Raw genomic sequence first — 264,829 nt, 5'->3', positions numbered from 1 at the left:
GCCAGACTGAAACCAAAAGCCAGAAACTCCACCCTCCACCCAGGTCTCCCACATGGGTGGCAGTGGCCCAAGCACCTGGGCCATCATCCACTGCCTTCTCAGGCACATCAGCGGGAAGCTGGATCAGAAGTCTGCAGCCAGGGACTCAAAGCTGCATTGCAATTTAGAATGCCGGCATTGCAAGTGGCAACTGAACCTGCTGTGCCACAACACCAGTCCCAGGAACAAGGAATTTTAAAGCATACAGGATGGCCAATAGGGTTACATGCCTCTAAGAAGTAGCCACTGAAATGAACAATGCAGGCATCGGCAGCAGAATAGGAGAGGCAAAAGGTACACTGCAATAGGTTGAGCGGAACCTTACAGTAGAACATGCTTCCCTACTGCAAAGATTTGGCCCACGAGGGAAGTAGCAATAAGTGAACATGAAGGAATTATACAGAATTCTTTTTTTTTTTTTTTTGGACAGGCAGAGAGACAGAGAGAAAGGTCTTCCTTCTGTTGGTTCACCCCCAAAATGGTCACTACGGCCAGCACACTGCACCGATCTGGAGCCAGGTGCTTCCTCCTGGTCTCCCATACGGTGCAGGGCCCAAGCACCTGGGCCATCCTCCACTGCACTCCCAGGCCACAGCAGAGAGCTGGACTGGAAGAGGAACAACCAGGACAGAACCGGAACCCCAACTGGGACTAGAACCAAGGGTACCAGCGCCACAGGTGCAGGATTAGCCTAGGGTTTTGATTTTGTTTTTGTTTTTTTAACAGTCAGAGTTAGTGAGAGAGAGAAACAGAAAGGGAGAATTCTTTAAAGATAAAAATGGACTTGAGCTCATTCACAGGCTGAGGAAAATGAACTGGTCATAATGGGGATTTGGGGGCCGATGCTGTGGCGTAGCAGGTAAATCCACCACCTGCAGTGCTGGCATCCCATATGGGCACCAGTTTGAGTCCCGGCTGTTCTACTTCCAATCCAGCTCTCTGCTATGGCCTGGGAAAGAAGTAGGGGATGGCCCAAGTCCTTGGGTCCCTGCACCCACGTGGGAGACCAGGAAGAAGCTCCTCGCTTTGAATTGATGCAGCTCCAGCCATTGCAGCCAATTGGGGAGTGAACAAGTGTGTGAAAGTCCCCTCTCTCTGCCTTTCCTTCTCTCTCTGTGTAACTCTTACTTCCAAAGTAATAAATAAATCATAAAAAATGATTTGTTCTAATGGGGATTTGGAGGATAAAAGGAAACAAGAGCAGACACCAGAATCCTGGCAAGTTGAGACATGAGTATAGAGCATCAGATTTTCCTAAGTTAAAGCAGGCTCCCTCTGAGATTTTATGGAGATGGAGAGAAGTTGACCTGGGAGGGGCCTGCAGAAAGCCAAGAAGGGTCTTGCTGGAGTAGGAGGCAAAGGAGCCACTAAGAGAAATGGGGAAATGTGTCTGACCAAACACCAGTGAAAAGCTGGATACGGGATGTAAGTGGACACCTAGATGTAGGCAAGCCAGTGGAAAACCATCTGGCAAGACTGACCAAAAGCTAAGAGTCTGTCGACTTTGGTACAAGAGATGGAAGAGGTGTGAGGGAAGTGAGCTGGTGAGAGGAATTCCTTGGTATGCAGGGAATTCACACCAGATGAAAGGAAGAGAGCAGAAAGGTGTCCATCTGAAGGGTAATGGAGAAATCACGCTGCTGGCTGTCTCGGTGAAGTCAAAGGGGGTTACCGGGAGTGTGAGGGCGAGTTAACTGGGAGAACTAGAAACTGTGCTCAGAGTAGGATATTGATGTATTCAAAGGGAAAACCATTGTGGGAATTGGCTTGACAGCAGATGTAGCAGTAAACTGGGTGCAATTAACACAAATATTGACAGAGCTGACAAAATCAAGGAAGAGTGGGATAGGATCCTATCAATAAAAGTATTGAAATAACTAAAGGCTGGGACTCAAAAGGGGAACTGTGTGTGTATATTTATATATACATATATGCAGTTACATACACACACACGCAGTTAAAACTGTTGGTGAACAAAAAGTGCATAGGAGGTAGCATAAGCAGCTACTATGGATATGAAGAGAAAAGCATTGTGCTTAATAGTCCCTTAACAAGAAATGCTGTGACACAAACAAGTGGGTCTTAAGTGGTCCCATGTGATTGTAAACCGAGCTGAGCCACAGGAATCCTTATTGCTGTAAAGGGATAGCCAGACATGCATCACCCCACTAAGCTTCACAAACAGCTCTGGAACTATTGGATAGGGAAGTTTGTTCTACTTTTCATTGTAGAAGCACTCACCTAAAAGTGCTATCATAAAAATGGCCCAGAACCAATAATGAAGAAAGCTGGGCTCTGATGCATACCCTGGGCCTGACTACGAGAGAGTGGGAGGTGTCACCTGCCCACTGCCACCATGGAGGTCATTTTTCCTATCTGTGTTCATAAATTCATCTAGTAATGGATGTGATTCACAAATCACAGTAAGAACCAAGACGTACTTGAAACTGCAATTGATCCTGATCTCCAAATTCTCCCTTTTCAAAGATCCTAATACCTCCGCCAAGTGTATGTGTTACAATGAAATCACACGTGTTTCACAGTAGGGATTGGCATTGCACTGCAGTGGATTAAGCCATCACTGGTAGTGTCAGAGTCCCACATCAGAGTGCTGATTCAGGTCCTGGCTGCTCTGCTTCGGATTTAGCTTCCTGCTAATGTGCCTGAGAAGGTGCCAGAAGGAATGGGCCACTGCCACTCATGTGAGGGATCAAGATGGAGTTCTTGGCTCCTGATTTTGGTCTGGCCCCAGCCCTCTCCCCGCTCTCCCTTCTCTCTTCCCCTTCTCCCCCCGCCCCTGTTCTTTGTATGCCATTAAATGGCATACAAATAAAAATGTTGTCTTCACAGCTCTGGTCCAATGCATCATAAAGCTTCACTCCTAGATTTACACAGAAACATTGGCCACATCTCAAAGCATTTCAGGTGCATGATGGACGTTAATGGAAAGGAACAATTATTTTAATATTTCTTCCCATGACTTTGCTATATTGCATTTAGACTGAACCATGATAATAAAATAAATACTGAGCAATTAAGAATAGCCTCCTAGGGCCAGCGTTGTGGTGCAGCAGGTTAAGCTACCACCAGCAATGCATGCATATAATATGAGCACCAGTTTGAGTCCCAGCTGCTCCATTTCCAATCCAGCTCCCTGCTAATGCACCAGGGAAAATAGCAGAAGATGGCCCAAGACCTTGGGATCTACCATTCATGTGAGAGACCTGGATGGAATTTTTGGTTCAGGTTTTATCATGGCCCAGACCTGATTGTTGGTGACCATCTGGGGAGAGAACCAGAAGACAGAAGACCTCTCCCCCTTTCTCTGTCCTTTTCTGTCACACTACCATTAAAAAAAAGGTTTATTTATTTGAAAAGATATTTATTTTAAAGGCAGAGATACAGAGACAGAGGAGGGGGGAGAGAGAGCAAGCGAATGCCTCCATCTGCTTTCTCAGTCCCCCAAAATACAGCAATGGCCAGGCCGAAGCCAAGAGCCAGGAGCTCCTTCAAGTTCTCCCATGTGAGTGGAGGGGCCCAAGCACTCAAGCCATCTTCCACTGCTTTACAAGGTGCACTAGCAGGGAGCTGGATTGGAAGTGGAGCAGCCAGGACTCTAGCCAGTACCCATATGGGATGCTGGCACTGCAGACGGTGGCACAACCCACCATACCACAGCGCTGGTCCCCAAATAAATCTTTTAAAAAATAGTTTCATATTCAAACTAGTCAACCAAGAATTACAAAACATCTTTTCCAGGGTTGGACTTGAGCTTCCCGTCAGCTGGAATTGACAAAAACCCCAAGTACATTTGCCTTTTGGCCTCTGCCCTTTGCAAATAAATGCTTGACCTGCCCAGCTGTCCCATGGGAGCTGTCTAGCAAGAGCAGCATGGCCGCCAGCCACAGCTTCGCCTTTGTGGTCTGCATTTTAGAAATCAGTGCCCTGACGGCAGGACCCACTCCCAGGTGAGTCCATCGCTTTTCTCTTTGTTCCTGGAACTTCACTGTGGCATTCAGTCTTTTGAGGTCTACTTCTTAACAGCCCCATAGATAAAACTGTTAATCCACAGAGTGATACACTGAACCCCAGCACTGAACTTTGAAAAGAGGTTAAAAAAATACATAGGATACATTCTTGCAGATTGTCTGTGGAAACCTCTAGCTGTTTCTGAGGATTCGTTTGAACCAAGGTATTCAAGTGGTAGGGCTGAGATAGCCATCAAGTATGAGGCGTTACGAAATAAAGCTGTTTTTCAACAGTGTATGTTAAGCCTGCCTTTGCCAATGTCTATGTCTGAGAAGTTTAAAACTAAGGAAATTAATGTTTCTCACACTCGGTGTCTAGCTTGATACCTCGCTCTCTTCTCTCTGTACGAGGCAAAGATTAAGCCGTTTGTTTTTCTTCCTTGTAAGCCAGAGGCACACACTCTGTCCAGAGCTATAGGGTCAGGTCGCTTCCAATCAAGAAGAACAGCCATGGCCCAGGCCCATCAGCCATGCTGCCAGCAAACATAATTTGTCTTCTTTGTCTCCAATCCTAATCGGGATCACTAAGCCCATGCCAACCCCACTCAAGACACAAAGCAACCGGACAAAAAGTGCTCGCTGAGCTTCTGGAAGTGCTGTGGGGTAGGATCACATGAAGTATCTGCCCTTCCATCCAGGCATCTCATTTACCTGCACGAGCCAGTAGAGTGAGATCTGACCTGGGGATGGGACTGAAATGGTCCTGACTTCCACAGTGCCGCTGGGGGGAAAGGCTTACCCCAACACTGGCCCTGTGCTAGGCACAGCCGTCACCTGCATCCAATTCCCCTATGGTCATCTGACTCTTGACTTCCCAGAATCCTGTTTTGGACTCAGACGACCATCTCCAGCCTTTTTTACCTGTTTTTCAGCTGCAACAAAGTCCAGCATTTGTGGGGTGTTTACAGAACTGCGTTTTCCAGGAAGGGTGCAGGGAGGTGCAAGATACCACCAGAACAAGCCCTGGTCCAAGTGCTCAGCCAGATTTTCCTTCATCCCTTTGCTTTTTCATCCCACACAATCTAAGAAGCACTGTGCAGTGAGAAAATGTAATTTATCGGGCATCCAGGTACACAGCAGATTTGGAAAGGCAGTTCCCGAAAGCCGCCTTAACCCTCTTGTACTTAACCTGACCCTTTCTTACATGGCAAAAAAAAAAAAAAATATTTAAACACTCCACATTCCTGGATTGTGATTCCTGCTGATGAAAAATGAGAAGCTGTGGAGAGGGCTTCATCTGCTTTGAAGTCCGTGACCTCCTGGGTGCTGTGTGCATTCGGCTGTTCCAGGGAGGACCAGGAAGCCCGTTGGCTGGGCCCCAGCTCCGTGCAGCTGGACTGCTTAGCTGGCTTGGCCTTGTGCACCCTCCCACACTGTGCCCTCACCAGCGTGTCAAGGCTGCTGCACTCCAAACACTCCGTGCTCTGCCCTTGGACAGATGGTTGAGGTCAAAACAGCAGTGCAGAGACTTCAGTTAGGAAGTGAGACAAATGATTTGCTTGAGTAAGAGCTAAAGAACTGGCACTTACATAAGATTTCCAAAAATATAAATGGGCTTGGAATGGAGCATTCTTTTGGAGCTGGACTTCCCAAGCTCAGGGCACGGTTCCACTAGTCACTAATTGCACACATGTGGACAAACGACTCAGCCTCTCTCAAACCTTGTGTCCTCATCTATAAGATGCTGGTTGTGTTTGTTTTCCTGAGGCTGGCTTTCAAAAGAATCACAAACTAGCTGACTTCAAACCACAGAAATAGGCAGTCGCACCGTTTCAGAGGCCGGGAGTCTGAAATCAAGTTGCTGGCAGACCACACTCTCCCTGGAGCTCCAGGTAGGATCCTTCCTGGTCTGTGGAGGTAGCTAGAAGTCCATGGCATCTCTGGGCATGCAGGTGCATCTTGCCAGTGAGGGAGAGGGAGAAAGGGAGATCTTTTATCTGCTGGTTCATCCCCCAATGCCTGCAACAGCCAGAGCTGGGCCAGGCTGAAGCCAGAAGCCAGGAACTCCATCCTTGTCTCCCACATGGTTGGCATGCACCCATCTTCCACTGCCTTGCCAGACACATTAGCAGGGAACTGGATTGGAAGCAGAGCAGCTGGGACTAAAACTGGCGCTCACATGGGATGCTGGCATCACAGGTTGTGGCTTAACCCACTGAGCCACAATGCTGGCCCCAAATAAAGTCACCTTCCAGACAGTCCCCCACACTCACAGGCTCCACGTCCATAGATTCAACCAACTGCAGATCAAGACTATTTGGAGGAAACAGTTGCACCTGTGCTGAACATGTGCTGACTTTTTCCTTGCCCTTGTTCCCTAACCAATATACAGTGTACCGACTAATTGTATCACATTTACACTACATTAGGTCTTGTAAGTAGTCTAGAGGTACCCTACAGTGTACAAGAGGATCCATAGGATATATCAGAATCCTATGCCATTTTTGGATGAAGGACTTGAAAACCAGGAGATTCTGGTATCCATGATAAGATACAGGAACTAATCCCCAGTGGGCACGGAGGGATGGCTGCACTTAGGACATCTGTGCCTGGCACATAAGATCTCGATAAATGCTTAGTGTTGCTTTTTTTTTTTTTTTTTTTTTTAAGAAGAATGACCTTGCTGTAGCTTTCACTCTGATACATTTCCATGTTTAGGAGGTGAAGGCCTGGAGGTGCAGGCAGCCTTGAGGGTATCACATGGCTGCGATGCCTCATCTTATGCCACAGCCACAGCAAGCTATTGCCACAGGTGGACTCTCAGGCATTTCTACCATTTTTTCCTGGACAAAAATGATTGTGCCCATGAGATAGATCCTGAAGGGGACATCATCTCTTAGGTTTCTCAAGGGAGAAAAAAAGTGTTGAAAGCCACTATGAGAATAGAATAATAGCTCAAAGCATAGCTTCTGGGGTCAGGTGGCCTGCGTGTGATTCCAGATTCCACAGCTTTATGACTATGTGCCCCAGGCAGAGCCCTTACCTTCTCTAACCTGTTTCTTACCTACAAAATGGGAATCGCAGCATGGCTTGCTATGAGGAATATCTGGGATAGTAATTGCCATTTCCTTTGCACGGTGGCAGGCAGGCCTTATGTGTTTTGTAAATGCAGCTTCCTGTTATCTTTTTAATTTGTACATAAGAAAATTTTCACATGTTTCCGAGATCCAAACATCCAGCAAGATGCACGCTGAGAAGACTGGCTTTCCTCACTCGGGAGCTGCGCTGAGATCTGTGTTACTGTTTGGGAGTTCTTTGGGACGCTGCCCTCTCCCTCCTTGGTCTACCCTGTAGATGAACACATGCACTCGTTTCTTATGTATCCTTGCCGTGTTTCCTATGTAGACGAAAGCACAGAGTCGTATATACCCTCGTTCTCTCCCTTTCTTCCATGAAAGACATCGTATTGCACATCCTGCCTTGTACTCAGTTGTCCTCGTCCTCCTTTATAATGCATCCTGGAGACTTTCACTGTGAGAGCACATCCTCACTCTCCTCACAGCCCGTTGGTTTTCATTTAACTTAAAATTTCCCTACAAGAGGGATCTTATTGATACCTCTAGTTGATTCCCTCTCAAAAGACCAAATAAAGTGAACAGTAACCTTAAGGTTTCATTGTCTTCATAGAACTGGATCGGATTGCCTCACTCTTTCTCTTCTGATCTCCCAAAATGTTTACATCTCTTAATAGCCAACACCCTCTTGGATCTGCACTTGAACGCCACACACTCGAGCCTCCGCACAATCATCTTGGTAGCGTTAGCCTTTTTCCGGAAAACCCACTTAGGCTGTCCGCTGCGGCCACTCTGCTTCCTACTTGTAATACTGCTTTCCCTAGGCACAGAGCGTCTTGGCCCTTCCTTTACTGAGTCACTCGGTGGGATTCTGCTCACCACACTTCTCACAGAAGCTCTGGCAGGTTTTGGGGACATTAACCATATTTGCCAGAGTGCAATCGGCTTGGAAAGAGCCCACTAATTTTCATTGTGTGGCTAAACGGTCATGGTATCCCATCTCTTATTGATGAGCATCCAGGTCATCTCTGAACTTTTCTACTAGAAACAATGACGCAATGACTATCTGTATGGACAGGCCATTTTGCAAGCAGGCAGGTGTCCCTGAGGACTCCTTCCCAGAAGTGACGTAACTGGAGCCAAAGGTAAGCTTTGCTGACACTGCCCTGTGGTCCCAGGGTTTGTGTTTTGCACTTGAACCAGCAGGGCAGGAGTACCAGTGCTGCCCCACTATCTTGTGAGCAGGAGTCATAAGCCAAATCTTTATTTGTCAGTCTCATAGGTGAAAAAAAATCATAGCTTGGCATGATTTTAGTTTTTCTTATTGAGTCAGGATGCACACTTTGATATTTATAAACCATATTTATGGGATAGGATTTTTTGTGTATGTATGAATTATACATTTCTCTTGCCCAATTTTTTACTGAATCTCTTTATCTTATGGTTTCTATGATTACTTTATAAATTAGTCTTTTGTCTCTGATATTAATTACCAATATTTTTCCCAATTTGTCACTTATTCTTTGATTTTTTTTGCACCATGCTTTAATAGGGTCATCATTTTCTTTTTTTTTTTTTTATTATTTTTTGACAGGCAGAGTGGACAGTAAGAGAGAGAGAAAGGTCTTCCTTTGCCATTGGTTCACCCTCCAATGGTTGCCGCGGCTGGCGCACTGCGCTGATCCTATGGCAGGAGCCAGGTGCTTATCCTGGTCTCCCATGGGGTGCAGGGCCCAAGCACTTGGGCCATCCTCCACTGCACTCCCTGGCCACAGCAGAGAGCTGGCCTGGAAGAGGGGCAACTGGGACAGAATCCAGCGCCCCGACCGGGACTAGAACCCAGTGTGGCAGTGCCGCAAGGTGGAGGATTAGCTAGTGAGCCACGGCGCCGGCCTAATAGGGTCATCATTTTCATACGTTATTTCTTTTCTATTTTTCAAATAGCTGACAAAGAGTATTAGACTGTGAGTTAGAAGGCCTGGGAATGCTGGGGGCACTGAAGAGAAACTGCCTGGGTTTGAATCCCAACTCTGCCACTAAGTAGCTGCGATAACCTGAGGAACCAGTTACCACTGCTGTGTCTGTTTCCCGTCTTCAAAGTGTAATAGCAGTTGCAGCAGCTAGTTCATAGGACTAAATGAAATAGCGAATGGGAAGGTTTAAGGGAACAGTACCTGGAACAGATGAAACACTTACAAATGTCAACAACTATTACCCCATTTATTTTAGTCAAGGCTGTCTCAACAATCTGGAAAAAGTACGGAAGCAGTCACTCATAGTCGGACCTAAAAAACTGCAGATACTGAAAATATCAGTTTTTCTTCCAATTTTGAATATACAAGGATATTTCAAAAAATTAACAGAAAAAGGATTTAAAAGATAAGTTTATTTTGGTTCTAAAAAATGTGAAATCCAAGCATAGCTTTTTCACAATGCATACTTTTTTTTTTTTTTTTTTTTTTTTTGACAGGCAGAATTAGACAGTGAGAGAGAGATAGAGAGAAAGGTCTTCCTTCCATTGGTTCACCTCCTAAATGGCCGCTACGGCCAGCGCTGCGCCGATCCGAAGCCAGGAGCCAGGTGCTTCCTCCTGGTCTCCCATGCAGGTGCGGGGTCCAAGCACTTGGGCCATCCTCCACTGCCTTCCTGGGACACAGCAGAGAGCTGGACTGGAAGAGGAGCAACCGGGACAGAATTTGGTGCCCCAACCAGGACTAGAACCCGGGGTGCCGGTGCCACAGGCGGAGGATTAGCCTAGTGAGCTACAGCACCGGCCCAATGCACATTTTCATCAGCTTTTTGAAGATTTCTCATAAACGTGTGTTTTTAATTTCTATATTCAATATTACTGAAAAGCTGCTTACTGATCCACTATTATCGGTCAGATAGGATGGTTTGCTGATTCATCCACTCAGTACAGCAAATATTATCGAGTTGGCAATATGGGCCAGACTTTGTGTCAGGAAGGGCAATTGAACACATTGCTGAGGGTCCCTGCTCTCACCAGGTTCACGGTCTAGCAAGGAACATGAACAAGTGAATGGCAGCCGAAGTCCTGTGAGTGAAGCCCGTGGTGCTGAGAAGAGAGGCGCCTAGGAGGATTAACCAGCCCGCCTGGATGTTGCCTCGTCTGCTCTGGCCTAGCCTAGGCCTCTGTGACTTCAATTCTGTGCCTTCTCTCCTGCACCAGCAATATTTCCCGTCATCAAACCATTCCTATCAGCACACAGGCATGGTGTAGAATGTTCCTCTAAGTGTTGGGTCAGTCCTCTGCCTTTGTCTAGACACACTCCCTCCCATTCAGTCTCACTGTGTGAAAGATGACCTTTTTTAATCTTTTTTTTAAGATTTTATTTGAGAAGTAAAGCTACAGACAGAGAGAGGATGGAGAGAAATGTCTTCATCCACTGGTTCACTCTCCAAGTGACCACAATGGCCAGGACTGGGCCTGGAAAAAGCTAGGAGACAAGAACTTCATCCAGGTCTCCCACATGGGTACTGGGGCCCAAGCACCTGGGCCATCTTCCACTGCTTTCCCAGGCCATAAGCAGAGAGCTGTATCAGAAGAGGAGCAACCGGGGCCGGTGCCACAGCTCACTAGGCTAATCCTCCGCCTTGCGGAGCCAGCACACCAGGTTCTAGTCCCGGTCGGGGTGCCGGATTCTGTCCTGGTTGCCCCTCTTCCAGGCCAGCTCTCTGCTGTGGCCAGGGAGTGCAGTGGAGGATGGCCCAAGTGCTTGGGCCCTACACCCCATGGGAGACTAGGAGAAGCACCTGGCTCCTGGCTTCGGATCAGCGCGGTGCACCGGCCACGGCAGCCATTGGAGGGTGAATCAATGGCAAAAGGAAGACCTTTCTCTCTGTCTCTCTCTCTCACTGTCCACTCTGCCTGTCAAAAAAAAAAAAAAGGGGGGGGGCAGCCAGGACCAGAATTGGCACCCATATGGGATCCCAGCTCTATAGGTACAGGCTTATCCTACTGTGAAAATATCACTTCTAATCTGACAATTTGCATATTTATATCTATGGTGAAATATCAATTATATTCCAACAATTTTCACTCTTGGGCTACAGTTCCGATCTCTTTCTTTCTTGAACCCGATGCCCACTGCACAGTCAGCTTCTCTAATAGGCATTCCTAAATTAACATGTACAAACTATTCCTGTTGATTTCTCCGCTCAACTCCACCTACCCTGCACTGCTGTTCACCACATCACTCGGATAAAAATCTAGGGATCCCACTTGGCTCTGCTCCAACACCACTCCTGCTGTGCCTCCCCCGTGCCACCTCAGGCCCTTTGCTCTTACTTTCCCTGTAACATGGAGCACTCTTTTATCAGACCCTCACCCAGCTTCCTATCTGAATGCCTTCTGGTGCCTGATCAATTATCACCACATGTCCAGTTTTTGCTATTTAGCAAACCATTCCTAAAGAGTATCTAAAAGCAGTAACAATCCTCTTTCTTGCCTATGCATCTGGCAGTTGCCTGGGCTCTGCTGAGCAGTTCTCAGGGGTTGTAGTTAGATGGTGGCTTCTTCTTCTTTTTTTTTTTTTTCAGGCAGAGTGGACAGTGAGAGAGACAGAGAGAAAGGTCTTCCTTTGCCATTGGTTCACCCTCCAATGGCCACCGCGGCCGGCGCACCGCGCTGATCCAAAGGCAGGAGCCAGGTGCTTCTCCTGGTCACCCATGGGGTGCAGGGCCCAAGTACTTGGGCCATCCTCCACTGCACTCCCTGGCCACAGCAGAGAGCTGTCCTGGAAGAGGGGCAACCAGGACAGAATCCGGTGCCCTGACCAGGACTAGAACCTGGGGTGCCGGCACCGCAAGACAGAGGATTAGCCTAGTGAGCCGTGGCGCCGGCCGATGGTGGCTTCTTAATGGCTTCTACACCCACGTGTCTGTCACCTGAGCTGGGAACAGCCTGACAGCTGGAGAGCTGGAGCAGGTGTGTCTCCTCCGGAATGTCTCTGTCTCCCTTCCACGCCCCTTGTCGCTCCCCCTCTTCGTGGAGGAACGACACAGAGTCCTGCCTAGGCTTCATATCCGAGTCACGGCACCATTATGTCGCTCCCCCTCTTCGTGGAGGAACGACACAAGACCCTGCGCTGTTCTTTCGTCTGCTCGGCCCTCCCCGGGTTTGCTGCTGGTTCTTCCCGGGTTGGCTACTATCCCTTCCACCTCCGTGGAAGGGCAGTTCCCCCTGGCCACATTCCCCACTTCCGCAGGGGAGCGGCACACCGCCGGCCGGGTCTCTCGGGGGCTGCACGGGCGTTCCTTCAGCTAGATGTTCCCCATAGATGTTCCTGGTGCATGCCGTCTCTCTCCTCCTTTATAGTCCTCCTCCGCCAATCCCAACTCGGCTGCCCACACGCCGAGCACGCTGCTCTCCAATCAGGAGCAAGTCCTACAGTTAATTGGTTGAACTGGAGGCAGCTGTGCGGAAGCTGTTTACTTCTCTCCCAGCGCCATATTGTGGGAGAGCAGATGCATAGAATAAGTCTTAATTCGAGTAACTTAGTCTAGTCCGGATTGCTCCCCACACCCCTGGGCTCCACAGTGAATCAGGGCAGGTGGCTTCATCGAGGGTAGTGAAAGGCTCTCAGAGCAAAGGCCTTTCAATGGATCAGCAGCACGGGCATGGCCTTTCCCAGCCTTGCCTGCAAAGCTGGAGTGTCAGTCCTGTCATGTAATCCATCAGGGCAGTCTCCAGCTTCACAAGGGAATGTGGGCCCTACTGCTGACGGGAGGAATGGTCACAGAATTCGTAGACACGTGTCTAAACCCCACACTCCCTCTGAAAGGACTGTCACTATCTGGTGCAAAAACTCTGTCCCCAAACTCAGTCCTGTGGTCCTCTCTCTCTCTCTTACCCTGCTGTCCTTTCCCTCACATCTCCTGTGTCTTGACTGCTGCGTGTTATATTTCCTGGTACGTTTGTTTGTTGATTTGCACCCATTAGAAAGCAAGGTCCTTGCTGGCAAGGCTGGCATCTGTCTGTGGCCTCAGCCATAGCCGCATCCCTGGCAGGGCAGGCCCTCAGGAAAGGTTGCTGGATGTTAGTGCATCGAGAACACATCGAAGAGGCTCTTGAGACTTGGGATCCTGAAAACAACGTTAGTGTAGACATGGCTGTTCTCTTATTTTTCATCTTTTGAACTGCATGAGCTAAACAGCTGGCCTCTCTGTGGATTAAGGATGCAGTCCTAATTTATTTATATTTCTCCACTCAAAAAAGCCACATTGTCTTGATTTTTGACAAAAAGACTCTTTTGAATAGTAGGTGTTTTCATGCGTGGGCCCACCATGAATTGGCCTGGAGAGTGAGTTGCTGCTGAGGGTTTCTTATTCTGAAGCTAGAAATTTCTTACGGCAGGTGGAGAGGACGAGACACACATCAGTTGTCGCTCACCTAATGCATTTCTGGCTCAGAGGGAGACCTCCTGCCAAGGTGATGTGCATCACTTTGATCTAGGAAGGGACTTTCAAGCTGAGATAGAAACACTTGCTTTTCTTGATAAACACATTTCATCTAAGAATCCAGAAAGAGCTTTACAAATACTTCTCCACCCAGTCTCCCAGCTCAGCAGGACGACAGGCAGGCGGCGAGTGTTGCACACAGCAGTCCTGGAGCTACAAAGGAGCCTTTGCTGAGTGCGGTCAAGAGACTGAGGAGGAGGCTCTGGGCTTCGAGGGAGAAAGACAGCGGGAGCTACTCGAGACCACTGATCTCCTTTCTTAAAATTTATGCTGCATATTTATTTCACTAGCGTATTCTTTTTGTATAACCTCTTACTCCTTCCTAAAACTCCCAATGAGCTCTGCCTTTATTGTGCTTGTAGAATTGCAGGCACCTGGAATAATGAAGGCAAAGCATCCTGGTGTGATCACAATTTTCAGCTTATTTTTGTCTGCAGTTGATATCATTTAGATGTAAGCTTAACATAAATCCAGGCAAGAACTGGGTTGTCTAACTGACATGCTTTAGCTAGGGCTGCTGTTTGTAAACAACATTGCATCTTTGCTGTTCCCTAAGATGCATGAAAATCATTAGGCTACTATTGCAGAAAATATGGCATAAGTTATGACCCCTAAGGTTATTTCAAAGTATATATGTGTTGTAATGGGAGAGATAAGGTAAAAGAAGGGACAGGACAAAATGATGTTGAATTAGGAACAGAGAGACACAGGTTCCAAATCCAGTTTGCTACTAACTCTCCATCTGAGGATGGATAGTGTAATTCCCATATGTGACACAAAACTAATGCTCCTTACCAAGTTTATCATGAGAAAAAGCTTTGGAACATGTCTAATAAGCTAATAGGCAAAACATACCAGGTATTGTTTAATCAAAAAACATTCATGGCCAGCACCACAGCTCACTAGGTTAATCCTCCGCCTGTGGTGCCGGTACCCCGGGTTCTAGTCCCGGTTGGGGTGCTGGATTCTGTCCTGGTTGCTCCTCTTCCAGTCCAGCTCTCTGCTGTGGCCCTGGAAGGCAGTGGAGGATGGCCCAAGTGCTTGGGCCCTGCACCTGCATAGGAGACCAGGAGGAAGCACCTGGCTCCTGGCTTCAGATCGGCGCAATGCGCTGGCCATGGCGGCCATTTTTGGGGAGTGAACCAATGGAAGGAAGACCTTTCTCTCTGTCTCTGTCTCTCACTGTCTATAACTCTACCTGTCAAATAAAAGGACAAAGAAAAAAATAATAAAAATAGTGAAGAAGTGTGCACATGTTTAATACAGAGCTATTACAAATTCATTGGCAGCACTCACTTGGTAAAGTGATAAGTATAAGTACATAACTGATCAAAAAGATAGGGTAAGTATCGAAGAAATTTCACAAATAAGACCAGTGTATGCAAATAATGAAGGATAGAATTAAAAGGGAGAGAATGATCCTGCAGGGGAAGCAGGGCACACAGCAGACTCATAGAATGGCAAACGCCCCCAAACAGCACTCTGGCCTCAGAATCAACCCTTGGGGCATTCAGATCTGGCTAAAAGGCCCATGAGAGTCTCATAGGCATGGAAAACCAAGACATGGTGGCGAAAACAACCTAAATGAAAGATCTTGGTAAACAAGACCCCAGCGGAAGGAACAGGCCATCAAGGAGGGAGGCACCTTTCTCCGAAGGGAGGAAGGAACCTCCACTGTGATACGGCCTTGACTAAACAAGTTCAGAGTTGGTGAACTCAAGGGGCTTCCATAGCCTCAACAGCTCATGGCAAAAGCCTTGGGTGATTGCTGACATCATAAATAAGAGTGCCAATTGTTAAATCAACAACGGGAGTCACTGGGTACATGCTCCCCCACGTAGGATCTCTGTCCTTTATGTGTTTTACTATGAGAGTTAAAGATAACACTACTAGTTGAACAATACCGTATACCTGTGCGGATGTGTGAGTGCAGCCTGTTGAAATCCTTGCATAGTGTATACTAAGCTGATCTTATGTATATAAAGATAATTGAGAATGAAACTCAATGAAGGGTGGGATGGGAGAGGGAGTGGGAGAGGGGAGGGCCGTGGGAGGGAGGGAGGTTTGGGGGGGAAGCCACAACAATACAAAAGTTGCACTTTGTAAATTTACATTTATTAAATAAAAAAATACCAGTATCTGATATAAAGATAACAGATAAAAAAAAAAACAAATTCATTGGCATTTACTACGAACCATCTGCAGGCAATGCCAGTATCTTTGGAGCAGGTGTAGTCTCTACACACAGACAGATGAACAGCCCTTCTTTTCTAGCCCCTCACCACTGGCTGGATTCTAGGTTTACCATGATTCATTCACTTACTGAGAGAGAAAGAGAGATCTCATCTGCTGACTCACTCCCCAAATGTCCATAATGGTCCAGGGTCAAAGCTGAGGCCAGGAGTTCAATCCAGGTCTCCCTCATGGATGGCTTAGAAACCCAATTAGTTGAGCCATCACCTCTGCCTTCCAGAGTCTGCCTTAGCAGGAAGCTGGAGTCAGGATCTGGAGATGGATGTCAAACCAGGGTACTCTGATATGGGAAGTAGTGCCTTATTTTTAAGATACATTTATTGGAGCCAGCATTGTGTTGTGGTAGGTAAAGCCTCTGCCTACAATGCCAGCATCCCATATAGGCACCAGTTGGAGTCCCAGTTGCTCCACTTCCAATCCAGCTCCCTGCTAATGTGCCTGAGAAAGTAGCAGAAGCTGGCCCCAGTACTTTGGCCTCTGCATCCATGTGGGAGACCAAGAAGACAGTCCTGGCCTCTGACTTTGGTCTGGCCCAGCCCTGGCCATTGCTGACATTTGGGGAGTGAATCAGCAAATGGAAGACCTCTCTCTCTCTGTCTCTCTATCTCTATCTCTATCTCTATCTCTATCACTACCCTTCAAATAAATAAAACATATTCTTTTTAAAAAAAATACAAAAGTAAAACAGATTACTTATTTATTTGGATCCCAAATGTAGTAGCCAGGACTTGAACCAGCACCTGTATGGGTGCTGGCGTTGATGGTAGCAGCTTAAACCACTGTGCCACAGTGTCAGCCTTGAAAGTGGTGTCTTAACTCCTAGCCCAAATGCCTGCCCCAGGGTAATTCTTGAAACTAGTGATGGCCAAGCTCGTGGTTTTTGTAGATCAATGATGGTCTCAGGTCCGGGTACTGCTGACATAATGAGCACTATCACACCCACGCAAATCTCACTCTTCTGGTAGCATGGATGTTTCTCCAGGTGTTGCCAAGCATATCTCTGAACCTTGTGTGAATTCAAAAATCACCTAAGTTGCTATTTAAAAAAATTTTAACTTATTTTTTGAGAGGCAGATAGACAAGGAGAGTGAGAGAGAAAGGGCTCCTATCTGCTGGTTCACTCCCCAAATGGTGTGACATCCAGGACTAGGCCAAGCCAAAGCCAGGAGCCGGGAACTCAATCTAGGTCTCCCATGTGGGTGTCTAGGGTCACCTGCTGTGTCCCAGTGTGTATATTATCAGGAGGTATGAATCAGAGGTGCAGCCAGGACATGAACCCAGTTACTCTGAAACTAGATGCAGGCATCCCAAGAGGCCTCTTAAAAAAAAAAAAAAAAAAAAAAAAAAAGAGGCATCTTTACCAGTAGGCCAAACGGCCACCCCTGGGTACCATTTTTGTAAACAGTGGTACTGGCAGCTCATCACCAGAAAAACTGATTTAATAGGTATGGTTTGGGGAAGTCATGATTTTAGGGTTCTTATCTTTGATATCTGAGGGTTATAATATGCAATCAGTATTGAGACCCACTGCTGTAGGGCATAAAGATGGGTCTGTCTTTGCCTCATGATGAGGCCTGTCAGTAGCAGTTGAGGCTATAGCTTTATAGAAATGTTCTAGCGGAGGCTATGTTAGTCATATAGTTGCATGTGAGCTGCAATACCCAGACTTCCAGGACAACAGGATCTTCTAGGACTACTGGCAGCCTGAGTAACACATTGGAACCTGCACTTTAAGAAGCCAGAGCTTCTCAGGCCTCCTGGTACTCTAGATTGTGTATGCAAGGCTCAGGTTGAGAAAAGTGTTCTCTCCAGCCATGACATCTGCCTTAGTGACAAGCAAGTCTGGCAAAGACACCAGGGAGTTTCAGCAAGAGATCATCGTATCCAAAGACAGGCCTAGCCCTGTCCAAGGACAAGGGACCAAGCACTTCATTCCTCTTCTATCTCTTGGTTAATAACTTACTCAAAAAACTTCCCAAGCTCCTCCTTTGTTCCATGCTCTTTAGAAAAAAGATTTTATTTTGTTTATTTGAAAGGCAGAGTTATGGCAGGGGGAGGAGAGAGGGAGAGAGAGAGAGAGAGAGAGAGAGATCTTACATCTACTGGTTCACTCCCCAAATGGCTGCAACCCTGGGGGCTGGGCCAGGTTGAAGCCAGGATCCTGGAACACCATCTGAGTATCCTACATGGGTAAGGGGCCCAAGCACTTGAACCAACTTCCACTGCTTTCCCAGGTACATTACCAGGAAACTGGATTGGAAGTAGAGCAACCAGGATGGGAATTGGTGCCTGATGGGATGCCGGCATTGCAGGTGGTTGTTCTATCTATTATGCCCCAACACAAGCCCCTGTACCAGGCTCTTTATGTGCAAGCAGAATAAGACAATGCAGAATGTCCCCAAACTCACCAGTGTATTATCTAGAATGTAAACTCCATTCGTTTGGGGATCATGTTTTTGTTTTGTTGTTTCGAATGCCACTGTATCTCCAATACTTAGCAAATAATATCTAATAGTAAATACTTGATTGATGGGTGAGTGAATAAATTAATTGAACTACATAATTGCAAAGGTGTTTGTGACATACAGGACAAGATGCTATAATAGCATGTATACTAAGACTAATTAAGGAGGATAGAGAACCAAAATGTGTCCAGGAGATCAGTTTGGTGAACAGGATAGTACAGTGAAAGACCTGAAGCCATGAGAAGAAATGGCTGTCTAGGTTGGAGAAAAATAAAGTTGGGAAAATTCAAAAGCACGGAGTTGATGTAGAGCTCTTGAGGCCACGTGCATTAGTTCCCTTTTGCAGCTGCAACAGATGCTCACAAACTGGGTGACTTCAAACACAGGGTTATGATCTCAGAGTTCTGGAACCCGAAATCTAAAACGGGTCTCACTGTGCTAACACCCACGTGCCCTCTGCTAGAGGGACTTGCATTGCTCGGCTTACTGCCCCTTCCCTGCATCCACATGCTCTCAATGGCTTCTATCCTTACCTCTCCGTTTAATCACAGACTCGAGCACACTGTTTTTACAAATGGAAAGTAGCTAGCAGTGAGCGAGGGCTTAAAATAGAAGGGACATGCCATAGATAAATGTCTCTGGAGGAGCTGGGATCTAGAGCCTTGGTGCAGGGTTGGCCTTGCCCAGTCGTCCCTCCAGTCTAAGAGGCTTCACTACACAAGGACAGGCATCAGGTCGGGGGAGCAGAGGCAGGAAGTGCATGGGATTCTTGTTTGGTGGCTCGTTTTTGGATTTTGTCTTTTTCTGTCTTACAATGAGATAATTATCCATGGAAGAAGGAGAACCTGAGAAAAGCACTGCTGAACATTGGATCTGGAGGCAGAGGGGGAAGCTGTGAGTGCTAACATGTATGATGCTGAAACTTAGAAAGTTCAGGAATGAGTTCCAAGGTGGAGTGTGAAGTGGTAAAGCACCCAGTTTAGCGCAGACAGGGAAACCCTGATTAATGAGGTGCCTGCTGCAGGCCTGGCTACCTCAGCTGCCTTAAATTCCCAAGAGAACAGGGCAACTCAAGCTTTATAGACTCTCACGGGGCAGGTATGGTGCAAAGAAAGGGAAAAAGGTTTCTAGCCTTAATGAGTTGATAGTGTGGTTGGGAATACAAGCTTAACCATGTAAATCACCTGTCAGGATTTCTTGCCAGCTTTCCTCATTACTACTGTTGTTAAGTTGAAAGCCGTATTAAAATACAGTACAGATTTAAAAGATGAATTGAAAATACAAAACAGCATGTGATCAAGTGTCAGATGAGAGATATAGAAAAAGGGTAAGTAGTATAACTTGGAAGGGAGAGAAGTTGTAAATGAATTAAATTGTTTTGTGGAGGCATCTTAAAAACAGGCACACATCATGCTCATTATAAATCAGTGTGTTCCATTACCTTAGCTGCGACCAGGAGCCAGTGGTTATTACGAATTCACGTGTTCCATTACCTTAGCTGCGACCAGGAGCCAGTGGTTATTATGAGTTGCTGTGTTCTATTACCTTAGCTGACCAGAAGCCAATGATTATTACAAATTGGTATGTTCTATTACCTTAGCTGTGACCAGGAGCCAGTGGTTATTATAAAATTCGTGTGTTCCTTTCTATTACCTTAGCTATGTCCACGAGCCGATACAAAGGAGTGACCCTCTGCAGCCCATAGACTGCAGGATGAGCCCATGGAGTGAATGGTCGCACTGTGATCCTTGTCTCAGGCAAATGGTAAGCCGCCTTCTCCATTCCCCCCGCCCTTCCCAAATGAAAACTCTTGCTGGCATCTCCGGGGAAGTCACTGTGAGACCAGGCACTCCTGCGATCGAGCTCCAAGCCCAGAAAGAGAAACAGCTAAATGGAGGGGACTAACCTCGCCAGGAAATGTGAATGTTGACGATACATCAAAAGCATATCAAATCACAGGGCTGAGGAACGGCCCATCTGCAAGCTGTATAAAGTTCCCCAAACCATTTGGACTAGCCCTTCCAAGACAACCACAGGTAGGACTAGCGGCCATTGGAGGGTGAACCAACAGCAAAGGAAGACCTTTCTCTCTGTCTCTCTCTCTCACTGTTCACTCTGCCTGTCAAAAAATAAAATAAATAAATAAATAAATCAAGCTATGGCAGACTGATTTTTAACTTGATAAATTTGTGCGGCCCACAGATGAGTTATGAATATGCAGGTGGTCCTTGGCAGAAAAAAGTTTCCTCACCCCTGGGAGACTGCAAAACCCAGAATGTGCAGTGTTACTTTAAGAAACACTGGTAACTTCTTCCACCGCTTCCGCCTTCAAGTCAATGACTCACTTGGGTTTGCAGGGCGGCTTTAGACCATAATGCTAATCTCTCCAGCTGGTTTTGCACAGTTTCGTTCAAGGAGCATCGAAGTCTTTGGACAATTTCATGGGAAAAGTTGTGTGGATGCTCTGGGCGACAGGCGAGCGTGTATACCTACGGAGGCATGCGAAGACGCTGAGGAGGACTGTGAAAAAGACGAATTTCACTGTGGGACAGGTAATCCTTACACTCTGCTGCTGGCGGGTCTGTGTGAGAAGAAACAAACCTGCCTCTAGATCTCGTATTTCCATGTGTGAAAGGGCCCCACCACGTGGCATCTCTGTGCGCCCTACAAAGAGCTCAGAGAGGGCTGTCTGACATGTCACCTCTGGCATGGAAGTGTAGTTGGTAACCTCCAAAGGAGAGGGAGAAAGTTTGCCATTGGACGGAGTTTTGATTTTGGTTTTGATTGCAGGCAGGTGCATAAAGAGGCGACTGCTGTGTAATGGGGACAATGACTGCGGAGACTTTTCAGATGAGGATGACTGCGAAACAGAGCCCCGTCTTACCTGTCGCAACCGCGAGGTCCAAGAGTCGGAGCTGGCACGGACAGCGGGCTACGGGTCTGTATTTCACCTGTATTTTTTCAGAAGAAGGGGAGCGATGATGATCTCCATCTCTCATTTTGCTAAGCAGTTGGAGGGCTTGTGATTAAGTTTGAGCTGGACTGTGAAGTGCCGAGCCGGTATTTGGGGATCATTTGGATAAACTGCCTGGCCCCGGATGGCTCCGTACTGTCAGGATGCTAGCTGACCGCTTCTCAGTCTATGTGGAGATAAAATATTTAATTGATGAACCTCTGAAAGAACGTAGCAGTGTTGACACAACATGCTAGCATTTGGAATTGAATCGCTGATGGTAGGTCTGGCAATTCGATTCGAATATTTGAATTACCAAGATGGCTGTCTTCCTTCCAGTGGAACGTCTAGGTCTACACCTGCTGAGGCAATGTCAGCATTCTGGAACTGACCCAGGAAGAGTGGGATCAGAGGTAGCAATCATCATGCCAGAGGGTCATGGGGTTGAGGTACTGGTTCTCATTATAGAGTTGCTGTGTCACTCATTTTCCATGTAAAACACAGGGGCTCTGACAGATGGATATAAATTTCAAGGAAAGTCTTGGAGTTTAGAAATCAGGGTTAGTGGTGTGTGTGTGTGTGTGTGAGAGAGAGAGAGAGAGAGAGAGAGCGTGAGAGCAAGCTAGAGAGAGAGAAATATATTACATGGTATTTCAAAGAGAATTCTTTTTAATTTTTAAAAATTTTTCTTAACATAAAGAGAACAGATTTCATGTATTTCATAGGTACAATTCTAAGATAACCATACTTCCCTCCCTCCTTTTTCCCTTCCTCAATTCCCCTCCTTCCTTCTTTTCATTTTTGTAAAATTTTTTACAGAAACATAATTTCAGTCTACTCTATTGCCATCATTTTAATTCACAACTAACCATAATATTCCTAATATTCAAAAGGTAGAGACACTAAAGTTGGAGAGGAAGAGAGAGAGAGGAAGAGAGAGAGAGAGGAAGAGAGAGAGAGGAAGAGAGAGAGAGAGTGCCCCCATCCACTGGGTCGCTCTTCAGAAGCCTGCAGTAGCTGAGGCTGGTCAAGCTGATGAGCTGGTAACTTTGTCAAGGTCTCCCATGTGCATTGGGAGGGACCCAACTACTTGAACCTGACTAATCGCCTCCAGTGCACACCAGCAATAAGCTGGAGTTGGGGATGAAGCCAGGACTCGAACCCAAACACTCCAATATAAGATGCAGATGTCCCAAGTGGTGTCTTAGCTTCTACACAAGCACCCACATCCGCTGCCCTATTTTGAAGCTTCTCAATGATTACAAGATCAGACGATGGAAGCAGGGTTCTAGCAACAGACAATTTGAAAACAACTAGTTGAAGAAAATTACTAACAGTTTAATGATGCTATTTTCTTATTACATTTAGTCTTTTTTTTTAACTTTTATTTAGTAGATATAAATTTCCAAAGTATAGCTTATGGATTACAATGGCTTTTTCCCCCCATTACTTCCCTCCCACCTGCACCCCTCCCATCTCCCGCTTCCTCTCCATTCCATGCACATCAAGATTCATTTTCAATTATCCTCATATACAGAAGATCAATTTAGTATATATTAAGTAAAGATTTCATCAGTTTGCCCCCACACAGAACACAAAGTGCCAAATACCGTTTGAGCACTAGTCATATCATTAATTCACATTGAACTACACATTAAGGACAGAGATCCTACATGGGGAGTAAGTGCACAGTGACTCCTGTTGTTGACTTAACAAATTGACACTCTTGTTTAAGGCGTCAGCAATCTCCCCAGGCTCTAGTAATGAGTTGCCAAGGCCATGTAAGAAATTACCATACTTCTGATATGCAGAGACCTGTGCTCCAGGAATTGGGAAAATTACAAAGAGCTAAGGTTCTGTTCTTTTCTGTTCCACGAAAGCATCCCAAGGATACTGCCATGAACTCATCAACAGCTGCTCTGAGCTGTTTTTGGTAAAGTCACCTCAGGTGGATTTATTGGAAAATTGTCTCCTTTCATGCAGCAATACATTGACAGAGATGGCTTATGGCTCTATGTTATACCTGTAATGTAATGTAGCTGGTTTTCCACACAGTCTTAGTGCCTTGTTTATAGTAGTTGCTCAATGAATACTTGAAAATTGGATAAATGCATGAACTCATTGATGAATGAAAACCAATACATAGGTGCTTTCTAAAACATTGGCAATCGCTATCAGGCAAGGCTGAAACCAGGCCCCTGGAAAGAAATTCATAGTCAAAATGCCATCCCCGAGACTGAGAACTGGGAGAGGAAAGAAGATGGGAGAGAGGGCAGTAAGGCTGATGGAGGGACTAAAGTAGTTGGTTCTCTTCCAGGGGTGATTTTACCCCAGGGTACATCTGGTGGTGCCCATTTTAGTTGTCACAACTTGGAAAGGGCAGAGGTAGGGAGTGTTACTGGCATCTAGGGAATAGGGGCCAGGGATGACAATAAACATCCTACAGTGCGCAGGACAGCCCAAAGCAGAGCATCAGTGGTGCTGAGGTCGAGAGATTTGGGTACCAGGCAGTTCCTCTGTATCAGATTTGGCAGGAACTGGAGATGTCTCCTCTCTCTGGGTTGGATGAAAACTTTCACATCTTCAATTGAAATAAGAAAAAAATGCCAGGAAAGCAAGAGTTGGACACGAGATAAAAAATTTCACGCATGCTTTGCTCGCTTCATAAAGTCTTGTCTAAGCAGCATTCCAGTTTACCCACAATGCCTTTGGCTCTTAGCCTAAAGATGGGAATCTTGAATCAAATGGTCGGTCTTGCATCCCAAGCTCAGCAAGGCCCCCTTAGGAAGTGGCAGCTAATGATATGGGGTTTGTCCAAAACCCTGTAACCAGATCACAACAAATATGAATGAATCAGTACTGGTTTTGCTGCTTTCCTCCAGGAAGCTGCATCCATGGTGAAAACCAATTACTGCTTCACTTTGCTTTGTTTGGGAGCCAAGAAAGTCGTCTTCCTAATCTAAACAAGACATCTAAGGCAGGGAATTACATATGTTATTTATTCTCACTCCATGCAAAGTTAAAGTGTGTCTTATAGGAAAAGAATACAGAAATTTTGGCCCACTTAGCTGAAAAACAGTCATTCAAATCTATTTGTTTCCTTTGTTCAAGGCAAAGACAAATTTGCTACGTAGCATTTGCCAGGGAGTTTCGCGATGAGGCATCCCAGCGAGCTGGCTAGGAATTTTTAAATACCTCCTGCTTTATTATGGTCAGGGTTTGTGTCGGGGAACACCACAGGCTGAGCCTTCCAGGCTAAGAGGGTGGGGCCACTGCGATGGGCGACGGTCAGCTGCTGGAGTACAAGTGAAGTGCCCTGATGCAATCAGTCCATCAACACTGTTTATGAAATTCCTCACTACTGTGAGTGCAGACCTGTGACACATGAAGTCTCACAAAACCTGCTGTTGTATGACAGATTTCATTTGCATAATGCTTGGACCTTTTCAAAATATTTTTGCACATTCCATCTCTATAGATTTTTATAATCTGTGGGATTCTTAGAGATAAACTGAGGGATTGCAGAGATAAACTGAGTGGGATAATGAGGGCCATGTGGCTAAGTAGTTCCTAGAAGAACTCAGACCCAAGTATCTGTGACTCATATAAAACTCTGTTTTTCCCACCATTCCACCTGACCCTCCTCTCAGACCCCCACCCTCACCACCACCCCCATTTCTCTCAATCACTACAAAGTCTGTAAGCCAACACCTTGACACCAAAGCAGAACTTACCCTAAAAATCAAACTTCTTAAGCAGCTGTTTATTACCCAAATGTTTGAATTAAGACTATACAAGAGTGGTATGTAATCAAATTAGTATTTAAGAAGGGATCGTAAAACAAATGCTTAGGTAATTTATGATATTCTTCAATGTTATTAACACAAAGTATAAGCTTCTTCCATTATTCTCACATGCAGCTCTGGACTGTATGTGAACTAGAGGCAGTAGGAGATAGCACCCTAACCACCCCCTCACAGCAACATGCTTTTTTTTTTTTTAAAGATTTATTTTATTTATTTGAAAGACAGAGTTAGAGAGGTAGACAGAGAGGTCTTCCATCCGCTGGTTCACTCCCTAGATGGCCGCAACGGCCAGAGCTGCACCAATCCAAAGCCAGGAGCCAGGAGCTTCTTCCAGGTCTCCCACATGCAGGGGCCCAAGTACAAGGCCATCCTGTACTGCTTTCCCAGGCTACAGCAGAGAGCTGGATTGGAAGAGGAGCAGCCGGGACTAGAACCAGCGCCCATATGGGATGCCAGCGCTTCAGGCCAGGGCTTTAACCCACTGCACCACAGCGCCAGCCCCAGCAGCATGCTTATAACCTGCTTCTACACAATTCGTCTGGAAAACCTCAAGTCCTCTCAGCTGTCCCACATGGTCAGATTGTTTTGTGTAGGAAAGTCAGAAGGACTTGTGATGACCAATTCATACTTTATCGCATCTGAAGGACTCACTCCTTGAAATCCTTAGGACAGAAGAATTCAGTTGTGTCAAGACTGTTTCAATCCAGCCTCTTCAGCTGTAGGCGTTTGAGATTCTCCAGAAGTGTTTAGGGAAGCCCTCCAATCCATCTCTCATTCTTTGAAAAAAATAAATAAATCCCAACCAGCTGTAGATGATTTGCAACATGTTAGGCTTACACTTTTTTTGTGATCTCAACATCACGCCACTTCTGTGAAGGGAACTTTTCGGTTCACCTGGTAAATTGGAACTGCCTCTGGTTCTAGATGCAGGTGTGAAAGCAGGCATCTCCAAGTGCTGCCCAAGAACACTTGTTGTTTTCTTAATTTCCCAGGCGATGCCTTTGCATGGAAGTTTTCATGTTTCTTAAGAGAAAAAAAAAATTGGCTCATTCTAGACAAGACTGGCCGTCTCTAGTGGAACCAAGTCAGAAGCTTTTGAAACATTTCTTTCCTAGCTGTGAAAGATGCAAGATGTGATCTTGCATCAGCTTCACTGTCACTTTCCAGGTAGACCCAGCCAACAGGCTAATTTGGTGCTTTGTGCAGCAATAACCTTGAAACTTAGGGTATACACACCATGGGTGTGCAAAAACTTTCCAGAGTGGTGACAGGTAAGCGTTAAGGTTTTCCTTTCTTATTAATTATTTAACAATAAATCATCCACTTCCATTTGTACATTTTTTTCATAAAATTGATGACAGATGTCTCAGGTACATTCAAGTTGTCAAGCCCTCTCCTCCTTGTTTTATTTATTTATTTAATTTATTTGAAAGGCAAAGTTAGAGGGAGATACAGAGGAAGAGATCTTCCATCTGCTGGTTCACTCCCCAAATACTGTAATGGTCAGGGCTGTGCCAGGTTGAATCCAGGATCTTCATCCAGGTCTCCCACATGGGGCCAGGAGCCAAGAGTTTCATTCAGGTTTTCCACATGGGTGTAGGGGCCCAAGGACTTGGGCCATCTTCCACAGCTTTTCTTGGTGCATTAAGCTGGATCGGATGTGGTGCAGCTGGGACTCCAACCAGTGCCCATATGGGATGGCGGCATTGCAGGCTGTAGCTTAACCTGCTTTGCTGCAACATTAGCCCCCTTCCTTCTTAAATAATTCTTAAAGATTTATTTGAAAGGCAAAGGGTGTGTGTATGTGTGTGTGTGAGAGAGAGAGGGGGGAAGAGAGAGAGAGGAAGGGAGGGAGAGAGGAAGGGAGGGATAGAGAGGGAGAGAGGGAGGGAGAGGGAGAGAGGGAGAGGAAGGGAGGGAGAGAGAGGAAAGGAGAGAGGAAGGGAGGAAGGTCTTCTATCTGCTCTTTTACTCCCCAAATACCTACAACAGCTAGGTCTGGGCCAGGCCAAAGCCAGGAATCAAACTCTGCCCTAGTCTCACACGTGGTTTGCAGGAGCCCAAGCACGTAAGCCATCTTCAGCTGCCTTCCCAGGTGTATTAGAAAAAAACATGGATGGGAAACAACAACTGGGACTAGAACTGACCCCCCAATATGTGTGCCAGTGTCACAAGTGGCAGCTTTACACAGTGCCAGCCCCCAGCCCTCTCCTTGACCCTATTTTTTTTTTTTACAATCATTTATCTCCCACTTTTGCAAATCAGAGTATACCCCTAACCATCCCACATTTTGCTATTGGGTAGGAAAATGAGGAAGCAACTCCAGATCTTGGTACTCAGCTGGACTCTAATGCCGTGGAAGCTACGTGGTCACTAATTTTTGTTACCAACAACATTGAAAAATGTTTTAATCTGCTGTCAGATAATGGACTATAAAAATTTTTGATGAAAGATTAGTATGTAATCTTTTTTGGTATGTAACTCAGAAGATCAAAGAATTGAGTGACATTGCTATAATAAAAGTCCTATTTTTATTTGCATAAAGTTTCTTAACATTTAAATCTGTAAAAGTCTGTAAAAATGGAAAGTATAAATGAAATTAATGTGGATACATATCTCTTCCTAGCACTAAGTAATACCCATGGATGGAAGTGATCTGATTTTAAAAAATATTTCATTAACTTGATTGTGATTGCTAAACCTAAGTAAAATTATATTGGCAATGATTCAAAAATTTTAATATATACCCATATTATTAGTAACAAAAATTTTTACACATAGGCCCTATGGTCAAAAGATACTTAATTTTTTAAAATCTCAATATATTTTTGGTATGGTAAAGTATGACAAAGGGACAGTAAAAACCTTACAAGCGTAAGCTACATCATGTTGTTAAATTCTATGGGAGAAACAAAAATTTTGAGACTATAAAGGAACACAAGGTTTGTAGGAAATCTGCATATTTTATGCAACTTCGCTGTGAAACTAAAGCTGTTATAAGAAATATGACTACTATAGTGACCCACCCTAACAATAGCATTTACATTCATTAGATTTTTTTAAAGTGGCCAAATAATTAAATTTTGAAATGTAGATATTTACAGCATGCAAGAAAAAATTATATCTCTGCAGCTATATAAAAATATTACGTGTCACACTCAAAAGGTACCAGAAGGTATCACTTGTCCAAATTCCCGTATGTGATATGCAAACAGACAATCTACAGCCCACTACTCCCAAAATATGCCATTCACATTTGCATCTCTTGCCCACACTTTTCCTCCTGTTCTTTTAGCACCCTTCAAAACCCAAATCCAATGTCACTTTTTCTGAAAGCCATAAAGCTATCCCACGGGGTGGTCTCCCTCTTGGAAATCTACATTACATAGCACTCACACGGACCCCTGACTTGGCACAAAGTGTATTCTTCCTTGGACTGTTTTTTTTTTTTTTTAAATTGGTAATTGTATGTCCAACTTCCTAACCTAAAAAATTCTCATGAAACAAAGACTGTATTTATAATGCTACTATTGTCCTCCTGCTATTACAAACAGTACACCATACTAAATACTGCAGTCACCTAAGAGTTAATCATCATTCTAAACAAAAATGTTTTATTCATTGAAAGTAAAGAGAGGATCTCTGTTCATGCAGACACACAGGAGTGGGGAGTTCACTACTGAATAAAGATGTAGTTGAGGCTTTGTTTAAGAAACAAACGTGGTCATTTATTTCCAGTTTTATATGTTCTGGAGGTGGAAGGTACAGCAAAATCTCCGTGACATAAAAATAAGTATTGCTCACAAGACCGGGCATCACTGGCACCTCCACCTCAAGTGGCAATGGCAGTGGCCAGGGTGGCTCTGCTGCTCGCTGAGGTCCGGGGGTCCCCGGAAGGGTCAAGGGCTGCTCAGAGGAAGCCTGTCTCGAGGCAATGGCATAAATGCAGTGGAGCAAAAGGAAGTGTGGGAGGCCCTCTCCGGCGGGCTCAGAGCTGACCCAGTGTCACTCAGCAAGTCACAAGGCCCATCACGAAGGCCAGGAGGAAGGAGGTGTGCTTTGCAGTGATGAGACCCTGGCAAGGGTGGAGGTGCAAGGATGGGGGAAGAATTGGAATCAAAATTTCGATCATGGAGGACAAAATGTAAAGAAAGGAATCCAGCTCTGTAATGGGGCTGTTTCTTAGTGTTCTTCTTTTTTTTGTTTCTGACTCAATAGATGTAATTTTTGGTCTTGCATGCAAATTTTGGGACCATAGTGATTGCCATGAAAGCCATTTCTAGTGGGACAGGACGTGGGGGATGACAGTTAATGTTATCTCTGTCAGCCCTGAGAAAGATTGTCATGTATCCATTCCTTGTCTTCTGTTGAAGTTGAATCATAACATTAATTTTATTTGTAGCTTCAAAGTTTACTTAAGATATACTCCTTACATGAAGATGCTGTCTTTAACTAACCCACTGCAATGTGGGATATTCTTCCAGCTGTTTTCCTTGCATTGGCAAAGGGTTTGCAGTAGGTCATCCACACACAAATGGCTCTTGCAGCCAACATCTGGATTTGCAGCCCAGACTTAGAGCTGTTAGAGGTAGGAATGTGGACCATAACAATAGCTGAATTTGTTTTTGTGCCAAATAAGTTACAGATTTGAGGATCAAACCTCCATTCTTGCCTGACTGGATTGGGACCACTTAATTCAGATATCTCCTTGACAGTAAAGCTATGTTCCTCTGATAATAAACCTGTACTCCACAAAGACTTAATTACACCTAGTCCATATAGTGTGTTTAAGCCCACAAATCAAACAACCATTTTAAAGCTAAACCAGATTCTTATGGATGAATTAAAGCTTGCCAAATAAAAACATTTTGCTGGGGGGTGGGAAACAAGGAAAATTTTTGAAAATGCCTTGCCAGGATGCTGAATTTTTGTGTTCCTCTTGGAAAATATACTAGGAATAACATAAGCCTGTAGGGAATGAGGTTATCGCCAAGCCATGAGACAATGCAGGAGAAACGGGTTAAGTTTAAAGAGAACAGGGAAAGAGAAAAGAATCCCCCTGTTGATTTACATATGAAAAATTGCATGCATGCATTATACTGCCCCCCTGGGATGCTCTGTTCTCAAATAATTTAAATAGTTGGTATTACAGCATTGGCTCTCGGCTCACTAAAAGAAGTTAGGTAAGAGTTACAGCAGTGGCGTTAAGACTCCAGGAGCCAGATGGTCCCATGTGCCCTACTTACTGCATTTCTTTCATTGCTCACTAAACAGGGCCTTGGTTACCTAAAAGAGTTTACAAGGCCCTCCTAAGCCATGCTTTCTGCCAGAGACAGAGCCAAGTTGAACAGGCTCTTGCTTCTGTTCCTGATTATACTGCACATATATCAGGTGCTGGTGACACGACCCGAAGCTGTCTCACTTTGCCCAGCTACACAGGGCTGCCTGGCACTGGCTGTGCTGTTTCCACATGCCTGATGCTACTCTCTTCTTTCTCAGGATCAACATTTTAGGGATGGATCCCCTAGCCACACCTTTTGACAACGAGTACTACCACGGACTCTGTGACCGTGTTTGGGATGGGAACACTTTGACACACTATCGAAAACCCTGGAATGTGGCTGTTTTGGCCTATGAAGTAAGTCTTATCATTGTTCAGCTTTTGGATGAAAAGTCTCTTAAGTAAGTTTAATTATAAATACTGTGAAAAATCCAGGATAAGAAGTTATTGTGAACATGAGACTTACTTAGAGAGGAGTTATATCGAGGGTCTCCTTAGAAACGTGCAGTCATCATGAATTCTCAGTCATCTAGTGATAAAGATTTGGCAAGTGTCTAGACTCCATGGTAAAGTCATCTGAGGTTGTGAGAGAGCTACAGTTAAATTTGTACTGACTGAAGTATGAGGCACTACTCCTTACTACTAAGTTTGCTCTCTTCCATCCTGCTTTCCTTTCCTTCCCTCCTCTCTGTCACCTTTTTTTTTTCTAACATTCAAAGAAAATTCTAATTCTTATAAAACTATTTCTTAAAATTATTTTTCTTGGGCTGGTGCTGTGGCACAGCAAGTAAAGCTACCTACAAGGCTGACATCCCGTGTGAGTGCCGGTTTCTTTCTCTCCTGGCTGCTCCACTTAGGATCCAGCTCTGTGCTAATGACCTGGGAAAAGCAGCAGAGGATGGCCCAAGTGCTTAGGTCTCTGCCACTCACATGGGAGACCCAGAAGAAGGTGCTGGCTCCTGGCTTTAGCCTGGTCCAGTCATGGCTGTTGCAGCCATCTTGGGAGTGAACTAGTAGATGGAAGATCGCTTTCTGTCTCCCCTTCTCTAACTCCGACTTCCAAATAAATCTTTTTTAAAAAAGGAAAAAAATTATTTTATTCTGCATAGTGCCACCCCAGACTTGCTATCTTCTTTATATTTACCTGATTCTCAAGAACCCTCACAGATTGGATCCCTGCCCTACTCAAATATTAGCGTATATCACCTTTAGAGATGCCTTCTTTGGCAGAAGCAATATATAATAAAGAGCAATAATAAGCTTACTCTGAATGAGAAGTTATGATATTTCTTGAAATGGTTTCATTCATGGTCTCCCATGGGGTGCAGGGCCCAAGCACTTGGGCCATCCTCCACTGCACTCCCTGGCCACAGCAGAGAGCTGGCCTGGAAGAGGGGCAACCGGGACAGAATCCGGCGCCCCGACCGGGACTAGAACCCGGGGTACCGGAACCACAGGCAGAGGATTAGCCTAGTGAGCCGCGGTGCCAGCCCATAATGTTCTCTTGATTCCATTGTTACAAAGCTCTTCGTGTTAGTCTTACACACACACACACACACACACATACACACACAATCTAAGGGTAATTACTATTACCTTTTTCTAAGCATTGCAACTGGAAGTGATCCTGTTTTCTGATGAATGCAAAAATCTTTCAAGTCTGGACCATTTGACAGGCTCTTTTTCACATGGGACCAAGGTGCCATGTCTCTCAGACCAGCTTCTCACAGTCTGAGGGAGATATTTGCCCTTCTTGAGCACAAAATGTTGTGAGGGGAAGGTGACAATCTTTCTGAAGACTATTACTCAAGTCCAACTCTCTAAGTAGACTACACCACACATGGCGCCCTTGGCCCCTGGGGCTGGAACGCGGGTCATGGCTGTGCTGTTTTGACCTTGATTTGCATCCCACAGTTTTCCTGTCCTCAGCCCTGCGACCAGCCCTTGGGTTCTCTGCCTGAGCGATGACTTGTGTGACAGTGATGAGGGCTGGGTGAGGTTGCCCAGCGCTGACCACTGTTTCCCCTCTTCACTTCCCTGGAAACAGATGTTTTAGCATTTCCAGATGTTTTGGATTTGAGGAAGGGGATGTGTCCCTCACCCTGTATGTTACATACACCGTCAGTGGGGTTTGGAGCAGCTTCCTATAATTGAGCACATCAAAACCTGTGTAGCAGAAGTAATGTGTGTTCACACAAAGTGGGACAAATGAAGACCATAAATGACTCTTATCAATTCATGTGAGACCAATGCCTCCGGATGAGTTTTGGTACCAAGCTTGTAAATAAGAAGATAGGAATTGTGGATTTAAAGATGTATTGCATTCTAACTGAGGAAGAAGGCCATTGGCATTGAGTAAGGGTCTGCAAAAATCCTCAAATCACCACCTCCATGCTGCCACTGCTTGTGATCCCCTTATCTGAATCTATTACGGTCTTGAAAATAAGCACCCAAATGTAATATTCACACGTAGAAGAATATGAACTTAGGTGAGTGGAAATTTCTTTTTTTAAGGTGTTTTTTTTTAATTTATTTGAAATGCAGAGTTAGAGATATCTGGAGAGACAGTCCAGAGAGAGAGAGAGATTGATTCCATCTGCTGGCTCAGTCCCCAGATGGCCTCAACATCCAGGCTGGGCTGTGCTGCTCTGAAGCAGGAATCAGAAGCTGCTTATTATAGGTCTCCTACGTGCGTGCAGGGGCCCAAGCACTGGGCCATCTTCTGCTACTTTCCCAGACACATTAGGAAGCAGTTGGATTGGAAGCAGAGCAGCCAGGACACCAACTGGGGCCCACATGGGATACCGGCATCACAGGCAGCAGCTTTACCTGTTACACCACACACCAGCCCCAGAAGTTTCTAAGTTAGCTTCTTTTTTTTTTAAACTTTTATTTAGTAAATATAAATTTCCAAAGTATAGTTTATGGATTACAATGGCTTCCCCCCCCCATAACTTCCCTCCCACCTGCACCCCTCCCATCTCCCGTTCCCTCTCCCATTCCATGCACATCAAGATTCATTTTTGATTATCTTTATACACAGAAGATCAATTTAGTATATATTAAGTAAAGATTTCGTCAGTTTGCCCCCACAAAGAACACAAAGTGCCAAATACTGTATGAGCACTAGTCATATCATTAATTCACATTGAACTACACATTACACATTAAGGACAGAGATCCTACATGGGGAGTAAGTGCACAGTGACTGCTGTTGTTGACTTAACAAATTGACACTCTTGTTTAAGGCATCAGCAATCTCCCCAGGCTCTAGTCATGAGTTTCCAAGGCCATGGAAGCCCCCTGAGCTTGCAGACTTTGATCTTATTTCGACAAGGCCATAGTCAAAGTGGAAATTCTCTCCTCCCTTCAGAGAAAGGTACCTCCTTCTTTGATGGCCCGTTCTTTCCATTGGGTTTCCACTGGGGATCTCACTCGCAGAGATCTTTCAATTAGGTTTTGTTTTTGTGTTGTTGTTGTTTTGTTTTGTGTTTGTTGTTGTTGTTTTTTGCCAGAGTGTCTTGGCTTTCCATGCCTAGAATACTCTCATGGGCTCTTCAGCCAGATCCAAATGCCTTAAGGGCTGATTCTGAGGCCAGAGTGCTGTTTAGGACATCTGCCATTCTATGAGTCTGCTGTGTATCCCACTTCCCATGTTGGATCGTTCTCTCCCTTTTTGATTCTATCAGTTAGTATTAGCAGACACTAGTCTTGTTTGTGTGATCCCTTTGACTCTTAGACCTATCAGTGTGATCAATTGTGAACTGAAATTGATCCCTTGGACTAGTGAGATGGCATTGGTACATGACACCTTGATGGGATTGTATTGGAATCTCCTGGCACATTTCTTTTTTTTTAACTTTTATTTAATGAATATAAATTTCCAAAGTACAGCTTATGGATTACAATGGCTTCCCCCCCATAACGTCCCTCCCACCAGCAACCCTCCCCTTTCCCACTCCCTCTCCCCTTCCATTCACATCAAGATTCATTTTCAATTCTCTTTATATACAGAAGATCAGTTTAGCATACATTAAGTAAATATTTCAACAGTTTGCTCCCACACAGGACTCAGGGGGCTTCCATAGTCCTGGCACATTTCTAACTCCACCATTTGGGGCAAGTCCGATTGAGCATGTCCCAAATTGTACATCTCCTCCCTCTCTTATTTCTACTCTTATATTTAACAGGGATCACTTTTCAGTTAAATTTAAACTCCTAAGAATAATTGTGTGTTAATTACAGAGTTCAACCAATAGTATTAACTAGAACAAAAAAAATACTAAAAAGGATAAAGTATTAAATTGTACATCAACAATTAGGACAAGGGCCAATCAAGTCACTGTTTCTCATAGTGTCCCTTTCACTTCAACATGTTTCCTTTTTTGTGCTTGGTTAGTTGTCACTGATCAGGGAGAACATATGATATTTGTCCCTTTGGGACTGGCTTAATTCACTCAGCATGATGTTTTCCTGATTCCATTTTGTTGCAAATGACCGGATTTCATTGTTTTTGACTGTTGTATAGTATTCTATAGAGCTTCTTTCAGAAGGGTTTCTTCTTCACTTTCTAGTACTCAATGGAATGAATCATCTACCCTCTCATATGTATACTACCTAAGTCAGGCATATTATACCTCTTTATTTAAAGCCCATTACCAATTGCAAACTCAATATATGTTAGGGTAGCTGCACACAAATCTTTTTACATGAGTTAACTTTTTAAATCTTGTTTTGCTTATTGGCAATAACTTGTTGTCTTTTATTTTTTGAAGAATTCTACTGATTGTCTGCTACATGAGAAGAGGCCTAAATAATGACTTCTTACTCTGACACATTCAGACTACCTAAACTTAGTGTCTCATTTCAAATGAAATGTGGCTTTAGAGACACACTGCATGGGTTAGAATCCACTTCTGTCCTTCAGTAGCTGTGAGATGTTGGGCAAATTACTTACCATCATTTTGCCTGTTTCTCACCTGTAAAACAGAATTAGCAAAGTCTACTTGGTGAAGATAAATGAATTTTTCTTTTTTTTTTTAAAACATTATGTATTTGAAAGGCAGAGTTACAGAGAGACAGAGGCAGAGAGAGAAAGGTCTTATATCTGCTAGTTCACTCCCCAAATGGTCACAACAGCCAGAGTTGAGCCAATCTGAAGCCAGTAGCCAAGAGCTTCTTCTGGGTCTCCCACATGGGTGCAGGGGCCCAAGCACTTGGACCATCTTCTACTGCTTTCCCAGTCTATAGCAGAGAGTTGGATTGGAAGTGGACCAGCTGAGACTCAAACCAGCACCCATATGGGATGCCAGCACTGTAGGCAGTGGCTTTACTCTCTAGGCCACAGCCCTAGCCCCAATGAGTCTTAAAATATAGAACATAAAGTTACTCTCATGTAACAAGTCCTCAGTAAATATTTACTAGTATTCATTTTTAGAGTATAATTAGTAAAACACTTAACCAATGCTAGGTATAGAATTAGAGGTCACATAATATGGTAAAAATTCACTGACCAGTTTGTAAGTTAGAAATAATGACCCAAAACAAGCTAAAACCTGTAAATATGGGGTGGGGGATGATGATTACATTTACAAATTAGATCTTTTTTACTTTTGCTGTTGAAAATAATAATTTACAAGCCTAAATTAGATCAGAATTTCATTATACTTAATCTTAAATCTCAGGGACCATGAAAATGTAAGACCTAGGCAATGCACAGAGTTTGCAAAATGTACCCAGATTGTAATCAGCCACCCCAAATCCTGCCAGAACCCTGGGTGACTTCCATATCTCTGTGGATTGCCACTGATCCGTTACCATGTAACTTCCTCTCCCACCCCACTGCAGCCACTTCCATGTCTAACGATGACTTTACCTGAACATAAATCTGAAAGTCCAGCGTTTAACCCTCTCACCCACCATCACGGTCTAATCGCTCATCTCGCCCTCAGCGTACACCCGTAACCTCTTCTTAGAACACATCCAGATCTCGGGATTTTGTGGCATGTACATTTCTCCTCATCACTGTTATCTTTATTCTTTCTTATTACCATCCTTCCACTAACTTTGAGGTTAGTTTGTCTTATTCTCGTTCCTGGAGATTAGTTGTTTGAGTTTTTTTTTTTTTTTCATTCTAGATTGCAGGCATCTATCACTATAAACTTGCTTCTTAGAATTTCTTTTTGCTGCACTCATCCCATAAGTTTTAAAATGCTATGCTTCCATTTTATTTGTCTGAAGATATTTGAAGTTTTTCCTTCTAATTTCTTCTTTGATCCATTGCTTGTTCAGCAGCATGTTATTAAATTTCTATATGAATTTCTCCAACATTTCTCTTGTTCCTGATTTCTAGTTTCATACCCTCATGGTCAGAAAGGATACTTGATATTATTTCAGTCGTTGCAAATTCCTTGAGGCTTGGTTTGTGGCCTGACATGTAACTTACCCAGGAGAATATTCCACGTGGGCTTGAGAAGAATGTGCATTCTGTTGTTATTGGATAGAATGTTCTTATTGATCTGTTCGTCCATTTGGTCTAAAGTAGAGTACAACTCCATTGCCTCTTCACTGATTTTCTGCCTGGATAATCTGCCTTTTGTTGCAAGTGGACTATGTAGGTGCCCTATTATTATCGTAATTTTTCTCTCCCTTAGGGTCCATTAACAACTACTTTATACATTTATGTTTACAATTTATATTTGTAAATATTTACATTTATACTTATTATTTCTATTTATATTTACAAGTGTTATATCCTCTTGATGAGTTGACCCATTTATCATTATATGATGATCATCTTGTCTCTTTCTGTGGTTTTTGACTTAAAGTCTGCTTAATCTGATGTAATTATAGCTGTTTCTGCTCTATTTTGGTTTCCATTTGTGTGAAATGTCTTTTTCCATCCCCTTAACCTTCTTCTTTTTTTAAAAAAAAATTATTTCTTTATTTGAAAGACAAGATACAGACAGACAGAGAGGGAGGGAGAAAGATCTTTCACCCACTGGTTTACCCCTAAATGGCCACAATGGCCAAATCCAGGCCAGGCTAAAGCCAGGATCCAGGAGCTCATCTAAGTCTCCCGTACTGGGGCAGAGGCCCAATTACTTGGGCTATGCTATGCTGCTTTCCCAAGTGCTTTAGCAGGGAGCTGGATTGGAAGTGGAGCAGCAGGGAATCGAACTGGTGTCCATAGGTAATGCTGGCGTCACAGGCAGCAGCTTAACCCCTGTACCACAACACCAACCCCAGCCCTTTACTTTCAATCTATGAGTCTCCTTAAAGGTGAAGTGACTTTGTTATAAGCAGCATACCTTTTTCTTATCCATTCAGCCATCCTATGTTATTTTGTCTGGGGAATTTATTTACATTTAAGGTAATTTCCTTATAGTTGGCTGTTGGTGCTTTATTTTGTTCCTTTAGAGGTACCCTGTTTCACTGGTAATTATTGACCCTTGTGGCCAAGTATGTCTGCATAGTTGAAGAAGCAGGCACTTAATCCAGTCTTTATAGACTGCCTTCGGAAGGGAAAACCCTTTAACCATCCCATCCAGAGATTCTAGGAAAACCATCTCACGTGGTTTGCAGGTGGTAGCTCACTGCTAGAATCCTTGGGTCAGCTGACCTAGGGTCTGACCCACTGGAGCAAACCTGGACCCTGGGTCCACTGGATCCTGGAGACCTTCAGTGCCATACTATAGCCAGGGTCTGTGAGGACTGGCCAAGCAGCTGAGTGTGTGGATGCCAAGGTCTTTGAGGCCTGGTGAGGAGGCTGCGGGCATTTGGATCTGCTTTGTATTTGGGTGAGCCTACAGACAGAGTCTATCATGGTATGCCTGGGTTCTGGGTCCCTGAGGACATACCTGGCACTAGGTGAACACAGGCTTGGCCTGGAGATGGAGTCTATAGGACTGGCCTGCTGTTTGCAGCCATAAGGCCAGCATGGATCTGAGCTCCGTAGGGGTTGACCTAGTACTGGAGTCAGACTAGTGGCATATTCCTCAGGTGGTAGCCTGGAGTACCAGATTGCAAGGGCCAGTCTGGCACTGGAACACCTGTCACGCGGGGCTGTGTGAGCTAGCCTCGGTAGGCCCAGGGCCCGAGTCTGTGGGTGCTGGCCTGGAGCCTTGGTGGCAGCAGATCCTATATTCATGGGGGCTATCCTGAAGCTAAGGCGCACCTGGAGTCCAAGGCTGCAGATGCAGGGCTAACCTTAGGGTGTGCTGGGCTCTCTGAGTTAACAGGGGCTAGCCTGGTACTTGAGAGAGCCTGAAACTTGTGTCCACAGGTCTCAGCCTGTCATCTGTGGTTCCAGGGCCAGACTAGTACTGGAGCTGTCCTAGAGGCCAAGTTCTGTTGGGGGAAGGGGGAGGGAGATGGAGGCCCGGAGTCTGGGGCTGTGCAGGGCCGATGGAGGACCTGGGCTCGTGAGCCTGGCTTGACAGAGATGAGGGCTGGAGCCTCGGTCTATAGCTACTGGCGAAGAGTCTGGGGCCATAGGGACCTGCCTGGTACTGAATTTTGCTGTGAGAACACAGTACTAGAGTCCACAGCGAAGTCCAGTTCTCACTTGATCTCCTTCCTCCACCTGGAGGGTGTCTCTCTCCAAACTGTGCTGCCTGGGGCTGGGGGAGAGTTGCCATTGGTACCATCAGAAGTCTTTCCTGCCATCCTTCATTCATCTGTCCTTGTTTCTCTGCCACACCCAGGTTCTGTGATCTCTATTACCATTTCCCTGCTCTTTGGAGATATTTGCGTGTGTGGGTAGGTGCTCAAATACACAAGGGACCTACTCTGCTAAGTCTTACTCTGACATCTTGCTGAAGTCATTCCTCTGTGCATCTCCACATAAACACCTGGCACAGAGCGAGCACTTGATAAGTATTAGTTATAATCGGTAGCTATTGCTGAGTTTAATACATTTATATTGAGCACCTACTGTGTGCCAGGCACTTTACTAAGCAGTGAGGCTAAACAACAAGCGGATAAGACAGACATGGTCTCTAATGACTTGGAGCTTATGATCTGAAGATATATTTAAAAACAATTACAAAAGATGTTGCTTTCATTTTTATTTTGTTTTGTTTTAAAAGAGGAGCCACAGGACGCTTTTAGCAAGAATGGTTTGTGAGTCTGTGAGGTCATGAGAGGCTTCCCTAAAGAAGCAATATTTAAGCTTAGACTTGGAAGAAATAGGAATTAACCAGGCCAAAGCTCATGGTGTGTGTGTGTGTGTGTGTGTGTGTGTGCACACGCATGTGTGCGCATGTGTGTGTATGTTGTCAGAAGATTGTGGAAAGAGAGTAAGAGAACATTTAAGGAAAGAAAGGGCCCTGTGGTGAGCAGACCTTTGGGTGTGAAGATGGTTAGGAGGCTGGCAGGCTGGTGTGCAGGCAGGGAGAGAGTAACCCAGAATAAGTGCAGTTTGTGTTTTATTTTAAGGCAGTGGGAAGGCTGTAAGTAGGGAAGGAACAGCGGTGAGGCTGCTCTTCCCTGTGAGGTGGGATGTTCTCCCCTGCAGCCCTGTCTTTGAAATAACTAGAAGCACGTCAGCCTTTCCCTCAGTCAGTACTAGCTGTGCATTCCCTGAGTGGCACAGACACCTACCTATCCACGTCACTGCCAGAAGAGACAGGTGTCCCTTTCCCAGGCAAGAATCGCAACTCACATCTGGAAGCTCCCTGACAAGGAAGCTGACCTGCTGCCACTGGGTATTAGTCCATTTTCTGTTGTCAATAACACAATACCACTGGCTGGGTGAGTTATAAAAAGGTAAGGTTTATTTTGGCTCTTGGCTCTGGAGATGCGAGATTGAGGGGCTTTGGCTGGCAGAGTCTTCTAGGGCATCCCAAGGCGAGAGACAGGAGGTTAGAGTTGTCGCTCCCCCATTTGCAGAGGAACGACACAGGACCCTGCGCTGTCTTTTGTCTGCTTGGCCCTTCCTGGGTTTGCTGCTGGTTCTTCCCAGGTTGGCTGCCAATCCTTCCACCTCCGTGGAAGGGCGGTTCCCCCTGCCACTTTCCCCACTTCCGCGGGGGAGCGGCACACCGCCGGCCGGCTCTCTCGGGGGCTGCACAGGTGTTCCTTCAGATAGATGTTCCTGGTGCATGTTGTCTCTCTCCTCCTTTATAGTCCTCTTCCACCAATCCCAACTCTGCTACCCACACGCCGAGTACGCTGATCTCCTCCAATCAGGAGCAGGATCAGCTCCTGCAGGTTATTGGTCGAACTGGAGGCAGCTGTGTAGAAGTTGTTTCCTCCTCTCCCAGCGCCATATTGTGGGAGAACAGATGCATAGAATAAGTCTTAATTCCAGTAACTTAGTCTAGTCCGAGTTGCTCCCCACAAGAGTGTGTGTGGTGATGGGGGTGGGTGGTTGCCCTCCCTCTTCTTATAAAGCCCCAAGATTTGATCTTAGGTCTCCACCCTCAGGAACTTACCTAATCCTAATCACTTCCCACTGGCACCACCTTAAACACCACAGTCATATTACATTTCTACCTCTTAATATCTCGCAGTGAGAATTAAATTTCAACAGGTGACACCTTAGAGAACACGTTTAAACCGTATCCAAACCATATCACATTGATACCTGACAATAGCCAAATTGGCAGAAGATGTTTTCATTGAAAGTTTAATTTCTATTTTTTTTTTTAAGATTTATTTGTTTATTTGAAAGTCAGAGTTACACAGAGAGAGAAGAGGCAGAAAGAGAGGTCTTCTATCTGCTGGTTCACTCCCCAGATGGCTGCAACAGCCGGAGCTGCACTGATCCAAAGCCAGGAGCCAAGAGCTTCTTCCAAGTCTCCCATGTGGGTGCAGGGGCCCAAGGCCTTGGGCCATCTTCTACTGCTTTTCTAGGCCACAGCAGAGAGCTGGATTGGAAGAGGAGCAGCCTGGACTAGAACTAGAGCCCATATGGGATGCCAGTGTCGCAGGCGGAGGATTAACCTACTGCGCCACGGCACCAGCCCTAGCATGTAGCATCTTAACTGCAACAACAAACTCCTGTTTCTAAAGCTTACTATGTTCTAAACCTGCTTTATGCATTCTCACTGAAGCCTTTTAGCCAACTCCGGGTGGGGTATGATGAGCATCTGTATTTTCCAGGTTGGGAATCGGACTAAGCACAGAGAGGTTATTGTGTGCTATCCTTGAAGTCACAGAACATGTATTTGAACTTCATCAATCCCACTCTAGCACTTTCACTTCACTCTTTTCTCCCACAGTTTTTCAAATAATTGCTTAATTTTTGTTTGTTTTTATGCTGTTGTTTTTGTTTTGTGTCTTGTTTTTGGTAACACTTTGTTACTTTCTTTTAGACAAAAATTGATAAAAATTTCAGAACTGAATACTATGAAGAACAGATGCAGGCATTCAAAAGTATCATTGAAGAAGAGACATCAAATTTTAATGCAAATTTAGCTCTAAAATTTACACCCACCGAAGCAAAAGCAAGTAAGGCTGAAGAAGCTTCTCCAAAAAACAAGTCTTTGGATGATAATGATAAAGGTTTCTCGAGTAAATTTCAATTTTTGTATTCCAAAAATGAAACTTACCAACTATTCTTGTCATATTCTTCACAGAAGGTAAGACTGAGAGCATTTACTATAGAGAATATAAGGATAGGTTTCAAACTACCCAAGTTCCCTTTTTTAAGCCTAAGTATTTTGAGCAGATAGACATAATAAGAGAGAGAGAAAAATAAACCGACACATTCAAATCCTCAGGTATTTAGCTAGAAAGTCAGGAAGAGGAATGCTGACGGGGGAACAATCTGATGGGATCTCGGGATCTTGGGATCTGATGGGATCAATCTGATGAGTCTGATGTTGGATGATATTGATCAAAGGATGTGGATTCAGAATTCAGAGCAAACTTTTTGACTGAGATTGCGGTAACATTCAATTTACATAATCACCACATTTGCAATAAAATACACAAGGAATTCTGCTCACTTATTGCAATGCCTTAGAAGAATGCATCTTTGTGCACTCCTGTGTGTATTTCTAAGTAATGTTGCCATGAAACTTTGTGCACTGTGTGTGGAATTGCCTACTTTGTGAGACACCCCTGAGATTTTGACAATGTGGGTTTTCTTAAAATACTTGAGCCAAATTTGAAGTTTATTTCATGGCCTTTGGAGTAAGTATAAAATATCCTTTATGTAATCAGAGTGATGTTGATCCAGTGTTCCTTCTTCCTTTCCTGGTGCCACAGCCATCTTCTTCCACATTAAAAATGATAATGATAATTCTAATATTCGCATTATGCTTAATTTGGTAACTATTTTCTATGGTCCATTTATTGCTTCTATATTCAAATGCATACTCACCCAAAATGTATTATTGGAAAACACTTTAAGTCATTCAACTAATACTTAATTGTGCACCTACTACGTGACCTGTCCTGGGTGTTAGAGTACTTCTGTAAACCACACTGGCAGAGATTCTTGTCCTCATGGAATTGAGAGTGCACAGAGGGAGTTAAGTAAAAATGATAAATAGCAAAAAGAAAAACAAAAGGAGCTGCATGGTGTTTAGGAAGTGATAAGTGCTACAGGATAAAAGGAAGAGTAGAGTAGCAGAAAGAAAACCAGGCATCCCTGACAGGTGACAGAATCAAAAAGAAAGCTCAAGGCTGGAGAGGAGAGCTGAGCAACATTGGTGGGAGAGGAGGTCACCATCAGCAGTGATGTATCTGGCAGGTGCAGTTCAGTAGTCTCTAAGGTAGGAAATAACCTGATGTGACAACCCAGTCAAACTGAACCAGAAGAAGGAAGAAGCTTCCTTGAAGTCGATCAGGAAGGCCCTCAGAGTCCACTCTAACAGTGTGGTCTTTTCCCTGAGTGACAGGAGATGTTGCCGTCACCAAGGGCTTTATGTAAGCTATTGACGTACCCCACAATGTGTAAAATGATCACTCTAGCTACTGTTTATCTTTTTTAAGATTTATTTTATTCATTTTAAAGATACAGTGACAGGAAGGGAGAGGGAGGGAGGTGAGAGGGAAAGAAAGAGAGAGAGCTTCCACCTGATGGTTCCTTCCCCAAATGGCTGCACCAGTTGGGGCTTGGCCAAGCCAAAGCTGGGAGCCAAGAACTCCACCTAGGTCTCCTACATGGCAGGGGCACAATTACTTGGATCATATGCTGCCTGCTCAGGTACACATTAGCAGGGAGCAGGATGGGAAGTGGAGCAGTCTGGACTCAAACCAGTGCTCCAATAAGGGATCTGACATTGAAGGAGGCAGCTTAACATACTGTACCACCATACCAGCCCTCTACATGCTGTTGAGAAGAGATTTTGAGTGCTAGGAGTAAAAGCAAGGAGGTCTATAAAAAACCTGTGCAATAACCCAGGTGCTAGATGGTGGTAGCTCAGAAAGAACATTTGTAAAGTCAAACGGGATACCAAGGTTTTGAACCTGAGCAATTAGAAGGGTTGAGTTGCTGATGGAGGAAATGTTGGGTAGAGCACACCTAGCGAGGAAGTAGTTAAATTTTAGTTAACTTTGAGATGTCTCTTGGACATTCACTTGGACATGAATGTATTCATACATAGTTTTGTTATAATAAGCATTTTCCATGAATCATTTATCAAGTTCTCTGTTGATGGGCATTTGAACTATCTCTAATTCCTAGCTAGTCATATTAACACTACTATGAAATTATTATACATGTGGACAGTTTTTCATTGGTTATAGGTAAGTATGTTAAGAGTGGCATTGCTGATCATAGGGCAGATGTGTACTTATGAGAAACTGCCCGACAATTCGCCAAAGTGGCTGTATCAATTTATACTCCTACTAGCTATGGGCAAAAGTTCTGGATACCACAAATCCTCATTGATTTCTGGTACTGATAGTATTTTAAGTTTAGTCTTTAGACTCAAGAAGGATCACACAGTCAATGCTACGAAAAGGTATTCCCTGTAGAAATCCCAGAGTTTCTGGCTGCTTCAATTTGAAATAATGAGGATAACATTCCTATTTTTCTTCTTCACCTGATCCACAACAAAGGAAAAAATGTTTCTGCTTGTGAAAGGAATAATTCAACTGGGAAGATTTGTGATGAAAAATCGGGGTGTTATGCTGACAAATACCTTCTTGGATGATATAAAATCTCTGCCAACTACCTATGAAAAAGGAGAATATTTTGCATTTTTGGAAACCTATGGAACCCACTATAGTAGCTCTGGGTCTCTGGGAGGACGCTATGAGCTAATTTATGTTTTGGATAAAGCTTCCATGAAGGAGAAAGGTACGCCTAGAACTGGAGCTCTGACTTCAGTTTTGTTTTGATTAAACATGACTCCTTTTGCTAACCTCTTTCCATGGTTAAAGTCTATAGAATAAAGAATCTTGTAAGCTGCTGTTTTGAGAGAAAACTCTTCCTGCCCTTTCAGTCCTAAAATCCCATCAAATAGCAAACTGTCTTTCTCCTCGAATTAGTTGGTTTGGTCTCACACTACTCCACAGCATTATGGAGAGTTATGCAAAATTGCATTGCATGCTATGTGGTATTACTGCTTTGAGTACATTTTTAAAAAATATTTACTTATTTATTTATTTACTTATTTGAGAGGCGAGGATATGGAGAGATAGAAAGGGAGAGCACATGAGCGTACGCCCCTGTGTGCTAGTTCCCTCCTTAAATGCCTACAGAAGTTAGTGGAGTAGGGGTGTGGGAGCAGATCCCGGTCTCCCATGTGGATGGTAAGAACACAACTACTTGACTCATCACTGATGCCTTCCAAGGTACACATTAGCTGGAGTCAGGAGCCAGAGGCAGGGGTCAAATCCCAGCACTTGGCTATGGAATACAGGCAACCTAACAGCATTTCCACTGCTAGGTCAAATATCTACCTATTCCCAGTAAAATGTTTTTTTTAAAAGGTAAAAGAAAGTATAAGGAACATGATTTATATAACTTATTTTTTAATCATAGACTGGGTCAATTTATGTATAATGATTCTCTTCCCAATGTTGCTCTGTGTTTTCTCTTAGAAGGGAAATTAGAAGCCATGTTATCATATAAATCTCACATCTTACAACAAGGGCAGAAAATTACCTTGTATGGCAACAATTCTGATCACATTGTACAGAGGTGCTTGAATTGGGACCATGTTGACTAGGTTTGGGGCCATATTTGCAAACATGGGCAGAGGGCTGGGTTTGGTCATTAGTATCTACTGTAGATACAGGCAATGCCCGTGTGCTATAGTGTCACCATCCTGGCCTAAAGTGTTCACCTAGGCTTTTTAAAATAAAATATATGCAACGTGAGTTTGTTAATAAATTTTAGTCACTTATCATGAGTGATTATGGCTAATTTATAATATCACTAAGAAAGTGATATATTACCAGCATGCCCCCTCTCAGTCTCTACAGGGCGGAATGTCAAGGCGTCAGGTGTCATGTAAAGAATGAGATGTAATCTGACATTCCCCCACAGTCTTCTTGGAAGAAGACTTCCCAAGAGGTGTGAGTTTGAGGTCACTTGGTTTGCACTGTTTCAAAGACTGTATCCACAGCATAGTGAGGTCCATCTGAACCTCACCAGCTAGGATATAGGATATACTGGTGGAGATATCACACAGGGGAAGAGTACAGGAGGATTGTTTCTTGATTAACTAGAACATCAGAAGAAAAAAACTCAGTGAAGGTAATCAAAAGACCAGGAACTAAGAAGACCAGGCTAAGAATTTATGTGATGAAAAAATATCCATAAGCCAAGATTTTAAATTCTGGGCATTGCAGAACTTAGATAATTGCCTTCTAGCTATGATAGTCAATGATCATTAGGCCAATTCCAGGGTCTTCACAGAAGAAGCCATCTTTGTTTCAGTGCCTGAGGATCAAGTCATGTCCTTTATCTCAGTTTGGGAAGTCTGGACTTGGAGATGTTGCTTGCTGATGCAGGACCCTAAGTCCCTTCAGGGCACCTAAGCATCTTTCACCTGCATTTTCTGAATCAGAATGCTCATGATTCTGAAAGATGGTTTGAAAATCTACAATTCTGAATTTGTGGCCCTTTATTTTTGTCCTTCTTCTCTCCCTCCCACTGGAAATGCCACTAGCTAATTCCTAAGTTGTTACTAACTGTGGGTACATAAGGAACATTCATTGGATGAATGAATGCCCCTAGGTGTCTACTTCTAAAATTCATGGTTGAACCCTGTGATTAACTTAAGTTCTCCCTTTCCTTTTTCATAAAACATTTGACTTTTTTTTCATAAAGCATTTTCCTGACTTCCAGGAAACATAATCACATGTGTGTGTGTGCGCGCGTGCGCACACGCATGTGCAAAAATGAAAAATGTGAATAGAAACTGATATGGTCAATGTGTTGAGGTATGGACAATTTACCCTTAAGGTAAAGGAATCACTATCTTTTAAAAATTGAAGAAAAGACACTAAGATAGATTTTGAGAAAATGCTGTTCTTCCCACACACCAAAATGAGTCAGCCTCCAAAACTGATGTCTACTAACTAGCATTTATAAAACCAAAAATAGGTTTCATGTGTACAAGTCATCTCTTCAAAGCATAGTGCTAGTTACCTTAATGATGAATTCAGTCTTCCAAAAGAGGATCAGGAGATGTTGATGCATTTATGATACAATTATGAAGTTGATACTCTCATAGGGAAATGCTTTATAGTCAGACAGCTGTGGGTTAAAATCCCAGCTTGGCTCCTTATTAGGTAGATGCTGAGCTATCAATACGTTACTTACATACTCTGTGATTAGAAATCCTCATCTATAAAATTAGCATAATAATAGTTCTTATCTCTTAAGGACATGGTGAAGACTATTAGTTAATGTAGGGGTAGAGGCTGTGGCTCAGCAGACTAAACTGACACTTAGGAGTCCCACATCCCACATCAGAATGCTGGTTGGAGTTCTGGATCTTCCACTTCTCATCTAGCTCTCTAATCACTTGGGAAACAGCAGATGATGGCTCCGGTATTTGAATTCCTGCCACCCTTGTGGGAGGTCATGGGAACCCTGAGCTCCTGGCTTCAACATGGCCCAGCCCCAGCTGTTTAGGGTATCTCCGTTTCAAATAAATAGCAAATATTTTTTTCAAAGCAATTAGTGCAAACAAAATGCTTAGAATGATGTCAAGCATGTCATAAGCATTCACTACTTGTTAGATATCATTGCCCCGTTTTATGAGATTAAAGATAAAGGGATTCACTATAACTGCCCTTATCTGACCTATAACTCATCCTTTCTGGGAATTTAACATGTCCTGTGCCGTTAAGTTAATAGGCACAGTCAAAAAAGGTCACTGAACTCTAATATAAGGACAAAGCAAGATACACCTGATCTAGCATTTGAAGTCAATGATTATTTCTAGAAATCTCAGTAAGTTTCTTACTAAACAGCAAAATTAAAATTTATCTTCATTGATAGGCATTTTCTAATAATATCCAAATAAATATTTCAAACAGGGATTGAGCTGAATGACATAAAGAAATGCCTTGGGTTTGACTTAGATTTATCTCTGAATATCCCTGGAAAATCTGCTGGGCTTTCACTCACAGGACAAGCAAATAAAAACAATTGCTTAAAGAGTGGTCATGGTAATGCTGGTAAGTACATCCTAACTTTTTGGATTACAAATGTTGGTGAGTAAAACCCTCTCACAATGAACCTGTCTTATTGTCTACCATCTTTATTTAGAAAAACTCAAAGTGCTTTAAAACTGTTTAATCTTTATAATTTTCTTTCCAAAATAACGTAGACACAAATAGCCAATGGACATATTTTCATCAGCATCACTGTTGTGTCAATTCTGCAGTGTACAACTCCAGGGGGCACCATTCACATTGGCCATTGTAGAGTTCTATTCCCAAGGGTAGAAATGCATCTGGTGGCAAAATTTGCTCTCTCCCTGACTAATTTTAATCAAAGTTGGATTGGTGGCAGTACTATGTACATCCATTGACTAATAGGAAGGCCCAAACTCTATCTCCAGTGAAGTCTTCCTCCTCACTTAAAATCCATCATCCATCCTTAGCATTAAATCAGTATAGAACTTTGTCAAAAATATATTTTTATTATAAGCATGTGGATGCTTCTAAAAGTTCATGTAAAATAGAATTAAAAGGTAAGCTTATTTTGGTGCAAAAAATTTTGAAATCCATGCATTGTCTTTTCATAATATGCATTTTTCATGAACTTTTAGAAGACCCTTCATATGCATTGATTCATCTTGAAATTCCTTGGCAGTTATAAAAATTCACAATTCTAAAAAGCACACAGCAGTTTGTTAAAAATGACATAACCTGGGGAAAGAGACATTGAATTTTGGGGTAGAAGGAAATTTTACTTTTCATATTATTCTTTTTGGGACATTGGTTTTTTTTATAATATCAAGTTGGTAAGCATGTCAATGCAAAATATAATTATGAATGTAAGTCTTTAATAAGAAAGTTATATGGTATACCCTGTCATGCTGAGTTCCCATGCATATATGGACTATGAATTATCAATATATTTAAATATCTGTACCACTCTTATTTTTTAAAAGTCTATAATTACTAATAAAAGTTGTCCTTAGAAATTAGTGAAATGGACACTATGAGAAACAGTGACTTGATCAGCTCTTGTCCTGACGGTTGATGTACAATGTAATACTTTATCCATTTTAGTATTTTTTTTTTTGTTCTAGTGCCATTGGTTGAACTCTGTAATTAACACACAATTATTCTTAGGTGATTAAATTTTAACTGAAAAGTGATCCCTGTTAGGAATTCGGAAAACATTATGTTGAGTGAAATAAGCCAATCCCAAAGGGACAAATACCACTTGTTCTCCTTGATAGGTGACAACTAACTGAGCACCAAAAAGGAAACCTGTTAAAGTGAAATGAACACTATGAGAAACGGTGACTTGATCAGCCCTCACCCTGACTGTTGATGAGCAGCTTAATATGTTATCCCTCTTAGTATTTTTTTTATTTGTTCTACTTAATACTTTTGGTTGAATACTGTAATCAATACACAATTCTTCTTAAGTGCTGAAACTTAACTGAAAAGTGATCACTGTTAAATATAAGAGTGGGAATAAGAGAGGGAAGAGATGTGCAATTCGGGACATGCTCAAGCTGACTTACCTCAAATGGTAGAGTTAGAAACATACCAGGGGATTCGAATTCAATCCCATCGAGGTGGCATGTACCAATGCCATCTCACTAGTCCAAGTGATCAATTTCTGTTCACAATTGATCGTAATGATAGGACTAAGAACCAAAGGGATCACATAAACAAGAATAGTGTCTGCTAATACTAACTGATAGAATCAAAAAGGGAGAGAACGATCCAACATGGGAAGTGGGATACACAGCAGACCCATAGAATGGCAAATGTCCTAAACAGCACTCTGGCCTCAGAATCAGCCCTTAAGGCATGCGGATCCGGCTGAAATGCCCACGAGAGTATTTCAGGCATGGAAAGCCAAGACACTCTGAGGGAAAAAAAAAAACCTAAATGAAAGATCTCCACGAATGAGATCCCAGTGGAAAGAATGGGTCATCAAAGAAGGAGGTACCTTTCTCTGAAGGGAGGAGAGAACTTCCACTTTGACCATGGCCTTGTCTAAATATGATCAGAGTCAGTGAACTCAGGGGGCTTCCATAGCCTTGGCAGCTCATGACAAGAGCCTAGGGTGATTACTGATGCCATAAACAAGAGTGTCAATTTGTTAAGTCAACAACAGGAGTCACTGTGCACTTACTCCTCATGTAGGATCTTCGTCCTTAGTGTGCTGTACATTGAGATTTAGTGCTATAACTAGTACTCAAATAGTATTTTTCACTTTATGTTTCTGTGTGGGAGCAAACTGTTGAAATTTTTACTTAATGTATGCTAAACTGATCTTCTGTATATAAAGAGAATCGAAAATGAATCTTGATGTGAATGGAAGGGGAGAGGGAGTGGATAAGGGGAGGGTTGCGGGTTGGAGGGACGTTATGGGGGGAAGCCATTGTAATCCATATTCTGTACTTTGGAAATTTATATTCATTAAATAAAAGTTAAAAAAATAAAATTAAATTAAAAAAAAGAAATTTGGAGCAAAAACATAACACAACTCCCAGTTACAATTAAAATTCAGTAAGTACACCAGACCATACTGAAAATGCTCAATGAATATTCACAAATATCATTCTTGGTGACTGATCACAGAACTACAAAGGCGTCTCTCTAAGTTCTCTTCTTCTTCTCAGTAAACATCACCAGGGCTAACCTCATAGATGATGTGATTTCACTCATAAGAGGAGGAAACCAAAAATTTGCATTTGAATTGAAAGAAAAGCTTCTCACCAAAGCCAAGATGGTTGACGTGACGGACTTTATCAATTGGGCCTCTTCCTTAAGTGATGCTCCAGTGCTCATCAATCAAAAAGTAAGCAATGTCTATTTTCTTTACTTATGAGATTAAAATAAAAAATCAGCTTTCTTTCCCAACATCTGCTCATTGTAGTTAATATCTAGCCACTTAGTCCATCCCTGAAGAACTGAGGCTCCCAGGTATTTAAACTCTAGGAATACTGTCTTTTTCGCATGATTAACTGCAGAAAAATGAGTACACTTTAAGGATTTTTTAAGTAAGTCAGAAAAAGGAAATAAAGATTCGAAGGTGGATACATAACAAGCTCCCATTCAAATTCTCACCAATTTACCTTTCCCATTGGCAACAATGAGCAGGCACAGTGTCATGGTGGGGAAAGATTCCCTGTTGATGTTTTCCCAAGGTTTTTCTGCAACCACATTGGCTGCCATCCTCAAAACACTGCTTTTAAGCAGCTGCCATTGGAATGACTATTTCCAAATAAAAGATTATATCATTTTCTCATTGAATGTCGTAATTGGCTCAGACGAGCAGGTGACTCTATCCAAGAAAGATGTGAGCTTGCAAAATGCACTCCTGTCTCATCTGTGGGAAGAGAGAGGTCACAGAAAGAAGGCACAGTGTGCTACCCAACAGCCCCAGCTGGGTTCCTCTCTCTGTTCCTCACTAGATGTCTGATGTTTCCTGACTACTAAAACTCAGAATTCCCCAGGTCTTTGTGTTCATCCCGAGGATTTAGTAAGATTTCTTGTACAGAGCCTCTAGCACAAACTGACCCAGAATAGGTGCCCAGGAATAGCTACTTGACCTCCATCTGCCCTTGGTGGCCCCTGGCCTTCATGTGGCACTAGGACCACTCCCAACACTGGAAAACTCTGATATAATTCTTAAGAAAGGACTATTCATGTGGTTTCCAGGAAACTAAGACCAAGGATGATTATAGTAGTGTTCAGCTTATAAACTCTTGGGGAGTTCACAGTTGATCGCTTATTCCTAGGGGAAAAAGGTAATATTGTAATTGTAAAGGTTTAAATGCCAGTGTTATTTATCCTCATCTTCCTTCACCCAAACAAACTAAAAACTGTTTTTCTTTGCTTCATTTGTTCCTGATCTTGTTAACATGTGGTTTTTCTACCTCCTTCTATAGCTTTCAGTGTTCCCTGGTATGTGTCAGTTATCTTCTCATAGGTCATATTTGTCTTGGACTGCCCCTTCAGTCAAATTCAAGTTTGTTGAACTGGAATCACAGAGTGTTGATATTTTTCATAGTACTAGTTACTGGAGAACTTTATTATTTTATTCTATTTTAATGTGTTTTAAGGGTGAGTGAAGCCACTGAAAAATATCTCATTTAGTTTGAGAAATATCAGAAACAAAAATTAAGGGGATAGGACTCTGGCCTCCACCTGCAGTTCTGGCATCCCTTATGGGTGCTGGTCCTGGCTGCTCCACTTCTGATTCAGCTCTTTGCTAATGGCCTGGGAAAGCAGTGGAAGATGGATACAATTCTTGGGCCTCTGCAACCATGTGGAAGATCTGGAAGAAGCTCCAGGTTCCTGACTTCAGATTCGCCCACCTCCAGAGGTTGAAGTTGTTTGGGGAGTGAACCAGTGGACATAAGACCTCTCTCTCTGCCTCTGCCCCTATGACTCTGCCTTTCAAAGAAATAAATAAATCTTAAAAAAAAAATTATAATCTAGTCTCTCATGAAGTTATAGAAATATAGGCATTCATATATAGGAAATTATTTCTATAACTTCAAATATTTTTAGTCCAAAAGCAAAACAAAGAGGAAAAAAATGCTGGCCATATTAGTATGACCAGATAGTAAATTAAACAGAAGATTCCCTTTTTAAATTTTACTAAATTTAAATCTATATAAATTCATTGTCTTGAATTCAGTAAACTAAATCTGTTGGAATATTTAAATAATGGAAGAGTTGATAATTGAGGTGGTTGTGTACGTCAAGGTGAACATCTAAAGTAGCTTATGTGTTATCTATCAACCACGTTCAACTGGGTCCTTACACAGATCCAACATGGTTTTCTGAGGAGACCTTAATATAGTTCTAGAGCTAATTTTTATAAAACTTTTACTAATGATTACAAGTAGACCTACCAAAATATTAAAAAACCTTCCAAAACTATTTTGGCACAGCCCTGCTGGCTCGATGCAAAATATAACTTCTCCTATTTTTAGGGGACGTTGTTTGCTGCCCCAAATCTGTCGATTAGCATGAATTCCACCTACAATATCTGTGATATCTGTGTCCATTTCTTTTTTTCATAATTGGAAGCCTGGTCTTTAATGTCAATGATCTACCAAGAGAAACGTCAGCAAAAGTTAGTGCCCCATAGACTACTTTTTCAATTTGCCTTCTTATAGAGAAAGTTCCAAAAACAATAAATATTGTGGTTTTCATTGACTTTGCATGGCTTTTAAACCCCTGAGGAAACATAAGCTATAGTTAGTTAAGGTTGACCTTGAAGTAGATTCCAAGTCATTTTGGGCTCGTAAAGCCCATCGAAGTGACCCTTTGCTTAACTGATAGCTATTTCCAAGCAGCAATTACATGATCTATAACCACTAATTCATGCTTTGCTAGGAGGAAGCATTCTGTTGTGTGGATGGCATGGTCAAACACTGGGGATGGCCTTCATGTTAAAGTAATTGCTGTCCTGTTTATTTAAAGAATTGGTAGAACCTTTTCCCACCTAACTCTACACTGGTTTATATTTAATCCTCTGCAGCAAATTAAATCAGCTATTTAGGTATTTGTAATGTAAATACTTTTATCTTGAAGGAAAGACCAGGAAGTTATACTGCCCTAAGTTAAGGCCTGTATGAATATATTAATGATATGTTCTAAGTAAATTACTTGGAGAATAATATATTCCAAACGAGACTAAGTATGTCCATTCTCTATGAAGCATCTGTGGCTTTGAATCTCCCCTTTTTTGGGTACTTTCAGCAGACCCAAAACACTTGTTGGGGAATGTCAGCCCAGCCCAAGATTTTTTCTTTTCTTTGGCTCTTCTCCATGCAAAGGACATAGGCTAGCTCCTTCTTAAAGTATTTACTCTTCTCATGGTCTTCAACTTTCATGAAAGTATGTGAATCTTACTGCTAGCTTGCCTGAATGTTAACACAAATGATTTTGCATTTTCTCTCAACACAAGAGCTGCACTTTCATTTTTTCTGAGATGTAAGGCTACAAAGTAGTTATAAAAAAGTCAGCTGGGAGAAATTAAATCTGTTAAAGATGGCCTGGGAGATAGAAAGTTTATGATTTCCTCTAGAATGATAGCAGCAAGACAGATATAGCTACATTATAGCACACTGGCTTCCTGTAAAGTTTTGTTTTGGCACTATAAGAAACAAAGTTATGTAACCAATTGCTTTATTTCCTGAAAGGATGTTGCCTAATACACTGCTCCCTTTATAAGAACTCACAGGAAAAATTACTCTTTAATCTCATTTGTTCCTTTTGGAAATCAGGTGAGTTTTCTTCGATGCATGAAATCATTAAATTCAACTGTGTTATACACAGTTCTCTAGAAAAGATGGCCAAATTTGTGACCCATCCTGTGCAAATGGGGGGGATCCTTCTGGCATGAACTTTGCTTGTGTTGCCTTTGCCCCATCTTGCCTTTTCCACACTCAGTCCTTTTCCCATTCTCCCAGGCACTGTGTGTTAGGAAACATCAGCTCTTTCTGGAGTAACAGGGGGTAACAATGTTTAAATGTTGGTATTTTAAACGACTATAGTACCAGTCTGTGTTAGAACTGCTACAGCTGTGATAATACAGTGAGATTCTCTTGTATTGAGAAGAAAATAATAATTCTAATTCTCTTGTATTGAGAAGAAAATAATACTCATTGTATCAACAAACTACATTTGTTTTATGTGTAGAGTTTATTTTGAATGTCTATAAGAAATATAAATGTAGTTCACATGAAACACTGTTATCAGTTTATTTGTATTTTAGAAGCTTCATGATAGAGTATATCCACTGAAAATATAACTACAAATCACAGAAAGGTTAAAGAGTTAATTTTTATGGGAGAAAAAGCAGTTGTGTTACTCAATTGAAAGCCAAAGATCATCAGAGAAAGGTGTGGCTCTTCAGGAAACTTCTTTGGTGGCATTTTTGAGGCTCCTCTGAAAAGGCTGCCAATGCAAATCCTTCATGTGTATCTCTTTGAACACTGTCATTTGTCCAGACTGTATTTCCTCCGTGCCTCTGTATTCTTGTATCTCAGATTATCTGGCCTTGGATTTCCTTTGAAGGGTAAAACAAGACAGATTTCTTTTCTCAAAAAATCAAAATAACTATCCCCCATGTTTATGTTGTTTGTGCCAATGTGGCAGAGTTGGTAAGAGGTTTCTTTCTTTCAGATAAATATGTCATAGTTGAAATCTGAATCCTGTATACTAATTCATGAAAAATTATACCCATAGACAATTGTAGAAGTTTGTTTTATTTTCTGGGTACGAGCCTATTTTAACTCAAGTGTTGCGAATATATTCTTGTACTTAAAGATTTTTACCCTCTTAATGACATTTTCATGAAAGATTCATCCTGTGTATTTTTTATTTTGAAATAACTTGAGACACAGTAAAATTGCACGACTGGTATAGACAGTAATATTGCAAAACTAGCAGAGAATTCACATGTATGCTTCACCCAATAATTCCTAATCAAAATCATAAAAATAGCACTGCCTACTCAGCTGAACAGTGGCCCTCCCTCAAATTCCACAGGTTTTCCCTTACTGTCTGTTTTCCTGTTCCAGGATCTGACCCAAGGCTGCGGGTGCATTTAGTTGTCTGTTATCTTTCACCTCCTCCAGTCTATGGCCGTGCCTCAGACTTTCCTCATCTCTCATGACCTTGACACCCTTGACGAGGACCTGTCAGTCTCCCAACTTAGGTTTTAAGTAGAATGAGGTTATACATTTTTTTGGCAATAATACCACATAAGTGCTCTTAGGTATTTCTTGGTGTGTGTTGTGTGAGTTGTGATGTTGATGGCTTCTTACTTTAACATTCTCAAGTGTATCTATCCATTATAGTTAGTGCTTTCTATGTGCTATTTAAAGTCTTTTCATACCTCAAGGCCTTGAAGAGTCTTTGCTGTACAGCATCCAGAAGCTTTAGGGTTTGGGTTTTACTTTTATATCCACAATATTTTAGAAAATATCTTTCCAGTCACCAGGGTAACATCTAGCAAATACAGGGTAAATGATGTGATGTTTTGTTTTTGAATCAACACTATGTTGGCAGATTTTAATGTAACAAGATATTTAAAAATAGTTACAATTTCCAAGTAGTAAAATTTACCCTTATTTAGTGTACAGGGTTTGGCAAACACACACAGATAAGAAACTGCAATGAAAATCAACATACAAAACATTTCTACCACATAGGCAATTCTCTCACATCCATGTTTAGTCACACCCTCCTTCTAACCACCTTTTCTGAGCTACCAGTGATCTTTCTGTCCCTATAGTTTTGCCTTTGCAGAAGTCACACAAATGCAATTGCATAGCCTTTAGAGCGTGGCTTATTTCACTTAACATTATGCACTTGTAATTCACCCACATCGTCACATGGATGACTAGTTCATTCCTTCTCTGTTCCTAAATATGGTGTAGATTCCATGGTACAGATGTAGCAGCTGATTAACCTAGTCATTCCCTGATGGACAGCTGAACTGTTTCTAGTTTCTGTGGTGATTGTGAATAATATTAGGAGAAACATTTGAACACTAGAGTTCGTATGAACATGTTTTTCATTTCTCTAGAAGAAGGATGGGCTGGTCATACAGGATATGGTTACATATAAAGTTATATATGACATGGCCAAGATATTTTCCAAAGTTCTTGTATTCCTCCTTGAAACATGAGTTTTAGTTCCCTAGATAATCATGTCACCTGAAAGAGAGGGTTTTATTTATTTCCTATTTCTGTGTCCTTGATTTCATTTTCTTGCCTCATTGGATTGTCCAGGATCTCCAGTATGTTGAATGGGAGTGGTGAAAGCAAATATGTCCTTATGCAAATATTTCTTATGCATGAGAGCAAAGCCTTTAGTCTCTCTCTATTAGGTATGATGTCAGATGTAAGTTTTACAGAAATACCTTTTATCAGGTGGTGGAAATTCCCTTTATTGCCTAGAATTTTTGTCACTAACAGATTTTGAATTTTGTCAAAGGATTTTCCTTTCTTAAAATTATCATGATTTCTATCTTTAATCAGTTATAATGTGCATTGGCTGACTTATTAATATTGATCAAATGTGGCATTTAAACCAGGTTATATTCCACTAGGAATTGTTAGGTTGAGGTATTTTCATGTATGTCCCTGAGGAATGTTGGTTTCTAGCTGGCTTTTCTGAAATGTCTTTATTTGCTTTCCTATCACAGTAATGCTGACCTCCTAAGATGTTCTGGCAATGATTATTTCCATTCTCTGTTGTGGGAGAGTTTCTGTAAAATTGGTATTATTTATTCCTTAAATGTGTGAGGCCATCTGGGCCTTCTTTGTTACAAGGTTTTAAATTATAATTCAGTGCTTAAAATAGACACAGGACAGTTCAGATTATGCAGTTTTTTTCTCATTTGTGTCATTTGTGTCATTCAAGAAATTTGCCCATTTCATTATCTGAATTTTTGTCTGTAAATTCTGTAGGACATTACTTCTTTCATTTCTGATATATTAATTTGAATCTTCTCTTTTGTTTTGTGTTTCAATACTTCAGCTAGTGATTAAGCAATTTTATTGATCATCTCAGTGAAGTAACTTTTGGTTTTATTGATTTTTCTCTCTCATTTTTTTCTTCTTTCAATTTCACTGATTTCTGTTCTCATCTCTATTTTCTGCTTTCTGCTTTGGGTTTTATTTTTTTCTTCTGTTTCTAATTTGCTAAGTTGGATTCTTATCTAATATAGACATTTAATGTCATAACTTTACCTTTAAGTACTTCATTAACTGTATTCCACAAGTTTTGATATCTTGTGTTTCCATTTACATTCAATTTAAATTTTTTCTAATTCCCTTTGTGACTTCCTCTTTGATACTGGGTTATTTAAAAATAAACCGTGTTGATCAATTTCTACAAATTTGAGAATTTTCCAAGTGGTTTTCTGTATTGATTTGTATTAATTCTCTTTGGTCTGAGAACATACTTGGTATCGTATCAGTTACTCTCAGTTTATTGAGACACTAGTGTTGGGGGAGACGTTCCCTAAATGTTAGGCAGGCCAATTGGTTGGTGTCACTGCCAACACTTCCTTATACTGATTTTCATTGCATTTGCTCTTTCAATTAAAGAGAGTGGAACGTTGAAATCTCTTAAACACATTTTTATTTCTCGGTTCATTTCTGTCCGTTCTAAGACATATTTTGAAGTTTTGTCATTTGTTGTATACACACTTACATTGTATGTCTTGGTATATTGATAACTTCACAACGGTACATTGATTCATAGTAGTCATCTTTTATTTATCCCAGTCTACCCTCAAACATTATATTCTATATAAATTGCTTCTGCTGTATCACATCTGCTATTTAATCCATTAATTTATATATGTCGGTATAATTTCTACTTTCTCAAAGACAGTTGTTAATAATTGCTTATTTTCTACTAAGATTTTAGTCTTACCTCTTATTCCACTGCTTATGCAAAAGTAGTTATTTCAAAGTCTACTGAAAGTCTGATAACTCAGTTGTTGAGAACCCTCAAGGCTGTTTCTATTTTCTATAATTTCTAATGGTCATATGCCATCATATATGCCAATAATACCAGTTATTTTTGTTATGGGCTGAATATTATAATGAAAAAATTCTTACAGGAGTTAGCTTTATGCCTAGAATGATTTTTGCTTTCCCCAAAAGAAAATATGAGATCATTTCAAAATATTTGTGGGAAAAACATGGAATGAAAGATGGGTTATGTGGTTGCAAAAACTTTTTGAAATCCATACAAATGAAGCATCTTCCAAAAGTTCATGAAAATGCATATTATGAGCAAACTTTGAAGGGATTTCAAAATATTTTCATTTATGTACTTGAGAGGCAGAGAGAGCTCCCAAACACTGGTCTGCTCCCCAAAATGCCCACAGAACTGAGCCAGACAGAAGTCAGGAGCCAAGAACTCAATCCAGGCCATCCACCTGGGTGGCAGAGACCCAGCTACTTGGGCCGTCATGACCTACATCCCTCCAGGGTATACATTAACAGGAAGCTGGAATCAGGAGCCAGAACCAGGCATTCCTCATGAGATGTGGCCATCCCAAGAGGCATTTTTCAAAAATACTTGTTTTATTGTATATTTTTTTTATTTTTGCGATAACACATTTTAATTTACATTATAGTCAAAGGCTTAATGATCCACTAAATTGTTAAACAAATAAAAAGTAAAAACATAGTGCAGCAGGCATGTAGTCAAAGGCTATGAATAATAATCTAATGGAATGATTTTCAGCCTCACTCATATCAATTAAATTTTAAAATAGAGAGAGAGACAGAGAGACAGAGAGAGATCTTCCATCCACTGATGTACTCCCCAGATGGCCACAACTACCAGGGCTGGGCCAGGCTGAAGCCAGGTGCCAGGGTCTCCCACGTGGGTGATAGGAGCCCAAGTATTTGGGCTTTTCCAGGTACAGTAGGCGAGAACTGGATCAGAGCAGAGCAGCCAGTACTTGAACTGACACTCTGATATGGGATGCCAGCGGCAACGCTGACTCCCAAGAGGTATCTTAACCCTGAGATCAAACACTTGTCCCAGCTACCTTTTCTTTTGATTTAAGAAGTATTTCAAAGGGACTGGTGGCCCTAAAACATTGGGCTCATCTCTGTGGATGTCTACTTCCACTCAGATCTTAGCCCAATAATTTTGTATTATTTTGTTAGTTCTCCAGAGCCTTCAAGCGATTCTTAATTTGGGGGTTATTTTGTTAAGCTTTTCTCATTGTCCTTACAGAAAGGTTCATTCACGTGATTTAACCCATCATTCTCCTTCTGCAAGAATTTGTTATCTCGACTCTCTTGATTCCTATTTCTTTTAAGTTTTGTAGTCTCTTGTTTCAATGTACTATGTTACCAAAGAGCTTCTGCTTCTAGCAGTTTATCCAAACAATTCTGTATGGTCACACAGTTCAGTTTGCTTAAGTGGATATCTGTAGTCACTTGCTGCATAGTGATATGTTGGTAATGACAGAATATATACATAGCAGCAGTGTCATAAGATTATAACAGAGCTGAAAAGTTCCTATCTCCTTGTCTTTGAACTTTACTCTTTTCTATATTTAGATACACAAATGTCACTCTGTTACAGTTCCCACAGTACTCAATACAGGAACATCCTGTTCAGATAGCCTAGGAACGCCATGCACCAGGCCCTATAGCCTAGGTGTGTGGTAGGTTATGCCAGCTAGGCTTCTGTAGGTGTGGTCTATGATCCGCTAACAACACATTTCTCAGAATGTATCCTCATCATTAATTGAGGCACAACTGTCACACAAGTTTGTCTATATGTTATAATCCCTCCAATACATGGAACTTTTTATTTTATTTTGTACCACAATGTACAATAGACCTCCTGAGCTTTTTCCTTACCTTACTAAAATTCATTTTCCCATCCCTGCCTCCATATGGAAACCTCTTAGATTCTGCAATATATGACTGGAATAGTCTTCTTGCATTCTTCCCTGCTGCAGGAAAGTTCATCCTTCATGCCTTTGTTGAATGGGGTTCTGGGAAGTACCTTCCTGTTCCCGAAATTGATGGAAGAGTCCTGCTGATCCTTCTGTCCAGGAGAGGGGAATAGACCCTACGTCAGTCTTTAGTCCATTGTAGTCATCCTTGATGACTTTACTGTTCAGAGTCACATGTTCACTTGAAGTCTAGTGTTCTCAAGTCCTGCCTGACTGTGCATGGCAATCACAAAATAATATATCAATAAATTATCTAGCGAAAAGCTCATATCCTGCAGTTATTCCTTTTAAAACCACATACACCTGTCACTGATCTCATGTATAACAGTTTCCACCTTAAAGCTGTCTCTGTGATTGTTTTATTAATATCAGTCCCCTTCCTTCCATAATCGTGACCTCCATGATAGCAGACACCATGACTTTGGTAACAAAGTGATGACACATGTAGTCTTGAAAGATAACATCATATCAGCTAATAGGAAGCATTCAATAAGCCTTTGGTGAATTTGTAAATCAACAAATACATGATTGAGAAAGAGCATTTTACAAGCTCCATCAGTAGATAAAGACCTAAAATTAAATGCTTTGCTTTCTTGCAGCTGTCCCCTATATATAATCTGATTCCTGTGAAAATAAAAGATGCGCACCAAAAGAGACAGAATCTGGAGAGAGGAATTGAAGATTACATCAATGAATTCAGCACGAAAAAGTGCTCCCCCTGCCAAAACGGAGGCACTGCACTTCTGATGGATGGCCAGTGTTTGTGTACCTGCCCGTTTATGTTCAAGGGGATTGCCTGTGAAATCTCCAAACGAAAACTGGCTTAAGGTGAGAACAACTCATTTGATGTTAGGACAAAAGCATGCACGTGGGTTATTTAATTTGAAAACTAGCTCTTGCATTAATTTGTACTGACTTGCTAGATTACCTGTGAAAACAAAAGATCAAACTTGAGTGAGTAGGGAAAATGGATACATCTACTTTTTTTTTTTTAAGATTTATTTATTTATTGAAAGAGTTACACAGAGAAAGAAGGAGAGGTAGAGAGAGAGCGAGATCTTCCATCCACTAGTTCACTCCCCAATTGGCTGCAATGGCCGGAACTGTGCCGATCTGAAGCCAGGAGCCAGGGGCTGCTTCTGGGTCTCTGACGCCAGGTGCAGGGGTTCAAGCACTTGGGCCATTTTCTACCACTTCCCCAGGCCATAGCAGAGAGCTGGATCGGAATTGGAGCAGCCAGGACTCAAACTGGCACCCATATGGGATGCCAGCTCTGCAGGCAGCAGCCTTACCCACTATGTCACAGCACTGCCCTGATATATGTACTTTCAGGTGTCATTTTAATATCTTTTATTTTTAAATAGAACTATAATCACGTAATACATTATAATTACATTACTTTTTTAAGATTTATGTAGTTATTTGAAAGTCAGAATTACATGGAGGCAGAGGCAGAGAGAGAGAGAAAGAAGTCTTCCATCCGCTGGTTCACTCTCTAATTGGACACAATGGCCAGAGCTGTGCCGATCCGAAGCCAGAAGCTTCTTTCAGATCTCCCAAGCGGGTGCAGGGGCCCAAGGACTTGGGCCATCTTTCACTGCTATCCCAGTCCATAGCAGAGAGCTGGATCAGAATCGGAGCAGCCAGGACTTACAAGGGTGCCCATATGGGATGCCTTTACCCACTATGCCACGGTGCTGGCCCCTACATTACTTTCTAATTATAAAAATACTTATGAGGACCGGCATTGTAATGTAGCAGGTAAAGCCACTGCCTACAACACCAGTTTCTAAATGGTCATGGGTTCATGTCCCAGATACTCCACTTCCTTTCCAGCTCCCTGCTAATGACCTAGAAAAAGCAGTGGAGGGTGGCCCAAATGCTTGGGCCCCTGCAGTCACGAGGGAGACCTGGAGGAAGCTCCTGGCTCCTGGCTTTGGCCTGGCCCAGTACTGGCCATTGTGGCCACTGGTGGAGTGAACCAACACATGGGAGATCTCTCTCTCTGTCTCTTTATTTCTGTAACTCGTTCAAATAAACAAATAAATCTTTTTTAAAAATATATGTAAGCTTATACAAATAAAAAAACTAGAATTAAATGCTGAGTAGGCCGGCGCCGTGGCTCACTTGGCTAATCCTCCACCTGCAGCACTGGCACCGCAGGTTCTAGTCCCGGTTGGGGCACCGGATTCTGTCCCAGTTGCTCCTCTTCCAGTCCAGCTCTCTGCTGCGACCTGGGAGGGCAGTGGAGGATGGCCCAAGTGCTTGGGCCCTGCACCCACATAGAAGACCAGGAGGAAAAACCCAGCTCCTGGTTATTATAATCTATATCCACAGTTGAAAAACTGTTCTAGGGGCTGGTGCTGTGGCATAGCAGGTGAAGCTACCACCTGCGGCACTGACATCCCATATGGGCACCAGTTCGAATCCCATCTGCTCCACTTCTGATCCAGCTCCCTGATAATGTGCCTAGGAAAGCAGCAGAAGATGGCCTAAATTCTCGGGCCCATGCAACCATGAGGGAGACCCAGAAGAAGTTCCTGGCTCCTGGCTTCTGACTTCACATCAGCCCAGCTCTGGCCACTGTGGCCATTTGAGGAGTGAACTAATAGATGGAAGATCTCTCTCTCTCTCTCTCTCTCTCTCTCTCTCTCACTATGCTTTTCAAATAAATAAATAATTCTTTTTAAAAAAAGATGAAGAAGAAAAGAAAAAAATCTCTATTCTAAACTCGGGCCAGTTAGCCTCTCTGCTGAAGCCCCCTCTAGTTTCTCCAGCCATCAGCTCTCTCTCCAATGCTCCCTTCACACTTTGCCAGCCTGCCTCACAGTGACTGTCCCTGCACAAGATGGATGCTCCTCTAGGACAGATATGCACGTTATATCTTAAACCTCATCCTAATCCCAGCACAGTGTGGCACACCATGATGCAATAGGGAGAGCAGCTGGACCCAACACGGCAGTCCTATGAATTATTAAGATTTGATAATCTTTTTTTTTTCTGTAGGATTGCCAGCCCCCACCCCCACCCCCCAAAATGCAATTGTTGAGTTCCCTGAGCTCAAATGGAAGAAAAACAACACCAGGACCTTCCAATGTAAGATCCTGCCCTGCCTGGAGATAGTCCTTGCTGGCACATGAAAAGCAACATGTTTCATGAAAACCCTACCAACCTCTGAAGCCTCCTCTCTCTCTGGTCTGCAATGCCTGTTTTTCCCCATAAACCCCTGTAATGTTTCCATTTTTATTTAATGAAGAGACAGCCATGAGCTGTGCCAGAAGTGTTTTCTCCCACAGCCAATGCCAGCCTCTTGCTAATAAAACAAAATAAAATTCAACACAGATTGTTGGTTTAGAAGACTTTAAAGTAATTGCCAAACTGCTTTGCATGATGAATGTATTCCACAAGTTCCATGACCACAACTCTGGACTGTGCAATTTAGCCCTTATGTCGTTGTGTTTGGTTTGGTTACTCATGTGCGTGTGCATATTCATTCAGCAAATGTTTACACTGAGCACCTACCGCATGCACAGCACCCTGCTCTTATTACTCTTGTTGCTCCAGTTTACCTCTGCATGCTCAAGGGGCAAAATGTGTTATATTTGTAAGCCAAACTATTAGGTTAAATCATGCCATATTTCCTCCATTTGATCCTATTTTAACCAAAAAACAATTGTATGTGGTGCAAAACAAGACTGATGAGTTAAAGGAGCCAGGTAAGACTACCCGCCTAGGAGCATGTCTACGGTGGACTGTAGAAGAGCAGGTGTTTGGCCAGCAAGTAAGCTGCCCATCTGGACACCTGCACTCCATCTCAGAATGCCTGGGTTCCAGTTCTGACTCCGGCTCGGCGCTTGCAGACCCTGGGAGGCAACAGTCATGGCTCCGGTAGTCGGTCCCTGCCATCCAGATGGGAGACCTAGATTGAGTTCTGGGCTCCCACCTTGGGCCTGGCCCAGTTCCAGCTGTTGAGGGCATAGGGGGAATGAACCTGCAGATGGAAGATGTCTGTCTCTCAGATTAAAACAAACGGGCTGTACAGTTTTTTTCGTGGGAAGGATTCAGGGCCTCAGTTTTTGAAAAGGTCTGAGAACTATTTTTTGGTAAAAAATAACAAAAGTCTTAATACATAAAGTGTAAAATCCAAGTACATGTTTAAACAACAACATTTATCATGAGAACTTCATTAGATAATAATGTTAAACATTTTCTTCATTTATAAATTTAGTTTTTCTCACATCACAAAAATTCACAGGAATGCATGTGACTGGAGAAATAACAGTAAATAAAATATTTACAGGCAAATAATTTCAAAAATAAAGTTTGAGAAGTAATTGTCAAGTGTTTTGAACAGCAAAGAAAAAGGATACGGAGTGCCTTTTAATGCATGAGATGTGATATGGAGATTGCCCTTTAAAGATAAAAGTGCCCAGGTCCCACAGGGCCTTAACTTTCCCCAAGAGCTCAGCATCCATCTGGTCCCCTGCCCTTCAAAGCACTGAGTGATCAGAAAGAATCCCTATTTGCTAAATGCACATGAGGGCTGACCTCTGCTCTTAATCCACGGTGGAGAGTTTTTGATGTGCAGCACCTGGAGCAAGGGGGCATTCTTAGGATAACAGCTGAGACTCCTGTGGCCCGCCCCTTGTGCACTACAAATGTCCAACAAGAAAAGAGCTGAGCCCTAGGGTCAGATAACTGGCTGATCAGAATCCTCTGCTGGCAACGGTGCGCACAGTCCAGGCTCATTGTTGATGGCTCAGCCCTCCACAGACGGCATTTCTGGCAGGGCACAGCACTTCCAGCAGGGTGCACCATTGAGACACCAGAAACTGCCCAGCCGTGATCAGCACACAGGAGAAAGTCTCTAAGCTTAAAAGAAAAATCACGAATCCTTGCGAGAGACCAGGACCTCTTGGCCACGAGGCACCACAGGGCTCAGCTCGGCTGATTCTTTGGAGAAAGCAGGTGCAGCTTAAATGGAGTGTTCCCCCAATTCAAGGAAAGGGACACTGGGGGACAGTGGTCCTTTGAGCACTGACACACCCTCGTCAACTAATCAGTGTTCTAGGCACAGGTCAATGTCCTTACCCGGCTTTATATCGTTGTCTGCCCTCTAAGGCCCTTTGTGTCGTGGGACCCCATGGTGGCAGCTCCTGAGTTAGTCTCTCAATAGTTATTTATGAAAAACCACCTAAAATGCTGGATCAAAGAGTAAGCTAAGCAAATTTTTTAAGAGCCATTTAATTGAAAGATAGTCACACAGAGAGGGAGATAGAGATCTTCCATCTGCTGGTTCACTCCCCAAATGGCCACAACAGCTGGGGCTAGGCCAGGCTGAAACCAGGAGCCAAGAGCTTCATCTGTGTCTCCCACATGGGTGCAGGGGTTCAAGCTCTTGGGCCGTCCCCCACTGCTTTCCCAGGCACATTAGCAGGGAGCTGCATTGGAAGAGGAGCAGCTGGGGCTCAAATCCGTGTCCGTGTGATGCTGGAGTCACAGGTGGTGGCTTTACCCAGGACACCACAACACTGGCCCCTCAGCTAATTTTTCTACTGGAAACTTTCACATACACACACACTTCGCAGGACAGGCAAACATCTGTTACTGCTTCTTCCAGGCCACCCTTCACCCCCGTTTTAAGCCCATCAGCTACCACCATGTTAACAGCAGCAAGATGGCTCAAGAGAAAGCAATGGTGTATTACCTTGAGTTATTGGTATCATTTGTATAAAATCTTGGCACCTTATACAACAGTAAAAAGTAGCTGTTACTGTTGTCATTATAAAAGGCTATTGGTCTCAAAGCTTCTGAATGTTAGCTGGGATGTTAGGCAGCCAAGAAGATTAAGTCTGAACAATGCTAGGGGAATGGTACATGGCAGGGTAGTACTCTTCTAAATCGCTAATGGGTTCAGTGACTTTTTTAGGAGTATCTTAGATTGGGCTGCTTTAACAAAGCACATGAAATTGAGTGGCCTATAAACAGCAAAAATGTGCCTTTTTTCAGGTCTAGGGGCTGGGAAGTACAAGATTAAGAGGCCAGCAGATGTCACATCTGGTTAGGGCTTGCTCTCTGGTTCCTACAAGTGGTGCTACCTGCTGTATCTCACATGTTGGAAGGAGCAAACAAGCTTTTTTATGAGACACAAATCCCATTTGTGAGGGCTTCACCATCATGACCCGGTCACCTCCCAAAGGCCCACATTGGGATTGGGTCTCAGTGTGTGAATTTTAGGAGGACACAAACATTCAGGACACAGCAAGCATATGGCTTTTATTGTGGATATATATATATCATAAAATTGACTATTTTAATCAATGGCATCAAGCACATTGATATCTTTGTCCAACCATCCTCAGAATTTTGTCATTACCCAAACTGAAAAGCGGTGCCACCAGCCCCAGTAATTACTAATCTTCCTATCTCAGGGAATTTGACTATTTTAGGTATGTTCTATAAATGGGCTGGTAAAACATTCATCTTTCTGTGTCTGATTTATTTCACATAGCATAACGTCTTCAAGATTCATCTGTGTATGTTGTAGCATGTTTCTGAATTTAATTGCTTTTTAAGTCTAAATAATATTTCACTGTGTATATATACTGCATTTTGGTTATGTAGTCATCCAGCAGTGGACACTTGGGTTGCTTCCACCTTTTGGCTATTATAATGCTGCTATGAACGTAGGGGTTCAAATGTCTCCAAGTCCCTGCCTTTGATTCTGTTGGGTGTATATATAGAGGTGGATGATATGTTGATCAACGTACTATATAAGCAACGTCACACTGTTTTTCATAGTGATTGTATCCTTTTACATCACTGCCAGCAATGCAGAAGAGTTCCAGTTTCTCCACACTTGGGACCCTTCTTCTTCCTCTTCCTCGTCCTCGTCCTCTTCCCTCCTCCTCCCTCCTCCTCCCTCCTCCTCTTCCTCTTCTTCCTCCTCCACTTTTCTTTCCTCCCTCTCTCCTTGAACTTTTTTTTTGACAGGCAGAGAGGACAGAGAGAGAGAGAGACAGAGAGAAAGGTCTTCCTTTTGCCGTTGGTTCACCCTCCAATGGCCGCCGCGGCTGGTGCGCTGCGGCCGGCGCACCGCGCTGATCCGAAGGCAGGAGCCAGGTGCTTCTCCTGGTCTCCCATGGGGTGCAGGACCCAAGCACTTGGGCCATCCTCCACTGCACTCTGGCCACAGCAGAGAGCTGGCCTGGAAGAGGGGCAACCAGGACAGAATCCGGCGCCCCGACCGGGACTAGAACCCGGTGTGCCGGCGCCGCAAGGCAGAGGATTAGCCTAGTGAGCCGTGGCGCCTGCCAAACTTTTTTTTATAATAGATATTCTAATGAGTGTGAAGTGGTAGATCACTGTGATATTAATTTGCATTTCTCTAATTATTAGTGATAATTTTGAGTCTTTTCATGTGCTTAATGGTCATTTGTGTATCTTCTTTGGAGAAAGGTCTGTTCAGAGTCTTTACCCATTATTTTAATCAAGATGTTTTGTTGTTGAGTTGCAGAAGGTCTTTCTGTATTCTGGATACTAGTTCCTTATTAGATATATGAATTGCAAATATTTTCTCTCAATATGGTTACTGCCTTTTCACTTTCTTGGTAATGTTATTTTTTTAAAGGGAGGGTGGTATTTCTTTGAAAGGCAAAGAAACAGAAAGACAGATCTCCCTTCTGCTAGTTCACTCCCCAAATGCCTACAACAGCCAGGGCTGGGCCAGGCCGAAGCCAGGAGTCCAGAACTCAATCCAGGTCTCTCAAGTGGCTATCAAGAATCCAACAACTTGAGCCATTACCTACTGCCTCCCAGGGTGCACAATAGTAAGACATTAGAATCAAGAGTAGAGCTGGGACTAGAACCCGGGCACTCTGATATGGGATGCAGGCATGCCAAGCTGTGTCTTAACTGCTAGGCCAAATGCCTACCCTTTGATAGAATTCTCTGATGTATAAAACGTTTTAATATTAATGCAGTACAATTTATCTGGTCTTTTCTTTTATATGTAATCAGTGTCATTGAAGAAATCGTTGGCTCTAAATGGCAATGTCAGGAAGCTTTTTTCCAGGGCTCTCTGCCAGATGCTTTATAGCTTTCTTAGCTCTTATTTTTAGGTCTTGAAGGAAGGCATCAAATTCTTCCTTTTGCATGTGGGTATTTAGTTTTCTCTGCATCACTCGCAAGGATTAAGTAATTGTTTTAACTCATAGGCTTGTCTCTGCTCTTTAATCAGCCAGGGGGAACAAGGGAGATAACATTGAATCGAATCATTAGAAAAGTTATATTCTAATGCACCTGTTCTTAGTTCGCGTGATAACATAATTAGCTAGTAGCATTATTTACTAGTGGCTTTATGGTCCAAAACCTAGTATGGAATTAAAAAGAGAAGCATTCCTCTTCTGACCACAAGGAGGGCTGTCACTGTTAAACCCAGATATGGATAATTTTATATTAGGTCAGGTAATTTTGTATTGGAGAGGACTTTCTGCCCGACAAATCTCAAGTTGAGCAACAGGGTTAAAAATGAAGACTAAGGCCGGCGCCGTGGCTCCATAGGCTAATCCTCTGCCTGCAGCACCGGCACACGGGGTTCTAGTCCCGGTCAGGGTGCCGGATTCTGTCCTGGTTGCTCCTCTTCCAGGCCAGCTCTCTGTTGTGGCCAGGGAGTGCAGTGGAGGATGGCCCAAGTGCTTGGGCCCTGCACCCCATGGGAGACCAGAAGAAGCACCTGGCTCCTGCCTTCGGATCAGCGCGGTGCGCCGGCCGCAGCGCGCCAGCCGCGGCGGCCATTGGAGGGTGAACCAAGGGCAAAGGAAGACCTTTCTCTCTGTCTCTCTCTCTCTCTGTCCACTCTGCCTGTCAAAAAATTAAAATAAAAAATAAATAAAAAAATGAAGACTAAGCATGCATAATTTTTCACATGGAGATAACAGGTAAGGTAAGGGAAGAGAAAGAGAAAACTGAAGAAAAAGAATGAAAACTCTGGAGCTGTTTTAAAATGAACGGTTTAAAATTAATTTGAAATTATAGTCTTAAAGTACAAAAAAATAAGGCTTTACCAACTGAACTGTAATGGAAATATTCCTATTTTGAAATTAAAAGGTTGGAGGCAGGCATTTGTTGCAGCAGCTGAGTGGCCCCTTGGGACACCTGAGTTTTGTGTCAAACTCCTTGGCTCCTCTGCTTCCAATCCACCCTCTGGCTGGAGTGCACCCTGGTAGACAGTGGTGACGACTCATGTCCATGAGTCCCTGCCTTTCACTGGGAGACCCTGATTAAGTTCTGGTCTCCTGGCTTCAGCCGGGACCAGTCCTGACTGTTGCGGGCATTTGGAGAGTGAACCAGCATGTGGAGGAGCTCTCTGTGTCTGTCTGTCTGTCTTTCTCTCTGCCTTGCAAATGATGTGAAAATAAATAAATTTAACCAGTAAATTCAGTGAAAAGGTACACCAGGACAAGGAGTACACTTGCACCTGCTGTTAATTGGTCATGTGAAAGGGAATGGATGAGTGACCATTTTCTCATTTGACATGTTCTCTGAGTCTGTAAAATCCAAAGGCACATTCATTTATTTTTCAGCATTTGTGGCCTCATCTTCCTGTTGGCAAAGAAACTGGAAATGAAACAAAGGAAGAAAGAAGGAAGGGGGGGGGGGAGATAGATCCCCTTTTCATGTGGGATCTTTTCTTTTTTTTAATTTGACAGAGTTAGACGGTGAGAGAGAGAGAGAGAGAAAGGTCTTCCTTCCGTTGGTTCACCCCCCAAATGGCCGCCATGGCCAGTGCTGCGCCCATCCGAAGCCAGGAACCAGGTGCCTCCTCCTGGTCTCCCATGCAGGTACAGGCGCCCAAGCACCTGGGCCATCCTCCGCTGCCTTCCTGGGCCACAGCAGAGAGCTGGACTGGAAGAGGAGCAGCCGGGACTAGAACCCAGCACCCATATGGGATGCTGGCGCCATAGGCGGAGGATTAGCCAAGTGAGCCATGGTGCAGGCCCTCGGGATTTTTTCTTATATTCATTAAAAAGCAAATTATTGGCTGGCGCCATGGCTCAATAGGCTAATCCTCTGCCTGCAGCACCGGCACACAGGGTTCTAGTCCCAGACAGGGCGCCGGATTCTGTCCTGGTTGCTCCTCTTCCAGTCCAGCTCTCTGCTGTGGCCCAGGAGTGCAGTGGAGGATGGCCCAAGTGCTTGCGCCCTGCACCCCATGGGAGACCAGGAGAAGCACCTGGCTCCTGGCTTCGGATCAGCGCGGTGCGCTGGCCACAGCGCGCCGGCTGCAGCAGCCATCGGAGGATGAACCAACGGCAAAAGGAAGACCTTTCTTTCTCTCTCTCTCTCTCTCTCTCTCTCTCACTGTCCACTCTGCCTGTAGAAAAAAAAGCAAATTATTAATAAATTGGCAAGAGCAGTAAGCACCCCCATGAGTCTGTGTGTCAGTTAAATCCCCTCGTCCTAGAGAACCAGTGAGACAAACAGATTTCCACTTGAATTCTGCTTCTACGAAGAATATGCAAGTATCGAAGAGGTGAGAAGCTGAGAAGAAAATAGCAGGACTGAACAGATCCACAGAGCTCCCTGGGTCCCCAGAGACCCAAGGGGAGGGTAAGCCACAAATTATGGTCAAAACAGCAAAAGAATAAGGAAAGTAATATATAACATAGAATTCTCCTGTAAACGTTGACCTTCGCCTCTTTGCTCTCCAACTTAATGGGCTTGATAAAAGATTCCTGAAGTAAAGTCTCCGTTATTCTCCCATTGTCCTAGTTCAGTAGTCCTTTTACAGTTGAGTAAACATTTGCATAGGATTGGGTTGAAATTGTCAAGGCCATTGTCCTCTGCCCTTCTTCAATGTAGATATAATGTATTATCCTATTGAAATATGGTGGAACTCTGCTACTGAAAAGTGAGTTAACGCTTTGCTAAAGTTGATCAGTAAGTCATCTGTCCTAGGTCATTGATATTCTGAGAGGGCGAAGACCATTTTTCACCAAAAATAGAAAGTCTGGCAGTAAAACAGTTCACTTTGTGTTTAAAACAAAAAGTGAAAGAGCAATGACCCAAATCTGTTTCCTTGTGCACAAACTCCTTCCCCATGCCTGCTCCACTCTGCTCTCTTCCTGCCAGTCCATATGGAGCCAAGCAGGAAAACTAGAATTTCCTTGAATTTCTATTAACTTTGTGGGTTTGAGATGTTCCTTGCTGACAGTTCAAATGCTCGTTGATAAAAAGAGACAAGTTTACAAAATACTGCAGTTTTAACTCACGGGTGCCTCGTCTGGAAACTTGAGTCGTTTAACATGCCTGTGCTTTGAATTGCGTGATCAAAGAATGAGCAGCTCACGGTGCTTGGCAGTGTTTCAGTTAAGGGTTCTCTTACCGTGCCCGGTAACTGATGGGCTTTAAGGGAGGCTGAACACGTGGCGCATTAGAATATAAACCATATATTGCTTTCATCAGATTCTAAAGTAAACTCGTGAGCCCAAACAGAAAGTATGAAAACAAGAAACAAGTATGTAAAATGACTCTCACTGAAAGAGTTCCAGATACAGTTCAGGAGCCAAATCGAACACACCTGATACCGTTAGAGAACCATAAAAGGCAAACATATTCAAAGAGCTTCATCAGAGGCCAGAAGAAAGGGAGAGAGGAGTGAGCTCACAGCAAAGAAGTCTTCCTGGAGGAGGTGAGACCCAGCATCCCTGTGCTCTCTTATCTCAGGGATCCTAACACAAGGGTACTGCAGAAAGTTCCTAGGGGACCAGTGTCGTGATGCTTGGGATAGGATCCTGCCTGTACTTCCAATACAAATTCTCAGTATTGTACCTGAGATGCAGTGGCTCCTGCCACTCATGTAGGAGACCTGGGTGGAGTTCCTGGCTCCTTGCTTTGAATTGGCCAGCCCTAGCCATTGCAGTCATTTGGGGAGTGAACCAGAGGATGGAAGGTCTCTCTCTATCTCTATTTCTCTGTCTCTCCTTGCTGGCTTCTCCCTCTCTCTGTCACTCTGGCATTCAAAGAATTTTTTTTTTAAATGATCAATCTTAAAAAGCTCATGAAAATGGAATAAAAAGGAAATCTTATTTAGGTACAAAAGAATTGAAATCCATGCATGTGAGGGGAGGTCTCAAAATGGTTGTGTTAGCCCCTCGGAGTGAGGATGCTAACACGTCGAGAGGCACACCCCAGAGACTCAGAGTCCAGACCAGCTGATGCAAAAGCAAGAGGATTTATTCGGCGTCTGCGCAGACAGGCCTCCTGAACTCGGGAGTCCAGAGAGCACCCCCAGTACAAGCCACACGGTTTATATACCCACAGTGACCAATCAAAAGCACTATAGAGTCCATGCACACAGCAGTCCAATCCGCGAGCTGATCATGTGAAGGGCATGCGTCTTCTATCCAATCAGCTATGAGATCATACGGAAGGCATGCACCTTGTCGCCATTTTGTTGTTTACTTCTTTAGCAGTTCCTTTCCCTGACAGCGCCATCTTGTTCACCCTGAGGGGGGATGACTTCTCGCTCCCTTTGTTCCCCTTGTGGGAGAGCAGCGTCCCGCTTCCCACACCGTTATTTGAGTATTAGGAGGTATACAAACTGGGTTAGGTCTTAGCACAGCCAGGCACAAGTGTCGCAGCTAGCTAAGCATAGGGTCCCTTATTTTATAGCTGCACCTAATTTTAGCTTTGGGGGAAAAAGTTTAGGGCTGTAATTTTAAACTTTAATTTTTATTTGGGGCAAAGGTGACTTCTTGTTTTTAATGGTATTGGCTTAGGTCACTCCATTTTGGTTTGATTTTTAAGGTTCTTCAGCTGAAGAAAATGCATCATTTTGAAAAAGCTGTATATCAATTTCAAAAGATGTTTAATATTTTAATCCCATTTTCCATGAATTTTTAAAAATATTTTATTTTGAAGTTTCATTTCTGAGTTGGAAGGGTAGAGTGGCAGAGAAAGAGGGAGGGATAGAGATCTTCCATCCACTGCACTGCCCACATGCCTGCAACAGCCAGAGCTGGGCCAGGCCAAAGCCAGGAGGCAGGCACTCCATCTGCGTCTCCCAGCTGGGTGGCTGGAACCCAAGTTCTTGGTCATCGTCTGCTGGGAGCTGGGTCAGTGGTGAAGAGGGGACTGGATGCCAGGCACTTGCAATGTGGAATACGGTGCAGGCTGTGCCACAGTGCCCACCCTTTCCGTGAACTTTTTGAAGTCCATTGGTGCCAGTGTCGCTGAGCAGAAAAGCACTCCTTTCTTTAAAATGATAGCCATTCAGGTTAAATGGATGAAATCGTCTGCATTTATAACTATTTCTAACCTTCTATACTAACATATTTTTTTGGACAGGCAGAGTTAGAGAGGAGAGAGAAAGGTCTTCCTTCCATTGGTTCACCCTCAAATGGCTGCAACGGCTGGTGCTACGCCGATCCGAAGCCAGGAGCCAGGTGCTTCCTCCTGGTCTTCCAAGCGGGTGCAGGGCCAAAGCACTTGGGCCATCCTCCGCTGCCTTCCCAGGCCACAGCAGAGAGCTGGACTGGAAGAGGAGCAATCGGGACTAGAACCTGGCGCCCAAATGGGATGCTGGCGCCACAGGCAAAAGATTAACCAAGTGATCCACGGCACCGGCCCCTATACTAACAATTTTAAATACTCTTTTAAAACATTCATAGATGACACACTGGCTATACTTTTAAATGTGAATTAGTAGTATACGTCCATTTCATAAATGCTCTCTTGCTACTTGTAAATGTAAGAAACTGTTGGCTTCCTCCAGTCCTCACTGCCTGCCCGTAGACACCATCTGCAGTGCCTACTGGAGAGGTGCACTCACTTTACCGTTGTAGGAACAAACAAGTTTCTAGAATGAGAATTTCTGAAAAGAGAATATATGCTCAGTTATTGGAAGAATTAAAACCACTTGCACATTCTCTGAGCTACTTCTTTCTTCCACTGGCAGGAGTAATTGCAGTGTTCCTGTTACAAAACGCGATCAGTGTGTTGTCTCTCAGCTCTGCTGCATTTCCTGTTTTGTCTTCCTGCTCGGGGACTTGTGCCCTTAATTGTCTTCACAGGAAATACACTCACGTATGTGCTATTTGACATTCTTTGTTTCAAGGTAAAGTGGTTATCTCCAAAAAAATTAAAACCCATTAGTGGGCCGGCGCACTGGGTTCTAGTCCCAGTCGGGGCACCGGATTCTGTCCCGGTTGCCCCTCTTCCAGGCCAGCTCTCTGCTGTGGCCAGGGAGTGCAATGGAGGATGGCCCAAGTGCTTGGGCCCTGCACCCCATGGGAGACCAGGATAAGTACCTGGCTCCTGCCATCAGATCAGCGCTGGCCGCGGCGGCCATTGGAGGGTGAACCAACAGCATAAGGAAGACCTATCTCTGTCTCTCTCACTGTCCACTCTGCCTGTCAAAAAAAATAAAATAAAACCCATTAGTGGATTACCAGTTAAAGTTGGGAGCGTCAGCCCTTATCTCTTTCCTTAGCCAAAATATTTTTCATTCACATGTATAGATATGCATTTGAGAGACTGAATTTACTTCAGTAACAAGCAACCCTATCGTGCACTAATAATCAAGCACGAACTGAAATGGAATTCAGGTGAATGAATTAAAACTCAACACTGACTTAACCAGAGGCTTGCACAATAGCTACATTGTTAACTGAACAGGTGCTAGATTTCTATTTATCAGGTAGTTTTTGTTCAATGTACTGGTACAGAGAAAGAATGACCCAGAATAAACATTTATTATGTAAAACTGGTGAAAATACATTGACAAACTTAGCAAGAAACAGTTGCAGAGTGTCAGGATCACTTCCACTGGCAAGGTTGGCCTGGTGAACGATTCTCCCTGTTGCTAGCATGAATCAGCTGTGCTCCTTGCAGGGCCTGTATTTTCCAACGTGCATGCCCCTTGCAAGCACCTGAGAGTTTTTAAAAGTACTGATGCCTGGGTCTCCACCCCCGAGATTTTGATTCAACGGTGTGGTGTGAAGCTGGGAGCTGGGATTGTTTTCACAAGCTTGCTAGTTGAGCCAGGTGGAGAACAATTGCTTTTGACTGTAAGCTGCACCTGTACTGTGATAGTCTCTGCTATAACACACAGTAGCAAAAGGCTTTCTAGTTAAAGTAAAGCATTCTCCACTTCAAGATCTTCTGGCAAATGTGTTCTATCTAAAGGCGGCGCCTCATTCTGAATCTTCTGTCTTGCTTTCATCTCCCCCCTCCATTCACTGAGCATTTATTATGTCCCAGAGGTACAATCCCTGACTGGTGCTTGGATTCGGAGTGTGACTCAAATGCTTCTAACACCATTTAAATCCTTTAGGTTCCTTTCTGCCTCGGAAACTAGCCCTGGCTTTCTGCCTTGTCCCAGTGATTATGCTGTGGCTGTCTTTCTAATCACACCTTGGTTTTTGAAAACCTTTTATTATTTTAAAGAATAAATAATAGGGGTCGTCTTTTTATTTATATACAAGGTGAGAGTTTCAGAAAGAGGAGGAAAAACATTTTCCATCCACCAATTCACTTCCCAGACGGTCACAGCAGCCAGTGCTGTACCGTGCCAAAGTTAAGAGCCAGAAGCTTCATCCGGGTCTCCCACATGGGTAGCAGGGGCCCAAGGACTTAGACCATCTTCCGTTGCTTTTCCAAGTGCATTTGCAGGGACCTTGATTGGAAGTGGAGCAGCTGAGACTTGAACTGGTGCTCTAATGGGATGCCAGTGTCACAGGCGGCTGCTTTATCTGCTGCACCACATCGCAGGGCCCCCAAGAGAACATCCTTTTTTAAAAGGATTGTGTATGGACATGGTAGTAATTTAATATTAGCTCAATATTAGGTGAAAAAATTAGGCATTGCTAAACTAAGTGTGAATGCTGCTTAAAACAAGATCAAGAAAGTTGGACACCAAGTTGAAGAATCAGTTCTCTTTAGGAAATAAAAATGATCTGCCCTTGAATTTACGTTAGTGCCCACTAAATATTCAAAGTCAAAGAGCTAAATTCAGCATCAGTATTCAGAGAGGCAGAGCGGGAAGGCTGTGGAGTGTGACTCAGGATGGAACAATGCTCCTTCCACTCAAAAATACCCATTTCAACAGCCTGAAAGACTGAGGCAGTGGATGTTAAAAATGTTACCCAAAATTGACAAATGAACTTATATCAACATGTAATTTATTTCCTGAATGCAATGAATGACATCCTATGATAAACTTGTATCTCTACCTTCTCAATATTGGCAATATGGATTTAATTATATTTGAAGGTTTTTTTTTTTTTTTTTTAAGATTTGAGAGGCAGAATTACAGACAGTGAGAGGGAGAGACCGAGAGAAAGGTCTTCCTTCTGTTGGTTCACTCCCCAAATGGCCGCAACAGCCAGAGGTGCTCCAATCTGAAGCCAGGAGCCAGGAGCCTCCTCCCAGTCTCCCATGTGGGTGCAGGGGCCCAAGGACATGGGCCATCTTCCACTGCTTTCCCAGGCCACAGCAGAGAGCTGGACTGGAAGAGGAGCAGCCAGGACTAGAACTGGCGCCCATATGGGATGCCGGCACCGCAGAAAGAGGATTAACCTGTGCCACAGCACCAGCCCCACATTTGAAGTTTTTGATTAAAATTATCACGATCCTTGGGTCTTTTTAAAATTTGAGTTAGATTTTTACACAAGTGCTATATATTCAAAATGAAAAACTTAGTAATGTATAAAATAAGAATACTTGTGATATTACCTCCCCCCAAGTCAATGCCATTAACATTGTAATGTAGGACCTTCAGAGAGAGAGAGAGAGGGACAGGCAGACATATCTCCCAATACAGATTGTACATAAAACAGGTTAATATATATAAAACTTAATACGCAGGCACTTAAATTTTGCATCAATCTCTGACTTCTAAGCTTCAGGTATCCTTGTTCTCATATTACTAAAGGGTAACAAGATAAACCTGGCCCATTACACAAATGCTCTGAGGGCTGAGATAACATGCAAATGCAGCCGAACATATTGATGTGTGAAGCCTGGGTAGACCACACAGTTCAGAAAAGGAAGTACACCCTGCAGAGCTCACTTGCACACTCACTGAACGAGACACAGCATCTTCAGGGTCACGGGTGCCAGGCGGAGTGACTCTGCTCAGGAAGAATGGTGAGTGAGAATTTTACGACTCTCGCTGCTTTCCAGGCGATTTGTGCTGATGTTTTCTGCGTGGCGCAGGGAGGTGTGGGGTGCTTCCCAACCGGGTCCTCCGAGCCTTTGGAATTTTTGCCTGTTCCTGTCTCGTCGTTGTTCCGTGCGCTCGGGAAGTTGCTGAAGCTTTATTATACTCGCTGCGAGACAGCGGCTTCAGGAGTTCCCTTTTGTGATTCTAGCCTTCAAAATAGAGGAAGAGCTGTGCCTCGCAGAAAACAAAGTGGTGTGTTTTGCCTCTCTCTCTTGAGAGAGCTGCGTGGCAGACGAGGAGACTTTGCCAAGCTTGTGGAAAACGCAGTGAGAAGATGAGCTTACTTTGCTCAGAAAGTTTTTGAAAGCCAGGCACACCGGAGGTGTGGGGAGCAGCTCGGACTAGACTAAGTTACTGGAATTAAGACTTATTCTATGCATCTGCTCTCCTCTGTGGGGAGCAGCTCGGACTAGACTGTTACTGGAATTAAGACTTATTCTATGCATCTGCTCTCCTACAATATGGCGCTGGGAGAGAAGTAAACAGCTTCTGCACAGCTGCCTCCAGTTCAACTAATAAACTGTAGGACTTGCTCCTGATTGGAGGAGAGCAGCGTACTCGGCGTGTGGGCAGCCGAGTTGGGATTGGCGGAGGAGGACTATAAAGGAGGAGAGAGACGGCATGCATGAGGAACATCTATGGGGAACATCTAAGGGGAACACCCGTGCAGCCCCCGAGAGACCCGGCCGGCGGTGTGCCGCTCCCCTGCGGAAGTGGGGAATGTGGCCAGGGGGAACTGCCCTTCCACGGAGGTGGAAGGGATAGTAGCCAACCCGGGAAGAACCAGCAGCAAACCCGGGGAGGGCCGAGCAGACGAAAGAACAGCGCAGGGTCCTGTGTTGCTCCTCCACGAAGAGGGGGAGCGACACGGAGGTCTGCAAAAAGTTCATGGAAAATGCACATTATGACAAAACCATGCATGGATTTCCAAGTGTCTTAACACCAAAATAAACCTACCTCTTAACTCCATTTTCCATGAGCTTGTTGAAGGGCGCTCACGTAGCCACACTTTGTTATGAGCAACTGGGATCCCAGAGGATTCCAGGGACGTACGCGAGGCAACATTGCGGACGATGTCATTTTGATAACAGAGTAGGTTTTACAAAAGCAGTTTGGTTGTTTGAAAAGGTGCATTTTATTCTTTTAGTTAATAGAAATAAACCAAATCCAAGTGGCCCAAACCTTAGGGACAGGTTGTGCTCCTTAAGTTAATTAAAAGCTATTTCTTGGAGCACACTTAAGATAGTGGTTTGCAGCTGTACCATAAAAGTTGTTTATGCTATAGGGCAGCTGAACTAAAGCACTAATAGTCTGCTCCCTAGTTTCTCATTATTTGTTAGAAAAAAAAAAAATGGCTCCTAAGCAAAGCATGTGGACTTCTCCCGCTCCCAGGGCCTAAAGGAGAGCCAATTCACCGTATCACCCCATCTCCGCTCTCTAGCTAACAATCAGAAGACGAGAAACATGTGGGCCCTTCTCTTCCTATGGAGAAGATTGCTCTCTTCTGGCCTCCAGTAAAAAGAGGGCTGGCACATGGCTCCTTGGCATGCTCACGTGGCAGGTGGGCGTGATGGGCAGACGTGAGAAGGGGGACTAAGGGCTCAGCCCTGTGGGTGCTGGCTGGAAGGTCTTTGAGCCAGGACGGGGAAAGCGAGGTGAGAGAGTGATCCTTCACAGGGGAGAGAGGGAGGAGGAAGGGAGATGGGTCGGAGCAGTAAGTCACAGAGGAGGGGAGTGCACTGTGGGGGGGGAAGGTGGTAGAGCAGGGAGCTGCCTGCAGCCCCCTCTGTAGAGGAAGGCAGGCAGTGGCCACAGGAGTGTGACTTTAAGTCTTCCCTGGGTTTCCACACTAGGTCTTCCTGTCCAGTATTCTTAGAAGACAGCTTGACCGTAATGATTGTAAAACATGTATTTGTCCCTTTGGGACTGGCTTTTTTCACTAAGTCTTGCTGCTCCTCCGCACGGGGAGGAGCCGCACCGGACCGGATGCTTGTTGTTCCCTTTTTTACAAGTCTTTTCTATAGTAAAGTAAGAATAAGCAAACAGCAAACCCCCAAAGCAAGAATGAGTAGAGAGACATGAGAAAGAACGAAGCAACGAACTTCCCCGCGAACTCTCCAACCAACCCACCCCAGCGTGCCGGCTCTCTTCTCCTTTATAGTCCTCTCCACCAATCCTTGCTCCGCCTGTCCACGTGTCGAGCATGCCGTTCTCTTCTATTGAGAGGATGAATCGGCTCCTGCGGCTTCTAGTAGTCAAGATGAATCAGCTGTGTAAAAGCTGGTTACTCCTTATCAGCGCCGTATTATGGGAGGCGGGCTTCGCCTTCCGCAGGAGACGAATTCTGCCTCCCACAAGTCTGATGTTTTCCAGATTCATCCATTTCGTTGCAAACAACTGGATTTCATTTTTTTTTAACCACTGTGTATTATTTAATAGAGTACATTTTTTTTTAAGATTTACTTATTTATTTGAAAGAGTTACACAGAGAGAGGCAGAGAGAGAGAGAGGTCTCCCATCAAATGGTTCACTCCCCAATTGGCCGCAACAGCCAAAACTGCACTGATCCGGAGCCAGGAGCCAGGAGCTTCTTCTGGGTCTCCCACGCGAGGGCAGAGGCCCAAGCACTATGGCTTTCCCAGGCCATACCAGAGAGCTGGGTTGGAAGTAGAGCAGCCGGGTCTCAAACCGGCGCCCGTATGGGATGCTGGTGCTTCAGGCCAGGGCATTAACTCCTTGAGCCACAGCGCCATCTCCAGAGTACATTTCTTTATCCAGTCTTCAGTTGATGGGCATTTAGGTTGATTCTGTCTTAGCTATTGTGAATTATACTGCAATAAACACGGGGGTACAGATAACTCTTTTACTTGCTGATTTCATTTCTCTTGGGTAAACTCCCAGCAGTGGTTGGCTGGGTCATATGGCAGGTCTGTATTCAGATTTCTGAGTCTCCATGCTGTCTTCCACAGAGGCTTTATACCAGTCTATGTTCCCACCAACAGTGGACTAGTGTACATTTTCCCCCACACTCACCAGCATGTGCTGTTTGTTGATTTCTGTGTGAAAGCCATTCTAACTGGAGTGAGGTGAAATCTCATTGTGGTTTTGATTTGCATTTCCCTGACAGCTAGTGATCCTGCGCATATTTTCATGTGTCTCTTGGCCATTTGGATTAACTCTTTTTTTATTTATTTATTATTTTTTTTTGACAGGCAGAGTGGACAGTGAGAGAGAGAGACAGAGAGAAAGGTCTTCCTTTGCCGTTGGTTCACCCTCCAATGGCCGCCGCAGCCGGCGCACCACGCTGATCCGAAGCCAGGAGCTAGGTGCTTCTCCTGGTCTCCCATGGGGTGCAGGGCCCAAGCACTTGGGCCATCCTCCACTGCACTCCCGGGCCACAGCAGAGAGCTGGCCTGGAAGAGGGGCAACCGGGACAGAATCCGACGCCCCAACCAGGACTAGAACCCGGTGTGCCAGCGCCACAAGGCAGATGATTAGCCTGTTGAGCCACGGTGCCAGCCTGGATTTCCTCTTTTAAAAATGCCTGATCAATTCCTTTGCCCATCTCTTAACTGGGTTGTCTATTTTGTTGTTGTGGAGTTTCTTGACCTCTTTGTAGATTCTGGTTATTAATCCTTTATCAGTTGCAGAGTTTGCAAATAATTTCTCTCATTCCATTGGTTGCCGCTTAACTGAGTGTTTCTTTTGCAGTACAGAAGATTCTCAATTTGATGTAATCCCATTTGTCCATTTTGGCTTTGATTGTCTGTGCCTCTGGGGTTTTTTCAAAGAACTCTTTGCCTGTGCCAATGTCTTGCAGGGTTTCCCCAATGTTCTCTAATAATTTGATGGTGTCAGGTCATAGATTTAGATCTTTAATCCATGTTGAGTGGACTTTTGTGTGAGGTGTTAGGTAGTGGTCCTGCTTCATACTTCTGCATGTGGAAATCCAGTTTTCCCAGCACCATTTGTTGTAGAGACTGTCCTTGCTCCAGGGATTGGTTTCAGTTCCTCGGTCAAATATAAGTTGGTTGTAGATGACTGCTGTTTTCAATACTTTTCCATCTCTATATAGGTAGCCCTGGTTCAATCTATTGAATTACTGTGTAATTCTATTGCAATTTATTCATCTCTTCTCCAATGTTTAGTTTGTTGCCATTGTTTTATATTTCAAACAGTCTGGGACAAATCTTTCCCATAGAGCATGGGAAACTTCAAGTGTATTGAATGTTAGCAAATTGTCTTTGAAAGTCATTGCAGCAATTTCCCTCTCACCTGCCTTGCATGAGAGTTGCCATTACGTGACTAAAAACTTCATTTTGACCCTGAAATTGAGCTGAGTACAAATATTCTAAGTTGATAGTTACTATTCCCCAACCTTTTATAGACTTACTGCTTTGACTTCTGACTTTTACTGTACTAATATAAATGTGTTTTCAAGTCTAATTGTCACTGCTCATGAGTGAAGTTCTGCCATTCTCCTTAAGTTATTTCTTTATGTTCTACAACTTGGCTATGCTTCATAGACAAGTGAATTTATTTTTATTAATCCTGCTTATTACTCCAAGTATCTATGTAAATCAGGGATCTTTAAATGTTTTCTCTTTTCAGCCAGATGGTCAATAGTCTAGGCTTTGCCAGCCCCATGGTGTCAGTTGCAGTGATTCAGCTGTTCAACTGTAGTGTGAGAGCAGCTATAGAGAGTGTGTGAGCAAATAGCATGACTGTACTTCAATAAAACTTTATAAAAATAATTAGCAGGGGCTGGCGCCGTGGCTCACTAGGCTAATCCTCCGCCTTGCGCACCAGCACACTGGGTTCTAGTCCCAGTCGGGGCGCCAGATTCTGTCCCGGTTGCCCCTCTTCCAGGCCAGCTCTCTGCTGTGGCCAGGGAGTGCAGTGGAGGATGGCCCAAGTGCTTGGGCCCTGCACCCCATGGGAGACCAGGATAAGTACCTGGCTCCTGCCTTCGGATCGACACAGCGCGCTGGCCGCAGCATGCTGGCTGCGGCAGCCATTGGAGGGTGAACCAACAGCAAAGGAAGACCTTTCTCTCTGTCTCTCTCTCTCTCACTGTCCACTCTGCCTGTCAAAAAATAATAATAATAATTAGCAGGCTAGATTTTCTCTCACAGGCCTTAGTAGCCAACCTCTGATCTAAAACTCAATGCCTTTCTTCAATTCCTAAGATTTCAGCCATTATCTCTTCAAAAAGGATAACCATTTCCTCCATCCTATTTTGTCTAGAGTTCCTATTAGATAAAAGTCTCAGTCTTTCCCCCATGATTTTTATTGATCTGTTGACATGCAAAAGTTTTTTCTATTTATTTGAGAGGCAGAGAAACAGACAGAGCTTACATCTGCTGCTTCACTCCCCAGATGCCCACAATGGTTATGACTGGGATGGGACCAAAATCAAGAGCTAGGAACTCAGTGCAGGTCTTCCACATATGTTGTGGGAACCCAGTTACTGCAGCCTTCACCTCTGCCTCCCAGGGTCTGCACTGATGGGAAGGTGGAGCCAGGAACTCGATTTTGGTATTTTGTGTGGTAGATAAAATTTGAGAAGGTGCTGCTGATTGTTTGGTTAGTTTTCTCTTTATACCTGCCTTCATTCACTCTCTTGGATACTGTGCATATCTCTACTCCTCTTTCAGGCCTCCAGCTTAGAACCAGGTCTGTACTGACAGCTGAGTGATCCAGGCTCACAATATTAGAAATTACCATATTCATTACTAAATTGAGTGACATCTTGGCCTAGGCCTTGGCTCAGGCTGTTTGATATAGGCTTTCCTAACCCCGACACCTGTACGTTTTAGATGTTTAGCAGCATCTCTGGTCTCTAACAAATATGTCAGTTATCACTACCCTAGTCCACCCCCATTGTGACAACTCTCAGCATTTGCAGATATAAAATGAAAATCATAATACGGTGGTATGGGAGGGGGAAAGATCTCTCCCAGTCCACCCCCTACAGACACACCTGAGAACCACTGGTCTACCCCTGTGTAACCTAGGACCAGTTCATTTCAGTCTCCTTTCATGGCACTCAGGAGGGAAATTATACGTCTCCCCCTGCCCTATGTTGCAGAGAGTGACCCAGGCTCTGGTTTCCAAGTTAACCTGTAGGAGCTGAACTAACCACTTTTCCATACTCTGAACCCATGGTTGTCTCTGCCATCATCCAGTCCCACTCATTGCCTTTTGTTTCTGTTCTCTTTGTGGTATAAAAGGATTTTCTTAGTGTAACTATCTTTAAATTCTTCTCATTTTACATTCAATCTATCACCAATGTGTAGTGGAGTCCTTGAGAAGGCCAAAAACCTTCACTGACCAACCAGGAATTGATTCTTCTTCTTTATCTATTTTCCCTCACTTCCCTTTGGTTTCCTATCTGTCCTCTCTCTTTCCTCCCTTCATTGTTGATCAGTCCTTTTGCATAAATCAACAAAGTAGGACAAATGTTCCTGCACTGGGATTAATGAGATACTGGAAAAATTAATCCAGTTCCTTCCAGGTCTCCATCACCACACTTCACCCCAGCCCAGCCTATTAAAACACTGGCTCTCAAAGAGTGCTCTTTAAACCAGCAATATAAACACCACCTGGGAACTTTATTAGATTTTTCTTGGGTACTCCCCCATACCTCTTGAATAAATAAAGTATGGGGTTGGGGCTAGTCACCTATCTATTTTTTTTTTCAGTCACCTGTCTATTAACAAGCTCTCCAAATGATTCTGATCCATGCTAAAGTTTGTGATCTCCTATATTAAAACTGATCTAAAGATAAGTTCCACAACTGGAACTACCTTTTGGATTTTAAAACACATAACTGTTTAAACCGCACCCCCAGAGAGATTCTGATTAAGCTGGTTTGGTGACTCAAGTACTGGTGGTTTCTTTTTTTGGTGGGGGGGAAGGTTTACTCTGCAAATGATGCAAACATCCAGAGTTTGCTTTAGTTATTCATTTACTGTTCAGTCCATTTTGATCATCACTCATGCCAGTGTTTCTGGAATTCTAAGTAGAAATTGGTTAACTTTTAGTGAAGAAAATGAGCTGTTCTGGAGCTAGATTTCCTGGATGTGAATCTCTGTTCTGCTCATTATCAGTATGTGACTTTGAACAATTTATGTTCCCTGTGCCTCTACTTCCCCTTGAGTATAAAGGGATCAATCACAATCCCTACCTAGTAAGGCTATTAAAAGAATCGTATGTGTTTATATGTGACTGTCTTCAGAATAATACCTGTCAAACAGCAAGAGTTATACAAAATTATTCTAAAATACTTGTTTAATCAATAAAACCTGCAAAACATACCCAAGTCAAAATCATTGTTTTGGGAAGGAGACTATTAAAAATGTATTTGAAAAATGTTTCCTTTTCTTTTGCATATTGGGACTTTTTGCTTTATAAAATCCATTCCCTTCCCCCCTCAATGATATTTGTTCTTTAAAACATTTTAAAATTGAATTTTTCTTTATAAAAATTCTCAGAATTTTACTATGTGCCCTTTTTAAAAGGCTGCAGCTGTAAAACCAGAGCTTAGAACCACTATTTTGTACTAAAATTTGAACTACAAAATTGATAAGCCAACAATAAACCCAACATTTATGGAACTCATGGCAGAGATGAAAAGAAGTGGAGTTGAAAGAAACAATTGCTGAGTTTGATTTATGACATTTAGATGAAAGAATTTGAGCAGAATCTGGTAAGAAAAAAACACTTTGATAGACATTTGGAAGGCTTAATTTAACATGAATACATTTTGATTTGTCAATGTATGGACATAGTCTAAAAGAGTACTAGTAGTTTTATTCACCACAACTTTGAAAGAAAAGCAGTTGAGTTTATCACAAGAAGACATTCATCCAAGAGAAACTAATTTTATCACTCATACCCACAACTGCATGAGACTGCATTTCAGGACTGGGTGGAGGTTTTTTTTCTTTTTTTAATAGCAGAACATAGCTAGCCAACACAATAGCGATGACATATGAGTATACACTGTTCAAATTAGCCACCTGGGGGTGGGCGAGGGGGAGGTAGGGAGTTTCCAAACTGTTAATTATCAAGCAAACAAAGAAAAGACTGTAAGGGTGGAATTGTTGTAACTTCTGATTTCTAAGCAAAGTCCACCTGTAGCCAGTGAGCATGCCTAGTGCAGGTGGTTTCGATTCTCAGATGTGAAAGTTAGCTAACCCGAGAGCTGGATAACTGTGCAAAAAGAGAAGGGAGCGGTTCTCAGAAAGCCGCAGAACAACCGTGTTTGATGGCTAATTAGGCATGGAAAACCATACTCAGTATATCATACGTCCTGCCTCTTCTACATCCCCATTTCTCACTAGCCTACCCTTCCACATGGTAAGTCCTTCTATTTAATTTGTAAGCCTCACACGCCAGCACATTCCTCAGAAGTGATGCCAGACCTACCCTTCGTTCAGTGGGAAAATCGCTTTCTCTTCTGAGTTCATTACAGACATGAAGTCAACCCAGAGGTGACAGAATAATGCTTTCCTGGGCAAAGATCTTGCAAAAGCTAGAACCCTAACCTATCTTTGCATTTGTAATATCTGTGTGTGTGTTTCTGCTGTTGTGGATTTAACTGAATGGCTACAAATACTGCATTCATAAATACTTGTAATTAAAGAAAGATTTTAATATGGCACAATGTTAGTTATTGTAACAAATGTGTTCCTTTAAGGGCCCTAGACCCACAGTGGAGACAAAAGGAGAGATGCTGGATAAAATACAGGGCTCCTTGGAGCTGGCAGGATGAGTTGTAGAAGCCTTGTCTCGGTGGTAAACTCGGCTTTCTTGGGTTCTCTGCGTAGCTCCGCTTCTCCTGGCTGCCTCCCCATACTGAGGCTGGGTCACCTCCCTCACCAGATCTGCCCAATTAGCTTACACAAGCCCGCTTTGTATGTTACCTTTTTAGTTCCTGAAAATTTTGGAGTTGGTGACTCCAGAGAAGATGGTTCCCCTTTCTTTGTTTTGTTACTTTATAAATATCCTGCGTTTTTTATTTGTTGGGGGGGGCGGGGGGTGGAGAGAATGAGTTCCCACCCACTGCTTCATTCCCCAAACATCTACAATGACTGGGGCTGGGCCGCGTAAGTCAGGAACTATTAACAAAATCCAGGCTCTCATGGGAGTGGCAGGAACCCAATTACTTGAGTCGTCACGGCTGCCTCCCAGGGTCTGCATTGCAGTGGAGTCCGAGTTGGGAGCCACAGCGGGGAATCCTATTCAGGTATTCCACTGTGCAGTGTGGATGTCTTCACTGCTGGCATTTGCCCGCTCCCAGGTGGTTTCCGTTTCCTGCTTTAATCATCCGTAAGTTGAACAAAGTAGACCGTAATGTGTCCATAGAGTCAGAGTAAGGTTTGGAAAGCTTTGTGTTCTGATAGGCAGCCAGTTTTGAGTCTGTGTGACATACACCGTGTAGGTATGGGAAATGAGGTCTGATGTAATTGCTTCACTCTGAGGGGGAGCGCCGAGGTGGTTAAAATTTGAACTGGATGTCTGTAACTTACTTTGAAACGCATCCAAAAAACGAGTAATTGGATACAGGTGATAAGGTAAAAGCAAGCAGAGGGAAAGCTAACAAGTGTGGAATCTCAGTGCGAGGATGCCAGCGTTCATTTGCAGCTTCTACTTTAACTTTTCTATGTGCTTGAAATTCTTTATAAGATGTGGACAGAAAGTTTAAATGTCAACCAGTCTCCCCATATGTCTGTCTGTGGGTATTACTAGCTTAGTACCAATTATTAGTTAACTGTGCTATGGGTCCTTAAAGACATACGTTGTGATCTTTTTCCAAAAAACTGGGATGAATTTACACTGATTGATTTCTTCCATTCTTGTTCTCTTGTGTACAATGATATTTTTCTTTTTTTGTATCTGTCATCCAAAATATATGAAAGGAAACTTAAAAAGAAAAACAATCCACAGCCATAGCTAGTTCCCTGATAGCAGGTGATCATTTAGTCTTTATCCACACAATTACACACTTCGTGTAATTATCATAGCATTTTTTCACTTGAGGCTAAAAATTCACAAACATTGCTCTAATTCTTCTGTGAGTTCTTTGGCTGGATCTAGAAGTCAAATTAATAGCAGAGCTGATTAGCAAGAGACAAGCAAAAGTTTTAATCATTTCACATGTTCATGAGAATCTTAAGATAATGAAGTCTGAAGAAAGGCCCAAGGCATGATGCTTTTATGCTTTTCAGATGCAGAGCAATAAGTGTGAGAAGGAATGGAGATAGGAAATAGAGTTCTGAATCGTAGGAATGGGAGAGGAAGATGCAGAAGTTGGGGAGATAAGGCCACATCACACTGATGAGGCTCCTTGCATCCCCAATTCCCAGTCTCCTACGATCAAGGCTGTTTTCCAACCTTGAGATGAGACAGATGCCCTGCTTATAACAGTCTTTAGGGTCTGCTGCTTGTAGGAAAAAAACGGGCTAAATGGCCCTTCCAGAAATTACAGTTCCTCCAGAGATTTCAGCTTGAAATAAGCAATAAACCAAGTTGGTATATTTTGCTTTAACATCTTCCCTACACACTAGTCATAATCCTTTTATCGATTGTAGCACACTCCATGAAGTCAAGATATCAGAATTTATTTATCTATTCTTGTTGTTACCAGAACCTTTCCTATTAGAAGAACCAAATATTTTCATATATACATTTGAAAATTATTTTCTTACTTTGCATCCTTTGCCTAGAATAGTCATAAGGCTGATTAAAAAAAATAGGTTTTTATTACCTTACAGGTATAGCCCTGACAGAACGAGATTTTTACGATTTTTCTGAATTGATTACATAATGAACAATACTAAAGAGGTGTTTTAAGTCCATTTCCTTTCATTACCATTGAGTCGAACACTTTCAGTTTTATTAGTTTAATGTTTGTATTTTTCCCTTTTACAGGATGTATGGGAAGGAGGTCTTAGCTGTTGACATTTAAGCGATCTTCTCATATGTAAATTCTTATTTAGTGTTAGCATGTGTTACATGTTGGTCTCATTTGTGCAAATATTTGATATATTTTTGTTTGCATTTTCTTTTATTGCTATTGGTTTTTGTTGCACACCAGGTTTCCTGCTAAGTGAGTTGGTGTTCCCTGGTGTCATCTCTTTCAAATGAACATGTCTGTGGTCTGCACACTGCTGACTTCCCTTCTTCCTTCTTTAATGTATTTGGAATTGACTCTGACTTACGGAAGGAATTAAGTATGAAACTAAGGTGATATCTATATAGATATTTCTTTTCCCGGTTTTTGTCAGGGCGAGAGTATTGTGCACCATGGTTCTCTTTGACATCATCCGTATTTTATGTTTGCACCTTCTCCTCGCTTTTCCATCGTTGTGAGATATTCTGTTATAGGGGAGCTGTTCTCCTCCGTCCTTTCCCTCACTGCGCTCTTGTTCTTGATATGTATCCATGTCCTTCCCCATCTTATTTTTATAAGTAAATTTTCTAGGTTAATTTTCTTGAAAGGTCTTTAAAAAGTCTAATTGTGGTACTCATTGTCATCATCTTAGTAGCCAAAACCAGACACATAAACAGCTTCCGGCTCTTTTTTCATACCGCTCCACATAGCGTTCAATTTACTTTGAACACTAAGCCCCTTGGAGGTTTTCTCTCCAACACGTTCTCAGGCATATTGTGGCCAGAAAGGACAGATGTGTCCATACAGAGAATAGAGCTGAACTTCAATGACACTAATTCCAGTCTGAACCTTCTCTAACTGGCCAGGTATTCTGTTACTGGGAATAAAGGGGCCTCTTATTATAATTTTGCTCTTATTGTCATTATTGTCACTCTTTTATTTTCCCTTAATGCGACTTCTAGAGGTAAAATTAAAGTGTCCAGAAATGTGTGTCCCTCGGAATTTTATGCTCTAAATTAAGCAATTCCTTCAGTATCTACTACTAATGTTTAGTTTCTCAGAAAACACTCTTGTAAACCATGAACCTGTTTTTGTCAGTTTTTCCATGTCTCAAAAGCAACATTTTAAATAAGTTGCTCAAAGTTTGAGTGAGGTACATTCATCCACAAGGCATGCAAAATATTTTCCTAATATAAACCTCTTCAAAGATGGCTATAAATCATCACTTTAAATGCTTCCATGGAGGCAATGACTAGTCCTTTGACCGTTAGATTGGGAAATGGAATGCTCACCAATCACAGGATTCTGACAGCTGTAAGGACGTGCGTTTAACTTCCAGATGAAATATTGACACATATCGAGAGTGGTATGTAGAAAACCCAAGGGGCCTTTGTCTTAAGAAGGTCCCTGTGTTTGTGTTCCCTTACCTGAAATCACTTTCAAGGAGGTATCCAGCTGCTCCACCCAAAAAGTTTACACAAAGATCACCGCAAAGTGCCCAGACATGACCTCACCTGCTCTCCTTCCCCCCCAAAGTGTGATCACTGGGCCATGTCACTTGCAAGGTGAAATTTAGAGCCACCAAATCATCTCTCTCCTGACAAGTAATCCTAACGCTTAGCACCAAAAGATAAAAAACAAGACCATGCAAAGTCACAGTCGGTCCACTTGATACTAACTTTAAATAAGCAAGTTCCAGGCACCTTGGTGATGATCTTTTTGCTTTATTTTGTCTTATGAAATCTTTTCTGCATAAGGTTCCAAAAATGTCTCCTAATTGCCAAACCTAAGGGGTTGGGTTGGATTTGGTTTGGTTTTAATTTTCTCAATGGCATTTGGAAGTCTCTGCTGGTTCTCTGCAATGGCATTCATGCCTGATTCTCCTCCCCACCCTGCTATCAATTCTTTCCCCAGCCCTTTCGAACACACACCTTCTGTTTGGGTAATAAACTCAGTGTGCCGCCCTCACCTCCCTGGTGCTCTGTTGCTTCTGTGAGTCTCCTCCAACTCTTAAGACTTCAGCTGCGAGCCCTGGGCTTAGGACTCGTGTGTCCAGCACCTCAAATGCCACTATCTTTGCCTATATCTGCCCTTCCTCTGACATTCTGCAACTTGGTGAGAACAGCTACTGTCTTCTATGTCATTTGATATTTCTCCATTGCCACCAGCACCCTGACACCCAAGTTATCAACACATATCATTGCCTTCTCTCCAACCATATTTAACAGGTTTCATTCAAAATTCAGACCCTTACTTGTGGGGAGCAACTCGGACTAGACTAAGTTACTGGAATTAAGACTTATTCTATGCATCTGCTCTCCCACAATATGGCGCTGAGAAGGGAGAAACAGCTTCTACACAGCTGCCTCCAGTTCAACCAATAAACAGCAGGAGCTGCTCCTGATTGGAGGAGAGCAGCGTACTCGGCGTGTGGGTAGCAGAGTTGGGATTGGTGGAAGAGGACTATAAAGGAGGAGAGAGACAACATGCACCAGGAACATCTCAGGGAACATCTATCTGAAGGAACACCTGAGCAGCCCCCGAGAGAGCTGGCCGGCGGTGTGCCGCTCCCCTGCGGAAGTGGGGAAAGTGGCTAGGGGGAACCGCCCTTCCACGGAGGTGGAAGGGTCGGTAGCCAACCCGGGAAGAACCAGCAGCAAACCCAGGAAGGGCCGAGCAGACAAAAGAACAGCGCAGGGTCCTGTGTCGTTCCTCCGCGAAGAGGGGGAGCGACATAATGGTGCCGTGACTCGGATATGAAGCCTAGGCAGGGTTTAGTGTCGTTCCTCCATGAAGAGGGGGAGCAACACTTATTCTCTTTGACCAGGCTGTTACAGAATTGCAACTTAGACCTCCGAACTCCATCCTCTCTCTGCTAGTATAATCATCTTTCTGGCATGCATCTAATTATGCAGTTTCCTGGCTTGAATACTTCCAATGGCTCTGAGTGGCCCAGTGCAGGGATTAGCCTGTAGGCCAAACCCAGCTCACTGTAAATTTTTACAAGGAAAGTGGTTTTTGGAACCCGGCCATGTTCATTGATTTATGTGTTGTCCATGCCTGCTCTCGGGCTACAACAGCAGAGTTGTGTAGTTCCAGCAAAGATGACGTGGTCCCAAAAGCCAAAAATATTTACTATTGGGTCCTTTACAGAAGCAGTTTTCTGACACCTGACCTGGTAGATACAGCTTGATTTCCACAATATGATGTGTAAGGCCACCACTGCATCCCCAGGCCTGCTCTTGCCACATGCCTCCCTTAACCCTTGCACTGTGGTGCTTGGCTGCTAGTGGTACCCCAGAACTGGCTGATAGCAATTGCTGTGCTGTTGTCTGGACTGTCCAGTGTCACCAGCCTCACATAGTTACTGAACAGTTGAAATGTGACTAGTGCAACTGATGAGCTGAATTTCTATTTTGTTAACTTAAATTGTATGTAGCTAGTGGCTACCAAATTAGATAGTGTTGTCTTACAGTGTGCCACCAGCAGTATTTTTGTTCATTCTAAAGGGAATACTTAAAATACTTAGGGTATCCTGTCCCTCTAGGAAACACTCATATTTTAATAGTGATTTAAAGTTCACTTTTTAAAAAAGATTTCTTTCTTTATTCATTCACTCATGTATTTAAAAGGAAGAATGACAGGGAGAGACAGAGAAAAAACGTTGTCCATCACTAGTTCACTCCCCTCATGGCTATAATGGCTGAGGCTGGACCAAGCTGAATCCGGGTACTAGGAACTCCATCCTGGTCTCCTACACGTGTGACAGGGACCCAAGCATTTGGGGCATTTTTACTGCTTTCCCAGGTGCATTAGTAAGAAGCTGAATTGGAAGCAGAGTAGCCAGGACTTAAACTAGCACACCTATATGGGATAATGGTGTGCAAGTGGCAGCTTAACCTGCAGTACCACAAGGCTGACCCCAAAGGTCACTTCTTCTGAGGGAGCTTGGCTAACCCCCAAGCCTTTCTCCCGAACCCCAAGTTCTGGGTTTTCTCCTTTTGTATCCAGATATTACCAGGAAAATTTTTCTGTCGCTCAGCTCTGTCTGAAAAGCAAATCCTTGCTTGATGTGTCTGTGTTTTAAAATTTCTCACTCCAGTTCCTGAATTGCATCAAAAGCTTAATTAATATTGTTTATTGGTCACACATAGATTAATCAATGTAACATTCAAACTTTTTCCAACCAGCAAGTTCCATCCCTTTATTGACAGTTCTTTAGCCAATGAAAGACTGTTGGCATGGTGCTCTAATAGCCATCCTGGTAACATGCCCCACCCCACTCTTCCCATTGGGTGTTGTCTTCTCCTGTTTTACAAAATAATGATTACAATTCCCTAAGCAATCTGGGTTTGTTCACACACTTTAAAGCTCATTTTCACAATAGCATCTTTGAGACTTGGAGTCAAAAATGTCACATTCCTCCAAAAATAATAATGAGGAATCCATGATTGCCCTGACAACCTACTGGTTTGACCTCTACAAAATCCGTTAATCCTGCCTTTTTGAAAATACACTGATTACTAGTGTTGTATGTGAACCATTGGCTACTGGGCCAGCTTGCTTTGTATTTAGTTATAGGTAACTTAATCTTCTATAGACTCAGGACAGACAGACATCTCCACATGGATGAATGGCCATGTGGCCATGACAACAAACAACCTTCAGAGACTGAAACTCTCTTAGAAGGAGGAACCAAAACATTTTGATGTCAACTCTGAGATTGTTCAAACATCCAGCCCATTTAAGGTGGATCTGAAAGTTAGCCAAGAATCTAAAACTACTCATGGTCACAGCATTCATAGTATCACAGCAAATCTTCCACATGCCTCCTTTTTAAAAAAAAGTTATAAAATTTAAAATTTTAATTGGAAGTCAGTTACAGAAAGAGTGAGAAAGGCCTCCTTTCTGAAGTTCCAATGTAAATATTGACTAATTGTAGGAGCTATTTTTGCCTATAAAATTAAGTTCCTTAAGGTAAATTGCTTCAAAATGCTTAGCATTTTTGCATTGACTTTTGTAACAAAAGCATTGACTTTTTTAATTGTTGCAGTTCAATATCAGATTGTTGTACTCTATCCCAAATGGTTTTAGCGTTCTAGTATTTTATTCCTACTCTAGTATCTTCCCTGTAGAATCAGAGAGTGTAGAGAAAGAACAAAATATTGGCAGGAACTCTATTTATCAGATCACTTCTCTATCATCCTGATACCAAATAGTCAGCAACACTCTTAGGCCACTTCTGGGAACCACCTGCCTGGTGGATTTGCCCAGTGGGTGTGGACAGTCTCTCTTGCTCTCTGTTTCATTTTGAGTAGGCTGCCTAGTTCTCAGTGTCCCAGTTTCCTCTTCCCTGGGGGGTGATATGCACTCCTTGATGTACTTATCAAAAAATGAGTCAATAGGACAGGAAAGCATACTCTACCCACCTCCTGGATTGTTTACTATTTTTTGTGTTATTTAAAATGATTCAAACCTATTCAAATTCAAAAGGATTTTAATCCCTTCAAAATGGTTTGAGTAGCATCAAACTCTTTATTGAAAAAAATTTTTAAATTTTATTTATTTAAAAAATCAATAGCTGACTTTCTAACAATGCTTAGGAACATCTGGTATTACTTGGAGGTTATGAGAGAAGAACAGAACCAAATATAGTCAGTGAATTGAAGTGGATTGAAGACTTTGGGGCTAGGAGACTGCTGTCTGAGAATCCTTCCCTCTGACTCCTCGCCCACCCAGTGAGTGCCCAGAAATTAGGGACCCCTTTAAACAGCAATCACCTTGGCCTTGCTACACCTGAGCCACCAAAGAGGCATATACCCCTAAGCTGCTAGAACAAATTCCCAAGATATCCAAGGAGTAAAACATATTTTTCTCTCCAATAAGAACAGAAAAGTAAATCCAAAGACAAGAAAAGGAATTATTGCCAGGGGTACAAACTCTCTTGTTCATAAGTGCCAACTTTCCTGAATGTACTAAATGGTGTTGGCTCAACCAGTGTTTAGTGAATGGAGTTTGCTAAAATTAACCCTGGATATGTTTACGTTGCCACATAATATATTCAAAAATAGTAAAATGTCACAGATGACATATGAAGAAAATGTCTATAAATACAAAACAAAGAAGAAATTCCTATATATAAATGATATTTTATAGAGGATATATTTCTATTGCTTTATTTAAGAGGTTTTTCTTTTTTATTTTTGAAAGATGATTTATTTCTTTTTTCCCCAGAAACCTTCTATTTAAGGAATACAAACTTCATATATTTCATAATTACAACCTTAGGGACATGATGATTCTTTCCCACCATACCTGCCCTCCCACCCACTCTCTCACCACTATTCCTCCTCCCTCTCCTATTCCCATTCTTATTTTTTACAAAGATATATTTTCAATTAACTTTATACACATATGATTAATTCTGTTAAATAAAGAGTTCAACAAGTAGTAATGGAAAACAAACAAACAAAAAAACTGTTCCTAAACAGTCGAGACAAGGGCTGATCAAAGTCATTGCATCTCAAAATGTCATTTGCACGTCTATAGATTACCTTTTCGATGCTCTATTAGTTATCACAGATCAGGAAGAACATATGGTATTTGTCCCTTTGGAACTGGTTTATTTCATTAAGTATGATGTTTCCCAACTTCATCCATTTTGTTTCAAATGACTCAATTTCGTAATTTTTTTTTTTTTACTGCTGTGTACTTTTCCATGATGTACATATCCCATCACTTTTTTATCCAGTCAGCAGATGATGGGCATTGGGTTGATTCCATATCTTAGCTATTGTGAATTGAGCTGTAATCGACAGGGGAGTACAACTCTTTCATATGCTAATTTCATTTCCATTGGGTAAATTCCCAGGAGTGGAATGGCTGAGTCATTTGGTAGTTCTATATTCATATTTCTTTTTTTTTTTTTAAGATTTATTTATTTGAAACACAGAGTTATCGAAAGGCAGAGACAGAGAGGTCTTACATCAGCTGGTTCACTCCCCATGTGGCCACAATGGCCAGAGCTGCGCTGATCTGAAGCCAGGAGCAAAGAGCTTCTTCCAAGTCTCCCATGTGAGTGCAGAGGCCTAAGGCCTTGGGCCATCTTTTTTCAAATTTATTTTTTATTTTTTTTATTTTTTGACAGGCAGAGTGGACAGTGAGAGACAGAGAGAAAGGTCTTCCTTTACCGTTGGTTCACCCTCCAATGGTCACCGCGGCTGGCTCACTGCACTGATCCGAAGCCAGGAGCCAGGTGCTTCCTCCCGGTCTCCCATGTGGGTGCAGGACCCAAGCACTTGGGCCATCCTCCACTGCACTCCCGGGCCACAGCAGAGAGCTGGACTGGAAGAGGGGCAACTGAGACAGAATCCGGTGCCCCGACTGGGACTAGAACCTAGTGTGCTGGCGCCACAGGCGGAGGATTAGCCTATTGAGCCACGGTGCCAGCCATTGAGCCATCTTCTACTGCTTTCCCAGGCCATAGAAGAGAGCTGGATCAGAAGTGGAGCAGTCAGGACTCTAACTGGTGCCCATATGGGATGCTAGCACTCCAGACAGCGGCCTCACCCACTAAGTCATGGCACTGACCCCTATATGCAGATTTCTGAGGTATCTCCATACTGTCTTTCATAGTGGCTTTACCTGTTTACATTCCCACCAACAGACTAGGGTACCTGTTTCCCCACATCCTCGCCAGCATTTGTTGCTTGTTGATTTCTGTATGAAAGCCTTTCTAGTTGGGGTGAGGTGAAACCTCACTGTGGTTTTGATTTGCATTTCCCTGACAGCTAGTGATCCTGAGCATTTTTTCATGTGTCTCTTGGCCATTTGGATTTCCTCTTTTTAAAAATGCCTGATCAAGTCCTTTGCCAATTTCTTCACTGGGTTGTTTGTTTTGTTGTTGTTGAATTTCTTGATCTCTTTATATATTCTAGTAATTAATCTTTTATCAGTTGCATAGTTTACAAATAATTTCTCCCATTCCATTGGTTGCCTCTTCACTGAGTGCCTCTTTTGCAGTATAGAACTTCTCAATTTGATGTAATCCCATTTGTCCATTTTGGCTTTGATTGCCTATGCCTCATGGGACTTTTCCAAGAACTCTTTGCCTGTGCCAATGTCTTGCAGGGTTTCCTCAATTTTCTCTAATAATTTGATGATATCAGGTCTTAGATTTAGCTCTTTAATCCATTTTGAGTGTTTTTTTTTTTTATTGAGTAAAGTGTAATGTAGGGGTCTTGCTTCATACTTCTGCATGTGGAAATTAGTTTTCCCAGCACCATTTGTTGAAGAGACTGTCCTAACTCCAGGGATTGATTTTAGCTCTTTTGTCAGATATGTTTGCTGTGTATACATGGATTGATTTCAGATGTTTCTATTCTGTTCCATTGGTCTGTCCATCTGTTTTCGAACCCATACCAAGCTGTTTTGATTAAAACTGCCCTGTAGTATGTATTGAAATCTGGTATTGTGATGCCTCCAGCTTTTTTTGTTGTTGTTGTATAAGATTGCTTTAGCTATTTGAGGTCTCCTGTGTTTCCATATGGATTTCAGCATATGCATTTACAGATTGCATTGAATCTGTAAATTGCTTTAGATAGTATGGGCATTTTGATAATATTTATTCTTCTAATCCATGAACATGGAAGATTTTTTCATTTTTTTATATCTTCCATTTCTCTAATGTTTTGTATTTCTCATAGTAGAGATCTTTGACATCCTTGGTTAAATTTATTCCAATTATTATTTATAATAATAATTTATCCAATTATTTTTTGTAGCAATTGTGAATGGGATTGATCTTAGAAGTTCTTAGCTGTGGCATTGTCTGTGTATACAAGGCTATGTTTGTTTTATATCTTGCCACTTTTGTGTGTTCATTTTATATACTGCCACTCTTCTATGAGTTCTAATAGTTTCAGTGGATTCTTTTCAATCCCCTTTATACAGAATCATGTCACCTGCAAATAACAATAGTTTTACTTTCTTCCTTCTCAATTTGTGTCCCTTTGATTTCTTTTTCTTGCCTAATGGCTCTGACTAAAACTTCCAAGACTATCTTGAATAGCAATAGTGAGTGTGGGCATCCTTGTCTGGTTCTGGGTCTCAGTGGGAATGCTCCCAACTTTTCTCTTATTCAGTAGGATGTTGAGCTTAGGTTTGTCATAAATTGCCTTGATTATGTTGAGGAAGGTTCCTTCTATGCCCACTTTGCTTAGAGTTTTCATCACAGAAGGGTGTTGTATTCTATCAAATGTTTTCTCTGCATCTGAGATGATCATATGGTTTTGTTCTTCAATTTGTTAATGTGATGTATCACATTGATTGATTAGCTAATGTTGAACCATTGTTGCATACCAGAGATAAATCCCACTTGGTTGCAGGTGAATAATCTTTCTGATGTGTTGTTGGATTTGATTGGCTAGAATTTTGTTGTTTATTTTTGCATCTATGTTCATCAGAGAAACTGGTCTGTAGTTCTCTTTTTCTGTTGTATCTTTTTCAGATTTAGGAATTAAGGTTGATGCTGGCTTCATAGAAAGAATTTGGGAGGGTTCCCTCCATTTCAATTGTTTTGAATAACTTGCAAATAATTGGAGTTTGTTCTTTAAACGTCTGATAGAACACAGTAGTGAAGCCATCTGATCCTGGGATTTTCTTTGTTGGGAGGGCCTTTATTACTGATTCAATATCTGTCTTGGTTATTGTTCTGTTTAGGTTTTCTATGTCTTCATGGCTCAATTTATGTAGGTTGTATGTGTCCAGGAATCTGTTCATTTTTTCTTGGTTTCCCAGTTTGTTGGCATACAGCTCTTCGTAGTAATTTCTGATGATTCATTATATTTCTGTGGTGTCTGTTGTTACATTTCTTTTTTCTTCTTTAATTTTATTGATTTGGATCTTCTCTCTTGTTTTGGTTAGTTGGGCGAATGGTGTATCAGTTTCGTTTTTCAAAAAATTAGCTCTTCATTTTGCTGATCTTTTATATAGGTTTTTTGTTTCAATTTTGTTTATTCAATTTTAATTTTTCCTTTTTTCCTACTATTTTTGGATTTTATTTGCTGTTTTTCTAGATCCCTAAAATGCATTTATAGCTGATTTATTTGGTGGCTTTCTAGTTTTTTGATGTAGGCACCAGTTGCTATAAACTTTCCTCTTAACACTGCTTTTGCTGTATCCCATAAGTTTTGATATGTTGTATTGTCATCTTCATTTGTTCCCAGAAATTTTTTGCTTTCTTCAATGGTCCACTGTTCATTCAGGAGCATGTTTTTCAGTCTCCCTGTGTTTGCATATGTTCTAGAGATTCTGACTTGGTGATTTCCAGCTTCATTCCATTGTGGTCAGAGAAGATGCATGGTATGATTTTGATTTATTGGAATTTGCTGAGACTTACTTTATGGCTTAGCATGTGGTCAATCCTAGAGAAAGTTCCATACACTGGTGAGACGAATGCGTATTCTGCAACTGTAGGATGGAAAGTTCTGTAGATATCCATTAGGTCCAGTGGGTCTGTAGTATCAATTAACTCTGTTGTTTCTTTGCTGATTTTCTATTGGTAGATCTGTCCCTCACTGAAAGTAGGGTATTGAAGTCCCCCATTCCTACTGTTGGAGTCTATGTCTCCCTTTAGATCCCTTAACATTTCTTAAATAGCCAGGTGCCTTGTAATTAAGTGAATATATGTTTATAATAGTCACATCTTCCTGTTGCATTGATCCCTTAATCACTACACCATGCCCTTCTTTGTCTCTTTTAACAGTTTTTGTGTTTAAGTCTATTTTGTCTGATATTAGCTATACTGGCTCTTTTTTAGTTTCTGTTAGCATGGAATATCTTTTTCCATCCTTTCATTTTCAGTCTGCAGGTATCTTTGTTGGTGAGATATGTTTCTTGTAGGTGGCAAGCAGATGGGTTTTGTTTTTTAATCCATTCAGCCAGTCTGTGTCTTTTAACTGGAAAGTTGAAGCCATTTACATTCAAGGTTACTATTTATAAATAACTTGGTCCTGCCCTTTTTCCATGAATATTCCTATTGTTTACTTTCAATTTCCTTTGTACTTTTACTGAGAGATTTTTCTGCCTTCACCTTCTTTCGTAGTGATGACCATGTTTCTGTGTGCAACACACCCTTAAACATCTTTGATAAGGCTGGATGAGTGGTGACAAATTCTTTCAATTTTTGTTTGTTATGGAAGGTCTTTATTTCACCTTCATTCATAAATGAGAGCTTTGCAGGGTACATTATTCTGGGTTGATAGTATTTTTCTCTTAAGATGTGGAATATATCTTGTCTAGCCTGTAGGGTTTCTGTTGAGAAGTGGATCTAATATTTGTCCATGCTGCCCCAAGAACCACAATAAGGCTCTGTGCAGTCCTTGGTGTGAGCATCGACAATGACCCTCACCAGGGAATTGAGGAGCTCCAAGCATGTGGAGCCTCCCACAGTGACTGCCCAAAGTCCCAGCCACAACTTGCACCCTACCACACAGCCAGTGTTTTCACGTTCTGCCACATGAGCCTCCCACAGTCACGAGCACCCAGACCTCTGTCAGTTCTCCCAGCCAGACTCAGACGTCTCTATTCAGCTGGTTGTTAGGCACCCAAACACTAGCCAGCACAGCTGTATGTGTATCCAAAATGGCACGCCCCCTTCACTGTGCTTGTTCTAGGACACTGGTACAGGGTGGTTGGGGAGAGAGAAACATGCCCCCTTTTTTTATCCTCTAGTTTGGCAAGTACACTGTCCCCCACAAGGCTCCAAGCTGGGCCCATGCCAGTCTCTTCCTGCAGCTTTATTGCCAGTGGTTTTGACTGCTACAGCCCAGTCTCACCTCATTCTCCAAAACTGGTGCTGAGGCCCTCGGCAGCTGAGGTCCTGAGTTGTGCACATCCACACCCTCCACATAGGTCCACAGTGTTCCTCTAGTTTGCGTGAAGTTTCCTCTGCCGTTTTCTCCCTAACTCTTCCCTAAGACTACACTGTCTCCACTTTTTTTAAACTATCTTCCCTTAGACTAAAGCAGTAAGCCCCCTCCCTGTTCTTCCATCTTGGACCTCTCCAAGGTTTTCCTTTGTTAAATCATAGTCCTGGAGCTGGCGCTGTGGCTCACTTGGTTAATCCTCTACATGCAGTGCCAGCATCCCATATGGGCGCTGGGTTCTAGACCCAGTTGCTCCTCTTCCAGTCCAGCTCTCTGCTGTGGCCTGCGAGGGCAGTGGAGGGTGGCCCAAGTGCTTGGGCCCCTGCACCCACATGGGAGACCAGGATCGGTGCAGCGCGCTGGCTGTAGCAGCCATTTGGGGAGTGAACCAGTGGAAGGAAAACCTTTCTCTCTGTCTCACTCTCTCACTGTCTAACTTTGCCTGTCAAAAAAAAAAAAAAGAGAAAAACCCAAGTAGAAACAGATACCCCCAGTAACCTGCACTGAATAAGGATCCTAACTATTATTACTGCCCTTCAAGTTGTGTAAAAGCCTGCTCCTGATCTTGTGTGGACATCCGACCTCAACAGTTCTTCTCAATAAAACTCCCTTCTCTTCCCCTCTCTCTAAGATGCTGCTGGGGCCATATGGGGCAATGGTGAATTCTCAGCTAAGACCCATTCAGAAACTCACAAGAAGTATCCCTCTAACAATGGTCAACCCATTCTCGTTTCTGTCTTGGTAAAGTTCTGTTCCCCATGCCTTCCACCTCAGCCTTCTACAGAGGCACACACACCCACACGAGGATTGACGAAGATGGATGTTTATTTATATTTATTTGAAAGAGAGAGAGAGAGAGAACCATCTTCGACCTTACGGTTCACTCCTCAAATACCCACAACAGCCGGTGCTGGAGCCCATAACTCAATCTGGGTGTCCCATGTGGGTGACAGGGACCCAAGTACTTGAGCCACCATCTGCTGCTTCCCACTGTATGTGTTAGCAGGAAGCTGGGATCCGAACCAGAACCAGCACTCCAACCCAGCAGTCCACTATGGGATGCAGGTGTCCAAAGCAATAGCTTAACCAATGTGCCAAACACCTGCCCATGAATATTTACCAACTGGTTAGTGCAGAGATGTATATGTATTTTACCAACAGATCTCATTTTAAGTTAAGAAATTTCAATCCCTGAGGAGCAGATCAGAAAATTTATTTCTCTCTGAGTCATTCTCTTTCATACACATACTTTTTAAAATTGTGGTAGGCCAGACATATGGCCTTTGTGGTTGCTTCTAGATTATGGCATTTAATAACTTTAAGAAAATCACTGAAATAGATTGAAATCTTTTTAGGCTCCCTAAGAGACTTGGGATCATTTAATTGGAGGGGGAATACAGTGAAGCAATGGAACAGCTTCTGGGATACGAAACCACGCATATGAAGCCCAGAGTTCTCAGAAGCACCCTCAAGCTAAGCAGAAAAACTGGTAGGATATGGCTGAGAGGGAAAATAATGCAAATGCCTTGGTCTGATAAAGTTTTCTTTGGGGCATTACTGCAGTCTTGCACTTTAAACATCAAATTCTCTGAAAATAGTTACAAGCAGATGCCATCCAGCAAAACAGAAAGTTTAACCTGTGGCAGAAAGAATTCAGATGAGCCAAAACTATAAGGCTCCTTCCTAATACACCTGTTTTTCTTTTTTTCTTTTGACAGGCAGAGTGGACAGTGAGAGAGAGAAAGGTCTTCCTTTGCCGTTGGTTCACCCTCCAATGGCCGCCGCGGCCGGCGCGCTGTGCTCATCTGAAGGCAGGAGCCAGGTACTTATCCTGGTCTCCCATGGGGTGCAGGGCCCAAGCACGTGGGCCATCCTCCACTGCACTCCCAGGCCACAGCAGAGAGCTGGCCTGGAAGAGGGGCAACCGGGACAGAATCCGGTGCCCCGACAGGGACTAGAACCCAGTGTGCCAGCGCCGCAAGGCAGAGGATTAGCCTATTGAGCCATGGCGCCCTCCCCTAATACACCTGTTTTTCAAGCAAGCTATGTTTCTCACAGGAATGGTGGAGCTTATTACATAGGTGTAATAGTATGTAAGGTACCCCTTAAGCTTGGGCAAGGCACCATCACCTCAACCATACCTTTCCACCTGCCTATCCAGAGCCACCTTTGAAGCAGAAACAAAAGAGGTAGAGCCACATCCCATCCCCAACCTTGACATCATTCTCTCCCTTTTCACCGCCCCTCCATCATTCTAAGTTTTGAGGAAGAGAGAAAGAGGAAGTGGCAGGGATGGCGGTGGGGATAAATGGAAGAAGGGGGTAGGGGAATAAACTGGCTTGAGAACACTCAGCGATGTTCAAAAAGTTCATGGAACATTGTAGTATTAAACAGTTATGCATGCATTTCAAAAATCTTTCACCAAAATAAATTCACATTGTATTTGAACTTTTCAGAGAACTTTTAAAATTACTGCCATATAGCTGTAGAGCCACAGAGTAGATTTGGAGTTACACGTGCTCTTCACCTCACCTGTTTCTGGGCTCAGAAGTCTTGGAAACCCTGAGGTGGTCATGCCTTGCTTACAGCGGTCCGCTTAGATCTGAGTCTCAACACACAGGCTGTGGAGGCAACAAGGCACCCAGGTCTGTGCAGAAATCCTCTGCGCATTCTCAGGCACAAGTTGGTTGTCAGGTGTTGGAAGGGGAAGTGGTTGAGAGCTTAGCTGTCTGAGACAAGAGGTAAACAAAACAGAGCTCCACCCTGACCCCTTCTCAGCTTTTCTATGGGCGTAATAAAACTTTCCAGACTATTTGCTTTGGTTTTTGTTACTGGCATTTTCTTGGATGAATCCTGGGCAGTCTTTCTGCTGACCTGATGAGGTGCTTGTAGAGATGACACAGAGATAGGCCAAGGACCTCTTTGGTAAAACCTCTTCTTATTCTTTTGTTATTTTTAATTTATTTGAAAGGCAGAGAAGAAGAGAAAACAGAGACTGAAAAGCAGAGAATCTTTAATCCAGTGGTCCGCTCCACAAGGGCCTATAAAAGCCAAGGTCGGGCCAGGCCAAAACCAGGAGCCCAGAGCTCAACCCAGGTCTCTCATGTGGGTGGCAGGGCCCCAAGTAGTTGGGCCATCATCTGCTGCCTCCCTGGGTGTGTATTAGCAAGAAACTGGAATTGGAAGCAGAGTAGGACTCAAACAGCCACTCCAGTATGGTATTCAGGCATCTCAAGCAGCATTTTAAGCACAGTGCCAAAGCACCAGCACTGTGTGTAGCAGGTTAAGCCACCACCTGTGACCAGGCATCCCATACTGGCACCGGCTCAAGTTCTGGCTGCACCACTTCCAATCCAACTCCCTGATAACATGCCTGGGAAAGCAGATGAAGATGGTCCAAGTGTTTAGGACCCTGCACCCACATGGGAGACCCAGAAGAATCTCCAGGCTCCTGGCTTTGGCCTGGCCCAGCTGTAGCCATCAAAGGTAACTGTCTCTCTATAACTCTGCATTTCAAATAAAATAAATAATCTGTTTAAGAAAAATGTAGTGCCAAATGTCCACTTTCAGGACTCCTCTCTGTATGCACCACAATCACAGCTCTAGGCTTGCCCACACAGACTCCATCCTCCTCCAAGATGCCCTCCCGTGCTAGCTTCTCTCTACAGTAGGCAGGTGGTTGGTGTACAAAATATTACCAAAAAATTATTTAATTAAATATCTTGACCTTTACCAAGTTACAGCTGGGGGATTTTTCTCTCTCTTGGAGGGAGACCCAAAGGAAAACTAAAAATTCACGTAGCAAAATGTAAGAGGTTTTCTTTAAGGCTTCCTTAAAACTCATTCACACTGTGATTTTACACACACACACAATGTATATAATCTGTATAATATGTACAATGTATACATAAGCATTTTATATATATATATAGCAAGGATATTCCATTTTTATGGAAATGCATATTGTGAAAAAATTTCCATAGATTTCAAAATATTTTGCCCTAAAATAAACTTATCTTTTAATTCTATTTTTCCAAAACTTTTATGATCCTCTCATATGTTGGACTTCATAATAAATATGTATATTGTTTATTTTTAAAATCTTATATTTATTAATTTATGTTCTTTAATTGAAAAGCAGAGGGAAAAAAATTATCCATATGCTAGTTCATTCCCCAAATGCCTGCAACAGTCACGGTTGAGCCAGGCTAAAGCAGAGCCTGGAACTCAGTCCAGGTCTTCCACAGGGTTGGCAAGAATGCAATGAACTACTTGAGCCATCACCTCCTGCCTCCCAGAGTGCACATTAGCAGGAAGCTGGATCAGAATCTGAGGTGCGACTTGACCCTAGAGACTCCGATACGGGAGGTGGCCGACCCAAGAGGTGACTGAACCACTGTGGGTTCTTGAATTGTAAACTACACATGAGCTAAAATCAATCATCTTAACCAATTTTAAGTGCACAGGCCCAGTGACATTAAGTCTCATCACATGGTTGTATTTATTTTTATTTTCTTGTTTACAGTCAACAAATCATTCTGAATCTTGATTCTATCAATCAATGCATTACCTAATCTTCCCACATTTGGATGATTTATAAATATCAGGATGCTATATTGCCTGCCTGGGGCTTAGTGCCCAGGAAAAGCTGATCCGGATTCTGACAGGTCAGAGAAGAACTCGGAGCCATTTGTGGGTTTATATCTCCTTTACTCACAGTGACAGAAACGCACAGGAACAGCCGCTTGCCCCCGACAGCAGTGGAGCCACAGAAAATATCTGTGTCTGTGGTGGCAGTCACATACACACAAAGACATCTACATATAGCCACATGCAGTCACACACCCACCTAGAGCCACACAGCTACAAGCAGCCAGGAACACGTCCACATCCATCCACAGGCAGCCACGCCTCGTCATGACTCCCACTTGTTGATACCAGCTTACAGACAAAAGTGTCCCCGAACACAGAGATAAGGGGGCATGGGCAAAAATGTGGGAACTTGATCCCATCACTTTCCCAAGTTCATCTCCTCAACATGTGTTACTGCCTAAGATGAGGATGAAGATAACAGGCTGTTAGAATGGAACTAAGAATAAAGGAGACAGAGCTAGATGCAATCCATCAGTGCCCACCCTCTGAAGGGTGTTTTAGCAAATGTAACTGACTGCTTTCCATGACCAAAGCAGATGCTCTAAGTTACCTCTCATCTGTACTGCAATCTGGCTTTCCTCACTATTTATTCACTTAAGTATTTCCTATGCACAGCCACTGAAACACCCAAACCAATTCCATTTCCCACCTATGGCATCAGCAGCACACTTTATCTTGTTTTGAAGAATAAAAGTATTGTAGTTGTTTTAACTTTCTTCCGTCTTCCCTTACATCCAGTCTGGTACTAAGCATTTTGGCTCAGTGATTCAGAATTTTCACATCTTCTTTCACAAACAGGAAACAATGATATTTGACAGGAAAAAAGGCTACTTGTGCCTGGAAGTAGTTGCTTGCTGGGGGATAGAATGTTCCCCAAGGCCTTAGAAGATCAGTACCTCAACTTGCTTAAACACCTGAGCACATAAGTTGGGAAGTTCAAATTGAATCCATTCTTGTTTACAAATATCTTCTCCTTTTGTCCTTTTATTTCCATTTCTGTAGCTACTACCTGGTGAGGGTCATGATTTCACACTTGGATTATTTTAGCAGGCTGCTCACTGCCTTCTCTGTTTTCCCTAAGTGTATCATTAGTGCTTCTGGCTACATCTACCTAACTACTGCTTTGGGTATGAGCTTATGACTGTTTCCAATGACCTATGACAGCCAAACCCAAATCCTTTTGTCAGGATTTCAAGGTAATGAGATTATGTGGGTCCACCTAATCTATAACTTCCTAATATTTATTCTAGTAATCTCTATTTGAGTTAAATTCACTTATCACTGCCTATCCCCAATATCATCGTATTTCTTACATTTTCTCTGCTTCTAGAAGATCCTGGCGGGACTGACAGCAGGTGATAATCATGGCTACTTGAGTGCTGGGCTCTGTGCCAGTCTTCATAGCAACCTTCCATCAATTCACATTTATTCACCATTTTATAGCTAAGAGACTTGGAGCTCAGGTTAAGTAACTTAGCCAAAGAGAAAAAATTGATTAAATCTCAACCTGACTTCAAATGCCACCCCTTATACTGCCCTCATTTAATGTGAGCTTAGCTTCCTCTGAACTCACCTGACCTTCTCATCTTCTCACTTGATGACTAATAACTTGCTGTCAGGTGGCATTCCTTTGTTCTTTATAATTATCTGGTTTTTCCATCATTCTGTAGCTGATGCAGCTGTCTGCATCTTTGTCTTCCTCTGTCCAGCTGTGCCAGCAATCTTTGAATCTCTTACAATTTTAGGTGTTGCTAGGTCTCCATGGATATGACACCTCAATTTCTGAATTTTTGCCAAAGCATTATATTTCCTCTGGCCTATGTGGGCCACATCACACTGTCCCTGAGAAATTGAATTTCTATTAATGCCCTTTATATCCTGTATTTGCTCTTAGACTTTTGTCACAGTTATTCAGTAGCTTTTCAATTCCTAATCTATAATATCAAAGCCCACCCAATGCTTTAATTGACTCATTAAAATCCTGCATGTCCAACAGGTTTACCTTTTTTTTATTTGAGAGGCAGAGGTAGAGAGAGAGAGGGAGAGACAGAGAGTGAGAGATCTTCCATCCACGGGTTTGCTCCCCCAATGGCCACAATGGCCGGGGCTGGGCCAGACCAAAGCCAGAAGCCCAGAGCTTTTTCCAGGTCTCCCACATGGATGCAGGGGCCCAAGGAGCCCGGCTGTCCTTCACTGTTTTCCTAGTCACATTAGCAGGAATCTGGATGGGAAGTAGAGCAACCAGGACACGAAACAGTGCCCACATGAAATGCTGGCATCACAGGTGGCAGCTTTACCTGCTACACCACAGGTCCCCAACAGGTTTTCTAACACAACAGTTATTCCAAGTCACAAATTCAAATTAAAAATTTAGTCCTATGATTCTTCTAGTGGTTATTTCCAAATCTGTTCTTAACTTCAGAGCACACGAAGTAGCATGTTGATCTCATTAAGCCAGGTTTGAGCCTTACAAAGCACATGACTACTGTAATTAAATATAAAAAGATCTTGTAAAAACCCTCCCACATACCTAGAATTCACCTAGCATCTGAGAGGTTTAGAAAACGCAAGGATAGTATTTGACCCCAGTCCTCTACAACTTGACTGTCCAATAGCGTAGCCACTACCCCACAGGGATATTCAAATTGTAATTATGTAAAAGTAAATGTAATTAAAAGTGCATTTCCAGCCAGCGCGCGGCGGAGCCACACCGGGTTCTAGTCCCGGTCGGGGCACCGGATTCTGTCCCGGTTGCTCCTCTTCCAGGCCAGCTCTCTGCTGTGGCCAGGGAGTACAGTGGAGGATGGCCCAAGTGCTTGGGCCCTGCACCCCATGAGAGACCAGGAGAAACACCTGGCTCCTGCCATCGGATCAGTGAGGTGCGCCGGCCACAGCGGCCATTGCGGGGTGAACCAACGGCAAAGGAAGACCTTTCTCTCTATCTCTCTCACTGTCCACTCTGCCTGTCAAAAAATAAAAAATAAAAAAATAAAGTGTATTTCCCCCATTGCACACTTCAGGTGCTCAATAATGGGTTGTGATCAGTGGCTGCCACATGGAACCACACAGATATGGAACATTTCTATCATGAAAAATCCTATGCTAGAAGCTTATCAGCATCTCTGTTGAGACATAGATGCTGGATGTCATTATGGCAGCTCATGACCTAACAGCTGCAACTTGGCCCTATATGTTTAGTAGTTATTATAAGTTAGGGTTTCATTCATCATTCATGCACCCAGCAGAACACCTAAGGCCTAATACATGGTCAAAAATGTTTAATAAGTATGCATACAATAAAAGTGGCAGTTCCAATATAGCTACTCAGTTATCTGACATTATAAAGTGACCCAAAAAAAAAAAAAATAGAAATCTTAAGCAACAGAAACAGCTGACCCTATGAACAAGAAGCCTACATTTCATGAATTCTGCCAAGATGCTAAATGTAAATTTGTGGCAAATTGTGGACCCCCCCCCCACCCCGCCCCTGCTTGGACAGCTGCAGGAGACATCTGTATCAAATCAGTGGAGAGTTAGTTATTGTTGAAATGTGCACTGACCCCTTTCTAAGCCCAAAGGGGGAAAATGTCACCTTTGTTCACTTCTCAAGAAAAATATTGTTACGATCCTGCGCTGACTGTGAAAGGCAAAACTGTTCCATGGGGTGTTCCCAGTGACTCTGCTTTGCAGGCTTTCTGACCGACATCGTGCCTTGCCTCCTCTCTGGGCATAATGTGCATAGGAAAGCAATTCCATGGCCCCACAAGCCACGTTGGCTTCTTTCCTTGCTGGGAATGTAAACTGAGCACTGAGCTTGTGTGTATGAGCTGTGTAATTTTGTAATTGGCTCTTTGTTTCAAGGGTTCTGAGCTCCTGGTACCGTCGAACTGCTTGAATCAGTCTTAAAATCTCAGCACCTAGCACATAGCCCACTGGGGTTAATCAGTCAATACTTTTGCCTAAATAAATTAACCAGGATTCACAAATGGGTCTCCAGGTGCCAAGTCTTTTAAATATCAAAGATGTTTTATATAAAGACACAAATACGATTTCTACAAAACAACCGGGGTGAGGGACCTTTTCTCGGACCGTCACAGGTCTTTGCTGACGATGCCTGCTCGCTCATGGGTGTGCTTGCCGTGAGCGGTGGTGATGATGGAACCAAGCAGGATATGTTGTTGGGAGAACTGAAGTGAGCCTGGATAGCATACACTTGTAGTTCATAGTTTACTTAGAATCTGACACAAAGGCCTTTTATTTCCTGGCACTACATCTGGGCTATATAAGTTTAAGAAAGAGGAGACCAGCACTTCTCAGGGTATAGTCCAAAGAGCCCTAGAAATCACCATGTCCCTTTAAACAATCCACAGGTCAATCAAAATCCCTGCATGATAAGATGTTAGTTGCCTTTTTCATTCTCAGATTCTAATGAGTATTTGCTAGAATTTCCCAGCAACTATATAATGATCTAAGCAGATTAAGATATTCTTCCCTTTTCCTACCACATACCTATGTGAGGCCATATCTTCATATGCTTCAACCAAAACAATATGTCTTAACAGACTGAATACAGAGCAAACATGAGCGTACAGCTGTTTTCTATTACCTCAGACATGAAAGACATTCGCAGAAGTAGAAAAACAGTGCCAGGCCTTTCACTAAAGTTGTTGTTTGCAAGAACATATTTTCATGAAAGTGTTATTCTTGTTCATATGCAATGATTGTTATTTCAATTGAAGAAATAAGCAACACTCTTCTCAGTTATGACTCACATTCACAACAGATCTTTGGGGTCTTCCAATAATTTTTTAGCATACAAAAGGGTTTTAAAACAGCTGATCTCAAATATAATGACAAATAAAAGATCACTGGGCTTCTGCACATTGAGTAACTAAAGGAGAGGAAAGGCAAGGGGAACCCTGTTCCCAAGCCGGCCGGAGACTCCACTAAAGAAGCTTTTCCTGGCTCTTGATCCAATCAGCTATCACCCACAACCCTTTGGAAGCTATGTCTAAACCTTCTTCTTTTCTCCTCCTCCTCCTCTTTTTTTTTTTTTTTTTTAAGATTGATTGATTGATTTGAAAGCAGAGTTACAGAAAGGAAAGCCTGAGAGAGATCTAGCCACTGGTTCACTCCCCAGATGGTTGCAATGACCAGTGCTGGGCCAGGAGCCGGGAGCTTCTTTCAGGCCTCCCATGAGGTTAGCAGGGGCTCAAGCACTTGGGCCACCCTATGCTGCTTTTCCCAGGCCACTCAGAGCAGCCAGGACACGAACTGGCACCCATATTGCTGGTACTGCAAGTGGCAGCTTTACCCACTACACTACGATGCCAGCCCCTATGTCTAAATCTTATGGGCTCCTCACTGTCATAAACTGCACCGTGCATTTGCCCAGTCCAATATTTGGTAGCTTCCTCCAGTTATGTAAAAACTCTTTTGCTCCATGCAATGTCTGTTGTAAAATGCTGTGCCTACAGTGGTTTTAAGTGATGATGTAATTTTAATTTGAGAAGGTGGTTGGGTCTGCTGGCAGCCTGGGCTGAATTGGATATGTGCTGAAGGCACACGGACACCATTACTGAGACCTGCCACAACTTGTCTGGGGGTTGCTGCAAAGAGAATGGGCAGCCTGCTGCCCAAATAATCCCCAGTTCATCTGCCTGTTAGCTCACTAGTTTGTTTAGTTTCACATGACTAACATGTTGAAGTATGATGGGCTAATGATACCAGGAACATTTATATTAGATCAATCCTTTTTTAACACGACATTCATTTTGACCAGAGCCGACAACTAAAAGAGAGTGTGTGCTTGTAGGTGTGTTGTGTGTATGCCCTCAAGTAGACTATCCTTCTCTTCCCTCTTGCAGCCACTCTTATCATTGGCTCAGAGAAAGTTCACCATTGCTCACTGCCCTGCACTGATCCATTTCCCAAGAGGTAAAAGACAAGGCAAACAGTTGGATGTTTTGCCGTTCTGTTTCCCTCTTTTGTTTTGTATGCTTTCTCTCGCATCTCAAGTCTCATCGCCTATTTAAAAAAAAAAAAGAATCTATCATCATTTCAGTGACCCGGCCCTACTGAACAACCCTTCAAAGGCATCGCACACAAGGCTGATGGCAACTATGGTCTAACGATGGAAACCTAACTGGCAGGGTGCAGCTGAGTCCTGCTGACTCTTCCTCTTCGCTGTCTCAATTCTCCCCTCTGGGAAAGAGAAATACTTCCTTCTCCCACAACTTACCTCCTGGCCATGTTAGAAAAATTTTGAGAAGTGTTTGGCCTCTGAGCTCCTCCTCATTAGCACTCTTTTTTCCCCACTGAATTTCCCCAGTTCTCCTGGTCTCTCATCTCACCATATCCTACCCACTCTTTAAGTAGTATTTCAGGATCACTCCAGTGCAAAATAATTCTCATGACTACACTCCTTATTTGATGCTAGAAATATATCTCAGTGTAATAGACATTGTGTTATGAATTTTCCAGGCATGTATCATTTGTTTTTACAAATGTCTTTTCTGAGTTGTTTTGTCTTATTCAACTTTAACCTCAACACCTAACAGAAAGTTCTGTAACGCGGAATATACTCACCACATTCAGATGCAAAAGATAACCATCCGTTGATTTCATCCCTGCCATGCTGGGATGCAGAGTGTTGTGCCAGATGTTTTTGAATATATTATCTAATTTACTTATTGTTAGTTAAATTTAATTCATGAACTTCAGGCTCAAAATGGTAAAGTGGCTTGTCCACAGTAACACAGAAATTGTTGTCAGAGCAACAGTGACTAGGGCTGGCAGCTTGAGGTATTTGGCTCTGTGCTGAGTGCTTTTCTCTGTTCCATCACATTGCCTCCCCAACAGATACTTCTTGATTCATAGCTCTTCCTGCTCTTTGTTTTTCTCCTTGCCTTAATCCATAGCAATCAATAACATGATGGAAAACTTGAGTACATTTTTCTTTTAAATTAGGAAGCTATTTGTCCAAAATTATGCTCCATTTAGTTATGGCTATCCTGGAACAGTCGTTGTGTTTCTAGTACTAACACTGCACCCCAGTAATTTCAAAATGCCCCAAAGGATCCTGAGAATTCCACGGAGATGCATGGGGAGGGGGGGTTGGAGAAATGCGAAATTCTGACATACTCATCCCAGTTCCTCTAGGATGATTCTAATTTACATGCTTCTAACAGATTTTATTTGGAAGCGAGTCTTCCATAGCTTTTAACAATTTTGAAATTGGCGTTCATTTAGGCTCAGACCTTGGTGTGCTGTGTCTCCATAGGCACCTTTCTGTGCAGAGGGAGGCATATGGTCTAATCATTGCTAGATGTCCCACATGTTGGAGGCTGAACACTCTAAACACTAAGATAGGTAGGCTGGCCCCAGCCCCACGTATGCAGCTGCAGGGGGCAAGCTCAGATCACCAGCTCTATCCATGACTTGAAGGATTCTACAGAGTTCTGGATGCACTGAAATGTCCCCTCCATTGGTCAGCTATGGCAATATCTAAATCCCACACCTGTGGCTGGGATTGTAGTAACTCCCGAGGCAGCATATACAGAGGAAGAACACTGGATCCAAATCCAGCCTCAGCTATTAATTTCTCTGTGCCTGCTTTCCATCATTGGTGTGATGGAGATGGGACTCTCTGCTCCACACCTTTAATAAGTTTGTAATAAATGTTTGATAGATATGTGGATGGGTGATCAGGCAGGTAGATAGACAGTTGGGCAGACAACTCTCTTAGTTTGTTTTCTACTGCTATGACAGAACATTATAGACCAGTTAATTTATAAAGAAAAGAAACTTATTTTTCACAGTTCTGGAATCTGAGAAATTTAGCATCAAGGTGCTGGCCTCTGAGGGGGTCCTCATGCTCTGTTATCACATAGTAGGAGGACAACTAAGCTAACACAAGACAGAAAAATCGGACCAACTCCTGTAATGATGGCATTAATCCATTCATGAGGGTGGGGTCTCTTATAGATCCTACCTGTTCACCCTGTGACAATGGCTACTGAATTTCAATATAAGCTTTGGAGGGGTCATTCAACTGATAACAAAAACCCATCAAGCAGATATAAAACTGTCTGACACAAAGCTACACCAATTGCAGCACAAGGAAAAGACCATAACAAGGGGATGAAGGTCACCTTTTAAGAATACTTAAACTATTAAGAATTAATGGCATTAGCAAGTCAAGAGAGCCCCACAGGAATATAACTCAGAACTGCTGGAGATCTGGGCTGACAGTGAGCCCCGGAGTAGGATGGTGCGGGCAGAATGCTAGGTAGCATCCTGTCCACAGCACCTGGTCTTGGCAGGAGGGATGAGTTTGGAAGGATGATGATCCATAGACAGATGCTAGCCCCTTTGGGAATTTGTGGAAAATTTTCTCTACTGTAATACTGGTTGTTCTTTTTTCAAAAAAAAACTTTATTTAATGAATATAAATTTCCAAAGTACAGCTTATAGATTACAATGGCTTCCCCCCCATACCGTCCCTCCCACCCACAACCCTCCCCTTTCTCACTGGTTGTTCTTGTACAAGGAAAATTTTGGGCCTACCTTTTTTGTTCTAAAGCACTAGAAAATGAGATCAGAAATCTATTTAGAATTTTTCCCTGTGTAGGTACAAACTTTCAGTTAGAAAACGAGTAGGTTCTAGATGTCAAATGGACAGCAAGGCAATTATGGGTAATAATAATATACCAGATACTTGAAATTAGCTGTTGGAGCAGGCCTTAAGTGTCCTCACCATAAAACAAAACAAAAACAGATGTGAGGACATGGGTATGTTAATTAGTTTAATTATGGCAATCACAATGCATATGTATATAAAAACAATATACTATACAAATTAAATATATACAAATTGTGCCAATTTTACCCCAGTAAAGCTGGAAGAGGAGCAAAAACAAATAATACAAAAATAAAAAAACTCAATGACGTACAAAAAGTCATGGAATTGCATTATCATAAAAATTCTCTGCAGCAGCACAGCAATGTGGCCTTGATTCTGTTTCTTATTTAATAGAGTGAATAATCATGAAAATGCACTCAAATATCAACTACAAAGGTCACTCTACTTCTCTAAGTTTATTCATTAGGGCTCTAGGGAACAGAGGTAGGTAGGTAGATAGATCGAGCGAGCAAGCAGATTATGTATCTAACAAATTGGCAAAAATTTACTAAGTGGGTTAAAACAGCACAAATGTATTATCTTACACTCCTGCAGATCAGAAGTCTGAACTGGGTCTCACTGAGGCAAAATCAAGCTGTAGGCAGGACTGCGTTGTTTCTGGAGACTCCCAGGGAGAATCCATTTCTTTGCCTCCTCCAGCTCCGAGGGTTGACTGCAGTCCTTGGTCCTTGGCCTCTTTCCATCTTCAAAGCTAACAAAGCAGATCAAGTCTTTCTCAGGCTACATCACTCCTGCTGGTATTCCTGCCTCCTGTGGCCATGTGTAAGGACCCTTACGGCTACACTGGACCTTCCTGGATAATCGAGGATAAAATCCCCATTTCCAGATCACTAACTTAATCTCTTTCTTGAAAATTCCCCCTTTCCATATAAAATAATGTGTTCACAGTTCCTGGACTTGGAGGTGGACAATTTAGTCATTATTTTGCATACCTCACTATGTGAGAGGTCTTCCAAAAGTTCATGGAAAATGTGCATTAGCTTTTAATCTTATTTTTCTATCAACTTTTTTTATTTGAAAGACAGAGCTCCTATCTACTGAATCACTTCCAAAATGCCCTCAATGGCCTGGGCTGGGCCCAGCCAAAGCCAGGGACTAGGAACTCAGTCCAGGTCTCCCAAGTGAGTGCCAGGAAACAAACTACGTAAACCATCACTTTCTTCCTTTCAGGGTCTGCCTTAACAGAAAGCTGGAGTCAGGTACCAATGCCAGGATTGAACCCAGGCACTCCAGTATGATATGTGGGCACCTTAACTGGCATGTTGACCATTCAGCCCCCATGAACTTTTTGAAGTACCCTTGCAGAATGGGTGTGATTCTGTTATAGACAGTATAAGGTAGTTCAGAGATTCTCAGTCCTGATTACCACCTTGGGCTCATCTGTGAGACTGAAAGAGTACAAATGCCCAGGCACCTTACCCAAATGCAATGATTTAATTGAACCACATGAGCTTGACCTTCAACATTCATTAAGACACTTCAGATAATTCTATCGTGAAGACTGGTCTGAGGGTTACTAGATGTATTTAAGGAAGCAGATGTGGGCCATTATACAGACTTTAGTTTGAGGACCTCTTCTGCCTTTTTGTCCACTCATATTCTCTCTCTAAACCTGAGTGCCCATATCTATAAAATTATGTTAATAATACTCTTGGTTGGGGCCAGCATTAGGGCACAGTGGGTTAAGTTGTTGCCTGCAATGCTGTCATCCCATATGGGCACTAATTTGAGTTCTGGCTGCTGTGCTTCTGATCCAGCTCCCTACTAATGCACCTAGGAAAACAGTAGAAGATGGCCTAAGTACTTGAGTCCTTGCCATCCATGTGGGAGACCTAGGCTCCTGGCTTCAGCCTGGCCCATCCCTGGCCATTGTAGCCATTTGGGGAGTGAACCAGCAGATGGCAGATCAGTACTTTATGTATCTATCTCTCTCTCCCTCTCTGCCTTTCAAATAAATAAATAATAAATCTTAATAATATTGGCAATTTACTATGATGATAAAGTTAGGCGACAGATGTATCTATCCTTCTATGATAGATATAGGAGATATCTATACATATATATGATATAAGATATACCCCTGTGTACCATGCATAGGATAAGCTAATTGCCCAATGGAGGTGGCTGTGATTATTTTATATAGCAGGTTAGGTCATATAAAATCCCTAAGTTCTGGAAAACATAAATATCAAAAATGAATATCAAAGGATGGATCCCAATCTCATTCCTCGTGATCAACTAATCCTGCTTAGATTTTCTGCAAATTGGTGGAGCTCAGGCGAGCGATTAGTTTCTGCTATCTTTTCATGTAGTGCTGGGCAATAGGTGACTTCTCCTTTCATAGCTTATTGCAGAGACTGGGCCTGCAGGACAAATTAGCTTTGCATTATGTCTAGGCAGCCCATTGTCTGCATTTCTCCACCTGAGAGATGGCATGCACTCAGCCCCAGCACAACCAGGCTCAAAGTCCTGCTATGTGTTAGATAGATCCTCTAGTTAGAGTGTATGCCTCTGCTCTCTGAAAGACTCAGTTCACTGTTACGGGAGCTGGGATCCTTCTGTTAACCCCAGTCCAATCCCAGCCCAGGAGGCAGGACATTTGGTAAGAACCAAACCCAACCCTTGGATCTCAGCTGCACCCTTCACAGGCAGAGACGCAAACTTCTGCCAGCAGCACAGAGAGCTCCTCCAATGATCCCATTTGATTTTCAGGGGTTAATAAGAGTTAGAGTGGAGCAATGAACCATCCCGATTTTATAGCGCAGAAGGCTGTATTTAGCGAAAATCCCCTAGAGATCACCAACTGTAGTCCGGTCACTTTTGTTCTGAAATTTTCTTTAGCTTCCAGAGTCAAAAAAGAAGGGAGATTACATCATATACAAGGGCTTGGCTTTATTAGCTTCCGGAGTCAGAAAGAAAAGGGAAGGAAAATTAAATAGAAGAGAGATCTCAGACGTTTTTTGTCCTATATTTTCACTTGCTAGTCTTTTCCTTCAGCTGCTGGGGAATTGAGGGGAAATACCATATCAAAAAACACTGACCTTGGAGATGTGCTTCTTGGCATGCAAGAGAAGTAGAGCATTGCAGCTCTGCTTCCTCTCTCTTCAGTTCCAGAGAAATATGAACAGCTTGCCTCTTCAGGTGACCACTTTTCCAAAATCTGCCTGTCCTTGCTATGAACGTTCGTGGAAATCTTTGGGCCATGAGAGGTAGAAACAACACTTTGACTGGCTTGTGTGTTTTGAAAAATTTTGAAAGTAGAAAAAAAAATAAGATGAAAAAGTCTCCATCACCAAGAATTGGGAAGAATTTTGTCATATGTACTTGAAGTCTTTTGTAGTAGGAAAAGAATAAACAGTATATTATATATCAGTGTTCTTCAAAAAGTTCATGAAAAGTGAAATTAAAAGATAAGGGGGAGCCGGCGCCGCGGCTCAATAGGCTAATCCTCCGCCTAGTGGCGCCGGCACACCGGGTTCTAGTCCCGGTCGGGGCGCCGGATTCTGTCCCGGTTGCCCCTCTTCCAGGCCAGCCCTCTGCTGTGGCCAGGGAGTGCAGTGGAGGATGGCCCAGGTGCTTGGGCCCTGTACCCCATGGGAGACCAGGAAAAGCACCTGGCTCCTGGCTCCTGCCATCGGATCAGCGTGGTGCGCCGGCCGCAGCGCGCCGGCCGCGGCAGCCATTGGAGGGTGAACCAACGGCAAAGGAAGACCTTTCTCTCTGTCTCTCTCTCTCACTGTCCACTCTGCCTATCAAAAAAAAAAAAAAAAATTAAAAAAAAAAAAAGATAAGGGGGTTTTGGTACAAATAATTCTGAAGTCCATGCCTATGAGAGGTCTTCAAAAAGCTCATCAAATGCATAGTAGGAAAAAAAATCACATGAACTTAATCTTTGCACCAAAATAAACTTGCAATTCAATTTCCCGTGAAGTTTTTGAAGTGTCATACACAGCTGAAATTCGGGCAGCACTCAGCCACAGGCCATTTCTTACCATTGCTCCCCACGGTCTGCAACGTGAATTCATGGTGTTTCTTTTGAGGTCGCTTCTTTATCTACCAATCAAGGTCAGTTCTGATCATCCTAATTTGTGTGGCCAGGCCCTCAAACCCCAGAGATGGAGATAATGTTACTGAGCCTTTTAAAAATCACACTTTGCTGCCCTCTGAGTCTCACCTCTCATCCCAGTCTGGCCACTGATCTTGGAAAAATGCACTGGGCTTCATGTGCGTGTCAACAACATATACAGCCCAATGACTTCCCCAAGCCTTCTTGTTCTTATTTTCTATGTGGTCCTTTCAAGGTGCAAGGTCTTCCCCAGCGGAAGACACTTTGGGTTAGTTCTGTGAGCTTCAAAAAAAATTCCATGAAGAGGGAGCCAGAGGGAAACTTCAAAGACTCATGACCTACACATCAGGAGTTGCAAACCAAATGCCCCCGGGCTCAAGCAGATGAGTTCAGTAAGGGAAGCTGTTACAGCAGACCATGGAGGCGCTTCGGAGCTTCAGCAAACTGTTGCATTAAATCAGACCTTTCACAGAAAGCTAGGGATCTGAGTGGTTATGTGACATCACTCCAGCTTTTACATTCCCTCACTCTTTTTGACAGGCACATTTAGACAGTGAGAGAGAGAGAGACAGAGAGAGAAAGGTCTTCCTTCTGTTGGTTCACCCCCCAAATGGCTGCCACAGTGCTGCACCAATCCGAAGCCAGGAACCAGGTGCTTCCCCCTGGTCTCCCATGCAGGTGCAGGGCCCAATCACTTGGGCCATCCTCCTCTGACTTCCCGGGCCGCAGCAGAGAGCTGGACTGGAAGAGGAGCAATCAGGACAGAATCCGGCGCCCCAACCAGGACTAGAACCCTGGGGTGCCAGCGCCACAGGCGGAGGATTAACCTAGTGAGCCGCAGCACTGGCCTACCTTCCCTCATTCTTTAAAAAGTTCACATCCACAGGAAAACTCAAATAATAGTCAAGCAAACATCTTTATCCTCTTTGTCCAAGATGCACCTAAAACTGTTCATGTTGGGGTACATATATGTGCACATAAATTATTTCCTAAAACATTTGAATGTAAGTTGCAGAAGTCATGACACTTCATTCTTAAATTTTTCAGCATGCATCTCCCAAGAGTATTCTCCCATTTAAATATAACACTATTGTAACCTCTGTGAAAAATTAACAATTTCATAGTATTGTCCATATTGAAATTTTTCTGCCTCAAAATTATCTTTTAAATTATTTTAATAATTTTTTTATTTGTGAGAGGCAGACAGACACACAGAGAGAGGGAATGAAGGTGGGGGAGGGAGGGAAGGGCTAGTTCATTCCCACATGCTTGCAAAGTCCCCAGGCCAGGCAGGGGGCCAAAGCCTGAAACTAGAAACTCAATACAGGTCTCCCTGTGGGTGGCAGGAATCTGCTCACGTGAGCTGCCTTCCAGGGTCTACATTAACAGGAAGCTGGAGTCGGGCGCTGGAGCCCAGTATTGAACATAGACACTCTGATGCATGGTATGGCTATCTTAATCAGCATCTTTTTAAAAAAGTATTTATTTGAAAGGCAGAGTTACAGAGAGAGATAGATCGTCCATCCACTGGTTCATTCTCTAAATGTCCATGATAGCCAGGGCTGGGCCAGGTTGAAGCCAAGAGCAAGGAGCCTGGAACTCCATCTAGGTCTCCTACATGGGTGGTAGGGGCCCAAGTCTTTGGGCCATCTTCTGATGCCATCCCACGCACATGAGCAGGGAGTGAATCAGAAGCAGAGTATCCAAGACCCAAACCAGCGATCATTCAGGATGCCAGCATTGCAGGCTGCATCTTAACCTGCTGCACCACAACGCTGAACCTTAACCAGCATCTTAACCACTAGACCAAATGCCTGCCTCTCAAAATTATTTTATACAGATTAAAAGTTTACATATTGCATTGTTACATCTCTTTGATATTCTTCAATGTACTTTAATCTAGATGAGTGTCTATCTTCTATGTTTTTCAAAGGGAATTTTAATTTTGGGTAATGAATATGATTTATATGGATGATATGTGCATATGTGTGAATGTGTGTTGACAACATACAACCAAAGTAGGTTTGTAGGCCAGATTTATGCCATGAGTGTGAGTTTCTTCACCCAGATGTAGTCTATCAAAAGTCCCATTGACAAAAGTGTGTCAATGTGGCCTTTGCCTGAGCCCATGTTAGTGTATTCTGTCATTAGGCATGGCGAAATAAGAGAGAATTCCTTCTTCCAATGATATTTACTGAGACTGAGCGTGTGACCCTGTACTAAGCTCTAATAGTGACAGATAAACATAAGTTGAGGGAGGGAGTTCATCAAATTCTACCTTAAATCTACTAAACATGGAATCTACATCTTTCAAAGCATTTCCAGTTATTCTTTTTAAAATTCTTAATTTGTCTTTATTTATTTGAAAGTCAGAAAAACAGAGAGAGATGTTCTGTCCATTGGTTCACCTGCAAATGCTGACAACAGCCAGGCCTGGGCCAGGCCAAAGCCAGGAGCCTGGACCTCAATCTGGGTCTCCCACATGGGTGGCAGGAACCTAAGTACTTGGGCCATCAGCTGCTGTTTCACAGGATGTGCGTTAGCAAGAGGCTAGGATCAGAAGCAGAGCTGGGACCGAAACCCAGGTACCTCAGTATGGGATGTGGTTATCCCAACTGGCCTCTTAACTCCTATACCTGGTTTTTCATATAAACTTTAACTTTGAAGACTACTGTTCTAAAGACACACAGCTAAGTTAAGAACTGGACCCTACCCCTGACAGGTTGCAGGGAAACAAAGATTTGAACATTGTCATATAATGTAATAAGTACTCTACGCTGTTCTAAGACAGGGTCAGAGGGGAGGTGAACTCTGAGCTGAGTTTGAAAAAGAAAGGTAGGTTGACCAAGTGAAGAAGAGGAGAAGGCATCGAAGTGAGAGAAGCAGAGGCAATGCTACACACAACTGGAGTTGTGATAAGAACTGATGGACAGCCTTACCTGTCATGTCACAGAGTTGGAATTATTTTTTCTGGCGAGTCCCTGAAAAGTTTAAGCAAACAGGATCCAGTTCATCACTGGAAGATCACATGGAAGGTCTGCAAATGAAAGGCAGAACAATTCCATAAGAAGCTCCTGACATGAAAGAGGTAGGAAATGATGAAGGGCGGGCACTGGAGCAGGGTGTGAGGGGTTGGATTCATGACACTTTAGAACCAGAAGAGACAGGATATGCTGCTGATCAGAGGTGATGATATGAGTCAGAGAAAGAAACCCAGAACAACTTCTCTGCTCATGGTTTAGTCTTGCGTGCTTGGGTGGCTGCAGTGCCTGTGGGCCACTCAGGTGACAATGTCTATTCCACGGTCCCCTGGGGCAGAACAGCAGTGAGAACCTCAGAAGTGAGCAACAAAGACCCGTGAGAGACCTTGCATCTGGGGAGGTGGGAGACAGGCTTTGGACCAGACAAAGGCTTGGTAGACATTCACATGCTGAATCCAATGAGAGGAAGAAAGTGATAGGGAACATGGTGGTTTTGTTGAGAGAGAACCCCATATTCTTATCCCATGTCTAGTGCTAGGATTTTCTCTTTCTACCCTTTTCGCCAGTGGTCTCCAAAGTGCAGAGAACATGAGAAGGAGGCTTCAGGGCAGCTCATTAGACATGAAGAGAGATTGTTTGGAAATCTTGTGTTTCAAAAATCTCTTATTTTCTATTTTTACTTATATTTTATAATAAGTAAAGTCTATTTGCTAAGTAATACATGTGCCTGTTAGAGAAAAATGTTATGCAAAATACATTTAACTGAGTTTCTCAGAGCGAACACTTCATGAACCAGGCAACACTCAGCACCGGAAGTGGTTCAGAGTGCTCCCTGGGAGCAGTGTAGTGGGCTGCCATATGCCACCCTGGGCAGGAAGGTGAAGAAAACGCACTTGAGTGGTTAGAGTGGAAAGACCCTGGTTAGAAGTTAGTTGGTGGTTTCTACTTGGTGAAGTCTCTAGGCAGAGGTTGGTTGGCAGTTTTGATTGGTAGAGCCTCTGGTTTCATTTTGCTGTTTCCTTTGGGTCTTGGTTTGCTTATATAGATGCCTAATGTTGGCTTCTAATGCAGCCAACCCAACCTAATGGCCTCTCCATTAAATAGTCTTAACTGTGTGTGTGTAACATCCTAGGCTTCATTAATGAATGTCCACATAGTAGGGGTGAATATTCAGTATATTTTACCATTAGCTGTACACAATACAAAATCTTGGGGACCAATGTTCTGCATGACAGAAAATCACAAAGAGGAAGAAGAGAAGGATGCACAGTTCTTGTGCACTCACTTCTCAATTTTTCATAAAGTTTTACCCACTAATAAAATCCCATGCAGCAAAATCTCCTGGAAATTACTCACATTCCTTATATGTGTACCTAGAACCTTAGAAGCTTAGAGGTGGAAAACTCATAGATTCTGAGCAGGCAGTTTGCTGCTTTTCCCAAAAAGCAAAAAGAAAGTTCAGGATTGAGAGAGGAGGTTGAGATCAGAGGAGGTAGGGTAGAAGAAGTCAAAGAAAAGCCCTTTTTTCGTGAAAAATTGGAGCTGGTCCTGCACCTAGGAGGTAGCAAAGCTTCTTTGATATGTATGCATGACTTTTGAGGTAAGGAAGACATAGTTTTAAGGTCAAAGAAAATACACAGAGGCCATTTCTTTTCTCCTCTCCTATGTAACCCACTGTCACCCTAATTATCAATGTGTGTAGGCCTAGGGAGGTTTCTGAGGACACTCAGTGAGCTCATTTCAGGATACACACCTTTGATGAACTGTGATCACCATGTGACTGGCTTAAGACAAAGCTCTGGGCAAGCAAACTAAGGTAAGCAGGGCAATGGGAAGTTGCTGGATGCATGGATTCATTTAAGCCTCATCTGCTGCTCGTTAGCCTGGATTCAGTGGCCAAATCCACTCCCTTACTGAGTAGGAGAGGTGGAGCCCTCCCTCTGCCTTCACCCAGCACTGGATTCCTGGAGTTAAGGAAACCATCAGCATTGTGCTGAGGCCTGACATAGGCCAAGTGAGTTTCAGTGCCAACTCACTTCGCCGAGTCACTGAAGGCTTTACATGACACAGCAGGACTGGCTTGGCGGCCAGAGTCACATCACATCACATCTCCTTGAAAGACAGCAGGATCGGCCCTCAGCTCCATGTCATTTATTCCTTTCAGAACCAGAAAATTATATTTATCATTTTTCTAAATTCTGGAGAAGTGTTATCATTTCCAAAGTGAAAGAACGATAATAAGTACAATATTTAGAGACGGAAGAAGCAATCACATGGACCAGTGACAGGCACCACAGGTACACACCTTAGAGTGGTCATTATACTGACCAGTGAGGAGGCAAGGTCTCTTTTAATTATTTCATTTTTGAAAAAATTTTGACTGGCATTGTACGAGGTCCCATGCAATATTTCAACACAGCGTAAACCAAACTCGTTTCCTGACCTTTCCTTTGTGTTTGGAGTACCAGCTCCACTCCTCTAGTTCTTTATACAGTAGACAATACCTTGCTGTGGAATATTACGTCTTGTTATTTCTGTCTGACTGTGTCTTGATGCTCTTTCCTGATCCCCCTCTTGCCCCTTTCCCCTCACCCTACCCAGCCTCTAATAATCACCAATCTAAGTTCAAGTGGATTTTTTTAAACTTCCACATATATTTGTCATTCTGTGTCTGACTTATTTCACTTAACACGATGATCTCCAGTTCTATCCATTATGCTGCAAATATCAGAATAGCCTATTGTATGTATATATCATACTGTCCTTATCCTTTCCTCTACCAATGAGCGCTCAGGTGGATTTCATGTCTTGGATGTTAGGAACTTTGCTGTAAATCATAGGCTGATTTCATTGCCTTCAGATACACACCCAGAAGTGAGATCGCTGGATCATATGGTAGAGCTATCTTTAGTTTTGTGGGAAACCTGCGTACTGTTCCTCTTAGTGGCAATACTCATTTACATTCCCACCAACAGTGCATAAGGGTTCCTTTTTCTCCACATCCTTGCCAGCATTTGTTATGTTTTTGTCTTTTTGCTAATAGCCAGGGCAGGGTTTTCCAACTTGGGGAAGAGGTAACGATGACATGAGACAGGGACAGTAGAAGAATTTGGCTGAGTTATAAAGACAGAAATGATCATGTCCTAAATAGGTGTTTGATGCTGCAAGTAATGAGTGAAGGGTAAGCTGAATGCCCCACCCCCCACACCTTCTCCCATCTCACTAATTCACCCTAGTGTTTTATTCCTTTGTATGGCACAATAGAGCTCCACAGGTTGGGGAAGTAAAAGCCAAGTATTCATGTCCACAAAGAATGAGCTATTCATTGAGACGTTCATCATTTGCTTAGACTTACTCCTGCATGGAGGAGGGGAAACCCCCAACATGTCATAAAATACTCAGAAGCACTGAAGTGAGAGCTGTGATTCTGTAGCAGATGTAAGCCCTGATGTTTTACTTAAGAAACATTTGAGTGATTTGCTTTAATTTTATTGCTCAGGTTTATGAAAACTTTGAGTAGCCACAAAATAATGAAAACTCCATATTCAAATAAGAGCTTAATATTAGACTATTGGTTCCCTTTAGAAACAAAAATGCAAGTAATTCTTTCCAACTTCAACTTCTGTTAACACCATCTCAAGAAGGATTATATAAAATGGAAAACATGTCCCTCATATTTTGTATTTTGTATTCTAAATAAAGAGAAAAATACTAGCATTATAGGGTTTCTTACAAGTCTTACATTGATTTACTGGCTTGGAAAATTGGTTGCATATACCCAAAGCATAGGATAAAATCGTTTTGCACTGAAAGCAATAGTTTTGCTTGCATTGATGCTAAACCACGCAACAAAGAGCAACAAAGAGAGAAGCAAATGGAATTGCCATCATTATCATCATTTTTTTTTCAAAATGTATGTATTAATTTGAAAGGCAAAGTTACAGAGAGAGAGAGCAAAAGACAGAGGGAGAAAAGAAAGAGAGAGAGATCTTACATCTACTGTTCCACTCCCCAGATGGCTACAAGGCCAGGGCGGGGCCAGGCCAACGCTAGGAGCCTGGAATCCTATCTAGGTCTCCTATGTGAGTGCAGAGACCCAAGCACTTGGGTCACCTTCTGCTGCTTTCCCAGGTGCATTAATAGGGAGCTGGATTAGAAGTAGAGCAGCCAGGATTCGAACTGGTGCCCATATGTGAGTTTGGCATTGCAAATGACACAATGGCAGCCCCATCATCATCATGTTATTATTAACAAATAATGCTGGATTATTCTGCATATTTTCCTTTGTGTGTAAAGATTTTAGAAGCGAATGTTTATTATGTAAAAACAAGTTCAAAGTAAGTGTTGAACAAGTCTCTGTACTTTCATTTTAAAATATTTATTTATTTTACTTGAAATACAGAGACAGAGAAAGACTGACAAATCTCCCATGCACTGCCCTACTCCCTAAGTGCCCTAAGTAGCCGTAACTCAGTCTGGTTCTCCATTGTAGGCAGTGGCCGCCTAACTCCTTGCATCTTCACCTGCAAGTAGCCGAATCAGAAATAGAGCCAGGATTCAAACCCAGACACTTTGATGTGGGACGAAAGCATCTCAAACAGTGTCTCAACCACTGCTAAATGTTCACCCGTATGTTTCCATTTATTTCAGGAACATTCCATCATGTTGCTAAACTTACTACATGTCATTTTATCTGCTTTTGTTAACTCTTCCAGTCTTTTCAGTAAACATACCATAATTCATGTCAAACAAAATATTTAATATTTTTTAATTAAAGCTCTCTCAGTGTATTTCTTCTCCACCATTTTCTAAAGCAAAGTTTAAAAATGTGTATCCTTTGAACATACAGGATGTGAGAAATATAAATTGCTGGAATCCTACTATGATTTGAACATGGTTTGTCCCCATGGCCTTAGGAAAGTGATTAGATGTGCAGCTATGAAGGTGGAGCCTCCATGATCGAATCCTAGTGGCTTTATAAGAAGAGAGAGAGAGATCAGTCATGCAAACAGATATGCACACCCTGCCATGCGGTGATGCAGCCAACAGGCAAAGGTATAGTTGCAAGAGCCTCCTTCAACACTGGGGTTCTGACCTCCAGAATTGTGAGCTAAAAAACCTATTTTCTTTATAAAGTAGTCTGCCTCAAATATTTCATTATATAACAGCATATTCACCTTTCCTTTCTTGTACAAATGCATATAAAGCAATAGCCCCAGTAGCCAGGAAGATATCCTTGGCATCTAATAAATTAACTCAGTAGATAACTTTTATAAAGTGCCTTCTGAACGCCACCTGATGTATGTGAGGCTAGGAATCAAACACAAATAGGCCATAATGCCCACCCGTAGGAAGCTCAAGATCTGGTGAGACAGACTGATGTGTCTCCAATAAGTAAAACACAAGACGGAGGCCAGAAGAAGAATGCATTACTCACTCCCATGGGATTGGGATCAGGAGATGCTATCTATGCAGGGCTTTGAGGCATGAACAAGAGTTAACCAACCAAGTGAAAGAGAAGAGGCAGCAGTGTGTTCCAGGAAGGCAGGGCAGGCTTCTGGTTTTGGTAGAATGTTTTTCTTTAGTTTTGAGCATCAGAGAGAGTTTTATGGAGGAGAAAAGAAACAAGCAATTCTATACTCCAACCAGGATTCCCTTTTGGCCCAAGAGCAAGTGTCCCAGGTGGAATAAAGTCCTCCTAAACAGTTCTGCATCCACGCAGAAGCAATTCTATTTTATTGTGTAAGTATATATAGCTCTATATTTATACCTTGAGCTCATCAGTATATCGTGGCCAGTTATTACAGGGTCCGTCTATATATTGCTTGTAAGACTTGGTCATGGTGCTGCCACTGCCTCCTCTTCTCTCCTTTCTCGTCCTCTTGCTCTTCTTGTTTATAACTCTTTAAAAATGCAAAATCCAGGTTTAAACAGGATGCCTGGGTTCAAGTCCAGTTCCTGCTTCTTGTTAATGCTCACCCTGGGAGGTAGCAGATGATGGCCCTAATATTTGGGTCCTTGTCATCCACGTGGGAGATTCAGACTGAGTTCTGGGTGTTGACTTCAGCCTGGCCCATCTCCAGATTTCATGGGTATTTAGAATGATCAAGAAAATGGAAAATCAATCACTCTCTCTCTCTCTCTCTTTCTACATTTCAAATAAAAACAGTCTTAGCTTGAAGGCTGCACCAAACAGGTTACAGGGTAGATTCAGCACATGTAGTAAGGGAAAATCATACAGTCAGAAAATGACCAGCTTGCCCGTAACTTCTTCAACATCATGAGCCCCTAACAAGGGGGAGCCTTGTCTCATTCACCTTCCTAGTTCAGCACACTGCTAGGCCCATATAGCAGGTATTTAGTTATTAATGTTTATGAATGAATGAATGAGTAGAAAGAAGGAGGTAAAGCTAATTTAACAACCACAAATTTGTTAAAATCTCAGTATCAGTGGTGCTCTCATATCTTCACTTATCATCTAAATACTCCATTTTGAAGAAAATTCCAATAGGCAGCAGAGAGAAGTGGCTCCCCTGAACTTTCCAGCCCAGGCTCCACTCCCTGCAGCTGCTCTAGTTAAGCCCTCCTTCCTCCTCTTGACCGTGGATGGAGTTAGGCACCCAAGAGTCCAGCATCTAGAGTGCATCTCATGGACCACTCTTTCTTGACCTTACCTCCACTGCAGGGGACAGATGTGTGGGCAGATAGCGAGACTAAAGACCTTCCAAGTTCTTCTTGAATACCATGTGACAAGCAGGAGAGCTTTATTTTCATTTTCCCCTGTAACTATCACATGCTTGGTGGGAATGTCAGCAGAAGTGCACAGGCTGATTGGGCACTTTTTAGTTCCCCTCTTCCTCCTCCTTACTCAATTACACAATATCCTGAGTGCAACATAGAACTTTTCTTGTCCGGGAGAGACTGCCCGGGGAAGGGGGGGAAGAAGTGTCTCACTCAACCCTTCCCCAGGACCAAGCCCTGCCAGACTTCAGAAAGTACCCACTGTTCTTGGATTCTGCATGCAGAACAGATGCAACCACCAAAGTGAGGGGACCCAGGAATTGAGAACACCTTCCCCACTTCTTCTGCAGGAGTCAGGTAACAGCTGTGCCTGTGTTTCTTGTTTCCAATAAATGTGCAGATTTTTAGAGCCGGGAAAAGTGCCACCCTCAGATTTTGCCAACACAGACAGTATGAGCTGAATAACTGAAAGAAAATCCTATTCCTTCAGAAAACACCAGCGAAGTCGCATATCAGACACGGAAACTCCACCTCACTGTGACCAGAAGGGTTACAGGCAGATAACAAAATGTGGTTGGGAATGTTTCTGTCACTTGCTCTTTCGTAACTAGATATGGGGCCTCTCAGGCCTTCCTGTTGCAGCCTCTGGTGCCACCGATACTAAATGTCGCCTTGTAACAAACCCAGAAACATGGCCCTGTGGCCTGCAGAGCTCGGCGCCAATGACTTGGCTCATCCTGGTTCCTGGCCAGCATGAGTCCCTCCCTTTGATGAGGAAGGGCAACTTCCAACCTCCTCCGAACCTTAAGCTCTGGCAAGAGCCGGGGGCTCATATGAGGTTTTCTATATAGACTAAGGACAGGGACTGCTCTACCATACCCCTGCCTGGAATCCTGGCAAAGTAGAAAATGAGGGCAAACAACTGCAAAACAGCCAAGGAGGCTTTTCAGACAGTCCAGTAATTCATCGTTTTGGTTGGAGCCTTGGGCCCCTTGGGTGAATTTCTGCTTTTTATGTGAAGAATTCACAATGTGTTATTTCTCCTTTTAACTAGATTTATACTGCAGGAACTGAAAGACAGTGGGCTGTGGGACTTTAGGGAGCCGCTTAACATTTCTATGTCTCAGCTTTCTCATCTAGAAATGGAAATAATAATAGTTCTTGCCTCATAGGGTTCTAGTGAGGAAAATATCTTACCCACTAAGGTGAGCTACAGGTTGGTTATCCATTATCCCAAATGATTGGCGCCAGAAGTGTTTCTGATTTCAGATTTTTTTTAGGTTTTGGAATATTTTCATAGACTATCAGTTAAGCATCCCTAATTGGAAAACTAAAATGCTCCAAAATCCAAAATTTTAAGTGTCACTCAGCACTCAACAATTTTTGTATTTTGAAGCGTTTCCAATTTTGGGTTTTCTAATGAAGGGTGCTCAGCCTGCAATGTGTAATAACAGGGTATTAACATCACCCACTTGAAATATACAGGAATGCTACACAGATTATTTTGAGTAGAAAAATGGATGGGTTTATCACCCTGAGGGCAAAGTCAGGGCTGTACTTCTCTGGGCATGCTACCAGACTGCCAGGGGAGGTTTTATAGAGATCAAAACATGTTCGTATACAAGGTGAGACACAAACTTCAAATAGTCTAACGTCTCAAGAAGTTAGTGATTGTTATGAGAGAAGGTTGGTTTTTCCAATGAAACCGCATCTTTTAAAACATACCCTTCCTGATCATGAAAATCAACGGATTGGCAGTGCATTCAAGGGACACACTGGAGAAGCTAGCCTTCCGCTTCCCATGGGAAAGGCTGGGAATCATTTTAGAGGTTCGCGTCCATGCTGCCTGCTGGCCACCTCCAATCCTTCCTTTACCTCTGGTGGACTTCACGTTCTTCCCAGCTCTTGCTGGGATCAAGGGGCCCCCTTGCTGGGGAGCTCCTGAAGCCTGGTTTCCAGGAAATGCTCCCCTTTCAAAGCCATGGATGCCTCTTAGAGCAGCCACACTGACATCTGGTGGTCCAAGCACTCAGCGCAGGCAATGGCTCTGAATCTGGCCAACCTCAGTGCGCTTTAAGAATCGCCTCTCTCACAGGTAACACAGGTCAGCAAGCAACAGAAGGGTCAGGGGTTGCAAAAAGGACCCGGTTTTCAAAGTGTTACCAAGGGGCGGCCTATGAGGGAACGTATTTAAGAACCAGAACATGGAGAGCAAACAGGCTCACAGGCAGGTCTAGGATCTGGGTTCAGAGGTTTTAGCCAAGACCTTGACTCCAGAGCAAGATTGGAGTCTGAATGTGGGCTCAGCCGTGCACCAGCCGTGGGCCTTGTGTGAATTACCTAATGGCTTCCTGCCTTGGTTTCTCTGCCTGTAATAATGGAGACAATAGTAACTTCTTTGTAGATTTGTTATGAGGTAATGACAGAAGCTCCTGGTGGAGCATCTGGCCCTAATTGCAACCCACTGTCCTTGTGGTGGCCGTTTGTTGAGTGCTGGGGAGGCTGGAGCCAGCGGGAAGCCCCATGGATGAGCATGAAGGAAACCCAGGTTCTAGCTGTAACCCTACGACTTAGATTACTTAGATTGTGTCTTTCCTGTAAAATGGAGGCTTTCAATTCATTGATGTTTAAGGTTATTTTTCATTCTCAAACACTGTGATGCTAAGGGAAACCTTCAATTAAAATTGCTCCACCTTTAAGTCCAATTTTTTTCTCCTTTTATTTATTTATTTGAAAGTCAGAATCGGAGAGAGAGAGAGAGCGCGCATGTGCTTCCATCCGCTGTTTCACTCCCCAGTTGGCCGCAACAGCCGGAGTTGCGCTGATCCAGAGCCAGGAGCCAGGAGCTTCATTTGGGTGTCCCACGTGGGTGCAGGGGCCTGTGCACTTGGGCCACGTTCTGCTGCTTTCCCAGGTGCATTACAGGAAGCTAGCACAGCCAGGACTCAAACCAGCACCCACATGGACTGCCAGCACTGCGGGCGGCGGCTTAACCCAGTGTACCACAGCACTGGTCCCGTTCTTTTTTTTTTTTTTTTTTTTTTAAACCAAAATCCAGGGCCAGGCAGGGACCACGTGTTTATTACGTAGCTGCTGACCGATGAGAACTGGATGGTAGAATCGTCTCTGTGTCAACTACTAGGAACCTGCCAAGTGCAGGTCTGGGCAGGGATGAGACTGCAGTGGGAGCCCTAGAAGTCAGAGGACAGTGCCCCATCAGAAACTGACCTGAGGTTTCACTGGTAAATCTGGAAAGCTCAGGGTTTGTCCTATTTTTCTACTTCTGCAAACTGACCTCTTAATTAGACGGGAAATGAGGAAAAACAGTCGGCCGTGTAAGTCCAGTCCCCACCTCCATTGTGTTGCTGGAACCCATGCCCTAGGAGCCAGTCAGAGCACACGTGGCCCTGCTTCTGACTTACCTGGGAGACGAAGGCAGGCCCGTTATCAGACCCAATTACCTGAGGGAGACCAAATCGTGGGAAGATGTCCTCTATGGTTTTTGTTTTGTTTTGTTTTGTTTTGTTTTGTTTTTTTTGACGACCACTTTAGTGGTTTCTCGTTTGGTGGGGAAAGGCTTCCACACTCCCAGAGAAGGTGTCTACAAAAACTAGGGGATACTTGTTACCATATTTTCCTGGCTTAACCTCGGTGAAGTCTACCTCCCAATTGACTCCGGGTCGATTTCCCCGCAACCTTGTTCCTTCCAGCAGCTTGAGGCGCCCCCACTTTTGAAAGCAAATCCCGGCCCAATAGGGGGTATGGGCAATCTGGCACCAGTAGGAACGAGTGAGTCACCTGTCCGGTGTTCAAATGGACCTTTCGTTCAGTTGTCCACCTGTACAATTTTCCCCCAGTAGCTCCCTGGACCCAAGAAGTTTTAGAACTGAGAGGCCCCCCGGCCTTGGTCAGCACTGAATGTTGTGCTCCCGTATCTACCAGGAAGGTCACCGGGTGCCCCCCTACGTCAAGAGTTACCCTGGGCTCGGGGGGAGGGGGCTCCTCATCCTGACTTTCCTAGTTGTCTTCCCCCAAGGGCAGGACTGGAACTGTCTTTTTCTTAGTTTCTTGAGACAGCTTAGGGTAGTCCTTAACCCAGTGTCCCTTTTCTTTGCAGTAGGCACATTGGTCTCGTTCTACTCGGGGCCTTCTCTTGTCTCCCAGGGTCTTATTCTGTCCTGGCCTACCTTGCCCTGCACCCTGCACTACCATGGCCAAAATTTTGGTTAATTCTCCATTCTGCTTTTTGTCCCAGATGTCCTTCCTCTGCTCTTGCTCTTTGCGTAATCTTTCTTCCTTTTCCTCCTGTGTTTCCCTTTTATTGAAAATTTTATCTGCCTCCTTTAGTAGGTCCTGTAATGTATACCCTTGTAGCCCGTCCAGTCATTGTAATTTGTTTTGGATATCGGGAGCCGACTGTCCAATAAACGACATAATTACATCCGACTGGCATTCGGCAGCCAAAGGGTCAAAAGGGGTATACATGCCATAACCTTCCATTAAACGTTCTAAGAACCCTGCCGGCGTCTCTTCCTGACCATGGATAATCGCACGTACCTTGGCCAAATTGGTGGGGCGCTTCCCTGCCCCTTTGAGACCCGCTAACAGAGTCTGGCGATAGAGACGGAGTCGCTCCCTACCGGCCACGGTGTTGTAGTCCCACTCCGGGCGAGTCAGAGGGAAGACGTCCTTGATCTCGTTAGGCAGTTGAGTCGGCCTGCCATCTGCTCCCAGCACATTTTTACAAGCCTCTAATATGACTCGCTGTTTTTCCTCCATGGTGAGGAGGGCCTGTAAAAGTTGCTGACAATCATCCCAAGTGGGTTGGTGAGTGAGTAGAACGGATTCAATTAATCCGGTCAAAGCTTGGGGGTCTTAGGAAAAGGAGGGATTGTGGGTCTTCCAGTTGTCTAGGTCAGAGGCGGAGAACGGCCAATACTGAATCTGGCCGGCCACCGACCTTAAAGGAAATGCTTGAGAGGACCAGACACCCTCCGGGCCACCAGCATGTTCCCTCCGCAGCCGCAGGCAAGTAGAAGGTGGGGAGGAGGAAGGCTCTAACCCTCCCGTTTCGGTGGAGTCGGGGGAGGATGGCTCAGGGTGCTGGGGTTCCTGAACCAACTGTGGTGGGACCTGAGGAGGGTACGGAGGAGGAGGGTCTAAAAGTAGAGGATTTTCCTGAGTGTCTGGGAGAACTGGTGGAGTTTTAGGCATAGGCTTAGGTGGTTCATTCAGGAGAAGAAGGGAAGAAAAAGTGAGTGGCGCCAAAGGTAAGGGCACGAGTGGGGTTGAAGAAGGCCCGGGGCCTGGTTTCAGGGTCTGTGCCCCTAAAGCGGAAAGGAAAGGCTTAACCCATGTTGGGGGATCTCAGGAGAGACTCTCCCAGGTGACAATATAGGGCACTTGGTCCGGATGTCCATGCGGTCCTGGCTGGAAAACCTTCTCTTTGACCTATAAAATGGTAGTAAGGTTAAAAGTGCTGTCCCGCGGCCATCCAACCTCAAGGGAGGGCCACTCAGAGGTACAGAAAGCCAGCCACTTTTTCTTGCGCACTTCCACTGACTGGTTATGTGCCTGTTTCGTGACCTCTTTCCAACGTCCTAAAGTCAGACTTAAAGGAGTAGTTAGTTGTTGACCCATGGGTAAAACAATTGAATCGACAACATACAGGACACCGACTAGACAGACGAACAGGACAAACCACACAAGCCCTGCGGCAACTGATCGGCAACAAACCGAAAGTACGAATCAAGAGGGGAGCAGCCGACCACGGTTGGGTTCCCCGGGGAGGAGAGAGACCTGATCTCTCTCTTTCCCCCACAAAACTCTTGGAGCGTCCTCCAGAGCGGGACCAGGGGTCTCAGGGCACGTCTGCCTCCCCCGCTGGCCCAAGCGAAACAAGCCCTGTACAGGTACAATTTTTCGAAACACCGAAGACATACACACACACAACAGCAACACAAAACGAAAACTGAGCTAGCTCTTACCTCCAACCGAACCTGGAATTGAGTCTGGGGGCGCACCAATCCCAGACGAGCCCCCAAAATGTTAGACCCTTGGAGTGAGGATACTAACATATCGAGAGACACACCCCAGAGACTCAGAGTCCAGACCAGCTGATGCAAAAGCAAGAGGATTTATTCAGTGTCTGCGCAGACGGGCCTCCTGAACTCGGGAGTCCGGAGAGCGCCCCCAGTACAAGCCACACGGTTTATATACCCGCAGCGACCAATCAAAAGCACTATAGAGTCCATGCACACAGCAGTCCAATCGGCGAGCTGATCATGTGAAGGGCATGCGTCTTCTATCCAGTCAGCTATGAGATCATACGGGAGGCATGCACCTCATCGCCATTTTGTTGTTTACTTCTTTAGTAGTTCCTTTCCCTGCCAGCGCCACCTTGTTCACCCTGAGGGGGACGACTTCTCGCTCCCTTTGTTCCCCTTGTGGGAGAGCGGCGTCCGGCTTCCCACACCGTTATTTGAGTATTAGGAGGCATACAAACTGGGTTAGGTCTTAGCACAGCCAGGCACAAGTGTCGCAGCTAGCTAAGCATAGGGTCCCTTATTTTATAGCTGCACCTAATTTTTAGCTTTGGGGGAAAAAGTTTAGGGCTGTAATTTTAAACTTTAATTTTTGTTTGGGGCAAAGGTGACTTCTTGTTTTTAATGGTATTGGCTTAGGTCACTCCATCTTGGTTTGATTTTTAAGGTTCTTCAGTAACACAGAGGAGCCTTGGGGGGTTGTGAGGGGTGTGGATTAGTCTGAAGTGGCTGTCTTAGCAGTAGCACAGCCTTACAGTCCTGGAGGTCAGAAGTCAGAACTGAAGGCATCAGCAGGGCTGCACTTGAAGGCCCCGAGGAAGGATGCTTTCTAACCCTCCCAGCCTCTGGTGGTTCCAGCCTTTCCGTGGCTTCAGGCTGCTTTCCCTGCAGTCTCTGCCTCTGTGTTCAGATGGGCTTCTCTTCCTCTGGTGTCTTCTGCTTTTCTGTGTCTTAGAGAAACTCTCGCCTTTGGATTTAGTACTATTTTTTTTTTTTTTTGACAGGCAGAGTGGACAGTGAGAGAGAGAGAGAGACAGAAAGAAAGGTCTTCCTTTTGCCATTGGTTCACCCTCCAATGGCCGCCACAGCCGGCGCACCACGCTAATCCGAAGGCAGGAGCTAGGTGCTTCTCCTGGTCTCCCATGGGGTGCAGGGCCTAAGCACTTGGGGCCTCCTCCACTGCACTCCTGGGCCACAGCAGAGAGCTGGCCTGGAAGAGGGGTGCCCCGACCGAGACTAGAACCCAGTGTGCCAGCGCCACAAGGCGGAGGATTAGCCTATTGAGCCACAGCGCCGGCCCAGATTTAGTACTATTTCAACGACGTAGGATGCCTCCATTGCATGGTCCTTAATTACATCTGCAAAGACTTTTTCCAAGATCGCATCCATAGGTTCTAGGACATGGATATATCTTTCAGGGAGGCTACCATGCAACTTATCACAGTGCAAATAGAAAACAGAGGAAACATTTGAAAAGACAAGAAACAGCATCTGTACCCCCAAACCCATCCACTTGTGCTGAAGCAGAGAATCCCCATGAGGGCCTCAGTCCTAGCCACTCAATTCTGGCAGCTCTTTTCACAGTCGTTGATCAAAATGGTGTGAGGAAAAGAGCAACAGGGATCCAGGACCCCATTTTTGTATCTAAATATACCACAGCATGCTACACACTCCTTATTATACCCCCGGCTGGGTGGATGGATGATTCTCTGTAAGGGCCCCTTAAGAGGGCCTGGCACTGTGGCACAGTGGATTTAGTTACTGCCTACAGCAGCATCCCATATGGGCATCAGTTCAAGTCCCGGCTGCTCCACTTCCTATCTAGCTCCCTGCTTAATGGTCTGGGAAAGCAGCAGAAGATGGCCCAAGGCCTTGGGTCCCTGAAACCCATGTTGGAGACCTAAGAAATGCTCCTGGTTCCTGGATTCCCAACCCAACCCTTGTAGCCATTTGGGAATGAACCAGTAGATGGAAGATCTCTCTGTCTCTGTTCTCTCTCTCTCTCTCTGTAAATCTTCTGCCTTTCAAATAAATAAATCTTTAAAATAACATTTTAGAAAAAATAGTCCCAGAGAGAGGGAGCTTAGCAGAATAGGTTGGGGAACACAGCATGTGCAGCCTGGATAAAATCCCCAGGATGAACTGACCACACACAGTGCTTTCTCCTCCCGCTTTCCTGGTCTTCACTCCAAAGGAGACCACTCAACATACCTCCCCAGCAGTCAACAGACAGCTGGCTGCAAGAGCTGTGCTCCTACCCATACATGGCTGGGATTGTTTGAGTTGGCTTTTCCTTTTTCTTTCCTGCTTTCCTTCCTTCTTGAGAGAGAGAGAGAGAGAAAGAGAGAGAGAAACATGTAGAGAGAGCTCCCATCTGATGATTCATTCCCCCAAATGCCCACAATAGCCAGGGCTGGGCCAGTGCCAAAGCCAGAAGCCAAGAATCCAACCCGGGTCTCCTACAGAAATGGCTGAAACCCAGTCTGAAACCTGAGCCATCACCACTGCCTTCCAGGGTCTGAGCAGGCAAGAGGCTGAACCGAGGAGCTGGAGGCAGGTATGAAATCCAGGCACTCTCACGAATGAAGGCATCTTAACAGTAGGCCAAATGCTGTCCCTCAAATGGCTTTTGGTTTGTTTGTTTTTATTCATATTAAATATTTTATGTTTTTTATTAAATTAAATGGCCCGTTTAATTTAATGTGTTGTCTTCAAGTCCTGATTTTTAAAGATTTATTTATTTGTAAGGCAGAGTTATAGGAGAGGAGAGGCTCCCCAAATGGTTGCAACAGCCGGGCCTGGACCAGGCCAAAGCCAGGAGCCAGTAGCTTTATCCAGGTCTTCCATGTGGGCGCAGCATCTGCCACTGCTTTTCCAGGTGCATTAACAGGGAGCTGGATTAGAAGTGGAGCACACAAGACTTGAACCGTGCCCACATGGGATGCATGGCAGGCAGTGGCTTAACCTGCTACACCACAATGCCAGCCTCTAACTATTATTTCTTTTTACTGTAGTAAAATATATATAACATAAAAATTGAATTGTAATCATTTTTAAAAGGATTTATTTATTTGAAAGAGTTATGAGGGGGGAGACAGAGAGAGAGACCTTCCATTCTCTGATTCACTCCCCAAATGGCTGAAATGGACAGGGTTGAGCCAGGTTAAAGCCAAGAGCTGCTTCTGGGGACCAAACATCTGGGCTAACATCTGCTTTCCCAGGCACACTAGTAGGGAGCTGGATGGCAAGTGGAGCAGGCAGTGCATGAAACTACACACATATGCGCTGCCAGTGTCACAGGCAGAACCCCTAGCTACTATGCCACAGCACCAGCCCCGACTGTAAGCATTTCTAAGTGTACCAGTGCAATTCTGGCCTTACATGTGTGCACACTGATGTGCAACCATCACATCAAGCTTGGGACTTTGTAGTCTTCCCCACCTGAAAATCTTATCCATTGAACACTGACTCCCCGTTCCCTCCTCCCACCAACCCCAGCAATCGCCCTGCTACTTTCTCTCTCTGAATCTCAATAGTTGTCCTTTTGTGACTGGTGTATTTCACTTAGCATGAAATGATGTCTTCAAGGTCTACTCATGGTATCACGTGTTTCAATTTCTTTTCCCTTTAAGACTATTCCGCTGTTGGTAAATCCCACGCTTCATCATTCTGTTCACTCAGCAGCAGACACAAGGGTCGCCTCTGCCTGTTAACTTTTATGGATAATGGTGCTGTAAACATGGGGCTATAAACATCTGTTCAAGTCCCTACTCTCACTTCTGTTGCCTTTATTCCAGAAGCGGGCTTGGGTCATATTATGATTCTATGGTGATGTTTTTTGAGGCACCCTCATACCATTTTCCACGGTGTCTTCTCTCACTGTCCCCAGCAAGGCACTAGGGTTCACTTTCTCCAAATCCTTGCCAACACCTGTGATTTTCAGCTTTTTTTGATAATAATTATCCTAAAGAGTGTGAGGTGGTATCTCATTGTGGTTCAAATTTTTAATTAAAAGAAAAATCTATTTAGAAATAATAGGTGACTCTCTTTGCTGTCCTGTTATTTTTCCTGAAAACCATTTATGTTTAGAATGTCACAAAACAGGAAGGGTTTGATGTTTCATTTTTTATCTTCTGTTCTTTCAATTAACCCTATGTATTAATACCTATTTTGCTTTTTCACCCTGACAGAAGTTATTTTATATGAATACATTGCCATTATCTGGCTTTTGCACAGGACTTCCTAAATGATAATCTCTTCCTCCTGCCTGTCTAGTCACATCCTTCTTCCACCTCCCTATTAATAAGCTTTTGACTGCAGACCACAGACAATCCCAGGCAGTCAGTGGATGAAGCAGAATGGTGCCCCAAAGTCCTGAACCGCCAACTGGATAGCTCTGTCACTGACTCTGGGGGCAGCTGTTCAGAGCCAACTGAGGCTAAAAGAGAACTAATATAGTCATCAGCCTAAACACTACCACCCCCAGCCATGCACTGCTGGGCAAACAGACCAATATTAAGAAGCAGCGGGTGCAATTGTTTGTATCCTCTTGGTTATTTCCCTCTTCCAGGTTGCCTATGTTGTAGCCAAGTCAGGATGTTTTGACCTTCAGCCCCGCACCCCCTATAGTCTGCTCATCTCAGATCTGCCACCGTCACAACCATAAGCAGGAAAATGTTATCACCTCCCTTGCAACAGTTAGGGCTTCTTGGACAGAAGGTCGGTTACCAGAGTCAGGTAGAAAACTTTTTGAATTAGAATAGGAAACTGCTGAGGAGCATTGTGTCTGAGCTGAGATCTAAATTCAAAATAGTGACCACACAAGAAAGACAACTGGGACAAGCTGGGGATTGAGAATTAGAACTTGGGATTGGTTCTCATCTTGAACACTTGCAAGAGCTTCCATGACTCTGTTTACCCTTTGACAACAATTGTATCTACTTCAAGAGGACCAGGTGGGATGCTGTATGTGACAGTTTGCTTTGAATGTGATTAGTAGTTCTAACAGTGGCATTAGTAATTGGTGTCAAATACAAAACTGTAGAATTTTTCTTATTTCTATGAGTACATGTGGAGTTGGGAGAGGGTGGTGTTAAGGTGCTGTGATCACTGGAATAAGGTTTTTTTTGTTGTTTTTGTGTGTGTGTGGTTTGTTTTTTTTGTTGTTTTTTTTGTTTTTGTTTTTTTTTGTTTTTTTTTTTTGCCACTGCTCTTCTGTTTTATTTTCTTTGGTCCATAATTCCCAGAGGCTCACCTCTCTTGACAGCTACCTCTTCTCTTTTTTTTAACTTTTATTTAATGAATATAAATTTCCAAAGTACGGCTTATGGATTACAATGGCTTCCCCCCCCCATAACTTCCCTCCCACCCGCAACCCTCCCCTTTCCCACTCCCTCTCCCCTTCCATTCACATCAAGATTCATTTTCGATTCTCTTTATATACAGAAGATCAGTTTAGCATACATTAAGTAAAGATTTCAACAGTTTGCTCCCACACAGAAACATAAAGTGAAAAATAATAGATGATTTTTTAAATGATGATGAAATCAGATCAGACCTATTGTCATGTTTAATCCCAGTGAGAGTCAAATTGGGAATTGATAATTTCTTCTTTTTTTTTTTTTTTACAGAAGATCAGTTTAGTATACATTAAGTAAAGATTTCAACAGTTTGCACCCACATAGAAACACAAAGTGAAATATACTGTTTGAGTACTCGTTATAGCATTAAATCTCAATGTACAGCACACTAAGGACAGAGAGCCTACATGAGGAGTAAGTGCACAGTGACTCCTGTTGTTGACTTTACAAATTGACACTCCTGTTTATGGCATCAGTAATCTCCCTATGTACCAGTCATGAGTTTCCAAGGCTATGGAAGCCCCTTGAGTTCTCCGACTCTTATCTTGTTTAGACAAGGTCATAGTCAAAGTGGAGGTGATCTCCTCCCTTCAGAGAAAGGTACCTCCTTCTTTGAAGACCTGTTCTTTCCACTGGGATCTCACTCATAGAGATCTTTCATTTAGGTGTTTTTTTGTTTGTTTGTTTGTTTGTTTGTTTGTTTTTGCCAGAGTGTCTTGGCTCTCCATGCCTGAAATACTCTCATGGGCTTTTCAGCCAAATCAGAATGCCTTTAGGGCTGATTCTGAGGCCAGAGTGCTGTTTAGGACATCTGCCATTCTATGAGTCTGCTGAGTATCCCACTTCCCATGTTGGATCACTCTCCCCTTTATTCTATCGGTTAGTATTAGCAGGTACTAGACTTGTTTATGTGCTCCCTTTGACTCTTAGTCCTTTCATTATGATCAATTGTGAACTGAAATTGATCACTTGGACTAGTGAGATGGCATTGGTACATGCCACCTTGATGGGATTAATTGGAGTCCCCTGGTATGTTTCTAACTCTACCATTTGGGGCAAGTCAGCCTGAGCATGTCCCAAATTGTACATCTCTTCCCTCTCTTATTCCCACTCTTATGTTTAACAGGGATCACATTTCAGTTAAATTTCAACACTTAAGAATAACTGTGTATTAATTACAGAATTAAACCAGTCATATTAAGTAGAACAGACAAAAAAAACTACTAAGAGGGGTAATGTATTAAGTTGTTCATTAACAGTCAGGGCTATGCTGATCAAGTCACCGTTTCTCATAGTGTCGATTTCACTTCAACAGGTTTCCTTTTTGGTGTTCAGTCAGTTGTCACCAATCAGGGAGAACATATGGTATTTGTCCCTTTGGGACTGGCTTATTTCACTCAGCATGATGTGTTCCAGATCTTATTCCACTGGAATAAGAGTTTAATAAAACACAGACATTAAGCTAGACAGTGACTGTGTGCCACATACTAGATTTAGCACATAAGCAAGGAGTCCACAGAACTATCAGAAGGTAAATGAATGTAGGAATGTTTGGGTAACACGTAGACCACACACTTGCAGGTTCTGACTCCTCGTCCTCTGAGAAAAGGCCATTCACTGCCCAGGAACACCTGTCTGTGTGTGGGGAATGGGATGGAGGCTGAGGAAGAAAAGGAATATCACTTTTCTATTTGGTTTTGTCTCAGTCACATACTGTCTTTCATGATCATCCGAAATTTTATTTCAAGCTATGCATGTTTTCAGCAACTAAATTTTCTTTTGCTGATTATGCTATTTACACTAGTGTATGAAAAATGGAAGTACGAGAAATGGTACTTGAAATTAAGGTCTCTTTGAGGTAAGACAGGTGGCATTAGTTATAGGAGAAATGAAAGAGTATATACTGTATTATGAGAAATACCTTAAACTTTATCCTAAGAGCCAATAAGCCTCTAATGAGAGACTTAGGAAAACATTTTCGTACCATAAATTCATTCATCAACATATAACCACCTCAGGCAGTCTTATAATTTGGTCAATTTAGTTATGGCAAGCTAAGTGATTTTATGCAATCTGAAGCAAATGTAAGCTAAATTTGCTATTAAAAATAGCATAAAAGATAGAATATAAAGGGATAACAAGAACAGGTTGGCCGGTTCTAGTCCCAGTCGGGGCACCAGATTCTGTCCTGGTTGCTCTTCTTCTAGTCCAACTCTCTGCTGTGGCCTGGGAGTGCAGTGGAGGATGGCCCAAGTACTTGGGCCCTGCACCCACATGGGAGACCAGGAGAGGCATCTGGCTCCTGGCTTCGGATCAGCGAGGTGCGCCGGCCACAGCGGCCATTGGGGGGTGAACCAGCAGCAAAGGAAGACCTTTCTCTCTGTCTCTCTCTCTCTCACTGTCTACTCTGCCTGTCAAAAAAAATAAATAAATAACAGGTAGTTTTGGGTCCAGCACTGTGGCGCAGAGGTCAATCCTCCACCTGTGGCGCCAGCATCCCATATGGGCACCAGTTCGAGTCCCAGCTGCTCCTCTTCTGCCCACAACAGCCAGGACTAGGCCAGGCTAAAGCCAGGATTCAGAAGCTCTTTCTAAGTCTCTGACACAGACAGCAGAGACCCAAGTACTTGGGCCATCGTCTGCCTTCCCAGGCACATTAGCAAAAGCCGGATCAGGCGCACAGGATCAGGGACTTGAAATGGCATCCGATCTGGGATGCAGGCATTCCAAGTCATGACTTAACCCACGGTGCCACAACACCCACCCCCAGAAAGTCACAGGAACTTCCTCATCTGTCTGTGCTTAAGCCATTGGAGGAAGAACTCCATCTGTACAGGAGCTACAGACGTGAAGGTATAAAGGTTTAATTTGTAAGCATGGTGTTGATTTTCAAGCTCCTGGTCTTTAAAGACAGAGGGTTTACAAAAATACAACTGATCAACATACTCTGAGAATACAAGGCGGCAGTGTTGGGGACGTACGTGGTCACCACCATCTGAGTTTCACTGCTTGCTGATCTTTATTGCTTCCTCTACTTCAATGCACCGTAGCAGGAAGAACACAGTAGAAATGAGAAAGGGATCAGAGCCAAGGATAATGTACACTGACACCTTCAGAGCTTTTCTACTAAGGCACCTGGGCCAGCTTCCCAAGAGGAAATGGCCAAGAACACACACCACGCGTGCCAGGTGTTCTAGTCTTACTGTATTACACCTCACAACACAGGCCACCGGGCCAAGACCTAGCTGGGTGCTGGAGCTGCTGCAGTTGCCACTCCACCATCACAGGCACAGAAAAAACACAAAGGGATTGTCACAGTCAGGGCCACCGCTGCTGCTTCCGCTGCCAGCTCCTCCCACCCCTGCCCTCGCCCAGCAATGCAGCAGCCTGCTCCTGCCCTAAGAACTCAATTTGCGGTGAGAGACAAGTTCCCACATCCTGTTGAAGAGGGGCCTTGTACTCTCTCCAAGTGCTGAGGCTCAGCGGCTGGAATCCATCAGAGCCCATTGGCGGTGAGAAATTGACTCTGTTGGGACGCTCTTACCAGTGGATTTGTGATTGGAGGCCAGCGAGGAAGCTAAGGAAATCATTACTCCACCTACCATTTATGTCATCAATCATGGTGAGATCCAAGTAAACCCAGTCCATCAACCCTTAGGTTACTGCATATCATGGGAAGAAACGTGCCTGGCTTTAGAGGCACGTGTAGAGGAGTGTGGGTGTGTTTGGGGGGTGGAAGGGAAAGGTTCTGTTGTAGAAGAGGGAAAATAAAACCAACTTCCTGCTTTTACATCTCACAGGGGAAATAGAGTATACACATTAAGTATACAAATCGTAATTCATGAAGTACTTAAGTGTGTGTAGACAGTGCTAATGGGATGAACACCTTGACTGCAGGTTCTTGTCCGTAGTGGAACTTGCCTAGAGTTTGGTCACAGGCACCAAGTACTCGAGCTTCAGGCAGCTTCCCTTAACTTTCATTTTACAACTGAAAGTAATTACAGTGGTTTTATTATGTAATTTTTAACAATAAAGAGCTTTAAGAATGTTTGTTTTAAGAAGCAGCAATTCCCTTTACTAAATTCACTGGGTATAATAGATCAAGTCCCTTGAAAGACAAAAGACAGAGGCTGGCATTTGGTGCAGCAATTAGGACACCCCCACTTTGGACACTCACACCCTGTATCAGAATGCCTGGATTCCAGTTCTGGCTGCACTTCCAATTCCAGCTTCGTGCTAATGCACACTCTATGAGGCAGCAGGTAATAACTCAAGTACTTGGGTCCCAGCCTCTCACGTGGGAGACCTGGGTTGGGTTCTTGGCTCCTGGTTTTAGCCTGGCCCAGCCGCGACTGTTGCCAGCTTTTGGAGAGCGAACCAGTAGATGGGTGCTCTCTCCTTGTCTGTGTGTCTCTGTCTCTCTGCCTTTCAAACAAAATGTAAATTTTAGAAATGAAAAAAAAAATGTTTAAAGTGAAAAATTGTGTGTGTGTGGAGAAAAAGTGGAAGGCATGATTGTGGGAACCATATTGGTTCCTTTCTTTAATCTGAGCAGTACAAACCAATGAGATTATTGCTGGATGAATGTCTGAACTACTTGATTCTATCACAAATTTTAACCAGCCTGCTTCCTGCCTCAAGGGTGACAAGTTTCTCCAGCTTAGGAAGGATTTTTCATCTTCTCAGTCTTGCTGAGATGCCTCCTGCCCAGTGCTCGGTAGACTGGGTCCTCAGTGGGAGCAGTATGAGCCATCTCTTCATGGGTGCTGGGGCCTCCTCTGCTGCCTGCCCTGACACCTGCCTCCTTCCCTCTTCCACGTGCCCCAGTTACAACCTGCAAAGCCCTGGGCTGGACGAGGGTTGGATTCCTGGAACCTTTCTCTTTTACTACAAGCTCCGAGCAGCTGCATGTTGTCCTTTGCTGCTGCTGTACCTGGGGTCCTGATACAGGCAGTAGTAGCAGTAGGAGGAAGGAACCGGGTTCCATGAGAAGAGCCAGCCTTTCAGACCAAACAAGCCACGAGTAATAAATAATATTGTCTCTGATGTAATAATGAAAAAGAGAGCCTACAACAGTAAAAACTGATCCTTGATTTGTTCGCTGGAACAATTTGGGTAAACTGTTGTTATCCATGCTGCCTCCCTCCTGATTGAAGGCCTTACCTGCCATTATGTGAGGTCGTTTCATATCTTCTTCCATGGGTTCCAGCCGGAGTGGAACAGCAGCCACAGGGGCAATATATTCACTTCTTGCTTTAATGGCAAAAGTGACACAAACACATCTTACAGAGGCTCCAAAGTTATTTTTATTTTCATCAGTTAACCACGATTGATAGGTATTTTATTTCATTTTTTTTTTAATTAAAGATGAGAGTTTCGAGGGTGTATAACTAAGGTTTTTTTTAAGATTTTTTTTTGAAAGAGTTACACAGAGAGAGGAGAGGCAGAGAGGTGTCTTCCATCCGATGGTTCACTCCCCAGATGGCCACAACAGCCAGAGCTTCTTCCAGGTCTCCCACGCGGGTGCAGGGACCCAAGGACCTGGGCCATCCTCTACTGCTATCCTCCCAGGCCACAGCAGAGAGCTGGAGCGGAAGAGGAGAAGCCGGGACTAGAACCGGTGACCACATGGGATGCCAGCGCTTCAGGCCAGGGTGTTAACCCGCTGTGCCACAGTGCCAGCCCCTAAAGGGTGTATAACTTTAAAAACCATCTCTGTGGTAGCCTTGTTGTATACCATGTAGTCTCTATAAAGTTATCTGCAGAATTTAGAGTGTACTCTATTATTTTAAAAAATTAAAATCAGACTTTGTGCTAAGATAGTTTCAATCATTCAAGAGCAAGAGAATTAGCTCAGGATTTCCCAGCCTTGGAGCTGTCAATATTTTGGACTGTGCGTTCCTGTGGGCATCTGTCCTGTGCACTGTAGGACGAAATGTTTAGCAGTGTTCCTGGCTTCTACCCACTTGATGTCAGTAGCACACCACCCCTGCTCCAGCCCCTTTCCTCAGTGGGTCGTTTAACCCAAACACCCTTTGGGGGGGAAACTGCCCCCAGGTGAGGACCACTGCATTACTGTAATAGTCAAGAGGCATTTGAAAGCGTTGACACTGGGCAGGCACTCGGTGCAGCTTGGGATACCTAGAATTCGGATCGGAGTGCCTGGGCTGGAGTCTCGCCGCAGCTCCCGAGTCCAGCTGTCTGCTAATGAAACCCTCAAAGGCAGCCATGACGATGCAAGCGGTCAGCTCTCAGTCACTCAGGTGGGAGACCTAGACTGAGTTCCAGCTCCTGGCTTCATCGGCCACCCAGGGTCACTGTGACACTTGAGGGGAATGAACGCACTGAGAGGAGTTCTGTCTCTGCCTCTGTGTGTATATCTGCCTCTCACATAATTTTTAAGCCCTACAAATAATATGCACTATTATGTACCAACTTGCAAAATAAAAAAAAAAAAAAAAAACAGTTAATACTGAGAATATTTGACAACTAGGGTTGCACAGGTACCAGTCAATCAGAACAGTTACGGATGGGTCACACATCCAGCTGTGCTGTAGTTAGCAACTGCATAGCAGCCTGGAAAGAAGTAAGGTACAGATTTTGGGTTTCCGTTTGTGTAATAAACAGCAAAAAAGAAGGATGTGTGTTTATTTGCATATATTTGCTTATGTATCATTAATTTACATAAGAAACTGGTAACACTAGCTGCCTCTGGAGAGGGGATCTGGGGATGTTTCCACATAATTTATTCCTTAAAGAGGTCAATTCTGATAGTGTAAGGCAATATTACCCATACTTACTCAAGAACAATAGGCATAAATGTACTGTACTGACAAATGAGAATTATGAGTGCCCTACAACTTGTGAGCTAGGTTCAGGGCTTGGGGAAGGCTCGCTTTTCACTCCATCCCACAAGGATACATTGTTCCCACCTCTGCGATTTTGGTGGTGGCGGTTGTTAAATAAAAGAGAGCCTTTGAGAATGAAATGCGTATTCAATCTACAGTTAAATTGGAACAGGAGAGTGTCAGGGCTTTCCTTAGCATTTTTGCCTTTCTATCATTATCAAGAAAAATAATCTGGCTATTATTAAGATGAAGGGCGAAGGGCCAGCGCTGTGGCACAGCAGGTTAACGCCCTGGCCTGAAGCGCTGCCGGCATCCCATATGGGCGCTGGTTCAAGTCCCAGCTACTTCACTTCTGATCCAGCTCTCTGTTATGACCTGGGAAAGCAGTAGAAGATGGCCCAAGTCCTTGGGCTCCTGCACCCGCGTAAGCTCCTGGCTCCTGGCTTCGGATTGGCACAGCTCCAGCTGTTGCGGCCAATTGGGGAGTGAACCATCAGATGGAAAACTCTCTCTCTCTCTCTCTCTCTCTCTCTCTCTCTGCTTGTCCTTTCTCTGTGTAACTCTGACTTCCAAATCTTAAAAAAAAAAAAAAAAAAAAAAAAAAGATGAAGGGTAAACTGGAGGTTGAATATTTTATCTGGTGCATTTATTAACAGTGACAGTGATCAAACAACCTCTAAAACTATGCCATTATTAGTGATTAAATAGTTGTGGAGTTCAGGCTATTGATTTACCAGATATGTTAGTAAGCTCAAGGGCTCCTTACTGTTTTTTCAAGGTATCCTCCCCAGGAGTACGTTGCTTGCTCTTTGTCTCTCTTCCATCATGCAGGGAAGAGTTTTAAAGTGTGCATAAACTCAGACATGATGATTCTATCACGTTAGCCAATAGTATGTTCGCTCCAGGTATACTGATTTAAACTGAGGCTATGACACTTGTGATTGTAACTTCAGAATTTGCTTATCTGGGGAAAATTATGTCCTGTAAATCAGAACAGTGATACCAGACGGTCACTGAATGTGTTTTGCATGCTGTTTTTGACCTAAGAGCTTTACGTTTGTAAATGCATCTCATCATTATCTAAACAAAGTGCTGTGAGAAATGAGTTGTTTTCACTCCCATTTTAATGAGGAAGAAACAGCCTCAGGATACTTGTTAGATCACACGGCTGATAAGTGACAAAGTCAAGTTTCAACCCAATGGAAAATCCTGGAGCCTGTGCTGTTAACCTTGACACTGCACTGCCTGCTTGTTCTGGGTTGGCAATGCAGAGACTGAATTCCGATTCCAGATCTACCACTGCTATACTTTCTAAATTTAAAAGGATGGAGTCTAACAATGGGTTAGGATATTTCATCAGTTTCCTCTCGAGAAATCTAAGGTATGAAGTTGCTATAACTCAGTAGGGTGCCACTCAAACCCTCTGCTTTCCATTTCTTCATTAACGCAATGGGAGGGAGATTGGATTTGTAAGGTTTCATTTGCTTTATTAAAAAAGGAACCCACCTAAACACCAGGACAAGTATTTAACTTTCCTAAAAACCCTGTGGCTGGGCATTGCTGCATTATCCATGATGGAGGTGCACACACTGAGGCCCAAAGAATTTATGCTTCTTGCTTAACGTTAAATAGCTGCTCAAAGTCAAACCAGGCCATCTGGCCCCAAGTCAGTGCTCCAACCTCTTGGTTATGCAGCTTCCTATCAGGAAGCTGGAATAAATTATAGCTATCGAATGTACATTATGAACAGTGGAATGATGTAAGAAAGGAGCCTCTCCCAGAGACAGGTTTCCTTCCAGGTAAGGGTGAAGTTTTGCATTTGACCCTTCTTCTTGCTCCTGTGCCAAGGTCAGAGTGCTCTCCAACTAGGATCTCCCGGGAGGTTTAGGGAAAGACCCATCCTGTCCTGTTCCCCTCCGCACCCATACACCCAAACTCTTCCTTGTTCTGCTGTCTTCTGCCCGTCACCTTTGGGGCTTGCTCAGGGATTTGAGGATAAAGGGAATAAGGTAGAAAACCAGGTGTTCTCAGTCACTGAGACACAGCAGAGTAAACAAATGGTACCAAATTCAAACCGGAAATTGGTACTTGTGTTAGGTTTACTCCTCCTGCCCAAGTCCCTCCCCCCACATCCTACAAAGGCATCACGACTGGGTATGAAAAGAAACCTCTGACCAGGGCACCACTGCTTGTAAAATCACTATACAGAGAATGAAGTTCAACACCAACACTCATTCCCCAAACAGTTCCCAGGATCCTGAGGGGTCTGGTCTAGGTGTTGCAGGGATACACATGGGCAATGAGACAGTTTCCAGATTTTGGAGCCCTGGAGACACTTGAGTTTGCCTTCCTGTACTCACAGTTCCTGGCTGTGAGCCCCTGAATGTGCTACTGAACAGTTGTCATATTGAGCCTGTGTTGGGGGCCAGGTGAGCATTTTGCAAACTCCACCTCTAATATACATGACAATTCTGGCAGACGTGCCTTGTTACCCCATTTTATTTTGATGCCAACAAATGCACTAGGATTCAAAGCAGGTTCCACACTGTTTCCCTGTCATTCTCCTACAGTTTCAGCTCCACTTTCCTTTCCTGGGGCAACAGACTTAAAATGATACCGTCCTCTCACAACTGCCGGCTGAATGGGATGCGGCAACGCACAGCCCAGCACACCCATTTACACAGCAGTAGCTGGTTCTTGCTCCCATGCCGGTCCTAACACAGGAGTATGTAGAATTCTCTGAAGGGCCCTGAGTTAAGGACAGAGCAAGCCTTTGCAGGTGGACAGGATTGGTTTTTGGTATTTGAGTGGAGCCTGAAAAACTGAAATGTGTTTGGGTGTATGGCTATAAGGGAGTAGAGAAATAGAGAAGCATTTCCTAGATGAAATTTAAAATGTGAAAATGGAATTGGTCATGGCCATGTGTGTCTCTTCAGTGATTTCTTTTTAAAACCTCAATTTCTCAAGTAGTTCTAAAACAACTGGAAAATCTCAACTCCCTGCTTCTGAGAGAAGGAGCAGACACACTATGACTTCTCCCAGATTAAATGGGATTACATTTCCAGAGATGGTGGAATGCTGGTTATCCTTGCCAAGTGAGACTGTAACTCTAGGTGAGATGGGCAGTGACTCCACAGCAGGCCCTCTGAGAAACTAATACATGTCATTACGGAGGTGCCAAGACCCGTGGGACTGAGACTCCCAGCCAGTCCTTACTACTTGCTTAGTGCCTTCCCCACGGACATCCACACGGTGCCCTCTGGATAGAGCCAGTTCCCTGGAGAGCACGCTTGGCTGGCTCGTTCAGATGCAATTGACCATCAGCATGAAAAATAAATAACGAGAAAAACCCATGTTATTACTTGTAAAAATAAGTGAGTCTTTGCCACATCTCCCTGTCAGCAAACAGGCCTTAGATGTGGGTAGGAATGAGAAAACGCTTGCAAACCAGACTTGAAGCATGGTTATGGTGTATGAAGCGAGCAGGCTAAATTCACAGAACAGCTTACGTGTGTTCTTTAAGGGTAATTTCTCTTCAACAGTCTCCATGGTCAAATGTGGAAGAAGTCATTTGGGAGTCCCTTCCATACTCTTTTTTTTTTTTTTTTTTTTTTTTTTTTTTTTGACAGAGTTGCAGACAGATAGAGAAAGGTCTTCCTTCCGTTGGTTCACTCCCCAAATGGCCGCCATGGCCGGCGGTACACCAATCCGAAGCCAGGAGCCAGGTGCTTCTCCTGGTCTGCCATGCGGGTACAGGGGCCCAAGCACTTGGGCCATCCTCCACTGCCCTCCCGGGCCACAGCAGAGAGCTGGACTGGAAGAGGAGCAACCGGGACTAGAACCCGGCGCCCATATGGGATGCCAGCACTGCAGGCAGATTAGCCAAGTGAGCCACGGCGCTGGTCCCCATGCTCTTTTCAAATACAAAGGGAGTCAGGGCTAGGGAAAGAGTGAGAAGAAAAAGGTACTACGTTGTGACTGAAGCAAAAATAAGCAAATGAGTCCAAGAGGATAAAAAAAAAAAATACAAACAATGGTCCTTCACCTCAGAAACCTCTGGCCGCTTGTTTTGCCATAGAGGAAGACAAATGTTACAACGTCATGCTAACCAATCAGCAGCCCTGTGGGCCTCAAACCAGGAAGCCCTTGAAGGTAGGCTGTTTTAAAGGGTGCAAGTGAAACTTCTGCCTCTCAGCTAGTTTTCGTTCCCTATGCTTGCAGGATGGGAAAGCAGATGTGAGATCCCTCATGGCGAAATTCAACACCGGGGACACCGTGACCGAAGAGGTCTCGGTTACCAGTCGACCCTTCCGAGTCCCGGGCCAGAACTCGCCTTCCGGGATCCAGGCAAAGAAGAACTTATTCAACAGCCCGGGAAATGGCAGCCCCCCGCCAGGACACGGCAGCCTTCCTAAATTTGGGTCCCCAAAGCCACCTTTGGGGGCGAAACCTTCTGAGGAAAAGATGAGCAAGGACCCCAAACCCCCATTTTTAAAGCCAACTGGAGTGGGCCAAAGATTCGGGACTCCAGCGAACGTGGCCGCCAGAGACCCTGAGCTGAAGGCTGGATTTCCGAAACCTGTAGGCCCCAAGCCCATCAGCGGGCCCAAGGAAGGGCCCAAGGAAGAGCCCAAGGCCACGTTTCCCCGTCCTCCGGGGAGTAAGCCGTCCCCGCACACCCTAAACCAAGACCGTGACTTGAAGCCCGGGCCTCCTCCTCCCCCTGCTCCAGCCCCAGAAAATGAACAGAAGCAAGTGTTCCCGAAGCTGGCTGGGGTCAAAGGCAAGTTTATGGCAGCCTCCCAGGACCAAGACCCCAAGCCCCCCTTCCCCAAACCCACCTTCTGCCAGAAGCCGGCCCCAAGCGCCGAGGACGTGCGTGAAGACGAGAGTCCTAGTCGGAGTGTGTCCTCCCAGAAGGGACCGCCGGCTCCCCCAGGAGCCAAATCCAAAAGCATCCCATTCAAACCTTCAAGGGAGGACCCTGAGAGCAAAGACCATGGGAGTGACACATCCAGCTCCCCTTTCCCTGGCGTGGTTCTGAAACCTGCGGCCAGCAGAGGCGGCCCGGGCCTCTCCAAAGCTGGCGAGGACAAAAAGGAGGATCGGAAGATAGATGCTGCTAAGAACGTCTTCCTGGACAAAGCGAGTCAGGAGGAGTCGGCCCCGGGGGCTCCTCCTGCCAAGTTCCCCAAGGCGCCTTCCAAGCTGCCGGTGGGGGGACCATGGGCCCAAAGTCAAGAGAAGGAAAAGGGAGAGAAGAACGCAGCTGCCCCAAAGCGGAAGCCACTGCCGCCACTATTTACCTTGGGTCCACCTCCACCAAAACCCAACCGACCACCAAACGTTGACCTGACGAAGTTCCGAAAAGCTGCTTCTAGAAACAGTGAGTTCTTTTTGCGCTTGCTCTTCAGTGTGGTTGGAGCGTAACAGAGAGTGTTTTGCCTGCAGGGGCACAGAATTTGTAATGGGGCATCATTCCACGGCTGGTGCCCGTGTGTGCATGGCATGACTTTTCTTTGACCTGTTTTTTCTTTTGTGTGAGAGGGGTGTGGGAAAGGACGAAGTTTTGGTTGCAGGGAAGCATTCTGGGAGAAGAGGCGTTGGCGAGCTGGCTGTTTGTAGGGAGAGGGAGAGGAAATACATCCACTTAATTGATAAGTGGCTTTGGGTGATAAAAACACTGTATGTACTTCCTTAGTTGAGTTTCATTTCTCTTGAGGGAGACTGAAGTTTGTTTCTGTAGCACCACAAAGGAGTTAAGAAAGTGAGTATATGTCTTTATGTCAGTAGCTCTCAAACAGGGACAATTTTGATGGCCAGGGGACATTTTCAAGGTCTGGAGGCAACTGGAGGATGCTACTTACAGATTAGCAGGTGGAAGCCAGGGATGCTAATAAACACCCTACAAGGCACAGAACAGCTCTCTGCTGTCATGAGTTATCCAGACCAAAAATGTCAGTCATGCAAAGGTTAAGGAGCCCTCTTGTAGATGATTTCAAATCTCTGTGCAATTCATCATGTTTCCAAAGCACAGCATTCAAGGAAGAGAGGAACAGGAATCTCATGAGACGATACTTCGTGTTTCGTACGGCAGTTATTTCCCATTTCTCAGTATAAAACTCTGTGGCCTTTCCTGAGCCCTAAAGCAGTACATCGCTGGGAAAATATGCCTGACAAAGAAGTGTGTGCTGCTCCTACTGGGTCAGTAGTTTAATTCTGAACCAGAGATGTCACTGCAACACTGTGGCGTGTAGTGCACGTTGATGCTGAACAATGCGGTGAAGATTGACAGCCCTGCACCGCGAGGGCAGACGCTCATTCGTGCCTGAGATGATTTATATTTTAGGCAAATGATGTGCAGCTGTGGTTTGTCATGAGGGAAAAAGGGGGGTACTTAGAAGTGACTGTGCCACTATTAGTCATATTTGTCTCCTTACAAAAGTATGGTCAAATTAAAGCAGTTCTGGGACCAAAGATTGTTTCTCATTTTTGCACCATTGAAGCATCTTGCCCTAGATTATCTTCATGAGCTTAGAATTCTCTGTTGACAAAGTGATTCGGGACCAAGTCCTCCATTTGTCATGTAGGAAGTGAGTTTAGAATGACCCCAGGATCACTTTCTTCTAGGAAGATAGTCTGGTTACAACCAGCATCTCCTCCTCATCTGTCAACCTGTTTCAGTACTAGTTCATAATTCAGAACTGTTATTTTTCTGAGACCTTCTAGAAGGTTCTTTTTACCCTTTCTTCTTTCTTCTGTACCTCAAATTTTAAAAAATGACTATCAAAGTCTTCATTTAGAGGTGAACATTTGACCTAGTCATTAAGACGCCACTTGGCATGCTTACATCCCATCTCGGAGAGCTTGGGTTCAAGTCCAAGCTCTCCTCCCAGTTCCAGCTTCCTGCTAACACATACCCTGGGAGGAATCAGATAATGGCCCAAGTAGTTGAGACCCTGCCACCTACATGGGAGACTCAGATGAGTTCTTGGCTCCCAGCTTAGGCCTGGCCCAGGCCCAGCTGTTGCAAGCATTGGAGAATAAGTGGGCAGATGAAGATTTCACCCTGTTCTACATCTAAAATAAATAAATTAATTAACTTTTTGAGTCTCATGAGATAAGTATAGTAATAAATACAATGCTGATTGGGGCTGGCACTGTGGCTTATCGGGTAAAGCTGCCACCTGCAATCCTGGCATCCTATATGGGCATCGGTTTAAGTCCTGGCTGTTCCACTTCTGATCCAGCTCTCTGCTATGGCCTGGGAAAGAAGTGGAGGATGCCACAAGTCCTTGGGCCCCCATACCCTCATGGAAGACCTGGAAGAAGCTCCAGGCTCCTGGCTTTGGATTGGCCCAGCTCTGGCCATTGCAGCAATTTGGGAAGTCAACCAGCAGATGGAAGACCTGTCTTTCTCTCTCTGTCTCTCTCTCTGCCTCTCTCTCTCACTCTCTCTCTCTCTCGTTGCCTCTCTCTCTCTGCCTCTCTGTAACTCTGCCTTTTAAATGAAATAAATGAATCTTTAAAAAAACCTTTGATCATGATATTTTTATTTATTTATTTTTCATTTTGTTTGGAAGACAGACAGACAGATGAGAGAGATCGTCTGTCCACTTGTTCACTCCCCAAATGCCTGCAACATCCAGGACTGGGTCAGACCAAAGCCAAGAGCCAGGAACTCAGTTCACATCTCCTTCATAAGTGGCAGGGACTCAACTACTTGAGCCATCACCTACTGCTTCCCAGGGCATCACTACTTTCAAACAAAACAAAACAAAAAGCAAACCGTCATTGTACGCTGACTCACGCCAGCGAAATGACTCATATTAAGCAGAAGTCCGTGGACCTGTTCTGTGTCCTCCATTCTCAGGTCTGGGTCATGGTCATACTTGCTTGTTGCTGGACTTGGCATTTACAGAAACGCAAATGAAGTCTTCCTTCTGACTATGCAGACTGGCGAGGTCATCACGGAACTGATTTTAAATGCAATGTCCCTGCAGTTGCCACTGCAGAGTTGGCAATGCATCTCCTTCTCTTTCCTCTCCTCGTCACAGCCCAGTCCTCACCTGCCTCCCCACTGCCCACACACGCAGGACACCATCTAATCTCCCCAACCTCGGCTCTCCCAGGACATGCTGAGCCCCAAAACATACCCGGCTCCCTCTTCATCTTCCTCCTCCACAAACCAAAACTCGGACCCTCTTAATGTCAATGGACTCTGACTTGATATCAAGAATAAGCAGTGTGCTTTGTCACTTTAAATTCTTAATAATAGCCCCTTCAAAACATTCACCTTTTTAAAAAATTTACATTTTTTAAATTTTTATTTCATAAATATTCTGGCTCAAAAATGCAGCAAATATAAAACGGTACACAGTGAAAAGTCACCATTAGTCCTTGTTTCCTGGGTGTTTCCAGTCTTGTCCCATGGAAGCACTCTTCTCTTCTTATATGTCCATCCCAAGTTTCTCTGTGTTTACACAAGCAAGTATAAATAGAGATACTACTCCCCCTGCTTTGTACCCAAAAGGTAGAATATAGGGGTAGGCGTGATGGTGCAGCGGGTTAAGCTTTTGCTTGTGACACCCGCCTCTATTATGCGAGTGCGGACTTGAGTCTCGCTGCTCTGCTTCCAACCCAGCTCCCTGCTAATGCACCCTGGGAGGCAGCATGTGATGACTCAATGGCTCGGGCTCCCACCACCCATGTGGGAGGCCCAGATGAAATTTCAGGCTCCTGGCTTTGGCCTGGCCCAGACCTGGCTGTTGCAGGCATTTGGGGAATGAATCAACAGATGGAACTTATATCTCTCATTCTCTCTCTCTCTCTCTCATTCTAGCTTTCAAGTAGATGAAAATAAATTAACATGTTTTTAAAAGTACAATATATTATATGAAACTCTGTGACCCTTGCCTTTTAAAGTACTCATTAGTAATTAAATAAATGCCATACACCTTTAAAAAGTAGTAACTGATTACTCATTAGAACTGCATAATATTCTGATAAATGGATGATTAGCCCAACTGAGCTAATAATTTCCATTGTTTCCAAAGGTTTTCTGTTAGAATCAGTGCTTCAGAAAGTAAACTGGTGTGTGAGCCACAAAAAAAAAAAAAGTGTTATTTTCCAAACACAGAGAATGTCTTTATAGTCAAGTCTACTGACTCCTGATCCCGCCACAGCTATTTTTCCCTAAATCTTCCTAGAAAGACTTAGATAATTTAGCCATTGCCTTTAAGAATGTTAAAATACACCATAATCAGAAAGTATATAATTACATTTTATTATAGCTAGAAAACAAGATGAGTAGTTTAAAAAGAATTAAATTCATGTAGTAGCAGAACAAAAAACATTCAAGATTCTATTATTTATCATTCTAGAGTATCTAAGTGGTAAATATGTTCAATATGTAGAAGCATACATTTGAGGTGTGTTGTATGCACAATGGGAATGATATTAAGATCTCTTAAATATAATTCTCTTCTTCAATTCACAAGTGAGGGCTGAAGCAGAACAATGGGACTGCTCCGAAGTCACACACCTGAGGTTAAAAGCAGTATCTTCCTATTTCAAGTTCAGTTCTTTCTTCACATTCTTTCCTGCCTCTGGATAATATATCTGCTAACATGTTGAGGTTTGGAATGTATGTATATGGTTTATATTGAACACATATACTTCAAATACATACACATGATTTCAACTTTTCTCAAAGGATGCTCTAAATTTTCTCTTTTAGTACTGATTCAGTGACATAGATAGGGCACTTCTAATGAATTCATTTTAAATCAAGGGGCAGAGTGGCTGGGCTATTAATTAGTATTGTGGCGAATGGTATAGGGACAGATAGGAGACTTGTTTTCCATATATTGTAGACTTCAGAGGCAAACACTTAAGGTTTAAACACCACTCACTTATTCACTAGCTGAGAACCTTAGACAAGTTGCTTTACCCTCATCAGTATCAATTTTCTTCATTTGAAAGAAATGAAGTTAAGGCTCCCTACTTCCCAGCATGTTACGAGGATTAAATGAGATTATGTTTGAAGTGCTTACTAATACAGGGTCTGCCATATCATAATAACACTATCTGTAATTTTATGATTTTTATTAACACTAAAATTTTACTGCCAGCCTCATCCTGGCTTGATCATCTTATATTATGAAGATTATTCTAGGACATAAAGAAGTGCATTTTACAAACTTCTGTTTGTAATATGTGGATTTGTTAGAACTTTATGTAAAATTGTGCTGAAGAATTAGACAGTGATTGCCAGGGAGAGGTTTCTCTGCAGAAGTTCTTGAAAGTTCTTCCCTCGGGTGTCCCCTTCCCATGGGAAAGTGGCAGGAGCGCAGTAAGTGAAGTGTCTGGTGGATGGGGATCACAGCCACCCCCAGGCTTTGCTGCCTCCTGCTGACCGAGACCAAAGCAAGCTATCTAACGCAACCAGAGATGGAGAAAGACCACGGAGCCAGAGTCGAAGGCTGTCATCCCCAGACACTGCATCGTCAAAGGCAGGTTGTCCAGGTCGTCGTGTCCAGAGTCCATTTGCTTTCCCCATTACCCATTGATTGTGCAGAAATAGAGAAATCTGCCCAATTTGCAGATTTGTGGATCAGGGTCTGCCACGGCTAGTTAGGGTACTCGCTTTCAGGAGCACTGCTTCTAGGCATGGTGCTGCAGACCCTAAGATTTTCTGCAGTTGGGGTTTTTACTGCAGCTCCGCCGAATGCATGTACTAAACACACTTACCCCAGTATGAATTTTCATACAGCAGAGCTTCACTATAAATTATCTGCTACATATTATGATTAAAAATTCATCCATTTTCTTGTAGTAATATGGAAGAAAAAGAGATTATTTGCCTTAGAAAAAATAAGATTCTATTTCAAAATGTTTATTCACTAAGATTTAATAAATACAAATTGGAACCAAGTAAAATGCTTTGCTGGGGAATATACAGATTTACCGTAAATAGACCACTTTTATTGTTTCTGAAAATAATTCTACTAGTGTCCAAATTAGCTAAAGTTTCAGCTAGCAAATACAAGTTTTCATAACACCAATGCCATTTTCTTAGCTTCCCCATCATTCCTTTCTTTCCCAGTTCACATTTAATCCTTAAGCCTCATCCTTAGATGTACCCTACATCTTTTATTATCTCTGTCCCATGTGCTAACCATCAAAGTATTTACCATTTATTGAGGACTTACTGTATATCAGATGTACATCACCCTGTTTATTCCTCCCAGCCATGAGATGGGAGTTCTGCAAGGAAACTGAAGCTCCGACAGGTTAGGTAACTGATTCCATAGACTGTGTCCCTACCCGCACCTGCATGCTGAGTCGCCTCTCTTGGAACGTAGGTTACCATGAAGTAATAAATCAGGGGCAGGCGCTGTGGCACAGAGGGCTACACTGATGCTTGGGGTGCCCACATCCCATATCAGAGTGCTGGTCTGAGTGCTGACCACTCTACTCCACAGCTCAGTGCTAGTGCACCTGGGAAGCGGCCGATGATGGCTCAGGTATCTGAGTCCCCACCACAGCCATGGGAAACCCAGATGGAGTTTCTGGCTTCCGGCTTCTGTCTTCACCCTGGACGAACTGCTGCAATCATTTGGGGAGCAAAGAGCAGATGCAAGATTCTTCCTCCTTCTCTCCCTCTCTCTCCCTCTCTCTGACACTCTGCCTTTCAAACGTATAAATCTTTTTAAAAATCAAACATAAACACCCCCCAAAGTCTCATTACTCTCCCTTTCAGGGGCCTTTAATTGAAATATGTCATCATGATGATGAAGAATACCACTCTAAGTTCTATGAAGACAGACACTGTCTGCTTACTGTTGTTTTTCATTCAGAGCCAAAGAAATAATAAAAGTTATTTTCTCAGAAATAGATAAATGTCTATTTAATCAGCATTCAGTTGCTCCCAGGTTTTCCCATATCAGATTGTAATGTCCCATAAGTTTACCAATTCCTTTAACACATCAAATAACCCCTACCAATCGACCAGCCCTCGAGGGCCACTATGAACCGGGGATCTCAGCATAAGCGACACAAAGAGCAGAGCCCGAGATACAGTTTTCCCTAAGACTGCTAGGTTCTCCTATTTCGATTGAAACATCTAAGGAACTAGTTAATTGGGCAGCTTGCTTGGGTTTAACCTCATTACAGAGATGCCTCAAAAGATTCCCCTGTCTTAACCACACAAAGCCCTACTCGAATCTCACGAGCTGCCCCTTAGCTTTTCCACTTCAAGTTCTAATCGGTTCTTCTAAGATGGAGCAGCACTCGGTCTGAACCCTGTTCTCGTTCAGGGGTGAGGAGCATCCGGCCTGTGAGCTGGACAAGGCCAGCAGAATCATCTGGTCAGACCCAGCCAGGGCTGCCACAGACAGGACTTGAAATTCAATAGATCCATAGCAGGCTCGAGTTCAAGTTCATAATTGTGTAGGACCCAGGAAATGGTTTTACAAATATCCAAGTGGCCCTTGGCAGAAAAAAGGTTCTCCCCTGTGACTTAAACAAAATGTTCCCCACGGTGTTGTTTCTCAACATCATCCCTTGGACTTTTTTTCTTTGAAAGGCAGAAGGAGAGGGGAAGAACTAGGGAGGGAGAGGGAGAGAGAGAGAGAGAGGAGAGAAGCAGGGAGAATACCTCCTTTCTGCTTGTTCACTCCCCAAATGCCTACTACAACAATAAGAACTAGGCCTAGCCTAAGGTCAGAGCCATGATCACAACTTGGTCTCCTGCAGTGGGTTGCAGGGACCCACATACTTGAGCTTTCACCTGCAACTTCCCAGAATATGCGAATATGCAGCAGTAGGAAGCTGGAGTCAGAAGCAGGGCTGGGACTCGAACCCAGGCCCTTCAATATAGGATGCAAGAATTCTGAGGGCAGTCTTCAACACAGCACCAAACACCTGCCCCCTAAGGCTTTTTAAATTCAGTTTCTTCATCATTTTTGTAAGCTGTGTATATAGTTTTTATTTTTAAATTATGGCATTTCATTTTAATTTTTCATCTTTGAAAATGAATTCTTTTTTTTTTTTTTTTTTTTTTTTGTCCTCAAGGTTTGGTGGCTTAGGCAGGGTACAACTATGTCACTCATTCTGTCATCGTGTCTCAGGAGAGCTGAGGTTGCCCTTTGCGCTCAGGCCCTGAGTTTTCTCTTCTGCACGCACAGGGGCCACACCCGTTCTTTTGATTGGCTGATGCATGAGGAGCACCTGTAGTAGCTCTCATGCAGTGGGATCCATTTGTCTTCCCCTAAGGACTGCAGCTTGAGTTCTGAGTGCCCCTGGACTGCAGTTGTCTCTGGGGTGAATGATTGCTGTGCTGGCTGGGGGTCTGGATTAGGTGCCGTTACCTAGGCTGTCATACAAGCCCTGTATCTGCAAGGCCCTTACCTAGGCTCCCATGCACACCCTGTATCTGCAAGGCCCTTACCTAGGCTCCCATGCACACCCTGTATCTGTAAGGCCCTTACCTAGGCTCCCATGCACGCCCTGTATCTGCAAGGCCCTTACCTAGGCTCCCATGCACGCCCTGTATCTGCAAGGCCCTTACCTAGGCTCCCATGCACGCCCTGTATCTGCAAGGCCCTTACCTAGGCTCCCATGCACGCCCTGTATCTGTAAGGCCCTTACCTAGGCTCCCATGCACGCCCTGTATCTGCAAGGCCCTTACCTAGGTTCCCATGCACGCCCTGTATCTGCAAGGCCCTTACCTAGGTTCCCATGCACGCCCTGTGTCTGCAAGGCCCTTACCTAGGCTCCCATGCACGCCCTGTGTCTGCAAGGCCCATACCTAGGCTCCCATGCACGCCCTGTGTCTGCAAGGCCCTTACCTAGGCTCCCATGCATGCCCTGTGTCTGCAAGGCCCTTACCTAGGCTCCCATGCACGCCCTGTATCTGCAAGGCCCTTACCTAGGCTCCCATGCACGCCCTGTATCTGCAAGGCCCTTACCTAGGCTCCCATGCACGCCCTGTATCTGCAAGGCCCTTACCTAGGTTCCCATGCACGCCCTGTATCTGCAAGGCCCTTACCTAGGTTCCCATGCACGCCCTGTGTCTGCAAGGCCGGCCCTGGCAGCTCATCCCGCCTCTGCCCCGGCTACCGCCCTGCTATGGCAGTGAAGGCTTTTCTGCTTGAGGATGTTTCTTGATCTTCCCCAGGCAGTTCACTTGCCCATGAGTCCACTTCTCCAACCTGGAAGGTATTAGACGAGTAGGTTTTGCTATAATTACTGTCTTGCCCTCGGTGTTGCTTCTGAGCATGGAGGACAGGTGGAGAGCTTAGCTCACCTCCTGTAGCACCAGATCCTTCTGTTTCATTCCTTCCCCACCCCTTAGTAGAATTTGGTTTATGAGGTTATTCTCTCTTACTTGTCAGGTAGCTGCTAGTGAGTTTGGGATAATGTTTCGTCATATTTTGGTTTTAATTGTTGTTATTTATATTATTATCGTGCAAGTCCCTTCTTGTTGTTTAAAACCAACTAGATAATTGAGGGGGCAGCAACATTTCCAGTAGACCACACATTCAGCCATCACAAGGCAGGAACGAGAGGCATAAGCTGAGTATCCACCACAAGCCTCATTCCATGCCTTTGGGCTGTGCTCCTGGTCGGTGACACCACGATACTGACCCCAGCGCCTCCCCAAGTCTAATGCTCTGCTGATAATAAAGTAGCAGGAAGGCCCAGCCATCTGACGGGGGCCTGACCCCCAGGGCTAGTGACAGACTTGACCTCAGCTACCCAGCAGAGGCCCCGCGAGCAGTCAGAGCTTCAGCTCGTATCAGTCAATCAGTTCATATTTAGCATTGGAGCCAAACGGCTACTGGATGGAGAGTGAACTAGGAAAAGGAAAACACTTCCGGGCCACCCTGGGGGGCAGAGGTGAATTTCTTATCCTCTGAGGCTGTGTCATTTTGCCCCTACAATGTCCCCTCAGCATTTCCAGGTCCTTGGCTCTTTGCTTGGTGCTCAAGTTGACCTTCAAAATTCTTTCTGCTCAGGCACCAACTATTCTTTTAATACGAACTTCAGCTCAGTGATAGTGCATCCTTATCTTTTCATCTACAGGAACTGTCCCCTTAGAATGACACTTCCCAGCTAATTAGAGGAACTGTCACTTCTCTTAGTTATGGGAGCAGAAATTTCCATAACACATAGGTTAGGGTGACTTGCCATGATTGAGTGGAGCATGTATGATGAGATAATTTACTACACACCCAATTCAATAAAAATTATGATTCCTAAAATATCAAAAGCATTAAAAGGAAATTACAACTTGTTTGAGGAAGGAACAAAGTTGAAAAGAAAGTTTAGTAATCAAATATAGATACCTAGGAATCTAATAAATACTATAAAAGCTCTTCCTAATCTACTTCCAGTTGTGCTTATTACACATATCAAATAAAGAAACTAGGCAGGAAAATTTGGATAAATGTATGTGTTATGATTCATGCTACTCACTGGGCAGGAGATGCCTTGCTTCACACCATCTGTTAAGATAACTTTTAAGCCAAGTCAAATAAAACTCTTTATTAAAGCATTAGATTCCCAGAATATGCATTTGGCATTAAAACTGCTTTTTTTTTTTTTTTGCTTTGATTAAAACTATTTCTGTTGTGTAGGGTTCATATGCTATAGGTATGTCTTTGTGAATATACTTTTTACTTTCAAAACAAAATAAAACTGACTTCTCTAATATAAAAAAAAATGAACTCCAGCTGCTGGATGAATAAAAGTAGCCTTGAGAGCAGAAATGCAGCTACTGGTTTGACAAAAGATCAGCAAATTTGAGAGAAGGTACCATCATGATAGTTAGGACGCGGCGGGAAAGCCCAGAGGACCATGTAGGATCCTCCATCGTTTATTTTCCCAGAATATGAGAAATAAGGGAGAGAAAAGGGGGCCAAAAATAGGGACATCTCACTACTCTATGCACCACTCGTAACCAGATAGATAGGAAACCTTTTTCTCTTCTGTTTAAATTACCACCAAAGCAAAAAAACATTTCACTTCATTCTGTCTGGCAAATCAACGGTGGAAAACAAAAAGAAACAGCCACACCACCCAGTAGTAATAGATGCTATCAGAAAAAGCAACGGAAGATGAGACATCTGAGACATCTGGTAGAGAAAAAGCTCCGAACAAAAACCGTGTGAGGTTTTTCTTTCCCTCAAAAAAAGAACCTGCTGTGTAGAATCCGCTGTTTGTATTTATGACAACGGTCCCTGTCCCCACAGCTGCACGTCACCATGGCACTGCAGCTCTCTCAGTCTCCAGCCGGGCAAATGTGTGCTTTTCCAGAGTGCCAGCAGGGCTGGTGAGGTAAAGAGGGGTGCACATAACACCATTGCCTCTCGTTTCTTGGTTTTCTCAAAATCCTGAGACCACTCAGATGCTCATTGGATCTTCTTTTTTTTAAAAAAAATTTAATTTTATTTATTTGAAAGACAGAGTTAACGGAGAGAGGTAGAAACAGAGAGGTCTTCCATCCACTGGTTTACTCCCCAATTGACTGCAACGGCCAGAGCTGGGCTGATCCGAAGCCAGGAGCCAGGAGCTTCTTCCAGGTCTTCCACGCGAGTGCAGAGGCCCAAGGACAAGGACTTGGGCCATTCTCCACTGCTATCCCAGACCATAGCACAGAGCTGGACCAGAAGTGGAACAGCTAGGACTTGAACCGGCACCCATGTGGGATGCCGGCGCTTCAGGCCAGGGCTTTAACCCGCTGCACCACAGTGCAGACCCCTCATTGGATCTTCTAAAGCCACCTGGGTGGCTGTAGGACTGGCACCATCAGGCAATGAAAAATTTGTTCCCCAAAACTGGTAAGGCTGATACACATTGCAGTCATCCAAAGTATATTTGTTCACTTTATTCCAGAATAAAATGTGTTCAGCTATTATCAGGGGACAAAAGAAGCATAGATGAGTGCCAAGAGTTCCTCTTATGTTTGACTTTTTTATTCATGTTTATTTGAAAGAGAGAGAGAAAGACATTTCCCATTGGCTGATTTATTCCCCAAATGCCCACAACGACTGGAGCTAGGCCAGGCCAAAACCAGGAGCCAGGGACTCAACCTGAGTCTCCTACTGGGATGCCAAGGACCCAACTACTTGAGCCACCGCCTGGCTACACATTAGCAAGAAACTGGAAGCAGCAGTAGAGCCCCCAGGCTTCAACCTAGCATTCTGCAGTCCCAGGTGGTGTCTTACTGAACCTCTGCTCCACGTGCTTGCCCCCACTTCCTATTTTTCTTCCAAATCATTACTTTCAACAAGTTGAAGTACTCAGCTATTGAGGATCTAGACAGTGGTACCCTCTGGAATGGGTGGGACAACAGACACCCCACCCCCCCCAACACACACACACACAGCCATGATGCGCCCCTTAACCATTTTACAAATAGCAGTTTTATGCAGAAGGAGGATAAGGCAAGTCTACGGAAGACGTGTCAATCATGCATGTTTCTCTAAAGTAAAGAGAATTTTCTGGTCCGAACAGAAGCCGCTAAACAAGCAGGAAGCCTCCCTCCTTTGTGGGAGAGGCTGTCTTTGATGGCTCTGAAGCCGGAGTACGTAGTGCTCCTGGGGAGACATTGCGCAGCTCCGGCTGGCAGTGTAAAATCAGATAAGGTTTTGAGAGCTACGGCGGCGAGAGCGCTACTTAGCAGTCACGGACTCTCACTTCCTCACTAACCCTGAGCGGTAGCCCAGGGCTGCTGTGTTCTGGTGGAGCATTAGAAGGTGAGGCAGCTCATGCCATAACCCTTGCAAGTAACTCCTACCCCACCATCTGTCTCCTCCTATTTGCCTGATTTCTTCTTCTAAGTGGCGATACTTTTTTCAAAAACCCTATTTTGTTTCTGTGTCCTCTGCATATCTCCTTTCTTTTGGGTCAGTGAACCCCACAGAAAACACTGGGCTCTTTCTTTTTTCTTTTTTTTTTTTTTTTTTTTTTTGGAGGTGTCAGAGCCAAAGGGGCTGTGGAGTGCTTAACTACTAAGAAAACCCAGAGAAGAGTAAGTGGTAACATGATTTTAAAATAGAAAAGCTGAAAAACTGGGCTCCTTGAAACCAGGATAAAGTTAGTTCCAAATACCAGCCCTTGTTTTATTTGAGAAATCTAGTGTTCTCTGCAGGAGATCAATGAAGGAGTGAGTGACTGCATTTACCAAGGTCACTGCTGGTTTCCAGCTCCTGCTGCTTCTAATCTGGATGGCTTTGGAAGTTGCCTCCATAACTCTGTATTGCTGTCCCTCAGAGTGATTCTCCCTAATCTTCATCTCAACCACTCAGCAAAGGCCATTGTGTGCAGGACAGAATTCCCTGAAGGTCTGAGGAGCTAAAAGGGTTTACACTGCATCACGGATAGAAACTTAGGGATCAGAGCAGTGGTGCAGCCGGGAAGCCATCACCTGCAATGACGGCCTCTCATATTGGGAGTGCTAGTTCAAGTCCCACGGCTCCTATTCTAATCCACCGCCCTATTCATGCCGCTGGGAAAGCAGCAGAAGATGGCCAAAGTATGTAGGCCCCTTCCACCTACACGCGAGCCCTGCGGATAGAAGATCTCTGTCTCTGTCTCTCTCTCATTGCCACTATGTCTTTCAAGTAAATAAAATAAGTATTTTTTAAGATTTTATTTATTTACATGAGAGGTAGAGTTACAGACAGAGGGGGGAGAGACAGAAAGAAAGATCTTTTATCTGCTGGTTCTCTCCCCAAATGGCCACAATGGCTGGAGCTAAACCAATCCGAATCTAGGTGCCAGGAGCTTCTTCCCAGTCTCCCATGCAGGTGCGGAAGCCCAAGCACCTGAGCCATCCTTTACTGCTTTCCTAGGCCAAGGCAGAGAGTGAATCAGAAGTGGAGCAACCGGGACTAGAACAGGTACCTATATGGGATGCCGGCACCACAGGTGGAGGTTTAGCCCACTATGCCACAGCAGCGGCCCTTAAAATAAGTATTTAAAAAAATAAGTTCAAATGGACAACAGACACATGAAAATATTCTCAGGATCACTAGCCATCAGAGAGAGGCAAATCAAAATCACAATGAGGCTGGCCGTGGCTCAACAGGCTAATCCTCCGCCTTGCGGCGCCAGTACACTGGGTTCTAGTCCCGGTTGGGGCGCCGGATTCTGTCCCAGTTGCCCCTCTTCCAGGCCAGCTCTCTGCTATGGCCCGGGAGTGCAGTGGAGGATGGCCCAAGTCCTTGGGCCCTGCACCCACATGGGAGACCAGGAAAAAGCACCTGGCTCCTGGCTTCAGATCAGCGCAGCACGCCGGCCGCGGCGGCCATTGGAGGGTGAACCAATGGCAAAAGGAAGACCTTTCTCTCTATCTCTCTCTCTCACTGTCCACTCTGTCTGTCAAAAATTTTTAAAAAATCACAATGAGATTTCACCTCACCCCAATTAGAGTGGCTATCATATAGAAATCAAAAAATAATAAATGCTGGTGAGGATGGGGGGGGTACCCTAATCCTCTGTTGGTGGGAATGTAAACTGGTACAGCCACTGTGGAAGACAGTATGGAGATACTTCAGAAATCTGAAAATAGATAGACCATATGACCCAGCCATCTCACTCCTGGGAATTTATTCAAACAAAATGAAATCAGCATATAAACAAGTTATCTATACCCTCATGTTTATTGCAGCTCAATTCACAATAGCTAAGATATGGGATCAAACCAAATGTACATTAACTGATGGTTAGATAAAGGAAATGTGGCACATAGACACTGTGGAATACTACTCAGCCATAAAAATGAATGAAATCCTGTCTTTTGCAACAGAATGATGCCACTGGAAACCATTATTCCTAGTGAAATAAACCAGTTCCAAAAAGACAAATATGTTTTCCCTGATCTGTGATAGCAAATAAAATACAAAACAATGTAATACATATGAACAAAATTGACATTTTGAGATTTGATTATTGTTTATAGCCTTTGTCTCTACTGTTGAGAAATAATGTTTTTTTTTGGGGGGGGGTTCCTTCTTACTATTTGTTGAATTCTTTACTTAATGGAGAGTTAAGCCCATGATTATAAAATAAACTAAAAGAATGTCATTGTAAAAATTAAAATAAAGAATAAGGAAGGAGGTGGAGGGGAGGGTGAGAAGTATCACTATGCTCCTAAACCTGTATATATGAAATTTGTTCACCTTATATAAATAAAAAAATTAATTTAAAAATCGGTAAAAGTCCAGGAATTTAAAATGCATATTGGCAGTCTCTGTTCTCCCAAAGCAGCCAGGAGTTTGGTGACACAGGCTCCTGCCTTCTCCCTGTGGCTTACTCCCTCCTACCTTTTCCTCATTTCTCTGGCCCACTTTTTCCATTTTCTTATTCAGGACAATTCAGCCATCTCCAACCCAGTCCTTGAGTTCAGCTCTTATCTTCCTTCCCATACAAGCAGAAGTTTCTCATTCAAGGGCCTCCTCCCCAGAAGTCAGTAGGAAGGCATGGCCAGGGGCAGGAAGTGGTTTTATTTTATGTTGCTATTCACAGTCATTATATTGCTATTAATGAAGTACTGAGAAACAGAATATATCCAGGAGAATATGGTCAATCGCAGTACAAACAAAGGAACTGAGTTGTCCCCTACTGTGAGGACAGGTTGTCTTAACCTCTTGTCTATGTTCAGTGCCTAATAACCAGAGATCCTTAAAACGTAAGAATGTTGAAGGGCACCTGTCTTCTACCAGCCCTGAGATTTCAGTTTTCAGGTTCTTTCCTAAGTTAAAGTGTTAAAAGGATGCCCTACAGGCTTTTCTGATCTTGGTGAACACTAAATGAGCCTCTTAGGAGAAGGATGATCAGAATGGATGGGGCTTCTGTCATACATTCAGAAGGAGCAGAAAATAAAAAAACCTCAAAAGTGGGTGTTAGTCTTTCAAAAATTCTCAGACTTTGCGTTGCATAGCAATATCCTCCGAGTTTCTCTTTCAGGAGGTCTGAGATGGAATCCAGGAGCTGGAATAGTTACTGAACTCTAATAGTTACTGATGACGCTAATGCATGTGGATCCTTGATCACAGAAACAAGTACTTGCCCTGCAGTTGTGAGAATTATTACTGTGGAGGGCAGATGGAGGTACAGGGAGGAGGTGAAGTGGTAGAAAGAGGAATGGTTTTTAACCCCTAGGTGTTTTTCTCAAACTAAAAGAAATGACAACAGAGAGGTTACTAGCTGCAAGTTACTGATTCCATCAAAACATGCAAAAGAGTGAGTAATGTGTTAAACCAACAGGTAGCACACCACGGTTGGTCTGAAACATTTACTGCACTAGGGCACGTAGGAAGGTGGCATTCAAATACCCGACAGCTGGGAGGCACAACTCTGACCTCCCCCAAGTGGCTGAGTACCAGAATCCTGAAAGTCCTGTGTAACAGCAGGCATTAATCCTTTAGTGGCTGTATCACAGAGAGGTACAGGGGACCCCCCCAAGGTCAGGAGCCCTTAGAGGCTGCAGCTGTCTCATTACTTGCACAATCAGTGGTTGGACTGTCCTCACTGCTGATCCTGGAAGAGTGGTCTGGGGTCCCACCGGTAACACCTCTAATCAAAGGCTTTCATCATTCCCCTTCCCACCACCATTCCCTGTCGTTTTCATGTCTTTTCTCTTATTTCTGCACTACAGTGACCTAAAGGTTTCCTGCACAGAGTACTTCTCACATGGCACATATAATTTACAATTCACTACATTTTTAAAAAATCATGTAGCACCAGTGGCAATACTCAAGACAAAAGGAAGGAAATAGGAGATAAATGGAGTTTGATGATCTGAGTCACTGTGCATGGTGGCCATGACAAGGGAGTCCACCCAAGGTGCTGCTCTAGGGGACTCTGCTTGTTCCCTGGGAGGGCTCAGTGCTTGGTGACAGCCTTGTGTGCCACTCACACTGACTAGGAAGGGTAGGTGATGAGAGGGAGTAGAAGTACGGGGTGGGCTTATGCCCCAAAGCTGATTAGTGCCCAAGTACAACTGTACCGGCCTCTTTACTGCACTATCTAGATAACTCTAGATAACTCGTCATTAGGTAACAATATTCAGTGTATTCCTCTTTAATTTTTAGTGTATTGAGCAGCCAGTCTTCAAGATAACCCTATGTTCATATCATCCTTAAAAGAAATCCCAGGGCCAACATCACGGTGCAGAGGATTAAGCTGCGACCTGCAATGCAGCATCCTGTATGAGCATAGTTTCAATTCCTGGCTGCTCCACTTCCAAACCTGCTCCCTGCTAATGCACCAGGGAAAGCAACAGAAGATGACCCACGTGCTTAGGCCCCTGCCATCCGTGTGGGAGTCCCAGATGGAGTTCAAGGCTCCTGGCTTCAGCCCGGCCCTGGCCTGGTAGTTGCAACCACTTGGGGTGTGAACCAGTAGGTGGAAGATCTCTTTCTCCCTCTGTCTCTCCCTCTCTCTCTGTAGCTCTACCTTTCAAATAAATAAATACATCTTAAAAATAAAATAGAATAGACCAGTGCAGAAGAAGCCCAGGTGATTGTCCTAAAATAAAAAGTATCTTTTTCAAAACAATGTTTTTAGTTGGTTCTTCAAAGAGAGGCAAGTTTGAAGAAAAGCATCCTCAAGTTGTCATGCAGCAGGCACAACCCTGTGTTTGTGAGCCTGATGATAAAAGGGAGGTGGCACCTATAGGCGCTTTCTTTTTTTTCTTTTTTTTTTTTTTTTGCAAGATTGTCAATGTGTTTTTGTAACCTGGAAATGTTTTTTAAGCTTGCTATGAAGTTGAAAGGAAAACTACAGAGAGTAGTGTGAATGCTTCCTGTTCTATGAGGATGGAGATGTATGATAAAGACAGGAGCATTTCTTTAATTTTGAAAACCTTCAGGAGTTTTCCACAATTATTTTTCGTCAGGGAGAATTAAAGACACATGCTTTGCGGCTGGAGCAACTTCATTTCCAGTACCAGCTCTGTCACTTACTGAGGGATCCTTAGGGAGGTTCTTAGCGTCTTGAAGCTTCAGTTTTCTCATCTGCTGATGGCAACGTCTGCCATGCCATAGAGGGACTGAGTATGAAAAGGAAAAGAAGAAAAAGCACTGAGCTCTGTTCCTGCTGCATCGTAGAGACTCAAATCCCTGGCAGCAACTTAACTATATTTGAGACAAAGCTCAAATGAAGATCCCATTGTAAAATAGACAAGGAACTGTAGCCATGGGTAGCTGCCTTGGGTATTGGTCATAGTGGTAATTAAATAATAATGTCATTGAATTGTTGCAGATATTAAATCACATTCTGCTTGTTTAAGCACAAAATAGATTTTATTTATCACATCAACTTGATCCTCCTTTGAAGGCAGTATCTGGCATCTCTTCTCTACCTGGAGTACTCAAAACTTTAAGGAAAACACAAGCTATGATAAAACTATGAAAGCATTTCTAAGTCTGCATCAAAAAAAGCTTATATTTTATTCCATTTTCCAATGAACTATTTGAAATGTATTACTCTGTTTCATTATGTATCACGTTGCTGTGGATTGTTCTGAGAGGAGGAGCATGGTGGGGGCAAGAGGTGCGGAGTCACCGCACAGACCCCGGGAGTCAGGTGAAAGTAGGCCAGAGGCAAGCAGCCTGTAGACTCGTTTATTTCAGTTGGTACAGCAGCTTTTTTGGCTGAGGCAGACAATCCGGTAAAGGGGCTTTTTATGCCATAACCAATCACAGCCTGTTGCCAGGCAGGTTCCATTGCCAGGTGGTTTCCGAAGCCTTTCCTGAGTAACTGATGCTCGCTTGCCAGTGGACATCTTGGCATGGCCTTCTCATTCCACCACAGTATCGGTTGCACTATTTATTGATTTCGGAATTCTCCTTTCTTGGTGTTGTCTTTAACAAAAAATCTCATTCATTTATTCATGTATTTGAGGAGGGTGGGGGTGGACTCTATCCCCTGACTTACTCCTGGAATGCTGGGGCTGACCAGGAGCTGAGAAGCCCATCTAGACCCTCCACGTGGGCAATAGGAATCCAATTTCTTGACCTGTCTCTGCTGCCTCCCAGCGTCTGCATTGGAAGAAGTCAGGAGCCAGGAGCAGGCGTCGGACTCAGGCACTCCAGTGTGGGGTGTGAGCATCCGAATGCTTGCCCTCCGTGTTGTCTGGATTTGGTATGCATGCTTGTGGTCAAGATTCAGTTGTCTGTTTCTTCTGATTGTGCAGCAGCTTGGGGAAGGAGCCAGAGTTTAGTGAACAGAGGCAGCAGCTGGGGTGCTGGAGGGGAGGCATTTCTGGGGTCACTCTTCAGGGCCGACGGTGCTTTCTCACTGGATGGTGCAGCCCCTGGACGGTGCAGCCCCTGGAGCTCTCCTCAGTCTTAGCCACTCAACATTTCTCCTGTGTTCAAGTCCAAGTGCTTGGCTTTCCTGCTTCATCCCTTCCAGCAGCGGCTGTGTGGCTGCCTTCCACGCTCAGTATTCTGCATCTCTGCATCTGAGTATGGAGCAGTCTCGTGGTGGTGCCCCCTACAGACCCCCTCTTGTGCTGTCCCCGCTTTTGCTTCCTCTTTGATCTTTTCATTCATCAGATCTGTCTTTTAGGGTCTCCTCATGGTTTCTGGCCCATAGTAAGTTCATCTTCTTATTTTCCAGCGTAATTATTATTTTTCTCTAACCTGTTATCTCTTCTAACCTTTCTAGAGATTTGTGATAAGCAGAGCTCAGCCTATCACCTTGACAGGGAACTTTTAATCATATGTTGGAGGTAGGGGAACATTAGTAGGACTTTTCATTGTTGTGAAGCATCAACATCAAGAAATTACTTGCTGCATTGTCTAAAAAGAATCCTCTAAGGTTTGCATAGTGCCAAAAGGAGTGAAAACTGCAACCATCCGGTATTGACAGCAGACAACATGCCAATGTCAAGTTTGAACCTAATAACAATAATAAAAAAAAAAAAAAAGACAGCCTCTCTAAAGAAGCTAATAGTTTGTCTGGATTTTTTTGTTTTATTTTGTTTTTACTTCTTGGACCATGTTACAGGAAAAAAAAAAAAACAGTATTTACTTAGACTATTGAGTTCTCTCTTCCTTGTCCACAAGGACTTAACGAGATTTAACAAATTTTGAACAATGTGTTCAGTGACTTAAAGGGTCACATGTTCATTGTTTGGAATGTTAAAGGTTACATATCCTCCAAAAGCAGGATTTTAGTTAGATTCCAAACTCAAGCCATAAATACTAACAACATATTACATAGAAGCAAAGTTAAATAAAACGGGGTCAAAATTATTTCTAATGACAGTATAACAAGGGGGGAAATGATTATGTAAACAAAGAGTCCATAGGCTAGAGATTAATTAATTAATATTTGATAACAAGGTACATAAAATTCCTGTAAAATCTTATAGCTGGTTCACAGTAGTTTGTGTATTACCTCTTACTTTTGAGAGGGGACTAATTGTAAAGCATACACCCAACTAGGTAGGACCTGTTACATCATTATAATAAATTTTGGGGCCAAGAGTGAATTGCCAAGCAATATATACAAAAGCTATTAAGGTGAAAGCAGTAAAAGGATGTTAAAGTTTTCTGATGCAGTGCATATATAATCATATATTCTGCAAATAAGGTTCGTCTTTCCTTTAAATGGACTATTTATCCAATGGGAAAATTAGCGAATTTCCATGCCAAGGCAAGAAGTTGATCTTTTTAGAGTCTGTGTGACCCAGCAGGTTCAAGTGAATGTTCAAAATAAATAACCCATTTAAGTTTTGTTTTCAAAATTTCACATGGTAGTAATTTTCAATGATTTAAACAGTGGCCATTATGGATTATATAAGAGAAATATACCTCTTTGTATAAGAAAGCTCACCAAACTTTTGTTGATTGTTTATTGAAGCTTTTGTTCAACTTTGCCAAGTATAGTATTGCAAAATATTTTACACTTTATTAACCAATTAGCTGAATTATAATTCACCTCAAAACTTTGATAGCTATCTTTTCTTTAGAGCTCTTGTGAAAATATCACATTTTCTGATACAGTAACAAAATTGACCTAAAAAATCAGTTTGTAATAATCTGTTAGCCTTTCTAAAAATAAAAAAATTTCTTCCTCTTCTAAGTTGTTAAAGGAAGAGGTTTCCAGAAGTGAATCTTTGGTACCTTGAACTATCACACCCAATAGCAGCTATGAAATTTCCTCCTCCCCCATTGCTCCTCAAAGCACTGTTCCTCCCTGTGTTTTCGCCATTACACTAGAATGAGCTTAGTCTCCTTTAAAAAAGAAAAATTTAGATTCCTGCCTCCCTTCAACCCCTATCCTAGCTCCCTTTCTGAATCAGAGCTGCTCACGTTGGGGCCTGGTTGTCCATTTTTAATAACCTACCCAGGAGATTCTTGTTAAATCAGCCTTTCCATACAGGGCAGATGCTTTCTACTTGGCATGGAGTCAAGAATAGCTGCAAGGAGTTGTGTCAGAAGCTCATTTTCCTTGCTATGCCTGGGGCAGGCAAGAAAGCAAGGGTAGAACACCAGAGGACCAGGACGGGCTGTGCATCGGGCAGTGATGTAAGTCACTCCAGAGCATCCCGTGTAGACTGCGGGCCGGACTTCGGTGCTCCTGGAGCAGGGCCTGGGCAGCTTTCCAGGGTCGGAGCAGAGGAGGGTCCTGGGTGGCGAGCCTTCGCTGGTTGTGCTGGGCACCCCCAGTCCTCATTAGGCGGCAGGTACCCCCAGGCTGGGGCCCAGCAGGTGCAGTGCCGTGTTCCTCTAGTTTGTGGTTGAACTCAGGCACTGCTGGACCAGGGCCTGAGTGAGCCCTTAAAAGGGAAAAGAGACTGCAGTAGGAGGCGGAGAGACTTGGGCAGCTTAAGGCGGTCCGCTTAGTTTTGCCGGCAGCGAGGCCTGCCTGCAGCTAGCTTCCACTTTCCTAAGACGAGTCTGCCCTGAACAACTTGGAAATGATGACATTTTCCTGCAACATCTGAAGAAAATACAACAACAAGGGAGAGTTACAACAGCCCGACACTGAGCGAGACAGAGGTGCCGGCAGCGGGCGAGCGCGCAGTGCGTGACTAGAGACGGCGCTCGCTTCCTCCGCTGCCCCCAGCTCCCACTTGGCTTCACCACATACTTGACATTGGCCGCGTGCAGAGTCCTCTGACCTGCAAAGACCTGAAATGCTAGCTCCCTGTGTTGGCCCTGACTGGGTCTGAGATGAACTATCAATAAAGAATGTGGTGATGCTAAAATAAGCTCTGCTTTCCTGTATGGTAACTGCATAGCTCATCCTTACTGTCCCATCTAAAATGATGGACCTGAGTCGGTTTGAAAATCTGTATTCAATTCAAGGTTGATATTAGGCAGATACCGACCTCAGGCCTAAAGGGAAGCATTTCTTTTTGTTTTTAGAAGCACCTGCTCAGTCCTCCTGTGTGCTTTCTCAGATTTCTGAATGCAGTACACATACACATGCACACACACGGCTGCCCTCCACCACACCAGCATTATCTGAAGAAGGCAAAGAAGCTGAGTGTGCAATTGAAATGAGAAAAAAGGAATTAAAGCAGTAAAAGATGGGACTGAGGAGGTAGGTGAGACTAAACCTTGATGACCACGTTAAGGATTTAGGGCTTTAGCCAAAATAGGAGAGTGACCTGGTCAAATTATGTTTGCAAAAATTTTCCTACTAGCAGTACAAATGATTAGGAGTTCAGTTACACATGAGGAGCTGGTTTCTAGAGAGCTGCAGGACAACATTGCCTCTGTAGTTGGTTGACAGCACTGTGCCCTTTGTCAAGAGGGTTAGACCTCATGTTAAATATTCTTACCGCAATAAAAACAAAATTTAGGGTCAGGCATTTGGCACAGCACTTAAAACCCTGCCTGCTATGCCCACTTCCCATATCAGAGTGCTTCATTTGAGCACTGGTTCCACTTTCAATTCCAGCTTCCTGCTAATGTGCACCCTGGAAGGTAGCATGTGATGGCTCAATTACCTGGGGATTCCTGTCACCCATGGGAGAGACCTGAGTTGAGTTTCAGACTCCCAGCTGCACCCTGGCCTGGTCCTGGCTGTTGTAGGCATTTGGAGAGTGAAACAACAGATGACACATCTCCATCTGTCTGTATGTCTGTCTCTCTCTGTCTCTTTGCCTTGTAAATAAAAATAAAGAAGTAAACAAATTTGAAAATTTGATTAGAAAAGAAAGAAAAAATTTTAAACAAAGGCAGTGTAATGGCCCATTCAAGAGCTTAGACTAAGGAGGCAGCAGGAAATAAAAGATGGATTTGAGAGATGTGTAAGTTAAAAGATGATGGATAGCTCTGTGGGTGAGATGAGTAGATATCGAGGTTGACTCCCAGGATTCTGATTTGTGCAATCAGATGGTTACAGGTTTTGGGAGAAAGACCAACATTCAGAGGAGGACTATGTGTTTTATTCTGAACTTGTTCAATATGAGGAAGTTTTAAGATTCCTTTGAGATGTAAATAGTTAGGTAGTACCAAGGTCTGGGCCTCTTAGGAGCTCCAGTTCTCGCTCTATATTGTTAATACTCCAGCCTACCCCTTGGGACCCAGTGCTTCTGTAGGGTCTTATATTTATCCTCGTCTGATGATAGACTATTATCTGCATCCGTATTGTCCAATACAGTGTTCACCAGCCACAGCAGCTATTTAAGTGGAATTAAATAAGATTTAAACTCCAGCTCCTCAGTCACTTATTCAAGCAATATAAGTATGCCAAAATTGAATCGTGGGCCTATCGACTGTGGCATTTGAATTTGTGCTGTGGTATTTGAGACTTAAATAAATCTCATGCCCCTGCAGTGCTTAGAAATAGTAGAATACATATTGCATGTTCAGTAAATGTTAGTTCAATCTCAGCATCGCCCATCTAGCAATATAGTTCTGTTGGATGTTTATAAATGTTATAATTCAAATATATTAGGAGAATCTTGGATTAAGCAAATTTAACTTAGTTTTTTTTTATATTAAGATCTTTAAGACACAATGAATACTCAAGGGAAAGCAATTTGCAGCAATTTCCAAATCTTTTGAACACAACAATTTTTCTCTCTCTTAAAATATCTCAAGAGGGACAATGTCTCATGAACTGATGTTAAGAAAAATGCTGCGTGAGATAAACGCAGAGGAAGAGATAATGTCTACCATTCAAATTCACCAGTGAGAAAGAATTTGTGTTTGCTGGGAGAGTTGTTTTACTGCAGATAGAAACAGAAACCTACTTCGTTGTTCTAAGTCTTAACGTGCTTGAGATGGGGAAGCTGAGCAAGAACAGCTCTGCAAAAATACATCACCAGCAAAGTAGGAAGTGGGCACGCTTGCAGCTCCCTACACCTTCTGCAGCTCTTGTTCAGAGATGGTCACAAGACTCCTTATCTACCACAGCTCACACAAGTGCACACACGCACGCACAGCCTCGGGCCCAGAGAGATGCCTTGGAGAGGGTACGTGTTTTGATTGTGTCCTTTTATATGTAATATTTGAAACTCCAAATGGGAAGCGAAGCAGTTGCAAAGTTTGGAAAAAGACAGTTTGGTATGCATTCTAAGTGACACGCTAAGTCTACGACAACCTGCAGCGTGCGCACTCACTGTGAGTCGTAGAGAATCCAGTCTGCCTGCAGTGATTAAATCGGACAGTACAGTGGATTGTTACAGGAGATCTGCTCTGTGTCCAAGTCTGTCAGCTTTGGGAGATCGTGGACAAATGACTTCTTGACGCACCTCTAAGGTGCCTTCTAGCTCCAGAGACCCACAAACTTAGCGGAACAGTTTGCTGATCTGTTTGGTTTATTGGTTCCCCAAGGGAAAAGAGAGGCTTCTCTAGAAGCAATATAAAAAGGCAGTGACAAAAACAATACGGGAGAGGTTAGCCACAGCCCTCAGGACACCTGGTAGGTAGCTAGTCTCCAGGGTGCAGGGCCACTGTGTAACGCTACTAAATTCAGGTCCATACAGAAATAATAAAGGTGGGCCACGAACATTTGGAAATGATGACAGCCATCAGATGATTATATTCCGCTATTGAAGGGCAAGTTTCTTTTTTCATTATTTATTTTATTTTTTTTAAAGGCAGAGTGACAAGGAGAGAGGGAGAGACACAGAGAGAAAGAGATCTTCCATCCATTGGTTTACTTCCTAAATGGCTACAATGACCAGGGCAGAGCCAGGCCAAAGCCAGGAACCTGGAGCTCCTTCTGGGTCTCAAACATGGGTGGCAGGGGCCCAAGCACTTGGGCCATCTTCTGCTGCATTCCCAGGTACATTAGCAGGGAGCTGGATTGGAAGCAGAGCAGCCAGGACTTGAACTGGTGCTCGGATATAGGTGGCAGCTTTAACCCACTGTGCCACGGTGCAGGCCCCAGGGCAAAAGTTTCTGAGGCAGTCTGCACCTTCCAAATCAGAAAAACAATGCATTGGTGCACTTCTAAAAGTTCATGGAAAATGGAATTAAAAGGTAAGTTTATTTTGCTATAAAAGATGTTGAAATCTATGCACATCATGGGTCTTCAAAGAGATCACAGAAAATATATATTATGAAAAAACTGTACCTGGATTTCAATTTTACACCAAAATAAACGTTTTTAATTCCATCTCCATGAACTTTCTGAAGTATTCTAGTATGCAGGAACACAGGGATAACAGCCCACTTCCCATGGGTGCTTAATCCCAATGCAGCAGTAACTGTGCAGTCTCTAGAATGAGGCTGGCCTCTTCCCTTTCTGTTTACTCCAGCTTCACAAGGTGAGAGACAGAGATGTTTCTACCAATGCCTTTCTTTCACCTGCCCACACCATCTCAATTGAAATTGGAGCTGAGAATCCAAATCAAATGACAAGCACGCGAAAGACCTGAATCAGAAAATCAGGAAGCTGTGTGGCTGTTTTAGTTTTAACTTAATCCGAAAAAGAAAGCTTCATTTCTGAAAATCTCTAATGTTTCCACCTCTGTTTCCTTTCCCATAATGTATGGCTGTTGTGGGAAATAAACATTTTTTTAAAAGACAGGTCCTTATAAAGTCAAGTCACTCATCATCTGTGCTGTGAAGATCAGTCATGCAATTATGCAAGACTGAAGATCAGTCTATGCTTAGTTGTTTCACTTTAGGGCCCAATTTGCTTTTTTGATGGTCTTGATGGAAGTAGCAGCAGTGTGCCTTTGTGAGCACACTGTGCTCACACACAAAACGACTTGGGACTCTCAGAGGAGGATGAATGAAGAATGGCCACTGTGGGGCAGTAGAGTCATCTCCTGCCGAAGGGATGCTGCTTCTGAAGAGGGCTCACCTGCCCTCGGCACCTGCCCCTGGACTGCTTCACACCGCTGGCTCTCATCTGAGCTCTTCAGTGATCTAGATGCCGCCCTGGAACCCTGAGACACACTGTTTCTCATCAGTCAGAACTCTCTTGTTGATGGTCATGCAAACTAGTAAACTCGTTACAGGGAGCAGTATAGAGGCTCCTTTAAAAAACTCAAAATGACCCGGTTATTCCACTTCTGGACGTACTCCTCTACCCAAAGGCAATGAAATCAGCATATCAAAGAGACACCAGCACTCCCATGGTCAGTGCCGTGCTCTTCACCATAGCTAAGATAGGAGAGCAACCTAAGTGTCCCTTGATGAATGAATGGATAAAGCAAATGTGGACTGTATGCACAGTGGAATATTATTTAGCCATAAAAAGGATTAAATCCTGTCATTTGTGCAAAATGGCTGGAAATGGAGGACATTCTGTTAAGCTAAATCAGTCAGACACAAGAGGACAAATACTGCATATTTTTTAATATGAAAGCTAAAAAGTCCATCTTAGAGTAAAGCAGCATTACTAGAGGCTGAGAGGGGAGGCAGGAAGGAGTAGTAGATGGATAGCAGGTACCGCTACGGTCAGGAGGAGTAAGTTCTAGTGCTGTGTGGTAAGCTCTTAGTTCGTAGAGAATTGATAGTCAGTTCTTACGTTCTAAGCACAGCTGTGTGACTGTAATACACAATAGCATATTGCATATTTTATGAAAAACTAAAGCAGAGGAGCTTGAAGTCTTCAGACATAAAACATGATAAGAAGATGGAAATGCTGAAGACAAACAAAACGCATCCTCTGTCTACTGCAGGAACTGTAGGTCCCCTGACTCACGGCCACTGCAGAGCCGGTGATGCTCCCTGCTTAAAGGGACAGGCAGAAACAAGCCCTTCCCCCTCACCCCGATTCCCGGTACTTCCTGGCATGCTGGCGCTGCCCTGCCCCTGTCTGAACCACCAGCACATGGATTCTGAGCTTCTTTTCTGGCCAGCATTCTTTGAAGAACAGTTAAGAAGAGCAGAGGGGAGTTAGGAGCCTGCCGTTTAAAACTACTTAGAAGCACCCCACGCCGCAGGGAGCCTGCAAGTAAAAAGGCCTATAAATAGCGAAGCAGCAATTCCACAGACTTTCGCAGCCACGTTATCACTTTTCTCTTGGAATCCCCAGAAAAGGCAGGGGTTTTCCCGGCAAGGTCAAAAGAAGCCCTCAGCTAGTTATAACTACCAGGTACCCACATAGCCCAGCCCACATGAGCATCGGGTCAATCAGCCCTGCTCAGAGTTTATGTCACCGTCACCCAGCAGGTTTTCTCCAAGCCCCTCCTGCTACAGGTCGAACCTAGTTGCCATTGTCTTACCCTCTGTCCCCACCAACTGGGTCTTTATTTTGCAATTTTCTTGAATCCCTCATGAAGGCTAGACATTGATAGAATGTCTGCCCGAGTGAATCTTCCTCCCCAGCTCAGAGAATTGACTCCCCCTCCCTTCCTGCAAGTTCATTAATCTTGTTGACCTGCAGAATTACCCCAGTGCTCATATGCACACATGTGCCTGCAAATACACACACACACACAAGTATGAGCATGAAAATACATGAAACCATAATGTTCTGGAAATCTTAACTTACTCTTTTTCACCAAATAAAAAGCTGAGGAATGTATTGCCATATGGGGAAAGACTTCTATCTGTTGCGTTCGCCCTTGGTGCCTAATAGTTGTTGGTTTTCTGGTTTGGCCTGGTTGCTTCTTAGCTACCACTTTCGTCTGAGCAAGTAAGGCGTACCTTTTCGGTATTTCACCATTGCAGTGCTGGAAAGACTTACAAAAGAGCGATGCTTAGCTTGTATCTTTGTGATATTTTAAAACAATAGAGAGCTATTTTTTTCTTTCATGGCATGATAGCAGGACCTGCAGACTTGAAAGAGGGAACAGGATTTTAGTCCTGGATTGCAGGGTCTTAAGCTCTGTGTCCTTCAGTGAATCATTAAGCTGGACCTTGGAGTTCTCATCTTGATAAGAACAGAGGATGTTTTTAAGGGTTATCCTATGTGATGTTGTCCCTACATGACTCATTCCGAGTTTCAAAGTCCTACACAGAAGCAGGGGGATGGCTTGTAAAGACTCAGTAGGTTTGTTTATGCCAAACTATATGAAAAGCACCGCGACAGGAAATTCCTAAGCCTAGGGCTTTCTGGCTCTGGCTCTGGGAACAGGGAGTCTAATTCACTGGCCATCTGTTGTCCAGTGCTATAGGGCAGGTTGTCAGAAAGGCATTCTATACCTTTGATGATTCTGCTCTGCCTGGTTCTGTTCCTTCCCCATAAAAACCTGGTGGTTCCGGTCACATGGAGAGTACACTGAAGATGCTCCTGACCACCTTGGCTTCTTTACCTCAATATTTTCAATCTATCATTTCCTGAAGCTGCCTTTTATGTTCCCCAATGTTTTCATCACCCTCCGTGCCTACTGGTCACTTCCTCACCCCTCTGATTACCAAAGGAACAGTGTCGTTGTGGCATCTTGATGAGGCTTTTCCTGTCCTGTAAGTCCCAGATTCTGTCTCCTTAGCTGTGGTTGGCTCATAGGCTCTGGGGCTCTTGCAGAAAGAACAAGTGATAGGCACCCTCAGAGAACGGAGCACTAACAATGTATCAGCTAGTAGCTGATACCCTAGTAGTGAGGATCAAAAATAAACAAGCTGTGCTTCAAAACCGAAGGAAGGAGGCGGGATAGTAGTGTGGTTCAGCCAGCAAGTTGCACACTTGAGTGGTGCCATGACTTGTGGAAGTTACTCGTCACTTCTCAGTCTTCCACATTTCTATGTTGAACTTTGATTGAGACTATGTGTGTCCCCCATTTATTCTACAGCAGTGGTTCTCAAATGTGAGTGTGCATCAAAATCATCCAGAGGCTCACTAAAACACGGATTGCTGGTCTCAAACCCAGGGTTTCTAATTCAGCGGGTTTGGGAAGTGGGCCATGAGAATTTGCATTTCTAACAAGTTCACAGGTGATCTTGATGCTTCTGGTAATGGATCTGCAATTTAAGAACTGTTTTTCTGGGAGCACAAGGTTAGCCTAGCACTGCAGGCTAATATTGGTTCTTGGGTTCAGCACCCAGCTCTGTCTCCTCACTGTAGCTTCCTGCTGATATGAGACTCTGGGAGGCAGAAGTGATAGCTTAATCAGCTGGGTTCCTGACACCCATGTGGAAGAACTGAGTTGAGTTTTCAGCTCCCAGCTTCATTGCAAGTATTTGAAGAGTGAACGGGAGAACAGGAGTGTCTCTCTTTCTCTCTCCAAATATACATATGTGTGTGTGTGTGTGTGTGATACTTACATTTTATATAAATATATGTTTTCTCTATTATATGTTTACTATATGTAAAACAATATTATAATATATTTAATAGTAGGAAATTAACTACTGTTCAGTACCATGAGAGAAGAAAATTAATAAATGCTATCTCTAGGATTTCTAAAAATTCTTTTAACTAATCTACTTAAAAATCTATGCCTAAACCTTTAGCAACACCAGCAGTGCCAGTATCAGTTGGCTTGAGTTTCACATCCAGGAGCATCTAAATCAGAATCTCTGAGGACAGGCTGCTAGACCCTGTTTATGAATTATGCACCCAAGTGATTCTTCTACACACCATATTTTGACAACTGTTTCCATACATCTAAGTTCAGTGATCCAATTGCTTGTTGTTCTAAGAGAGGCAAGTCCCAAGAGAGTCTGACCCCTCGTATTCTTTCTCCCAGAGAATCATTATTTGTTCATGTGTACATTCAGCAATTCTTTCAAGAACAATTATGTGCTTATACATAGGAGCGCAGAAATGAGAATAATAAGTATGGTTTTTGATCTTAAAGAGCTTCCATTCTAGTTAAGGGAACATACAATATACAAGAAAAGGCATAAGCAAGTTCAGAGAATGCTGAGTGCTGTGAAAAAAATTAGAAGAGGATGATGCCGTAGAGCGAGGAGATGACAGACAAGGTGAATCTGCTGTAGATTGGATCATCTCAGGGAGCAAAGACCTCTCTGAGAAGATGTTTAAATGGAGACATGAATGGTGAGAGCATCCGACGATACAGTGTCACAGGAGAGAAGTGTTCGGGCAGCAGGGAAGTCTTGATGTGAAAGACACAGAAGGACCCTAGATGGAGGGGAGGACTGCAGATGAGGGAGGAATGGTTCAGGATAAAAGCAAACACTGGGCACTGGCCACATTTCATAGATCCTAGAAGGCCATGGATTGTAATTTGGAAAAGAAAACTGGTAGGATTCATGAGCAGTCGTGGAGAGGAGTGTTATAATGGAATCTGCATTTTAGGCCTTTTGTTTGCTGTGTGGAGCATAAGCTGTAGGCAAATAAAAAGGAAGCCAAAAGACTGGTTGGAAGTCTATTGTAACAGTCCAGGTAACAGATGATGTGGCATGGAATAGGGTGGTGAATAGGTGCAAATGAAGTGGCTAGATCTGAATATTTTTCAGAGGTAACATTGAGAGGAATTTCTCATGTATTGGGAATAAGAAAAAAAGCGGGGATTAATATGAATCATTACTAAATATTTATTATATATTTACCAATTTTTTTTTATTTTTTTTTTTATTTTTTGACAGGCAGAGTGGACAGTGAGAGAGAGAGACAGAGAGAAAGGTCTTCCTTTGCCGTTGGTTCACCCTCCAATGGCCGCCGCAGCCAGCACGCTGCGGCCGGCGCACCGCGCTGATCCGATGGCAGGAGCCAGGTGCTTTTCCTGGTCTCCCATGGGGTGCAGGGCCCAAGCACCTGGGCCATCCTCCACTGCACTCCCTGGCCACAGCAGAGAGCTGGCCTGGAAGAGGGGCAACTGGGACAGAATCCGGCGCCCCAACCGGGACTAGAACCTGGTGTGCCAGTGCCGCAAGGCGGAGGATTAGCCTAGTGAGCCACGGCGCTGGCTCTACCAATGTTTTGAAGTTTTTGTTTATATTAATTTTATTTGAAAGGCAGAAAAACAGAAAGAATATTATATCTGCTGATTCACTCCCCAAATGTCCACAACAGCCAGGGCCAGGCCAAAGCCACGATCCTGGAACTTACTCTGGGTCTCCCATGTGAGTGTCAGGAACCCAAGCACTTGGGATCTCACCTGTGTATGCCCAGGATTCACTTTATCAGGAAGCTTCATTGGAACAGAGGAGCCAGGGCTTGACCCAGGTATTCCAAAATGGTATGTGGGTGTCCCATGTGGTGACTTAGCCACTGCTCGAAACACCTGGCCAGCGTCACCAAAATGTCATGTTTGGACTTCATACAAGATTAGATGCACCACAGTAAACATGACTTATCATTTTTAATTATAATATAGTGACAAAATTTAAAGACTAAATTTAGAACTGTAAAACTTTTCATCATTGTGCAATATAACAGATCAGTTAAATGAAGTAGAGATATCTTTATCTGCAATTAGTCAATTTCAGCTGTGGATATGTAGGACTATTTATTTCTATCTGAATTCTCTGGACATTTACAAAAATCCTCAAATTTCCTCCATAATTTTTTATATTTTCATTCCAAGAAAACCTAAAAAAATTCATGGAAGCGTACAATTACATTAATTACCAATAAAATACATTTGTATCAGGCTAATAAAAAATAACAAGGCAAAACATTGTCACTAGGAACTCTGAAAATAAAGACTTGATAGTAATTAAATAAAGGAAATATAGTGGGGAAATTGGGTTAGAAGGTATAATAGTATAGCCATGCCACACCCAAAAGAAATATTCCCAATTATGACATTTTAATACAAAATATGAATTTAGTTTTAAAAATAAAGTTTACTCAACAGCTAAACACATGATATGATTGCAAAAGTTCATTGAAAATGATACAAAGAGGTCAAGCATTTAGCCTAGACTTCAGATGCTTCTGTTCCATATTGGGAACATCTGGGTTTGATACCCAGTTCCAGCTTTCACAATAATGCAGACCCTACAAGGCAGCAGTGATGGCTCAAGTAACTGGGTTCCTGACACCCACGTGGGAGGCCTGGGGTGTGTACCCAGCCCCAAATATTATGAGCATTTAGGGGGTGAACCAGAAGATGGAAGACCTATGTGTATGCGTGTGTGTATGTGTGTATATCAGCCTACCAAGTAAATAAATCATTTTTGAAAAGAAAATTATACAAATATACATCTGCTTTGCCTAAATTTTCCTTCACTAAGGAATCCGTAATAAGGAAGTGAATTAACTAATGTTTACAGAGTTTCTGTTGAGAGCTTGTGATAGGAACTATTGTTCACAAATGTAATTTTCATGGCATTATTGTGAAGTAAGACTTTTATCTTTTTTTTAAAGATTTATATATTTATTTGAAGGAAGAGTTACAGAGAGGCAGAGGCAAGGAGAGAGAGTTCTTCCATCCACTGGTTTACTCCCCAGATGGCCACAATGGCTGGAGCTGAACTGATCTGAAGCCAGGAGCCAGGAGCTTCTTCTGGGTCTCCTATGTGGATGCAGGGGCCCAAGGACTTGGGCCATCTTCCACTGCTTTCCCAGGCCACAGCAGAGAGCTGGAGTGGAAATGGGGCAGCTGGGACTTGAACCGGCGCCCATATGGGATGCAGGCAATGGCTTTACCCACTACACCACAGCGCCAGCTCCAAGACTTTCATAATTTTGCAGATTATTATGAAAGATCAGGTAGTTGTATTGATGAAATTGAGACTATTCCAGTGATTAAGAGTGTATGAGGAGTCAAGACTTCAGCAAAGCCACATTGCTAAAGCCTGCTAGGAGGACAATTTGACTATGGCAATGTAAAAAATATGCTAATGTCCTCATCTCAGCTGTTCTAGGGAACTACTCCCACATTCACACAGAGAAGCAAGCAAGTGGGTGTTCATCGCAGCACTGCTCATAGTCAAAGGAACAAAGACTAAACAAACTAAGGAATATGCAGAACACTCCGACACAGTTCCAAAGAGGAGATAAGGCCACTTTATGCAGCACGGTATTCAGCATACAGAGCTGCTGAGATTTTTAATCAGGTGTGTCTAGACGTCTCCATAGGTGAGTAAATGCACATTGAAGGTTCTGCAGAGATAAACAGTGGTTGCCTCTGGCAGAAGGAAGGGAGAAGTATGGGGGATCATGTGAAATTCTAGTGTATGGGTATCAGAATGTTTGCCAAAAGCGAGTCATATTTTATATATATATATATATATAAAATTAAAAATGCTTATTTTGTTTTTTAAAAAGAAAGCGAATGAGCTTGTCTAAGATCACACTTCTAGTAGGAACATGGCTCCCAGATCACCCGATTTCAAAACCCATGCTCTTTCTGCACTGTTTCTCTAGGGCTTCTATATGTAGGAACTTCAGGAAGTACATGGAAAATGTTCTCATTACAAAGAAATGACAAATGAGTCTATAAATAACCTAAATATCTTAGAGTTGACCATTGCACAGTGCATACTCGTACATGTATGAAAACATCACACTGTGCCCCAGAAATATGCACTGTCTTTATTTAAAAAATTTTAAAAAGTATCTGTCACAAACTAATAAGGTCAAGCATCCTTAATCCAAAAATGTGAAATCCGGAATGCTCCAAAATCCACAAGTTTTTGAGCACTGAAATAATGCCACAAGAAGAAAATTTCACACGTGCACTCATGTGATAAGGCACAAGTCAAAATGAAGACACACCAAAAATATTATATAAAATTTCCTGCAGGCTGTGTGTATAAGGTGCATATGGAACATAAACAAATGTGTTTATACTTGGGTTCCGTCTCCAAGATATTTCATTACATATATGCAAGTAGTCCAAAATCTGAAAAAATAAAAATAAAATTTGAAACACTTCTGCTCCCAAGCAGTTTGAGTAAATTTTATCCGACCCCCATAGCCACCAAAATATGCCTTGTTTGGTGTACAGAATGTTTTGTTTGTCTATTTTATTGGTTTGTTTTCTTACTAGTTGTTGATATCAGAAAATTAGAATATTTCATTACAAAACCTAGACTTATTCTTCACCTACTTAAAGTGACCTGGAGCCCACCGTGATCACTCCATTGGCACAGGGCGTTAATCTCACACTCACTACAGGCACACAGCCCAGCCCAGGGATAGACACATGCACCTGCCTGGGTTAGAGCCTGTGCTTTAATTGTCTCTCTCTCTTCACCCCTAGCCCTGAGGCTGCGATACTGCCTCTGCGGCACCGGTGTTTGTCCTCTCCTTTGCTCATACGTGTCCTCATCCTGGGCTCTATTGACAGTATCCTTAAAGGATTCCTTCACACTGATTTACGCAAAGCATTCTCCGGTCCCTCACCAAGCAACACAGTCAATCTGAAGAGGTTTCTTTTTAAAAAGTATGTATGGATATATGTATGTATGTATGTATGTATGTATGTATTTGAGAGAGAGAGAGAGAGAGAGGGAGAGAGAGAGATGGTGAGCCAGAGAGAGAATGGTCCACTCCCCAAATGCCCAGGATCCAGGAACTCAAAGCAGGTCTCTCACATGGGGGGCAGGGACCCAGCTACTTGAGGCCCTGTGCCGCCTCCCCAGGTGTGCATTAGCAGTGACATGGATTCTGTGGCAGAGCTGCGACTCTTGCCGAGGCCCTCCGTGTGTTAGGAGAGCAGCCCCGTGGGCTCCTTCGCTGCTATGCCAAATGCCCAGCTTGGAGGACGTTTCTAGAACTTTGAGTAGGTGCCAGTGCTTTTCTTGCTCTTGTATAATTTATTAATACACTTTCAAAACAACTTTTAGCACTAGAAGAAAAGAAATTCAGTTACTGTCTTATGTCCAAACATGTTCTCTCTTAGAGTCGGAAAGAGATACCTGGACTCCATGAGTATTTGACAAAAAACTTGTCTTCTATACCAACGTTTTTCCTTTCCAAGGTAATGCTTAACATTCTCACCAAAAAAAAAAAAAAAAAAAAAAAATCAACAACCTGTCAAGTTGTTGCCTAATTTGAATTTCATGTTGTTTTATGAAGTGAAAATGAGTAAAATTATTAATGAAAACATTTTACATTTGATGATTATATATAATTGAACAGCCAACAGAGTTGTTGGAGAAGTGAACTTTTGAGAGTTAAAAACAGTATTCAGAGACCCTGAATGATAACGGCAGGTCAGGAGTTTAATGCAGTGATCAAAGCCTCTCTGGGCGTTTGCTTTCCTCCCACTGATCACTGGGTTTGTTTTGATCTCTGCCTCTTCACCTCCACCCTAATTTCTCCCCTGATTATCTATGCAAACACTGATGTTTCAGTATTACTTTTTTTCCCCACTTTGATGGACTGTTCTAAATTGGCCAACATTTCTTGGCAGGCTTGCTTTCAAAGCAAAAGCTCTCTTACAAATATAGTTACAATGCTTTGTTTTCAACTGAATTGGTTTTCAAAATTTCCCATCCACTCTGGTTCACAAATTCTTTGAAGATAACGGCAGACAACTTTGAAATAGATGCGAGGAAAAATTCCCTAAGACCAGAAGTATGTGACCCTGAGGTTCCAAGTACTCACCCTGGAGCATTTTTCTTATTTTAATTTTTAACTTATTTTGTTTATTTGAAAGGCTGAGAAACAGAGGAAGAGGGACAGAGAGACAGAGAGAGATCTTCCAGCTGCTGATTCACTCACCAAATACCTGTATCGGCTGCGGCTGTGCCAGGCCAAAGCTGTACTCAATCTGGGTCTCCCATCTGGGTGGGTGGCAGAGGCCCAGGCACTTGAGCTGTTGCCTGCTGCCTCCCAGGATTCATAGTAGAAGGAAACTAGAGTCAGCAGCCAGAGCTGGGATCAAAGTCAGGCACTCCAGTATGGGACATGTGCATCTGCCAGCCTAAATGCCAACCCCTAGTAATCCTTTTTTACCCATCAAAAATATTAAGACCAAAACGTTGATAACACACCATGTTTGTGAGGTTATGGGGAAACAGGCATTCTCCTATGCAAAGAAATGCATGGATCTGGGGTCGGAGCCGTGGCGCACTAGGTTAATCCTCCGCCTGTGGCGCCAGCATCCCATATGGGTGCCAGTTCTAGTCCCGGCTGCCCCTCTTCCAGTCCAGCTCTCTGCTGTGGCCTGAGAGGGCAGTGGAGGATGGCCCAAGTCCTTGGGCCCCTGCACCTGCATGGGAGACCAGGAGGAAGTACCTGGCTCCTGGCTTCGGGTTGGCGCAGCTCTGACCGTTGCACTTGAGGGAGTGAACCAATAGAGGGAAGACCTTTCTCTCTGTCTCTCTCTCACTGTCTTTAACTCTGCCTGTCAAATAAATAAATAAAATCTTTAAAAAAAAAAAAAGAAAAGAAATGCATGAATCTAAAATCTCACTAAATGGCATTATTTACCAAAATGTTTTAATGCTCAATTCTATTGATCTAGTAATTCCACATTCTAGGAATTTATCTTATAGGTATATTTATACTTGTATTCAAAGACATAAATACAACAAGAATTTTATAACTATAATTCCTTCAAATATCAAAAGATATTTAAAAATAAGTAATATCTAGCGTTCCTCAAAAGGCTAAACATGGAATTCAAATTTCCTCTCTTGACATACCCCAGAGAAATGCAAACATACATGCATACGAAGACTTGTACAGAACTGTTTGTGGAAGCATTCTTTGTAATAGCTGAAGAATGGAAGCAAGTTAAATGCCCAGCTGGATAAGTAACTGTGGTCTGTCCTTACACTGGATGTAATTCAGCCTTGAATCCTATCTGCTACACCACGACCAAACTTCACAGACAACGAAGCAAAAGAAGCCTGTCACAGACAACCTCAAGGGTCTGTTAAGAAGAAACATCTGTAGTAAGCAAATCTATAGAAACCGAAAGTAGATAACTAATTACCTAATGCAGTGGGGAGAAGGGATGAGAATAGATTTCTTTTGGGCATGACGCATACATTTTGAAATTAGATTATAGGGCTGGTTATACAAACGTAAATGTATTAGTACCATGGAGTTAAATACTTTAAGCCAGTTTATTTATATAAATAATATCCTGGGATGGACATTGTGGTGCAGCCAGGTGAGACGCCCCTCGGGACACCTAGAGCTCATGTAGAAGTGCCTGGTTCAGGTACCAGCTGCTCAGGGCTTCCAGTCCAGCTTCCTGCCACTGCTCATGGGAGTCGCAGACAGTAGTGACCCAGTACTTGGATTCCTGCCACCCTTGTGGGAGACCGAGACGGAGTTCCCATCTCCTGCCTTCTGCCTGGCCCAGCTCTACCTGTTGTGGGCATTTGGGTAGTACACAACTGGTGAAAGATGTCTCTTTCACTCTGCCTTTGAAATAATGAATAAATCTTTAACATTAAATAAACAAAATCCCGCTAAAGTTTTTTTTTAAAGATTTATTTATTTATTTTTGAAAGATAGAGCTACAAAGGGAGGGAGAGAGAGACAAAGAGATCTTTCATCTGCTGGTTCACTCCCCAAATGGCCACAATGGCTAGAGCTGAGCCAATCCAAAGCCAGGAGCCAAGAGCTTCTTCCAGGTCTTCCATATGGGTGCCAGCCAGGAGCTTCTTCTGGGTCTCCCACACAGGTGCAGGGGCCCAAGCACTTGGGCCATCTTCCACTGCTTTCCCAGGCACATTAGCAGGGAGCTGGATTGGAGGTGGAGTAGCCAGGACTTGAACCGGTGCCCATATGGGATGCTAGCACCACAGCAGATGGCCTAACCTGCTATTGCCACAGCGCAGGCCTCCCCCCTCCACCTAATAAAGTGTTTTAAATAACCTAAATATCCAGCAATAATGAAACTGGCTAAAGAAACTGTGGTAAATCCATGTAATGGAGGAGTCCAAGTTCATGGAAAACAAGATTGCTGAATTTGTGCCAATACAGAATGATCCCTTTTCAAAACTGAGACAGCAAAGGACACAAAGTGTGTGTACAAAACGGCTGCTCCCTATTTGTATGGAAAAGTGCATTGAGTTCGTTTCTGGAGAGACACAGAAAGACCTGGTGATGATGTCGTCCTAGAAGATGGGGACTGGGAGGTGGACTGACTAGAAGTGACATTCCCTTGTCAGCACGCCCTCCATTTTCTGAAATGTCTTACTGTGTGTGTATTGTGCAACTTGTCTTTTTGAGTTAGTTTCTTTTACTAAAAGGCAAAAACAATCCAAACCAGTAAAACATTAAATACCCTGCTATGTGTGATAAGTGCAAAATGCTGTGAGCCACACACAGATGCCAACTGTGTATTTCTGCTATTAGAAGTTTCCTGTTTGGGGGAAAATGGATACATAAATGGGGAAGGTAGTTTATGAAAAGCTTAAAGAAAATAAAAATGGGGTAAGAAAGCACATGCGAGCACTCTGTGCAGATGCGGCCTCTCTAACTACATGAGGCCGTGTGGCAGTAGCACAAGGAACAGCAGGACGGCCACACCTCACAAGGTCGCGGAGCTGTTCAGAGGCCTGCGTTCTGCAGAATGGTCAGGCCTGTGGCACTTAGCATATTGTTTGGGGCACAAGTGGAAATTGGGAAAATTATTTGTACAAATGATTGAAATATGAGTGCTTGCCTCATGATGCAGTGGGTTAAGCCACTGCCTGTGATGTTGCCAACCTATGTGGGCACGAGTTTGAGTCCTAGCTGCTCCATTTCTGATCCAGCTCCCTGCTAATGCACCTGAGAAAGCACTGGAACGTGGCCCGAGTGCTTGGGCTCCTGCCACCCGCACATGGAAGACCTGGGTGGAGCCCCGACTCCTGGATTCAGATTCGCTCAGCCCTGACTATTGCAGCCATCTGGGGACTGAATCAGCAGGTGGAAGCTCTCTCTGTCTCCCTCTCTCTCTCCCCCTTGTCCACCTTCCTTTCTCTTCTTCTCCCTCTCCACTTGTCAATAATTCTGCTTTTAAAATGATTGGAATATGATGACCTTTGGCTCTCTGCACAGCCCGTCGCATGCAGAATGCCCTGTACTATGTTGTAGGGCAATTCAGAAGTAGCACTGAAAAGCTACTGCGTGCTGGGCAGGTGCACATATTGTTTCCAAATCTCATAGCCACCTAGAGTTAGGAGTTGGTAGTCCCGTTTTAATGGGCTGGGAATTTAAAACCCAGAGGAACAAAATAAATTGCCCAGTGTCCTGTAGCTAACGCTGGATGGGAGTGACTCCCGCCCAAGAATTCTTTCTATCAACTCAGATCTTTACGTTGGAAACTGCTTCTGTTGTGTTTAGGAGACAGGAATGTCAAAGGAGTATTTGTTTTTTTTATAAAGTCACTGATTAACATGCCCATATCCCAACCAGAGTGCCTGAGTTCAATTCCTAGTTCTTGCCCCCAGTCCAATCCCAGCTTCTTGCCAGTGCATGTGCTGGGAAGCAGTGGGTGATGGCACAAGTAGTTGTGCCCCTTGAAATAGGTGGATTGAATTCCTGGCTCCCAGCTTCAACTCGGTCTTGTGCTGACTATTGTGGGCATTTGGGGAGTGAACCAGATGATAGGAAGCCTCTCTCTCTTATTCCATGTGTTTCTCTCTGCCTCTCAAATTAATTAACTAAATTAAACTTTGGATTCTTGGTCCATTCTAAGACTGTCAAACAGAACCAGGAACAGACTGGTTTTGAGGAAAAGGTTAGTTTTTGTTTCTGTTTTTAGAACTGAGGCAGATAGATTACCTTGTATCAATGATGCACTTGAATTTAATATTAGATAAGAAGAATAGGACCCTTTATTTAAACCCACAACATGTCAGGTGCCTCTATAAAGCGAATGTTTGTAACCATTTCACAGACAAGAAAACAGAGACATGGAGAAGTCTAGCAACTCGTCCAAGTTCCCATGTTGAGTAAGAAAAAAATAGAAAGTGAACATAAGAGTGATAGCATCTTAATACAAATCCAAGCCTCTCTATCCCAGAACACTTTCATTCCTCACACTGCCAAGAGGCCACCCAAGCACAATAAAGATAGAGAAGTGTAAAATACAGTCTTTTGTTCCCAGAAGTGTGGCTATGAAGAGGAGATGCAAGATCAACTGGCCTCTGGAGTGAGTGGTGAGGTCAGAAAGGCTACGATGTCTGTAGAGCAGAAGAGATCAGAGCATATTTACGATGGAACTTGCATCTAAAGATAAAATACACCGTTCAGAGCACATGGCAAGAGCTTAATGCTTCTTGCTGATGCACGTGAAGGCGTCAGTAGTTAATGGAACAGCCCATATAAGAAGTAGGCCCTGATGAGAACTCAGGGCAGTTAGTAAAGAGGAATGATGTTAGCAAAGAGAAATGATATTTTCCTAGGGTGGAGGAGATAAGGGAGAACAAGACCTAGGGAGATGATAAGTTAGGATGAAGAGCGTGGAGATGATCAGATGGGTGCGCCCCATGTTCTTAGGAGAAGAAAAGGTGGCGTTATTGCTGGTGAATGAAGAAGGCAAGGATGCGGTCTGGAGGTGTGGTGAGGTTAGAAACAACCATCGTGGCAGTTGTTCTGTGGTCTCAGTGAAACAGGGTCCTAAGAAACCATAAGTTAGTTAGGTGTGAATCGGTGTGCATGGTCATGCAACAGTAAGAGGTGGAGTGTCTGCCTGGATTATTTCACAAGTAGTGCAGAGCACATCAATCAGACTCTAGAAATGCCACAGCATTGCTAGTTTTCCTGTTTGCTTGGGAAATGCTATGTGCTTATCCCAGCCAAGTTGGCAGGTCATTGACTAAATTCTGGAGCAGATATTTAACAAGTACCAAATAAATCATTGGGTTTACATCAATGACCTCCACATTTCTCAAGTTGAGATAACTTAGAATTGCCTTTATTTGTGGGAGCCCACATCCTTGTCTGATCACTTTTACCTTGACCCGATGCTGGATTGAAATGGAGCAGCTGAGATACGAAATGACACCTATGCAGATCCCAGTGTTGTAGACAGTGATTTTACCAGCTATGCCACAATGCCGGCCTGGGAAATTTATTAATGTGTCTTATTTGAACTTACCAATAATTTCCATGCCATTGCCTTAAGCAGCAGCAGCAGATGGTCAAAAGGGCATAAACATCAGAAGAAACTAACTGGGGTGAAAAATGTGGCTAAGTTTGAACCCCATCTCTATTGCTTACTAACTTTATATAAACTCTGGGAATTTTCTTAACCATCAAGTGGAAACTAGATGGCAACATTTACCCCACAGGGTTGCTATAGGTGATAAATAAGATTGCATATGTAAAATGCCTAGTATGGCACCTTGTAGAAATTAAGAGATTAATTAATGTTACTTAATATTATTACTATCCAAAGCCTCCTGAAGATTCCTTGTTTCTAATTCTTCTTTACTCATTCTGCTGTAGTTCAGTACTCATCCCCTTCCTGCATTGAAAAAAAAATACATTCACTTTCTTAAAAAGGATTTGTTTTATTTATTTGAAAGACAAGTTACAGAGAGAGGTAGAGAGAGAGACAGAGAGGGAGGCAGAGAGAGGTCTTCCTTCTGCTGGTTCACTCCCCAAATGCCTGCAATGGCCAGAGCTGAGTGAATCCAAAGCCAGGAGCCAGGAGCTTCCTCCGGGTCTCCCACATGGGTGCAGGGGCCCAAGGACTTGGGCCATCCTCTGCTGCTTTCCCAGGTGCATTAGCAGGGAGCTGGATCAGGAGTGGAGCAGCCTGGACTTGAGCCAGTGCCCATATTGGGTGCCGGCACTATAGGCTGGGGCTTTAACCGGCTGTGCCACAGTGCCAGCCCCTGTACATTCACTTTTGAAAATCTCACTATTACTAATTATATGTTAGCATTTGAGATCATAGAGTTGATCAGATTATATTAAGGTAAACTACTTATTTTTCCCAAGAAAAACTAAGATGCTTTTCCTCTGAATTATTTTGTATACACACAAATATGTCCCTTGTGGTACCGGAAAGCGACCATAGATCTTGCAAGGCAAAATATTTTACCAATACCTATTCGTATGACCCAGGAAAACTTTGGCATTTATCCCCCTAGTTTGTTCATAAACGAGACATTTAAGACAATTTGGGTGCCCATTAAGTCTTTGAAATTATATGTTACAATTTTCCAAAGACAGTTGTCATTAAATCCCAGAAGTCCCTTTCCATCTGTTGCCCTGCTGTCCTCTGGCTTTGCTGCAGCGTCAGGTAAACGCTGCCCTGGAGGGGACAGCGTGGCTGCCAGGCACTCAAGGAAGCCCCTTCCACCTCCAAGGCCGGTGGCAAAGCCAGCACATCCCTCTATGGCTTGCTCAAGTTATTATGACCGAGGAAAGGGGAATGAGATGCCAGGTGAGCTGAATGGGGTGGGGGTCCCACACAATGGCCTCATCAGGAAGTCTCCTAAGCCTATGAAAAGGCAGAAAGGCACAGGAGTTTCAAAGTGTTGTCAGTGTTTCCAAAGGAAAGGCCTCACCATTTCCCAAGCTGTGTCTGTGACTTCTCATCTCCAGGCCTTAGAGCATTCTCAGATGGGAATGCCTCCTGTTGGTCAGAATCTTTTCCAGGAAAATGTAAGCCACAAATGGCTAACATTTTTCTTCCATTAGGAAAAAGGTTTATTAATACCCACTCATAGAGGCTTATTCTTTCAAATCACATATGGATCTACCAAACCATATTATTTATAAATGAACAAGCTGTCTTTTTCACTTGAAAAATTCACTAGGATTTTTAATGTTTATAATCAAAGAGACATTTCAAATCAGAAAGCAGTAGCTTATTGGACAATTAGTTCTAGAACATTTGGTAGACATTAGGAACAACAAGCATAAAATTAGATCCCTACCTCACACCACACTCCACATCAATTACTACTAGTTTTAAAGAGTTAAATGTAAAAAAATGAAGCCATAGAGAGGTAGGAGAAAATGTAAGATTAATAATTATCTGTTCTCAGGATGGGAAAGGCCTTACTAAACATAATTCTAGTAATAAATATGACACATTTAAGGACTGACTAATTAGAGAAAAATTGAGAAGTCCTATATATCAAACAATTTTTAATTTTGCTTATGACAAAAATTACTGAGCAAACTTTTTAATACAAACATCATGAATTGGAAATTCTTTTAATTTAATTTGCTTATTTTATTTATTTGAAAGGCAGAGAGAGGAATGGGCAAGGAGAAAGCTCCCATTCCCTAGTTCAGTCTCCCAAATGCCTGCAACAGCTGGGGGTGGACCAGTCTGAAGCCAGGCAAGTGGAACTCAATCTAGCACTCTCACAAGGGGGCAAGGACCCGCCTAGTTGGGCCACCACCTGTTGCTTCCAGCATGCTCATTCACAGGGAGCTGGGATCAAGTAGAGCTGGGACTTGAGCCCAGGCAGTCTAATGTGGGATGCGGACATGCTAAGCACTGCCCTAACTGCTATGCCAAATGCCCACCCACGGAATTTTTTGTCAGACTTACAGGGGAACTAATTCTCTCTGCCTCAGATCCCCAAAATTAGATGCAAAAGAGAAAAAGAGCTATTTTCATGCGAATTGCACTTCCTAGGATGTCATAAGTTAGGAGAGCAGGGCCTCAACAATTTTTGAAACTTCAAGAAAAAAAAAACACTTTGGTGGTGGGGAGACAGAGGAAGAGTGGAGGAAATATTTTTAGCATTTACCCTAAGTTAAAAAAAAAACTTTGGGAAAAGGGAGAAATAGCAAAAAGGAATTAGGAAAATTTTTATGTCATATGCTGTATAAAACCCTGGCATTCCTCCTCTAAAGAATTTTATAGTAGCGTGCTATATTTTCTTCAAAGGTGTTGAAGATAGGTTTTATTGGTTGCAGTATTTCTTTTTATTTCTTATTTATTTATTTATTGACAGACAGAGTGGACAGTGAGAGAGAGACACAGAGAGAAAGGTCTTCCTTCCATTGGTTCCCCCACCCCCCCCACCCCCGCCAAATGGACACTATGCTGCGGCTGGCACGCTGGCACGCTGTGCTGTGGCCAGCACACCACACTGATCCGAAGCCAGGAGCCAGGTGCTTCCTCCTGGTCTCCCATGTGGGTGCAGGGCCCAAGCACTTGGGCCACCCTCCACTGCACTCCCAGGCCACAGCAGAGAGCTGGACTGGAAGAGGAGCAACCTGGACAGAATCCAGCTCCCCGACCAGGACTAGAACCCGGGGTGCCGGCGCCGCAGGCAGAGGATTAGCCAAGTGAGCTGTGGCACCAGACAGTATTTTTTTTTTTAATGTATGGACAAGAGACAGGCAGAAGCAGCAGCCAAAGTATATTGTTTCTCCATGTGAAAAACAAAAAAATCTTTAATAAAGAGATGAGATGTTCTACACCAATAAGGAAAAGCAAATACTGTTTAAAATATAGGCAAAGGATTTGAATAATGTAATTAAAAAGGAAAAGGATTATAAAGATAAAAAGTTATCTCCTTAGTTCTCAAAGGCATGTAAAATTAAAATATCATTCAAGATGGTATCTCTTTGTCTTCTCAAAAATTCACCCCAAATCAAGGAAGATATGCTATTTAACATGACTAATTCTAAAGTATAATGTATGAAATCAGAAAGTGAATGGAGGGGGGACAGAGGGGAAGAAGTTCAAAGTAGGTAGGCGAGTTACACAGACGAGTAATTCTATTCACTGTTATTTAGCCAAAAGAACCCAGTAATTCCTTAAGTACCAGCAACAATATGCTGGAAAATGTTTAACAGCTAATTCTCCGGGAAAAAACCATATGTGCGTATGCATGTATGAATGCAATGCACACGTACATATGTGTAATAAATGATATTGATATGAAGAATTGAAGTATATAATATACAAGTAATAATAAAATACACATTTATATATACATTGTATATATATTTCACATTGTTAGTGAAAATTCCATATAGCCAACCATTGCTTTTTGCCAAATTCTTGCATCTGTTACTCAAACTAGTTTCAGGGGCAAATGTTGTGGCACAATGGGTGATTAAGCTGCGGCAGGGGATGCCGCATCCCGTATCAGAGTGCCTGGGACCAAGTTCAGCCTCTACTTCTGATCTAGTTTCCTGCTGATGCACACCCTGGGAGGCAGCAGATGATTTCTCAAGTACTTGGGTCCCTGCCAACCACATGGGAGACCCAGATAGAGTCCCTGGCTCTTGGCTTCAGCCTGGCCCAGCCTTTGCTTTTGTGGGTATTCAGAAAATGAACCAGTGGATGGAAGATTCTCTCTCCCTCCCTCTCTCCCCCGCCTCCCTCTCTCTTGCCCTACCTTTCAAATAAATAAATGAGCCAAGGATACATTTTAAGTGCTCAAATTTTTTTAATAAAACTGTACTTATGAATAACAATGAATATAATGCCAACTTGAGTATTGATTGATATTTTCATTTATGTAAACAAGTAAGCAAATATGAAATGATAAAGATACATGCCAGAACCTTCTGCATTTGGCAGTGATGTGAGTGACTATTTTGTTGAATTGGATCATAGTTGACAAATACAGGAAAACCATTTCCTCAATTTTTTGTACTGTTCACAATGTAATCAACTACACAAATGACACGCTTTCAAGTTCAATCTGCGTGATTCGCTTTTTCTCCATGTTCTGAACTCTAACAATCAATAAAGTAATGAATCAAAGCCCAGGTATACAGTATTTCCAATTTCCATGAAGTAAACACCCCCACCACATCCAAGTTCAATCTGCCACAGTGAGATTACTGAATGCAGACTTGGAAAGAAATGCCGAAAGATCTTTCTACCATTCATTGCATTCCTCACAGAATGTTACAAATATCTAGCTTGTATTCAGTTAGTTATCTTCTATCTCTCCAAATCCATATACATAGAAAATTTTGTCTGTTTTGTTCCTGTCATGTTGCTGGTGCCTAGAATGGAGCTTAACATACAAGTATTCATAGATTTGAAAAAACTCTTGCACCAAAATGAATTTATCTTTTAATTTCATTGTCCACATTTTTAAGTATCCTCATACACATAGACACTCAATAAAATTTGTTGAATGAAAAAGAAAACATTGAGCATACTGTATGTCAGACATTGTCCTAAGTGTTTTATGTAGGTTAAGTCCTAAGTCCTCATTGCAACCCCATGAGGCAGCCCTACTATTATCTCCATTTTATAGATGAAACCAGAAAGGAGTTGATCCAAATCAGCAGGTAAGTATTGGTGCCAGGGTTCAAATGCAGGCACTCTGGCTCCACACTCTTCATCACAGTGCATTCTATCAGTGCATCAGAGCCCTGACGCTGGCCAAGAGAAATGACAGCGGTGTTGGAGAACTTAGAAGCAACCACAGCAAGTGGACAGACACGGTCTACTGCTACTGACAGGTTGAATGCTATAGAAAAAGGACAATGGCATTTTACAGAACCATTGAAAACTGTGAGAAGAAAAAAGTTCCAAAGGAAATTCTTTGCAAATCACAAAACGAGGCAATTATCAACTCCAGGAAAACCATAACTTGGATGAGAAATAAAATGTAATCATAGTACAGTGTTTGACTCAGCAAAGAACAGTGTTTGCGTAGTCATAGCGAAAGCAATGGTTGCAGATTTCATCGAAAATATTCTCACTGTGTTGGAAGTAGGAGAAAGCAAAAATAGACATCTAAAAAACAGAAAGTCAAGAATCTTTTTAAAAATCATGAATCAAACTTTAGCCATACCCATGCAGTAATAGAAATACTGTGTTAGGCCGGCGCCGCAGCTCACTAGGCTAATCCTCCGCCTTGCGGCGCCGGCACACTGGGTTCTAGTCCCGGTCAGGGCGCCGGATTCTGTCCCGGTTGCCCCTCTTCCAGGCCAGCGCTCTGCTGTGGCCAGGGAGTGCAGTGGAGGATGGCCCAGGTGCTTGGGCCCTGCACCCACATGGGAGACCAGGAGAAGCACTGGCTCCTGGTTACAGATCAGCGTGGTGCACCAGCTGCAGCGGCCATTGGAGGGTGAACCAACGGCAAAAGGAAGACCTTTCTCTCTCTCTCTCACTGTCCACTCTGCCTGTCAAAAAAAAAAAAGAAAAGAAAGAAAGAAAGAAAGAAAGAAAGAAAGAAAGAAAGAAAGAAAGAAAGAAAGAAAGAAAGACTGTGTTAAATGCAAAAGAAGCATCTAAAATGTTAGAAGTCATTACCTCCAGTAGGGAGAATGGAATGCTTTGTTGTTGTTGTTGTTGTGTTATTTGGTATTATCTGACTTGTTCATTCCGAACATATATTTCTTAACAAAAAAATGTAATGAAATCAGTAGAGTAGAATTTTTTTTCACAATTTTGTCTAAGATCCGGAGATGACACCGCCACTGTTGATAGAAACATGTGAGAATGGGCACTGTGGGTGCTAACTGATGAAGCTGTCTGTTGGTGTCTCAGGAAGATAATTTGATATTTTGTTTCTAATGCCATAACAATTCTATGTAAGTGAGCATTTTTACTTACAGGAATTTGTCCTGAAAAAAAAAAAAAAACCTTTAAAGATAGGTCCAAAGATTTTTCCATGTTTTTATTAAAACAGAAAATGAAAAGTAATAACACAAACATATAATACAGAGGCCCTAATTTTTCAGTCCTGGTGACTATATAAAGAGAAACTGAGAAGGAGATTAAGAAAGGAAGGAAGGAAGAGCAATTACTTATTTTCATTTTATTTGAAAGGCAGAGAAACATAAAGAGGTATCTCATTTGCTGCTTCACTTACCAAATGCCCAGAACAGCCACAACAGGGCTAGGCCAGGCTGATGAAGCCAGGAGCCTGGAATTCCATCCGGATCTTCCACATGGGTACAGGGACCCCAGTACTTGAGCCATCACCTGCTGCCTTTCCAGGTGTGTGCACAGCTAGAAGCTAGATAAGGGAGCAAAGCAGCAGAAACTCAAACTACGCACTCCTACCAGGGCTGTGGGACCCTAAGCAGTGACTTAGCTGCTGAGCCAAATGCCTGCCCAGAAAGGTTACTAAAAATCCCATTGTACTTATGGAAACATATTTGTTCATGTTGTGAAAAAACTAAAAAGGTGGCAGCAAATAGCAAAATGGTCATATTTTTCTCCCTCCCATAAAAGTGTATGTTTGTACAAATTTTTCTAAAATACCTACAATTCATGGCTGAATGATGGGATTATGAGTGAATGATATTTATTTGGTATGTTCATCTTCACACTATCTTCTTTTTTATGCTTATTTTATTTATTCAAAAAAGTTACAGAGAGAGGGAGAGCCAGAGAGAGAGGTCTTCCATCCACTGGTTCACTCCCCAAACGGCTGGAGCTGGGCCAATCCGAAGCCAGCAGCCACGAGCGTCTTTCGGGTCTCCCACGTGGGTGCAGGGGCCCAAGCACTGGGCCATCTTCTACTGCTTTCCCAGGCCATAGCAGAGAGCTGGATCAAAAGTGGAGCACCCAGGGCTTGAAACAGTACCCATATGGGGTGCCAGCGCCACAGGCAGAGGCTTAACTCTCTAGGCCACAGCCCTGGCCCCTATATTATCTTCTGCAATGCACATGATGTACTTGTAATATTTCATTTGTTTCAATGTTTAAAAATCACATCTCAAAAAAAACCCAGAACTTATTAAATATCCAAGGAGATCATTGAAAGCAAATAAAAGTGTGTAACCTATGAGAATAGATGTGAACGCTAAACTTCTTTGATCTAAAATAATGAGTCTAAGGAAAGATAATCTATATTTGTAAGATCCTAAAGTTGATAGAGGTATAAAAGTAGGCACAGATTTGTTTACAAAATCTAGATAATTGAAACTTATCTTTACAAAAATTGAGAAAAGGTAAGAGCAATGATTTTTCATAATGGGAATTAAAATCAAAAAAATTATCTATTGCAAGAAATGCAACATACAAAATGTAATATCCCAGGATATTTGGTGCAGTGGTAAAGATACCAAACAAGACAGCCTCACCTCTCCTGCTGACTCCAGCTTCCTGCTAGTGCTCACCCTGGAAGACAGTGGTAGTGACTCAAGTCCTTGGGTTCCTGTCACCCACATGGGAAACCTGACATAAACTCTTGCTCCCAGCTTTGGCCTTGGACCACCCATGGCTTTTGCAGGCATTTAGGGATTGAACCAGCTTATGGGAGCTCTATGTGTGTGTCTCTTTCTTTCTCTCACATAAAGGAACAAAACATCTTTAATGCCATGTCCCATGATATTTAAAATATTATACTCTTAAATTTTTTAATTTATGTATTTAGTTATTTTATTTGAAAGACAAAAAGATCTCCCATCCACTAGATTGCTCCCCAGATGTCTGAAGCCGCCTGGCCAAAACCAGGAGCTGGAGTTTCAACCCAGGTCTCCCACATCGGTGGCAGGGACCCCAGTCCTTCAGCCATTAGCTGCTACCTCCTAGGAAGCTAATACATATCCAGGAAGCTAATACATATCCAGGGAGTGCAGCCAGGATTCAAACCAACACTGTGATTTGAGATGTAGGCATCCCAAGCTGTGTCTTAAACGTTACACCAACACCCGCTCCAGAATATTAAACTCTTTAAAGTATTCATTCGATTAGAGACACATTTCTTTTTTTATATATATATACAGAAGATTGATTTAGTATATATTAAGTAAAGATTTCATCAGTTTGCATCCACACAGAAACACAAAGTGTAAAATACTGTTTCAGTACTAGTTATAGCACTAATTCACATTGGACAACACATTAAGGACAGAGATCCCACATGAGGAGTAAGTACAGAGTGACTCCTGTTGTTGACTTAACAATTTGACACTCTTGTTTATGGCGTCAGTAATCTCCCTAGGCTCTAGTCATGAGTTTCCAAGGCTACGGAAGCCTCTTGAGTTTGCCGACTTCGATCTTATTTAGACAAGGTCATAGTCAAAGTGGAAGTTCTCTCCTCCCTTCAGAGAAAGGTACCTCCTCCTTTGATGGCCCGTTCTTTCTTCTGGGATCTCACTCGCAGAGATCTTTCATTTAGGTTGTTGTTGTTTTTTGTTTGTTTGTTTGTTTTGTTTTGTTTTGTTTTGCCAGAGTGTCTTGGCTTTCCATGCCAGAAATACTCATGGGCTCTTCAGCCAGATCCAAATGCCTTCAGGGCTGATTCTGAGGCCAGAGTGCTGTTTAGGACATCTGCGCTTCTATGAGTCTGCTGTGTATCCCGCTTCCCATGTTGGATCGTTCTCTCCCTTTTTTATTCTATCAGCTAGTATTAGCAGACACTAGTGTTGTTTATGTGATCCCTTTGACTCTTAGACCTATCAGTGTGATCAATTGTGAACTGAAATTGATCACTTGGACTAATGAGATGGCATTGGTACATGCAATCTTGATGGAATTGAATTGGAATCCCCTGGCACATTTCTAACTCCACCATTTGAGACACATTTCTTGCATTTTTTTTTAATTCCAGATCTGCACTTGGAATAGCTAGCTGTTATAATTTGGAAGTTTTTCTTAATTCATGATGTTGTTTGCTCTCTTTCTTAGATGCCAACAAAGGCCAGATGCCTTACTCAACAGCGTCCCTGCCACCACCTCCACCATCCCATCCAACAAGCCAACCACCTTTGCCAGCATCTCACCCAACACAACCGCCAGTCCCAAGCCTACCTCCCAGAAACATTAAGCCTCCATTGGACCTAAAGTAAGCAAAGATGACCTTGCCATTTCTTTGCCAGTTCCTTGCCATATCATGCAAACCATGCTTCACTGAGTGCTGAGAATCCATGAGGCTACCATGGTAGACAGCTGGCAGGGAGGAGGGGAAGGGCTGCATGCGCAAGGCAGCTCTCGTACTCTTGCTTATCTGTTTGGCGTTGGGATTCCTCTTAAGAACTCATTTAAAGAAAATTCTCACTGCCTGTTAAAAAGCTCTGAAGTTTTCTTGAAGACGTGAGTCACCACGTCCTCCACTATCACTATCACCACCACTGGTATCATTGTCACCACCACCATCAACACCCCTTCTACCATTACCGTATTTCACCGACTGCCTATGATGTGCGAGGCATTTTATTTCTGTAATCTCTAGGACCTGATGGAGCAGGGAATAGTGCCATCATTTCACATATGAGGAAATAGAAACTTTACAGAGGCCAAATAACTTCTCCAAGATCACTCAATAGTGCAGAAATCTGGACCAGTGCCAGTCTGAGGTCAAAGTAAGTGTGTAATTTAAACCACCATGAGAAATTGCCCCATTAAATAAAAAATATAGGTCTTTTATCATCCTTCAGTGTTTTTCAGTAAACTTTTAGGGAACTCTGCCTATTTGAAGCCTATTCTTTCTTCTAGTTTCTTAGATTGTACTCTTTAGAAATATCAGAACTGTATGGGTGCAATGCATGAATTGTAGACATTCTAATTTATAATCCATGGTTGATCAGAGTAACTGGTTGAAGAAAAGGCAAGTAGAAGATTGGAATAACGTGAAATGTCACTGAAAAAAGAAATATTAGGACAAAGGCAAGCACAGATCCTGTGTTAAGACATACTAGATTTTACATTTCCTCTTGTAGAATTTTTTTCAACCTAATATTATATTTATTTTTAAGATAACATTTTTAACTTACATTATAATCAAAGGCTTAATGAGTCTCCTAAATAGTTAAATTTTTTTAAAAGTACAAAGCTCGTAGTCCAGCAGGAAAATAGGCAAGGGCTATATACAATAATCAAATGAAAAAATGTTCCACTTCATTCATATAAAGTAAATTTTAAAATAGTCATAAAATCACTAAACTGTAGTATATAATAGTAGTATATAATTGCTATCAATTTGTTTGGCAAAGACAATTCAGAGTTTGATAGAATACTATATTTGCAGTGCAACTGATGCACACAGGTATTTTTCATTTAGCTGTTTTTTTTTAAATGTAGCTCCTACAAATGGAGGGAGATTATGCAGTATTTTTCCTTCCATGTCTGACTTATTTCACTCAATATGATGTCCTCCAGTTCCAGTCAGTGTTTTGCAAGTGATAAAATTATCTTTGTGTGTGTATGTGTGTGTGTGTGTGTATGTGTGTGTGTGTAAAAAACATATTTTCTTTATCCATTAATCTGAGACATTTTGATTGATTCCATATTTTGGCTATTGTAAACAGTGCTGCTATGAACATGGTGCACTAAGTATCTCTTTCATACAATGGGTTCACGTCTTTTGAGTATGTTGTGGGATTGCTGGGTCATATGGCAAGTCTGTTTCTAGTTTTTTAACAAATTTTCCCACTGCTTCCCATGGAGGCTATACTAATGTACAACTCACAGAGTATATGAGTTTCCCTTTCCCCACATTTTCTTCAGCCATTTGGTGCTCTCTGTCTTCTGGATGATAGCCATTCTGACAAAGGGTAGAGTGATATCTCTTGTGGTTTTCTTTTTTTATATTTATTTATTTGAAAGGCAGAGATACAGAGAGAAAATGAGAGAGACAGACAGATCTTCCATCCACTGGCCAAGGATGGGCTAGGCCAGAGCCAGGAGCCAAGAGCTTCATCCAGGTCTCCCATGTGGGTGCAGGAGCCCAAGCACTTGGGCCATCTTCCTCAGCTTTCCCAAGTGCATTAGCAGGAAGCTGGATCAGAAGTAGAGCAACTGAGACTCGAACCGATGCTCACATGGGATGCTAGCCCTGCTGGCAGAGGCTTAGCCCTCTATGCCACAGCACCAGCCCCCTCTCATTATGGCCTTAATTTGTATTTCCCTAACAGCTAGTGATATTGAGCATTTTTTCATGAATTTCTTGGCCATTTGCATTTTTTCTTTTGAGAACTATCTATTCAGGTCCTTTGCCCATTTCTTAACTGGATTGATTGCTTTTTTGTTGTGAGTTTTTTGAGTTTAATATTCTAGATATTAATCCTTTATCAGAAAGAATGCTTGCAAATATTTTCTCCCATTCTTTCAGGTGTCTCTCCACTCTACTGACTGTTTTATTTGCCATGTGGTAGCTTCTAAGCTTGATATAATCCCATTTGTCTAGTTTTGCTTTTGTTGCCTGCACTTTGGGGATCTTATTCAAGAAGTCATCACCTACACCAGCATCTAGAGTGTTTCTCTTGTATTTTCTTCTAGTAGTTTCATGGTCTTTGATCCATCTCGTGTTGATCTTTGTATATACTGAGAGGTAGGGATCTAATTTTATTCTTCTACATATATACATCCAGTTTTCCAGCACCATTTATTGAAAAGATTATCCTTTCTCCAATGCATGTTTGGGCACTTTTGTCAAAAATTAATTGGCCATATGTATGTGGATTAATTTCTGAGCTCTCTTTCTGTTCCATTGATTTATATAATGATTTTATGCCACTACCATGCTGTTTTAATTTGATAGCTTTGTAATATGCTTTGAAATCAGGTATTGTGATGCCTCCAACTTGACTTTTTTGTTTCCTGAGGGCTGTTTTGGCTATTCTGGATCTTTTGTGAGTCAATTTGAATTTTAAGATTGACTTTTCTAATTCTGTAAAGAATGTCATTGGTATTTTGATAGGGATTGCATTGAATCTGTACATTATTTTAGGTAGTATATACATTTCATGATATTCCATGAGTAAGGAATATCTTTCCATGTTTGCATGTGTGTCCCTGATGAGTGCTTTCATCCATGTGGTAGAGTTTTCATTATAGAGATCTTTCACTTCTTTGGTTTCATTTATTCCTGAATCTGATTTTCTGTGGCTATTGTGAATGGGATTTCTTTCCTGATTTCTCTTCCAACAAGTTTATTATTGGTATATAAAATTGCTACTGTTTTTTGTATGTTGATTTTGTAACCTGTAACTTCACTGAATTGCTTTATCAGTTCTAAAAGATTTTTTGGTAGAGAGCTTGGGTTTTTCCATGTACAACATGGATATCGTTATTTCCCCTTTTCCAACTTCAATGCCCTTTTTAACTTTCTCCTACCCAGTTGCTCTTGCTAATACTTCCAATACTATTTTGAACAAGAGTAGAGAAAGTGGATATACTTGTCTGGCACCAGATTTAAGGCAATATGCTTTCAGCTTTTCCCTGTTCAGTATGATATTGGCTATTGGTTTGTCATATTATAGCATTTGTAATTTTGAGGTACATTCCTTCTATATCTACTTTATGAAAGACTTTTATGAAGGAATGTTGAATCTCATCAAATGCTTTCTTCACATCTAGTGAGATAATCACATGTTTTTTGTTTTTCATTCTGTATATTCTGTATATTCTGTATATTCATTCTGTATAATGTTTATTGATTTGTGAATGTTGAACTGCTTTATCTCTTGGATAAATCCCACTTAGTCATAATGTATGATCTTTTTAATGCTGTGCTGGATTCAGTTTGCTAGTATTTCACTCAGAATTTTTGTATCTATGTTCATCAAGGATATTGGTGTTTAATTTTCTTTCTGTGTTGTGTCTTTGCTCAATTTTGGTATCAGATTGATAAAGAGTTTGGGAGAGTTCCATCTTGTTCAGTATTTTAGAACAGTTTGAAAAGTGTTGGAGTCAGTTCCTCTTTAAATGTTATGTAAAATTCAGTGGTAAAGCCATTGGGTTCTGGATCTTTCTCTGATGGAAGAGTTTTAATTACTGCTTCAATCTTGTTGCTCATTATAGGTCTGTTTAAGTTTTCTGTATCTTATTGACTTATTCTTGGTAGTTATATATATTCAGGAATTTATTCATTTCTTTGAGGTGTTCCAATTTGTTAGCATATAGTTTTTTATAGTAGTTTCTTAAGATCCTTTTATTCCTGTGGTATTGGTATCAGTTGTAATACCTCTTTTTTCATTTATAATTTTATTTATTTGACTTTTTCTTTTCTTTGTTAGTCTGGCTATTTATCTATTTTATTTATCTTCTCGGAAAATAACTTTTTGTTAAAAATTGTTTAATGTGGTTCTCCTTTATCACAAATACATAACATCCCAACATCTTTAGTATAATTTTGTTTCTCTTGAATTCATCTACTGGATTGGTATTCTTTAATTAAAATACTTAATTTCCATAATCTGTATAACAACAATTATGAAAAACAGTATCGAATTGACATCAATTTCCTTAAATACTTGATGATAGTATTTTAGAGCAGGTACTGAAAACATATTTGTCATGAGTGGCCACCACTACTTTCAACTTCATTATGCTTTTTTTTTAAGATTTATTTATTTATTTGAAAGGCAAGCATACAGAGATTAAGAAAGAGACCATGAGAGATCTTCCATCTACTGGTTCACTCCCCAAATGGCTACAATACCCAGGGCTGGGCCCGGCAGAGGCCAGGAACCAGAAGTTTCATCGGGATCTCCCACATGAGTGGCAGAGGCCCAAGTACCCAGGCCAGCTTCCACTGCTTTCCCAGGCACATTAGCAGGGATCTGGATGGGAAGCAGAGCAGCCAGGAGTTGAACAATGCTTGAACAGGGCACCAGTTTTGTCATAGGCAGTGGCTTAGCCTGCTGTACCACATTGCCAGCCTCGGTTATGCCATCTTGGGGGCTAAGGATAGTAAGTAAAGTGTTAGAGAAGCATGTGGCTATTGTCTAATATATGGCCTGCTATGTTCACTTCCATTAACTATGTACCACCCTTCCAGGCATCTGAGCTTATAAATGCTAACTGAAAGACTCTAATACCCTGCGATATTCAGCTACCAAATAAAAGTGTAAGACAAGTGCCTAATAACATGTAACAGCTAAATAAATATTAATTTTATCAAAATTACTAATATACTTATTTGTAACTGATTTCTGTATAACTTATTTTCCTTTCATATATATTGAATCCTGTCACTTTTTTCTCACATTTGTCTTTCTCTGCTCAATTTAACTCCTGAGGTTTTTGACCTCGTTACTTCTAGATTGTATTTTGTGATCCTGTCCTAGCTACTGACTTCAGTGAGGCATCTGAGTCCAGTGCAATTCTAATGAGAAATTGTAAGAAATGACGTGATCATGAATTCCTGAACATTTATGATGCTTGAAGGCTGGTAATTGTTTGGCTAAAGAAATTATTAGGAGGAGAACCATTTGGCACTGCTCCTACTGTTTTGTGGGTCCCTGAGCCCACGTATAAGTCTGATCGATCACTTCAAGAACTCATAGGATCTGCATAGTCATGGCTAAAAGGTATTACAGCCAGTAAAGAGATAAGGTCCAGGCAGTCTTTGGAGAAGTCCAGGCACAGGCTTCTAATCTCTCTCCTTTCAATCCGAGGAGGATGCACTGAGAGCTCTTACTGCAGTGATGAAAGTACAGTGCTTGTGTAACGTAATCCCAGGAAAACCCATTAGAGACAGTGTCAAGGTCTTTACTGGGGCACTTGCTGCATGGTAACCCCCAAAGGACTGCAGTTCTAGAAGAACAACCGATGTTCACCGTAAGTCACACGGTTTTAGTCTAGGCACAACAAAACACTCTTATCAGTTGAGAAACTTTTCAAGTCGGATACAGTTTTATACAAGCTGAGTTCCCATATGCAAGCTGTGTGTCAGCCTTGGTGGTAGGAGCACTTGAAGGTTGATTGTCAAGAAGAGAGGCATGAAAGCTAAGGACAACCAGAAGTAATTTTTTTTTTCTAAAGGGAAACTGTGGTGCACAGTGAAAGACTTTTAAGTTCTGCAGAAAGTGTATGTCAATTCCAAGATGAGGAGATATCTGGGTTGAAAAATTTCCCCCAGTGAGGTAAGCTGTTTAGAATGCATAGAGGAAATGAAATCAAAATGGGACTTGATGTTCAGGTTCAAGAGCTCACACAAAGACCAAATGTATGGGGTGGTTTTTAGATAGAACTGTGAAACACAGAGGTATTTCGACGCCTTTTCTCGCATTACCACCTGCACAAAATTTCTTTCTTTTTTCTTTCTTTTTTTTTATTTTTTATTTTTTTGACAGGCAGAGTAGACAGTGAGAGAGAGAGAAAGGTCTTCCTTTTCCATTGGTTCACCCCCCAATGGCCACTGCAGCTGGCACACTGGGGCCGGCGCACTGCGCTGATCCGAAGCCAGGAGCCAGGTGCTTCTCCTGGTCTCCCATGCGGGTGCAGGACCCAAGGACTTGGGCCATCCTCCACTGCCCTCCCGGGCCACAGTAGAGAGCTGGCCTGGAAGAGGGGCAACCGGGACAGAATCCGGTGCCCCTACCAGGACTAGAACCTGGTGTGCAGGCGCTGCAGGCAAAGGATTAGCCTATTGAGCTGTGGCGCCAGCCAACTGCACAAAATTTCTACATGGCTATTTCCCAAGTGCTCCCTCTGCCGGCCTGAGCATGATCCTCCCTTTTTTATTCAAAGGTCACTCTGCAGTTAAGGTCTAATAGTTTGTTTTTGTTTATTTTTTACATTCATTTGGCAAATACTTTTTGAGCCACTATTTTGTGCCTTTATAACAGGAGTTCAGGGAATATCAACAAACAAAACAAAGATCCCTGACAAAGCAGAGGGGCAGGAGATGAAGGGAGTCCAAATAATAAAGAGGTAAATGATGCAAAGGACTTTAGGCAGTAGCAAGTGCTGTGGGAGAAACTAGAGCCAGGTTGGGTGGTGAGGCTGGGGCTACAGAGAGTGGGCCCCAACTTCTACCTGAAGACGTGAGGGTGGCTTCCTTTATGGAAGGTAATATTGGAGCAGAGACTCTAAGGCAGTAAGGGAGTTACATATGAAGATATCTAGAGTGGGACTGTTCCAGGCAGTAAGAGCGATAGAACAAAGACCCAAGATATTCAAGGACAAGGCTAGGGGGTGGGCAAGCAGTGGTGACTGGGACTGGACTAGAGTGACCAAGGGGAGGAGATTTAGCAAAGGAGCTCACGTAGGGCCCCCAGGATTGTGATAGAGTTGATGTCTCTTTTACTGAGTGCAATGAGAGCCCCTGAAGAGTTTGAGCAGAGCAGTGATGTCTGACTTAGGTCTTACAAAGATCATCTTTTTAAAAAATTATTTAATAAATATAAATTTCAAAAATACAACTTTTGGGGCTGGCGCCATGGCTCAATAGGCTAATCCTCCACCTAGCGGCACTGGCACACCAGGTTCTAGTCCCGGTCGCATTGCCAGATTCTGTCCCGGTTGCCCCTCTTCCAGGCCAGCTCTCTGCTGTGGCCAGGGAGTGCAGTGGAGGATGGCCCAAGTACTTGGGCCCTGCATCCCATGGGAGACCAGGAGAAGTACCTGGCTCCTGCCATCGGATCAGTGTGGCGTGCCGGCTGCAGCGCGCCAGCTATGGCGGCCATTGGAGGGTGAACCAACGGCAAAAGGAAGACCTTTCTCTTTGTCTCTCTCTCTCTCACTATCCACTCTGTCTGTCAAAAAAAAAATACAACTTTTGGATGATAGTGGCTTTTTCCCCCATAACCTCCCTTCCACCCACAACCATTCCATCTCCCACTCCGTTCTTCATCAAGATTCATTTTCAATTATCTTTATATACGGAAGATCAATTTAGTATATACTCAGTAAAGATTTCAACAGATTGCACCTGCACAGACACACAAAGTATAGAGTACTGTTTGAGTAGTAGTTTTACTGTTAATTCGCATAGTACTACACATTAAAGACAGAGATCCTACATGGGGAGTAGGTGCACAGTGACTCCTGTTGTTGATTTAACAATTGACACGCTTATTTATGACGTCAGTAATCACCTGAGGCTCTTGTCATGAGCTGCCAAGGCTATGGAAGCCTCTTGAATTCACAAACTTTGACCTTATTTAGACAAGGCCATAATCAAAGAGGAAGTTCCCTTGTCCCTTCAAAGAAAGGTACCTCCTTTTTTGAGGGCCTGTTCTTTCCACTGGGATCTCACTCACAGAGATCTTTCATTTAGGTCATTTTTTTTGCCACAATGTCTTGGCTTTCCATACCTGAGAAATTTTCATGGGCTTTTTAGCCAGAGCCAAATGCCTTAAGGGCTGATTCTGAGTCCAGGGTGCTGTATAGGGCATCTGCCATTCTATGAGTCTGCTGTGTATTCTACTTCCCATGTTGGATTGTTCTCTCCTTTTTAATTTTATCAGTTAGTATTAGCAGATACCACTCTTGTTTATGTGATCCCTTTGACTCTTAGTACTATCATTATGACCAATTATGAACTTAAACTGATCACTTTAACTAGTAAGATGGCATTAGTACATGCCACCGTGATGGGATTGATTTGGAATCCCCTGGCACGTTTTTAGCTCTACCATTAGGGGTAAGTCCGAGTGAGCGTGTACGAAGCTGTACATCTCCTCCTTCTCTTATTCCCACTCTTATATTTAACGGATATCACTTTTCATTTAAATTTAAACACCTAAGAATAATTGTGTGTCTTAACAGCTCTGTTGAGAAGAGACAGTGAGGGGGTGAATGTCAAAGCAGGGAAACCAGGTAAACAGAGTGTGCAGAAGTTCAGGCAGGTGCTGTAAGTAGGATGAGTGTTTTGGAGGTGGTGAAAAGTGGGTCTGGATCTGTGTTGAGAGTAGAGACATCAGAATTTGGCTCAATAATCCACTGCCTGTGGCGCCGGCACACTGGGTTCTAGTCCCAGTCGGGGCGCCGGATTCTGTCCCGGTTGCTCCTCTTCCAGTCCAGCTCTCTGCTGTGGCCTGAAGGGCAGTGGAGGATGGCCCAAGTGCTTGGGCCCTGCACCCACATGGGAGACCAGGAGAAGAACCTGGCTCCTGGCTTCGGATCAGCGCAGCGCGCCAGCTGCAGTGCACCAGCCACAGTGGCCATTGGAGGGTGAAACAACGGAAAAGGAAGACCTTTCTCTCTGTCTCTCTCTCTCACTGTCCACTCTGCCTGTCAAAAAAAAAAAAAAAAAAAAAGTTTAAGAAAAAAAAGAAAGTAGAGACAGCATAATTTAGATTATGAGTAGGAAAGGAAGTGAGGGTCAAGACTGGCTTCCAGTATTGGGGCCTGGGTGACTGCAAGGGTGGTGCTTCCTTGGTTGAAAAGCGGAGGCTGGCAGGAAGCAAGCCTTGTGTGGAGGTAAGATCAGGAGCTCGCCATCAGGAGTTTCTTACCCACGTAAGAGATGTTGACCGGCAATTAGATGTCAGAAGTGGGGGTTTGGGAGAGTTCTGGGTTTAAAACACAGATTTGAGAGCTTTAGGAACATGTTCCATTCTTAAAGTCACAAGATATGTAAGGATGACCCAGGAAAGGAGTGTACAAGGCAAACAGAAGAACTGAGCCCTGAGACACCCTGGCTCCAGGACTTCTGGGGAAAAAGTGATATTCTGTCTTGCTTATTAATATTTTTTCAATACCAATAAGCCTGTGGGTACTTGCAGCCTATTCAGAGAACAATTCTGAATACTGGCTCAAATAGACCAGACAACATGGTAAGTTTTAAGGATTTTATTCAGTGAGAGAAATGCATAGGAGGATGAGGACTTTATCTAAAGGAGAAAGAAAAGTCTAGAAGCTAAGTTGGGGTCCATACCAAGCAGAGAGCAGGCCAGGAGCAAGCCACATGCAGCAAGGATGCAGGCGGGAAAGCAGGGAGCAGGCGGCCTGAAGGCCACGTGCCACGAAGGCACGGGTAACAAGGGCAACAAAAGGGGGGGCACCATGCTCCAGGCCTCTTATCCACTTCCAAAGTGGAGTGGTTACATAGCCTGATGGGCAGGTGGGCGTACAGGTGGGGTCAGGCAGGGGCATGAGATCACACAGGGGGCGTGGTGAAGGTGTGATCTTCCAGCTCACAAATCTAATCAATGTATCCTATCTGCCTGCCTACATCAAAAGGAAGTAGAGAATACAAAGGAACAGCCAGGAAAGCGGTGTCCTGGAAGCACCCAGAGAGGTGGCAGGGACGACTGTGACAGATGCTGCTGCTCAGGGCCACATAAGTGAGGACATGGAGGTCAGCAGGTGGTGGCTGGCAGGAGAGGAGGGATGCAAACCAGAGGGAAGAGTTTTAAAAGGAAGTGAGAGAAGGAATTGGCCAGAGCAATTCCCTTTGGTCCATTGAGGATCAAAAGAAAGCAAAGAAATGGGATTAAGAGACTTTTTCAAAGAAGAAAAGAACAGCCTGTTTGTATGCTAATGGGAAAACCCCAGCAAAGAGGAAAGAATGATACAGTAAGAAGGTGAGGATTCCAGGAAGGAAGGACCAGAGCCATGGGAATCCAGCGAGACTGAGTCAGTGACTGAGAGCTGGCTGCTGTCCCTAGGGTAAGAGTGGGATCTGGAGCTGGGATCAAGGAAGGAATTTCTGGTGGCCCTATCACGTCCAGCCTGTTTCTCCTGCTTCCAAAACTGTTTGCAGAAGTTGTTTGTTTGTATCATTCAGGTTCAGGATGTCTTAAGGGTGCAAAAGGTTGTAGACAGGTGAGAATCAGAATTCATAAACAGCTTTAAAAATAAAACCATTGAGGCCTAAGTTATGTAATATTTTAAACTGTATTGTTTCCCCACCTAGTGGTCAGAAATCAGTTCAATACACTTTCTGCTATTTTGTTCAAACATTTGAAGAGCATGTTCAAATCAACATCTTTTAGTGTAACACACTTCCTGTTACCATGTCAAAAAGCAGATTATAACTAACTAATTCTACATAGGAATACAGAACCACTGGTTGAGTACATTGGTATAAAACAAATTGCTACATGGTTATTAATAATGATGAAGACAGGAAAATGAGGTCATGAGAAATAATAAACAGTGGGAAGAGACCAGGTTAGAAAAGGAAAATGAAACAGTTTTTGCCCAAAAGGTTGTTCAAGGTTAGTTTAAGGCTTGTGGGACTTTGGGTATTTGGGTTTTGTTTTTTCTTTCTCAACTGTAAAATTTGAGAAGGAGTGAGAATTAATTGGAAATACTAAAATGTTTCTGGAAGCTGAGACGTATCAGTCATCCACTGCCTGATGATAGTTTTACCTCATTCCACGTGGAAAGTTTAGACTTGAGCAACTCACAGATTTAAAATTCCTCAATGGGTAAGTGTAAGGAAAAAAAAAAAAAGCTGCATGATTTCATTCACAGTAAAGGCAAATGTGTCACTTAGATTTCCTCTTGAATAATAATTAAAAGCTGAATTCAAGAACCGCGAATAAGGTATAAAGGTCAACATGGAGTCTGATAGGTTCTGAGAAGGACGTGGTATAAAAACAGAGAACTCTGGTGAAAGTCCTTCCTGAATGGACTTATTATCACTACTGATAAGCTTCCTTTTCTTCTCTCGCACCCCAGTTTCCCAAGTCTCTGGCCATGACTAGTCGCATTGTCTTCCTCCTAATCCCTGTGTGGGGCTTTCTCAGGCCTGGAACACTCCAGCAATTGTTGATGGTTTGATCTGGGCTTCGGCCTGACATTTGCACCTAGTTTGCTTCCTCATCTTTTTCCCTTTCATTCTTCAGTGCTGTTGCTATCGAGATCACTATTCCACATTTATTGAATATTTTCATGTTACATATATAATGAATTCAGACCTGCATAAAGTGGCACAGCGCTTTATATGCTGTAATGTTGGGCTCTCCGCAGGCAAAATGATATGAATAATAAAGGCTGTGCATAAACATCCAGGCACAGACCTTTGAATGTGATACTAATACCCTTCATTTTACAAATATTTGTTATTCATCCAGGTGTTTCAGGAAATAAGCTGTAAGCTCAGTGGTCTTTTAGATTTAACATCCTTTTTCACAAACTAATTCATTTTAGTAATAAAAGTTTGTTTAGTCTCTTGGTATTATTGGAACATCATTAATTCATCAAAAAAGCAAAGGCCCATCACAACAGGAATTATTCCAATAGTTTCATGAAAGTGACAGTCATAATTATAAACTAACAAGTGCCAATCCCTTTCCTCAAAGTGTTTGTAGTGAGAAAAGAAACCTGCAGTTCACTATCATAGATGGATAGATGAGACCTAGAAATAGCAAGGAGCCAGCTTAGGAGAGCCAGGACTAACTCCATGGAGGAGGAAGGGTCTAGGAGAAGCTGAAAGAATGCAAGAGAAGACGATGTGAAAAGAGGAAATATGAGATAAAGCTGTAAAAGCACAGGGCTGATAGTGAGAACCTTGTACTCCATGAAAACAGCTATAGATTTCATTCTGTCCGTGTGTTTTGATCTTGAGGTACTTGCATGTGTCTGATTAATACTCAGTTCATTTAAGTCAGTAACCCCAAGTCCTAATTACATAACTGTTATTTTATTTATGTATCTAGTAAGTTTCATTTAAATAATTTTTCAATGGGATTCTTTGATTAATGATTGAACAACCAAATGGCTCAAAATAAAGGCTTTTAAATCACTGCTTCTGTTTATAAATATTTTTAAAGAGAGAGAGATATCTTCCTTCTGTCAGTTCATTCCCCAAGTGACCACAACAAGGGCTGAGCCAGCCAATGCCAAGAGCCAGGAACTCCATCCAGGTCTCCCACAAGGGTTGCAGGAGCCCAAGTACTTGAACCGTCTTCTCTGCCTTCTCAGGAACATTAGCAGGAAGCTGGATCAGAAGCTGAGAAACTGGACTTGGTGTCACAAATTGGTGGCTTAACCTCCTATACCACAATTCTAGCCCCTTCTGTTTTTAAATTTAAATAAGCTCCTTAGGTGTTTTATACTGCATGTATAAATTTAATTTAATTTACTGATTTTATTTTTAACCATTTCAAAGACGTGTATGGACAGATCTAATGACCTCACTAAGCAAAACCCTCCCAAGAACTTAAATGACTTCTAAATCTATTAAATCTCTTAAATATTCTGATAGTATTTGCAATTGGATTTTTTATACTGTAAAAGAAGTATATTCATTCCAAAAAAAAATAGTAAGTACATAAAATACAGAGGCAAGGAGAATAATCTAGTGAGCTTTCCTGTCCACCTTACCTATGGCAACAATTATAAATTCACAGCCAGTCTTCTTCCATCTGTACTCCTACTCACTTCCCTCTTCTTAGGTTATTTTAAAACTAATACAAAATGTCATATAATTGCAATACAAAACATTTTAGTAGGCATTGCTAAAAATAGACTTTGTGTATTACTATTAAAATAACGCCAGCATTCAAATTCCCAGCTGTCCCTTACATTGTGTATATGTTTTCAGTTTGTGTGAATAAGAAAGCAGAGCGCACATCTTCATTGGTGTATATGTTTTATAATTCTCTGTTAAGCTGTAGGTTGACTCTCTTTATTCCTTGCCATTTATTTGTTGAAGAAATCAAGTTGTTTGTGACTATTACCCATGGTGTAGATTTTGCTCATTGCTTCTCTGGAGTATTTGTATTTGTATAGTTTTCTTGTTTCTTTCTCCACTCTATATTTCCTAAACATTGTTAGTTGGATGTAGAGCTGGTTTGATACAATTTAGTTGTATTCTTTCTTCCTGTTTTGTTCTGGGAAGACTAATTCCTAGATGATGGTGTGTCTTTTATCAGGAGCTCATCCTGTATACCTCTTTTTTTTTTAACTTTTATTTAATGAATATAAATTTCCAAAGTACGACTTATGGATTACAATGGCTTCCCCCCCATACCGTCCCTCCCACCCACAACCCTCCCCTTTCCCACTCCCTCTCCCCTTCCATTCACATCAAGATTCATTTTCAATTATCTTAATCTGTATACCTCTTTTTTCAAAAAATACTGATTTATTTTTTTGAAAGGCAGAATGAAAGAGACAGAAGGAGAGACGGAGAGACAGAGGAAACTTCCATCCACTGGTGTACTCCCCAGTTGCTGGCAGTAGCCAGGGACTAGGCCAGGCCAAAACCAGGAGCCCAGAATTCCATCTAGGTCTCCCACATGGGTGGCAGGGACTGCAGTACGTGTCATCATCCCCTGCCTTTGCAAGCTCATTAGCAGGACCCGAAGCGGAAGTACCAGGCTTCAAAATGTCCCTCTGCTAGGGATGCAGGGGCACCAGCACCTTGACTCTGTTTTCAGATGGGAGCAGCCATTGCCATTCAGTATCTAGAGTCCTTACTTTTCAACTGAAATTTTAAAAGCATAAACCATACACTTTAAATTGATGCAACAAGCCTAAGTCAATAGTCTTCAATATAACAAATCTCTGAAATAGTACACTTAATATATTAATCATACATATATTATTACAATGACTAAAACTTATTCCCTGAATGTTTCTACTGTGAGTTTGGCTTACTCCACCATTTCTTTATTCAATTCTGAAGTTTGGACTAAAAAGCCTCACTAAGCAAAACAAGTATCAGGGCCTTTATACTTATGTAAATAGAAAGCTAACTACATATTCATTTTTCAATTTTCATTTTTTTTTTACAAAATGAATTAGATCAACAATTGATTGCTAACTATGTTTGCCATATTGGGTGAAGAATGAGACATATGTCCATGGCAATTCTCTCTGAGTTACTAAGGTACCCACCGAGCTCATTTTACACTAAGAAGGCACTCCTGCCAGACATCTTTCAAGTGGGGTTAGTTTGCAACCAACATCTCTTGGGAAAAGTAACATTTTCCTAATTGTTTTAATGGCTTGAATATTTAATAAGAGAGTGATATAATCATGTTTTTGGTGTTAGAGAGATCGCTTTGGCAAAAGTTGGGAAGGGACTGCCAGTGTGGGGGTGAGAGCTATTCTGATCACTAGAAGACTGGCCACATGGCTACTGCAAGAGTCCATACTAGAGGTCAGGTAATCCTGTTCCCGTGTCAAGCAGGAGAGGAAGAGATGGAAGCAGGACATGAATTTCTAGGAAACCTAAGTAGGTGGAACTGACAGAACTTGATGATCCATTTCGTTTAGGACTGAAGAAGAGTGAGAAATAAAGGATGACTTGGGGCCGGTGTTGTGGCGCAGTGGGTTAATGCCCTGGCCTGAAGCACTGGCGTCCCATATGGGTACCAGTTCCAGTCCCGGCTGCTAGACAAAACAAAACAAAACAAAAACCAACAAATGAAGTTGTAGGATAGTGACTCAAGAAGCAAGAAGTGAGCTAGTGGCACTGTGGCACAGTGGGTTAAAGCCTCAGTCTGCAGCACCAGCATCCCATATGCACACCAGTTTGAGTCTCAGGTACTCCACTTCTTATCCAGCTTCCTGATAATGTGCCCGGGAAAGCAGCAGAGGATGGCCCAAGTCCTTGGGCCCCTGCACCCACAAGGGAGACCCAGAAGAAGCTCCTGGCTCTTGGCTTCAGATTGGCTCAGCTCTGGCCATTGCAAACCATTTGGAGAGTGAACCAGCAAATAGAAGACCTCTCTTTCTATATCTCCAACTCTCTATCTAACTCTGTCTTTCAAATAAAGAAAATAAATCTTAAAAAAAAAAAAAAGAAGAAGAAAGCTGGCACCACGGCTCACTAGGCTAATCCTCCACCTGCGGCACCAATACCCCGGGTTCTAGTCCCGGTTGGGGCGCCAGTTCTGTCCCATTGCTCCTCTTCCAGTCCAGCTCTCTGCAGTGGCCCGAGAAGGCAGTGGAGGATGGCCTAAGTGCTTGGGCCCTGCACCCACATGGGAGACCAGGAGGAAGCGCCTGGCTCCTGGCTTCGGATCGGCACAGCACGCTAGCCGTAGTGGTCATTTGGGGGGTGAACCAACAGAAGAAAGACCTTTCTCTCTGTCTCTCTCTCTCTCACTGTCTAACTCTGCCTGTCAAAAAATAAAAATAAATAAAAATAAATAAAAGAAGAAGAAGTGATCCAGGAGATATTTCTCATGGAGACAAACAAAGGGGACTCAAGGGTACTGTCAAGGCCACAGAGCAATCAAGTAGGAGGCAAACTGAAGGGTGTCCAGTGGATTTGGTCACTTAGATTTTGAAGAGTAAAGAAGAGGCAAAAGAAGACAGATTGTAGTCAATAATGAAACAAGTGGAAGGAGAGGAAATGGAATCAGTGGGTATAGACAGCTTCTTCCAGCTTGGCTAGGAAAAGGAGGGTTATCTTGCAATAATGTGGAGAATTCAGAGAGGCATAGAACAGTGTTTCTTTTGTATGACTGGCAGTAAGGAGCTGAAGGAGAACAAGAACAGTGAGAATTTTAGGAATAGGGAGAAAAGAAAGAAGAATGTGAGTAATATCTAGATACCCTAAAGAAAGGGGGGAATTGAAGGAGTTTAAAGGAAAAATAATTTAGAGAAGAGATCCTTTTTCCCATTCCTCTCTCATGTTTTCTTTTTCATTTTCAGAGGTTTTGTGAATGAAGAGAATCAAGATGGTGCCATGAACACTGATGGTAAGGGGAGAAAGATATTTATTTGTTACCTTTGGTACAGGGTTTGATTTAATCACTCTCCCAGGGTCTTTCATGGGTTAGCATCATCATGGGTCCATGCAAGTCCCCATTCTTCTTTTACTTACTTGTTTATTTCTCTTTATCCTCACAACCTGCTCCCTTTCTTCTTCCTTATATAAACAATATGTTCTAATGTATTCAATGTGTATGTATATGTTAGTGCACATTGTTTGCATATTGTGGTATGCATGTATAGACAAAATTACATAAGCAATTTAAGTTAGGAATTACTGTTTTTTATACACTCAATAAAATGTGGGTTTTTTTTTTTTTGAGCTAGCCATGTTACTGTGTATGTATTTAATCTGCTACTACAAACTACTACCCAGTACTCCATTGGTATGGCCCCATATTTTACTGGACTACAATTCATTGGTGCTACAATGCATCTTCTTAGGTATATCCCCACGTGAACTTTGGTGAGACTTGCTTTAAGATATATACCCAGAAATGGAATGGCTAGTCACAAGCCATGGAATATTTATGTTGACTAAATAAAGATAGGTCGCTCTCTAGAACAGATGCCTCTGTCTTCAACAGGGCATGATAGTTCCCACATGACTATCTTTTACTAGCACATGGCATTGTTCAGCTATCCAATTTTTTCCAGACTTATTTGTATAAAATTATTTCTCATTTTAATTTTTATATTTTAATTCATGTTAATTTTCATTTCATGGTTTTCTTATTTTTTTTTTTTTTTTATTTTTATTTTTTTTTTTTTATTTTTTTTTTTTTTATTTTTTTTTTTTTTTATTTTTTGACAGGCAGAGTGGACAGTGAGAGAGAGACAGAGAGAGAAAGGTCTTCCTTTGCCGTTGGATCACCCTCCAATGGCCGCCGCTGCAGCCGGCGCACCGCGCTGATCCGATGGCAGGAGCCAGGATCCAGGTGCTTTTCCTGGTCTCCCATGGGGTGCAGGGCCCAAGCACCTGGGCCATCCTCCACTGCACTCCCTGGCCATAGCAGAGAGCTGGCCTGGAAGAGGGGCAACCGGGACAGAATCCGGCGCCCCAACCGGGACTAGAACCCGGTGTGCCGGCGCCGCAAGGTGGAGGATTAGCCTATTGAGCCACGGCGCCGGCTCATGGTTTTCTTTCTCTTGAGTTTGAGCACTTGATTTGCTTATTAGTCTTTGTGGTTTCCTTTTCTATAAGTTGCCAGTTCTATCCTTTGACCATTTTTTTTCTTGGTTAACTTGCAGAAGTTTCTTTACATTCCAGTGATTAACTCTACGCTGTTTCAAACAATTCAAATTTCTTCTTCCATTCTGCCATTGGTTATTAACTTAGCCCATGCTGTCATTCATTGCATATAGATGAATTTTCATGTAGTCAAATTAATTCATTTTTGTCTCTTTTTAAAGATTATTTTATTTATTTGAAAGACAGAGTTACAGAGAGAGGGAGAGACAGGTCTTTCATCTACTGGTTCACTCCCCAAACAGCTACAACAGCCAGAGCTGAGCCAATCTGAACCCAGGAGCCAGGAGCTTCTTTTAGGTCTCCCAAATGAGTGCAGGGGCCCCAAGCACTTGGGCCATCCTCTGCTGCTTTCCCAGGGCACATTAGCAAGGAGTTGGATCAGCATTGGAGCAGCAGGGACTCAAACCAACGCCATATGGGATGCGGGCCTGAGCTTTAATCCTCTGTGCCACAGTGCCAGCCCCTCATTTTTATCCTTTAAATTTTATTGCACAAGTTCTTGTCCAAGGAAAAGTTCATATTTTTTGTAGGAACCATCATTTGTATTTGTGTCTTTGATCTCTTTGTATTACAGTTTAAGAATTTAATAGAAATCAGATTTGTTATCTCATGTATGAAGTCGGTTTGTTCATCACGCACTATATTTTAAACAATCTTTCCTTTTCCCATTAACTATTATAAAATATACTATAGCACCATTATACTATAGAATTCTATAGGTATGTGTGTGCTTGTGTGTATATTATGAATGTGTCTATGTAAACTTATGTACTCTACATTATTCCATTAACCTATTTGTCTATTCTTATACTAATATCACATTATTTGCATTACAATTATTCTTGTTTATTATTTTTATTATTAACTTATATACAATTAGTATCTGATAATTAGTTGATCTTACACTAAACTCAAGCAACAATTTTAAAAACTTAACTAACTCAACTTATTTGATATAAGAAAGCAAGCCCTTGGGAACAAATGAGCCTAAAATTATGAACTTGTGATTTTTTTCATAATAACTTTTTCCACATAAGCCCATAGAATCAAATGTATACACATTTTGTAAAGGGAGTAAAGGGTGTCTTCATTATTTTTTGACCTTGCATTATTTTATAAAAGCCAATGAAAGAATTTTATAATTATTTATAAGTCTCAAAAAGCCATAGTAAATATCTAAAGCACATAATTTATTCTATACTTTCATATCTTTTATAAAGCATGAGTTTGTTAAATTAGAAACTATTTTGAAATTATCATGTTATATCCAATCATCCTAAAATGATTCTAACTATTGTGTATTTTTTTAACTTTTATTTAATGAATATAGATTTCCAAAGTACAGCTTATGGACTACATTGGCTCCCCCCCCCATGACTTCCCTCCCACCCACAACCCTCCCCTTTCCCGCTCTCTCTCCCCTACCATTCATATCAAGATTCATTTTCAATTTTCTATATATACAGAAGATCAGTTTAGTATACATTAAGTAAAGATTTCAACAGTTTGTGCCCACATAGAAACACAAAGTGAAAAATACTGTTTGAGTACTCATTATAGCATTAAATCTCAATGTACAGCACATTAAGGACAGAGATCCTACATGAGGAGTAAGTGCACAGTGACTCCTGTTGTTGACTTTACAAATTGACACTCCTGTTTATGGCATCAGTAATCTCCCTATGCTCCAGTCCTAACTATTGTGTATTACATTTTATTCTTTTTTAAATCCTGTAGGTCCTGGAAACATAGAAGAGGTGAGATTTGTTTCCTTTTATTCTCATTATATGGCTATAACAATGTATTTAACAATTACCGTATCGTGATTCACTTTCAAACAAATAAAATTCTTATGAGCAATGATAATATTTTTCTATTTAAATTCTTCTAAATGCTTGAGACATTAAATACCAATCATTGCATTGACTTGTAGTAATGTTGTAGTACTGAATAAACTTAGGTCTGGATACACATCTGAATTAAAAGGCAAAACAGAAAATAAAATATTTTTTTCTGCTTGCTAAGTCTCTCTTTAAAAAGTATTTTAAGCATTCCAAACGTGCATGCACTTAAATGATATAAACTTGCAAATATTGTTTTGAAAAGTATTTGATCAATGTAGTATGTGTATGTTGCCTTTTTGAATAATCAAAGTCATTCTTTATCAATGCTTTCTTGACAGGAACAAGAGAGTGATGGAGAAACATATGAAGACATGTATGAATTATACTTTTTACCAAATTTTTCTTCTAAGATGAATATAATATTTTGTATGATGGGAAGTTGGTATTCAACACTAGGGAAAAAAAGTTACTTGTTCAAAATTTTGGCTTATCATGGTAATCTTTACTGAAATACAAAGGAGTAGAAATTCCTTACTTCTTCAAGGACTTTAAGACTCTGTTAAAAGGCTGTACTATAAGAGGCCACAGACCCACAGAATACTAGATAGACTACAGGAAGGAATCAGAGACAGGAATGTATAAATCATACTCTCTGTGTGTCCTTAGGCAAATGAATTACTTTGTGCTATTTTATGTGTTATACCTTCTTCACCTCCTTGCAGCACTTTCACCTATGTAGGTGCTTTGAGAAATAATTTAGCATGGCACCCAGATTCCAAAGTTTCATCCTAGTAAAATAGAAAGTTACCAAAAAAAAAAAAAAAAAAAAAAAAACCTCCAAAATGAGTTTCTAGATTGCCTAGGACCAAGGCATTTCTTGGAAAGTGGGTGGAAGTAGACATGAATAAGCTATCTTATCACGTTAATCTCAGGTATCTTAATTTTCTCTATCCAAGTTCTTATGCCGCCAATTTGCACTACAGTTTCTGAGCCAACGTTAGCATGTGCATGAGAGAGAGATTCATTCTATTCATGCTGACATGCAGCAAGAATGGACCCTTGATAAACAGTGTCTTGCACTTGCTGGCAGAAGCTGTAAGGGGAAGCAGAGCCTTGGGAAGGTGTCTTTAGCTATGTGCCGCCCATTGGTTTTAAAAACAGACTCACGCTTCCACGATTTTAACAACCCTTAGCGTTTTACCTTCATCCACGTTTCAGATACCACCTTCAGCTGTGGTTGCAGGTAGAAAGCTCTCTGCGGGTATAGAAGCAACCTAACAATCTGTGTTCACAGAGAAGCAACCAAAGAACGAGAGAAGAAGAGGGAAAAGGAGGAAAAGAAGAGACTAGAGCTGGAGAAAAAGGAGCAAAAAGAGAAAGAAAAGAAAGAGCAGGAGATAAAGAAGAAATTTAAAGTAAGAGCTTGCTTGCTGATGGGTAAAAGAGCAACTTTTCTTTATAACCTTCACACAAAGAAGACCTTACATCATTGGAGAATTACTTAATTGTTGTATTTTTATAAAGCTTATATGTAATGAATGCAAATTTCATAGGTACAACTTTAGGAATATAGTGGTTCTTTCCCCCATACCCACCCTCCTACCCTGCCTCCCACTCCACCTCCTACTCCCTCTCCCATCGCATTCTTCATTAAGATTCACTTTTAATTAAATTTATATGCAGAGGACCAACTCTATATGAAGTAAAGATGTCAATAGTTTGCACCCCCCACACACACAACATATAAAGTACTGCTTGAGAACAAGTTTTGCAGTTAATTCTCATAGTACAACTCATTAAGGACAGAGATCCTACATGGGGAGTAAGTGCACAGTGACTGCTGTTGTTAATATAACAACACTCTTATTTATGACGTCAGTGATCACCTGAGGCTCTTACCATGAGCTGCCAAGGCTATGGAAGCCTTTTGAGCCCACAAATTCTGTCATTATTTAGACAGAACCATAAACAAAGTGGGAGTTCTCTCCTCCCTTCAGAGAAAGGCACCTCCTTCTTTGATAGTCCCTTCTTTCTGCTGGGATCTCACTCACAGAAATCCTTAACATAGGATATTTTTTTGTCATGGTGTCTTGGCTTTCCAAGCCTGAAATTCTCTCATAGGCTTTTCAGCCAAATCTGATTGCCTCAAGGGCTGATTCTGAGATTGGAGTGTTACTTAAAGCGATTGTCTTTCTATGATTCTGCTGTGTGGATTGCTTCCCATGTTGGACATTCCCTCCTTTTTAATTCTGTCTTTTATTATTACCAGGCACTTGATGCTGTTTATATGATCTCTTTAACACTTAATCCTATCTATATGTTCAGTTTAACATTTAATATGATCACTTTAACTTAATTGTTGTTTTTAAAGAGTAGCTATCTTTACAACTATATTTTCTTGCCTAATACACTCCCTTAAGATCTCTACAGTAAATAAAATGCAATATGATAAAAATCCAAATAAAGTAATTTGCTTATAGCCAGTGAGCAATCAGGAAATTTTATGTTGATTGAGTGAGTGAATACTGGATTACTAAAATCCATCTTGGCTCCCCCCGTTGCCTATTTCATATTGGTCTACTTAGAGAACTTAGGACCACACAGATATCTTAGTGGCTTATATGACAGCTGGGGAAGGGACACACACGTGTCTCCTAAGTGAACCACATGGGCCCAGCGCCATGGCTCACTTGGTTTATCCTCTGCCTGTGGCACTGGTATTCCATATGGGCTCCGGGTTCTAGTCCCGGTTGCTCCTCTTCCAGTCCAGCTCTCTGCTGTGGGCCGGGAGGGCAGTGGAGGATAGCCCAAGTGCTTGGGCTCCTGCACCCGCATGGGAGACCAGGAAGAAGCACCTGGCTCCTGGCTTCGGGATCAGCGTAGCTCTGGCCATAGCAGCCATTTGGGGTGTGAACCAATGGAAGGACGACCTTTCTCTCTGTCTCTCTCACTGATAACTCTATCTGTCAAATTAAAAAAAAAAAATGAGATTTCCATGAACTACTCTAATTGCTGGTATCTAGACCCAACTTACATTTTTGCCCTTATTTTGAGCCTGTGTTTATGTTGATTTCTTTTTTTTTTTTTTTTTTTTTTTTTTTTTTTTTTTTGACAGGCAGAGTGGACAGTGAGAGAGAGAGACAGAGAGAAAGGTCTTCCTTTTGCCATTGGTTCACCCTCCAATGGCCGCCGCGGCCGGTGCACTGCGGCCGGCGCATCGCGCTGATCTTGCTTCTCCTGGTCTCCCATGTGGGTGCAGGGCCCAAGCACTTGGGCCATCCTCCACTGCATTCCCGGGCCATAGCAGAGAGCTGGCCTGGAAGAGGGGCAACCGGGACAGAATCCGGCACCCCAACCAGGACTAGAACCTGGTGTGCAGGCGCTACAGGCAGAGGATTAGCCTATTGAGCCACGGCGCCGGCATTATGTTGATTTCTAATACATGATATTCCTCTTCCCTCTGTCTACCCAGATTTCTCATATTTGTCTTCTCTGAGCTCTGGTGATTGCATGACTTCTCCTACCACCATTAAACATGACACTCACAAGCTATTCTCTCCTTTCCCTGTCTCCCTCCTCCCTACCTCTCTCTCACTGTCTCAGCTACACCATCTTTGATGACACAGTCCCTCTGGTATGGGTCTGGAATCAGATACATCCAGGAGGATTATGTGAATTATAAAACTATTCTTCACTTTGAAAAGGATCGACAGTGTGATTCCTTTAAATATTTATTCCTCTAATAAATCTGATTTATTTGTAACTTCCCAGCACATTTACTGTATTAAAGCAAAGGTTCAGTGTTATGCTGCAGGGGAAACAGTTTACAGTCAATTGGACAGATGGGGATTTGAATTCCAGTGTACGTGTGAGTTATATGATCCTAGGCTTTCTACTTCTCTGAGCCTTGGAGTCTTACTCTTTTCTTCAAAGGAAGAATAAATTATATACTTTGGAAAGTTTATTATGGAAGTAAATTAAATTATGCACAAAAGCCATTGTATTTATCACAATTTTTCATTACATTTTGAAAAGGCTCACTATCCAAAGTAAAATTATGATTACAATATTAAAATGTTTTATTCACACAGAATGCATGGCTATCAATGTTTATATTTTCCTAATGAATAATTTCTTAATAAATTTCTAAGTGAATAATTTTTCTTACTAAAAATCTACATATACTTTTCATTAAAATATTATTTATAGTTTTAAACAATGTATGTAAGACTTTACTTTGATTCTTTTAAGAGAAATCAGTTTTATATTGCTTACTTATTCATTCAAATAATATATTTTAGTAAGAAAGATAGAATATGAAACTCATACTGCTAAATATGAACTCGAAAGTTTGTTAAAACTAGGACTTCACTTCTGTAAGGTATCAATAGATATTAGGTAAAAAAATTAAATAAACATAAGGACTAAGCCCCATTAACATTTAACTTAAACTATTTTCATTCCTTCTTACTAGTAAATAATTCACAATATATGTTATAAGTCATGGCTTCATTGATTCAATAACATAAAGTATAGCTTCAAGAGTGATAATGCATATTTGCATATCAAAAGACTCAAGAAGTTCTGTTGAAGACACTAATTTAGGGTGAGGAAATGAGAGCTGTAGGATTCACGAGCTAAACTAGGTTATTGCCCTGCTGTCGAAAAAATGCCATACTGCTCAAGTTATTAACTTTACAACATTATACAACGTTCGTCTGCTGATTTTTATTTACAAAGATATCTCTGAAATGGTATTTATAGCAGGTGATGTCTACTCCCAGCTTATAGACAATGATAAGAATAAAAGGAGGGAAAGCAAATGCTTTTCCCACACTGTTACCTTCCCCTGCCTGCTCCCTTCTCCTTGCTGTTTGAGAGCTGCAGAAAAACACCAGAATAATCACACAAAGCACTCAGGATGCACGTTGTATGTAGGTGATGTCCAGTTAGGCGCCTCCTTCCTGGGCCTCTTGCAGAGTTCCTAAGTCAACAGATCCCGGCGACCCCCTCCAGGACCCCAAGCTCATGCTTACCTGTTCTTTGCTGGTCTGCTTCACCTCTGTGAAGCCTCTCCATACCCACCCACAAAAAGAACATTTACCGGGAATGGCAGTCACCCCGAAGTTCTATTTCAAACGTGTAAGTTGGATGCAGGCAGGTTAGCTGGTTGTGGACATATTTCACAACTATGTTCCCTAAGGATTTTCTGAATAGTGAGGAAGCTTATCGTGATTTTTTTTCACTCTCTGTAGCTGACAGGCCCTATTCAAGTCATCCACCAGGCAAAGGCCTGCTGTGATGTCAAAGGAGGGAAGAATGAACTGAGCTTCAAGCAAGGAGACCAAATTGAAATAATCCGCCTCACCGACAACCCTGAAGGAAAATGGTTGGGCCGAACCTCCAAGGGCTCGTGTGAGTTCAGCTTCCTATGACTTTCTTTTTGAGCCAAAATGCAAATTCTTCCAGACCTATAATAGCATCAAGTTAGGAGTATGTGATCAAATAGATTTAAGATAGAAACACTTCAAATGGCAGATACAAGTCCATCTTCATCTCATCTGTGTTATGTTCTTAGGAACAATGTAAAATTTTATATTATTTCAGAAAGGAACAAAGGGCATTAGGTTCTTCAGTGATGTTAGAAAACAACAAGGCTTCATGTTAGTCACTTTGAAATATTTACCCTAAATTCTAATAGGAAGATCTTTAACTCAGAATTGCAAGGGAATAAAGAAAAGAAAAATTTTCAAGAGCAAATGTGCAATTGATATTTTGTTCACAACTTGAAAAATATTTAAGCTACAATTAACTGAACCTAAGTCTTTCCCTTTTCGGTAGATGGCTATATTAAAACAACCGCTGTAGAGATTGACTACGATTCTTTGAAACGCAAAAAATCCTCTCTTGGTGCTGCTCTTTCATCAAGACCTATTGAAGAAGACCAAGAAGTCTATGATGATGTTGCAGAGCAAGATGACGTTAGCAGGTGTGTGCAAATACTTCCATTTTTGTTGTTTGAGAAGCAGAAAAATAGATAGGCCGAGAGAGAGCTCTCATTCCCTGTTTCACTCCCCAAATGTCGATACAGATCCCAAGTGGGGCAAGGCCAAAGTCAGGAGGCAGGAACACAATCCTGGTCTCCAATGTGGATGACAAGAACCCAGTTTCTTGAGTTACCATCACTGCCTCTCAGGGTCTGCATTAGCAGAAAACTGGAGTCAGGAGTCAGCCCTGAGGCTCTAATCCAGGTACCCCAATGTGGAACGCCAGCATTTCAACCACTAGGCTAGACACCTGCCCTGCAAATACATATGATAAAACAGATTGCACCATCTCCTTGTCACAGATTTTATGTTGTAAGATCCTAGAATTTTTCTTCCCATATCTCCTAGAGCTTTCTATCACTGAACTGACTTACCACTTGGAATAACCCCAGTATGGGTGAAAGGTCATTTGAAAGTCAATAGTTTGTTTTTTCTAATTTACTGATTGATTATATGAAAGTACCTCAAAAAGTTCACGGAAGAGTGGAATTAAAAGATACATTTGGCACAGTGGTCTTGGTGCTGCTTTTTGGATGCTCACATCCCGTATTACAGTGCCTGGGTTATGATCCTGGCTCTACTTCTGATTGCAGCTTTCTACTAATGCATACCCTGGGAAGCTGTAGGTGATGGCCCAAGTAGTGGGGACCTTGTCATCCATTTGAGAGACCTAAATTGGGTTCTGGGATCTTGGCTTCATTCTGTCCCAGCCCCAGCTCTTGCAGGCATTTGGGAAATGAACCAGTAGGTAGAAGATCTTTATCTCTTTGTTTCTCTTCCAAATAAATGAAAGTAAGTAAATAATTTTAGAAGATAAATTTGTTTCGGTAGAAAAAATTTGAAATCTATGCATACTTTTTCAACAATATATATTTCCATAAGTTTTTTGAGGATCCCTCATGCATGGATTTCAAAATTTTTACACCAAGATGAACTTGTCTTTTAATTCTATTGCCCACAAACTTTTCAAAAAGTTCCATTGTATGTATCAACTACTACTTGAAATGTATAGACTATTTGCCAGATCTTGTCAAAAGTGTTGTCATTTCAAAACACTGTTTTATATAAAATATTCATCATGATTGGGTCTTAGGGATATACCTTAAGTAAACATGAAACAAACTATAAAATTGATCTCTCTTGCTCTGAAATATGAGTCTAAATATTTTTGAAAATATAACGGAAAAAAAGAATTAATTATACTACTTCTCCAGTTGACTTTTTTTGAAGTAAAAATTCCCTAAATGGGGTTAGTGTTGTAGCTTAGACAGTAGAGCCTCTGCCCACGACGCTGGTGTCCCATGTGGGTACCTGTTCTTGTCCTGGCTGTTCCACTTCTGATGTCAGTTCCCTGCTAATGGCCTGGGAAAAGCTGTGGAATCTGGTCCAAGTACTTGGACTTCTGCCACCCATGTGGGAGACACAGATGAAGCTCTTGGCTTCACCCTGGCTCAGGGCTGGCTGTTGCAGCCACCTGGGGAGTGACCCAGCAGGCGGAAGACCTCTTTCTCTCTGTCTCTCCTCTGCAACTCTTACTTTCAAATAAATCAATAAATTTTTAACTCCCTATAATCTGAGTATCAAGGGTCCAACCTTCCATGGCCCTTAACTCCACTAGATTAAGATGACCTTCCCTCCAAAAATGAAGGGAACACCTTTCTGGGAGAGAAGGGGACAGCAAGGCAGCCCTGCTGGAGGGGGACAGAGGGGAGACTGGCTGTCTCCTCCCAGTTATCGACGCTGCCTTCTTTCCTTCCTCTGTCTTCAGCTTCCTTTTGCCAGCCCTTCCCTTTGGTCTCTGTCCGACCACTCATCTTCCTTTGTCTTTCACATTCTCCTTCTTCCGTCCCTTCTCTCTAACCATACCTGTCTTTCCTGTGACAGTCACCATCCCCTCAAGTTGAAGGAAAAAGAGGGGAGGAATCTCCAGTCCAGTTAGTGGTTCTCAGTTTTCTGTATCCACCTGAGACAATGGAAAATCTCAATTGACAGCCCCAATCTGTAATCTGTGCCAGGGCTTTACCCAGGTACACTGTGTCTACATGTTTCGTAAGTGAAACGTAAACGATAAGATTTTAAATTACCAACCTTTTTAAAAATGTAAACTACCATATTAGGAATATCCTTGTGAAGCAGATGAAGAATTAAATTTTTTGCTATGATCTTTGACCTCATGTCATCAACTAAACTTAGTTGCTTTCAGGCAGCTGCTGTTTTTCTAAAAAGAATTACAACGTGCTCTACCTTCATACCAGGTTACAACCATCAATTATGCAATGTAATAAAACATGAAAACCATGCACTGAGGTTGCAGGTCCCAAATTGGCTTTCATAAGAAGAAACCAAGCTGTGGCGCAGTGGCTGCTGCCTTCAGTGCTGGCATCCTATATGGGTTCCATTTTGAGTCCCAGCTGCTCCACTTCTGATCCAGCTCTCTGCTATGGCTTGGGAAAGCAGTGGAGGATGGCACAAGTGGTTGGGTCCCTGCACCCTCATGGGAGACCTAGAAGAAGCTCCTGGCTCCTGGCTTTGGACTAGCACAGCTCCGCCTGTTGAGGCCAGTTGGGGAGTGAACCAGCAGATAAAAGGCCTGATCCAGCTCCCTGCTAATGTGCCTGGGAAGGCAATGAAAGATAGCCCCAATACCTGGACCACTGCTACCCATGTGGGAGACCCAGATGGAGCTCCAGGCTCCTGACACTGGCCTGGGCCAGTCCTGGCCACTGAAGCCTTTTAAGGAGTAAATCAGTGGATGGAAGATATTCTCACTCACTCACTCTCCCCTTCAAATAAATAAATCTTTAAAAGAAAAGATTGGGAGAGTTACATCAGCTCAGAGTATGTAATTGTCCTCAAAGGTTGCAACATCAGACTGATCTCTTTGCAGATTAACCAAGGGGCAAAAGTGAGGATCAGCAGTACCAAGCTAAGTGTAGAGTTGGGTTTGTTAAAGTTATTTTTTAGAGCCTCCATTAATTTCTACAAAATGAGGGGATTGATAACTTCTGATGATTTCTCCAGTTCTCAGAGTCTACATTTCCTTCCCTCCTGCAGAACTCATGTTTTAGTGGGAGACCCGGGCAAGAAAAAGAGAACCATCACATGAATGAAAATATAGAATGTTATGGAAGTAAGGAAGAAACACAGGCTATCAGGATTTAGACAGCATGGGGCCATACCATATAAAAGTCCTGTGAATAAGAATTCAGTTTTTGAAAAGTTCTCCCTTTAGGGCCCACACCGTGGCTCGCTTGGTTAATCCTCCACCTGCAGCGCCAGCATCCCATATGGGCGCCGGGTTCTAGTCCCAGTTGCTCCTCTTCCAGTCCAGCTCTCTGCATGGCCCGGAAGGGCAGTGGAGGATGGCCCAGGTGCTTGGGCTTCTGCACCCGCATGGGAGATCAGGAAGAAGCACCTGGCTCCTGGCTTCAGATCAGTGCAGCGCCAGCCATAGCGGTCATTTAGGGAGTGAACCAACGGATGGAAGACCTTTCCTTCTGTCTCTCTTTCTCTACTTGTCAAATAAAAAAAAAAAAAAGTTCTCCCTTAAAAAAATTTTTAGTGCTGTTGGATTAAGAGAAACATGACATAGTAATAAGATAGTGAAAGATAACTGGATTTAGTACAACGCAATCGCTCTGTTTGACTCCCACAATAATGACATTGGGTTTTTCTAACAGCCCATCTGTTGATTGATAAAATAATGTATTATCTGAAAAATGTCTCATGGAAAAATGTTAAAAGCAAAGAGTATCATTGTTTTTGAATACAATATGTAGTAACTTACTTGATTCCTGTTTTCTGTTTGCTTCATTGTTATTACTCATCTATTGTAAGGGGCATTTTTCTGCCTCTTCATGTCTAACCACCTGATAACTTTTAGCTGGAATGTTACTTATATTTTATAAAACTTGTCAATATGTGTATTTCTGTTCCTGATAGCTAAATAATTCATGTATTAATTGAATGTTTCTGGGCTTTTTCCTAGCCACAGTCACAGTGGAAGTGGAGGTAAGCTACACACTTTTATAAAGAGTTTCTCCACATGTCTTCAGCATTTATATTATATGATGTTGAGATTATATTAATTATATTAAAAGCAAAATATTTTCCTAATAACAAAGGGTCTTAATGTGTTGGAAAGAACACCAGCCTGGGAGCCAATTATCTAGATTTAAGTCCTGGCCACCAACCGACTCTGAGCCATTTACTTGTTCTTGACTAGCTTGTTAGGGATCACAAGAAGACCCCACTTTGGAAATTTCCCAGGGGCAGCCTTGGCGCTTGCCAGTTTTCTGAGCATACCTAATGACAGCAGCCCTTTCATTCTCATAGCTATCCTGTCTAGATAAGTACACTTGTTTAGTCACCTTGACTATGACACTTAAAGACCTGTAGATTTCCCAGCAACAAATAAGTGATTTGAACTACTACCTTGCAGTGCCAAAGTTCTCATTCAAATTTCTTCATTTGTATATTCCTACATAGAGAAGTACCCATTAAATATTTGTTAAATAGCAAATTTCCTGAAGAATTAGCATAACAAGTGATATGGAGAAAGGGTTTAACCTTTAAAAATATGTATAAAAGTGTCTACTTTTTGAATCTGGTGTTGTGGTACAGTGAGTTAAGCCATTGCCTCCAATGCTGCCATCCTATTTGAGTACCAGTTGGAGTCTGGCTGCTCCAATTCTGATCCAGCTCCCTGCTATTGCACATAGGAAGGCAGCAGAAGATGGCTCAAGTGCTTGGGCTCCTGCCACCCATGTGGGAGACCGGGATGGAGTTTCAGGTTCATGGCTTCAGTCTGGTCCAGTCTTAGCCACTGCAGTCATTTCTGGATTGAACCAGTGTAAGGAAGATCAACTGATCTATCGATTGATCTCTCTCTCTCTCTCTCTCTCTCTCTCTCTAACTCTACCTTTCAAATAAAAAATTCATCGGTTTTCAAAAATGTGACTTAATTTCTTTCTTTGTTTCAATTACTATCAATGTTTCACTTTCCATTCCATTTTGCTTTTCTTTACTTACATCTTGATCAATATGTTTTTCTGAATAGCTCTCACTGTTAACTGAATTTTTCTTATCACTTCTTCGCATATCTTTTTTCCACAGTACGTATATGTCTCAGATTCAATTTTGCTTTTTTCATGTTTATTCTCCCCCATCCCTGTCATCTCAAATTTGGAGTACCTCTTATCATTCTTCATTTATATAACTCAGCCCTACGAATTTCTTTTAAAATGACCCACAGAGCAACTAATTTACTATCTATGTGAGAGTGGGAATATAAACAGTTTTTAAACTTAAATGGTTATTGTGAAGAGGAATACCGCTGCAGGTAAATAAGAAGGATTTGTTATCCGAATCCGAGGGGCCTTTACATATCCAAGTTACAAGAATTAATAAAAGACTTTCTTTCTGCTCTAAATGAAGGGATGTTCCCACCACCTCCAGATGACGACATTTATGATGGGATAGAAGAGGAAGATGCTGGCGAGGGGTAAGAATAATCAGTGAATTGCCTTTTGGAAATTATTATCCACACTGAAATTTTATTTTGAGTTCCAATTAAGATAAAAAGCGGAAAACATCATTAGATTACCAAAATGACTTGAGTGTTTAATTAACAGAAACAGTAAATCAGGAAGTATAATTGTACCACACTTCAAATGAAATGGTAGCTTGTCTGGAAAAGCCTCAGCAACTATGGCAACAGAAGTGAAATGAAAAGGGGATAAATTACTGGTGTGGCAGGTATTTTTTCTTTTTTTTAATTTTTTTTTTTTTTATTTTTTGACAGGCAGAGTGGACAGTGAGAGAGAGAGAGAGAGACAGAGAGAAAGGTCTTCCTTTGCCGTTGGTTCACCCTCCAATGGCCACCGCAGCCGGCACGCTGCGGCCGGCGCACCGCGCTGATCCAATGGCAGGAGCCAGGTACTCATCCTGGTCTCCCATGGGGTGCAGGGGGCAGGTATTTTTTCAAAACTTTTCCAGTCTTTTACATAGCAATTAATAATTTAGTTTTTTAAATAAATGTTAGCTTTTTATTTTTTTTAAGATTTATTTGTTTATATGAAAGGCAGAGTTACAGAGACGTTGAGGCAGAGGCAAAGAGAGGTCTTCCATCCGCTGGTTCACTCTCCAAATGGCCACACTGGCCAGAACTGCGCTGATCCAAAGCCAGGAGCCTGGAGCTTCTTCCAGGTCTCCCACATGGGTACAGGGGCCCAAGTACTTGGGCCATCTTCTGCTTTCCCAGGCAATAGCAGAGAGCTGGATCAGAAGTGGAGCAGCTGGGACTCGAACCAGTGCCCATATGGGATGCCAGCACTGGAGATGGCGGCTTTACCCATTAAGCCACAGCACCAGCTCCAATAATTTACTTTTATAACATCTGGAGAGTTTATCAGCTATCCTGTACAATAACATAATTATAGGCAACCTAACTAAATTGACACCAGATGCTGTTTGTGCCTGAACCAGTGTTATATACTTGATCATTTAGCTTCAGAATAAATATCTTTATATTTATAATAATAATTTATAAAATAATAAACAATTTCTATTTTGAAATGGCACCTTTAAAAATTTAAGATCAGCATTTATATAAGTTTAATCATAAGTAAAGCTAAATTGATGTTCAAAATTTAATCGACAGTTTCATATTTAAAGAGAAAAAATTGATTAATCTGGTAGGAACAGTATTCAAACTTCATGATCTATAAACTTAGTAGTACCATCTTCCTGGTAAACAGTGAGTTTGTTGTTACCTGTATGATAAGTAATCATAATGAACAATAATTATAAAAATCTGAATCTCCACATAATGTCTTCACATCCCACTGATTATTGCATTCTGATCCATGCCTGCGTGCTCCAAAGCTCTATGCTACAGGTTGAAGAGAAGAGTAACATGTGGCCCTGGGGCATTTTGAAGATGTTAAAGGGAAAAGATGACAAAAAGAAAAGTATACGAGAGAAACCTAAAGTCCCTGAGTCAGAAAATAATGAAGGTTCATCGTAAGAGTCGACCAGCCAAATCCAGCACACAATAACTACACTAATGTTATTTCAATCAAATGCTACTAATATTCTCTCATGATAATCCAATCTTGATAGGCTTAAACCATCTTAATATTATTTTCTATTAATCATGTTAGCCTCATTTATGGTGTCATTCTTTTTTTTTTTTTTTTTATGTGACAGAGTTATAGACAGTAGGAAAGAGAGACAGAAAGGTCTTCCTTCCATTGGTTCACTCCCCAAAATGGCTGCTATGGCCGGCACTGCACCGATCCCAAGCCAGGAGCCAGGTGCTTCTTCCTGATCTCCCATGCGGGTACAGGGGCCCAAGCACTTGGGCCATCTTCTACTTCTTTCCCAGGCCACAGCAGAGAGCTGGACTGGAAGAGGAGCAACCGGGACTAGAACCCAGCACCCATATGGGATGCCGGTGCTGCAGGTGGAGGGTTAACCAAGTGAGCCACGGCGCCAGCCCCTCTTTTTTTTTTTTTTTAAGATTTATTTTATTTATTTGAAAGACAGAGTTACAGAGAGAGGTAGAAACAGAGAGAGAGGTCTTCCATCTACCAGTTCACTCCCCAGATGGCCGCAACAGCCAGAGTTGCACCGATCTGAAGCCAGGAGCCAGGAGCTTCTTTCAGGTCTCCTACATGGGTGCAGGGGTCCAAGGACTTGGACCATCTTCTACTGTTATCTCAGGCCATAGCAGCAAGCTGGATTGGAATAGGAGCAGCCAGGACTCAAACTGGTGCCCATATGGGATGCCAGCTTTCAGGCCAGGGCTTTAACCCGCTGCACCACAGCGCTGGCACCTGGTGTTGTTCTTAAACTCAAACATTACATAAAATCAAGTATTCATTACATAAAATCAAGGATTCAAAAATCATTATATAGTTCAAAGATTTATTTTACTTTCCCCTAAAATACATACACATGGATGTGCACGCACACACACTCATATGCAAAACAATCATACACTCAATTTAGTTGGACTTTCTAAAACTGTAACATCACATTTAAAGCTTACAATTCCAGTGCCACATTTAACATATAGATCTTTACATTGATTACCCTTTGAAATATGCATTCTCTTTAAAATCAGTTTTCTAGAAATAAGGGATACAATGTAGACTTATTGTTTAATAATTTATTTATCTTTTTAAAGGGCAGAATGAGAGAGATAGGGAGAGGGAGAGACAGAGAGAGAGATCTTGTTTGCGTCTACTGGTTTACCCTCCATATGGTCACAATGACCAGGGCTAGGCCCAGGGTGGCCAGGTTGTAGCCAGAAGCATGGAGCTCCACCTGGGTCTCCCAGGTAGACAGCAGGGACCTAAGTACTTGAGCCATCATCCACCGTCCTTTCAGGCACATTAGCAGGAAGATGGATGGGAAGCAGAGCATCCAGATCTTGAACCAGCACTCCCGTATGGGATACTCACACATATGGGATACTAGTGTTGCAGGTGGTGGTTTAACCCACTGCACCACAACACTGGTTCCACAATTAGGAACTTTATTTTTCTAAATTCAGCATTTTCAAGTCCTTGTGACTCTGTTAGACAATAGCGATGTATTAATTATATTTGAATTATATTTCTTCTATACTAAAATTATTCTAAATATTCTGTTTATCTAAATAAAAACTAAGGCATACATTTTCTCTTTCAAACTCCAAACTCCTTAATATAAATTCCATACACATATATGAATTGAAAGAGTCTTAATTATGTTTCCTGGAACAGGGAAGTCTTCTGTTTTTATGTGTACCTAATGTACTCACCATATTTAACTGAAGTCTTCCTAAGATGTTAATTCTGTACAGAATTCCTGCTTTTACATACTTTTGTGAAACACCAAAGCAGTCAACAAATGCTACACCTGAAATCTGAACAAAGCATAAACAGAAGTTTTCAGAGCAGCATTACTCAAATATAACCCTTACTTAGAAATAAAACTTTTTTTTTGCTTCAATGAAACACCTCTCAATTCTGATTTTGGATCATTTGAATTAAAGACCTGTAACCCTTTACTTTAACCAGCCATTCCTGTTTTGTGCACCATTCTTTCATCTGTGTGGATACGTGTGTGTGTGTGTGTGTGTGTGGGCACATGCGCACAGAAGCCTTAATTCAAAAAGTAATAGAAGAAAAGGTCTTTTTCTGTTGCAACTAAATGCTACCTAATCCCAATTTCAGATCACATCTATTAATAAGCTCTCACTGTCCAGTTTAAGTGAGTATTTCTCTCTTATTCACCATTCTCCTATGGAGGTAGGGGTACATGTGTACCTGTTGTGGAAACATGTTCTTATTCCCATGACCTATGTTGATTTTGACACTGTTTTCATATTCTTTAATCCAGACAGTTTTGGACCAAAGCTTTATATGCCATATCACAGCAAAATATTGAATATATTTAATTTATTCTGGTATGATAATATGTCTAAACTTCATAGAACAAATCTGAAAACATTTATCCAGTGGCTGGAGTAAAATAAACCAACTGGTGTTTTAACTCTTGACTTCTTTGGCCAACACTGGAGCTCAAAAAAGTCTTCCTAAATTCCAAACTGGATAGACAGAAAGTCTGGCTTCATGGAGAAATGGGGGATAAGAAAGGAATGATTAACCACCACAAGCCTCTGGGCTGTTGATACCTCTCCTCTGTAAAGGAGTCCCTCTCCATGTTCATATCAGTCTGATTGTTTTCTCATTTTCCTTCTAGTTTCCCTTCTCCTCCTCAACAATTGGGTAAGTAACAAAACTAAATGTTAGTTTATATCATTATTTCTTGGAGTTGGAATAGTGCAAAGCATTGGATGTAATCACAGTGTCTCCATTAAATAATAAATTGTGAAGCCTTGGACAACTAACTTCACCTTGGGTGGCCACAGTTGCTCAACAGTGAAATAGAAGAATGAAGAAAATAAAAATATTGATGGCTTTTAAATAGTTTTTGCAGGAGCTGCTACGGTGTTAGGGATAAGCAGGAAGGGATGGACAACAACATCCTATATGTCTCTCCTCCCTTCATAAAATATCTAAAGATAAGCAGACTATATGCCACAAAGTCATCCTAAATCTAATTTCTTTTTAAATTTGCAATATATATCACATTTGGAAATTTTCACAAGTAGCAGTTTCTTCTTTGTGCAATGTCAGTTTATTTTTTAAACCCCTAATGATACAGATCTTTCAAAGATTTGCTAAAATTGACATTGAACAAAATAAAATGTTATCTCACAAGTATACTCAGGGGTTTCTGAAAGGTTTACTTATTTTGGTACATTAGAAGAGCAAGCCATAGAGATAGAGATAATCTGTCCTTGCAGATACATTATCTCACTTTAGAACCTTCTTTTCAGTTATCAGATTGAAAATACATAAGGAACTAATTCAAATTGGTCAGTACTTGATGACACACTTGTGTCCTAATCTATCATATTCAAGAAGTATTTACAACACTTAGGTATAAAGAGGAACAAATATGATCAAGTAAAAAATGTTTTTAGCTTTATGTGTTGTTGTTGTTTTAAAGACTTTGATGTTTTGTTTTAAGATTTATTTATCTATTTGAAAGGTTGAGTTACAGAGAGATACAGAGAAAGAAGGAGAGACAGAGAGACAGAGATCTTCTACGTGCTGCTTCACTCTCCAAATGGCTGCAATGACCAGGGCTGGACCAGGCAGAAGCCAGGAGCCAGGAGCTTCATCCAGGTCTCCCACATGGATTCAGGAGCCCAGGGACTTGGACCATCTTCTGCTGCTTTCCAAGGTGCATTAGTAGGGAACCGGATGGGAAATGAAGAAACTAGGATTTGAACTGGTACCTATATAGAATGTCAGCACTGCAGGCTATGGCTTAACCCACTGCATCACAGTGCCAGCCCCTATTTTTTTGTTGTTTTTGAACGTGCATGTGGGGACTGATGTTGTGGTTCAGCAGGTTAAGTGCTGCCTGCAAAGCCAGCATCCCATGTGGACACCAGTTCAAGTCCTGGCTGCTCCATTTCACATCCAGTTTCCTGCTAATGCACCTGGGAAAGCAGCAGAAGATGGCCCAAGTCCCTGGGCCCCTGAATCCATGTGGGAGACCCGGATGAAGCTCCTGGCTTTGGCTTGAACCAGCCCTGGCTGTTGCAGCCATCTGGGGGCATGAACCAGTAGATTTCTCTCTCTGTCTCTTCTGTGTTTCTCTCTCTCTCCCTTTCTCCCTCTCTCTCTCTCTCTCTAACTCTGCCTTTCAAATAAGTAAATAAATTGTTTTAAATATTGCATGTATATGAAATACTAATTTTTACTGTTCTGGAAACCAATAATCTGTCATATTTATTATGGATTTTTCATGTAGTTGAGAAAATTTTATCCTATGACTTAATGAACCTGAATACAGAGAAAGAGAGAGAAATAGAGAAAGAGCACTAGAGATGAGAGAGAAATTTTTAAAGGCAATCAGTTCCTTGCCACTGTCAGAGAACACAAACTTGCTATGACAATAATTTCTTAAAATGTTTGCAATACTCATCATTTGGCTTCATTTGCTATCAAGCCACTTAGTAGATGCAGAGCAGCAGTGTTTTTCCTGATTTTATTAACATAAAATCTAGAAGGAAGACAAAATATATTCAGATTGGAAAAGCCATTGAACAAGTGAAGATCACGGCTGCTTTTTCTGCCAATAAAATTTCCCATTACCTGCTATCATCAAAGTATTTGTTAATAGAAATAACCCTTCTATTTGAAGGTGGGCCACTCCTAAGATCCCTATAAGGTAAAAGTTAAGAAAGAACACATCAATAAGTAAAATAGAAAGATGGAAGGGAGGGAGGGGCGGAAGGAGAAAAGAAAAGCCTGTGGAAGGATGGGTGGAGGGAGAAAAGTGAGAGAGAGACAAGAACATGGATATAGACATAAGGAAATATCTTGGCACAGCACCCCAAGTCCCCTAGGAATCTTGATGTCAGTCTCCACTTCTTACTGCCAATGGTCAGTCATATTGACTAGCTTGTCTGAAGTTCGTGACTCACACTTTGAATCTTCAGATGGTCATAAAGACTGTTCCGGCCGGCGCCGCGGCTCACTAGGCTAATCCTCCGCCTAGCGGCGCCGGCACAACCGGGTTCTAGTCCCGGTCGGGGCGCCGGATTCTGTCCCGGTTGCCCCTCTTCCAGGCCAGCCCTCTGCTGTGGCCAGGGAGTGCAGTGGAGGATGGCCCAGGTGCTTGGGCCCTGCACCCCATGGGAGACCAGGAAAAGCACCTGGCTCCTGGCTCCTGCCATCGGATCAGCGCGGTGCGCCGGCCGCAGCGCGCTGGCCGCGGCGGCCATTGGAGGGTGAACCAACGGCAAAGGAAGACCTTTCTCTCTGTCTCTCTCTCTCACTGTCCACTCTGCCTGTCAAAAAAAAAATAAATAAATAAAATAAAAAAAAATAAAAAATAAAAAATAAAGACTGTTCCATGTTCCCCCTGTAATGACAGTTACAATCATGGTCACGTGGTACTCAGACATCCGGAGAGATAAGAATTCCTCCCCTTCAGGAACAGACAGTACTTCCCGGAGAAATGTACACAGACACCAGAAAATTACCTCTTACTTCCCTTGATGTACTCTTATGTAAAAAAATCACTGACTGCATCAGCTCAGAAGTACAAACGTCTTCCTCCAACCTTTTCCTCTCTTCTGTTAGAAATCGGAGATGAAGTTTATGATGACGTGGATGCTTCAGATTTCCCAGCGCCATCAGCAGAGATGAGGTAATTAAAATGTTTTTGTTCCAGTGAAGTGATAAAAAGACGTTGTTCAAGAAAATTCTATTGGAATAAAGACTCAGTGGGGAGTGGGAGGTGAAGAGGGCAGGCATGTGGCACCACAGTGCCCCGTTCCATGCTGGAGCGAATGCTTCCTCTGCTTCCGACACATCTCCTTGCCAATACGCATTGTGGAAGGCAACAGATAATGACACAAGTGCTTGGCTCTCTGCCACCTACTTAGAAGACCTGGATGGAATTCTGGGCTTCTGACTCAGCCTCGGCTATTGCAGACATTTGGAGAGTGAACCAGCAGGTGGAAAATCTCTGTCTCTCTGAAATAAAAATGAAAATAAATACATTTTAAAATGTGATCAGATATCTGCCTACTGTATGTATCTTATGTATTTGCTCTGCCCTCTTCCCTAAAGCTCTTTTTCTTTCTTTTTTTTTTTTAAGATTTATTTGTTATTTTTTTTACTTGAAAGGCAGGATTACAGAGAACAAGGGAGAGACAAAGAGAAAGATCTTGCATCTGCTGGTTTACTCCACAAATGGCCACAATGGCTGGAGCTTGGCCAGGCAGAAGCCAGGAGTTTCATCTGGATCTCCGGTGTGTATGCAGGGGCCCAGGGACTTGGGCCATCTTCCACTGCTTTCCCAGGGACACCAGCAGGGAGCTGAATTAGAACTGGAGCCCATATGGGATGCCAGCGCTTCAGGCTGCAGCTTTACCCACTACACCACAGCACTGGTCCCAGTTCTATTTCTTTCTGATCCCAGTGCTTACCTCTCTGCTGAGTTTGTGAAGGGAGAACCCTAATTCCCCTATGCACTACCCGCTACCATACACCTCCATCCCCACTCCCACCCCTGGTCTCCCAGTCCTAAGTCCTTGTCCCTGATTAGCAGCAAAGCTGTGACTCACTGCTGTCTGCATTCATTCACGGGAAAATATATTTGAGATCTTGATCTTGATCACAGGTGGTCTCACCGCTTCTCCACCTCCCTTCATGCTTGCTTTTCCTAAGCCAGTCTTGTCTGGGATGGATTTTTTAGTTCACATTCAGGCCTCGCTTTTCTTTTTCAAGCCACTTCTGTCCTTTACACAATTGTATTTTATGGAAAGAAAGGGATTTTTTTTTCTTTAAAATAAAGACTTTTAAGTACCTTTCTTTTTCACAAAAGAATCAGATTCTCAAAAGTTCTATTTGAAAAAATGTTGGGGGTAGGCATTGTGGCACAGTGGGCTAAGCCACTGCTTGGGGCACCGCATCCCATGTCAAGTGCCTGAATTGAGTCCTGGTTGCTCCAGCTTCCTGCTAGTAGGTATCCTAGTTATCAGAAGATGATGCCCAAATACATGGGTTCCAGCTACCCACATGGGAGACCAGTATGGAGTTCCAGGCTCCTGGTCTCAGCCTAGCTCAGCCTTGGCCACTGGGGAGTGAGCCAGGGAATGGAAGATCCCTGTGTGTCTCTTCCTCTCTTTGCCACTCTGGCTTTCAAATAAATAAATTTTTAAACAACAACCAAAAAAAAAAAAGTCAACATTCTTCAATGTATCTAAGGTTTCAGTTTAATTTTAGGCTAGAAGTGTACTAAAAATCCATTAAGGTCAGTTAATATAAGAGGAGAAACTTTCGAAAATTCTTTTGAAGTAGCAAATAATGTGGTAGAATACTTTTTCATTCGGAAATAAATTTGTGAGGTGATGCGATAGATTCTGCAGATAGAAGCAGGAGCTTCTCTTCTGCAACTCTTCCAAGACCAAAGAGGGATGAATAAACAATCAGTTAAAGGATGAAACTGACATGGAATCTGAAAAGTGAGGTGAACCAGTAAAAACGCAGAGTGAGCTCTTGGTATTTGTTTTCTACCAACCTTGTTAAGCTAATTTTACCGAACTCAATACAGTATCAAGATCAAAGAACCTGAAGGAAACTACGCCTCATTCATGTATGAAGATCAAGTTCTACAGGCAAAACAAACAGGCGAGATGAAAGGAGGCTGGGCTCCTCCTCAGCTCTGCACAGAGGGACAGCTCATCCTCAGGAACACGGCCACGCTTAGCCTTCCTCCCCACCCGGAGGAACACGGCCACACTTAGCCTTCCTCCCCACCCGGAGGAACACGGCCACGCTTAGCCCTCCTCCCCACCTGGAGCTCCTTCCCACCCCTGCTCCTTTTGAGTGCACGTCTCTGTTTCCTAGCACTGTGCCAGTGCCACCACACGCTGGTCAGCTAGCTCCCTAGGAAGCCAGAGTCACATGCTGGCTCCTTCCTTCAAGCAAAACAAACCCCAGCTGATTAAACTTCATTTGATATGGACTGTTACTACTCGTTGCTTATTTACAGAGTTTAAACAATCTTAGGTTCTTTAACATAGTGTTCAACTTTTAAGTAAATCATTTTCGAAGATAGCCTTGGTGCACCTTTAGCTTCATATGCTCTTGCACTCTGATAACCCCTGATTGCTAATTTGGGCCAGCAGCTCCATGAATGCCCAGGCTACCATTAAGACAGAAGATGCCGGTGCAGATGCAGAAGCTAAAACCAGGCTGTTGTGCTAATGCTTTCTGCAATGAACCAATTTAGTACTAGCATTCAAAAATGAAGAGCCAAATACTTAGAATAAATCAGTTATAAACCAAACTTTATTTTAGCTAATCTGGATAAAAATTAATATCAGTATCTAACGTGTTTCATTATTCACCAATACTCTCTTTCACAATTCCCTTCTTTAACTCCAGCAAATGGTTCTCAACTCTTGTTACAAATAAGCATCACAAGGGAAGTTTTTCAAATAGGTATGTTGGGGCCAGTGCTGTGATGTAATGGGTAAAGCCGCCGCCTGCAGCACCAGCATCCCGTATGGCCGCCAGTTCTAGTCCCAGCTGCTCCACTTCTGATCCAGCTCTCTGCTATGGCCTGGGAAAGCAGTAGAAGATGGCCCAGGTCCTTGTGCCCCTGCGCCTGAGTAGGAGACCTGAAGGATGCTCCTGGCTCCTGGCTTCAGATAGGTGCAGCTCCAGCCATTGCAGCCACTTGGGGAGTGAAACAGCAAATGGAAGACCTCTCTCACGCATGTGTGCTCGCTCTTCTTCTCTTTCTCTCTGCTTCTCTGTAGCCCTACCTTTCAAATAAATAAATAAATAAAGCTTTAAGATAAGTATGTTAGTACTTAGACCCCATTCAGATTAGTTAGGTTAATATTTAAAATTAATTTAAATAAATCCAAATTAAATCCCAATGTCTAGGAATAGAGCTGGGCTGGTGATGTGTTTCCAAGCTCCTGAGGTGATCCCGTTTGCTGCCAGAGTAGGGAATCACTGCCTTAGGTTCCTCCATATGACATACACTGGATTTCTATACCTAGGTCTAGGGTGTCGCTCCCCCATTCACGGAGGAACGACACAGGACCCTGCGCTGTTCTTTCTTGCCTGGCCCTTCCTGGGTTAGCTGCCGGTCCCTCACTCGCGGAAGAACAACGCTGTCCCGGGTTAGCTGCCAGCCCCTCCACCTCCGTGGAGGGGCGGCACCCCCTGCCACTTTCCCCGCTTCCGTGGAGGAGTGGCACACCACCAGCCGGCTCTCTCGGGGGATGCTCAGATGTTCCTCAGGTGTTCCTTCACATGTTCCTGGTGCATGTTGTCTCTCTCCTCCTTTACAGTCCTCTTCCACCAATCCCAACTCTGCTACCCACACGCCGAGCACGCTGCTCTCCTCCAATCAGGAGCAGGATCAGCTCCTGCAGCTCATCAGTCAAATTGGCGAGAGGCAGCTGCATAAAAGTTTACTCCTCCCCAGCGCCATATTGTGGGAGAGCAGATGCATAGAATAAGTCTTAATTCCAGTAACTTAGTCTAGTCTCAGTTGCTCCCCACACTAGGGTTTTTGGATTTCTTTTTTTTTTTTTTTTTTTTTTTTTTTGACAGGCAGAGTGGACAGTGAGAGAGAGACAGAGAGAAAGGTCTTCCTTTGCCATTGGTTCACCCTTCAATGGCCGCCGCGGCCGGCGCACCGCGCTGATCCGATGGCAGGAGCCAGGTGCTTCTCCTGGTCTCCCATGGGGTGCAGGGCCCAAGCACTTGGGCCATCCTCCACTGCACTCCTGGGCCACAGCAGAGAGCTGGCCTGGAAGAGGGGCAACCGGGACAGAATCCGGCTCCCCGACCAGGACTAGAACCCAGTGTGCGGAGGATTAGCCTAGTGAGCCGCGGCGCCAGCTGGATTTTTTTTTTTTTAAGATTTATTTATTTATTTGAAAGAGTTACAGAGAGAGAAGAGGCAGAGAGCGCGAGGTCTTCCATCTGATGATCCATTCCCCAATTGGCCACAACGGCCAGAGCTGTGCCAATCCGGAGCCAGGAGCCTCCTCCGGGTTTCCCACGTGGGTGCAGGGGCCCAAGGACCTGGGCCATCTTCTACTGCCCTCTCAGGCCACAGCAGAGAGCTGGATCTGAAGTGGAGCAGCCGGGTAGACAATATTAAGATAAAGATTGCATATTAGTAACTCCTTAATATGGTATTCAAAATCTTATTTTTTTTTAAGATTTATTCATTTATTTGTAAGGCAGAGTTAAATAGAGAGAGAGTCAGAGAGAGAGAGAAAGCTTCCATCTACTGGTTCACTCCTCAGATAGCTGAAATGGCCAGAACTGGGCTGATCCAAAGCCAGGAGCCAAGAGTTCCTTCCAGTCTCCCACATGGGGCAGAGGGGTCCAAGCACTTGGGCCATCTTCTGCTGTTTTCCCAGGCCATTAGCAGGGAGTTGGATCAGAAGAGGAGCAGCTGAGTCTCAAACTGGTGCCCATATGAGATACTGATGGTAACTCAGGCAGAGGCTTAGCCTGCTGTGCTACAATGCCGGCCCTGGTATCCAAAATCTTAACTTTGACCTAAAACTTTTTTCAATAACTGTCGTTGCCTGCTTCCTATTCAGGCTCCATTTTTTAAGTAGATTTGAAAAACGTCAACATATAGATAAACTTCATAAGCCATAAAAATCAGTTTTTAAAAGAATGTTTATTTTGCTGTGGCATAATGGGTAAAGCCTCTGCCTGCAGTACTGGCATCTCATATGGGCGCCAGTTCGAGTCCCGGCTGCTCCACTTCCAATCCAGCTCTCTGCTATGGCCTGGAAAAGCAGTAGAAGATGGCCCAAGTCCTGGACTCCTGCACAGACGTGGGAGACCTGGAAGAAGCTCCAGGCTCCTGGCTTTGGATCGGCCCAGCTCTGGCTGTTGCAGCCATTTGGGGAGTGAACCAGTGGATGAAAGACCTCTCTCTCTCTCTCCCTCCCTCCCTCCCTCCCTCTCTGTAACTCCACCTTTTAAATAAATAAATATTTTTTTAAAAATGTTTATTTTATCAGAGAGAGGGAGCAAAGGAGAGAAAGAGAGAGAGAGAGATCTCCTATCCACTGGTTCATTCCCCAAATGCCTGTAACAGCTTGGGCTGGGCCAGGCTGAAGCCAGGAGGTATGAACTCCAGCCAGGTGTCTCACATGGGTTTCAGGGACCCAAGTAGTTGAGCCATTACCTGCCACTTCCCAGGGTGTGCATATATGAAGCCGGAACATGGAGTGGAGATGGGACTCAACCTCATGCATTCTGATATGGTAGATGGGCATTCCAAGTGGGGTTTTAACTGCTGCACCAAACACCCTCCCTGAGTCCATTTTTTTAAATCATATACTTTTGGGTCCAGCATTGTGGAAAAACTGATGAGCCTCTGCCTGTGATACCATCATCACATATGGGCGCTGGTTCAAGACCTGGCTGCTCCACTTCTAATCCAGCTCCCTGTTAATGTGCCTGGGAAAGCAGAAGAAGATGGTCCAAGTCCTTGGGCCCCTGCACCCGCATGGGAGACCCAGAAGATGTCTCGGGCTGCTGGCTTTGGTTTGGCCCAGTCCTGGCTGATGTGGCCATTTGGAGAGTAAATGAGCAGCTAGAAGATCTCCTTCTCTCTCTCTCTGCATCTCTCATCCTCTTTCTGTAACTCTGCCTTGCAAATAAATAAAAAATAAATCTTTATATATTGTATATATTATATAAACTTTGATATTATATATACACATCAAAGTGTGTGTGTGTATATATATATATATACTTTGATATATATGTGTGTATGTGTGTGTATATATATATATATATATATATATATATAGGGGCTGGCTACTGCCTGCAATGCTGGCATCCCATATCAGTATCAGTACCAGTTCGGGTTGTGGCTGCTATACTTCTGATCCAGTTCCCTGCTAATGTGCCTAGGAAAGAAGCAGCACATGTCCAAGTCCTTGGGCCCTTGCACCCACATGGGAGACCCAGATGAAACTCCTGGCTCCTGCTTTGGCCCAGCCCAGCCCTGGCCATTGCAGCCATTTAGAGAGTGAACCATCAGATGGAAGACCTTGCTCTCTGTCTCAGTCTCTCTCTCTCTCTCTCTCTCTGTCTCTCTCTGTGTCTGTCTCTGTCTCTGTCTCTCTTTCTCTCTGTAACTCTGGCTATCAAATAAATAAATCTTAAAAAAAAAAAGGTAGATTGACTGACTGACTGACTAACTAACTTTTTAGAGCTTTTTCTGTGACATTTGCCAAGTCATTTACCTTCCCAAGAAAGATTTAAAAATTTAGAGGGCTCAAGAATAGTTAAACATAGGAAACCACTGACATATATCCTTAGTTCAGCTATAACTGCAATTTTATATGGTTCAATAAAATTGACAATCTGTCACTTCCATTTTAACTCATAGTCTGTATTCGCTTGAAGAATCATTTCTCTGTTATGAAATGTTATTTATTATAATGAATGGTACTGGGTTTCTAAGAAAAACAATTAGCTGTAAACCAAATTTAAATAATTTAGTATTTTAAAGTAAATCTCTATACTTAGTCTTTTTATGTTTTTGAAATATTGTATTGTTGTGTGTGTGTTCTGTTATTCTAGTCAAGGAATGAATATTGGAAAGACCAAGACAGAAGAAAAAGACCCTAAGAAGTTAAAAAAGCAGGAAAAGGAAGAAAAAGACTTCAGGAAAAAATTTAAAGTATGTCATATTTCAATATCATGCAAGGTTCAAAGCACTAATGAAAAAAGTTCAGTGATTTTTAAGTACAAAATACTTAAAAGTGTAATGCTCAATATTATAGTTATCTATCATAGTACCCTTATTTTCCACAAACATTTTAGATATAATTTCATTCTTATAACAAATTAAGTAAGCTGTCACCCATGTTCAATATTACAAATATGATGCCTTGTCTTAAAAACACTCTAAAGATAGCTGTTCAAGTAAATTAGTGAGGTTATGAGCAGCTTTCCTCCCTCAAAATTGTCTTTAATGCTTTATATTGTCTTTTGAAAGCACTAAACTGTTTGTTTAGCAAACAAATACTGAGAAATGAAATACTATGATAACATGTATCAACCAATCATGTTAATGTTTTTTCTTTTTTTTTTTTTTAAGTATGATGGTGAAATTAGAGTCTTGTATTCAACCAAGGTTGTACCTTCCTTAACTTCTAAGAAGTGGGGGACCAGAGACCTACAGATAAAACCTGGTGAATCTCTTGAAGTTCTGCAAAACACAGATGACACAAAAGTTCTCTGCAGGAATGAAGAAGGAAAATGTAAGTCTGTGCTGACTCCACGTGTACACAACACTGCAGAATGCAACAACCAAACAAGGCTTTCATGACCACCTTGCCTTTTTTTTAGATTTATTTATTTATTTGAAAGGCAGAGTTACAGAGAGGCAGAGGCAGAGGCAGAGGCAGAGAGAGAGAGAGAGAGAGAGAGAGGTCTTCCATCCACTGGTTTACTCCCCAGATGGCTGCATGCCTGGAGCTGTGCTAATCCAAACCCAGGAGCCAGGAGCTTTATCTGGGTCACCCACATAGGTGCAGGGGTCCAAGCACTTGGGCCATCTTTCACTGCTTTCCCAGGCCATAGCAGAGAGCTGGATTGGAAGTGGAGCAGCCGGGACTTGAACCTGTCTGTGCCCAAATGGGATGACAGCACTGTAGGCGGCGGCTTTACCCATTACGCCACAGTGCTGCCCCCGATCACCTTGCTTTTACAAACTCTTCGGGCTCTACATTTTACAAGTAGTTGTAGAAAATATTAAGAAACTGAAAATTTTGCACGCTGAAGTCAACGTATTTTATTTGAACCTCTTTTCATTTACCAGCTAGTGACATAAACTGTGATGTCAAAGGTAATGCCATGTTAGTTCTTCTCAAAATGTGGTCTTCCAGACCACCAGCATCAGAAAATCCTTGTAGGGGTGGGCATTTGACCTACCGATTATGCCACCACTTGGGATACTCACATCCCTAATTGGAGTGCCTTGGTTCAAGTCCTGGCTCCACTCCTGATTCCAGTTTCCTGTAAATGCACACCCTGGGAAGCAGCAGATGATGGATCAAGTAATTGGGACCATACCACCTCTATAGGCCTGGATTGAGTTTCTGGCTTCCACTTACGCCTGGCCCAGAATTGGTTGTTATGAGGATTTGGGGAGTGAACTGGTAGATGGGAGTCTCTGTCTCTCTCCCTCTCTAATAAATAAAAATTGTAGAAAACAATCAACTAAAACAGAAAATGCTTGCATGTGTATTAAAATTGCAGTTGCATAAACCCACCCTTGACTTGCTGACTGATGAGTTCTGGGAACGATATAGAATCCGAGCCCTCTTCCCTAGTTTGTTCATTCATTTGTGTACTAAAGGGAGAACTGCCGTGGTGAAGTACTGAGTGCTTCTTGCTCTGGCCTGGTTCTGAAATTATGCAGGATCTTGCAGCTAGAATTCCTAGTTTTCCTGCCTTGCAATTTCACTTGTTTTTACTTTCTATTTTTATGTATTTAATGCAACCTATAATAAATACAAGAGAGTCCCTGTCCTCTGACTATCTACTGCCAGAAGAAAATATTTTTGTCAAGTTTTTTTTTATTTTAAAAGATTTATTTATATTCATTTTTATTTGAAAGGCAGAAAGACAGACAGCTCTCCTATCTGCTGGTTTGCTCCCCAATTGCCTGCAACAGCTGTCATGGGCCAGGCTGACACCAGGAGCCCAGAATTCAGCCTGGATATGTGGGTTATGGTTGTTCCAAGCAACACCACTGCACAAAAAGCCTACCCTTATTTTTATCAAAATTTAAAAGGAAGCTTATTTAATGTACAAGGAAAAGTAATTTAAAAATATGCAGTCCCAGATTTGCCCTTGGAAAGTGCACATCACTGCTGCTGCATATCGTCTTGATCAATGTGCGTGGAAACATGGACTCTCAGCTTTGATTTTAATGGGAAGAGGCTGACATGGGACAGGAATATAAATGGATTTTTCAGAACACAACACAGTAATTCCAGGAAGGGGAAAATGGATCTAAAGTTATCATGGAGAAGATTTTCATAAGAAAATACAGGACGTGGCCACAAAAGGTAAAGGGAAGGAAGAGCATAATATCAAGATTTGCATCTGGAGATAATGTTAGACACAGCTCTAAGATACAGGAAAAATCCCCTTGCAGGCTAGCACTTGCAGGGATCTACTGTAACCAGTGGCCTGCAGGGGCCTGCATTGTGGAGTAGCAGGCAAAGCCGCCGCCTGCAACACAGGCATCCTCTACGGGCACTGGTATGTATCCCAGCTGCTCCACTTCCCATCCAGCTCCCTCCTAATGGCCTGCGAAAAGCAGCGGAAGATGGCCCAGCTGCCTGGGACCCTGCAGTCATGCGGGAGACCGGAATGAAAAGGTTCAAAAACTTTAAGTGATTAGATATTATGAATATACCCACTGGATATTTTAAATGATGATTATGAAAATAATGTGATGAATATCTCATGATAGAATAGTAGGAAGAATAGGAAGTAGGATTTACTTCTTATTTTAAAAAATCATGCAGATTGTGTGGGGATCGGGTGTTTGGCACAGCAATTAATTCACAACTTGGGATGCCCACATCCCGTATCTGAGAACCTGGGCTTGAGTCCTCACTCCAATTCCAACCCAGCTTCCTGCTAATGCACATCCTGGGAGGCACAGTGATAGCACAAGTACTTGGGTCCCTGCCTCTCATGTGTGAAACCTGGATTGGATTCCTGGCTCTTGACAGCTCAGCCTAGCCCCAGCTATTATGGGCATTTGGGAAGTGAGCCAGCAGTTGGAGGATCGAACTTTCTCTCTCTCTCTCTCTCTCTCTCTCTCTCTCTCTCTGTATTTCTCTGCCTTTCAAATAATTATAAATAAATAAAACTTTTAAAAAAGACTTTATTTATTTGAGAGGTAGAATTACAGACAGAGAGAGGGAGAGACCGAGAGAAAGGTTTTCCATCTGCTGGGCCAATCTGAAGCCAGGAGCCAGGAGCCGGGAGCTTCTTCTGGGTCTCCCATGCAGGTGCAGTGACCCAAGCACTTGAGCCATCTTCTACAGCGCCGGCATAAAATAATCTTTAAAGAAAATAATTTTTCTTTAAAGAAAAATAATTCAGTTGTCATCTAACTTCAGCTGCACTTCACTGCCCACACCAGCAAACTCATCACAACCTCTCCCAAGTCCACCATCATACTACGGCTGCTGCTGTATTTGTCATTATTGTTCTGGCAATCTCTGAGCTTTATTAGACTCTGAGCTTAAGTGCAACTTCAACGAAAAGTTCTCAGTGCTGTTTCACCAACATGTGCACGGCCCAGCACCTTGTGTGGGGTTCTCTCTATGGAATGTAACCATTTGAAAAGTGTAGTTGGGCACACAGGTGACAGTCTGACCTACAGACACGCACAGGAAGAAGTGTATTGAATAGTTCAGCTGATTAGAAGATAGTCATTCTCCACCTTAATCTTTGTACTGTGGATAGCTTGTTGTGTATCATCAGATACACTCAATCTTTCACTTCCTTGTTTCTCTATCTTCTCAGTAGAATCAAAGATATACACAGCCCAGCACCATGGTGACTTGGCTCTCCATTCTTCTTCAACTCATCCAAGGAAAGAGAGCATAGTTGCTAATGATAGAAATTAGAGGCTCAAGAACGAACCACAGCCCCTTAGCATTGTAGAGTGGAGTGTCAGCTTCTTTTACAGACATTGTTACCTTTGATCAGGACCTGCCCACTGACTTGCAGAAGCCAGTGCTGTGGAGGTGTTGAGATCTTAAATAAACGCTTCTGGCACATTCCCCAGTGTTTAGAATCTCTCAGTAATAATTGCACATATTCCACAACTCAATGTCTCATAAGCTGTGAGTTTTCCCACCTCCTGTCATCAGAGAAAAATTTTCTACAAAAAGTGTGGAATGAGACGGGAGCTGAGTTATTTGTGGCAAAACGTCCTCCATATCTTTTGGGCATCAAAGAAAGAGGTGCTTTAAAGGTGCTCAGATCTTCCCAATTCCAGCTGATCCTGTCTGTATTTAAGAAAATGTTTTTAAATTTCAAAACACACATGCTCACTGAAGATTTTTAACATTTAGAAATGTTCAAAGTCATTCTTATATGAGGCCTCAGAAATAACAATTTAGAGCAGAGGAGAAAAGCATTTTTATAAAATTAGGAAAATTATTGATGTTCAGGCTATGTATTACTGTTTTATTCACTCTATTACGAAAATGCTTCAAGGCATTTTCCCCTTTGAACTGGACATGGTTCCATTTGCCTGGGTAAATCTTTACAATATAATCTTATTGTTTATAAGCTATATGAAGCCAGATTGAGTAAATTAATATCTGGATTTTCTCACACACAAAATAATGAAATAATATAATGTCTTTTCTAAGTAAAAAAAATTTGAAAATATTAGAAGGGAGATGATTTCTGTGCTCTAAAGGATTTTTATGTCCTTGGTAATTTTATATTTTTATTTTAAAAGGTGAGTCATTTGTCCTGAGACACATCTGCACCAGACAAATTAACTAGCACATATGGGGTGGGGGTGTTGCTTTCCTAACCAATTCTGCCCCACCATGGATTTCAAAACATTCAGTTCAAGCCACTGTGTTCTGCTCTGTGCATGTGAGGTTTCCAAACAGTAATTTCCTGTGATATGTGAGAATTCCTGGTGTACTGGCGCCCACAGAATCACAGGGCTTTACTAAACACAACAGCCATTCTCCACCGCATGCAACGTGACAAGGGCTTTTTGTTGTTTGTTATGTTTGTATTTTTTATTGCCATTCTCTGTGATAAATGTACCAGTGGTGTTCAAAAAGTTTGTGGAAAATGTACATTTTCTCTGAATCCATTTTCCACTACTTTTTGAAATCCCATCATGTATGTAATGTGAGTAAAGAGAACACTTTCTTCCTGCAAAAAAAAAAATTGTTTCTAAGAACCATAATGGAGAGATTATATATAAATTCAGGGCAAGTCACTTGTTTTGACATCGCCATGAGTCATGCTTTAATAGAGTGAAGTTTTAGCAGAGATGTTTTAAGATACCAGACAGCAAAAAAATCTATGCCCTATTAAAAGTCATTAATCTTGCAAAAATGCTCTAAAACAATGATTTCATAGCTAATGAACCCCAAATTATCACATCATGTCAGGGAAGTGAGATACAGCAGCAAGTACTATCCCCTTCACCATCGACTTGATACAGTTTTCCTGAATAACATTCAAATTGTTGATGTTTCTGTGTTTCTCTCTCTCTCTGTCTCTCTCTCTCTCTCTCTCTCTCTCTCTCTCTCTCTCTCTCACACACACACACACACACACACATACAACAACAACAACAGCAGCAGCAGCAACAGCAACAAAACAACAGAATATTCACTAAAACATACAAGTGGGGAGGGTGTTACGTTGCAGTAGGTGAAATGACCACACAGGATGCCTGCATCCCATATCAGAATCCACTCGTGGGTGCGCTACTTCCAATCTAGCTCTCTGCAGATGTTCCTGGGAGGCAGGGGACGATGGCTCAAGTACTTGAGTTCCTTGCACCCAAAGGGTGGCACTGGGTAGAGTTCCTGGCTCCTAGGTTCAGCCTGGTCCAGCCCCAGGTTCTTGCAGTCATTTGGAGAGCAGACTAGTGAGTGGCAGATCTCTCTTTCCCTTTGCTCCCTCCACACCTTGTCTTCCTTTCAAATAAAAATAAATTCGTTTTTAAAAACAACTTTCTAGTATAAAAATATGAATTTTTTTTCTATGTAATGGAAGCATCAATTGAATCCCTGGTGTTTGGTCTTCCAATAATGGAGTGTGTTTGTTCCATGAATGATGCAATGTAAATGTTGTCACTCTGCCAAATGGAAAAAAACAAAAAAACAATAAAAAACCAAACCAGCAGTGGAAGCTCTTCCATACTGACCCAAAGGGAGCTCTTTTAAGACTTTTTAGAATGCACTCTCTTCCAAGTAGCTGTTAGCTCACTGGCTCCTGGAGGTGGAGTTGACTGCAGTTCTGACGCTGTTTGATATACTAAAACTGGAAAAGGTAAGTCTTAGATCTGGCAGTATTGAAAATGCTCACTTAGAAACTGTTACAATCTGTACTTCCTTCTTGCTACAGTTGGGCGATGTGTGTAACACACTGAAGAAATAAGACTAAAATGTGAAGGACCCCTGAACATCAGCCTGCCATAGCTAGGAGAAAAGAATTCAGGTTGTTTGTTGTTGTTGCTGTCTTATTTAAAGGGGAAAGGAGGAAAGTTTGTACATGGAGGAAAAAGGAGACATGTCAGAGAGAAAAGTTAGGGAGAAAAGGAGAAAGGAAGGCAAGAAAAGTGGACAGAAATAAGAAAAATGAGTCAGACTTGGAGATGATGCCATATATTATAAAATTTATTTGCTTTTCTTATTAAGAGAAATAGTAAATATTTTTCAAACCTGTATTATTAATAAAATGTATTTCATTATTCTTTCATAGATGGTTATGTGCTTCGGAGTTACCTGGTTGACAAGTAAGCCCATTTTCTTCTACTGTTACATTTCTAAAAAGAATTTTGTGCTTTTCTTTTAAAAAATGTTTATGTTTTTAGAAGGCAGAGCATCAGAAAGAGAAAGAGTCGGAGTGGGACCTTCAATCTGCTGATTCACTCCTCATGTGCCTGCAATAGCCAGGGTTGGTCCAGGCTGAAGCCAGGAGCTGGTAACTCCATCCAGGCCTCCGTGGGTGGCAGGGACTCAAGGACTTGAGCCGTCATCTGATGTTTCCTAGGTTGTGCATTAGCAGGAAGCTAGGTTAGAAGTGGAGTAGATTCCTAATATCACTTAAGTAATATGATCTACTAAATCATCATCAACTGATGTAAAATAGTATGTGGGCTGGGTGCTCGGCAAAGTGGTTAAGATGACACTTGGAGGGGCTGGCGCTGTGGTGTAGCTGGTAAAGCTGCCACCTGCAGTGCTGGTATCCCATATGGGCACTGGTTCGAGACCTGGCTGCTCCACTTCCTATCCAGCTCTTTGCTATGGCCTGGGAAAGCAGTGGAAGATGGTGCAAGTTCTTGGGCTCCTGCACCCAAGACCTGGGAGACCTGGAAGAAGCTCAAGCCTCCTGGCTTCAGATTGGCCCAGCTCCAGCCATTGAGGCAATTTAGGGAGTGAACCAACAGACAGAAGATCTCGATCTCTTCTCTGTGTGTGTGTGTGTGTCTCTCTCCCTTTCTTTTTCTGTCTCTTTCTCTCTTTCCTTCCACCCCCACCTTTTCAACAAATTTTTTAAAAATTTTTACATCAAAATAAACAGTATCCTGTACTAATGCCCATACAGTAGTATCCATAATAAAATTAAGACCATCCTCAAGTGCAAATCTCTTAAATCAGCAGGAAGCCTTTCCCGTTATTATACAATTATTATTATTATTATTATTATTATTATACAATTATTGTTATTCTACAGTTCAAAGTCTTCTATATTAATTGAGCTCACCACTCAGCAAACACCCAAGACAGGTCAAAGCCCCTGACCCTTTCATTAATTAATACTTTCATTTCACTTGCTGATTAATGCAGTTAGTTTAATTGAATTAGTTAGAGACCAGTAAATGTCTACATGGTAGGTGCTAATATCACCTGTTAACAGTTTCTAGCTTAGCCCCTCATTGAGGGCTTTTCTTCTCTCCCATCAGGCATAGTAGAGTATTATATTGCCTTTTTGGAAGCACACCAGGAGCAAAGATAGTCGTCAATGATGCCTCTATTCTTATGAATAAGACGTTGTCACAGTCTGGTACTAGTGTACCATTGGAGTTCCCCAAAACATTGCAAGATGCTGTTCCAAGGAGCCCAGTGCCAGAAATGAACTCCATTATCAGGTTAGGCTATGTACCAACACAAAGACCTATGGAATTCAGCATGCTGAAAGATCAAGGAGGATGCACAAACTGCTCATTCATGAACAACCTGGCATGAATCAAAACAGGGATCACTGTTAAGATCTTTGTCAGCAAACTAGTAGAAAATCAAAAGAAAAATAATCATAATACCTTTGTTTTCAAAGTAATAATCAGAGCAATAATTATGGTGGGAGACATGGGACTTTTCAGTAGGTTTTGTTCCATGAAAGATACAAAATGTGAGGAAATTGATAGGACGATATCATTAGCGATTATTCAAAAATGATGAAGAGAAAAAGTATACTGTCTATGTAATTATTGGTTCACCATGTACAATACTTGAAGTGAATACTTAATAAATGTCTATTGAATGAACGACAAGAAAATCTGGCCTCTTTGCATTTGTATCCGATTTCTGTTAGCCAAACCCTCCCTCAGTCTCGGAGGAAAATCCAAACAGAAGACATAGGGAGCTCACAGCATCTGCCACAGTTGGCAGCAGTTCGAAGGGCCTGCTGCTGCTTCCACGAAGAAGCACAGAGAAAGGACAAGAACCCAGAGGGAGCCTGGTCTGCGTGACAGGGCCACTTCACTGTCCGAACTGTGGAGCTGCAGCCTCCATCAAGACCATGTTACTATTTATAACGTTTTCTGTTTTATTGCCTAGGTATCATACTCCCTTTAGGTCATAAAATGCTTAAAATCACAGCTTGGGTCTTACTCATATTTATGTCTCCCGGCATACAGGAGGCACTTGATATGCTTATTGAATAAAATATTTCACAAAGAGTCAGGGCATGGCAAAAGCTAAACTGTGTAAAAGCAGCCAAAACCATTGTGGTGGATGCTGTCTACAGTCATAAATAGTATTTTTAGCATTGCATAAGAATCTCTACAACAACCCTCTCTACTAATTATTCTGTAAGTAATATTTATATATTTTATAACTAACATTTATAAATCATAATTAGAAAATATAAAATTATGCAACCATTTCCTAGGCCAAATATTATTATACTTCAGTCAACATTTGAAATTCAAGTGAAAGTATGGATATGATATTAATAGGTATAAAATTCAGTACAGTTTTGTTTGAAGGCCCTCAGTGGAGTTTTGTGCCGTGGTTGTTATGAGATCCGTGCGGTCCAGCAAGCATTGCTTACAGAGCACAGCTGTGTGCTAGACCACGGTAGGATCTAAAGATGAGTGAGGCACAGTCTGTGCTCTTGAAGCATGTTTCAGTCATCCTGCTTGCAGAACAAAGCAAAGGATTTGATTAAGCCGCTAAAAGAAGAAACGTAGGTGAATATGAACTTTCTCCCCACCTAAAATGCCTAACACTTCATTTCTCATCCTTAAAACTCTTAATTGTGTTGTATAAAAGTGCATTGTTTTCTGTGTGTTGCTTTAAAGATAAGAAGACATTTTCGTTAAAGCACATTCTTTTCTACATTACAGCGATGGAGAGATCTATGACGATATTGCTGATGGTAAGTCTCCCATAGCACCCACAACAAAGAACAGCTATGGTGTGTTTGCTGTTATCCAAAACCAGCTTACTGAATGAAGTAGAGCCTTATAGCCTTCCAATTTGATCAGAATTTGAATCTATCAAAAATGTTAAGCAAGGTAAATGCCCTGCTATCATGGAAAAAATTAATTCCTTTTTTCACCAAGGACTGGAAAACAAGAGAGAAAAACCTCTTCTTTGAAAAGAGAAGTAACAATTTTTAATAAATTTTCCATCGGACTATGAATCTTAATAATGATTTCTTTCATCAAAATAAATATGCATACTTGATCAGTAAGTAGGTACAAGAACACTAACAGAAGCATCATTTATTTCTGAATTGTTACTTAAAAAGATAATCTCCAATGAAGCACAGTGCTGGTCATGTTGCTCGCTAGTCTTTTTAAACCAGTGATTCCTATTCATATGTAAAATTTTCAAACTCATTCAGAATGACTACCAAAGAGTACAATGTCAAAGAAAATAAAATCACATTGAGTCTCATTTGGTAGAGAATACATCTGTCCAGAAATGTTATTGGAATTGTATATTAAACAATGAAATTAAACATGTTAAACAATTAACATTAACATTAATTAAACAATTAACATTAAACATTAAAAATTCACATAACTAGTTTTCTGTAAGTGACTCAGTTCTACTTTTTTTTTTTTTTTTCAATCCAAGTCAGCATTTGTTACCCACGTTTCTCACCTTGGAACACCCCAAGAGCTTGTGTTTCTGTAACTACATTTAGGTTTGCATGTTTTTTCTTTCAGGTTGTATCTATGATAATGACTAGACTCAGCTTTGGTCTTTCTGCTGTGTTGCCAAGATGAAGGCGGAGTCTCCACTGGAAACCATTATTGGGTATCATAGAAAATGAATGCACAAAACTACTTGTTACCATTTGTTGTGAATTTCTGATTATCCTTAGAAAGTTTTGAAATTTTGAACTTAGAAAATGGTCTTTCTGCTTAATATCTCAGAAGACTGCATCAGTGACATGTAAGAATTAGAAAATAACCCATTCCTGCTTTGACCACGATTATGAAGATACTACTTTTAGGCTGTCAGTGGAAGATGTCCTCTCCTCTCCAAGAAAGAGTGAAAAAATGAGATCACTCCAGAAAAAAATCATGACTATACTGTCCAAAAAACAAGCCTAAAGAAGAAAAATAAAGAATCTGGGGAAGGAAACTGTAAAACATTCCACAAGAAGAAAACTATTGTTTGTATCTCTAAATATGAAAGCATATTATATTTTCTATTCAAGTGATCTATCTTGTTAAAAGGCAGAGCTGTTAAATATTTTTTGAAAATTATTGTAATAGTGAAACTTTTGTATAAAGTTTGTTTCTATTTGGCAATTGTGAATATGTGGTAACCTCTGAGAATGTTACGCATTCAATGTACACATCCAACATTAAACTACAGAAGTTTCAAATAAATTTTCTTTTTGCAGATTCATTAACTGCTAACAGTTTAATTCCATACTTTGCTTATAGAGCAAGGATAACTAGCATAGATATGAATGGGAACTATCCTGAAATTAAGAATGAAAGAATATATCTTGAAACTAATCTTTTATGACACCTTTTTCCTATGAAGCTTTTTTTTGAAAGTTTTTGTTTTTAATGAACTCTACAGGATTTATTTCCACTTTTTTGGAAAGTCGGCTGGAAGATGGAGTACAAATTAAGAAACCAAGGGTCTGGACTAGGGTATTTTCTATGGATATACATTCATCCCACCACCAAAAATGCAAATCACTTGTGTTTCAGATGCTAAGAACACTACACACCCAAGAAAATAACATATTAGATAACTTTTTCCTGACTCCTAAAATATGAAATGAACAAGTCCAAATGCTGGCTCTTCTAATGAACCATGACATGATAAATTCTGTTTCCCTTCAGTGTTCTCATCTGTAAACTATGGATTAGACTCAATCAACTTTCCACTTTTTCACTACCAATTACCTCAAACTCTGATAATCATTCTCCTATCCCAGCTTCGTGTTTGGGAAGTTTATGTCTAGCTTTTAAATGTATTGATTAAGTAATGATTGATGAGTTACCCATGTTTTAATATTGCAAGGACCCATTGGAGTGTCTACTGAAGTGAAACAATTTCAAGTAGTCAAGGAACTCGAAGCTTTCCTAGGGGTAAGATGGGGTTTACATTAGGAACTGTGAAAATCAATCATCAGCTTCCTCTATTCAGTTTCTGAGAGTCTGGGTCCCCCAGGTTAGGAACTATTGATCTCAAAGATTTGCTCCACTCAAGAAACATTTTAATGTCTGCTTTTTGATAGAGTTAGCCAGTATATAGTTTAGGACGAGATACACACAATTACATGAGTTCAAAAGTGGCTGTTGTTTATTAAATTGAGTAACAAATATATATATAATACAGTGACAGTGTATGTTTGAAGTAAATTTTTTCTGACTGAAAATATCATAAATTCAATGAACTTCCAAATTAGATTAAGAGAGAATTTCAGGGTTTTGATATAGGCACCAAAAAACACACAATTACACCTGTGATTTATATAATAATTACCCTAATATAAAATAAATATTTGAAATCTTTAATATACTAGATATGATTTCAGTTGTAATTTCCTATATGAAATTCTTTCATGTGAGAAAAGGCAAAATAAAATATCTGTTCTACAGATAACCTTGCCACCTACCTCAGAAAAAAACTGAAGCTTTCACCCTTCTCTCCCTTTGCTTCATCCCACATCTACAAAATGTTTCTCTCGGTACCTATTTTTTTTTTCCTTTTCTTCAGCCTCAGAGGGTGGGATACCTCTTGTTTAAGTTCAGATCTTTCATCAGTAGCATGGTACTTTGCTCTCTCCTCTCTCCCTTTCCTCCTCTCTTCCTCTCCCTGTCTTTCCCTCTCCCTCTCCTTCTCACCCTCTCCCCCCTCCCTCTCTCCCCCTCTCTACTTCTCTCCCTCTCTTCCCCATCCCTTTCCCTTTCTCCCTCTCCCTCTCCCTGTCTCTGTCACACACTCTCTCTCTGTCACTCTGCCTTTCAAATAAATAAAATAAAACAATAAAAAAAAAAGACTGGCATTGTGGTGTAGCAGGTTAAGCATCCACCTGTGATGCTAACATCTCATGTGAGCACCATCTCAAGTTCTGGCTGCTCCACTTCCCATCCAGCCCCTTGCTAATGCACCTGGAAGGCAGCAGAACAGAACACAGTACAGCTGGAGAGTTTGTAAAAATGCACGGCTTCCTCTGGGGAAGGCACTTTGAGATTGATTTTTAATGAACCCTAGTTACCAGTTGGGTGCTCGGTTAGGTTCAGCAAGCCCTCACCCCTACTCCTCATTTGCTGTTTTCTCAAGTTATGTTGAATCTTATTATTGCAATTTAGTCTCTACTACAATTACTCTGAGGGCATTGCTGCATTGTTCTGCAATTACCTTTAGCTCGTAAGACTCAACAATAAACTTTTCCTCTTGCCTCTTTTAAACCATTTATCCCGCCTACAGGTTTTACCTCTGTGACATCCCCACCATCCATTTGCACAAGCTCAGAACTCAGAAGTACCCATCTCTGCTCTCTCTCCATGTTCAATGAAACCTCATGAAAAAGAGCTCCCAGATAACAAGGTCTCAGTCTCATTTTTGTATTCCTCTACTTGGCATGATATTTGAAGCCCTTCTTTATGTATTTGATGATAAAATAATAGATGAATGATGTGTCTGCAAAAAATATATTAATTCTATTGGCTGTCACTATAATTTTTCCTTAATTTCTACCTCACATGCCAGGAGAGGTTATACAAATTGATGGCTGATATGGGGCTAGCGCTGCGGCGAAGCAGGTAAAGCCGGTGCCTGCAGTGCCTACATCCCATATGGGTGCCAATTCTAGAACTGGCTGCTCCACTTCCAATCCAGCTCTCTGCTATGGCCTGGGAAAGCAGTGGAAGATGGCCCAAGTCCTTGGGCCCCTGGACTTGTGTGAGAGACCCCGAGGAGGCTTCAGGCTCCTGGCTTCAGATTGGAGCAGCTTTGGCCATTGCAGCCAATTGGGGAGTGAACCAGTGGATGGAAGACCTCTCTCTCTCTCTCTCTCTCTCTCTTGCTCTCGCTTTCGCTCTCTGTGCCTCTCCTTCTCTCTCTATATATAACTCTGACTTTCAAATAAATAAGTAAATCTTTTTAAAAATTGACGACTGATAAAAGCCTGTTAGATTTATCAGCATGTAGGTCTTTGGCAACCCCAGAAATATTCACTGATGCAATCAAGACCAAGCAGATTGCCATGGTGTCACCAATGGGGAATTTCTGGAACCACATGTTAGAATAGAATTTGGGGAACCAGATGTATATTAGCTAAGGTTCAACATCTTTGAAAGAAAGGGGAAGAAGCAAGATTCAGTGGATGAAGAAACTGAAAGGTGATGCAAGACTGATAAGTCTTCAGTCCAACAGACAGGGCCACAAAGGCAACAGTGCCCATCAGTTATCTGCTTCAAGCCGAAGGGCCATCCTCTTGCCCCATCTTGCTCATCACCCATGTGGGCCACCCCAGGAAGGGTCAGGCCTGCCCTTGGACAAGATGACTGTGCAGCTGTAGCAGACTGAGGGGCAGACACATGAAGGCTGTGTGCGACCACCCTTGGTCAGAGGCTCCAGCAGCCCTTCTTGACAGATGGGTTGAGAGGTGAATGGGAAATTGAGACACACAGTATAGACACCTCTTCCCAACAAGTTGGCTGTAATATTGAAGAATATGAGATAAAGATAAATGAAGAAAGGTCTTGTTTGTTTTATTCTGGGAAATTGACTGAAAAGATTTTGAGTTTATTGGAAAGCTGATGGGAAGGAACCAGTTAGCCAGGAAAATAAAAACTGGAAGATAGGAGCAGGCACCATGGCAAAGTGGGTTAAGCCACTGCTTGGAACGCCCACGTCCCAGACTGAAGTGGGATTCAGAGTCCCAGCCCCTGCTTTTGATGCAGATGTGCGTGGATGCGCCTGGGAGGCAGCAGCAGAAGACTCAAGTACCTGGGTTCCTACCACCGACGTGGGAGACCAGGACGGCGTTTCTGGCTCCTGGCTTGGCCTGACTCAGCCCTGAATGTTGTGGGAATTCGGGGGTTGAACCAGCAGATGAAAGATCCATTCCTCTCTCCTTCTCCCCCTCTCCTCTACTTTTCAAATAAAGCTTTAAAAAATATTTGAGAGATAAAGGATAATCGAGGACCTATGTTTCTTTATAAAACAGAGGTTTGGATAGAAATAGATCACAGACTACAAATATTTTCCTAACAAATTATATCCTATTAACACTGGTGAAATGATGAACATTATTCTGGACACATGATTAGGATTAACTATTATCTATTATTACTAATCTTGAAATCTCTGCCGATATTGCCTATATTGTCAGAATCATGTAACATATATAAGGGTTTATTTTAGTAACTAAATATGTCATTTTTCTGCCTTCTGTTTGAGATTATGTAACCTTAAAGAAGATTCTAAACTTTGCTAAGATTCAACATATTTATTCACAAAATATGAATGGATCTACTGTATAGGATCACTGTCACAATGAGTTGAAACCACGTACTTAAGCATTTTGTACAGAGTCTGACACAGGCTGACTTGTTATCGCCTTCCTTGGTAATTTGCTATTATGCATTCTGACCATTCCACTGTCCGCTCAGTGGAATCCTGTTGAGATGTGCATTATTTCAACAGTGGTAACTTTCTGTGAGTCCCAGTTATTTGCCTGATGATATTTGAAAGTAATACAAAAACACATAATAGTAAATCCAGCAAACAGAGTAAAATAATTCATGATAATGGAATAAATAAACTAGTTGGGTCCGGTTGCTACATCTGAATATTAGGTTACAGAGGGCTCCATCTTATTTGTTCGATATTTCTTGCAACTACAGTGTAGGCAGAAAGCTCTCCTGGCTTTCCTAATGCAGGTGTCTATTTTCTAATTCAGTGAGTCTTGGTTCTGCTTCCTCGGGGTGAATCGTAAGCTATAGTATGCACATTGTACTAAAGTAAGGCGGGGCTTAGCCGCAGTCTTCAGCTTTATCTGCAAATCTGCTAAAGTAGTAGGTGTTCACTAGGTACTTCTCATCTTGGAGGGGTTCACTTACATTCAGCAATTCCTCCACAGCTTTCTACAGCCTATTGAGTGATAAAAGTTTTCCAAATGTCAGAAAATATATTGAGGCCAGTGCTGTGGCACAGTGGATAAAGCCGCTGCCTGCAGTGCCAGCATCCCATTTGGATACTGGTTCAAGTCCTGGCTGCTCCATTTCCGATCCAGCAGTAGAAGGTGGCCTAAGTCCTTGGGCCCCTGCACCCAGATGGGAGACCTGGAAGAAGCACCTGGCTCCTAACTTCGGATAGGCACAGCTCCGGCCATTGCAGCCATCTGGGGAGTGAACTAGTGGATGGAAGACTTCTCTCTTTCTGCCTCTGCCTCTCTATAACTCTGCCATTCTAATAAATAAATAAATAAATAAATCTTTTTTTTTTTAAAGAAAATATGGTGCCATCATTGTGGCTCAGTGTGTTAAGCTGCCACCTGTGATGCCAGCATCCTGTTTGGAGCACCAGTTTGAGTCCTTTCTGCTCTGCTTCTGATCCAACTCACTGCTGATTCTGCTGGGAAAGCAGAAGATGGCTCAAATCCCAGGGCCCCTACTACGTACATGGGAGACCTGGATGGAGTTCCAAACTCCTGGCATTGGTTTGGCACAGTGTTGACTGTTTGTGGCCACTGGGGAGTGAACCAGCAGATGGAAGATAGCTCACTCAGGTGCTCATTCTCTCTCTCTCTCTCTCTCTCTCTCTCTTTCCTTCTCTCTTTCTCTCTTTCTGTAACTGCCTTTCAAATAAATAAATGTTTTAAAAGAAGAAAAAAATTTAAATCCCAGAATATTAACGATATACCTAGTCTGTTTAGGTAATGATTCAGTGAGTGTTCTTAGCTACAAATGACAGAAATTAGCTATTGCCATTGAGTAATTCAATCAGGGGTTGGTATCCCTGACGACAGAGCCCCATTGACTGTGCTTAGGTCATGCACTTGTCCTTGTGGTGGGGTGAGGGTAGAACCTAACCCCTCAGCTCCCATAGTAACAAAAAGTTACCTAGAATCATCCTCTCAAATGAGACTACACTAAATGGTAGAAAGATAATTTCCCAATACAAAATTCAAAGTGCTATAAGAAAAGCAAATGACCTCATGAGTGAAATAGGCACAGTATCAAAAAAATTTTTATTTGCTTACTTGAAAGGCAGAGTTACAGTGAGAGAGAAGCAGTGACAGAGAGAGAAAGATATCTTCTATTCACTGGTTTACTCCCCAGATAGCTATAATGGCCAGGATGGACCTGGCTGAAGCCAGGAGCCTGGAACTCCACCTGCATCTCCCATGTGGGTGGCAGGGGACCAAGCATGTGTGCCTTCCCAGGCACCTTAGCAGGAAGCTGGACAGGAAATGGAGCAGCCAGAACCAAACTGGTGTCAGCATCGCAAGTGGTAGCTTAATCTGCTGTGTCACAACACCGGACCCCCAAGAGTATTTTTTGCAAAAGACCAAAATATGGGGCAAGCATTTGGCCAGCAGCCATGACACCATTGTCCCATATTGGGGTGCCTGGGTTTGATACCCACCTCTGGCTCCTGACTCCAGCTTCCTGCTAATGCAGACCCAGGGAGGCAGCAGGGATGGCTCAAGTGGTTGGGTCCCTGCCATCTACAGGGGAGACCTGGATGAAGTTCCTGGTTCTGGCTATTATGGGCATTTATGGACTGAGCCAGCAGAGGAGAGTTCTTTGTCTATTTGCCTTTGAAAATAATTTTAA

At 42.8% G+C, this 264,829-nt stretch overlaps 2 protein-coding genes across 11 annotated transcripts; both read left to right on the top strand.

Annotated features, from left to right (window-relative positions):
- The first annotated feature begins 3,923 nt into the window (after window positions 1-3,923).
- C9 (complement C9) lies at window positions 3,924-63,734 on the top strand. Its single transcript, NM_001082346.1, is given in 11 exon segments — window positions 3,924-4,007; window positions 19,938-20,043; window positions 20,684-20,831; window positions 21,070-21,217; window positions 30,538-30,676; window positions 41,638-41,904; window positions 44,336-44,576; window positions 47,774-47,914; window positions 50,551-50,729; window positions 60,998-61,226; window positions 63,405-63,734. Coding segments are annotated over 10 exon segments (1,674 nt in total). The 5' UTR covers window positions 3,924-3,930; the 3' UTR covers window position 61,226; window positions 63,405-63,734.
- A 13,709-nt stretch (window positions 63,735-77,443) lies between these two features.
- Window positions 77,444-258,409, top strand: FYB1 (FYN binding protein 1). Of its 10 annotated transcripts, none has more exons than XM_008262140.4 (19): window positions 77,444-77,549; window positions 150,071-151,235; window positions 201,582-201,738; window positions 218,184-218,230; window positions 221,233-221,252; window positions 221,678-221,712; window positions 222,634-222,754; window positions 226,595-226,754; window positions 227,181-227,328; window positions 231,375-231,397; window positions 232,823-232,889; window positions 234,272-234,409; window positions 237,140-237,165; window positions 240,103-240,169; window positions 247,117-247,216; window positions 247,637-247,799; window positions 254,038-254,071; window positions 256,907-256,938; window positions 257,738-258,409. In XM_008262140.4, the coding sequence occupies exons 1-19, from the start codon at window positions 77,547-77,549 to the stop codon at window positions 257,758-257,760; spliced, it is 2,529 nt and encodes an 842-aa protein (XP_008260362.2). In that variant the 5' UTR covers window positions 77,444-77,546; the 3' UTR covers window positions 257,761-258,409. The 10 variants fall into 10 exon arrangements, with proteins under 10 accessions (XP_008260362.2, XP_069912765.1, XP_008260360.2 ...); XM_008262138.4 differs by lacking the exon at window positions 77,444-77,549 and adding an exon at window positions 85,811-85,989; XM_008262142.4 differs by lacking the exon at window positions 77,444-77,549 and adding an exon at window positions 86,756-86,961.
- The last annotated feature ends 6,420 nt before the right edge of the window (window positions 258,410-264,829 follow it).

This window comes from Oryctolagus cuniculus, chromosome 14 (genome assembly GCF_964237555.1).
Source record: "Oryctolagus cuniculus chromosome 14, mOryCun1.1, whole genome shotgun sequence".
Lineage (NCBI taxonomy): Eukaryota > Metazoa > Chordata > Mammalia > Lagomorpha > Leporidae > Oryctolagus > Oryctolagus cuniculus.
The sequence above is the reverse complement of the archived record's forward strand: the minus strand, read 5'-3'. Positions and strand labels throughout refer to the sequence as shown.

Bases quoted from the DNA above. Each gene is read 5' to 3' on its own strand.
- FYB1 (XM_051853802.2), top strand. From the start codon at position 86,774: ATGGGAGTGGCAGGAACCCAATTACTTGAGTCGTCACGGCTGCCTCCC. The intron at 86,879-150,070 runs GTATTCCACTGT...CTATGCTTGCAG, and splicing joins CAGCGGGGAATCCTATTCAG to GATGGGAAAGCAGATGTGAG. The intron at 231,398-232,822 runs GTAAGCTACACA...CTCTAAATGAAG, and splicing joins CAGTCACAGTGGAAGTGGAG to GGATGTTCCCACCACCTCCA.